The sequence below is a fragment of the Podarcis liolepis genome (genome assembly GCF_965112155.1).
Source record: "Podarcis liolepis genome assembly, chromosome: 3".
Lineage (NCBI taxonomy): Eukaryota > Metazoa > Chordata > Lepidosauria > Squamata > Lacertidae > Podarcis > Podarcis liolepis.
This window is the reverse complement of record NC_139557.1, coordinates 100,892,053-101,167,564: the sequence shown is the minus strand read 5'-3', so window position 1 is coordinate 101,167,564 and position 275,512 is coordinate 100,892,053. Positions and strand designations below refer to the sequence as shown.

Genomic DNA, 275,512 nt, shown 5'->3' with positions numbered 1-275,512 from the left:
TACTCCCAAAGACTTTCAGTGTTTATGTTAGTCAGTAACTCATCCCTTAGAGTCTGGATCTCTCTCTGAAGTTGCTAGCATATTGAAGAAGAAATTTTCCTATCTGAATCTTTCTATGGGACCAGAGAGAGAATAGTTATTGGATGATATTAAGAAGTAAGAACTTAAAACTGGACTACATTGCTAGTTGTTTAAGAGCAATGAATTGATTTGTATTTTCAACATTTTTGTAACAAATTTAAAGGCAGCTTGCAGTAAAACTTTGGAATTCTTTGTTGGTTTGAAGAGCTTATTGATTCAAACTCTGTACAATGCATTTATTTGATTTGATTATTGTATACTTACTGTTATGACCTTACATGTTATGATTTCCTCCTTATTCTCTACATTTTCTATTTATATTGTACCTGCACATAATTCATATACTGTGGTACCTCGGAAGTCGAACAGAATCCATTCCAGAAGTCCATTCAACTTCCAAATTTTTTGGAAACCAAGGCACGGTTTCCAATTGGCTGCAGGAAGCCACAGAAACTGCGTCAGATGTTCAGGTTCCAAAGAACATTCACAAGCCAGAACACTCACTTCTGGGCTTGTGGTGTTCAGGAGCCAAAACATTTGAGTCGCAAGGCATTCGTCAGCCAAGGTACGACTGTGCATCTCTTTCTTTATTGTTGATGAGATTAATTAAATCTGATGAGGGGAATCCAATTTCTCTCCAGGCTATTAAAAGTTTGGTTCTATTTCAAAAAGAGAAGGAAGGAGTCACTGTTTATGTATTACACACTCGCTAAAAAGTCTTTCTCCTGTGCCTTGCCAATGGAACTTACCTCCAGGTGTGAGGAGCAGGAGAGCACAGATTGCAAGGAGCAGGATCTGATCCTTTACGCTCATCTTGGAATCAGAAGGGTTCTGGGTCAAAGCAAAGCCCTAACTCCTAGAGGTAGAAACACTGATCACCACTCCCTGCCCTGTGGAGTAGGCAGATCCTTTTAACCCCTCTGATAACATGCATGCACAACCCACTAGAAGATACCGTGTCTCTGTAAGATGGGGAAATGAAAGGGCAGTGGACCATAACCTGGCCACATGAATATGAGATATGAAATATGAGATATGAAAGCAGGAAACAGAGAGAGCTTTGAAAGCTTTATTGTTTGTTCTTTTGTTTTCTAAATGTTCTTTGATGGCTTCTGGGTGCACTCATAAGTTACACTTCATGGAATTCATTGAAATCAACTATACCTAACAGTGCAAGTAAATGTTTATGGACAGGAGTTGGATCATTATGATCAGTGATATTTCAGTTTCTTGGGACAGGCTGAGATGTGCCTCAACTGAGCATTCACCCTACGTACAATGTGCATGTAGTGCCCTCCTAATCACAGGTAATTGATGGAAAAGAGAAATGTGACAATCTTAACACAGATTCTTCTGAGAGACCCCTGCCTCCTTTCATTGTGAAATATTACCCCTTGGATAAGCTACATTCCCCACACCCTCCAACATTCCTCAGATGAAAATAGGCACATTTTTCACTCCCCCCAACTGACCCTCCTTGGCTCTCCATTTTTTTGTTCCCACCCACCACAGAGCACTCCAAAAATCCAAAAAAGGCAAGTGCCACCATCTTTACACCAACGGGACACAACACACACACCCTCCACTGTCCTGAGAAATCCTGATTTTATTTTTATTTTTATTTATTGAATTTATATATCACCCTATACCCGGAGGTCTCAGGGCAGTTCAAAAGTCTTTGGTAGATTTACAAAAAGAGAAACACACACCAGTAAATAAATTTTAGAAAAGGGTAAGATTAGATGTGGATGCACAAGGCATTAAAAAAAATAATTCAAGACTCTTTGCCCTCTACTCCACTTTCCCCCTTTTCCTGCCCAGGGCTTGCCTTGGAAATAATACCTGAACAGAAATACAATCATTTCTTCAAAACTTGCTTGGGTAAAGTATGCATATAATGAAGATTCAAGATATATTACTGTAGGTGAAAAATCACACAAAAATGCTGTTGGATTTTTATGAGGACTTCATTCTGTAAAAAAAGATAAAATTCACAAACTGATTTGGAAATGTGCAGAAGTAAATTTAAGATTGGGAAATAGAAAACAGGGAGAAACTGAAATTGACAAATTCTCCCATTCCTGTTTTGCCAGATGTTTTCCAGGTTTTCTTCTGCAATCTTATGGTTAGAAACATCCCCTTTTACAATGGAATAATTACAACAGAGACTTCAGAATATCGCAGTAGCTTTGTTATCAGTTCATGAAATCACACATATAGTCATAACTTTGACTAGATTTCCTTGAGGAAAGAAAAAGGAGTTTCAGCCAGAAAGATAATGGCACATACTTGCTTTGATATGTTGAAGTCCTCCAGGTGGCTTTCATTCCTTTCTATACATAGACATAGAAGAAGTCACTGTTGCTGCTGGGAATAGTGTCCTCGGGATCACATTATTCACTTCTACCGCAGCCTCGTGCAATGTGCATGAGCTCTCCTTCTAAGAGAAGGCAGAGAAGGTCATGAAGAGTCAGCCATTGTTATTTTGCCCCCTGCCCAAGTTATTCACATTAAATATCCAAGTCTACTCAGTGTACAGTTGCGTGGCAAGTTCCCGCCTCCCCCTGGTAGAAATAAAGACACAGAACACAATACTTTAGGTTAATGGGCTAAAATTCGCCACAATTTTATTGGTTACAGGTAAGAGCGGTATTGGCTTAGGCATTGGTCCGATCAGACTATCTGGCTTCAGCCTGTTTGCTTGAAAACCGGAAAGGGTTAACACCAGCAGGAGGAGCCCTGCTGACGCACATCAACTAGTTACTCCCCTGGGGTCACCGCTTGGGGGTGTGCTTTAGGCCCTGGCCTCCATAGGCTTCAGATGAGGCAATGCCCCCCCCTGAATCCTTTACCGGACTACCCTTCAAAATTTGGGGGAGGTGATGGCACTCCCCCCAACACATCTACATAACAATACCCCTACCAATGCCTAATTGCCAAAACCAAAAGAGTTGTGACGATTTGCTACGAGGTAGGCAAAAAACCAAATGGCCAGGGGCAATTTGCCATGTGGAAAAAATTCCTAGCAGGCCCCTTAATGGTGACCAACCGAAGTCCATAGCAAGGTCAGAAGTGGGACCTTAGTGGGTGGGAAACCAGATCAGCTGCGTGGACCAAAGAGGGAGATCCCGGGGGCCGTGCTTGCCTTAAATGAGGCAAGCTACACACCCCCAAGCCAGCTGATTGGCTGGCTCATGGGATGACGCAGCCCCAAGAATTCCCCTAATCGTGCGAGGCTGAAAACCAGCCTCTGTGCGCGTGCTGGGGGCATGAAGCCCGCCGCAACACCACCTCCTCCTTATGTCAGAAGTGGCTCTACTATTATACCCATCTTACAGATTAGCTCAAATTGATATCCCATTTTTCTAAGCCATAGTTCCATGGGTATCCTGTGAAGAACTGTTGAGCTCTGAACCAGCACAGAGAGAGCTGCAAGCATGAACAAGGATTTAGCTTCTCAAAAGTTTTAAGAGGGTCCGTGGGATGGTTATAATTGCTTATTTAAGAAAACAGTTATAGAATCACATGGCTCTTGTTCATTCTTCATGCTTCTTGTGAAATTGTCATATGAGTTAGTGAACACATTATTTCATAATTGCAAGAAGCAGAAGCCGTTCCTTTGAGGTCATCTTGGAATCTGGAGGTTAATGGGACAAAGCAAAACCCAAGTCACACTGGTCTTCAGCACTCTGCAGCAAGAGTTTCCTTTTATCTCCATGATGATACATTTCAAAAAGAACCCAAGAGAATACCATGTCCCCTTAAGAGGATCAAAGAGAAAGGGGCTGGGCCAATGAAGCACAATCACAGTCATTAACCCTATCATAGTATCCATTAATTTTTGAATGCTATTGTAAATTAATCTGAATAAATTTTAACAGTTGAGATCTAATCCAGAACCGATCCTAGTAACATATGTAAATAATGCCCATTTTTCATTAAAACAACAACAACAATATTGTGACACATCTGAACAAGACCATCAGTTCCTATTACAGGGATCAAAGAGGAAAGGGAGTGGACCAAGAAATCATAACTGGACCGCTCATGTACAAAAGGAACATGAGCATTGGCCTTCAGTAAACTGGAGCAGTGCTTTCTTTTCTTCTCCATGATGATGCATCTCAACAAGAACCCAAGAGAGCATCTTGGGTGAGCCAAGAAATCATAATTGGCCCACTCACAGACCAAATAAGCAGCATGTTGAATACAACCCTACAATTATAATTATTAACCATACATAGTATTGATTGACCCCTGAATGCTTTTAGGAAATAAACTGAACTATTTATTTAATTAATTAATTAGAAAATTAACTGAATCTTATCCAGAACTGATCCTAATTAAGAAGAAAAAGTGAGAGCCAGCCCAAAGAGTGAGGGCACATGCATGCCTTAAGTCAGGTGGCCCTAAGTCCTTTCTATATTTATTCATTGCATAAGTCTCTGTCACTGCAGCATTGAACAATGAGATGGCGACCATGCAGGCCTTCTTCACCATCACAGTCTTCTTTTCTCCAGCATCCTCATGTGGTGGATTCTTGTATTCCATCAAAGCAAAGCCCTGACAAAGGAAGAAACACTGGTGCATGTCATCAAGGGAGGAAAAGGAACTGGTCTACCCTATCCCCACTGATAGGGTAGACCAGTTCGTTCTCCTCCCTTGATGACATGCATGCACAAGCCTCTTCAAGGACACTCTGCTCTTGTAAGGAGGAAAAGTCATGAACTGGCTACATAAACATGAGATTACAATGTGAATGAGGGAGAGAGAGTCTTGGAAACTTATGCATTCATATAGTGCACTTCCTGGAGTTCATCAAAATTAATTATATATGAAAGTGCATTATTATGAGCAGGAGTAGGAACATTATTTCAGTTACTTGGGACAGGCTGAACTGTGCATACACTGTGCCTTTTAGTTATCTTCACACTATGTACAATGTGTATTTAGCGTCCTCTTAATTTCAGATCATTGGTGGAAAATGGAAATGTGCCATTCTTAACACAGCTTCTTCTGAGACCCCCCCCCACTTGATTTCATTGTGAAATATGCCCTTTGAGTAAGCTATATGCATGGCTTGGTGCTGGTGCTGACCTTTAAAGCCCAAACAGCCTCAGTCCTGTATACCTGAAGGAGCCTCTCCACCCCCATCATTCAGCCCAGACACTGAGGTCCAGTGCCAAGGGCTTTCGGATGTTTCCCGCACTCTGAAAATGAGGTTATAGGGAACCAGACAGAGGGCCTTCTCGGTAGTAGTGCCTTTCCTGTGGAACACCCTCCCATCAATTGTCAAGGCAATAAGCAACTATCTTCCTTTTAAAAGGCAGCCCTGTTTAGGGAAGTTTTTAATGTTTAATGCTGTATTTTTTATATATATTCTGTTGGGAGCTGCCCAGAGTGGCTGGGGAAACCCAGCCAGATGGGCGGGGTATAAGTAATAAATTATTTATTATTATTATTATTATTATTATTATTATTATTATTATTATCCCCTGCACCAATAACCCCATCTGCACTGACTGCAACCTTGGGCATTTCGTGCAATGAGTACAAGGTCTGTGTTTGGCTGAGCATCCCATTACAAAGTTAACAGTTAAATTTTTGTTGAGTTTAAGATTCAATTCACCTATCCTTGACTGCTTAGAAGGAAAGTGTCTGGCAGGCATGATGGACAGAACCGTTTTTACAAGTTCTTTGCACATACTGCCATGGCAGTAGGGGATGCAGTCCTTGGAGACTGGACCTGATGCGTTTATAGATCTTTGCCCTCTACTCCACTTCCCAAGTCTGTTTCTGTTTGTCAATCACGGTCATCAGCCCAGCAGCCGACACCGTACCGTAAAGACAGAAACGAGCCGCGAGCTTTTCATGCTCGGACAACAGATCGTAAAAGTATTAAAGGTGCCAAGTGGAATTCTTTTATTGCGGACTCAGGTGCATCCCAGCACATTTGCAACGATCGAAGCTTGCTTATTTCTTTCGAAGAGGAAATCGGTAATGTACATTTAGCCAATTCACAAGTCTTGCAGTCGCTTGGCAGGGGTACTGTCAGGGAACTGCCATCAGTGCCGGAGGGAGAGAGAGGGCTCCAGAAGGATCCCAGAGAGCGTCCCGGGATTGGGAGAGGCAGCCCATCTTCTGGGGAAGGGAATCAGCTCATATCCAGTGGAGAAGGGGGGCAGATGGGGGAATCTGAGAGGGAGTCACATGACTCCTTGTCAGGAACCAGCGGGGGAAGGAAGGGTCCTCTGCTGCCTATGCCTTCCTTGCACAGAAGGCTTCCGCGCAGGGAAAGTAGGAGTAGACTGGGCGTGAAAGAACTTCTTTGCTGGAAGAAGTTTAAGAAATGCCCACTGACGGATTCTGCCAGCGATTGAGACAGCCACGGGTGAGTGGCTGTCCTGACAGAAAAGGTTCACTTAGGCATCCCAGCCAGGTGTGGGCGCCGGCTTACACACGAGCAACCCCTTGAACCATTACAGGTACTGTTAAACTTGACTCTTTAAACATTACAATAGCGAACTGCATTTACTGCCCGTCAGTGGACAATTTATTATCAGTAAGGTGCTCTGCTCATCAAGGCATAACTGTGCGTTTCCTAAAGTCAATGTGTGAGTTTTTCGATGGGAACAAACGTCTATTGTATGCCCGGGAATCTGATGGTTTATATAGACTGTATTTCGCACCTACTCACAATCGCCTATAAATTGCAGAGCAGCACAGTCAGGCCAGGGGTTGAGGAATGTAAGGCCACAGGACATCCAGGTTAGCGCCTCCGGTAATGGCTGAATTCCTCTGACCGGGAGGAATTCGCTTCATGGAAATTAGGGTCTGACCGCTACGGGAAGGCGGGGACCCACAAAAAATCACAGGCGGGTGAAGCCTGTGAACGTGGGATTCCGCTGGCACCTTTTGCGCCTCCCCTACTCGCGGGGACCCCGGTTTCGGGGATCCGGAGTGACGTGGGGTGAGTGGCGCGGTGCTGCGAATTGACTGCTTCTTTCCTGGAGTGAAGCCGCATTGCTGTTGCCGGAGAGCGCTAACTTTTTCCTGTGGACAATTCGATTTTAAAACAACTACCCATGAGTAGAACGGAAAATTGGATTTTTAAACGTCTTAATTTGGCACCGAAACGGGGAGGTTTCAAACAGGAAGTCTGCCTTCCCCTTTTGTAAATAGACTGGAGCAAAAAAGCTGCAAGCTAAAGTCTTGGAAAGCTTTCCTTAAAGGATTAAACTTCCATTGGCTAAAATCATTGTTGAGAATCATTGTTGAGAAATCATTGGCTAAAATCATTGTTGAGAAGGAATAAATGCATTGCTAGGTGGGAATTTCCTCAAGATTTACTTTTCAACATCAGAGGAAGGAAAATAAGAACAAGACCAGGAGAAGACAAAGTAAAGTGCATGTATAAACATGAAGAAGAATCACAGAAGGGACTTGGAAAAGAGATAAGAGCCTCGGACAGAAGATCACCAGGTTGATGGACTATATGGAATTGACGGAAATGACTGGCAGAATCCGAGACCAGGGAGAAGAGACGGTGGAAGAATATTGGAAAAAATTTAAAATCTATATATGGAAATAATGTAAAATTAATGAATGTTAGAAAAATGTTGGAAGGAAATTATATGGCTTTAGTAGAAATGCCTTAAGGAATTAAGCATAAATAAGTATTATAGTTTTAATGGAAAATAAGATTAAAATATGTTAAGATAATCATATGACAGAAAATAGAGAAAGATGGAAAGGATTTGCTGAAGCAATTAATAGAAATGGAATACAAAAGGGGAGGTGAGAGGAGGTCGATGAAACAAGGGAATGAAAGAGAAGATATTGTGATGGTATGATGTGTGTTTTTTAGATGTCACCCCCTATGAGAGGTAGTTTAAAAAATGCCCTAATCTGAAATACCTACGCTTTTGGGGTTCAGATGTAATTATGCATTATCCCACTAAACAGAAATTGGGTGAGTGTAGTGTTCAGGGAAAATTAATGGGCTACCAGCAGGGGGCGTACAGAATTTACATACCAGCAACTAGCAAATTTCATATTACCAGAAGCATGATACAAACTTTAAATTGGAATGGAGTTGCTGTTTTCCAAGATACTAATGGTATAGATAATACTGAGGAAGAAGAGGAAGCAGCAGCAGCAGCAGCAGAAAATAATGGTGCTTCTGAATCAATGGGAAAAGACAAAAAGCCTGTTGAATCTGATAATTTGTTTGATGATTTAAAGTCACAGGCACCCGAGGGGAGGTTAGATTCTCTTGAGTTTTCTGACCGTGAGCTTAGCCAACAGGCATCTCTTCAATCTGATAGTGATGATTTACAGCCTGAAACTAGTAGTTCACTTAGTCCCATTAAGTCTGAGGAGTCTGACTCTCCTTCCGGACTCAGACGTTCAGATAGAAAGAGGCAGAAACCACAACGATTTGCAGATGAACATTTTAATACTGTGTATGCCAATAAGGCGGTTTTTGAGCCAAAAAGCTACTATGATGTTCAGAATTTACCTAAGCACCCAAGCTGTAAATTGCTATAAAGCTATGAACTCTGAGATAGCTTCTTTAAAAGAGCATAACACTTGGTCTCTTGTACCACAAACCCCAGATATGAGACTTATAGATTCAAAATGGGTTTATAGAGTTAAAATGAATGACAATAATGAAGTTGTAAGGTACAAGGCGAGATTAGTTGCTAGGGGTTTTCAACAAATTCCAGGCAAAGATTATGATTTGTGTTATTCACCAAGTGTAAAATACGAAACAGTTAAGCTTTTGTTAAAAGATGCATCACAACGTGGACATTCTGTTTATCATCTAGATATAAAAACTGCATATTTGTTTGCAGATTTAAAAGAACAAATTTTTATGCGTGTTCCTGAAGGCATAGGCGCCGCTGAAGGTTTGGTATGCAAATTAAATAAATCCCTTTATGGTCTGCACCAAAGTGGGAGAAATTGGCACCAAACTTTAGCAAAAGAATTGCTGGATATTGGTTTTTCACAAGGAAAGGCAGACAATTGTGTGTTTATAAAGGAAAGGGAAAACTCTGTAACAAAAATATGTGTGTATGGAGATGATGTATTAATTTCTACAAAAACTAAACAGGAATATGAACAGGTAGCATCACAGTTACAGAAGAAATTTGATGTGGTGGAATTAGGCATAGCTAAAAATTACTTGTCCATGCAAATGGAGAAAGGCGAAAATGGATCTTTTCTGGTTCATCAAACTGCAAAAATTGATGATCTTGTTGAAATGCTATGTTTAGAAAATGCAAATGGGAAGGAAACGCCTATGGTGTGTGGTTTCAACTTTACAAGTGAAGATAAGCCATTTCCTAACAAAACTTTGTATCATTCTGCTATAGGCAAGCTAAATTTCATTCAAAGAATCTCAAGACCAGATATAACTTATGCTTTTCACTTTCTGGCAAAATTTGTGGAAAAGCCCACTATGCAATGTTTCTCTGCTCTTAAAAGAGTGGTAATGTACCTTAAACATACCAAACATTATAGATTGCAGTTTACATCAAGTATTGACGAAGGTCTTGAAATTTTCTGCGATGCATCTCATGCAGTGGAACAAAATAATTGCAGGGTTGTGTCTGGTATGGTGTTTTGTTATAACGGTTGTCCATTTGAATGGAAGTCCCAGACACAAACCATTATTTGTCTCTCCACAACAGAGAGTGAGTTATGTGCATGCGTTCAGGCCACTCGTGATGTAGAATGGTATCTGCAAGTATTTGCTGACCTACAGATGCAAGTTACACTACCAGTAAAAGCTTACCTTGATTCCAAGAGCGGACTTGCTATCCTGTGTTCAGAGACCAATACGCAGCACACTAGAGTCTTAAGGTTACATTTACAGTTTGTAAAGAAACTAATTGCTGATAAAATGGTTGTATTTGAGTATGTTCCAGGTGACAATCAAATTGCGGACATTTTTACAAAAGCACTTCCAAAGGTTACACATGAAAGACATGTACAAAATATGCTTTATGTTTTTGTTCCACAATGATGAACCACAGGGGAAATGTTGAACGGTTTCTTTAAATGTAAAGGTTCATCATTGTTCCACCCGATGTGTATGTCTTTAAGGGGCCAGAGCAAGGGCCAGAGCAAAATAACGTGACCCAGCTTTGCAGCTGTGAAACATAGCAGGTGCTGCTGAGTTGTATTGATTAAGCTGTGTCAGCAGTTGGGTGTAGTATATAAGGAGCAGCACCTGGCTCTCCCATTACCCTGGGGGATGGGTTGGTGTTTGGGTCTGGTTTGTTGTTGATGTATTTAGTGTATAAGGAGTTTTTGTTTTTATTATTAAAACCTTGTTTAAGTTATTTTTGAGTCCCTTTTTTAATGCATGGTCTCCCCAGCAAGCTCTCTGCAGCGCTACTAAACTGCAAATAGCCAACAAGAACAACTTAAGGTTTATGGACAGAGGTTGCAATTGGGTTGAACCACAGGTACTACAGGTTATACGGAAAGGGGGAGGATGTTAGGATATTTCCGTTCCACCTTAAAAAGGGAGCTGGTTGTTGTGTCACAGCCTGCGTATTTCCTGTTCACAAGAAGTTTCTGTTTTGTTTAGAGCTGTTGTTTTTCTCTCTATGCCTGGACATCGAAGCAGGCAGTCTTGTTTTTTTCTTTTTTCTGATCAACGCTAAATAAAGTTGTAAATAATGCTCTCCTGAGTGCATCTTTCGCTGTGCGAACTCTGCTGATAAAGCCTGCACCAGTCCTTGGAATGTGGAAAGCTATTTCTGAGGCTTGTGTCGCTAATTTCTGAGGCTTGTGTCGCTAATTCCCCCTTATGTTCTCTCTGGATCTCGTTCTTGGTGGAACACTGGCGGCAGTACACCAAGACTGCTGTTTCAACTGTAAGCCACCTGTAACTAGTACATTTTGTGATATCGAAGACGAATTTCCAGAACAGAAGTTGACCTTCAGAATTAACTGCTGTGACGACTATGACTACTGTAATATAATTGGAGATGGGCAATAAACCGAAACATGCATGGACCCTCTCCTTTCGACCGCTTTTTCTGTCTCCCAATCAGATTTCATAAAGATCCCACAGGTAGAACTTGTGAAACACACTCTTTGTGAGACTGCATCTGAAGATGGAGTGAAACCTTCAGTTTCTTGAACAATATAGTCACCTGGTCATCCAATTTGTAAACTTTGCCAAGGCTCAAGCATTTTTGAAGGCAGATACTTTAGTTTAAAATGAATTATAGTAATTAATATCTAATCCAGAAGTAATTCCTAATAATAATAATAATAATATCCCTCCCATGTTTCTATAAAAGGACTGCCAGCCCCACTTGAGCAGCTTCACACACTCTCTCCTGTTGTCAAGAGGACATTCCAACGAGATGCCCCAACAACCCTGATAGAATCATCTGTCTGTTCTGAGCATGCCCAGACCTATTTTAATGATGGCCAGATCTCCCTAGCTTTCAGCATGGAGAGAACTTTGTGCATGCTCTGGTAACCAGAGAAACAACAGGTAGCACAAGATCAGATGTATGTGATCCAGAAAGTTGCACTGGCAGTAAAACTTGGTTTTGTTACCAAGTGGTGAAAGCTCCTAAATTATTCGTATATGAACTCAAGAATGGCTGGTGAGAGTCTTGTGGTTCAGCTGGAGCAACCAGCTCAAACCTCTTCACACGCTGTGATTCTCAGGTAGACTGAAGGGGAACAATAGGCTTGATTAACATTCCCTTCCAAAGTAAGCTAAACCTGGCAGGACAGCTTACTGTATGGTCCTGAAAGACCTACATTGGCTCCCAGTATGTTTCTGAGCACAATTCAAAGTGTTGGTGTTGACCTTTAAACCACTAAATGGCCTTGACCTGAAAGAGTGTCTCCATCCCCATCGTCCTGCCCAGACATTGAGGTTCAGCTCCAGGGGCCTTCTGCTGTTTCTTTCACTGCAAAAAGTGAGGTTACAGGGAACCATGCAAAGGGCCTTCTCAGTAGTGGTGCCTACCCTCTGGAATGCCCTCCCATCAGATGTCAAGGAAATAAACAACTATTTGACTTTTAGAAGACATCTGAAGGCAGCCCTGTTTAGGGAGGTTTTTAGGGATTGATGTTTTATTGTGTTTTTAATATTCTGTTGGGAGCAGCCCAGAGTGGCTGGGGAAACTCAGCCAGGTGGGCAGGGTATAAATAAATTATGATGATGATGATGCCCTTCATGCATTAATTAGACATAAGCATGTTGGTTATGTGAGGCTGGTTATCCCACAGTTTCCCTGGAGGGTCAGTGAGAGAGTAAGCATGGCAGGGTGTGCTGTATTTGACTCCACCAAAGCATTTACATAGCACTGGCCTCCTAGCTCCGACTCATCCTCTGAGTAATTTGCAGCATCTCCACTGCTGGAAAGTCAGGTAAACACTTCTCCTCCCTGAAGGCTGCCACCTGCACATTCCGAGCCCCCAAAGAGCAATAGAACTGTGAGGTGGGCATGAACCTTTTCAAAGAATTCTCAACATCCTGGTGAAGAATGACGGAGACATGTCAGGGAAAACATCTAGACTGATGTACAGATGGTCAGTGATGCGAGGAAGCGAGGATTGGTTATACACTGAATTAAAAAGCACCTCCACAGAACTGAGAGATTGCCAAGCCAAGTTCTGGATTCTAAGGCTTCATCTCTCGCTGCTTATAGCCACATTGTAGCAGGAGGCTGGGTACTGAATGTGGTCCTCTCTATATGGCCTCCCAGTTTCTTCTTGGCCAGTCCTTCTCACCAGGCCATGCCACCATCTCACCTGTCTTTGCTCTGCATCCTCTCTCAGTCCGTTTTCCCATTTGGAATGTGTCCTACAGCTCTGGTGATGCTTCTTCCTCCCAGGAGAGAGGAATGAGAAATATGGCCTTGTGTAGACTAGACACCTATCATTTAAAGTCATTCCACCCTGGTCCGGCCCTGCCCATATGAAAGATTATATGGTCCTAGCCTTTAAGTTCAACACATAAAAGCAAGTAGAGCCTATCTTCACATTCCCTCTCTCATTCATTCAGCACAATTTTAGGTTTGGGGAATGGGAGTTTGGTGCTTTGTTTGTTTGCACAGTTAGATTAATGTTACAAAGAAGTTTTATAGACTGCTTTGAGGGTTTTTTTAATAATAAAGTGGAATATACGTTGCATGAAAATAGCTAAAAATAAGCACACAGAAGTCTTCTTAAGTATATCTGTAACACCTGCGAGGTTTGTGCCTAGGTATTGGGGAGAAACTTGATTCAGTTTGCATTTTAAGGTGAATATACCAAATTTACACTTTGGGAAATAATACGCGACCAGATCCAGGGTTCTCCTTCAAAATTCACTCATCTCTGAATTTTGCAATACAAGTAAAGTGCACAAAAATGTGTAGACTTAGGCATGCTTTCCAACATGCTGAATCCCAAAATTGGGACACACATCTTCCCAGCCGTACTCCAATGTGAGTCAAGGAACCACACAAGAATGTGGCACTGGAAAAAGTGGGTTTTTTAGAGGCGAGATCTTGGTGTGAAATCGAGGTGCCCAAAATAGCTAGCAGGCTCTCATGCAAAGAAAGGGATGCCCTGCTTGCGGAATATGCTTGGGTATAGTATGTTTTACAAATATGTTTATATTAGGAGAAAAATCATATTACGATGTCAATGAATTTTCATGAGGACTTCCTTTCTGACCAAAAAAAAAGGGTCAACTAATTTGAAGATGTGAAGAATGGATTAGGGAAAATGAGAAACTGAGAGAAATCAAAATCGGCAGAGTCAGCCATTACTGATTTTGCCACTTATTTTCCAGGTTTTCTTCTGCAACCTTAGGGGGGGATGAGAAATAAAAATAAAACCAGGACACCAGAATAACATAGTAGCTTTCATTCTTATCAGTTCACGGAATTACAGAGATAGCCACAACTTCAACTTGATCTTCTTGAGAAAGGAAATGGTGAAGAGCAGCCAAAGATGTAAGAATATATATATGCTGGTCTATGTTGAAGTACTTCAGGTGACTTTAAGACTTTTCTATATATCTTTATTGCAAAAGTCACTGTCACTGCTACATTTTAGGATGACTTTGGTGTCATCAAAGCTTCCTTCAGCATTGCAGTCTTCATTTCTCCAGCATCCACGTACAATGGAATATATGTTTCCACTTGGGGGGGCATGGAAAAAGAGTGAGCCGTGCTATTTTTACCATAATAATTAATTATTCCTATTATATGTCTAGTCGCCATATACACCTGCACTGGGCTACTAATTGTCAGGGACTGGGCAGAGGAGGAATGGTTACTGATTAGGCATTGGTAAACCTGGTTTCGGTGACCCTGGAGGGGTTGATGTGCATCAGCAGGGCTCCCCCTACTGATGGTTAACCCTTGTGAGACTTCCTGCAGGCAGACAGGAGTCAGATATAGTTGGTTCAATTCCAATCCCAAAGCCAATACTGCTCACTTTGGCTAACCAATAAAGTTGTGGCCTACATTTTGCCCATATATGGTGTCCATCTGTCAGTATTCAACATAAGGGGGAAGCCTCGGGGGTCTTGGCATGCAATTACATTCAGTCGCAAGATAGCATTGGAGTGGGGAATGTTTTTATGTGTGGGCATTATTTATAAACTTTAGTAGGAACAGTTCTGGATCAGGATCTGGATCAGGATCAGGATCTGGAGCAAATGCTGTAACTCATTCAAATTAATTTTAAAAATAGGATTCATAGTTAATTATATACACATAAATGCCCTTATAATTGTGGGGTTGTATCTATTACAGCTTCTTATTTTGTCCACAAGTGGGCTGATTGGACCACACTGCATTCTCTTTGATCCTCTTCAGGGGACATGATGTTCTTTTGGAGATGTCTCTTCATGGGGATAAAAGGAAGCCTCTTCTCCAGTTTGCTGAAAGCCACTGTGACTTGAGCTGTGCTGTGACCACAGAACCCTCTCAATTCCAAGATGGCCCCAAAGAATCAGATCCTGCTCCTTGCAATCTCTGCCTTTCTTCTCCTCACATCTGGAGGTAAGGTCCATTGGCAGGGCCAATTAAGGCGTCATATTTGTTTGTTTTAGAAAAACATGAGGAAAATTTAGCCAAATATTCAATCCAATCCAGCTGCGTGTAAAAAATTATCTGCTGAAATTCAGTGGCACGGTACAGGCAAATGTAAATTATAAGGAAGGTTCCAACAAAGTCATCTGTTAGTGCAAGGATTTCTGCCTCAGATGCAACCTGTTGCTTGACACTGCTCAGTGCTCATGCCCCATGTACAAGACCTCTCTCCATTCTGATCACTTTCTCTGGTCACTCAACCTCTTTGTTCCTTAGTGTTCCTTAACAACATTCATCTTCTTATCTCTCAGGCCACTCAAACTCACAGCTTAAACTTCCCTGTTATGTCTGAACAGGACCTTCCTTCTGTAGTCTAGTGTTCTTCAAACGTGGGTCAGCAGATGTTGTAGGATGGATAACATCCTCTCATCCTCCCTAGTCATCTTAGCGAATGGTCAGGGTCCTGGGATAATGGGAGCTGCAGTCCAACAACATTTAAGGATCCATAGTTGAAGAACAGTGCTCTTGGTTCTTTGTTCCACAGACTTCAGTCAAGATGAGTTTCTACTTCCTCACAAAAGCTAAATTATTTATGCAATGGCATGACGGTGACTCAGCCAGAAGGGAAAGGCCAGGGGTGATGAAAATGGGTGACATTTCACCTGGATGACCTCTAGCCTCAGGGTTTCTTTTCTGCTGTATACATGAAGTATTGTAACAAAATTTGTCAGCTAAGGTTGTCTGGTCCTTTCTTAGCTGAGATTTGGGTTGGCAAGAGATTTGATCATGTACATTTTGTCTTCCCAAGCAGATGCTTTGTTATGTACGAAAGGCAAAACCAATGTTCTAACCAGTGAGGCTGGTGAACGAACTGCCTGTCAAGTGCCGTCTGGACCACATGCCTGCTATACTGTGCAGGAGTTTAGAGGTAAGCTATATTCTGGAGCTCCAACTGCATATATCCAAATTGTTGGAACTCATCTCCCCAAACTTGCTCTTCTTTTGTTTTAATAAAACAAAGAGGGAATTCTTGCTGCAAAAATACTAGTGTTCTCTCAAAAGATGGGGGGGTACAGTCCCAGATGCCCACTGTTAGGTCTCTCCTTTTTCCTTCCTATTGAAGCTGCACAGCACACTCTCAGATCCTCCCACTTTGGAGGATTTGAGCCTGGGTGGTTGGTTTTTGCACTTTCATGAATGTATTCCTTGCATGCAGAGAATCTGTTTACAAAGCAGAAAAACTGCACAGGATCCTCCCACATAAAGACAAGCTAGACTGATCCTGCAAGGTGCACGCCTTGGTCCAAAGTACAGCATGTTTGTCTTGCGCCAGGGTTATAGTCCTCTCTGAGCAGTGGACCCTTTTTGCTTATCTCATCTCTGGAGGAAGGAGAATGCGAGTAGCTTACTCAAGGTGTATCTCATGACGACATGCAAATTTAAGACATTTTATGTTGGCTGGTTTTAAGGGGGGGGGACAACCCACAATCCACTTTATTTATTTATTTTTAATTGATTTCCTGAGAACAACAAAAAGTGCAAACAAGCAAAACAAATTATCAGAATTTTAAACCATATAGCATCACAGCCTGGAAGACCAAAATACAAAGATACAGTGTGCCTCCAAATGGACAATAAAATATGAACTCATATAAAGATTCCTTTTACAAATAATAAAGAGTATTCACAACCTGTGAGTTCTATTATTATTGAGAATAAAGGTTCAATATAGCCTTAAATGAACCATCCATTTGCATATACTGAAGACACAAAGTGATCATGTGAATCAGTACAATTCTGTATAGGAAATAAAATGTATGAAATATATGAAAAAAGTCATTTGAGCTGTGCCTTTCAGATACTTTAGTTTATGAGATACCTATTCAAGAAGGGCAATTTGTCAAACCCTTTCTTTCCTTATTTTCTCTCTGGATCTTGTTCTAGGAGGAACTCTGTCTGTAATACACCAAGACTGCTGTTTCAACTGTAAGCCACCTGTAACTAGTACATTTTGTGATATCGAAAACGAATATCCAGAAAAGGACATGGCCATCAAAATTGACTGCTGTGACGACCGTGACTATTGTAATATAATGGGAGATGGGCAATAAACCGAAACATGCATGGACCCTCTCCTTTCGACCGCTTTTTCTTTCTCCCAATCAGATTTCATAAAGATCCCACAGGTAGAACTTGTGAAACACACTCTTTGTGAGACTGCATCTGAAGATGGAGTGAAACCTTCAGTTTCTTGAACAATGTAGTCACCTGGTCATTCAATTTCTAAACTTTGCCAAGGCTCTAGCATTTTTGAAGGCAGATACTTTAGTTTAAAATGAATTATAGTAATTAATATCTAATCCAGAAGTTATTCATAATAATAATAATAATAATAATAATAATAATAATAATAATATCCCTCCCATGTTTCTATAAAAGGACTGCCAGCCCCACTTGAGCAGTTTCCCACTCTCTCTCCTGTTGTCAAGAGGACATTCCAAGGAGATGCCCCAGCAACCCTGATAGAATCATCTGTCTTTTCTGAGCATGCCCAGACCTGTTTTCATGAAGGCCAGATCTCCCTAGCTTTCAGCATGGAGAGAACTTTGGGCATGCTCTGGTAACCAGAGAAGCAACAGGTAGCACAAGGTCAGATGTATGTGATCCAGAAAGTTGCACTGGCAGTAAAACTTGGTTTTGTTACCAAGTGGTGAAAGCTCCTAAATTATTGGTATATGAACTCAAGAATGGCTGGTGAGAGTCTTGTGGTTCAGCTGGTGCAACCAGCTCAAACCTCTTCACACGCTGTGATTCTCAGGTAGACTGAAGGGGAACAATAGGCTTGATTAACATTCCCTACCAAAGTAAGCTAAACCTGGCAGGACAGCTTACTGTATGGTCCTGAAAGACCTACATTGGCTCCCAGTATGTTTCTGAGCACAATTCAAAGTGTTGGTGCTGACCTTTAAAGCACTACACGACCTTGACCTGAAAGAGTGTCTCCATCCTCATCGTCCTGCCCAGACATTGAGGTTCAGCTCCAAGGGCCTTCTGCTGGTTCTTTCACTGCAAAAAGTGAGGTTACAGGGAACCATGCAAAGGGCCTTCTCAGTTGTGGTGCCTGCCCTGTGAAATGCCCTCCCATCAGATGTCAAGGAAATAAACGACTATTCGACTTTTAGAAGACATCTGAAGGCAGCCCTGTTTAGGGAGGTTCTTAGGGATTGATGTTTAATTGTGTTTTTAATATTCTGTTGGGAGCAGCCCAGAGTGGCTGGGGAAACTCAGCCAGGTGGGCAGGGTATAAATAAATTATTATGATGATGATGCCCTTCATGCCTTAATTAGACATAAGCATGTTGGTTATGTGAGGCTGGTTATCCCACAGTTTCCCTGGAGGGTCAGTGAGAGAGTAAGCATGGCAGAGTGTGCTGTATTTGACTCCACCAGAGCATTTACATAGCACTGGCCTCCTAGCTCCGACTCATCCTCTGAGTAATTTGCAGCATCTCCACTGCTGGAAAGTCAGGTAAACACTTCTCCTCCCTGAAGGCTGCTACCTGCACATTCTGAGCCCCCAAAGAGCAATGGAACTGTGAGGTGGGCATGAACCTTTTCAAAGAATTCTGAACATCCTGGTAAAGAATGACGGAGACATGTCAGGGAAAACATCTAGACTGATGTACAGATGGTCAGTGATGCGAGGAAGCGAGGATTGGTTATACACTGAATTAAAAAGCACCTCCACAGAACTGAGAGATTGCCAAGCCAAGTTCTGGATTCTAAGCCTTCATCTCTCGCTGCTTATAGCCACATTGTAGCAGGAGGCTGGGTACTGAATGTGGTCCTCTCTTATATGGCCTCCCAGTTTCTTCTTGGCCAGTCCTTCTCACCAGGCCATGCCACCATCTCACCTGTCTTTGCTCTGCATCCTCTCTCAGTCCGTTTTCCCATTTGGAATGTGTCCTACAGCTCTGGTGATGCTTCTTCCTCCCAGGAGAGAGGAATGAGAAATATGGCCTTGTGTAGACTAGACACCTGTCATTTAAAGTCATTCCACCCTGGTCTGGCCCTGCCCATATAGAAGATTATATGGTCCTAGCCTTTAAGTTCAACACATAAAAGCAAGTAGAGCCTATCTTCACATTCCCTCTCTCATTCATTCAGCACAATTTTAGGTTTGGGGAATGGGGGTTTGGTGCTTTGTTTGTTTGCACAGTTAGATTAATGTTACAAAGAAGTTTTATAGACTGATTTGAGGGGTTTTTAATAATAAAGTGGAATATAAGTTGTATGAAAATAGCTAAAAATAAGCACACAGAAGTCTTCTTAAGTATATCTGTAACACCTGTGAGGTTTGTGCCTAGGGGTGGGGGAGAAACTTGATTCAGTTTGCATTTAAAGGTGAATATACCAAATTTACACTTTGGGAAATAATACGCGACCAGATTCAGGGTCCTCCTTCAAAATTCACTCGTCTCTGAATTTTGCAAAACAAGTGCACAAAAATGTGTAGACTTAGGCATGCTCTCCAACATGCTGAGTCCCAAAATTAGGACACACATCTTCCCAGCCGTACTTCAATGTGAGTCATGTAACCACATAAGATTGTGGCACTGGAAAAAGTGGGTTTTTTATTTTTATTTATTTATTTTTTTTATTTCTTTATTACAAGCACATAAACATACATAAAATCAGATACATACACCTGAAAAAGAAAAAACAAAAAAACCAAACAAAGAAGAAAGAAGAAAAAAAAAACCAATCACACCCTTACACACATTTGACTTCCAATAACCTCAGCTTTGGATTAAGTATTCTACATATATCATCTGCAGTTATTTTCATTTATCTTTCCACGTCGTAGGAGTTAAACATCATCTACTGTTAAATTATTGATTCCCAAATTAATCTCAAGGTAACTTAAAAATTTGGACCAATCCTCTGTCTTTTTGGTGTTGTCCCGCCTAATATATTGTGTAAGTCTCGCCAATTCCACATATTGATACAATTTCACCCGCCACTCTCTCATTGTTGGTATTTCGGGGGATTTCCATTTCTTTGCTATTAAAATCCTTGCAGCAGTGGTAGCATACTGAAAGAAGGTCTGATCTGGTTTTTTTATTTCCTCCCCAATCATCCCTAAGAGGAAAGCTTCCGGGTTCTTGGGGAAATTATACTTCAAAATTTTCTTTAACTCCTCGTAAATTTGTCCCCAGAAACCTTTCACTTCCCCACAGGTCCACCAAATATGAATGAAGGTCCCCACCTTATCTTTGCACCTCCAACAAGTATTTTCTGCTGTTCTATACATTCTCCCTAGTCTGGCCGGGGTTAGGTACCAACGGTACATCATCTTGTATAAATTCTCCCTTAAATCAGCACATGCCGTAAATCTCATGCCTTTTTTCCACAAAGTTTGCCATTTGTCATAGCCTAGCTCATATCCTAGGTCTTTGTTCCATTTAGTCATTACCTCTTTGATCTGCACTTCCTTATTTTCATTTTCCAGCAGTTGCCTATACATTTTAGATAATAATTTGTTGTTACTCTCAATAATCTCTACTTGGAATCTAGATTTATTTTCTCCCATGCCTATTCTCTTATGTTCCCTCCATAGTGCGTTAATTTGGTGTAAATGAAACCAGTCCTTGATTTTCTCTTTTAATTCATCCTGCTGTCTTAATTTCCACCCTTCTTCTGATTTAATTAGGAGATCTTCATACGTCCACCTTCTACCTGTCATGTTTACTTTCTTTATTTTAATGATGTCCACAGGTGAGAGCCACCAAGGGATACTTTGTTCTATCACGCTTTTCTTCCTATTCCAAACTTCTAAGAGTGGCCCTCTAACTGAATGGTTATAAAAGCCTCTATGAATTTTATCTTTCTCCTGCCAGAGGTAGGCATGCCACCCAAATCTTAAATCAAATCCTTCTAGGTCTAGTAAATCAGTATCTTTCAGTGTGACCCATTCTTTAATCCAAAGTAAACATGCCGCCTCGTAATAGAGCCTTAAATTTGGTACACCAAAGCCCCCTCTTTCCCTAGGATCCGTCAAATATTTAAGTTTCACCCTAGGTTTCTTCTCCTGCCAAATATATTTGGTCAAGGTCCTTTGCCAATTTTTAAAGCAGGCGGTACCTTTTATGACTGGTAAATTCTGGAACAGGAATAACAGCCTCGGGAGAATACACATCTTAATCGATGCCATTCTCCCCGTCCAGGATAGATTCAATCTACGCCAGGTGTCCATGTCTTTCTTCATTTCTTTCCACAGTTTATTATAATTATCCTCTACTAAATTAATACTCTTTGGGGATAACCAAATTCCCAAATATTTCACTTTATTTACTACTTTAATGTCCACCTGTTGTTCCAACTGTGATCTCTCCTGTGCTGTTAAGTTCTTTATTAATATTTTGGTTTTCCCCCTATTTAACTTGAATCCGGATAGTTTACCGAACTCTTCCAAGAGTTCTACCGCACTGCTGATACTTTCAATTGGGTTCTCTAAGAAAAGGACCAGGTCATCAGCGTAGGCCTTTAGTTTGTATTCTTTCTCTCCTATTTTTAATCCCCTAATATTCGGGGTCGCTCTTATTTTGTTCGCGGCTGTTTCTAACACCAAAATAAACAGTAAAGGTGACAAAGGGCAACCCTGCCTTGTCCCTTTCATAATTGGAAAATATTTAGTCAGGTTGTTATTGATAATCAGTCTAGCCTGCTGTTCTGTATAGATCGCCCTGATGGCCTTCAAGTAGGGACCCCCTATTCCCACCTTATCCATATTTTGTAGCAGAAATTCCCAGGAGACGCGATCAAAAGCTTTTTCTGCGTCAATGAAAATAAGGGCCGCTGGTACATCTGGTCTTGCCTCCAGGAACTCCATTATGTCTAGTACGTGCCGGACATTATCCCTCAATTGCCTCCCTGGGAGAAATCCCACTTGATCTCTGTGTATATATCTATTTAGTAGATTTTTGAGTCTACTTGCCATGATGTCTGCGAAAACCTTATAATCACAATTTAAAAGTGAAATTGGCCTATAATTTTTTAAGTCTGTCTTTTCATTTTCTGTCTTGGGAATCAGCGTAATGTACGCCTCCTTCCAAGAACTAGGTATTCTCCCCTCTTGGAGAGTGTTATTTATTACCTCTGTTAATACCGGCGCTAACAGATCTACCAATTTCTTGTAATATTTTGCTGGCAGACCGTCCGGACCTGGGGACTTCCCGTTCTTCATCTTATTAATAGTAACCACATAAGATTGTGGCACTGGAAAAAGTGGGTTTTTTAGAGGCGAGATCTTGAGGCGAGGTTCTCAAAATAGCTAGCATGCTCTCATGCAAATAAAGGGATGCCCTGCTTGCGGAATATAATAATAATAATAATAATAATAATAATAATAATAATAATAATAATAATAATTTTTATTTATACCCCGCCCTCCCCAGCCAAGGCCGGGCTCAGAGTGGCTTACAAGCAATAATAAAAACAAGATGAATAATTACAACTTAAAAACAAAAATAAAATACAACATTAAAATAATGGAACATTAAAATATTAAAATGTAGCCTCATCGCAGGAGGAGAAGGAAAATAAAAAAGAAAGAGAGGGAGGGAGGGAATCAATTGGCTCCAAGCCAAAGGCCAGGCGGAACAACTCTGTCTTACAGGCCCTGCGGAAAGAAATCAGATCCTGCAGGGCCCTGGTCTCATGAGGCAGAGCATTCCTCCAGGCCGGAGCCAGAGTTGAAAAGGCCCTGGCTCTGGTTGAAGCCAATCTAACTTCCTTAGGGCCTGGGAGCACTAGGGTGTTGTTATTTATGGACCTTGAGGCTCTCCGTGGGGCATACCAGGAGAGGCGGTCCCGTAGGTACGAGGGTCCTAGGCCGTGAAGGGCTTTAAAGGTCAAAAGCAGCACCTTAAATCTGACCCTGTACTCCACCGGGAGCCAGTGCAGCTTGAAAAGAACTGGGTGAATATGCTCCCATGGGAAAGACCCCGTGAGGAGCCTCGCTGCAGCATTCTGTTCCCGCTGGAGTTTCTGGGACAGCTTCAAGGGCAGCCCCGCGTAGAGCGTAGTCAAGCCTGGAGATTACCGTCGCATGGATCACTGTGGCCAGGTCGGGGCGGGAAAGGTAAGGGACCAACTGCTTGATGCGGCGAAGGTGGAAAAATGTCGCCTTGGCTGTTGCTGTAACTTGCGCCTCCATGGAAAGGGAGGCGTCAAGGATTACACCTAAACTCTTAACGGAAGGCAATGGCACTAATTGGGCCCCCACAAGAGAAGTGAGTTGGTCCCTCATCCCCATGCCACCCCAACCTAGCCATAGGACCTCTGTCTTCGAAGGATTTAGTTTCAATCGGCTCCCACGAAACCATCCAGCCACAGCTTCCAAGCATCTGGCCAGTGTGTCCGGGGCCGAGTCGGTGTGGCCATCTATCAGCAGATAGAGCTGAGTGTCATCAGCATATTGGTGACAGCCCAGCCCAAAGCTCCGGATAATCTGGGCAAGGGGGCGCATAAAGATGTTAAAAAGCATCGGGGAGAGAATTGCGCCCTGCAGCACTCCACACACCAAGGAGTGGCGCGATGACATTTCCCTCCCTATTGCCACCCTCTGTCCCCGACCAGAGATAAAAGAGCACAACTAGTTACGGACTATGCCCTGTATCCCCACGTCTGCGAGGCGATGGTCCAGAAGATCATGATCGACCATGTCAAAGGCTGCTGACAAATCTAAAAGGATCAGCAGTCCTGACCCGCCTCGATCCAGTTGTCTACGGATATCATCTGTTAGGGCAACCAGAGCCGTCTCCGTCCCAAAACCAGGACGGAAACTGGACTGAAATGGATCTAATGCCGATGTTTCCTCCAGAAACCTACCAAGCTGTTCAGCAACCGCTCTCTCAATTACCATACCCAGGTATGGAAGATTTGAAACTGGGCGGTAATTGGATAGGTCTAAGGGATCTAATGAAGTTTTCTTTAAGAGTGGACACACCACTACTTCCTTCAGTTCCCCTGGGAATGTCCCCGTGTCAAGGGACAAATTGATAATTTCAACCAGGGGGGTCCGCGCAACATCTGGACACTCCCTAATCAGCCAAGACGGGCACGGATCAAGGAGGCAGGTGGTGGGCCTACCAACTTGGAGGAATCTATCCACATCAGTAGGGAGTATCCGATCGAAATGGTCCAACACTGGACCTGAAGTCAGTCGATGAATATGCTTGGGTATAGTATGTTTTACAAATATGTTTATATTAGGAGAAAAATCATATTAAGATGTCAATGAATTTTCATCAGGACTTCCTTTCTGAACAAAAAAAAGTGTCAACTAATTTGAAGATGTGAAATTAGGAAAATGAGAAACTGAGAGAAATCAAAATCGGCAGAGTCCGCCATTACTGATTTTGCCACTTGTTTTCCAGGTTTTCTTCTGCAACCTTAGGGGGGGGGGAATAATAATAAAACCAAGACACCAAAATAATATAGTAGCTTTCATTCTTATCAGTTCACGGAATTACAGAGATAGCCACAACTTCAACTTGATCTTCTTGAGAAAGGAAATGGTGAAGAGCAGCCAAAGATGTAAGAATATATATATGCTGGTCTATGTTGAAGTACTTCAGGTGACTTTAAGACTTTTCTATATATCTTTATTGCACAAGTCACTGTCACTGCAACATTTTAGGATGACTTTGGTGTCATCAAAGCTTCCTTCAGCATTGCAGTCTTCATTTGTCCAGCATCCACGTACAATGGAATATAGGTTTCCATCTAAGGGGGGGGGGGAATGGAAAAAGAGTGAGCCGTGCTATTTTTACCATAATAATTAATTATTCCTATTATATGTCTAGTCGCCATATACACCTGCACTGGGCTACTAATTGTCAGGGACTGGGCAGAGGAGGAATGGCGGAGATTGCCTCCCCAGCTTGACTCTTCCAGGGAGGAGGAAGAAGACAGTTCAGAATTACAACAAGGGTTTGAGGAAGGTCACAGCTCAGAGGCAGATGAGGGGGAAAGTTGGGAAATAATGGGAGAGGAGAAGGAGGAAGCATCAGGGGGCGACAGCTGATGGACACTGTGTCTTTAGAAAGCATTCCAGATCCCCCCTGAACCCAGGAAGCCTTGAAAGCAGGAGAGCAAAGAGGACAGAGACAATGAAATTGACAAATGAGGAAGTGGGAGAGACGAGGGGTGGAGATTCACTCAGGACAACGGCATTATCCAAGAGGCTGGATTCTATAGGCTCTCTCTGTAAATACTGAATAAAAAGAGGATGGTAAGAAGCATTCCCTTGTCCTTGTACATTCCTGGGCAACCAGCCGGGAGTCGTTCCCTGAAGTGGGACTATTGTCCTTTGTTCTTTCTCTTTGCTGTCTGATGCTTGAGAGAGAGGGAGCCATGTTGCAGTGCTCCGTGTGTGTTTATATGTAAATAAAGTAGATTAGACAAAATGCTGAGTTGCTGAGGTCTGTCACGCAAGTTGCGCTAACTTTGCAGATCCCTAAGTGTGTCGGTGTCAGTTGGCATCAGTCACTGTGATGTTCGGGCTGAAGAAAGCTTTTGAAGTTCCCGAACGATTGACCAGGAGGGAGAGAACATACCAGGGTCCTACTTGAGTATAGGACAAGCTTCTGACAGGCAGAGGCTACAACCTCCCCTCCATCCAAGACTACACCTACCAATGCCTAAACTGCCACTTGAGCAAATGTTCACCACTAAATCGCTCACATCGGAAGCAAAGACCTTAAACCTCCCACCAGGTCAGCCAACTACACATTAGTTCCCTCATCTTGTTGGAATGAGGCCTCTCTGTTGAATGTGATATCAGTGGGCTTAGGATAACCTACCTTTGTAGATTCTGGCTACATTGCAGTTTTTGGTGTCAGGGTCAGCTTTGCAGGTTTCAAAGCCATCGTATTTTTGACATGTCAGATCCGGTGGCATAGACTGGCATTGTCGACACAGCAGAGTATCTAAAAGACACGTGTTTATAAAAATAGCTATTCCAAAACAAAGCTTCAGCTGAGAATGAAATACACATGCCACACAACCACATTTCTTGCCGTTTTCCCTACAAAGAGCAGAAATGAAATCTTTAACTGATCTTCCAAATAAAGGGCACAAGTGGGCAGCTACCGTCTATTACGAGGCAAATCATGTAAAAGTTTAATGTGCATAAATTGCTGTTTGTGTGTATTGTGTGTAGAGGTCCTGTGCTGCCCAGACAACAAGAGACACCCTTTCGGCCTCGCTGATGTGGTCCAAAGGAAAGCAAAACAATGTATATTTGGCACCAGCTTGGCTGCAGGAGTTGCAGGAAGGATATCAGATCCAACCATCTTATGGTCTCCAGTCTGGATTTTTGCAGGGTTTACCCCTTAGCCTTTTCTTCTCTCAAATATGTCCTGCAAAGTGGCAGGTAATAATAATAATAATAATAATAATAATAATAATAATAATAATAATAAATTTTATTTATATCCCGCCCTCCCCAGCCGAAGCTGGGCTCAGGGCGGCTAACAACAATCAAAATAATCCAACATTCTAAAAACATTCATTATAAAATTAATTAAAATCAAATTAAAATCAAATTGATGGCAACCATTAAGCAAGATTCTGTGCAGATTGCCAGAGGAGGGGGTCAGGCTGCGCCCTGACCAAAGGCCTGGTGGAACAGCTCTGTCTTGCAGGCCCTGTGGAAAGATGTCAGGTCCCGCAGGGCCCTAGTCTCTTGTGACAGAGCGTTCCACCAGATTGGAGCCGCGGCCGAGAAAGCCCTGGCTCGAGTTGAGGCCAGCCTAACCTCTCTGTGGCCTGGGATCTTCAGGATGTTTTTATTTGCAGACCGTAAATTTCTCTGTAGGACATACCAGGAGAGGCGGTTCCGTAGGTACGAGGGTCCTAGACCGTATAGGGCTTTAAAGGTTAAAACCAGGACCTTAAACCTGATCCTGTACTCCACCAGGAGCCAATGCAGCTGGTATAGTACCGGATGAATGTGCTCTCGCAGCGAAGACCCCATAAGGAGTCTCGCCGCGGCATTCTGCACCCGCTGGAGTTTCTGGGTCAGTCTCAAGGGCAGCCCCATGTAGAGCGAGTTACAATAATCCAGTCTGGAGGTGACCGTCACGTGGATCACAGTGGCTAGGTCAGGGCGAGAGAGATAAGGAGCCAACTGCTTAGCTTGGCGGAGATGAAAAAATGCCGCCTTTGTTATAACTGTAATCTGCGCCTCCATAGAGAGGGAGGTATCGAAGATTACACCCAAACTCTTAACGGACGATGCTGGCACTAATTGCACCCCCGCAAGAGATGGGAGTTGCCCCCTCAATCCCATATCGCCCCGTCCCAGCTAGAGGACCTCTGTCTTCAACGGATTTAACTTCAACCGGCTCCCACGTAACCATCCAGCCACAGCTTCCAGACATCTGGTCAGTGTGTCTGGGGCCGAGTCAGGATGGCCATCCATCAACAGATAGAGTTGGGTGTCATCGGCATACTGATGGCAACCCAGCCCAAAACTCCAGACCAGCTGGGTGAGGGGGCGCATAAAGATGTTAAAAAGCATCGGGGAGAGAATCGCACCCTGAGGCACTCCACACACCAAGGAGTGGCGCGATGACAATTCCCTCCCAAGCGCCATCCTCTGTCCCCAACCAGAGAGAAATGAGCGCAGCCATTGAAGGACTGTGCCCTGGATCCCCACGTCGGCAAGGCGGTGGTCCAGGAGTTCGTGATCGACCATGTCGAAGGCTGCTGACAGGTCTAGAAGAATCAGCAGCCCCGACCCGCCTCAATCCAGCTGCCTGTGGAGATCATCTGTTAGGGCGACCAGAGCCGTCTCGGTCCCATGACCAAGCGGAAGCCGGACTGGAATGGATCGAGAACTAATGTTTCATCCAGAAACCTACCAATCTGTTCAGCAACCACTCTCTCAATCACCTTACCCAGGAATGGAAGATTCGAAACCGGGCGGTAATTGGATAGGTCTGAGGGATCTAATGATGTTTTCTTTAAGAGAGGATGCACCACTGCCTCCTTCAGTTCCCCTGGGAATATCCCGGTGCCAAGGGACAAATTGATGATATCACCCAGGGGGATCCGCACCAAGTCTGGGCACGCTCTAATCAGCCAAGACGGGCACGGGTCAAGAGGACAGGTGGTGGGCTTTCCAGCTCGGAGGAGTCTGTCCACATCGGCTGGGGATATCCGGTCAAAGTGGTCCAATACTGGACCCGAGAACAGTCAAGGGGCCTCCAGTTCCTTTATTGTATCCAAATTGGCAGGGAGGTCATGGCGGAGCAACAGGACCTTCTCCGCAAAAAAGCTCGCAAATGCCTCACAGCTGTGTGTCAAATTGTTATTTAAATTTGGCTGTCCTTCAAGGGACGTTAAAGACCTAATTATACTAAATAATTGCGCTGGGCGAGAGCTAGCAGAGGCAATGGAGGCCGAGAAGTAGGACTTCTTAGCGGCCTTCACTGCCATGTCGTAGGTTTTCATAAAAACCCTATAAGATGTTCTTGAGGCTCCGTCACGGGCACCCTGCCATACTCGCTCTAGCCGTCTGAGGTCCCGCTTCATTTTCTGAAGCTCCTCGGTAAACCAGGGAGCCCAGTTTCTGCGGGGTCGCAGAGGGCGCCTAGGTGTGATCTCATTGATGGCTGCTAGGAGCTGGATATTCCAGCCCTCAACAAGCTCAGTCAATGAGTCGCTAGGGGGAGCAAGGTCCCGCTAGGCCTGATGGAATCTATCAGGGTCCATCAGCCTCTGCGGGCGAGCCCAAATTGGCTCGCCACCTAAACAGGGTGGGGGTGGAAAATCAATCCTGGCTTTCAGAGCGTAGTGATCAGACCATGGCACCTTCATTGAAGTAGACATGATCACATCTATACCAGAGCCAAAGGTCAAATCCAACATGTAGCCTGCTTGATGTGTGGGGCCCGAAACAAACTGGGAGAGCCCTAGTGTCGCCATGGAAGACAACAGGTCCAGAGCCTGTGAGGAGGGAATGGCATAAGTCGAACGGAATCCATTCCAGAAGTCCATTCAACTTCCAAAATTTTTGGAAACCAAGGCACGGTTTCCAATTGGCTGCAGGAAGCCACAGAAACCGCATCAGATGTTCAGGTTCCAAAGAACATTCACAAGCCAGAACACTCACTTCTGGGCTTGTGGTGTTCAGGAGCCAAAACATTTGAGTCGCAAGGCATTCGTCAGCCAAGGTACGACTGTGCATCTCTTTCTTTATTGTTGATGAGATTAATTAAACCTGATGAGGGGAATCCAATTTCTCTCCAGGCTATGAAAAGTTTGGTTCTATTTCAAAAAGAGAAGGAAGGAGTCACTGTTTATGTATTACACACTTGCTGAAAAGTCTTTCTCCTGTGCCTTGCCAATGGAACTTACCTCCAGGTGTGAGGAGCAGGAGAGCACAGATTGCAAGGAGCAGGATCTGATCCTTTACGCTCATCTTGGAATCAGAAGGGTTCTGGGTCAAAGCAAAACCCTAACTCATGGAGGTAGAAACACTGATCACCACTCCCTGCCCTGTGGAGTAGGCAGTTGCTTTTAACCCCTCTGATAACATGCATGCACAACCCACTAGAAGATACCCTGTCTTTATAAGATGGGGAAATGAAAGGGCCGTGGACCATAACCTGGCCACATGAATATGAGATATGAAATATGAGATATGAAAGCAGGAAACAGAGAGAGCTTTGAAAGCTTTATTGTTTGTTCTTTTGTTTTCTAAATGTTCTTTGATGGCTTCTGGGTGCACTCATAAGTTACACTTCATGGAATTCATTGAAATCAACTATACCTAATAGTGCAAGTAAATGTTTATGGACAGAAGTTGGATCATTATGATCAGTGATATTTCAGTTTCTTGGGACAGGCTGAGATGTGCATCAACTGAGCATTCACCCTACGTACAATGTGCATGTAGTGCCCTCCTAATCACAGATAATTGATGGAAATCAGATTAGATGTGGACACACAAGGCATTAAAAAAAATAATTCAAGACTCTTTGCCCTCTACTCCACTTTCCCCCTTTTCCTGCCCTGGGCTTGCCCCTCAGAGCCAGTGGCTTGGAAATAATACCTGAACAGAAACACAATCATTTCTTCAAAACTTGCTTGGGTAAAGTATGCATATAACAAAGATTCAAGATATATTACAGTAGGTGAAAAATCACACAAAAATGCTCTTGGATTTTTATGAGGACTTCTTTCTGTAAAAAAAGATAGAAGTCACAAACTGATTTGGAAATGTGCAGAAGTAAATTTAAGATTGGGAAATAGAAAACAGGGAGAAACTGAAATTGACAAATTCTCCCATTCCTGTTAGCCATTGTTATTTTGCCCCCTGCCCAAGTTATTCACATTAAATATCCAAGTCTACTCAGTGTACTAAGTTGCGTGGCATGTTCCCGCCTCCCCCCGGTAGAAATAAAGACACAGGACACAAAACTTTAGGTTAATGGACTAAAATTCGCCACAACTTTATTGGTTACAGGTAAGAGCTGTATTGGCTTAGGCATTGGTCCTATCAGACTATCTGGCTTCAGCCTGTTTGCTTGAAAACCGGAAAGGGTTAACACCAGCAGGAGGAGCCCTGCTGACGCACATCAACTAGTTACTCCCCTGGGGTCACCGCTTGGGGGCGCGCTTTAGGCCCTGGCCTCCATAGGCTTCTGATGAGGCAATGCCCCCCCCCCGGAATCCTTTACCGGACTACCCTTCAAAATTTGGGGGAGGTGATGGCGCTCCCCCCAATACATCTACATAACAATACCCCTACCAATGCCTAATTGCCAAAACCAAAAGAGTTGTGACGATTTGCTACGAGGTAGGCAAAAAACCAAATGGCCAGTGGCAATTTGCCATGTGGAAAAAAATCCTAACAGGCCCCTTAATGGTGACAAACTGAAGTCCATAGCAAGGTCAGAAGTGGGACCTTAGTGGGTGGGAAACCAGATCAGCTGCGTGGACCAAAGAAGGAGATCCCGGGGGCCGTGCTTGCCTTAAATGAGGCAAGCCACACATCCCAAGCCAGCTGATTGGCTGGCTCATGGGATGACGCAGCCCCGAGAATTCCCCTAATCGTGCGAGGCTGAAAACCAGCCTCTGTGCGTGTGCTGGGGGCATGAAGCCCGCAACACCACCTCCTCCTTATGTCGGAAGTGGCTATACTATTATACCCATCTTACAGATTAGCTCAAATTGATGTCCCATTTTTCTAAGCCATAGTTCCATGGGTATCCTGTGAAGAACTGCTGAGCTCTGAACCAGCACAGAGAGAGCTGCAAGCATGAACAAGGATTTAGCTTCTCAAAACTTTTAAGAGGGTCCGTGGGATGGTTATAATTGCTTATTTAAGAAAACAGTTATAGAATCACATGGCTCTTGTTCATTCTTCATGCTTCTTGTGAAATTGTCATATGAGTTAGTGAACACATTATTTCATAATTGCAAGAAGCAGAAGCCGTTCCTTTGAGGTCATCTTGGAATCTGGAGGTTAATGGGACAAAGCAAAACCCAAGTCACACTGGTCTTCAGCACTCTGCAGCAAGAGTTTCCTTTTATCTCCATGATGATACATTTCAAAAAGAACCCAAGAGAATACCATGTCCCCTTAAGAGGATCAAAGAGAAAGGGGCTGGGCCAATGAAGCACAATCACAGTCATTAACCCTATCATAGTATCCATTAATTTTTGAATGCTATTATAAATTAATCTGAATAAATTTTAACAGTTGAGATCTAATCCAGAACCGATCCTAGTAACATATGTAAATAATGCCCATTTTTCATTAAAACAACAACAACAATATTGTGACACATCTGAACAAGACCATCAGTTCCTATTACAGGGATCAAAGAGGAAAGGGAGTGGACCAAGAAATCATAACTGGACCGCTCATGTACAAAAGGAACAAGAGCATTGGCCTTCAGTAAACTGGAGCAGTGCTTTCTTTTCTTCTCCATGATGATGCATCTCAACAAGAACCCAAGAGAGCATCTTGGTGAGCCAAGAAATCATAACTGGCCCACTCACAGACCAAATAAGCAGCATGTTGAATACAACCCTACAATTATAATTATTAACCATACATAGTATTGATTGACTCATGAATGCTTTTAGAAAATAAACTGAATTATTTATTTAATTAATTAATTAGAAAATTAACTGAATCTTATTTAGAACTGATCCTAATTAAGAAGAAAAAGTGAGAGCCAGCCCAAAGAGTAAGGGCACATGCATGCCTTAAGTCAGGTGGCCCTAAGTCCTTTCTATATTTATTCATTGCATAAGTCTCTGTCACTGCAGCATTGAACAATGAGATGGCGACCATGCAGGCCTTCTTCACCATCACAGTCTTCTTTTCTCCAGCAGCCTCATGTGGTGGATTCTTGTATTCCATCAAAGCAAAGCCCTGACAGAGGAAGAAACACTGGTGCATGTCATCAAGGGAGGAAAAGGAACTGGTCTACCCTATCCCCACTGATAGGGTAGACCAGTTCCTTCTCCTCCCTTGATGACATGCATGCACAAGCCTCTTCAAGGACACTCTGCTCTTGTAAGGAGGAAAAGTCATGAACTGGCTACATAAACATGAGATTACAATGTGAATGAGGGAGAGAGAGTCTTGGAAACTTATGCATTCATATAGTGCACTTCCTGGAGTTCATCAAAATTAATTATATATGAAAGTGCATTATTATGAGCAGGAGTAGGAACATTATTTCAGTTACTTGGGACAGGCTGAACTGTGCATACACTGTGCCTTTTAGTTATCTTCACACTATGTACAATGTGTATTTAGCGTCCTCTTAATTTCAGATCATTGGTGGAAAATGGAAATGTGCCATTCTTAACACAGCTTCTTCTGAGATTCCCCCCCCCCACTTGATTTCATTGTGAAATATGCCCTTTGAGTAAGCTATATGCATGGCTTGGTGCTGACCTTTAAAGCCCAAACAGCCTCAGTCCTGTATACCTGAAGGAGCCTCTCCACCCCCATCATTCAGCCCAGACACTGAGGTCCAGCGCCAAGGGCTTTCGGATGTTTCCCGCACTCTGAAAATGAGGTTATAGGGAACCAGACAGAGGGCCTTCTCGGTAGTAGTGCCTTTCCTGTGGAACACCCTCCCATCAATTGTCAAGGCAATAAGCAACTATCTTCCTTTTAAAAGGCAGCCCGGTTTAGGGAAGTTTTTAATGTTTAATGCTGTATTTTTTATATATATTCTGTTGGGAGCTGCCCAGAGTGGCTGGGGAAACCCAGCCAGATGGGCGGGGTATAAGTAATAAATTATTTATTTTTATTATTATTATTATTATTATTATTATTATTATTATTATTATTATTATCCCCTGCACCAATAACCCCATTTGCACTGACTGCAACCTTGGGCATTTCGTGCAATGAGTACAAGGTCTGTGTTTGGCTGAGCATCCCATTACAAAATTAACAGTTAAATTTTTGTTGAGTTTAAGATTCAATTCACCTATCCTTGACTGCTTAGAAGGAAAGTGTCTGGCAGGCATGATGGACAGAACCGTTTTTACAAGTTCTTTGCACATACTGCCATGGCAGTAGGGGATGCAGTCCTTGGAGACTGGACCTGATGCGTTTATAGATCTTTGCCCTCTACTCCACTTCCCAAGTCTGTTTCTGTTTGTCAATCACGGTCATCAGCCCAGCAGCCGACATCGTACCATAAAGACAGAAACGAGCCGCGAGCTTTTCATGCTCGAACAGCAGATCGTAAAAGTATTAAAGGTGCCAAGTGGAATTCTTTTATTGCGGACTCAGGTGCATCCCAGCACATTTGCAACGATCGAAGCTTGTTTATTTCTTCCGAAGAGGAAATCGGTAATGTACATTTAGCCAATTCACAAGTCTTGCAGTCGCTTGGCAGGGGTACTGTCAGGGAACTGCCATCAGTGCCGGAGGGAGAGAGAGGGCTCCAGAAGGATCCCAGAGAGCGTCCCGGGATTGGGAGAGGCAGCCCATCTTCTGGGGAAGGGAATCAGCTCAGCTCCAGTGGAGAAGGGGGGCAGATGGGGGAATCTGAGAGGGAGTCACATGACTCCTTGTCGGGAACCAGTGGGGGGAGGAAGGGTCCTCCGCTGCCTATGCCTTCCTTGCACAGAAGGCTTCCGCGCAGGGAAAGTAGGAGTAGACTGGGCGTGAAAGAACTTCTTTGCTGGAAGAAGTTTAAGAAATGCCCACTGACGGATTCTGCCAGCGATTGAGACAGCCACGGGTGAGTGGCTGTCCTGACAGAAAAGGTTCACTTAGGCATCCCAGCCAGGTGTGGGCGCCGGCTTACACACGAGCAACCCCTTGAACCATTACAGGTACTGTTAAACTTGACTCTTTAAACATTACAATAGCGAACTGCATTTACTGCCCGTCAGTGGACAATTTATTATCAGTAAGGTGCTCTGCTCATCAAGGCATAACTGTGCGTTTCCTAAAGTCAATGTGTGAGTTTTTCGATGGGAACAAACGTCTATTGTATGCCCGGGAATCTGATGGTTTATATAGACTGTATTTCGCACCTACTCACAATCGCCTATAAATTGCAGAGCAGCACAGTCAGGCCAGGGGTTGAGGAATGTAAGGCCACAGGACATCCAGGTTAGCGCCTCCGGTAATGGCTGAATTCCTCTGACCGGGAGGAATTCGCTTCATGGAAATTAGGGTCTGACCGCCACGGGAAGGCGGGGACCCACAAAAAATCACAGGCGGGTGAAGCCTGTGAACGTGGGATTCCGCTGGCACCTTTTGCGCCTCCCCTACTCGCGGGGACCCCGGTTTCGGGGATCCGGAGTGATGTGGGGTGAGTGGCGCAGTGCTGCGAATTGACTGCTTCTTTCCTGGAGTGAAGCCGCATTGCTGTTGCCAGAGAGCGCTAACTTTTTCCTGTGGACAATTCGATTTTAAAACAACTACCCATGAGTAGAACGGAAAATTGGATTTTTAAACGTCTTAATTTGGCACCGAAACGGGGAGGTTTCAAACAGGAAGTCTGCCTTCCCCTTTTGTAAATAGACTGGAGCAAAAAAGCTGCAAGCTAAAGTCTTGGAAAGCTTTCCTTAAAGGATTAAACTTCCATTGGCTAAAATCATCAAACCCCCCTTGGAAGCAGGAGGAGAGGGGGGAATTTTTAGATCGCGCAAGCCTGCAGGAGAGAGTGAAGAAAGTCAAATTACCACCACTCTGAACCTGGAAACGGGCTGCTAGTAGGACTGAAGTTTTGGATATGTTCATTGATTGTGAATAGATCGTTTGTTGACAGTAAGTTAAAGAAGAGAAATGCATTGTTTCCATTGTCTCCTTCTGCGTTTAAAAAGGAGAAAATGTAATTGAAAATTGAAACTAACTTTATTGTTTGAACTGTGCTTAAAAGGACTGATACAAATAGAAATTGTTTCCCCCTAGAGGAAGCCTTTGAAATTGTTACATGAGCTGAGTAGGGAATTACCAGCTGCAAGACAAGATCGTGAGAATCTGGAATTGACCTTGGACTGTTAAGAATGTTGACAGAAGAAGCCTTAGTGGTTGCATTATGTAAGATTAATGACTCACTGGAACAGCTCCATAGGAAGATGGATGTGACGATTATAAAAATTGATAACTTGGAACAAAAAGTGACTTATTATGGACAAAAAGTGAATATTAATACAGAAACTATTCAGGAATCGATACAGGCAAATTGACATGGCAAATTGAGGAGAAGGCGGGGGAGAAAGTTGTTAGAGCCCCAGCCTCACAGATGCAACTTGATGACTATAAGTGGATGCCTTTTATGATGGAATCTAGAGAAAGTCAGACTTTGAGGATTGGAGCCCCGCTTGGACTGGAAAAGGAAAGTTGGATAGATCCCTTCATGCAGGGATTCACTGACTTTTGGGACTTGGGCCAGGAGGAGACTGGAGTTGTGGGGACTGCCAGACTTGGAGGAACTTTGAAATACGACTGGAAATACCTTGTGAATTTTAGTCTTAACAATGGAGATCTGGCTGATTTGTTGAGAAGGAATAAATGCATTGCTAGGTGGGAATTTCCTCAAGATTTACTTTTCAACATCAGAGGAAGGAAAATAAGAACAAGACCAGGAGAAGACAAAGTAAAGTGCATGTATAAACATGAAGAAGAATCACAGAAGGGACTTGGAAAAGAGATAAGAGCCTCGGACAGAAGATCACCAGGTTGATGGACTATATGGAATTGACGGAAATGACTGGCAGAATCCGAGACCAGGGAGAAGAGACGGTGGAAGAATATTGGAAAAAATTTAAAATCTATATATGGAAATAATGTAAAATTAATGAATGTTAGAAAAATGTTGGAAGGAAATTATATGGCTTTAGTAGAAATGCCTTAAGGAATTAAGCATAAATAAGTATTATAGTTTTAATGGAAAATAAGATTAAAATATGTTAAGATAATCATATGACAGAAAATAGAGAAAGATGGAAAGGATTTGCTGAAGCAATTAATAGAAATGGAATACAAAAGGGGAGGTGAGAGGAGGTCGATGAAACAAGGGAATGAAAGAGAGGATATTGTGATGGTATGATGTGTGTTTTTTGAACTGTTTTTGCTTTTGCTTTGTTTAATGTGTTAATGTTGTGTTGTGTATTGTTTATATATTGTATTGTAGGGTTTTTTTCTTTTTTCTTCTTTCTTTTTTGTAAGGCTTAAAAATAATAAATATTATTTTAAACAAGGAATGTAAGGCCACATTCTGGGTGTGTCCATGAGGTGCACAGAATTCTGGGACATCTGAATTTTGCTGATGTAATTAAGACAAAGAATATTGTTAATGGCCTCAACTTAAAACCATGTAAATTCTTTATGCAATGTCTATCCTGTTGCAAAAATAAGATTAAGGTTGCACGCAAGGGTAGGTGCTCAGATAGGAAAGTAACTGGGCCATTTGAGCGTGTACATTGTCACTTAGTTGGGCCACTCCCATCATCATTAGGAGGTTCTAAGTACTGGCTAACTCTCATAGACCAGTATAGTAAATATTGTTGGACTTATGCAATAGCTGAAAAGTCCCAAGCATTTGAGAAGTACAAGGTTTTTTGCAACTGGGTACAAATGCACTTTTACAAACCAATTAAGAACCTATTTTCTGACCGGGGCGGGGAATTTGTTTCTGAGGATTTTGAGAATTTCCTGGAAGCGCAGGGGACTACTCATGAGTTATCTTGCCCCTGAAGTCCCTGGCAAAATGGGCTTGTTGAAGTTGTGCAGCGTGACCTGCAGGCAGGGGTTAAAACTTATCTGCATGATGCTAATCTGCCCAAAGTCTTTTGGGCTGAAGTGCTCCATGCCTTTTGTTAGAAATCGCAGTTATCATTCTGGTTTAGATGTCACCCCCTATGAGAGGTAGTTTAAAAAATGCCCTAATCTGAAATACCTACGCTTTTGGGGTTCAGATGTAATTATGCATTATCCCACTAAACAGAAATTGGTTGAGTGTAGTGTTCAGGGAAAATTAATGGGCTACCAGCAGGGGGCGTACAGAATTTACATACCAGCAACTAGCAAATTTCATATTACCAGAAGCATGATACAAACTTTAAATTGGAATGGAGTTGCTGTTTTCCAAGATACTAATGGTATAGGTAATACTGAGGAAGAAGAGGAAGAAGCAGCAGCAGCAGCAGAAAATAATGGTGCTTCTGAATCAATGGAAAAAGACAAAAAGCCTGTTGAATCTGATAATTTGTTTGATGATTTAAAGTCACAGGCACCCGAGGGGAGGTTAGATTCTCTTGAGTTTTCTGACCGTGAGCTTAGCCAACAGGCATCTCTTCAATCTGATAGTGATGATTTACAGCCTGAAACCAGTAGTTCACTTAGTCCCATTAAGTCTGAGGAGTCTGACTCTCCTTCCGGACTGAGACGTTCAGATAGAAAGAGGCAGAAACCACAACGATTTGCAGATGAACATTTTAATACTGTGTATGCCAATAAGGCGGTTTTTGAGCCAAAAGGCTACTATGATGTTCAGAATTTACCTAAGCACCAAGCTGTAAATTGGTATAAAGCTATGAACTCTGAGATAGCTTCTTTAAAAGAGCATAGCACTTGGTCTCTTGTACCACAAACCCCAGATATGAGACTTATAGATTCAAAATGGGTTTATAGAGTTAAAATGAATGACAATAATGAAGTTGTAAGGTACAAGGCGAGATTAGTTGCTAGGGGTTTTCAACAAATTCCAGGCAAAGATTATGATTTGTGTTATTCACCAAGTGTAAAATACGAAACAGTTAAGCTTTTGTTAAAAGATGCATCACAACGTGGACATTCTGTTTATCATCTAGATATAAAAACTGCATATTTGTTTGCAGATTTAAAAGAACAAATTTTTATGCGTGTTCCTGAAGGCATAGGCGCCGCTGAAGGTTTGGTATGCAAATTAAATAAATCCCTTTATGGTCTGCACCAAAGTGGGAGAAATTGGCACCAAACTTTAGCAAAAGAATTGCTGGATATTGGTTTTTCACAAGGAAAGGCAGACAATTGTGTGTTTATAAAGGAAAGGGAAAACTCTGTAACAAAAATATGTGTGTATGGAGATGATGTATTAATTTCTACAAAAACTAAACAGGAATATGAACAGGTAGCATCACAGTTACAGAAGAAATTTGATGTGGTGGAATTAGGCATAGCTAAAAATTACTTGTCCATGCAAATGGAGAAAGGCGAAAATGGATCTTTTCTGGTTCATCAAACTGCAAAAATTGATGATCTTGTTGAAATGCTATGTTTAGAAAATGCAAATGGGAAGGAAACGCCTATGGTGTGTGGTTTCAACTTTACAGGTGAAGATAAGCCATTTCCTAACAAAACTTTGTATCGTTCTGCTATAGGCAAGCTAAATTTCATTCAAAGAATCTCAAGACCAGATATAACTTATGCTTTTCACTTTCTGGCAAAATTTGTGGAAAAGCCCACTATGCAATGTTTCTCTGCTCTTAAAAGAGTGGTAATGTACCTTAAACATACCAAACATTATAGATTGCAGTTTACATCAAGTATTGATGAAGGTCTTGAAATTTTCTGCGATGCAACTCATGCAGTGGAACAAAATAATTGCAGGGGTGTGTCTGGTATGGTGTTTTGTTATAACGGTTGTCCATTTGAATGGAAGTCCCAGACACAAACCATTATTTGTCTCTCCACAACAGAGAGTGAGTTATGTGCATGCGTTCAGGCCACTCGTGATGTAGAATGGTATCTGCAAGTATTTGCTGACCTACAGATGCAAGTTACACTACCAGTAAAAGCTTACCTTGATTCCAAGAGCGGACGTGCTATCCTGTGTTCAGAGACCAATACGCAGCACACTAGAGTCTTAAGGTTACATTTACAGTTTGTAAAGAAACTAATTGCTGATAAAATGGTTGTATTTGAGTATGTTCCAGGTGACAATCAAATTGCGGACATTTTTACAAAAGCACTTCCAAAGGTTACACATGAAAGACATGTACAAAATATGCTTTATGTTTTTGTTCCACAATGATGAACCACAGGGGAAATGTTGAACGGTTTCTTTAAATGTAAAGGTTCATCATTGTTCCACCCGATGTGTATGTCTTTAAGGGGCCAGAGCAAGGGCCAGAGCAAAATAACGTGACCCCGCTTTGCAGCTGTGAAACATAGCAGGTGCTGCTGAGTTGTATTGATTAAGCTGTGTCAGCAGTTGGGTGTAGTATATAAGGAGCAGCACCTAGCTCTCCCATTACCCTGGGGGATGGGTTGGTGTTTGGGTCTGGTTTGTTGTTGATGTATTTAGTGTATAAGGAGTTTTTGTTTTTATTATTAAAACCTTGTTTAAGTTATTTTTGAGTCCCTTTTTTAATGCATGGTCTCCCCAGCAAGCTCTCTGCAGCGCTACTAAACTGCAAATAGCCAACAAGAACAACTTAAGGTTTATGTACAGAGGTTGCAATTGGGTTGAACCACAGGTACTACAGGTTATACGGAAAGGGGGAGGATGTTAGGATATTTCCGTTCCACCTTAAAAAGGGAGCTGGTTGTTGTGTCACAGCCTGCGTATTTCCTGTTCACAAGAAGTTTCTGTTTTGTTTAGAGCTGTTGTTTTTCTCTCTATGCCTGGACATCGAAGCAGGCAGTCTTGTTTTTTTCTTTGTTCTGATCAACGCTGAATAAAGTTGTAAATAATGCTCTCCTGAGTGCATCTTTCGCTGTGCGAACTCTGCTGATAAAGCCTGCACCAGTCCTTGGAATGTGGAAAGCTATTTCTGAGGCTTGTGTTGCTAATTGACTGATACTGCGTTTCTATGGGAGGTCGATGGATCGTCCGGAGCAGACGTGGGGGCATGATGGCCTTTGTCTCCCTGGCAGTATCCCAACCCACCATCCACTTTATTTATTTATTTATTTTTAATTGATTTCTTGACAACAACAAAAAGTACAAACAAGCAAAACAAATTATCAGAATTTTAAACTATATAGCATCACAGCCTGGAAGACCAAAATACAAAGATACAGTGTGCCTCCAAAGGGACAATAAAATATGAACTCAAACTCATATAAAGATTCCTTTTACAAATAGTAAAGAGTATTCACCATCTGTGAGTTCCATTATTATTGAGAATAAAAGTTCAATATAGCCTTTAATGAGCCAGCCATTTGCGTATACTGATGACACAAAGCGCTCGTGTGCCTCAGTACAAGTATAGGAAATAAAATATATGAATTATATGAAAAAAGTCATTTGAGCTGTGCCTTTAAGATACTTTAGTTTATGAGATACCTATTCAAGAAGGGCAATTTGTCAAACCCTTTTCCCCCTTATGTTCTCTCTGGATCTCGTTCTTGGTGGAACACTGGCGGCAGTACACCAAGACTGCTGTTTCAACTGTAAGCCACCTGTAACTAGTACATTTTGTGATATCGAAGACGAATTTCCAGAACAGAAGTTGACCTTCAGAATTAACTGCTGTGACGACTATGACTACTGTAATATAATTGGAGATGGGCAATAAACCGAAACATGCATGGACCCTCTCCTTTCGACCGCTTTTTCTGTCTCCCAATCAGATTTCATAAAGATCCCACAGGTAGAACTTGTGAAACACACTCTTTGTGAGACTGCATCTGAAGATGGAGTGAAACCTTCAGTTTCTTGAACAATATAGTCACCTGGTCATCCAATTTGTAAACTTTGCCAAGGCTCAAGCATTTTTGAAGGCAGATACTTTAGTTTAAAATGAATTATAGTAATTAATATCTAATCCAGAAGTAATTCCTAATAATAATAATAATAATAATAATAATATCCCTCCCATGTTTCTATAAAAGGACTGCCAGCCCCACTTGAGCAGCTTCACACACTCTCTCCTGTTGTCAAGAGGACATTCCAAGGAGATGCCCCAACAACCCTGATAGAATCATCTGTCTGTTCTGAGCATGCCCAGACCTATTTTCATGATGGCCAGATCTCCCTAGCTTTCAGCATGGAGAGAACTTTGTGCATGCTCTGGTAACCAGAGAAACAACAGGTAGCACAAGATCAGATGTATGTGATCCAGAAAGTGGCACTGGCAGTAAAACTTGGTTTTGTTACCAAGTGGTGAAAGCTCCTAAATTATTCGTATATGAACTCAAGAATGGCTGGTGAGAGTCTTGTGGTTCAGCTGGAGCAACCAGCTCAAACCTCTTCACACGCTGTGATTCTCAGGTAGACTGAAGGGAAACAATAGGCTTGATTAACATTCCCTCCCAAAGTAAGCTAAACCTTGCAGGACAGCTTACTGTATGGTCCTGAAAGACCTACACCGGCTCCCAGTATGTTTCCGAGCACAATTCAAAGTGTTGGTGCTGACCTTTAAAGCACTACACGGCCTTGACCTGAAAGAGTGTCTCCATCCCCATGGTTCTGCCCAGACATTGAGGTTCAGCTCCAAGGGCCTTCTGCTGGTTCTCTCACTGCAAAAAGTGAGGTTACAGGGAACCAGGCAGAGGGCCTTCTCAGTAGTGGTGCCTACCCTCTGGAATGCCCTCCCATCAGATGTCAAGGAAATAAACGACTATTTGACTTTTAGAAGACATCTGAAGGCAGCCCTGTTTAGGGAGGTTTTTAGGGATTGATGTTTTATTGTGTTTTTAATATTCTGTTGGGAGCAGCCCAGAGTGGCTGGGGAAACTCAGCCAGGTGGGCAGGGTATAAATAAATTATTATGATGATGATGCCCTTCATGCCTTAATTAGACATAAGCATGTTGGTTATGTGAGGCTGGTTATCCCACAGTTTCCCTGGAGGGTCATTGAGAGAGTAAGCATGGCAGAGTGTGCTGTATTTGACTCCACCAGAGCATTTGCATAGCACTGGCCTCCTAGCTCCGACTCATCCTCTGAGTAATTTGCAGCATCTCCACTGCTGGAAAGTCAGGTAAACACTTCTCCTCTCTGAAGGCTGCCACCTGCACATTCTGAGCCCCCAAAGAGCAATAGAACTGTGAGGTGGGCATGAACCTTTTCAAAGAATTCTCAACATCCTGGTGAAGAATGACGGAGACATGTCAGTGAAAACATCTAGACTGATGTACAGATGGTCAGTGAAGCGAGGAAGCGAGGATTGGTTATACACTGGATTAAAAAGCACATCGCCACAGAACTGAGAGATTGCCAAGCCAAGTTCTGGATTCTAAGCCTTCATCTCTCGCTGCTTAAAGCCAGGTTGTAGCAGGAGGCTGGGTGCTGCATGGTCCTCTCTATATGGCCTCTCAGTTTCTTCTTGGCCAGTCCTTCTCACCAGGCCATGCCACCATCTCACCTGTCTTTGCTCTGCATCCTCTCTCAGTCCATTTCCCCATTTGGAATGTGTCCTACAGCTCTGGTGATGCTTCTTCCTCCCAGGAGAAGGAATGAGAAATATGGCCTTGTGTAGACTAGACACCTGTCATTTAAAGTCATTCCACCCTGGTCTGGCCCTGCCCATATAGAGGATTATATGGTCCATAAAAGCAAGTAGAGCCTATCTTCACATTCCCTCTCTCATTCATTCAGCACAATTTTAGGTTTGGGGAATGGGGGTTTGGTGGTTTGTTTGTTTGCACAGTTAGATTAATGTTACAAAGAAGTTTCATAGACTGATTTGAGGGTTTTTTTAATAATAAAGTGGAATATAAGTTGTATGAAAATAGCTAAAAATAAGCACACAGAAGTCTTCTTAAGTATATCTGTAACACCTGTGAGGTTTGTGCCTAGGTATTGGGGAGAAACTTGATTCAGTTTGCATTTAAAGGTGAATATACCAAATTTACACTTTGGGAAATAATACACGACCAGATTCAGGGTCCTCCTTCAAAATTCACTCGTCTCTGAATCTTGCAATACAGGTAAAGTGCACAAAAATGTATCAACATAGGAATGCACTCCAACATGCTGAGTCCCAAAATTAGGACACACTTCTTCCCAGCCGTACTCCAATGTGAGTCAAGTGACCACACAAGATTGTGGCACTGGAAAAAGTGGGTTTTTTAGAGGCGAGATCTTGGTGTGAAATCGAGGTTCCCAAAATAGCTAGCAGGCTCTCATGCAAAGAAAGGGATGCCCTCCTTGCGGAATAATAATAATAATAATTAATAATAATATATTTTTATTTATACCCCGCCCTCCCCAGCCAAGGCCGGGCAACATTGGAACATTAAAATATTAAAATGTAGCCTCATTGCAGGAGCAGAAGGGGGGGGGGAGAAAGGGAGGGAGGGAATCAAATTGGCTCCAAGCCAAAGGCCAGGCGGAACAACTCTGTCTTACAAGCCCTGCGGAAAGAAATCAGATCCTGCAGGGCCCTGGTCTCATGAGACAGAGCGTTCCACCAGGCCGGAGCCAGAGTTGAAAAGGCCCTGGCTCTGGTTGAAGCCAATCTAACTTCCTTAGGGCCTGGGACCACTAGGGTGTTGTTATTTATGGACCTTGAGGCTCTCTGTGGGGCATACCAGGAGAGGCGGTCCCCTAGGTACGAGGGTCCTAGGCCGTGAAGGGCTTTAAAGGTCAAAAGCAGCACCTTAAATCTGACCCTGTACTCCACCGGGAGCCAGTGCAGCTTGAAAAGCACTGGGTGAATATGCTCCCATGGCAAAGACCCCGTGAGGAGCCTGCTGCAGCATTCTGTATCCGCTGGAGTTTCTGGGACAGCTTCAAGGGCAGCCCCGCATAGAGCGAGTTACACTAGTCAAGCCTGGAGATGACCGTCGCATGGATCACTGTGGCCAGGTCGGGGCGGGAAAGGTAAGGGACCAACTGCTCGATGCGGCGAAGGTGGAAAAATGTCGTCTTGGCTGTTGCTGTAACTTGTGCCTCCATGGAAAGGGAGGTGTCAAGGATTACACTCAAACTCTTAACGGAAGGCAATGGCACCAATTGGGCCCCCGCAAGAGAAGGGAGTTGGTCCCTCATCCCCATGCCATCCCGACCTAGCCATAGGACCTCTGTGTTCGAAGGATTTAATTTCAATCGGCTCCCACGAAACCATCCAGCCACAGCTTCCAAGCATCTGGTCAGTGTGTCCGGGGCCGAGTCTGTGTGGCCATCCATCAGCAGATAGAGCTGAGTGTCATCAGCATATTGGTGACAGCCCAGCCCAAAGCTCTGGATAATCTGGGCAAGGGGGCGCATAAAGATGTTAAAAAGCATCGGGGAGAGAATTGCGCCCTGCGGCACTCCACACACCAAGGAGTGGCGCGGCGACATTTCCCTTCCCATTGCCACCCTCTGTCCCCGACCAGAGATAAAAGAGTACAACCAGTTATGGGCTATGCCCTGTATCCCCACGTCTGCGAGGCGATGGTCCAGAAGATCATGATCGACCATGTCAAAGGCTGCTGACAAATCTAAAAGGATCAGAAGTCCTGACCCGCCTCGATCCAGTTGTCTACGGATATCATCTGTTAGGGCAACCAGAGCCGTCTCCGTCCCAAAACCAGGACGGAAACAGGACTGAAATGAATCTAATGCCGATGTTTCCTCCAGAAACCTACCAAGCTGTTCAGCAACCGCTCTCTCAATTACCTTACCCAGGTATGGAAGATTTGAAACTGGGCGGTAATTGGATAGGTCTAAGGGATCTAATGAAGTTTCCTTTAAGAGTGGACACACCACTGCTTCCTTCAGTTCCCCTGGGAATGTCCCCGTGTCAAGGGACAAATTGATAATTTCAACCAGGGGGGTCCGCGCAACATCTGGACACTCCCTAATCAGCCAAGATGGGCACGGATCAAGGAGGCAGGTGGTGGGCCTACCAACTTGGAGGAATCTATCCACGTTAGTAGGGAGCATCCGATCAAAATGGTCCAACACTGGACCTGAAGTCAGTCGACGAATATGCTTGGGTATAGTATGTTTTACAAATATGTTTATATTAGGAGAAAAATCATATTAAGATGTCAATGAATTTTCATGAGGACTTCCTTTCTGAACAAAAAAAAGTGTCAACTAATTTGAAGATGTGAAATTAGGAAAATGAGAAACTGAGAGAAATCAAAATCGGCAGAGTCCGCCATTACTGATTTTGCCACTTGTTTTCCAGGTTTTCTTCTGCAACCTTATGGGGGGGGGGAATAATAATAAAACCAAGACACCAAAATAATATAGTAGCTTTCATTCTTATCAGTTCACGGAATTACAGAGATAGCCACAACTTCAACTTGATCTTCTTGAGAAAGGAAATGGTGAAGGGCAGCCAAAGACGTCAGAATATATATATGCTGGTCTATGTTGAAGTACTTCATGTGACTTTAAGACTTTTCTATAAATCTTTATTGCACAAGTCACTGTCACTGCAACATTTTAGGATGACTTTGGTGTCATCAAAGCTTCCTTCAGCATTGCAGTCTTCATTTGTCCAGCATCCACGTACAATAGAATATAGGTTTCCATCTAAAGGGGGGGTGGAAAAAGAGTGAGCCGTGCTATTTTTACCATAATAATTAATTATTCCTATTATAAGTCTAGTCGCCATATACACCTGCACTGGGCTACTAATTGTCAGGGACTGGGCAGAGGAGGAATGGCGGAGACTGCCTCCCCAGCTTGACTCTTCCAGGGAGGAGGAAGAAGACAGTTCAGAATTACAACAAGGGTTTGAGGGAGGTCACAGCTCAGAGGCAGATGAGGGGGGAAGTTGGGAAATAATGGGAGAGGAGAAGGAGGAAGCATCAGGGGGCGACAGCTGATGGACACTGTGTCTTTAGAAAGCATTCCAGATCCCCCCTGAACCCAGGAAGCCTTGAAAGCAGGAGAGCAAAGAGGACAGAGACAATGAAACTGACAAATGAGGAAGTGGGAGAGACGAGGGGTGGAGATTCACTCAGGACAACGGCATTATCCAAGAGGCTGGATTCTATAGGCTCTCTCTGTAAATACTGAATAAAAAGAGGATGGTAAGAAGCATTCCCTTGTCTTTGTACATTCCTGGGCAACCAACCGGGAGTCGTTCCGTGAAGTGGGATTATTGTCCTTTGTTCTTTCTCTTTGCTGTCTGATGCTTGAGAGAGAGGGAGCCATGTTGCAGTGCTCCGTGTGTGTTTATATGTAAATAAAGTAGATTAGACAAAATGCTGAGTTGCTGAGGTCTGTCACGCAAGTTGCGCAAACTTTGCAGATCCCTAAGTGTGTCGGTGTCAGTTGGCATCAGTCACTGTGATGTTCGGGCTGAAGAAAGCTTTTGAAGTTCCCGAACGATTGACCAGGAGGGAGAGAACATACCAGGGTCCTACTTGAGTGTAGGACAAGCTCCTGACAGGCAGAGGCTACAACCTCCCCTCCATCCAAGACTACACCTACCAATGCCTAAACTGACACTTGAGCAAATGCTCACCACTAAACCGCCAAGACCTTAAACCTCCCACCAGGTCCGCCAACCATGCATTATTTCCCTCATCGGACAGGTGTACCCCATCTTGTTGGAATGAGGCCTCTCTGTTGAATGTGATATCAGTGGGCTTAGGAAAACCTACCTTTGTAGAATCTGGCTACATTGCAGTATTTGGTGTCAGGGTCAGCTTTGCAGGTGTCAAAGTCATTGTATTTTTGACACGTCAGATCCGGTGGTATAGACTGGCATTGTTGACACAGCAGAGTATCTAAAAGACACGTGTTTTTAATAATAGCTATTCCAAAACAAAGCTTCAGCTGAGAATGAAATACACATGCCACACAACCACATTTCTTGCAGTTTTCCCTACAAAGAGCAGAAATGAAATCTTTAACTGATCTTCCACATAAAGGGCACAAGTGGGCAGCTACCGTATATTATGAGACAAAGCATATTAAAGTTTAATGTGCATAAAATGCTATGTTTGTGTGTATTGTGTGTAGAGGTCCTGTGCTTCCCAGACAACAAGACACCCCCTTTGGGCCTCACGGATGTGGTCCAAAGGAAAGCAAAATAATGTATATTTGGCACCAGCTTGGCTGCAGGAGTTGCTGGAAGGATATCAGATCCAACCATCTTAGGGTCTCCAGTCTGGATTTTTGCAGGGTTTACCCCTTAGCCTTTTCTTCTCTCAAATACGTCCTGCAAAGTGGCAGGTAATAATAATAATTTAAAAAATTATTTATATCCCGCCCTCCCCAGCCGAAGCTGGGCTCAGGGGGGCTAACAACAATCAAAATAATCCAACATTCTAAAAACATTCATTATAAAATTAATTAAAATCAAATTGATGGCAACCATTAAGCAAAATTCTGTGCAGATTGCCAGAGGAGGGGGTCAGGCTGTGCCCTGACCAAAGGCCTGGTGGAACAGCTCTGTCTTGCAGGCCCTGCGGAAAGATGTCAGGGCCCGCAGGGCCCTAGTCTCTTGTGACAGAGCGTTCCACCAGATTGGAGCCGCGGCCGAGAAAGCCCTGGCTCTAGTTGAGGCCAGCCTAACCTCTCTGTGGCCTGGGATCTTCAGGATGCTTTTATTTGCAGACTGTAAATTTCTCTGTGAGACATACCAGGAGAGGCGGTCCCATAGGTACGAGGGTCCTAGGCCGTATAGGGCTTTAAAGGTTAAAACCAGCACCTTAAACCTGATCCTGTACTCCACTGGCAGCCAGTGCAGCTGGTATAGTACCGGATGAATATGATCTCGCAGCGAAGACCTCATAAGGAGTCTTGCCGCGGCATTCTGCACCCGCTGGAGTTTCTGGGTCAGTCTCAAGGGCAGCCCCACGTAGAGTGAGTTATAATAATCCAGTCTGGAGGTGACCGTCATGTGGATCACAGTGGCTAGGTCAGGGCGAGAGAGATAAGGAGCCAACTGCTTAGCTTGGCGGAGATGAAAAAGTGCCGTCTTTGTTATACCTGTAATCTGCGCTTCCATAGAGAGGGAGGTATCGAAGATTGCACCCAAACTCTTAACGGACAATGCTGGCACTAATTGCACCCCCGCAAGAGATGGGAGTTCGCCCCCCCAATCCCATATTGCCCCGTCCCAGCCAGAGGACCTCTGTCTTCGAAGGATTTAACTTCAACCGGCTCCCACGTAACCATCCAGCCACAGCTTCTAGGCATCTGGTCAGTGTGTCTGGGGCCGAGTCAGGATGGCCATCCATCAACAGATAGAGTTGGGTGTCATCGGCATACTGATGGCAACCCAGCCCAAAACCCCGGACAAGCTGGGTGAGGGGGCGCATAAAGATGTTTAAAAGCATCAGGGAGAGAATCGCACCCTGAGGCACTCCACACACCAAGGAGTGGTGCGATGACAATTCCCTCCCAAGCGCCACCCTCTGTCCCCGACCAGAGAAAAACAAGCACAGCCATTGAAGGACTGTGCCCTGGATCCCCACGTCGGCAAGGCGGTGGTCCAGGAGTTCGTGATAGATCATGTCGAAGGCTGCTGACAGGTCTAGAAGCATCAGCAGCCCGACCCGTCTCGATCCAGCTGCCTGCGGAGATCATCTGTTAGGGCGACCAGAGCCATCTCGGTCCCATGACCAGCGCGGAAGCCAGACTGGGATGGATCGAGAGCTCATGTTTCATCCAGAAACCTACCAATCTGTTCAGCAACCGCTCTCTCAATCACCTTACCCAGGAATGGAAGATTCGAAACCGGGCGGTAATTTAAGGGATCTAATGATGTTTTCTTTAAGAGCGGACGCACCACTGCCTCCTTCAGTTCCCCTGGGAATATCCCGGTGCCAAGGGACAAATTGATGATATCACCCAGGGGAGCCCGCACCTCGTCTGGTCACGCTCTAATCAGCCAAGACGGGCACGGGTCAAGAGGACAGGTGGTGGGCTTTCCAGCTCAGAGGAGTCTGTCCACATCAGCTGGGGATATCCGGTCAACGTGGTCCAATACTGGACCCGAGGACAGTCGAGGGGCCTCCAGTTCCTTTATTGTATCCAAATTGGCAGGGAGGTCATGGCGGAGCAACAGGACCTTCTCCGCAAAAAAGCTCACAAATGCCTCACAGCTGTGTGTCAAATTGTTATTTAAATTTGGCTGTCCTTCAAGGGACGTTAAAGACCTAATTACACTAAATAATTGCACCGGGCGAGAGCTAGCGGAGGCAATGGAGGCCGAGAAGTAGGACTTCTTAGCGGCCTTCACTGCCATCTCGTAGGTTTTCATAAAAACCCTATAAGATGTTCTTGAAGCTCCGTCACGGGCACCCCGCCATACTCGCTCTAGCCGTCTGAGGTCCCGCTTCATTTCCCAAAGTCCCTCGGTAAACCAGGGAGCCCGGTTTCTGCGGGGTCGCAGAGGGCGCCTAGGTGCGATCTCATCGATGGCTGCTAGGAGCTGGATATTCCAGCCCTCAACAAGCTCAGTCAATGAGTCGCCAGGGGGAGAAAGGTCCCGCAAGGCTTGACGGAATCTATCAGGGTCCATCAGCCTCTGCGGGCGAGCCCAAATTGACTCGCCACCTAAGCAGGGTGGGGGTGGAAAATCAATCTTGGCTTTCAGAGCGTAGTGATCAGACCATGGCACCTTCATGGAAGGAGACATGATCACATCTATACCAAAGATCAAATCCAGCATGTGGCCTGCTTGATGTGTCGGGCCGAAAACAAACTGGGAGAGCCCTAGTGTCGCCATGGAAGACAACAGGTCCAGAGCCTGTGAGGAGGGAATGGCATCAGCATGGATGTTGAAGTCCCCCAATACCAATAGGTTAGGGAACTCCAAGGCCCAGCTGGCCACCGCCTCCAGCAGGCCTGACAGGGTGGCTGCTGGTGCGCTAGGTGGCCGGTACACCAGCCAGACAGCCAAGCTCACCTCGGAGCCCCACACTAGGCCAACACATTCAATGCCAGGGATCGATGGCAATGGTAGAGCCCTGAAAGAACAATCTTCCCGGCTTAATAATGCCACCCCTCCCCCCCCCGGCTCACAGCCCGCGACTAATTTTTCTTTTCTTGGGGCTTACTCCCAAAGACTTTCAGTATTTATGTTAGTCAGTAACTCATGCCTTAGAGTCTGGATCTCTCTCTGAAGTTGCTAGCATATTGAAGAAGAAATTTTCCTATCTGAATCTTTCTATGGGACCAGAGAGAGAATAGTTATTGGACGATATTAAGAAGTAAGAACTTAAAACTGGACTACATTGCTAGTTGTTTAAGAGCAATGAATTGATTTGTATTTTCAACATTTTTGTAACAAATTTAAAGGCAGCTTGCAGTAAAACTTTGGAATTCTTTGTTGGTTTGAAGAGCTTATTGATTCAAACTCTGTACAATGTATTTATTTGATTTGATTATTGTATACTTACTGTTATGACCTTACATGTTATGATTTCCTCCTTATTCTCTACCTTTTCTATATATATTGTACCTGCACATAATTCATATACAGTGGTACCTCGGAAGTCGAACGGAATCCATTCCAGAAGTCCATTCAACTTCCAAAATCTTTGGAAACCAAGGTACGGTTTCCAATTGGCTGCAGGAAGCCACAGAAACCACGTCAGATGTTCAGGTTCCAAAGAACATTCACAAGCCAGAACACTCACTTCCGGGCTTGTGGTGTTCAGGAGCCAAAACATTTGAGTCAGCCAAGGTACGACTGTGCATCTCTTTCTTTATTGTTGATGAGATTAATTAAATCTGATGAGGGGAATCCAATTTCTCTCCAGGCTATGAAAATTTTGGTTCTATTTCAAAAAGAGAAGGAAGGAGTTGCTGTTTATGTATTACACACTTGCTGAAAAGTCTTTCTCCTGTGCCTTGCCAATGGAACTTACCTCCAGGTGTGAGGAGCAGGAGAGCACAGATTGCAAGGAGCAGGATCTGATCCTTTACACTCATCTTGGAATCAGAAGGGTTCTGGGTCAAAGCAAAGCCCTAACTCCTAGAGGTAGAAACACTGATCGCCGCTCCCTGCCCTGTGGAGTAGGCAGTTCCTTTTAACCCCTCTGATAACATGCATGCACAACCCACTAGAAGATACCCTGTCTTCATAAGATGGGGAAATGAAAGGGCAGTGGACCATAACCTGGCCACATGAATATGAGATATGAGATATGAGATATGAAAGCAGGAAACAGAGAGAGCTTTGAAAGCTTTATTGTTTGTTCTTTTGTTTTCTAAATGTTCTTTGATGGCTTCTGGGTGCACTCATAAGTTACACTTCATGGAATTCATTGAAATCAACTATACCTAATAGTGCAAGTAAATGTTTATGGACAGGAGTTGGATCATTATGATCAGTGATATTTCAGTTTCTTGGGACAGGCTGAGATGTGCCTCAACTGAGCATTCACCCTACGTACAATGTGCATGTAGTGCCCTCCTAATCACAGATAATTGATGGAAAAGAGAAATGTGCCAATCTTAACACAGATTCTTCTGAGAGACCCCTGCCTCCTTTCATTGTGAAATATTACCCCTTGGATAAGCTACATTCCCCACACCCTCCAACATTCCTCAGATGAAAATAGGCACATTTAAGTTTAAGATTGGGAAATAGAAAACAGGGAGAAACTGAAATTGACAAATTCTCCCATTCCAGTTTTGCCAGATGTTTTCCAGATTTTCATCTGCAGTCTTATGGTTAGAAACATCCCCTTTTACAATGGAATAATTACAACAGAGACCTCAGAATATTGCAGTAGTTTTGTTATCAGTTCATGAAATCACACAGATAGTCATAACTTTGACTTGATTTCCTAGAGGAAAGAAAAAGGAGTTTCAGCCAGAAAGATAATGGCACATACTTGCTTTGATATGCTGAAGTCCTCCAGGTGGCTTTCATTCCTTTCTATACATAGACATAGAAGAAGTCACTGTTGCTGCTGGGAATAGTGTCCTCGGGATCACATTATTCACTTCTACGGCAGCCTCGTGCAATGTGCATGAGCTTTCCTTCTAAGAGAAGGCAGAGAAGGTCATGAAGTGTCAGCCATTGTTATTTTGCCCCCTGCCCAAGTTATTCACATTAAATATCCAAGTCTACTCAGTGTACTAAGTTGCATGTCGAGTTCCCGCCTCCCCCCGGTAGAAATAAAGACACAAGACACAATACTTTAGGTTAATGGGCTAAAATTGGCCACAACTTTATTGGTTACAGGTAAGAGCGGTATTGGCTTAGGCATTGGTCCTATCAGACTATCTGGCTTCAGCCTGTTTGCTTGAAAACAGGAAAGGGTTAACACCAGCAGGAGGAGCCCTGCTGACGCATCAATTAGGTACTCCCCTAGGGTCACCGCTTGGGGGGGGGCGCTTTAGGCCCTGGCCTCCATAGGCTTCAGACGAGGCAACGCCCCCGGAATCCTTTACCGGACTACCCTTCAAAATTTTGGGGAGGTGATGGCACTCCTCCCCCCCCCAACACATCTACATAACAATACCCCTACCAATGCCTAATTGCCAAAGCCAAAAGAGTTGTGATGATTTGCTACAAGGTAGGCAAAAAACCAAATGGCCAGTGGCAATTTGCCAAGTGGAAAAATTCCTACCAGGCCCCTTAACGGCGACCAACTGAAGTCCATAGCAAGATCAGAAGTGGGACCTTAGAGGGTGGGTGGGTGGGTGGGTGGGTGGGAAACCAGATCAGCTGCGTGGACCAAAGAGGGAGATCCCGGGGGCCGCACTTGCCTTAAATGAGGCAAGCCACACACCCCAAGCCAGCCGATTGGCTGGCTCATGGATGATGCGGCCCCTAGAATTCCCCTAATCATGTGGGGCTGAAAACCAGCCTCTGTGCGCGTGCTGGGGGCATGAAGCCCGCAACACCACCTCTTCTTTATGTCGGAAGTGGCTCTACTATTATACCCATCTTACAGATTAGCTCAAGTTGATGTCCCATTTTTTCAATTCAATTCAAAATCCTTTATTAAGCATAGCACACCACACATTAACAAACAAACATCATATACAGACTGTATAAAATACGGGCTCAGTGAACACAATTTATCCCAGTCCTATTCTTAACTCCAAGAAATAAATCGATGTACATAGATAATATAATACAACACAGCAACATCACCTACCATTAAAAACTACTAAGTCTCTTTATCATGGCCCATTCTTTCTTCGTGGACAGCACTTAAAAATTCAGCCGCTATTAAAGTAATTTGGTCATCGCTGTCCGCCAGCAGTTCCTGAACAGTTGGTTGTGTAAAAATCTGTCTATTAAATTTTAGGGCCTCAAATAATTGTTTTCTGGCATAACTGCCAAAATCACAGGAAAAGAATATATGCTCTAGAGTATCGGGTTCCTGTTTTCTGCATTTGCAGAGACGCTCTGATTCTGGGATAGCTAAGTATCTTCCTCTCACTACCACCGAGGGAAACATGTTAAATCTGGCCAGCATAAACAGCCTACACGATTCATGTTTCTTCAGATTTGTCATGTATCCCTTTTGGAAATCTCTACACAAAGGGAGATTTAAGTGGATAGGAGAGCAGGTGCTGTGCTTTGCAACCTCAAGCATTGCGAGAACACTTTTTTCTGTGAGAGTCTTCCTGATAATTTCCCATGTTTCTTTGGGATCAGAGATTTCAAAGTCAATTAGAGTGAGCCCTATCGAATCCAGTTTTGTCCTACAAATCAATGATAGATTGTAGATTACACTATCACTTAAAAGATCATAAAGTAGAGAATTAGGGGATAGGGCTCTATAATGGAGGAAGATCCAATATTTCAAGGTCCTCAACCATGCTCTTACTGATAAAGGCAATATTCCCAGCTCACAACATATTGTTTCATATTTTACAGAGTTTGCAAGTCCTAATAATGACCTCAGAAGGGATGCGTGAAATTTATCCAACCTCTTGAAATCCACACTGAAATCCACACTGGTGTGCCTTATAGAAGTTGGGCACAAATTTTCATGTCAATCACTTGCAATACAGCTGGAATAAATCTGTTTCCTACTGGAGAAAAAAAAATAGGATTTGATATGGTGGGCTGTCACTTTGGCCTTATCCATTGCAGCACATATATGTGTATTCCAATTCATATTATTTTTGAATGTGATTCCCAGATAATTGAAGTGCTTAACTTCCTGTATTAGATGTCCATTAATTATACAGCCTTTTGGGTTCCCTCTCTTTCTGAATTACATAATCTTTGTCTTATCATAATTAATTTTAAGATTATTGAGAGAGCAGTAGTTTGAGAAACTCTTAAATAATTTTTTTAAACCCAAAACAGAGAGTGAAATAATTAATAATAATAATAATAATAAATTTTATTTATACCCCGCCCTCCCCAGCCGAAGCCGGGCTCAGGGCGGCTAACAACACTAAAATAGTGCAACATTATAAAAACATCATAAGAATTAATTAAAATCAAAATTGATGGCAACCATAAACTAAAGTATTGTAAAGATTGCCAAAGGAGGGAGTCAGGCTACGCCCTGACCAAAGGCCTGGTGGAACAGCTCTGTCTTGCAGGCCCTGCGGAAAGATGTCAAGTCCTGCAGGGCCCTTGTCTCTTGTGACAGAGCGTTCCACCAGATTGGAGCCGCAGCTGAAAAAGCCCTGGCTCTAGTTGAGGCCAGCCTAACCTCTCTGTGGCCTGGGACCTTCAAGATGTTTTTATTTGAGGACCGTAAGTTCCTCTGTGGGGCATACCAGGAGAGGCGGTCCCGTAGATACGAGGGTCCTAGGCCGTATAGGGCTTTGAAGGTTAAAACCAGCACCTTAAACCTGATCCTGTACTCCACCGGGAGCCAGTGCAGCTGGTATAGCACCGGATGAATGTGATCTCGCAGCGAAGACCCCGTAAGGAGTCTCGCTGTGGCATTCTGCACCCGCTGGAGTTTCTGGGTCAGTCTCAGGGGCAGCCCTACGTAGAGCGAGTTACAATAATCCAGTCTGGAGGTGACCGTCGCATGGATCACAGCGGCTAGGTCAGGGCGAGAGAGGTAAGGAGCCAACTGCTTAGCTTGGCGGAGATGAAAAAATGCCGCCTTTGTTATAGCTGCAATCTGCGCCTCCATGGAGAGGGAGGTATCAAAGATTACACCCAAACTCTTCACGGACGGTGCTGGCACTAATTGCACCCCCGCAAGAGATGGGAGTTGCCCCCTCAATCCCATATCATCCCGTCCCAGCCAGAGGACCTCTGTCTTCGAAGGATTTAACTTCAACCGGCTCCCACGTAACCATCCAGCCACAGCTTCCAAGCATCTGATCAGTGTGTCTGGGGCCGAGTCAGGATGGCCATCCATCAACAGATAGAGTTGGGTGTCATCAGCATACTGATGGCAGCCCAGCCCAAAACTCCGGACAAGCTGGGCGAGGGGGCGCATAAAGATGTTAAAAAGCATCGGGGAGAGTATCACACCCTGGGGCACTCCACACACCAAGGAGTGGCGGGATGACAGTTCCCCCCCAAGCGGCACCCTCTGTCCCCGACCAGAGAGAAACGAGCGCAGCCATTGAAGGACTGTGCCCTGGATCCCCACGTCGCCAAGGCGGTGGTCCAGGAGTTCGTGATCGACCATGTCGAAGGCTGCTGACAGGTCTAGAAGAATCAGCAGCCCCGACCCGCCTCGATCCAGCTGCCTGCGGAGATCATCTGTTAGGGTGACCAGAGCCGTCTCGGTCCCATGACCAGAGCGGAAGCCGGACTGGAATGGATCCAGAGCCGATGTTTCATCCAGAAACCTACCAAGCTGTTCAGCAACCGCTCTCTCAATCACCTTACCCAGGAATGGAAGATTCGAAACTGGGCGGTAATTGGATAGATCCAAGGGATCTAATGATGTTTTCTTTAAGAGCGGACGCACCACTGCCTCCTTCAGTTCCCCTGGGAATGTCCCGGTGCCAAGGGACAAATTGATGATATCCCCCAAGGGGTCCGCACCTCGTCTGGACACGCTCTAATCAGCCAAGAGGGGCACGGGTCGAGAGGACACGTGGTGGGCTTTCCAGCTCGGAGGAGTCTGTCCACATCGGCTGGGGATATCCGGTCAAAGTGGTCCAATACTGGACCCGAGGACAGTCGAGGGGCCTCCAGTTCCTTTATTGTATCCAAATTGGCAGGGAGGTCATGGCGGAGCGACAGGACCTTCTCCGCAAAAAAGCTCGCAAATGCCTCACAGCTGTGTGTCGAATTGTTATTTAAATTTGGCTGTCCTTCGAGGGACGTTAAAGACCGAATTATACTAAATAATTGTGCCGGGCGAGAGCTAGCGGATGCAATGGAGGCCGAGAAGTAGGACTTCTTAGCGGCCTTCACTGCCATCTCATAGGTTTTCATAAAAACCCTATAAGATGTTCTTGAGACTTCGTCACGAGCACCCCGCCACACTCGCTCTAGCCGTCTGAGGTCCCGCTTAATTTTCCGGAGCTCCTCAGTAAACCAGGGAGCCCGGTTTCTGCGGGGTCGCAGAGGGCGCTTAGGTGCGATCTCATTGATGGCTGCCAGGAGCTGGGTATTCCAGCCCTCAACAAGCTCAGTCAATGAGTCGCCAGGGGGAGAAAGGTCCCGCAAGGCTTGACAGAATCTATCAGGGTCCATCAGCCTCTGCGGGCGAGCCCAAACCGGCTCACCACCTAAGCAGGGTGGGGGTGGAACGTCAATCCTGGCTTTCAGAGCATAGTGATCAGACCATGGCACCTTCATTGAAGTAGACATGATCACATCTATACCGACGCCAAAGATCAAATCCAGCGTGTGGCCTGCTTGATGTGTGGGGCCCGAAACAAACTGGGAGAGCCCTAGTGTCGCCATGGAAGACACCAGGTCCAGAGCCTGTGAGGAGGGAGTGGCATCGGCAGGGATGTTGAAGTTCCCCAATATCAATAGGTTAGGGAACTCCAAGGCCCAGCCGGCCACCGCCTCCAGCAGGCCTGACAGGGTGGCTGCTGGTGCGCTAGGTGGCCGGTACACCAGCCAGACAGCCAAGCTCACCTCGGAGCCCCACACTAGGCCAACACATTCAATGCCGGGGATCGATGGCGATGGTAGAGCCCTGAAAGAACAATCTTCCCGGATTAATAATGCCACCCCTCCCCCCCGGCCCACAGTCCGTGACTGGTGGAGGACGGAAAAACCCGGGGGTGCCATCTCTCGTAAGGTAACAGTATCCCCTTCGCGCACCCAGGTCTCCGTCACACAAGCCAGGTCGACCCCCTGCGAGATGATGAAATCTCGCAGGGTGGCGGTTTTGTTGCCTATAGACCTGGCATTGCACAACACCAGTGACGGAGGTGAGTAATCCTTGCTCACCCTACCCTCGTCTCTCGGGATGGGGCGCAGATTGGAAGGGGCACGAGCATATCCGTATCTCGATCCCCTTCGCCTATGACATCTGCCCCCACCGCCATACCTCCCTCGCCCCTCCACAGTGGGAATCCCAAGCCTCATACTCGCCTCCATTTACAAAATATAAAAGCAAACAAACAAAAAACAATTACACCAAAACAAAACCAATCCCCACCCCACTCAACAACCATCCCACCCCAACCCAAAATAAATCAAAACAAATAAAAATACATGGATAAAAAACCACCGTTTATGGTGGTACGACAAAGTAAAAAGTAAAAACACTTTTAAAACACTTTAAAATATATAAAACGTTTAAACATTTGCTGCCGCAGCATCAGTGTCCTTAAAGTTGTGGCGGTGGTGAGTATGGGGGCCGCCCCCAGGCCCAAGGTGGAGAATGGGCTTGCAGGGCGAGTGGTCCTCCCCAAGACTCACCGGCAAGGCAGCAGCAGCAATGTCCCAAGGCCTCCTTGGAGCCTTATATGCTGAGGTGGAGTATGGGGCCCGCCCCCAGGCCCAAGGTGGAAAAAGGGCTTCAGGGGGGAGCGGTCCTCCCCACAAACTCACGGCAGAGCGGCAGCAGCAATGTCCCGGGCCTCCTTGGAGCCTTATATGCTGAGGTGGAGTATGGGGCCCGCCCCCAGGCCCAAGGTGGAAAAAGGGCTTCAGGGGGGAGCAGCATCATCTGCATAGAGTAATAAAAAGAGTGGGCTATTGTTTAAATAAGGAGTATGAGTGGTTGCGTTTTGAAGAAATAATGGTAGGTCAGATAAAAATAGATTAAATAGGGTAGGGGCCAAGATACAGCCTTGCCTAACTCCTCGATTATTCAGAATAGGACCTGCAAGTCTACCATCTTTTGATACTTTAACATCTATTTGGTTATTTGAATGTAAACTTTGAATCAGTGTAAGTAGATATGGGTCGATACCAAGGTGTTCTAGTTTAGTCCATAGTTTGTTGCGGTCGACCGAATCAAAGGCACTTTTTAAATCCACAAATGCCACAAAGAGTTTTTGTTTATTTCTCATGACATATTTATCCACAAGATGACTTAACACTAGACACTGGTCAAGAGTTGACGAGCCTGCCTTAAAACCAGCCTGCTCTTTACCAGGTAGACCTTTTGTCAGCATCCATTCTTCCAATTTAATAAGCAGAGATTTGGCATAGATTTTACTTATGCATGGTAACAAACATATAGGTCTGTAATTCTCTTGGCAATTCCTATCACCTTTTTTAAAGATCAGTACCACTATTGAGTTGTTCCACGACTTAGGTACAAGGGCTGATTGACAGATAGAATTAAAAAGCGGCACAAGTTTTATGGCCCACCATTCTACATCTAATCTCAACAGGTCTATTGGAATGCCATCCATACCAGGTGATTTCCCTTGCTTAAACGAAAAAATTATCTTTTTCATCTCCTCAACAGTAATTTGAAATTGTGTGGTTTTTGCCAGAGAAAATTTAAAATTTTCCTTTTTACAAACTTGGTGATCATAAAAAACAGCAGTAAAATGTGAAATCCAAGCCTCATCGCTTATATTAGGGAGATCAGTGATATCTTTTATTGAGAGAAGTGACCAAAAAGTTTTGGTATCTTTAATTTCTAATGCAGTAACAATTTTAGACCATTTGGCTAGTGCGAACTCAGATTTTTTTTCCAGGAGCATGTTCTTAAAAGCATTTTTCATTTCAAAATAAGTCTTCCAGAGACCTTGGGAGTTGGTAATATAGGCTTCTTTTAGACAAGTTCTAAGTTCTTTCTTATAGTTAATACAATCTTTATCAAACCAGTTATACTTATTTAAAGGTTTGTTGCTGAACTGAGGGTCTAAAAAAGAAGAAAATAATTCCTGGATAGTCTTATAATAACAATCATTGTCCTCCAAGGGCATCAAATTTTGGTTAGCCACATATTCAGGAATAACTGGGTTATTTTCAAATACTGCTAATAGATCCTCCCTATTTTTATCACTTATATAAATTCTTTTGGCATAAATAGTCTTATCAATACTAATCATAGGACAATTATCATAATTTCTAGGATTCCTGTACATCTCTAAAACTATTGGGAAGTGGTCACTCTCTGAGCGAGGAACAACTGTAAAAGAGGCAACTTCATTTAACATTTCAACGGAAACTAGAGAATAGTCGATTACGCTCCTACCCCTTTTGGAGCTGAAGGTAAAATTTCCTGGAATATCCGGCCACATTGAGCCATTCAAAAATGAGAGATTAAATTCTAAAACCAATTGTAAAAGTTTTCCTCCTGCTTTATTAATAATGATATCCTTTGAATTCCTCCCTATTCTCAATGGAAGTGGGGCATCTTCAGCTAGATTTGAGACATATCGTTTATAGAGAGCTGTATTATCTGATCCAATTCGAGCATTGGGGGCTCCCATTATAATCAGGGGGATATTTGAAGATTTACTGCGTATTAAATACAACTCTTCAGAGACTATATTCCAACCATAATCTGGTCCAATTTCCACCTCTATGGGAGGAAAATATATATTTAAAAGAAGAATTTCCCTGTAACCAATGGAAAATGATAATAATTGTGCATACTGTCCAATATTTCTGATATAATAATGTCCCATTTTTCTAAGCCATAGTTCCATGGCTATCCTGTGAAGAACTGCTGAGCTCTGAACCAGCACAGAGAGAGTTGCAAGCATGAGCAAGGATGTAGCTTCTCAAAAGTTTTAAGAGGGTCCGTGGGGTGGTTATAATTGCTTATTTAAGAAAACAGTTATAGAATCACATGGCTCTTGTTCATTCTTCATGCTTCTTGTGAAATTGTCATATGAGTTAGTGAACACATTATTTCATAATTGCAAGAAGCAGAAGCCGTTCCTTTGAGGTCATCTTGGAATCTGGAGGGTAATGGGACAAAGCAAAACCCAAGTCACACTGGTCTTCAGCACTCTGCAGCAAGAGTTTCCTTTTATCTCCATGATGACGCGTTTCAAAAAGAACCCAAGAGAATACCATGTCCCCTTAAGAGGATCAAAGAGAAAGGGGCTGGGCCAATGAAGCACAATCACAGTCATTAACCCTATCATAGTATCCATTAATTTTTGAATGTTATTGTAAATTAATCTGAATAAATTATAACAGTTGAGATCTAATCCAGAACTGATCCTAGTAACATTTGTAAATAATGCCCATTTTTCATTTAAAAAAAACAACAATATTGTGACACATCTGAACAAGACCATCAGTTCCTATTACAGGGATCAAAGAGGAAAGGGAGTGGACCAAGAAATCATAACTGGCCCACTCATGTACAAAAGGAACAAGAGCATTGGGCTTCAGCAAACTGGAGCAGGTGCTTTCTTTTCTTGCATCTCAACAAGAACCCAAGAGAGCATCCTGGGTGAGCCAAGAAATCATAATTGGCCCACACACAAACCAAATAAGCAGCATGTTGAGTACAACCCTACAATTATAATCATTAACCATGCATAGTATTGATTAACTCATGGATGCTTTTTGAAATTAAACTGAATTAATATCTTATCCAGAATTGATCCTAATTAAGAAGAAAAAGTGAGAGCCAGCCCAAAGAGTAAGGGCACATGCATGCTTGTGTATGAAGGCCTTCAGGTGGCCTTAAGTCCTTTCTCTATATATTCATTGCACAAGTCTCTGTCATTGCAGCATCAAACAATGAGATGGTGACCATGCATGCCTTCTTCACCATCACAGCCTTCTTTTCTCCAGCAGCCTCATGTGGTGGATTCTTGTATTACATCAAAGCAAAGCCCTAACTAACAGAGGAGGAAACACTGATGCATGTCCTCAAGGGAGGAAAAGGAACTGGTCTACCCTATGTCCTCTGATATGGTAGATCAGTTCCTTTTCCTCCCTTGACGACACGCATGTACAAGCCCCTTCAAGGACACCCTGCCCTTGTAAGGAGAAGTCATAAACTGGCTACGTAAACCTGAGATTACAATGAGAATGAGGGAGAGAGAGTCTTGGGAACTTTCTTGTTTGTTATGTTCTTCAAAGGTGCTTTGACTGGACTATATGCATTCATATAGTGCACTTCCTGGAGTTCATCAAAATTAATTATATATGAAAGTGCATTATTATGAGCAGGAGTAGGAACATTATTTCAGTTACTTGGGACAGGCTGAACTGTGCATACACTGTACCTTTTAGTTATCTTCACACTATGTACAATGTGCATTTAGCGTCCTCCTAATTTCAGATCATTGGTGGAAAATGGAAATGTGCCATTCTCAGCTTCTTCTGAGGACCCCCCCCCCCCGCCGCTTGCTTTCATTGTGAAATATGCCCTTTGAGTAAGCTATATGCATGGCTTGGTGCTAGTGCTGACCTTTAAAGCCCAGACAGCCTCAGTCCTGTATGCCTGAAGGAGCCTCTCCACCCCCATCATTCAGCCCAGGCACTGAGGTCCAGAGCCAAGGGCTTTCTGATGGTTCCCGCACTCTGAGAAGTGAGGTTACAGGGAACCAGACAGAGGGCCTTCTCGGTAGTAGTGCCTGTCCTGTGGAACACCCTCCCATCAGATGTCAAGGCAATAAGCAACTATCTTCCTTTTAAAAGACATCCGAAGGCAGCCCAGTTTAGGGAAGTTTTTAATGTTTAATGCTGTATTTTTTATATATATTCTGTTGGGAGCTGCCCAGAGTGGCTGGGGAAACCCAGCCAGATGGGCGGGGTATAAATAATAAATTATTATTATTATTATTATTATTATTATTATTATTATTATTATTATTATTATTATTAATTCCCTGTGCCAATAATCCCATCTGCACTGACTGCAACCTTGGGCATTTCGTGCAATGAGTACAAGGTCTGTGTTTGGCTGAGCATCCCATTACAAAGTTAACAGTTACATTTTTGTTTAGTTTAAGATTCAATTCAACTAACCTTGACTGCTTAGAAGGAAAGTGTCTGGCAGGCATGATGGACAGAACCGTTTTTACAAGTTCTTTGCACATACTGCCATGGCAGTAGGGGATGCATTCCTTGGAGACTGGACCTGCTGCGTTTATAGATCTTGCCACACAAGGCAGTTACCTCACCTTGCCTCATGTATGGGCCAGCCCTGGTATTTATAAGCAAATCAATCACAGCTTTGCAATTTGTGGCCTTGTTTGTTTGTTTGCCCTTAGGGTTGGGGAAGCAATCCATTTTCTCAGCTCCTCATTTTTCCCATCTTAACTTCAGTTCTCCTGGTCTCCACATCAGTTGTTGATTGTTTTCTTTGAAGACCTCATGAAAATTTACCAGTATTTTAGTGTAGGTTTTTCCTAAGAGGAAACATTGTGTGTGATTGCCCCTGATATAATGCATTGTTTTCAACAATCCATGCATTTGATGCACACTTTACCATAGTACAGTGGTATCTCGGGTTACATACGCTTCAGACTCCGCTAACCCAGAAATAGTACCTCGGGTTAAGAACTTTGCTTCAGGATGAGAACAGAAATTGTGCGGTGGCAGCAGGAGGCCCCATTAGGTAAATTGGTGCTTCAGGTTAAAAATAGTTTCAGGTTAAGAACGGACCTCCAGAACGAATTAACTATGTAACCAGAGGTACCACTGTATGGGCATTTTAGTACATATGCCTGCCCTCTCATTAAATAACGATTTCCTGGGTTAGGATGGACTCATTCTTCTAACATTACAAGGGGAATTCAAATGGGAGAGTTTTGAGAAGATGATTAGCCTCACACTGAAACACACACACTGTTTATTCCTAACTCCAATTAATTAGAGCATGACCTCATTCTTTATTCTTCCCTTTAAAAAAATGCCATGCCTTGTGGTAACGGTAGCATTGACGAAATTAGATTCACAGGCTATCCATCCCTAAATGATGTGCAAGAGTTTGATTCTTTCTGTTCAAGTACTTTCTCTTTTTTGAAGTTATAGATTTTTTGCCCAATTAACATGGGCATTTGTGAAGTTTCAGTATGTGCACATGTACTTGGTGCCCTTCATATGGGAACATAAGAACATGGGAGTCCTGGTGGGTCAGGACAAAGGTTCTCACAATGGTCAACTATGGGAAGTGCATGAACAGGACCTGAGTGCAACAGTGCTCTCCCCACTTGTGAAACTCAGCAACGGATATCCAAAGGCATGTTACACCCAACAGTGTAGACAGAATTTAGTCATCATGACTATTTTAAAGCCATTAAGGTGGGTTGGCCATCACTACATCTTGAAGGATTATATTCCCATGTGCTGCCTGCTCTTTTGTCCATACCTTCCAAGATTCAGCTTCATTGGATGGTATTCTAGCATGATGAGAAAAGGAGAAGGAAAACGTGGTTACTCCATGAGTCCACAGACAGGTCTAATTCCCCACAATGCACCTGCAGGCATCTTGTGACTCTCTGATCTGTTTTACTGGGCAGATTTGGCAAGTAACTTTGTGTATAAAGGGGGTCGTGTTACAGCATACTGTGTGAGATTGTGGTGGTAGATTGCAGAAGGTGTTGAAGACTATCTGTTTCAACTGTGGGTTTGCGTGAAGACTTTTTGAAGAGATTGCCTAAGGAAGAAAGTAGGAAATTGTCAGACTTCAGAACTCAGAGAACTCTATCAGTTGCAGGACTTTGCAAGCAACTGAACCAAGGACTTGACTACGGAGTTTAACACAGCAAGGACTTTGAGGCGAATAACTCTCTCTGGACTCAGAGAGAAAAGACTACTTCTAACATCTGTAAATGGTGTGTGTGTGTGTATGGTGGCATATGTCGGTGTTGTCCAAGTAAAGACAAACTCTGCTAAATGGCTGTTTTCTATGGTAAATTTAATCGCTTGACTCAGCTTTCCATGGCTCATTCACCCAACAACTGAGGTGTAAAAGAATATTAAGGGTAAATGCATAGGCCATTAGTAATGTTACAAAGTTCCTCAAGTACTGGTAATGGCAAAAACTGGCGTACACTGAGCTCCTAGGACTATCCAATGTGTTATAGGAGGGATCATATGATCAAAAAGTTCTTGTCCTTTCAGAACAGAGAATTATTGAGGGATCCTTCTTCTCTTCATTTCCCTCTGCCCTTTTGAAAGGGCTTTGATTACACTGTGTAAACTTTCTGTTCTCCCCAAACGGCTTGTTTCCAAACACACATTTCCAGAAGAGATTTCAGCGGCTTTCCTCCTGGCAGGCTGCAGGCTTTGAATTTTGTGCCCAACTGTCTCCCTGACATTTATATTAGAGAATTTGCAATGCTTGCCCATCAAGTTGTTTCATTTTCTCCCATATGGTTTCCCTAATCTACCACCCGGGACTTGTAGTTTTTGACACCCGCTCCAGATTATGCATAAGCAGCTGTGTCTACAGATGGCACTTTGGCCTTAAACCCAGATACTTTCCCATCCTGGCTTTGTAGTGACAGTTTTTTTGCTCGAGAGTTTCAAAGTCTAATGAACTGGAAAAGATGAGAATGTAAATGGAAAGTCTGTGTGGATTCTTACCATGGTACAATGACAATGTCTTGTATTAAGCTTGAAATTTACAGAAGATATAACTGTCACAGTCTCTAATTGCATCATTGTACACGGCACTTTTGCCATTACATCACCTGTTGGACAGGGGGACAACCCCATTTTTGGACACACACACACACACACACACACACACACACACGGGCCATAGATAACATTTCCCGCATTGCTTTGAAACAGTCCCTCAGAATTTTCACTGCACTTTGTTCAAATGTTAGACACCAGCCACAGCTTAAGTGACACTGCAAAAGTCTAGAAGTGCTGGTTTTTAAAGGCTCCAGGGTGCTATGGAAGCCCTGAGCAAAACCGCAGGTGACTTTTCAGGGAAGGTTGCTTGTTGTTTGTGGGAATCACAACAATTGTCATAATTCCTTCCATAAAGATTACATAGTGTCAGGCGTCGAGAATCCTCCTCTCCCTTCGGTGACTTCACAGATAAGAATTAACAAGCAGTTGATAGATTTGTAGTCCTTTATTACAGCATCATGTTGCAAGCACAAATACACAGCTCTCTGCAAGGAGGGCAGTTGGCTAGTCTAATTCTCCTTCTGGCTTCCACAGCATTTTGGGTGCCAACGGGAAGTTCCTCCCTCCCTCTGACTCCTCTGCTCTCTGATACGTTCGGATCTCTGATTCCATGGTGAGGGTGGGGTCCCCAACACTCTCAAGTGACATCTCAACTAGCTGCCCCCTCCCTTCTGGTTCTGCTGTCATTATCTCGTAACTGGGTAACTCCCCCCTAAGCTGTTCAGCTTCTGTCTCTCTCTCTGTTTCTGAACATGCTGTGGGCAGATCTCTCCAGATCTCCATCAGAGGGAAGCTGGTCTGCCATAGAATGCATTCCCCAGTCCTCATCTTCAGACCATTCCCTGACATAATTTATACCATCAGCTCTTTTTTAGATATTCTAAACTGCCCAATACAGGGATGGGTAGACCTCAGAATGGTGGGATCTGCATGTTTTGCAAAGAGCCTATTGCAAAAGGCACACACTTCAAGAATTCTGCACCCAGGAATGTGGAGGTGATTAGGGAGGCAGGAGAGGATATAGTATTTAATTATATCTTTCCTAACTTGTGCTAGCAAGTTCCATATTCTAGCAGAGTTCCAAACATCCCTCTTTTTAATTTACGTTGCAACCAGCTTGTTGCTGACTCATCTGAGTCTTACTATTAAAGATTCCTTCCTGCTAAAATCCCTTCCAATCCCTCTTAAAAAGAATAAACACAAGAATCTGATTGTTGTTAATATAAAAGTGTATTACTCACAGATTCATTCAGACATATCCCTGAAGGCAGGCTTAGGTTACATAACAACTAGATCTATTCCATAAAGAAGTTAGTCCCAAGTGACTGCGACTAAGCAGTCACTTCTCCAAACACACAGCAACATGCAAAATGGAGAACACACACTGATCAGAACATGGAGGCCGTGTGCTCCTCCATGCTAGTACAACAGAGTATACCCTCTTCAAGTCACATATAGTGGAAGCCTGTCCCAGCTCAGGAGGAAACAGGAAGTCTTCTCCTAGGGGTACAAAACATCCCCTAACATGTCACTGTAGGAATGTGGTACTTAACTGCAATTTTACATCCCACAAGGAATTCATTCAGAACCCAAGGGGTGCAGTCATTTTGTTGTTGACATTGTTAAACAATTGGGAGCTGAAGATCCTAGCCATCCTATTTCCTATCACTCAGAGAGCATCCAGCAGATCCCAATATAACTCTGCCCACTCTGCATCTAATACCTCACTATATTTTGCCATAGGCTACAGGCAACAGGTATAGAGGTAAAGGATAAAGTTGAATGGCTGTCTTCATTATGTGTTTCTTCACAAGAAATGGACAAAAGGCAGCTGCCATACACAAAGTGTCCCACAACCACGAAAACCTAGGGACTTGAATGCATAGCTGCCAACGTTTCCTGTTTTTTTAAGGGAAATTCCCTTATTCCGAATAGGATTACTCGCAAGAAAAGGGGAAAGTTGACAGCTATGCTTGAATGTAATAATAATTAAATTTCCATCAGTCAGGAAATGGTATTAGATGTTACTGCAGTGCTAACAACCTTCCTCCTCATCAGTCGTAGTTCTCAAGGACTGGAACATGTTGATTCAAGACTGGAACATATTGAAAAAGAGCCCAGCTGACAAGAGTGTAAAAACAACTCATTGATCATCCTGACACTGCAATAAAAAACCATAAAAAAGCCAACCACACCATAACTTTCACTCCTTAATCTGGAAATAATATCTGCTGGGTTTGTTAATCACATTTCAGATAAGACCTAGACACATGTTGTGTGTGCTTTAGGGGGGTGCACTTTTTTAGACATGCACATTTCATCCTGGGAAGGTATTGTTCCCAGAAAAAGAGAGAGAGATCTGGGTTGCCTTATTGGAAGTGAAAAGGTTTGTTAGTTTAGTGAATGATACCCTCCTCTCTCAGAACAGCTTTCAGGGCAACTAATAGCAACAGTAGAAGACAGGAAGAGAATGGCAATAAAAGGCTCAAGGATAGAAACAGCATTATAAAAATCAGGACGAGACCATGAAATTAATAATAGCAACACTGATGCTAGATACCAGGAATAATTTTTAAAAATAATATTTAAAAAGAAGTGGATTTATTATTATTCTTTTTAAAAGTATTACATTTGTGCTAAAATGCCCAGACATCAAAAGAGCCTGTCTAGGATTCAGTTAGGGATAACAGCTGCACCTCCAGAGAGCAAACTTTGCATGGAAAAGATCACATGTTCAAATTCTGGAATTTCCAGAAGACTTGCACCTGAAACCCTGGAGAGCATTTGCCAGTCATCGTCAGTGGTAATGAGCTAGATGGACCAATGGTTTTACTTGGAAGAAAGCACCTTCCTGTTAGGAAGGGAATATACAACAGAGAAGATCTTCTCATGGATTGCAACCTTCCTGCCTTCAGAAGGCAGGGACACCTGGAGAAGGGCCTCTATTGCAGTGAATGGCCAGGTCTGAAGATGACATATTAACTGCATCTGCTATATTGTGGCATACTCTTCCCCCTCCATTTCCCTGCAGTGAGCCCCATAAACTCACTCCATCTCTGGGAGCTGAGTACCAGACACCTCACAGGCCACACAATTCTCACTGTCATTCTCTTCAATTTGACAAATGTGTTTTCTTAGGGACTTCTCTATCTGGATCTTGGAATTCTTCCAAAACCATGCTCCATGAGGCCACATTCCTCACTGCCCCTGCCTTGCATCCTTCTCTGGGTATCTTGGCTGGCTGAAACGTTTCCTTGAACTTTTGATAATGCCTCTCACTTGCCTGAAGAGAGGATGGATAGAAAGGGCTATGTTATTGTAGTGGTTGGGAGTTACTCGTGCGTAATCCGGCCCCGTTTAGGCGTTAGGTTGCCTGGTTAACCCTTCGGACTACACAGCCCATCTCAGCGTGGCTGCCCTTAGTCACTCGTAGAATCTGTCTGTGGGCGTTTCTTAAACCGCTGCCAACATAAGAGTTGTTTGACGCCCAATCGTCTCTGCCTCTCACTGCGCGGGAGTCTCCTGCGCAGGGTGGGCATGGGTAGCGGGGTGCCTGGGCTCTCCTCACTGACTTCCAGAGAAGAGTCCTGGAGCCCCTCCACCTCCTCGTCCCGTTGCTCTCCTGGATCCCTGGTGTTACACTTATTTCCTTCCCCTTCTCCCAAGCTGAGTCTCCCCCTGGTGCTGGGACCTTCGCCTGCAGAATCAGAGACCCTCTCCTTCTCCCGTGTCTCTGATGTCAGTTCCCTGACAGTTATGTTGCCTCCAGAAGGGATACATGGCCTAAAAAAGCATTCCTTCTTCCTGGTTTTGAGGCATATTACATCTGAGCTAGCTTGGTGTCTACAGCTACTGATTGGGTTCATCGTGTCTAAGATAAAATTCTGAGAACTGCCCTGCTCACCCTCTGAGCCACTATGCTACATCAGCGCTTGAAGACTGTAATCCAGTCTTGCTAGGAAGCAAATCCCACTGAGGAAAACGGGGCTTAACATCTGAGAAAATATGCTTTTGGCTGGCTGCATGTATATGGATGTGCATGCCTTATTTTTGCACAAGATGACAGCCATTTTCCCATTAGGTGTATATTAGGGGAGGAGAACTACTGTTATTTATATATACCCAAGCTGTATTGAATTATGGTGCTGGAGGAGACTCTTGAGAGTCCCATGGACTGCAAGAAGATAAAACGTATCCATTCTGAAGGAAATCAGCCCTGAGTGCTCACTGGAAGGACAGATCGTGAAGCTAAGGCTCCAGTACTTTGGCCACCTCATGAGAAGAGAAGACTCCCTGGAAAAGACCCTGATATTGGGAAAGATGGAGGGCACAAGGAGAAGGGGATGACAGAGGACGAGATGGTTGGACAGTGTTCTCGAAGCTACCAGCATGAGTTTGACCAAACTGCGGGAGGCAGTGGAAGACAGGAGTGCCTGGCTTGCTCTGGTCCATGGGATCATGAAGAGTCGGACACAACTAAACAACTAAACAACAACACGCTTATTTACATATACACACTCAGAGCATCGTAACTCAGCTCCTTCCTCTTCAGCATCGGACAGCAAAGAGAAAGAACAAAGGACAAGCGCCCTACATCATGGAAACACAGGGGAGCTTCCGGGTTAGCGCCATCGGCAATGGCGGAGTTCCTCTGATGGAGAGGAACCCGCTCCGTGAGAATCGGGTCCTGCCGTCATGGCGAAGGCAGGGACCCCTTAAAAATCCCAGGCAGAGGAAGCCTGGGAGCGTGGGATTCGGCGAGCACCAAGAGCGCCTCCCCTACTCGCAGGGAAACCCATTTTGGGGCTCCGGAGCAAAGTGGGGTGAGCGGTGCGGTTCTTTGAACTGATTGCTACTCTCACGGAGTGAAGCCGCACAGCCGTTGCCAGAGAGCGCTGACTTTTTCCTGTGGACAATTGGATCTACCTGTGAGTAAAGCGAAGAATTGGAGAATTGAAGAATTGGAGTTTTTAAAAGTTGAATTTGGCTACAAACGGGGGAGGGTTCAAAACAGGAAGTCCGTCTTCCTTCTTTGTAGATATTCGGAAGCAAAATAGGTGGAAGCTAAAGCCTTGAAAGGACTGTTTTAAACACATAAATTTCTAACATTAAGAGCAGTAATTCCCCCCCCCCCTTGGAAGCAGGAGAAGAGGGGGGGAGCTTTGGACAATATTTGCCTGCAAAAAGAGAGGGACAGAGGCTAAATTTCCATCACTCAAAACCTGGGATTGGGCTGTTATTAAGATTGCTGAACTTTGGAGCGCTGCATAGTCTGTGAACAGATCACTCACTGACAGCTAGTGAGACAAGAGTGATAGATTGTTTCCATTATTTTTTCTGACTCAAAAGGGACTAAAGGAGTAAAAGAAACTGAGTAATAGTAACTGAGAGTTGATACTAGTTACATTGGTGCAACTGTGTTTTTTAAGAAAAGTGACATTCTGGATTAATACAATATAGCTAGTAGCTACTTCCCTCTAGAGGAGGGCTTGGAAATTGTTACAAGGACTGGAATTTTCCAATTCTAAAGATAAGACTTTGGGACTGTGGGAGGTACCTTGAAGGGTGTAAGGGTGATGGCAGATGGAAAAGAAAAAACAGACCCGTTAATTCAAGACAAAACAACAAAGTCTGGGAAATCTTGGCAGCAGAGAAGAGCTTCTACATCTGGCCCCCCTGCTCCACCTGTGGCTGTATTAACGCAATCTAAACCAAAAGGAATGAGTTCAGAAGATGTTTTGTCACTTGCTTTGAGTAGGATAAATGAATCATTAGAACAAATGAATAGAAAATTAGATCAAAATACACAAAGCATAAATAAAAATACACAAAGTATAAACAGTTTGGGACAAAAAGTTAATTCAAACACAGAAGCTATTGAGAAATTAATTCAGGAGTCTAACTCAACTCGACAGATTGCAGAGGAGGTCAAGGAGAAGGTTGTAGCTGTGGAAGCGAAGGTAACTCAGCTGGAAACAGAGAGAGTTACAGAACTAGAGAAGCAACTGGAGGACCATAAGTTGGCGCTTTCTATGATTGAACTCAAGGAAAAACAGATAAATTTGAGAATCAGAGCTGTACCTGAACTGGAAAAGGGCTCTCTGTCAGAGTTTCTCACGCAGGAATTTGCAGATTGTTGGAATCTGGATTTGGGAAAAGAGGAGTTCAAAATCGTGAGGGCCTTTAGACTTGGAAGAGGAGGGAAGAAGGAGAAGAACAGAATAAGAGACTGTTTGATTACCCTCCGATCTAAAGAAGAGAGAGATAAAATCTTGGGCTGGCACTACGAGAAGACTTTGGTAATACACCAGTCAAGAGTGGAAATATTTAAAGATATCCCAAAATATCTTTTGGATCTCAGGTCTGACTTTGGAGACTTGGTTGGTCTACTGAGAAGGAACAGAATTATCTTTAGGTGGGAACTCCCTCAAGGCCTATCCTTCAGCTTTAAAGGAAATAGAATGGAAGATTAAACAGATGAGACAAAAGACATTTGAATCGGCAAATAAGTGTGGGAAATTGTTGGCATGGCAAATGAAAAAAAGACAAAAACTCAATACCGTCACGAATCTGGAAGTGGAAGGTAAGATTATACAGAACCCAGTGGAAATTAGAAAGTGCTTCCAGAGGTACTTTAAACAACTATATACGCAGGACAAACAGAAAGAAATGGACATTGACAAATTTTTGAAAAGGAATGGATTACAACAAATTTCCCAGGAAAATAAGCTAATGTTGAATTATAAAATAACGGAACAGGAAGTAGATGGGGCTATTCAGAATATGCAACTGGGTAAATCCCCAGGGCCAGATGGACTGATATTACAGATCTTTGAAATAATGGTTAATACAACCTTTAAAGGAAGTCTGCAATTAAATATTTGAAGGGAAAAGGGCACCAGAGTCGTGGAAGGAAGCGTACATCACACTTATACCGAAAACAGAGAATGAAAAGACACAGCTTAAGAACTACCGCCCCATATCATTGCTTAATGTGGATTATAAAATCTTTGCAGACATTTTGGCTAAAAGATTTTAAAAGGTGCTAACAGAAGTAATTCATAAAGATCAAGCGGGCTTTCTCCCGGGCAGACACCTGTCTGACAATACGAGGAATATAATTAATATCTTAGAAAAACTACAAGTGAAGATCAAAGCAGTTTTGATATTTGTGGACGCGGAGAAAGCCTTTGACAACATTTCTTGGAGTTTTATGAAAAAGAATTTATTGAGGATGGGGGTGGTCAAGGTTTTGGAAACGGTATAGGTGCAATTTATTCAGAACAAAAAGCTAAATTAATTGTGAACAACGTAGTGACGGAAGAATTTAAGATTGAGAAAGGAACATGACAAGGTTGCCCAATCTCTCCATTGCTCTTTATTTTGGTCCTGGAGGTTTTGTTAAATATGATTAGAAGGGACCAATTGGTAAAAGGTATACAAGTGGGAGCCAAACAGTACAAATTGAAAGCATTTGCTGATGACTTGGTATTGACTTTACAGGAACCAGAATCAAGCACTAAAAGAGTATTAGAATTGATTCAAGAATTTGGTCAGGTAGCAGGATTTAAGTTGAATAAGATGAAAACTAAAGTCTTAGAGAAAAACTTAACGGAAATGGAGAGAGATAAGTTTCAGAAAGAGACAGGATTAACACTGGTTAAGAAAGTAAAATACTTAGGGGTTAATATGATTGCTAAGAATGTGAATTTATTTAAGGATAATTATGAAAAATGCTGGGTTGAAGTGAAAAAGGATCTAGAAATATGGTCAAATTTGAAGTTATCATTGCTAGGCCGAATTGCTGCGATAAAAATGAACATATTGCCAAGAATGCTGTTTTTGTTTCAAACTGCAAATTTTGGATAAAATGGATTGTTTCAAGAAGTGGCAGAGAGATATCTCTAGATTTGTCTGGCAGGGCAAGAAACCTCGAATAAAATTTAAGATATTAACAGATGCTAAAGAAAGAGGTGGATTTGCCCTGCCAGACCTTAAACTTTATTATGAATCAGCCGCATTTTGCTGGCTGAGAGAATGGATGCTTCTTGAAAATACGGATGTGCTGGATTTGGAAGGTTTTAACAATGTATTTGGTTGGCATGCATACCTGTGGTATGATAAGGTTAAAGCACACAAAGCGTTTAAAAACCATATTGTCAGAAAAGCATTGTTTAATATTTGGATAAGATATAAGGATTTGCTAGAAAATAGAACCCCAAGATGGTTGTCACCAACGGAAGCAAAGGCACAGAAAAAACTCAATATGGAGGCCAAATGGCCGAAGTATTGGGAAATCCTGGAACAAGAGGGAGACAGATTAAAATTGCAGAGTTTTGAAAAACTAAAAAATAGAGTACGAGATTGGCTCCACTATTATCAAATAATGGAGGCATATAATTTGGATAAAAAACCAGGCTTTCAGGTGGAAAAATCAAAACTGGAAACAGAATTGGTAGATCCTAAAGTTAAGAATTTGTCAAGAATGTATAACTTGCTGTTGAAATGGAATACACAAGATGAAACGGTGAAATCTGTTCTGATTAAATGGGCACAAGACATAATATCATGATGGCTGACTGGGAACAGTTATGGATCACTGGCATGAAGTTTACGGCACGTAATGCCTTAAAAGAGAATTTAATGAAAATGATTTACAGGTGGTACATAACACCAGTCAAGCTTGCAAAAATTTATCATTTGCCCGATAACAAATGTTGGAAATGTAATGAAACTGAAGGTACATTTTTTCACCTTTGTCCTTTTCTTTCTTATTCTAGTTTTCATTTTCTTTTGTTGTATTGTATTGTAACTTTTTACTGTCTTCCTTTTTTCTCTTTTCCTGTAATTGTTAAACTTTTAATAAATATCATTTAAAAAAACAACAACTAAACAACAACAAAGCTGTATTGACACTATGCAAATTATAAAACAGAAAGTTTTCTGGGTGTGATATATCTTGAAAGGAGGTGGAGAACCTGTAACCTTCAGATGTTTTCCCCAACTAGCATGGCCAGTGGTCAAGGATGATGGCAGCTGGAGTCCAGCAACATCTGGGGGAGCATGGGTTCCCCAGAGCTGGACAGAGTGATCTTGTCAGCACCATGTCAAGCCAACACTGTTTTCAAAGCTCCAAGGGTCAAATTCCTTTTATTTATTTATTGCATTGAAAGAGACTTGAAATGTGAGACAAAATATTGAATCCACAAGTTTCAACATGTCTTCCTTGGATACAGTGATTCTTTTGAATAACCATGTTTGTGCTGTGAGACTCAGAAATATATAGCAAAATAAATCTACTCTCACACATTTTTCACACATTTTATTTTATTAAGGGAAAGCTTTTAAAAACCACTTCCTGGTCAGAATATTGAGACGGGGGACAGAAGCCTTATATCATACACTGACTACATTGTGTTTGCTTTTTATATTTACAAGAAAGACTAGCAACTTTGTGCTATTTTGTATCTACGGGAAATATCTCGACGTTTTAAAACGTAACAGAGTGCCTAATCTTTTTTTTTAACTGTAGTTTTAACAGGAAGCCCAGGAAGCAAGCAAGTTTTAAAGCACTCTTGGTTGTAAACACTCTGGCACAAACATCCGCCAAAAGCTTATGGATTAATAGAATCCCAGGGAAGGTCAATAAAGTTTTCCCACCAAGTCTGAAGGCTGTTTAAGATTGGGCTGTTGTGCCTTTAAAACATTTTGGAGTAGCAAGCAAGCAAGCAAGCAAGGATTCTGCCATACTTCCAAATGTTTTAGGGAAGTATGTGCCAAAAGTTATGAGCACAAATCTTTCCTACTTGACATGTAGAATTGTCAGATTTGGTACCAATGCCTGCTCTTCTGAATTAGCAAATTAGCAAATTAATCTTTGGGTGTACCTTCGGGTGGTTCTTATAACAATGCCATAACAGTTTCAACTATTGAGATGATTAGATAGATAATAGATAGATAGATAGATAGATAGATAGATAGATAGATAGATGATAGATAGATAGATAGATAGATAGATAGATAGATAGATAGATAGATAGAGGTACCCCTGACCATCAGGTCCAGTCGTGACCGACTCTAGGGCTGCGCGCTAATCTCGCTCAAGAGGCCGGGAGCCGGCGCTTGTCCGCATACAGCTTCTGGCGAACCAGCGCAGCACACGGAAACGCCGTTTATCTTCCCGCTGGAGAGTGGTCCCTATTTATCTACTTGCACTTTGACGTGCTTTCGAACTGCTAGGTTAGCAGGAGCTGGGACCGAGCAACGGGAGCTCACCCTGCTGCGGGGATTCGAACCGCCGACCTTTCAATCGGCAAGTCCTAGGCTCTGTGGTTTAACCCACAGCACCACAGATAGATAGATAGATAGATAGATAGATAGATAGATAGATAGATAGATGCAAAAAAAGTGTGGATTATTTTTATCTCCCATTTGATCCTTATCATAACTTTATGAGGTAGGAGGGTTCTGAGATATCAACTAACCCAGTAGCTTAATGGCTAAGTGGGGATTTGAACCCAGATACAGTGGTACTTTGGGTTAAGAACTTAATTTGTTCTGGAGGTCCATTCTTAACCTGAAACTGTTAACCTGAGATACCACTTTAGCTAATGGGGCGTCCCGCTGCCGCCGCATCACAGCCGCACGATTTCTGTTCTCATCCTGAAGCAAAGTTCTTAACCCGAGGTAATATTTCTGGGTTAGCAGAGTCTGTAACCTGAAGCGTCTGTAACCTGAAGCATCTGTAACCCGAGGTACCACTGTAATGACATTTCTCTGGAATGTAAGGAGAGACTATTGCAGACTTGGAGAACCTGTGGTCTTCCAGATGTCTGCACCATCCCTGGTGATTTTCCATTTCAGCTAAGGCTTGTGGACTCCAACATCTTCTGGAAGACCTCAGGATCAGACTAAAAGCCCATCTAGTCCAGCAATTTGTTCTCACATTGGCCAACCAGACACCCATGGAAGCCCACAAGCAGAATTTGAGCAGTAACTGTGGTTTTCTCAGTTCACTATTGTCAATTCTGGTTATTAGAAACCAGGAAGTGACATAGGCAGCAGGAGAAGAACAATCACTACTGCAGAGATTCCCCCCATTACACTTATGACAACTTCTTAGAGTTAATTCTCTAAGACATTGACTGTACAGTGGTACCTTGGGTTAAGTACTTAATTCATTCCAGAGGTCCATTCTTAACCTGAAATTGTTCTTAACCTGAAGCACCACTTTAGCTAATGGGGCCTCCTGCTGCCACCACGCTGCCGGAGCATGATTTCTGTTCTCATCCTGAAGCAAAGTTCTTAACCTGAAGCACTATTTCTGGGTTAGCCAAGTCTGAAGTGTATGTAACCTGAAGCATATGTAACCTGAGGTACCATTGTATTTGAGATAGAACACAGAGGTCTCTATGAATAATAGCCAGAGTTCCAAGACAATTCCCTTTAGCCATGCTGAAGAATACATATATCTCTCAAAGGGATACACATTTAGCTTTTGCTAACAGCAATTTCAATTCTAGCTTGTCATAAATTACAACTGGGAGGGATTTGCCTTCTATGAATGACTGCAAATACAATGCAAGTGCATTCAGTTCTGCATGCTTGCCTGCTCCACTGAGCTTTCACCCTGCCAATCACCTTCTGAGCCTGCACACTTGTGTGCTAATCAGTATCCAAAAGAGAACCTGAAAAAATGGAGTTTCTTCTCTCTGTGCTCCTCCCAGAGGTTATTCCTCCTCTGGTCACTGTTATGGATGCATGACCTGACTGTTTGTCTCCATGCACTATGGTCATCTGCAAGGGATTCCCATATGGCAAAGTTGATGTTGCCAGACTTCATGTTATGTTTGCAGACATCATTGCAACACAAAGTTAGTCTGCCAACAGGCCTGGTGCTGGAAGAGCTCTTCACTGGGGACCAAGCCAGTGTAGATGTCACTGAGACAGGAGTGTGAACATGCTGGGTGAACATCTTTTGTTTGAGACTCTGTCCTGTCATGTGATATCCAAAATCTTTCTGATGCAGTGCATGTGGAAAGCATTGAGGCGTTGCTCCTGGTGCAAGCCTGGTAGGCCTTCATCATTTGTGTGCGTGTGTGTGTGTGTGTGTGTGTGTTTGTTTGTTTGTTATTTTCCCCTCCATGATGGTCTTTGATTCCCTCACCCCTGTTCCCGATGTAAATCTTCACTTACACCCTTGTTCCTGGTGTAGATCTTCACTTGCCCCTTCTTCCCTGGTGGGAGGCATCATTTTGTGGTTTGCCTCAGGTGCCAAAATATCTTGGGCCAACCCTGATAGTACTTCTCAAGATACAGCAACCCCGGCCCATAATAACCACCTCTGTTTAACAAGGCAGGTGAGGCAAGGCACCCCAATTTTCCAATTCTAAGCAGAAAAATCCATAAAGATCTGCAAACTGTGCATTGCAGGTAACAGAACTGAAGCTCCAGAGAGATATGCACCTGACGCCTTTAGACAAGTGATTCATTGCTTTCCCAGCACAAATAACTTATTAGTAGGTGTTTGTGAGGAGCATCAAGGAAGGAAGTGTTAATTATTGCTAAACCTGTTGGTACGTCACAGATGCAACTGCAGGACACGGCAAAACAGATTCTTCCATGGAGACAAGCAACATGCATATTAGCTTCAGTTTTGTGTGGTCCGTTCAAGATCTGTTTCACAAAAAGTGGTGCTAGAATGCATGAAGGGGGTGGTTCTTAAAATGCTGCCATTTACTGGCTTATCAACAAAGTTTCCAAGTCTATTTTCATCTTAAAAGTCTGGTCCAAAGTGCACTTGCATGGATGCAAATTTCATCATTATTGGGGAACAAATGCTTCCCATCAAGTCTCTTTATCTGGGCCCCAGGACTTTCCCCATGCAACACCCCCTTCTCAGCTGCACCGTTCTCAGCTACATACTGGGAGCCAGTGTGGTGTAGTGGTTAAGAGCGGTAGTCTCGTAATCTGGGTAACCAGGTTCGCTTCCCCACTCCTCCACATGCAGCTGCTGGGTGACCTTGGGCCAGTCACACTCCTCTGAAGTCTCTCAGCCTCACAGAGTGTTTGTTGTGGGGGGGAAGGGAAAAGAGAATATTAGCTGCTTTGAGACTCCTTAGGGTAGTGATAAAGCGGGGTATCAAATCCAAACTCTTCTTCTTCCTCAGGCCACACCCCTCCTCAAGTGCTTCTGCCTCACTGAAATGTGTTCTGGGATTCTGATAATGACTTCTGCTTGCCTGGAGGGAGGGTAGAGATGCCTGGAGAAACTAACATACAATGATAAAATCACCTTGGTTGCTCCATGTACTTTTGCTCTGGCCTCAAACACCAGCCAAATATACCAGCTGCTCAGAGGTTTCAAAAGTGAACTGGCGGTGATGGAAAATGAAAGAAGTGCAGATACCTGAACTTGGGTTTATAAAGGTAAGACTGAGGGAGGGCATTTAATAAATATAAACAATTAGTACAGTGGTACCCTTGGTTCTCAAAGTTGTCAAACAAATTGGCTCCCGAACGTCGCAAACCCGGAAGTTAAGTGCTCCAGTTTGTGAATGTTTTTCAGAAGCTGAACATCCGATGAAGAAGAAGAAGAAGAAGAAGAGGAGGAGGAGGAGGAGGAGGAGTAGGAGGAGTTTGGATTTGATATCCCGCCTTTCACTCCCCTTCAGGCGTCTCAAAGTGGCTAACATTCTCCTTTCCCTTCCTCCCCCACAACAAACACTCTGTGAGGTGAGTGGGGCTGAGAGACTTCAAAGAAGTGTGACTGGCCCAAGGCAGCTGCATGTGGAGGAGCAGAGACGCAAACCCGGTTCCCCAGATTACGAGACTACCGCTCTTAACCACTACACCACACTGGCTCTCCGATGGGATCCGATGGGGCTTCCGCTTGAGTGCAGGAAGTTCCTGCAGCCAATTGGAAGCCGTGCCTTGGTTTTCGAATGGTTTTGGGAGTCGGACTCCCAGAACGGATGAAGTTCGAGAACCAAGGTACCACTGTAAACGATAATATTTTTCAAACATGAATGGCAGTGACAGGACAGGAAATTTCACCATGCTCACAGAGCACTGTTTCAGTTTCTCTGCTCAGATTCAACTGCATTTTTTTACCCTTGAAAGGTCCATTTCCACCCAGAACAATGGTCTCAGCCTGACAGGGGATCCTGTAGTGCTGAACTACCAATGGTTAAGATTTGTGTTGACCGTTTCTGTTGGCATACAGCATTTAAGAACAAAAGAACTTTCACAACTTTCTGGCCTGGAAAGGAGTACAAAGTGGGCAACTGGGAGGTTTTTTATAAGCATCGGGGATGTCGTTCCTCTGTTATGCAGGTATAATTCACTTTTCTTGGGATAACTCAATCCAGCGGGAACATCTGTTCTCCAGAAGTCTTTTTTAAAAAGAACAATGGCATGCATTATGAATGATTCAATGCTAACAAACTTATATTGTCTTGGGTGGGGGGGGGAGAAATCACCTTATAGGGTGAGGTTGGGGAACCTGTGGCCAGCCAGATGTTGCTGGATTATAACACTTGGCCAGCCTTGCTGGGGCTGATGAGTCCAACAACATCTGGAGGGCTAGAAGTTTGCATCTTTTTTACTACTAAGGAAATTGTTTGCAGCAAAAATATTTGATCCTCTATCCTTCATTTTGGTTGTACATCTGGTTTCCCTATCTCCAGCCTTGCCCTTCCCAAGTAATTAGAAAGCATTAATTTGTTTATTTCATAAACTTTGAACACTGCTTGCTTGTTTTAAAAAAACATCACAGTGATTTACAAAAGATAAAATAGTAAAAGGAAAAAAATTACAAACCTCTTTTAAAAACATGCAAAAGATAAAAAAAAAACTGAAACAGATTAAAATTACCTCAACATTGGGAAGTCAGAGGAGTTCTTGGTACAAACTAGGGGGGAAATTATTCATTCTTGCATTTCCCTTCCATAATTTTTACATTTCCCCGCTCGCAAGCAATTCAGATTAAACTATTTAGTGAAGGCTAGCATATTAAGCAGAAATGTGGGGTGTTGTGGCTGTTTTTTTCAAGGTGGACATTTTTCTTCCAGTATGGAAGTGCTGTCGATATAAGGAATCTTCTTTATAGAAACCATATAATTCCTGCAACGCACACTAGATGGTACTCAAGTGTATAGAAAGAGTTGCCAGCTCAAGAAAGCATGGTTGGAGATTAACAAAACAAAAAACTGTTCAATGCCTAGTGTAAAATAATGAGTATATTTGAGTTGGACAATTAGTGTCCTGAGAAATCTTCAAAGATATGGTTGATAGGAAGCTGCATTTGGAGAATATTACAAAAGTTGGGGATGAAAGACAAGCGATGCTAGATTTCAGAAACTGGAGTTGGGCTGGGGTATTGTTTAGGGGAATTTGTTGGGAGGGGTTGTTGCTGTTATGGACATTAATTTTTGTATCATTATTTTAGATCTCATTATTATTTATGTGGAAATTGTTCAGTGTAGCTGTGTATTTTTTATGTTTTCTTTATTGTCTAGGATGACTATAGTTATGTTGAAATTATGGTTTTTCCCCCCATGTTATAAGCCACCTTGAGCATGGTTCAAACTATGGAAAGGCAACATGCACATAAATTTTTCTATGTATGTATGAGTTCCTCTGGCTGGGGAAAGGGGCCTCTGGGTTATTCTCAGTTCTGTATTGGGGACCCTGAATTGCATAAACCAAATTGAAAATGTTTATACAGCATGGTACTCCAAGCAGTCATAGATGCCAAGAGTAAGATCACATTCACACAATATATTTAAAGCACCCTTACACAACTTTAAGGGTCATGGTTTTCCGTAAAGTATTCTGGGAACTGTAGTTTACTACGGGTGCTAAGAGTTGATAGAAGAGCCCCTCAGAGAACTGCCATTTCCAGCACCCTTAACAAACCCCAGTTCCCATAATTCTTTGAGGGAAGCCATAACTGTTAAAGTGGTTTAGAAGAAGAAGAAGAAGAGGAGGAGGAGGAGGAGGAGGAGGAGGAGGAGGAGGAGTAGTTTGGATTTGATATCCCGCATTATCACTCCCCTTCAGGAGTCTCAAAGCGGCTAACATTCTCCTTTCCCTTCCTCCCCCACAATAAACACTCTGTGAGGTGAGTGGGGCTGAGAGACTTCAAAGAAGTGTGACTGGCCCAAGGTCACCCAGCAGCTGCATGTGGAGGAGCAGAGACGTGAACCTGGTTCCCCAGATTACAAGTCTACCGCTCTTAACCACTATACCACACTGGCTCTAAGAATGTTTTAAATGCATTGTGTGGATGGGACTCATGTTCATAAATAAAAATGCTGTTGTGTGTAGTCAAATTAATTATTATTATTATTATTATTATTATTATTATTATTTATTTATACCACACCCATGGCCAACCAACAAAATATTAAAATACAGTAATGCATCAAACATTAAAAGCTTCCCTAAACTGGGCTGCCTTCAGATGTCTTCTAAAAGTCTGGTAGTTGTTGTTCTCTTTGACATCTGGTGAGAGGGCATTCCACAGGGCGGGTGCCACTACCGAGAAGGCCCTCTGCCTGGTTCCTTGTAACTTGGCTTCTCGCAGTGAGGGAACGGCCAGAAGGCCCATGGCCAACCAACTGGTGGCAATTACCTTCTTCTCAAGACCCTCAATACTGGCCAGAAATGTTCTTGTGCATTTAGTCATCCTCACTGATCACATTTTCACCCTGCAGACCTGGCTCAGGGCACTGTTCCTTCATGAGGACAGCCATAACTAAGAACTATAAACAAGGTCTCTGACTTAGATGTTCATTTGGTACTGTTTCTAAGTCAGCTTTATGTGTGTGCTTTGTACTTAAAACTGTAGCTGTTCTTATTGTGTGTTTGTAAAGTGCCTTGAATGTAAAATGTGATATATAAATTAATAAAATAATAATATCAATTAGCAAAGCAGAGCCAGGCTGTTCAAGGAAGATGGTATTCAGATGCCTAAAGTGAAATGGGAGGCCCCCAAACATTTTGTTGAATGTGGGGAGAAAGACCCAATTGCTGATGCAATTGTGACATATTGTATTCCTCACAGACATATTCTGTACTAGAATATGTCTTCCAGTTTCTTTGAAATTCTCAGAAGTTTTCCTGAATTATTCTGAATTATTCTCCTTCAATTTTGGTTTTTCTCAGCTTCTCACTTTTCCAGAATTATGTTTGGTTCTGCCCATTTCCACATCAGTTTGTGATTTAAAACCAAAAGCAAATCTTTATGAACATTCAGGCATATTCTAGTGCAAATTTCCTCTAATATACATGTTTTCGTATGCAATTTTGCCTAATAAACATGTTTTTGCAAAGCAAACTTCCCTTGTATAATGCATTTTTGTCCACGATTTTCACTAATATCAGCAATTTGATGCACACTTTACCCCAGTATATGCACAGGGTATATACGCTGCTTGGTTAGTGAAACACACTACAAAATTCAGAGAAGCGCAGATTTTGAAGGAAGGCTGTGTTTCAAAATGAGTTCTGTCCAAATAAACTTGGCAGAGGTAAGAGTCAGAATGAGCACATAGAACCTTTGGAAAGACAAGTTTAGAAGCCAGCAATCCACTTCATGTGATCAACTCTTCTGAACTCCCTTGTCTGTGGCTAGAAAAAGAATGTGATGCCTTTTGACTGAACAATTGTTGACAAGGCCAACATTTGATTATTCTCATAAAGAGTTTCTGCCTGAAGTTCCCATTTAGATCCTCAAGGATTTGGGGAAAAGCATTAACCTTAGGGCTTCATGTATACTATATTTCCATCTAAATGCTAATGCATTCAGTAGGTTTCCCTTATATCACTTATGTATGGCTGGCCTTTCTGTGGCCTTGAAAATATTCCACATTTATTTATAAAATTTATAAAATATCTATATCAGGGGTCAGCAAACGTTTTCAGCAGGGGTCCAGCCCACTGTCCCTCAGACCTTGTGGGGAGCCAGACTATATTTTTTGGGGGGGGAAATATGAACAAATTCATATGCCCCACAAATAACCCAGAGATGCATTTTAAATAAAAGGACACATTCTACTCATGTAAAAACATGCTGATTCCCAGACCGTCCATGGGCCAGATTTAGAAGGTGATTGAGCCAGATCCAGCCCCCAGGGCTTTGTTTGCCTACCATGATCTATACCACCCTTCACGGGGCAGTTTACACAATAAAAACACAAAAATAGGTAACATAGTAACAAACAGAAACTCCCCCAACCATTTTAAAGGCCACGGATTATTTAATTAACCAAAAGCCTGGGAAAAGAGGAGTGCTTTTGCCTTGTGACTAAGAATATGTAATGAAGGTGCCAGGCGAGCCCCGCTGGGGAGAGCATTGCAGAAGGAGAGAGCCACTGCAGAAAGCCATTCTTGTGTGGCTATCCTCCAGACATCTCGTGGAGGAGGGACACAAATAATGGCCTCAGATCATGATCAGATGATGATCAGATGGAGAAAGGGGGTTCACATGGCATCTTCTTTTCAAGCATTCAGTTGATTCGGGGTTCTTCTTGCAGAGTGCAGAGGGAATCAAGCATTTGTGTAACAATGAAGCTTTATTGTACAGAGATATATTTACACGAGTGCCCAACAGTTGTATGCAGATACACACATTACCAAACTTTCCAAACTCTCATCTCTCACTTTCCACTACTACACAACAGTCTTGTACATTTCATTTTGCAGCGCCTTCTGTACATGGGGCTAAATCAGAAGTCGATACCTGTATATAAATTGTTACCCAATCCCAAACAATCAGGCTACTAAGCAAAATGTGTAAATCCAGAGTCATTGCTCTAATGGTTTTGGAATCCCATCATCAGGTGCACTCAGAAGTACAACCAAGGTTTTTTGAAGAAGATATTTGCCCCCCCCCAACCCCCCCCACTCTTTCTGCATTTTCCAAATGGGTACAATACACTCCATGGCCTTTCTATTTTATTGAAAAATATACATTCACATTTGTAGGCATAAAAACAGGCAGTGGAGGACCCAACAAAGCAGTTCGGGTAACTGAGAATTTGCAACACATTTCCTTATGTAATAATTATCCGCCACTATTGATTTTTTAAAAAAACAAAAACAACCCAATACCAGTTATGCTTATCATTTTATATATGAGAACATAATGACAATTGTTGGATCTGTTGTGCTCTAGCCAGCCTTTTTAAACATCTTTTTGGGAAGAACTGTGATCAAGTTCCACCACAGTAGGAACTCATATCATGGAATACAAAAAGTATAGACATTGGGATATATTTAAAGTGTGTGGTTAATACTAGGACTGTACATCAGATCCAGAACTAAATCAGGTTGATTCAGTTTGGCCAGATAGGGTTCATGCAGCCCTGGATCAACCCAGGTCAGATCAGGTCTAACCTGGAGCAATCTAGGTCTTTCAAAAGAGCTGGTGGTCTGGCAGCAAGGAATGGGGGAGGAGATTGGGTAAGGTCCCCAAATGAGTTTGGGGCACAGATCCAAGTCAGATCAGGGTGCACAGTTAGTACAGGGGATCTGGAATGAGTAATGAGAGTCTCAGCTGCATCCAAAATTATATCAAGTTAAAGACTGTTTCCTCCTCTGGTGGAATGGGTTTATAGACTATAGGTAGGACTCACAAAGAAGCATTGTATATCCTGCAGGACAATTGTTCAGGCTTTCATGCCCACCACCAAGGGCTCAATCAGGACATTTCACCCCCTGTTCCACCAACCTCAAGTTATCCTCTTTTTTTTAGCTGTCAAAGAGCATGCTCAGTTGACTGCTTATTGCTGTTTTGCCCCTTAGTAGTTTTTTAAAAGGTGGGTTTTTTCTCTACTTCTGCAAATCTCAGATTCATCTAAGCATGCTGGCATCTCCCTCCTCTTTCTCAGCGGTCATGTCCTGTGTTTGACATCAGAGGGGGTGATGGTGCTTGGCTATTCCTATGGAGTGATTGTATGGTACTGAAAATGTTTCTGGGATAGTCAACCGTAATAAGTCAGCATCTGTTGTGCAGTTATAAGGCTGCACACACAAAATACATTTAAATCAGATACAACACACACACACTCCAAATCCCGGGAACACTAGGTTTTTTTTGTGGAGTTGGAGATGGTAGCTTAAAGGTAAAGGGACCCCTGACCAGTCCAGTCGTGACTGACTCTGGGGTTGCGGTGCTCATCTCGCTTTATTGCCCGAGGGAGCCGGCGTACAGCTTCCAGGTCATGTGGCCAGCATGACTAAGCCGCTTCTGGCGAACCAGAGCAGTGCATGGAAATGACGTTTACCTTTCTGCCAGAGCAGTGCCTATTTATCCTCTTGCGCTTTGACGTGCTTTTGAACTGCTAGGTTGGCAGGAGCAGGGACCAAGCAACGGGAGCTCACCCCATCGTGGGGATTCGAACCACCAACCTTCTGATCGGCAAGTCCTAGGCTCTGTGGTTTAACCCACAGCACCACCTGCGGTAGCTTAGTGGTAGCTAAACTACAGTTCCCATGATTCTTTGCAGGATAGGTGTGTGCGTGTGTGATATAAATGTTTCACGTGCCACGGCCTGAGTGTTGAGTGATTGTTGCATGCCTTTGTCCCTGTTTGACAATAATTATTTCTTCTGTTTATCAAAACTTGGACACCGCCATCCATCAAGAAACGGCCTGCCTGTCTGAGCTACTCAAGGTTCTGTAACAATATCAATAAATAATGAGAGAGAGAGATTTAATGTTACATTAAAGAAATAACTGTCAGCCCAGCGGTTGCTACTCATAAAAACCACCGCATAAGAAGTACTGCTTCTTTCCAAGATTTGATAGAAAATCACTTTCAGAGATGGTTACTGAGGATTGCTGGATACCTAATTCAGCCAACGTCAGTTTGCATTCAGACTCTTCTGTGTACATGTGTTCTTTCTTTAGCTAAGATTCTCAGTACTTCTGAAAACCAACATGCCTCAATCAGGGCACCCCAAAATCAAGTTAAGACAATGTAACTTGGCATTTGTGCTTCAGCAGATATATCTCCATGCTTGGGGTGGGATAGTGCAATATATCTGGAGCCTCAAAGGGCAGAACCAGAAGTATGCTATAGTATGAATGCATACAGTTGCATTCAGAGAGTTCGTGTTATTGATGGAAGTTTATATGATGTGCCGGGGGAAGCAGCAATGGAAAGTTGTCTGGTTCTGTTCTGAATATTATCCATCTTCTGACTTTTTTGACATATTCTCCTTATATCCCGGTTGCCTTACTTCAAGGCATGGAAAAGTTCAAAACTGTGTTTTACTCTTTAATAAAACAAGATGCAGCCTTTAACTGTCCTCATTGTATAAAGACACAGAAAGAACCTTCTCCTGTCCAATTTCTGAAAATTCTTCTTTATAGGGTGATGCTTTCAAAATAGCAACAAAACAGTTTTTCACTGTTGCATCTTCAGCTGTGAATGATTGCTCAAATTCCCTTGAGTCTCTTTGTGAGTCAGAAGGGACTTCACCTTCCTCAGAATTAAAGTGCACGGGGTCCTACAAGCTCTTTTCAGCTGTGATCGAGTAAACTGCTTACGGCGTTTTCTGTATGGGGAGAAAAAGCAGAGAGATGCAGAGGTAAGCAATTTCTCAACAGGGATTTATATATTATTTTTATTATAAATATAAACTAGTTATTAAGCCAATCAGAGAACTGAGGAGCATTAATGGAGAAAAAGATGGAAGTCAACTAAGATTTACTCAGAGTAGATCCCTGGGAAATAATATACATGACAACATTTGGTCCATTCATTCCAATAGATCTGTTCTGTGTAAAACTTAGTTGAATACCACCCCGGGTTTGGGAAACAAAAGAAATTCACCTGGTTAGAAATTGACTGACAACGCAATCCTATATATGTAGCCTGATCATAGAATCATAGAGTTGGAAGGGACCATGAGGATTATCTAGTTCAAACCCCTGCAATGCAAGAATCTTTCGCCCCACATGGGGCTCAAACCCACAACCTTGAGATTAAGAGTCTCATGCTCTACCAACTGAGCTAAGCACACGGGTGTGATCAATATTGCCAAGTGGTTTGCACCTCTTGAAGGAGATATGGAACACAAAATCCAGAACAGGAGCACCACCACAGATTTGTTTTGATTATAAATGAGCTGTGCTCAAAATGTGGTAGTCCTTAGTGAAATCTGTTAGCCTCAACTGCTGACTCCCTATAGCAGGCTTCCTCAACCTCCGTCCTCCAGATGTTTTTGGCCTACAACTCCCATGATCCCTAGCTAGCAGGACCAGTGGTCAGGGATGATGGGAATGATAGTCTCAAAACATCTGGAGGCCCAAGGTTGAGGAAGCCTGCCCTATAGTTTTAGCCAAGTCCTGCTCCTCACAACATTCTTAAGGGAGCCCTCACAGAAGATAAGGGGTGAGGCCCCCTCTGTCCCTGCCCTATCTCAAGCACTGCTCTTGACATTCCTAGCTGGGTACCAGAAACAAACTGACAGTTGTCAGCAGCTACCAGGAACGAAAACCTGAGCCACAGGATCATTTGACATAGAAGTTATCACTCCAATCCAGCTAAGGAAAGATATCCACTTGGGCAAGGTTTTGCATGCTTTGCAGTTGCTGGATGAGGAACCCTAGGTGTTGAATCTGATGCACATTTAAATGCTCATCTGAATGCAGATGCCATCTATAGTCTCTGTGCATTGCTTTCAGTGGAATGCACATCTAAGTGAGGATTCAAATGTGCACGCTATCCACACATAGCTGTATTAATTTGCATATAATCACCTTTGCTTCTAAGGGTGCTTTTAAAAAATGAGCATTTTAGTCTTTTACATATTAGCTGGATTTCTGTGTCTGGATGAAGCAGCTAGGGATGTGAGACTTACTCCCAAAGAAAGTGTGTACAGGATTGTGGGCTAACAGTGCAATCTTATATATTATTGCACTGTTAGCCCACAATCCTGTACACACGTATATATGTCTGCAGAAGTACCGCAGAGTTCAATTAGGCTTGCCTCTGCATAAATGGGAATATGGTGGCAATTTGAAATTGGTACAAAATTTTAACAGTAAAGAATATGTAAGCCTGTCTACAATGTCTACAGAAAGCAACAAGTTTTCTAGTGGCAGAATAAAATGTAGTTTGAAAGGAAAACATTTTCACTTTAATGAAGGGAGTATAAAAGAAAAGTTCTATACACAAAATTCTGATTATAAATCAGTCAATATAGTATATGTTACAAGGCTGCAAATTTGTTATCATTTTCAGGACTAGTAGTTTGAGATGTTCAAAATATAAGGAGAAATACCCTTTCTATACCAGAGAGAGAGAGAAAACCAAATGTTTAAAATTCAATTCCCTTCTGCCTTCAAGCAAAACAGTTTTTCCTCACGCAAATTTAATAGCACATAAGTGGGGAATTATGTGAAAAAATAGGCTACATGAACAGATGAAAAATGCTCTTTTATTTATGAAACATTATCTTAATCTTTATGAAACATTATCTTAATCTCCAGGTCCTTTCCGCCCTCCTTCCCTTACATCTCCTTAAGCATCTCACTTGAAATATTATGCTTTTCTGGAATTAATAATACTACACATTAAATTCATGTTATTTGAAGGAAGGAAGGATCAAAGATATTAAAAAAGAATAAAAGACAACACCTTGTCAAAGAAAGAAAGAAACACGATTTTTTCACTTCATAATTATTTAATTTGGATTGAATAATTTTCATTGAATTTTTAATTTATACTATTCAGTCCAAATTAAATACAAATGGGGCCCTTTTGCATTATTTTATTTCTTAAAGAATTGCACAGCCTGAGCAGATATTCTCTGCTGTTCTTTTGTAAATAATTGTTTAAAATGTATAAATGCAACACAGTGTTACCTGTTTCCACATTACAATAGCACCTCTGAATTGCAATCTTTAATGTTTTGCACCCCAAATGTAAACCAGTTTGTAAGATTCTTTACGAGCCCAGGAAAAAAAACATTCATCATTAGGGTGGAGTGCAGATCAATGCACTGTGAGTTAAGGGTTGCATGGACTTCTATTCCCTCTCTGCATGCATCCTCTGCACACCCCAAAATCTGTCCCAGAATATTGGGGGAAAACCTAGAACAGATTTGGAGGGCATGAGGAAAGAGGAGAGGAGGAGGAGGTCTGGTTACACAGAAGGAAGTCCTTGTGCTTCCATTATCCCTTGTGCTAATGGATAAAATCTTAGACTGGGTTCCTTTCCATAAATGAAGAGTATGCCTAGATATGACAAGAGAGATAAAGCAATGTATTGTGGTACATTGTTACAGGACCATCACACATAGTATGTTCTGCTTCATATTATGTTTTTGTATATTTATTTTTAAAATATTTAAACATATTTATAAGCACACACAAAAATGGAGAAAAGTGAATAAAGCAGGAAGTAGATTGAGATCTGCTGGTAGTGGGTGATTTGAATCATAGAATCATAGAATGATAGAATTGGAAGAGACCACAAGGGCCATCGAGTCCAACCCCCTGCCAAGCAGGAAACACCATCAGAGCACTCCTGACATATGGTTGTCAAGCCTCTGCTTAAAGACCTCCAAAGCAGGAGACTCCACCACACTCCTTGGCAGCAAATTCCACTGTCAAACAGCTCTTACTGTCAGAAAGTTCTTCCTAATGTTTAGGTGGAATCTTCTTTCTTGTAGTTTGGATCCATTGCTCCGTGTCCGCTTCTCTGGAGCAGCAGAAAACAACCTTTCTCCCTCCTCTATGTGACATCCTTTTATATATTTGAACATGGCTATCATATCACCCCTTAACCTTCTCCAGGCTAAAAACATGCCCAGCTCCCTTAGCCGTTCCTCATAAGGCATCGTTTCCAGGCCTTGACCATTTTGGTTGCTCTCCTCTGGACACGTTCCAGTTTGTCTGTGTCCTTCTTGAATTGTGGTGCCCAGAACTGGACACAGTACTCAGTAGATGGGCAAGCATTGCTGATAGGGCTGTGCATGGTCCCCCGATCAGATTCAGGGCACAATTCAGGTTTTAGATCAGTCCCAGCTAGGGATGATACAAACCTGACCTGACACCCAGATCTGGATTATGATCCAGAAAAAACAACAAGAAGCCATCTTTGGAAATCTCATCTCCTTGCATTGGGAAACCAGTATGGCTGTAAACCTCTTGCGTTTTCTCATGGGCAACCTTCTGGAGACTGCATGCCAGCAGTGGGCGAGACCAGATGCAAAAATAGGTGGCTCTATGGATGTGACCCATACCTTTGTACAGTAGGTTGCATTCCTGAGATACACAACTCAAGAGGTTTCTGCACACACACATGCACAGACACACAATGCACACAACAGCCCTGAACATCCAGTGCCACCAGTAGCATTTTCCATGCCACGCCATGCTATCAGCAGAGTATGGAAACAACAAGGGTCGCTCCAGTTTTAGGGACAGTCAGCACTGAGTAGACCATGATCTACTGCACTGGCCTTATCAGTACTGGTTTTATTTTAAAAAATGGTGCCGAAACTAATCATGAAGATCTCCCTTGTTCTCTTACTATATAATGGCAACGGCGCCCACCTGAGAGGTGCCGGAACTGAGTTCCATTGAGTAGCCGCTGAAGAAAAGCCCTGGGTATTATCATGCTCCTTCAGGCCTTTTCTCACTAAAAGGTTCTGGTAATTATCCCTATATCCATGAGAAATAGATCTTAGTGATTCTTAAAGAGATCTTCATTAATCACATAAAGGCACATACATTCTCTGCCTGATTTTTTCCCTGCCTCTTCTGCTCTGAGACTCTCAACACCTCCCTCAACTACTGGGTCCTGCTCAGGACAAACTTCTTAAATACAAACATATAATGAACAGAATACAACAAATGTGTTCACAGGAAACAGCTGTAAACATGGAAAATGGGAATTGCATAGCCTTCTCCTACACTCAACACATTATTTGTTCATTTTTTATTTTTTATTTTTATAAAGCTTATGAGAACCTGGTTGTAGCCTTTAATGGCAAGGGAGAGGAAAGATAAAGATGTATCCCATTTTCTCTCTCTTTCTCTCTAAATATATACATATAATTTCTAAACACAAAGGATGAGGAGGGAGGCAGCCATCTTTAAAATTCAATTTCCTGTGGTTTTGTCACAGTGTGTCTTTTTCTGAAGCAAGAATTCTTTATTTCTGCTAAATGAATTCAATATGCCTAAAAAGAGATACCATCTCACATTGTTATGAGAGACCACCTATTCTAACTGTGGTTTGCCCCATTGGTTCTCTTGAAAACGTGCCTGAGGAGTGAGGAACAGAGGAACTGCCTTTGACATTCTAATGAAATGCTCCGTGGATGCGATTCATCGCATCTACGTTGCATTTTGATGCAGAGGTGCATTTGCCTGTGCATGGAGATGTGGTCACACAGATGTCCCTGCTTTAAGATGCAGAAAGCTAATCTGCAAAAACAGACAAGTTTTTTTGTGCCACATCTCTTTGGCTCAGTGAGCCACATCTCACAACTTTCTGCAGTTGTGACTGCAGAAACACATACCTATATACCTGCCCCACAGACAGGAGTTCTTCATTCCCCTTGTGTAGTGCAAGTTCCTGTGCATTTGCCTGAATTTTGAAACACAGTTCAAAAAAGACTAAAATGTGCTTATATTAAATTTAGAAATGCAAACACTAAGATAAAGCACATAATTAAATGGGCATTGAAATACATTTATGGATTTTCATGTGGATTTTAAAAATAAAAATAAGGCAGTAATGGGATGGAATGGACTTATGAAAGGACTCATGTGACATTGACACAGACCAGAAATAAGTTGATCCTTCCAACCCAAATTGCATAGCTAGTCATCAACAGTTAACATGTTTACTCAAAAGTAAGACGGGCTGTATCCAATGGAGTTTATTCCCAGTGTGCATAGGACTGCAGCCTAAAAATGTCAAAACTGAGCCAAAGAATGGCTGGTGCAACCTTTACAGCTCTCTGTTTCGATGTAAATGCAGCACAGTGTTATCTCCAGAAATGTAAATCTATTTTTACTCTAGTACATCTCAATTGCAAGCCTTAACATTTTGCTTCCCACCCCTATGCATGCTATGTTGAGCTACATCATGTGAGAGAAAAGTGAGATATAGCAGATGTAACAGACTGGAGGAGGGGAGAGTCTTTCAGAGTGGTTACTACACATAACTGGGTTTTTCTAATGAAGAGAAGAAGAAGAGTTTGGATTTGATATCCCGCCTTTCACTCCCTTTAAGGAGTCTCAAAGCGGCTAACATTCTCCTTTCCCTTCCTCCCCCACAACAAACACTCTGTGAGGTGAGTGGGGCTGAGAGACTTCAAAGAAGTGTGACTGGCCCAAGGTCACCCAGCAGCTGCATGTGGAGGAGTGGAGACGCGAACCCGGTTCCCCAGATTATGAGACTACCGCTCTTAACCACTACACCACACTGGCTCTCAGTGTGAAAAAGGACAGTGTTTTGATAATGTGGAAGGGGACAGAATAATGGTGGGGTGTAAAAGCAATTGTGAATAGTTCATCCAAATTACTACTATGAGCAGTGACAATGAGTGGGGGGAGGCTTGTATCTCTTCTGTGAAAGGTTAGTTATAGCAGTAAAACAAACACCTCTTAATTAAAGAGATCTGCTTAGGAATCTTCATATTACATTACTTATGGGAAGATCTTCATAAAGAAGATCTTTAAGATAAAGAAAAATGCTATTTTTTTCTATAGAGACACAGAAGTTAACCAAGTGTTATTCAGGACCATTTCTGATTCATATTTGACATGACAAAGACAGCCTGAGTTAAATTCACAGTATGATGCACATATAAGATGATAGATGATAGATAGATAGATAGATAGATAGATAGATAGATGATAGATAGATAGATAGATAGATAGATAGATGATAGATAGATAGATAGATAGATAGATAGATAGATGATAGATGATAGATAGATAGATAGATAGATAGATAGATAGATAGATAGATAGATAGATAGTAGATGATAGATAATAGATTAGATAGATGATAGATTAGATAGATAGATAGATTAGATAGATAGATAGATAGATAGATAGATAGATAGATAGATAGATGATACATGATAGATGATAGATAGATAGAAAGATAGATAGATAGATAGATAGATAGATAGATAGATAGATAGATAGATGATAGAGATAGATGATAGATAGATAGATAGATAGATGATAGATAGATAGATAGATAGATAGATAGAGATAGATGATAGATAGATTAGATAGATTAGATAGATAGATGATAGATAGATAATAGATATATAGATAGATGATAGATAGATAGATAATAGATATATAGATAGATGATAGATAGATAGATGATAGATAGATGATAGAGAGATAGAGAGATAGATAGATAGATAGATAGATAGATAGATAGATAGATAGATAGATAGATAATAGATGATAGATATATAGATAGATGCTAGATAGATAGATAGATAGATAGATGATAGATAGATAGATAGATAGATAGATAATAGGAATATCAACTCACTAAGGGCTCTAAGACTCCAGTCCTATGTGCACTTACCTAGGAATAAGCCATAGCTGTCAACTGTTCCTTTTTTAAAGGAAAATTCCCTTATTCCGAATAGGATTCCTCGTAAGAAAAGGGAAAAGTTGACAATAAGCGCCACTGAACAAGTGGGAATTACTTCTGAACACACATGCAGAGGATGAGTGTGCTATAAACACAATCTGAGCAAGCATGTTTTGAATGGTAAGGTGGAGAAGTATTTGTGCTTGCAGTCAGTCGCTGCTGGAACAGAAAACCTGATGGAGTAGAATGTGCACCTTCCCACATGTGTAAGCAAATCTATGAGGATATATTTGGTTGAAAAATAATGTTGGTGTTGCACTTCTGTCATTAAGTCCAGCTTCATTTTTGAACAGTTTGACTGCATATGAAAGAACCCCAAAATTTAAATTTCTGTATTCAGAACATTGCAATTATGCATCGATCATCAAATGATCATGAAGGCTACAATCTTAACCCTACTAACCTGGAAGTAAGTCCCATTGAATTCAATAGGACATTTCTGAGTAGGCATGGCTAGGAATGCATTGTAAATTATTAGACACACACACACACACACACACTGCATGAAGGAACGATACATACAGAAAAAGCATGGGTACAATTACTGTATATAAAAGAAATGATTTCTAAGCACCCACCCACACACTTTTAAAGCAGCTTCAGATATTTGACATTTGAAATTGACAGCTGTATGTAATTGAAGCTATACTCAAGAGTTGACCCACTGAAATAAATGCCTAATTTCAATGGGCTCAACTCTGTGTATGACTTCATTGGGAACAACCCAAGAGCTATAACTGCATTAGTGAAACAACCAGTCTCCAACTCTCCCATACATTTTTGCATGTAATACTAAGTTTTTGGAAACTTTCACCAAATTAATCACCTCCCACAGCCCACTCAACCAATTCCCTTTCTTAGCTCTCTGCTGCCTTTTGCAATGTTTAGCAAACATCAATCTTGATGCTGTTAGTAAGCAGAAAACTGGCTTCTGAATATTTATAGGAGGATTAGCTTTCCTATTATGAAATAAACATAATAATGAATTGGGACTAACTTGTAAGAGACTATGTTGATTATGTTAATTATCATTTTCCTGTACTGAATTGCCATTCTGCATTTTCACCACACACTTTCCTAAATAGACTCTCTAATCAGAACCACATTCCCTTGTGAGCTGAATACCTTGGCCGCTAAAGAAAGGTTGCACAAGAGACAGCTGAGGAACTCATCTTGATGTTCACAAGTCATCGCATGCAAATCAGAAGCAGGTCAACAATGTGTTTGTTTGGCTTAATGAGTTTTAATAATTTCAAACAAAATGGCCAGAGCTTGCTCAGTTTGGGAACATTTGTTTTAAAATGTTTGTGATCTGTTTAAGACAGGGCTTAAGTGCAAATAATTAAATACTTGCATTTGAAATTACTTTTGGGGGGGAAATATTCATGACATTTGCATTCATCAGTATCAGAGGGACCGGGGATAATTTCACTTGCATTTTAATGAGAAAAACAATATGCGGACCAAAACAAAATTACAGTATCCTTTGCAAGGTGCATTGCTCTGAATTTTGTGGTGCAGTTCTCCAGCCAAGCAACATGCACAAAAATGCAAACATCAGTAAAAAAATAACATACAAAATGCATTATATTAGACAAGGATATTTCCACAAATCTGCATCTTAATCAAAGCTGCACACAAAAATGTGTGAGAAGTCTGCCCTGCAACATGGATGAATTATAATAAGGATTTGCTAAAAATTCTGCGAATTGTTGCAGAAATATGGCAAACTGAATTTAAGGCTGGGAAATGTAGAAACTGGGAGTAATTGAACTGACAGCTCTGCATTAGGATTGTTGAAAATCCTTATGGTAGTGCTTGAAAAAGATGGTTCTTACACTAAATCAGGCTATTGGTCTATAAAGCTCAGTATTGCCTACACTGACTGATAGCAGCTCTTCGGGGTTCTAGACAAGGGTCTAGTCCAACTCTTCTTGGAGATGCCAGGGGCATTTTGCATGAAACCATGTATCCTACCACTGAGCTAGAACCCTGTCCAACTCTAGAACATGTACAATTCTATAAAATTTAAGTTTTATTGAGATTGGTCTCAGAACCGTCTATTTAACACCAGCGTGACACGCTCTGATGATGGCTGTAGTGCCATCAAGTCTGGAAAACAGCCCACAGTCTGAAGCAAATCCCATCAACATCTACTCAAGAAACCCTTTCCCCAGTGTCTCTTTGTTCGGAGCCTTATGGAGTGCCATAAGCAGAGATTTCACACGAAGGGGGTCAGGCAGTGGGGAAGTGGAAATGACAAGGAAATGTCCTATGAGGCATGATTGGTCTCACTGCAAAGGGTCTTGCAGATGACAGTCTGAGTGGCTTACAATTTATGATATTCTAAAGCAAATGCCCCAGGGTGCTGCAGGAAGGCCAGAGCATCATGGCAAGAGGATGTTGCATAAATGAGATGCTGCTTTGCCAGCATCGGGGAAGCTCATTTTCCCTCCCAATAATATTCTGCAGACCCAGCATCAATATTTATGCAAGGAAACTACTCTCTGTAAACTATCAAGTATTTCTGGGAACTTCAAGCCATCTTCATTTTAAAATACCGGAGTGCTGTTATTACTTGTGGCATCTGTGGCACAGAGCACCTGCATATGATAATTCTGGTAATCAATGAGGTGTAATGGTTAGATTGTCAAATCTCCCGCAGGCCAGCCACCAATTCTCAGAATAGCCTACCTCACAGGTTCTTGCTGTGATAACACGGAAGGAAGACCACACAATCAGCTTTGAGCTCAGTGGATATCAAACGTAAGAATTTTATAAAGCAACCTCCTGATTAGATTACTGTAATGCATCGTGACTAATTTACCGACTGAGCTTTTGCTTGGGACTGTCCGGAAACTGCAAAATACAGCATCAGAGCTTGTGGTTATCGCTGCTGGAGGTCCTTCATGAAGTATTTGAAAACAATGCAAAGTTGATTTCATGAAAAAAATATTTAATTTGCTTTTATTTGTTAAAAGTTAAAAATTGTATTGTTCAGCTATTTTATTCTCTGCCATATAGATAGATAGATAGATAGATAGATAGATAGATAGTGTGGTACCTCAAGTTAAGAACTTAATTCGTTCTGCAGGTCTGTTCTTAACCTGAAACTGTTCGTAACCTGAGGTACCACTGGGGCCTCCCGCTGCCACTGTGTCATTTCTGTTCTCATCCTGAAATAAAGTTCTTAACCTGAGGTACTATTTCTGGGTTAGCAGAGTCTGTAACCTGAAGTGTCTGTAACCCAAGGTACCACTGTATACACACACACACACACACACACACACACACATATATATATATATATATATATATATATATATATATATATATATAATAAAAAAATACACACACAAGCTAAGACAGACTATTGGTCTATCTAGTTCAGCACCATCAACACTGATTGGCAACAGCTCTGGAGATGATGCCAGGGACTGAACCTGGAACCTTTTGCATGCAAAGCTTGTGATTTAGCGCTGGACTATAGCCATTTAATGGGAGTATAAAGGTACACAACACAGCACATAGTTAAACTATGTTATTTCTCACCAAAAGATATGGGGATGCCCACCGATTTAGATAGTTTTATTAAAAGAGGATTAGACAAGGTGAAGAAGGCTATCAGTGACTACTTTTCACAATGACTATTTATTACTTCTAGTATCCTCTGAATGGCAATTGCTGGGGAACGCCATCATTTGCTGCTGCACTCAGGTCCTGTTTCTTATATCATTATTAATCTAGCATCCAGATAGGAATTGTGCCAGGTCATTGGAGAGACACAGTGGTCAGATTATGCCTCTCTCTCCCAACTTGACTTTATTTTCTTTACATGTGAAGCTGTGGGAGGCAGTTCATCCTGTGTATCCCATTGCTTAGGCATTTAGAAAAATGGATGCATGGGTCAATTAGCTATTTTAGACCCAGTTTTTGTTATCACCATTGCCTTCTGCACAGAGAAAGCACCTAGAATTATAAAAACAATAGAGGAAGGGAAGAAGCAAAAGCAAGTTCATATACTGAAGTCAAAGAGGCAGCCTAGAATTAAGATTTGCAGCTTCAATTTCTAACAGAAGAATCCAATAAAGGAGCAGGTACTTTTAAATTAAAATCATTACATTTGTGCCATATTTTAATCTTGAATTTAAACACGGCAGTGTTCAAAGCTACTGGACTTTCTCTTGGTTCACTGTGACACTGTTTATTATCTAGCCTCTTGGTTCTTTATTATAGCTTAGTGAATACGTCTGAAGGGTTTCCCCTTCCTGATTTCTTGTACAGTGAAGTTTGCCTGGCTGCAAAGTAATTCTAATCCCCTCAAGTTGCACAAAATTACAGACACAGCTTGGAAACTTTTTTCCAAAATATTTTGCAGTGTTTCAAGCACTAAGTTAAGTCATCTGCAGTTTCCCACACCAGGCTAAGTAGCTGAACCTCTGTGACTAAGCAACTATATAGATATTGGTATAGATTATGAGACAATACCACAAAAGCCCTCCTGGATTGAACCTTGGACCTTGTGCATGCAAAAAAGATGCTCTACACTTCCGGGGTGGCGCCATCAGTAATGGTGGATTCCCTCTGATCCGGAGGGACTGGCTCCACGGAAAACGGGTCTGTTCCGCTACGGCGAAGCAGGGACCCTTTTAAAAATCACAGGTGGATGAAGCCTGTGACCATGGCACTCGGCGGGCACCTTTCGCGCCCCCCCCCCAATTCGTAAAGGAACCCAATTACGGGTTCCGGAGCGAAGAGGGGCTAGTGGCGCGGTGCTGAGAGTCAACTGCTTTTTCCATGGAGCGAAGCCTCACAGCCGTTGCCAGAGAGCGCTACCTTTTTCCTGGGACAATTTGGCTACAAAAACAACTACCCGTGAGCAGATCAAATTTGGACAATTGGACTTTAAACAACGATGTGTGAGTAGAACGGAAAATTGGATTAAGAAATTCCTCTTAATTTGGCACTGAAGCGGGAAGGTCTAAACAGGAAGTCAGCCTTCCGTTTCTTGTAGATAGATTAAAGCAAAGACATGGCAAACTAGAGCTTAGAAAATCGTTTGTAAAGGATCAACTTTTATCATCTAAAACTACTGAACCCCCTTCGGAAGCAGGAGAAGAAGGGGGATTTTTTCCGGATTGTTTAAACCTGCAGAAGAGAGTGTAAAGAAAAGTAATTTTCCACCGTCTTGAACCTGGGAGCGGCGTGTCAGGACAGACGTTTTTGGGAAGTTCATTGACTATAGACAAATGTTTTCGACAGACAGTTAAATGAAGAGAAACATAGTGATTCCATTCTTCTCTTTGGCATTTTAAAGGAACAAATATTGACAAAATACCCGAAAAAGGGAGGGAGATGTTCAGGGCTCCATTCAGCAGAATGAGCAGGAGAACCCACAAATGCAGCAGGGCTGGTTTGCCACATTTTGAAGTAAGTGGAGAAAAGAAATACATGTTATCATCTAAAAAGCCCCCACCTAAGGGTTCATTGTCCAGGTTCTAAGATCAAACTGCACCACTGCCCCAGTGCTCATTTCCCTGTGTTGCTGGCTCACCATAAGTTCTGGAGGCTCTCTAACCCTGTTAGAGTAAAAATGGTTTCTGTAGTATTTGTTTCTTCCTCTTTGCCCCACAATCCTCTTTCCTGGTTGGAATCCCTTCTCTGCTGTTGGCTGCCTAGACTCTGATATAGCCCCAAATCCCAAACATGCCCTCATAATCAATCCCAAGAAATTCTCACCAACATCAGCTTGCTACTGCACAGTCTCCGAGTGCCCCCCAAACGCTGGAATTGTCATGAAAACCCTTAAGCCATCATGGCTTCTCAGTTTGTCACGTAGAGCCTCGAATTCCCGTTAAAGTACGCTAACCAGAAATGGCTCCACTTTGGGAGAAGCGGGAGGAAGAGAGTTGGTGACTGAGACTGCCTTCTCCTCCTCCTCCTCCACCGCCACCTCCATTGCTGCTGCTCCTGGGAGTCAGAGAAGGTGGGGTTGGGGGAAGAGGGAGGCAGGCAGGCAGACAGGCCAGCTGGCTGGTATAGCAGCAGCAGTAGCAGAAACAGGAGGAGGAGGAAGGGAGAGGAAGGCAACAGGGACCCCGCCAATGTTGCTGTTCCCACCAAGGGAGGCTGCAACTGTCCAGCCTGTAGGGGAGCCCAGCCAGCCATCCAGCCGGTCATAATGAGTAAACAAACCAACCCCTGTGTTGCAAAATATGAGTCAGCAATATCAAAAGCAACACGATGGCCAGAAACAATAACAATGTGAACAACTTTATGGAATAATTCAAAACATAAAAACTAACAAACTAAAGTCCCTTTTCTGCTTACAAGTGTTGAACTAATTGGCTGATGAAGAATTCAACAAAACAGTAGTTGTTATCCAGAAAGACTGTTCAGCAGAGTTCAGAACTGGACATTTGCTGATTATACAAAGCTTCACATCTTGCTCTGCGCCGGGTAAAGTCTGGCACCGTGATTCATTTAAGGACTTTCAGAGACTTTAGTTTGTTAGTTTAGATGTTTTGAATTATTCCATAAGGTTGTTCACATTGTTATTGTTTCTGGCCATCGTGTTGCTTTTGATATTTCTGCTCCAGCCAGTTATGCCAGATAAAAAACAGGAAGGAGGTCAGGCTTGAAAAGAAGGTGGCAGCTGGATGGGCAAGAACAGGCCCTGGGGGTGATGAGGAAAGGTATAGCTGGCTGAGGGTTGTGGGGGACAAGGAGGTTATGGGGGTTGGGGTGGGTGCTGGAGCTAGATGGGCTTCAGAGGGTTGTCTGTATCATCCAAAACTTTAATAAAAAAATTAATGTGCAAAAGGAAGGGGGCACTGTGGTGATGATGTAGAATAGAATGTCCCTATTTTTATCTGAGGAATGTTGGAGGGTATGCTACTGGGAACCAGCCCTGTGAACATTTCATTGCCTAACAGTCAGGAGGCTTTGCAACCCAAAGAAAGGAACCCAGCCCGGTCTGGATGGTACAGTTTGGAACAATGCAATCGTCTATATATGTCTACTCGGAAGTAAGCCCCACTGAGTTCAAAGGGGCCTACTCCCATGCAAGTGGGTACAGGATTGAATCATTAAGATGGAGCAATAGGAAAAGGTGTCAAAGCTGGTGTTTAAACTTCATAAACGCAAACCCACTGAATCTCTTATTTCTTGGGATAATTGCTAAAACACTTGCAATATCCTCCCTTTTTCCACTGGGTCAATTAAAGAGAAGCAGAAGAGGATGAAGTGGTACTTAAGACCTATTTCCACGCCCCCACCTTCTAGAGGGTTCCAGATATCTCAAATAAAAGCAGGAAAATTATTAGCACAAAGCATTACAGACCCAGGAAGCCAATTGTTTGGGGATAAAAGGTACCTTGAGAATTACAAATGGTTTCTGCAGTGTGGTGAGACTACTGTGAGCCCTCTTAAGTGAATTACTAGCATCAAAAGGTAAAGCTGTGCAGACTTATAAAATGGAAGGTCATGTTGCTGTTTTAGTGAATATGCTCCCAGTGGAGTAGGCACTTACCGTGAGAAGGTTTCTAACTGCTTCCGCACTGAAATGAAACAAGCATTGAGTCATTCAAGAGTCGTTCTAGACACAAATATGCTTATTGGCCCACTGAAGGAAAGTCTTCAGCAGGAATGGGGAACTTGTAACCTTCAAGGTGCTATGGGACTCCCATCTCATCAGCCCCAGCCAGCATGGCCAATGGTCAGGAATAATGGGAGGTACATTTCAACAACTAAAGGGCCATAGTTTCCATATTTGTTGGCTACTGGTCATGCTGAATGAACCTGATGGGAGTCCAACAACATCTGTAGGAATACAGATTCCCCATCCCTGGTCTACAGAAACAACTGGCTGATTTATACACTGCGCAGCCAATCATTTTCACATGTTGCTCAAAACAGAAAAATGTTAAGAATGATGAATCTAGTAGTAGTATAGTTAACATAGAAGAATGGTAAATGTTTCAATCCTAAACTCATTTGTTAGGGAGCCAAACCCCACACAGTGGGACTTACTTCAGAGCAAACTTGAACAGTATTGTACTGAAGGTTACCAAAGGAGGGATATATATATAGATATATAGATATATATTCATATATCTGAATCCCACTTTTTCCAGCACATGAGCTGTTCAATGCTTTTTAACAATGATCAATGAAATATTCCGCATGGTCTCAACAACTTATGAACACCAGCTATGGTTTTGTAGACCATGAGAGGAATCTTCAGCAGAGCTGGGGTCAAACTGTTTATCTGGACAAGAGGCAAATGACTAACTTTTACTTGTTTGTCCTTGTTTGCACCCTGTACACATAAGTCCATTCTCCCTGCTCCAGAGCACTCAAAATTTCACCCAAAAAATATGTAAATATGTCCTTTGAATGACTGCATTTCACTGCTCTGTAGCTATGCTCTTATCACCTTTTCCCTAAAGCTCTGAAAGGTGGGTAACTATTCTGCCTCATGTGTGTGTGTCTTCTCTCCCCATCCACCCAGATTCCTCTCACCTGCCCAAAGCAATTCCCAGCAACACTATTTAATTTATTTATTTTAAAAACAACTACTTAAATCCTTTGGCTGCTTTTTATGTTAAGATATAATAAGATATTTTCTGGAATGATGGGTAGTTATCACCTGAGTCAACAAATTGACTCAGATGGTAACTACCAATGAGACCTTGGCATTAATAATAGCCCATGTCCAACATAATAAGCCTGTCTCAGTCATAACTGAAAAAATGTGGGATTTAGGCTGTAATCCTATACCCATTTCCGGAAGAGTAAATTCCCTTGACGTTAATAGGACGTACAAGTAGACACATATGGGATTCCATTGCTAGTAATCAGAAGTAGTGCAATACTTAGACTGGCTGCATGGTTCACAGGGCAAGCACATTTCTGGGAGCACACCAATGGTCAGGGCTGGCTAATCCATGAGGGAAGATGAGGCAACTGCCTCAGGCAGCAGAATCCACAGGGGCAGCAGATCCAGCCTTCAAGGAATGCAGAGTCCATGGCCTTTGTTGTCACAGCTCCTTGGAGGCCAGATCTGCTACTTCCTTGGCAGCCCCCCTATCCCCAGTGCTGCCTCTACAGCGGTCTCCTGGTGAAAAAGAGGATACTGCTGGTCTCCTCCAATGTAGATTGATTATTATTTTTTGGCCCTTGTTCTTGAAGTAGATCTTCACTCACTCGTTCTTCCCTAGAGGGAGCGGGGCATTTTGTGGTTCACCTCAGGTGCCAAAATGTCTTGGGCCATCCCTGCCAAAGGGACGTCATTGTTTCTGAAAGCAAACACGTAAGGTGCATGTCCTAGGTCCAAGAGGCAAGACCAATCGAAGCTTTTAGGATCATCTACAATGATATTTGAGGGTTCAGTTCTGTCATTTCCTATACACGTCTACTTAGAAGTTAGTCACATTGAGTTTAACGGCCTTAACAGGTAAGTGGGTATATTTATTTATTTCACAAGATTTATATTCTGCTCGACTGTAATAAAAGCTCAACAGAGCTTCCAAAAATATAAAAGAACAAAATTATCAGAAAAATACATTTGAAAAACTATTTAAAACATTTTAAAAAATGTTTTAAATCATCAATAAGCTAAAAACCAGATTAAAACACATGTCAACATGTCTGGATTGACTTGCCTAAACAAATATGTTTTGAACAGTTGCCAAATGAATTATGGTATAGGACCATTGCAGCCTAAATGTAATACTCTTCGATTTAACCTCATGGTACACTAAAGTCTGCTTTAAGTGGGTAGCTCTGTGAAGGACTATGATGATGGCTCATAACTGTCTTAAAATAATGGTGTAATGTTGGGAAGTCCAGTCCATATTTTACATATGTTTCAAATCACCAGGATCTGGAGCAATTTTCCAGTCTAGGTCTTACACAAAGCTCCAGAGACTAGACCCAAAAGCAGCTGAAGGATACCGATTTATGGAGGGCTTCCTCGTGCATAATATTGATTTGAATTCGTTCTAAATGTAAGGCAAGAGTCACCTAACAAATCCCATCTACACAAGCCATGCACAAGATATGCAGCCTGCATGACAGGGCTTCCTCCCATGCCCCAAACAGTGTCCCCAAAATGGGGTCATGGAGGGTTCAGGAGAACCCTCAGAGCAGTGGTGAAGGTGGTTCGGGGCTTGGGGTTGTTTTGTCTGGCAAGCTGCAATCTTTCCCTGATTGGATGTTTGCCATAGCACAATGTTGAATTCCAGAATTTCAGTGTTTTGGCCACCATTCTTCATGCAAAGAGTACATCATACATATGGTGTTGCCAGCAGATGACCTTAACAGAGGAAGAGAGGAAGCTGCCTTTGGTCCATCTACATCAGTATTATCTACATAGACCGACTGATAGAAGGAAACATTCTCAACCCTACCTGAACATGCCAAGGATTGAGCCTGGATCTTCTGCATGAAAGTAGGGGGTTGGACTCGATGGCCCTTGTGGTCTATTCCAACTCTATGATTCTATGATTCTAAGTAGATGCCCTACTATATATTACGAAGTTACTAAGCTATAACTCTTCAATCCCTACCAATTCTGCTAGTCTAAATTTACTACGTTTATTCTGTATGTATGATATTTATTTTATACATACAAATTACAAATTTATGGCATTTTTTAAAAGGCATAATATGGTTCAATCATGCAACTGGCTTCATCATTCATTTTCATGGTAATGGTCCTTGCATTATGAAGTTTAAACAAATCCAAGCTGTCACTCAGAGTCACATTGCTCCTGAAGTTCTGGCTAATGCAATATGATTTTTTTCTATATTCTTTGGTTATATAAAAACCAAGAGTGGCAATTTAGCACAATGAAGTCAATTTTAAAAACATAGTCATTCCCTGCATTAAGCTAAAAAAAGACATTTACAAAAGAACCTATATTACAGCTATTTCGTTTGAGGACAAGAAAGCCTAAAATGAGCCTGGGTTAGCAAAACACAGCTAAATTAAGACGTATTATATAGGCTCATAGCACCTTGAAGTTCTTGAAAATATAGAGAGATTAACAAGCAACTGCAAAGTTTCTCTGCATGAGCAGTTTATTGGGGAGATGAATCACAGGCTAACTATTGAAAAATATTCCAAGTTATTACACCTCCACCCGCTCCATTCCCTTGTAGGGTCCAGGATTCCAAGAGATTATTCACACATAATTTCTCATCGCAATATTACACAATACTACAGATCTAGCAGCTAAATGTGTAAATTGAATCCAGAAAAAAACATATTGCATTTTCACTGCGAAGACAATGTGTGTGTTCAGTCAATGCATGGAGGAAGGAATGGCTCCACTAGCAGCCACATTTGTCGATTGTAGCTTTTCACCAGACCAGTGCATGGAAACTCTGGATGAGTTTTGCTGCTGCAATACCTCTTCTCTTGCACATAGTGATTGCACACAGATGTAGATAATCTGTGAAGAGCCAGTGTTTCCTAAATATGGGCTGCAAGATCTGCAATTGCTCAATCATCACTTAGTGTTGCAGTTCATCAGGTGATGAGAACGTGCCTTAAAATCTATATGTGTGTGCATTCACTCTGATCTTTTGTCTTGTACAAATGCAGCAATCAAACAGATACACACACACACACACACACACACACACACAAGAGCCGATAGAAATGAAGATTGAAGAGACTGAGGAAATAATTTAGTTTGTAGACGACTTAATATCGATTCAGAACATCCTGGTTTTCTTTTCATTAAGGGCAGGGTTGTGGGAAACCAGCAGTAGAGTAAATGGTCTACCTTTTTTCCACAGTCCTTCCTTGCTTCTCTTTAACAGTGAAAAAAGCCAGATTATTTCTAGAATAATTCCACCCTAGATACCTGGGTGCAATATTAGAACAGGGAGGCTGGAGCAAGCCAGCCTGAAAAATGTACCAATAGGCTGATAAATAATGGTTTCTGCAGTACAAAAGTAAAGTGCCTAGAAAAATTGTCCACAGGAGTTTAGCGTTATCAAGAGAATGTTGTAATTGCTATTTTTATGTAATGTTTCCATACACAAAATATTTTCATTTTTCTTGGATGTATTCATAAAGCACTTTAGAGATTAGAGAACTCATGATGGACAATGGTAACAATATTGGAAACCTATATTCTGATATAAAGTACCCACCCTCCCCAAGTGAGCATCTCTGATCGGACCATACTTCTGGAAGTCCACGATAGACAGATTATCATGTTTTTGTTTTGTTCACTAATAAACATTTTGAAGTTAATCCTTCTTTTTAAAATAATAATAATAACCCCACAATATCACACCTTTTACTTTGTTTTCTACAATACCACACAATGGAATTCTATTTTGGCATTAAGTTGTATATAACTTAATAAATAGTAACAATGGAGCAGGCTGTCCAAATGGGCCAATAGTGTCAGAAGCTGCAGAGGCTAGAACTGGCTACATACCCAATTGCCCCAGTTACCGTCACTGTCCCCCATGACTGTGGTGATCTTTTTGGCACCACAATGTCATGCCACAATCTTGCACTTTTAGGGGGAGCAGGACAACCTTGCGCAGCATCTCAAAACATGTGTTTTTGGGGCGCCATGCCTGAAAAAAGCACTTTTCATAGGCCTTATCGCTAGCGGGTCACGTGACTCATGTGGGAGTGCGGACGTGGAAGGTGGCATCCTGGTTTTTCATTGCAATGTGTTGCAGGGTATGTGGGTGCTTCTAGTTCTGTTTGCAGCTGTACACAGAACCCAGGGAGAACTGCATCTTGGAACACACAAAGAGAGGAGGCTGCCTGATGTAAAATGAGTCCATTGGTTCACTGACCTTGGTATTATCTACTATGACTTTTAGTCAGACAGAGCTCTTCCTGAGTGCTACCTAAAGATTCCGGGGAATGACTCTATGTTCTACCACTGAATCATAGCTCTTCCTGACATCTTCCAACTGTGGAGTAGTCTTAGGCTCTGGACTGGCTCCACTTACCCAGGCTGAGCCCTTCTAGACAAGTCAAAGGCATGTACCTTTATTTGTCTACAGTGATCTTGTCCGAGCTACAACCATCTTCCTGCCTCGGTTGTGTTTCTGTGCATCCCTCAGCTGGGTCTCAGGGCTTGGTCCCTCAACTCTGACTCCCCAGCTCTGCGCTGCCTCTTGGTTCACCTCTAACAACTGCCTGTATCTGACACCGAGGTCAAGTCTTCAAAGAAGAAGAAAAGGACCAAACTCCAACTACTAGTCCATTGTAGGACGCAAAGCTGCATCCCATTTATTGTTGACTGTCAGCAGCATAAAGTGTCCATAAAATAGGCAAGATGCAGCCACTGAAAACAAATAAATAATTGTGAATTACTAACAATATAGTCCCAGCATTAGATAAGGCTCCTTTTCCAGCTTAATAATTTCCAACAGTGCAACAATTAACATTTCACCAGTGGGGCTGGGGCAACTGTTCCAAAAATGCCCTTAAATATGGGGCTGGGGATGTGAGCCCAAACACATCAGCCAACTGAATATGAAATTTTATGGTGGAGATATTTTCCATGCCAAGGCTAGGTGCAGAACTATTTATGCAGGGCATTGTCTTCAAAAGACAGTGATTTTCAAGGGCTGCTAAGTTCAACTTGATCAGAAAAAGTAACCTATATATACCAGTGTCGGTTCCCTAAGCCATCCATTTGCATGTTGCTAATTTGAGCACCACCAGGATTTAGGAAAACTTCATAAAAGCACTCTGCTTCATAAAACACATCACATCATTGGTAGTAACCTGTGATCAAGTTCATGTGGAAGAGAGGTTCAAGCTGAGCTGCCATTATTCAAATTCTGAAGCATCCCAATGTACTGTGAATATTTTCCAGTCCACGTCCATGCAAAGCTAAGTAGATTAAACCTTTGGTAACTTTTCATACTGGCAACATACTTTTTAGACATGCATCATTTTGCAACACAGTAGTTCAATTTTACTAGCAAACCAGAGGTTAAACTAACCCCTTTCTAGCCCAGCGAGGAGCGCGGGAGCGTTTGCGCAACACACCTGCACATGGCAGCCAACACACTAACGCGTCGTGACACACAGTTTGGAAAGCTCTGGATTACAGTAACTTCAGGGCACACTGGTGTTTCTCATAGCAAACGTGCAACAGGTTAATAAAATATATGCATAGGTTGATTGCCATAGGTGTCCCCAACATTTCCACACAGTTATTTATAGAGTCATGTGTTCTACATCCATGTTTAGTAGCTTGCTGCTGAAAACACCAGCATAACAAGTTTCTCCTGGAGCAATCAGTATGTTTGAAGCTCTCTATTTTTCCAAGCAATGACATATGGAAATATTCACGAAGTTATTCCTTATTTTCTGACTGCTTTCAAGCTATTTGGATAAATGAAGCTATTCTGTAAATATTCATCCATGTACCTATGTATAATCACACACACAGAGAGAGAGAGAGATGCATCTCAATCTAAAATAAATTTGCCAGTTTCCCCTGCGTTTTAAAGCGATTGCATTGCATCATCAAACCATCACTGAATAAGCTGTAATTGAGGGATTTCCATGGCAATCAGTGCACTGGAAGCATTGGTACTCAGAAATCTTTGTGCTTGTAAATAAGAATGGAAAGATGTTTTAATAAAAGGACTAAGCAAGGGTAGCGCTGCAGGAACAGGCTGCCTTTGGTTCTTTATACAGAGATAAATGACGGTCAGATTATGAAGAAAAGATATCGGGAAGAATAAAAACCCCACACAATAATCTATGAACAAACCATGTTCACCCTCTGAAAAACCCACAGCTTTTATATCTACCTCTCAGCCGTTTCCTAAGTGCTAAATTGTGGGGAAATGTTTATTCTTCAGTCATATGATGGAAAGTGAGGAACGGATATTTACAATAGCCTCTCTTTCTAGCACAGAATAAATGCATAAAGGATATTTTGCTTGTTTGAGATACTGATATTGGATCACCGATTACAGCCTTTCTACAGATTTAAATGTGCCTATAAATATTACCGTAGCACATGATGGAGACTGTTTCAGTATGTTTGACACCTGTGGGAATTGACTAGCTGGATCCATCATATGCATAAGAATACATTTCGGCATTCTCAGAATGTTACCTAGCAATGAGAGGGCGAGCGAGCTTTCTACACTCTTGATTCTTGCAGGCTCTTATCTCCCCACTTTCTCTTACCTGGTCTCTTCTGTAGCAATAAAGAAACCATCATCAGGAGCATTGAGCCAGTTTTGTCTCTGCCTCTTGAGCAACGGCGTAACACTTGGCATAAGGTCACTTGTGCCGACTTGTAAAGTTTTACCATTAGTTGTATAGAAATCATGTGCCGCTTGCTGAAATCATTGCCAAAAAAATAAAAAAATAAAAAAATCAGGAAATATTTTAGATACATGGACTACAATCCAATGGAGAGTGTTATTTTGTCCTTGTTTATAAGCTCCCCACCACATCAAAACACAATGAAGGATAGACAGGTTAGTTTGAATAGGCAAACTTGGCCCTCCAGATGTTTTTGGCCTACAACTCCCATCATCCCTAGCAAACGAGACCAATGGTCAGGGATGATGGGAACTGTAGTCTCAAAACATCTGGAGGGCTGAGGTTTGCCTATGCCTGGGTTAGTCTCTCCGGTGTCAGTTTCACATATGTTTAATCATAAATCCGTTCTGCCCCATTTTTAATGCATCAGTTTTTAAAATTGCAAACATTTCCGCTCAAAAATACACTTTCTCCCCAAAGTGTTTATTTTTGTATGGATTTCTCCCTGAAATATGCAATTTGTATGCATCTTTGACCCACAACCTGCATCGTAAAATCAGAAGTGTGTAGTCCAAAGGATAGCTGCATGAAATTAGCCTATGAGGTGGCCATGATTAAGTTCATTCACATAAATTCACACAGAATGAACATCCCTAATCACAGCCCACTTTTGAAAGACCAGGTCCTCTGAGATTAATCCATAATGAGAGTACTTGGGGGCTCTCCATATTCATGCCCTTATCTCAAACTAAAAGTAATGTTCCAAGTTGGGAGGCAGTAATTAGCTGTGTCTGCCACATGGCAGGCATGTGTCACAAGAACCTTGTAGAGCTACCTTGGTTGAACACTAAGGAGACCAATATACTTTTTTCTCATTTTTGCTGCCTCAGACCTGCAATTCCTTGAGCCGCAATATCCCCAGTGGCCCCTCTAGCAATCTGGTGCCCAATAGCATGCGGAAGGTTTCTGACATTGGATATTGTTGCCGTAGGCACTGCTGATTCTCTGCTACAGTCGGCTGTAGACACTGAATGGGAATGATAAAGTCCCAGTAGAACCCATTACAGTGAGAAATGTGCTCATTTACTGTTGCTCCTTCTACTAAGAGCAATTCCTGTGGCTGTTGCTCCTCCTCCTTATATTAGCCATTAAATTATCCTCCTAGTCCTAGCATAGATTAGCCTTTAATAAGTACCGATGGGATATAAGGTTCCTGTTTTGCCTGTAGTACTATTTCAAGAAATATTAGGCTACCCACCAAAAGGCAGACTGGGGTGCTGAATGCATTTGCTGAAGTTTAACCTAATCTGGGTTTTAAATTCAAGCTCAGTCCAGGGTGGCCTGATATATCTCAGTATGCAGTCCTGTGGACAAAGCAGCGAAGAATGCATGGCATAGGAAGTCAGAAGGAATAGAGCTATTTGCTTTTTAACCTGGGCATTACTCAAATACTTAATGCTCCCTCTAAAGCCATTGGAAAGCACATCCACTGCTGCAGAAGAACGTGATCAATAACTTTCAGGCACAAACTCTTTGAAGATGATGTCAGATACAGTGCTCCCATTTACTACTTTAGCAGCACTTATGTGTTATTGATGCCAAACCACGGAAAGATTCACCACACTGCTTTTGCCCTGAAAGCCTAGGAACCGCCCCTGCCCTCTCAATTCCTGAGCCCATTAGGAGCAGTTCTGTATCACTGCAACCTCAGCCTGGAAAGATGAGCCATGGCAATGTTTCCCTGAAGCAAGTTTGCTAATTTATTTACAGAAAACAGCTGGCTGAAAAGAGACATATTCATGTGTCACTACAATTTTAACCTGGCCAATCCTAAGCAAGTCCAGCATGTGTGTCACAAACATTTCGCCGAAACCAAAACCAAATATAAACAGGGTTGAAATCAGTAGGGGCAAATCCAAAGTGAGTTTTGCCACCTGTTTACTTTCCAACTGGCATTGCATTTAAGGCATGCTTGCTTCAGCTGTGCAGAAGTGCTATTCAGCTCAGAGCATCTGTTTTGCATGCAGAAGTCCTTGGCATCTCCAGGTAGTGTTGGGAATGTCACCTACCTGAAACCCTGGACAGACCTGATAGTCAGCGTAGGCAATAGTGAGCTAGAAGGACTGCAGGAGGTTGTGGTCAAATACAACTAAGAAGCAAAGGGCTAGTTAGTGCATGAAGAACTAAAGGAGTTGTATTGCTAGATAGACTCAACTAGGTCATGCCCCTTCTTCTCTGGAAGCCTTTCTACTTCTTCTACTTCTCTCCCTCTCTCTCTCTCTCTCTCTCTCTCTCTCTCTCTCTCTTTCTCTCTTTCTCTCTTTCTCTCTCTGCATCATGTGATGAGACAGACATGAGTTAGCTTGCTCCCAGGCTTACAGCACATGTTTGGAACTGTATTCTGTACTTTCTACCTAAGAGTATTTTGCCTGTGTTATCCTTGCTGCTGCATGGAACAACGCATGACTGAGACTTTGAATCTGTAAGTAATGGATTTTAAACTACCTTAACAGTGTGTGGTCTGCTCATTGCAAGAGGGGTAGGAAAAGGCCAGCTGTTATGTGCAGCTGAATTGGATAAGAAAGGTTGAACAACCTATATTCTTAACACTTTACTGTGCTACTTATTTTTGTGAGATTAATACTCTGCTACTGGGGTTCTCTGTGTGCAAGCCCCACAATTTGAATCCAGGCACCTAGCCATTTCTTTTTGTTGTTCACCTCCACACACGGGTCTACAGGGATTAATATATTTTAATTCCTCCCACACATTGGTATAAGGCACTTCCTCTGCTCCTAAATGTCCTATTGCCTACTGATAGGCAATATGAGAGACACTATGGAAAACAATCAGGGTCAGGAAAATGCCAGGGCACAGAGACCAGGCCAACTCCACTATTAGTTTCATTTGACTGTCTTTGCAAATGGTGGCCTGGAAGTTTATGAAGCAGTCAAAGGTAAAATCACATAGCTTCTGACCTTCCTGAATGCCCTACACAAAGCAAAAGATCTCATCCCTCTGTAAGTAAGAGACCTCCTCCCATTCTAGACTTCTTTGTGGAACACATAGAGGGTGTGGTTGTTTCTCACATTGTATCGGACGCCATGAAGGGTAAATATTCCGCTGCTCACCCACTGCCCCAAGCTCTCTGAGCCTTGCAAAGAACCCAGATAAGTAAGGATCTCTAATCTCATCCTAAGACTCTGAGAGGGACTGGGTGAGCTCAATAATAGCAGGTGTCTCCACATTCTCTCAAAATTTTAGGGGTACAAGACATGGGGTGTTTTTTGCTAGGACTCCTGAAATCTTGGTCCAGCATTGGGTATATTCATATGTCCCCTCAAGAACTGGCCAAACACATCAATGCAAGAACTGAAATATTCTAAGCACTACTAACAGAATGTCAGAAAACATTCAAGAATGCAACCCGAATCTCTCTCCCTCATGGCAGTACAAGTGACACGAGCAAAGTATTTATTTATTTCTTCTAATGCTCATATCTTCACTTGACTAACCTAAAATCAAGCTCTTGAGGATCTTCAGGGCTGTGACTCACTTTATATTTCCTTGTATAAAAATAAGGTATACTTTAGGATAGAAACCTATGCATTATTTATTTTTCATAATTAGATATCATTTTACTATACAAACATTACAAGCCATCAATATTAAATAACCCCAAAGCAAAAAGGAAACTGCAGCAGACCAGAAACAAATATAACAATATAAACAAATTCAACAATAATTTTAAAAATCCCCAACAAACTCAGCAAAATGGTACATCTATACCCGCACAGAAGACCAGTGAAATTAACCAATGTTCAAGTCCTTCTTAAAGATTTGGATTTTTACTTTGTTGGTCCCTAGTGGGCTTCCTTTGGGAGGGCATTCAATAAAATTGGTCCCATTATTGAGAAGGCCCTGCTCTTAGTAGACTCACAGAACTTCTGTTGGTAGGAGGACACAGAGCAGGACCTCACATGCTGAATAGAGTACATGTGGAAATGTGTAAGGGGGAAAAGTAAAAGTATTCCTTAAGGTACTCAGATCCTAAGTTATTTAGAGCTTTCAAGGCAAGAACCAACTCTTTCCATTATGCTGTAATGAACTGGCAATAGTATAGCCAATCTAGTATAGATTGAACAATGCTAGAATACAGTGGTGCCCCGCAAGATGAATGCCTCGCAAGACGGAAAACCCGCTAGATGAAAGAGTTTTCCGTTTTTGAGCTGCTTCGCAAGACGATTTTCCCTATGGGCTTGCTTTGCAAGACGAAAACGTCTTGCAAGTGTTCCGATTTTTTTCCGCTTCCCCCCTTTTTCTAAGCCGCTAATCCGCTAATAGCCTTTTAGCCGCTAATCCGCTAAGCCTTTAATAGCCGCTAAGCCTTTAATAGCCGCTAAACCGCTAATAGCGCTAATCCGCTAAGCCGCTAATAGGGTTGCTTCGCAAGACGGAAAAACCGCTAGACGAAGAGACTCGCGGAACGGATTAATTTCGTCTTGCAAGGCACCACTGTACTGTGCTCTAATCAACCAGCCGCTGAAACAGCATTTTGCATCAGTTGAAGTTTCTTGTCCCCTTTCAAAGGGCAGCATGTTGCAGTAATCTTGTCTGGAGACTACAAGAGCATGAATTAGCATGGCCATCCCAGTAATAAGTCCCAGCCCACAGTTTAAGAATAAAAAGTTTAGGGTTCCAGTGCCATATCTGAGACTGCCTCCATTGGGTGGGTAGTACACCAACAGAAACTCTATCCTATCTCAGACTCCTAACAGCAGAACACCAACAGAAATGCCATCTTGTCTCAAATTCTGAACATCCAGTACGCTCCAGGAAAGGGAAGGAAAATTATGAAAGAACATGGCAGCACTTCATCTTGCCTTTACATAATTGCTCCTGCCCATATTTGATACACAAAGTCATCTTATGGATTCATTGCATTTATACTTTGCCATTACTCAAGCATGCTTACATTAAACTATTCAATAACAGATATACCGCCAGTACCTTATGCATTATAGTAACAAAAAAATGGTTTAGTAGACACTGAAGGAAACCACTATCATTTCAAATTCATCATAAACAGAGGTGCCAGCTTCTCTGGACAATTAAGGGGGCCCAACACGATATTCTGACGTAGGGCCCTCTGAATATTGAGGGGGCCCTGCCCTCTAGAGGGAAAAAAAACATAGTGTGGGCCATAGTGCCTTGGCCCCCAGGAGCCAACACCCTTGGTCATAAAAATACCTATTGTGAATTATATGCAACTGAATATTTCATATAAATTAAGAAATAGTAGTAGTGGATAAACAGACTCCATTTCTGATTATTTTGCTGTCTTATCTTTCTGTTTATATTTGCAATCTTCCCATATTCTTGAAAGCAATCAATTGATAAGCAGTGAGTTGATCTTTTTTCATTTAATGGTCAGTCATGCTGCCTTCAATAAATGGCATTATCATTTCTGTATCATTCTGGAGTATTATGACTTACGCATTTCCCAAAAGAGTAACTAACCAATGAGTCCATTGACCACACACAACTTGTCACAATTCTTATCTCTAATTCAGAGGTCCAGTATGTTATAATCATATGGCAGGTTCAAAAAATATGTAACAGCCAGTATGTATATTTGATTTAGCTTATATGATGTCAAATACCACCAAACACAAATTTATAAAAGTTTTCCTTGTGGTTCATACAGAAAGTGGACTGTGGAATATTCTGCCACAACCACCTTCACATTTTCTGTGGGATGCTTATATTAAGATCCTTTCCCCCAGTTAATTTGATTTACCATAATTTTATTAATCTGTTTTAAAGTTTCTTTAAAATAATTATTTGAGATTACTTTGCCAAAATTAGTACAAGAAGTCATACTTAATGACTGAATTAGTACAATCCCTTAGTGGGCCATACATACTTCGTGCTCAAATTATTTATAATGTGTCCAATTTTTAAATATAGGAATAAATGAGTTTCTGTTCTGCCTGTCTCCTCTTCAATCTGTATGGAACATTTTATTAGGTCATCTTTTAATATACTCCTGATTTTTTCTACATACAAAGAATTTCCCAAACTACTTCTTCAAAGTTTCTTGCCATCTGCAAAATAATTGTTCTAAAATCTGTAATCAGGGCTCCTTTTTAGTTGATAGAAATGTTTTGTTTAACTGATTTTTAAAGAAGTTGCATTGCAACGTTTTATTAAACAGCTTTTGAAAGTAAAAATATTCTATGTAACATAAGATTTTGAATTTGTAACTTAAGAACAGAGCTGGAAAGCATTCAAGGAAGCAGTGTCTGAAAGACAAAACATACAGCCAAAATACACTATTTCAAAGTCTATTGAGAACAAAAGTAACCTCTGGCATAAAACAATTAATAATAACGAATTTGAATTTAATACAAGCACCAGTTGTGAATGACAGATTTTGGAAATCCAGTGAATTCTCTTTAGAAAACTGAGAGAAGGTATTGCAATGATACTATGATGACACTAATGTGAGCAGATCTCCTGATTAATCAGGAAACATGGATATGAGTAGCAATCTTGATTGAATCACAATGTTAGCATCTGGTATTCTGCTCTGGACTGTTTATGTCACCAAGTTATTCTGTCATTTTGCATCAAACATTCAGATTTGTGCACAGGGTACAGTGAAGACCAGACTCACAACAAGAGATTTGATTGGAGCTATGAGTCACTAAATGACTCAAATTCTGTATGAGCAGGTGGGTACAAGTTGGTGAGAAAGGCATGGTGCTACTGTCATGCAAGAGTGGATAACCTGTGGCCTTTGCGACTAATTTCATGTAGCCATCAGGTTAAATTCATGGTGGGAGGGGGAAGCCCATAAGAAAAGAAGGATATGGCTAGCAGACCAAGAAAAATGTGGGGGGACAAAGTCAAAATGGACGGTATATTATTTGTTATTGTTGTTATTAATGTATATTTAATGTATTTATGGCCTGCCTTTCTCCCAAGCTGGGATTCCAGACAGCTTACAACCTTTTAGAAACATCACCTTAAAATACAAAATAATTAAAAAACAAACTAAAAACAATTGTTAAAATACAATAAAGGACATTTAGAACCAGTACTGAACTCTTGATTGCCCTGATAGCTGCCAACATTGTCTGCTCTTTAGTTTTCAAAGGCCTGTTTAAATAAGAAACCTGCCAGTTGAAAGATAACAAGGAGGGAGCCAGTCTAATCTCTTTTGGGAAGGAATTCCATAATCTTGCCGCAGACATATGAAAGGCTCTCTCTTGTGTCACCACCATCTGTGCCTCTGATGTTGATGGGACCGAAGGAAGGTGCTCACCCAAGAATCTTATCACCCAGGGAGGGAGATATAATCTACCAGGTAAATGGACCAAACCATGGGTAGAAGGAAGGGGAAAACCTTCAAGCAATCATTTCAGACGTCTTGCAATTGTGATGTCTCTCTCCTCTCATTGAGGGATGGGTGGGGGTGAGTAGAAGAGGGAGAAAGAAATGGAAGAGAAGGGAGATGGGGGCACTTGTTGGGATCATTCCCACCCATCCCTGGCATATGGCCCAGGACAGAATGCTTTGGTATTTGAACCTTTCACTCCAACCTAAAATATTCCTATGAGTTCCTTGGCTGATGAGATGAAATGTAGATTTCATGTATGAGTTTTCTCTAAGGTATATTTATGATCTTAATAATTCAGCCCACTAATCCTCCCAATTTTCAAGTCATTGTGGGGGTCTTACTATTTCTTTATATGTTTTTAACAGCAGAAAAGAACTGGAACTATGGCTGCCATTCCAATGTTTGCTAACAGAGCTTCAGCTGCTAATCATCTTTTTGTTTCTTTAAACGAAAACAGGGAGAAAATCAGACAACTGTTAAGTATTTGCTTTAGGAATTTATTGGGGTTTTCCTGATTTGTAACATAATTTTAAAATCAAAGTAACAGTATCTCTCTTGAAGACGAACACACATCATGAGAATAGCCATCTCACAATACATGAAATATTATAGCACAGAAGCAATAACAATATTGCTTAGATTCATTTGACCAGAACCACATGGTATAGATAAACTTTGTGGAAAATTGGGGATGGGGACTTGGCCCTCTGTGTCTCCAAATCCAACACTTGTTTGCCACTGTTTCACATTGGCTCCCCACGCCCAATAGATTTCAGAAGAAGATGCCACCAGGTGTCTCATCGGGTGGGAAGGAGCATCCTGGCAGGCATGTTGCTGTTGTTTAGCAGGAGGGAGAGGGAAAAGGCAATGGAGAGGTTGGTCCAGTGCAAAGGCATCAGTGTGGAACTGATCTGGTGCTCCTGCTGGTGTGTTGGCACCACAACAACCTCCTCACCACTCCATTTCCCCCATCTCTCCCAGTAAACATCAACAACCCAGCTGCCAGGCAGCAAGCATTGTCGCCCCTCCCTGTCCTATGAGCCACTTCTGGTACTAAGGCTGCAATCCTTGCTATGCACATTTACTTGAGAGCAAATCCTAACGGACACATTAGTTTCTGAGTAACCATGCATAGGATTGTACTGCACATTCTTTAAGTCCAAATCCAGTAAAATCAGATAGAAAAATGTTAGAACTTACCATTTTAGTCCCATGTGTATGACTGGAGAGTCCTAAAACAAAACCACACACAATACCACAGATTAGACCTAAATTGGCTTACACACATCCCTTTACAACAAATTATTCTCATTGCAGCTTCCTCAAGAGCAACCGTAATGCTGAAAGATACAGAATGCCAGAGAGCTCCAAATACAGAGGCAACCTTGCAATTACAGGGCCCACCACAGCAGATGGCACTGATAACAATCTTCAAATATATGAATGCCTGGCACATAGAAAATGGAGCAGATTTATTTGCTGTTGCTCTAGACGGCAGGACAAGAACTAATGGGTGGAAAATGCAAAGAAACCGTTTTCTGCTATATGTTTAAAGAAACTTCCTAACAGCTATTTTACAGTGGAACAAATTGCTCTGAGAGGCAGTGGACTGTCCTTCACTGAAGATTAGTTAAGTAGAGGCTGGACAGCCATTTTGTTAGAGGGTAAGATTTGCATCCTTTGGCCCACGCTCTTGTCCTTTGACAAAAATCTCACACATTTTTGCCTCTGGCCCATTCCACAACTGGCTTTCGACCCTTAGACTTGAAAACATTTCCCCAGCCCTGTTATATATGGTTCCCTGATAAGCGTCCCATTCAAGCACCACACAATTCAAAATTAATACATTCAGGAGTAAAAATTGCATCACATGCCCATGAGAACAGTCTCTTGGCCTCTGGCCATTACCAAGCTCACCAGAAAGGTTCCCCTTGGCCTACTAAATCACTTCCTCATCATCAGGTTGCCCTACCACAATTAGTTTTGAACAGATCTAGATTGGTTGCCAGCAATCAGTCCCCGCTCCCCAAGATGTTTACACATGATTTGTTTTTATTATGCTTTCTAAGGGCTTTGAAGTTGCTGAAGTCAAACTAACCTGGATGCAATTTCCTTTCGTACCCACAGGTGAAGCTACTTTGGCACTGCTGCGTCAAGTGAAAATCTGAGCTTAGCTAATCAATGTTGCTAAAAGCAGAACAATCACTTGAGGAAACAAGTCTGACAATTTCAGCTAGACAATTAAGACAAAGTTCCTAGATGCAAACAAGAAAAAATAATTGTGGTGCAGTCAGAGAATAATGTTTTGGAGGAACCAATAAATCACCAGCATTCAGAGAAAGTGGTCTAAAACAGAATGGAGTGCATGTCATACTGAAAACTGTAACCTAATGGAACATTTGTAGTTGGACTTTAGTCTACTGATGCTGGGGCAGTCGAGTGGGTTTCACAGCTTAGGGGAGATTTGAAGCCAGAGTCTGCTACGTCCTACTCTAACACTCTAACCATTACACCACTGGCTTTCACACTGGCTAGACAAAGAGAATTAAGTTTAGGTATTTATTTGACCCCTTCATGGATCACTGCCTTGCCGTGGCGAAGGGGCTTGAATAACTCAGATTTCGAGGGCACAAGGATTTGGAGGGCGCAAGGAGAAGGGGACGACAGAGGAGGAGATGGTTGGACAGTGTTCTCGAAGCTACAAACATGAGTCTGACCAAACTGCGGGAGACAGTGGAAGACAGGAGTGCCTGGCTTGCTCTGGTCCATGGGGTCACGAAGAGTCGGACACGACTAAACAACTAAACAACATTTATTTGTAGAGCCCCACACCTGAGAAATAGGGGTTTTGCTCCACATTACTGTTTTCTACAGTCTGCATTGTATTATTTATTCTTTTTTCATATTTATATCTTACTTTTATTTTTTCACAAGGAGAAACTCTAAAGTAGCACTGGGGTGTGTGTTATAGTAAGTATACTAGGAACCAGCAAGCTTACTAAATTAAGATCGCATATGCTTCCATGTAAAATTGATGTTACACAGAAATATAATTTGAGAGCCCCCAAAGTTATAAAATGTAATAACAAGTGAGGCTTCTTCCAGCAACTCTTGGAATAAGTGTTTATGTCATTGCTAAAACATTAAGGTGACTCAGGGTTGCATATTGGAATTTTGTTTTCCAAGGAGATGAGCTAGGAACTGAATACAGATTTCAGACAGAAATGTCAGGTGCTTTTCCGTATGTCAATGAAGAAAAAAAGAAGAGAAGGGGTAAAGAGAGAACAAATCAAATACTGCTTTTAAAGATTGTTTAAATTCATTTCCTTCCTGTCTCCAAAAATATGCCCCAGCACTTCTAAATTGAGAGGATTGCCAGAAGGTTCTCAGACTGTTTTCTACAGTCTGTATTGTTTTATTAATTTTTTCATATTTATATCTTACTTTTATTCTTTCACAAGGAGAAACGCTAATGTAGCACTGGTGTGTGTGTGTGTGTGTGTGTGTGTGTGTGTGTGTTATAGTTCACTAACACACAGTTCACTCTTAGTGAACTGAAAAATGGGGGTGGAGATGCTCCTTCAGGTATACTGGGCCGACACCATTTAGGGCTTTAAAGGTCAGCACCAACACTTTGAATTGTGCTCAGAAACATATTGGGAGCCAGTGTAGATCCTTTAGGACTGGTGCTATATGGTCCCGGCGGCCGTTCCCAGTCACCAGTCTAGCTGCTGCATTCTGGATTAGCTGTAGTTTCCAAGTCACCTTCAAAGGTAGCCCCACATAGAATGCATTGCAGTAGTCCAAGCGGGAGATAACCAGGGCATGTACCACTCTGATGAAACTGTACACAGGCAGGCAAGGTCTCAGCCTGCATATCAAATGGAGCTGGTAGGCAGCTGCCCTGGACACAGCATTAACCTGCACCTCCATGTTGACCAAAATGACTCCCAGGCTGCTCACCTGGTACTTCAGGCGCACAGTTACCCCAGAGAATTCCCTACACCTGCCCACTGAAAACCCCATCACTGCTACTGATTTGGAATTATGGAATGCCCTTCTATATGTACATACGCATCAAAGTCTAAGATTGAGCACTTTTCAGAAGCGTTTAGGGCTTGTTTGAGAAATGGCAGGGTAATCTTATTGATTTGATTGCATTTTATTTTGCTGGAGGGCTTTTACTTTTATTTATCTGCCCTGATTTGGCAATAAATCTAAATAACATAAAATAAAACAAGCTATATTCAGGTAATACTGCAAACAAGCACTTTGTCAGTTGCACTGAGCTAGCCTACTTTGGCATTCTATGAAATCTGTCACTGCAAAGTTATATAATTCAATTACTTCCAGATGTGGAGAGAAGTGAAGCTTCCATTCTCATGTCATTGTGTGAATCTTTCCTGTTTAAAAGCAAAGTGTTGTCCAGAAAGTGAAGGCAGCAATGACATTTTTGCTTCCCATGATTTTGTAACTTGAGACACACAAAAAATTAAAAAATGATTCATTGTGTTTTTCTTAGCACACGGAGATGGAGGTGTTCAGTCTGCTAACTTGAGAACTTTCACCGTCCAGCAAGAGTTATTGAAAAAACTATGCATCCTGACATGTTTGCTGAGAACCTGGATTGCTGATTACCTTTACCATTCACTGAAGCAAACTAAGAGTGATGGTGGAGGAAAATGCCAACACCTAAATATTTTCCAGTCTCAGTGCCTATTTTCTCCACAAAAGATGGGTGCTTCAGTCCAGTAAAGAGGACCCATACGCAGAAACAGGCTACCATGCACACAACTGATCCAGATGCATAGCTGAATTAGATATGGTATTTTCTAAAAAAATCTCAATGTTGAGTTTATTTGTATGGATTATTTTTTTTAATTCCTGTCTTGCCAAGTGAAATTGATGAGAAGAGGTTTGGGTTTTTTTAATGGTCCCAGTAAAACTAAAAACAATTCTCACATGAAATGTACGTTGTTATAATTGTTACTATATGTATAATATTAAATAAATATTATATACATATATACTCCAGGTTTCCTAAAATAATCACATATATTCAACAGTGAACATGACTTTATAAAAATACTTACATATTAATATATACAAAATGAGCCCGCAGAACTATACCCACATGGAGTACTGTTCTTTTATACACAATACAGTGGTACCTCAGGTTACATACGCTTCAGGTTACAGACTCCGCTAACCCAGAAATAGTACTTCAGGTTAAGGACTTTGCTTCAGGATGAGAACAGAAATCGTGCGGCGGCAGTGGGAGGCCCCATACCTAAAGTGGTGTCTCAGGTTAAGAACAGTTTCAGGTTAAGAACAGACCTCTGGAACGAATTAAGTTCTTAACCCAAGGTACCACTGTATACGAACAATTGTATATTATCTGCACATGATTAATCAGGCTTTTTTTAAAAAACAAAACAAAAACATTAACACCCAATGCATAAGAAGAAGAAGAAGAGTTTGGATTTGATATCCCGCCTTTCACTCCCCTTCAGGAGTCTCAAAGCGGCTAACATTCTCCTTTCCCTTCCTCCCCCACAACAAACACTCTGTGAGGTGAGTGGGGCTGAGAGACTTCAGAGAAGTGTGACTGGCCCAAGGTCACCCAGCAGCTGCATGTGGAGGAGCGGAGACGCGAACCCGGTTCCCCAGATTACGAGTCCACCGCTCTTAACCACTACACCACACTGGCTCTAAGCAGCTTACACCTCAATGGGCATGAGGCTGTCCAATGCAGGCAAAGCTCAAGTCTGTATAGAAATCTGTAACCTGAAGTGTTTGTAACCCAAGGTGTTTGTAACCTGAGGTACCACTGTATGTGCATTTTAATATGTACACATATGCAAAATTCAGAGAAGTGCAAAATTCAAATGTTAGCTGTTTCAGCTTTGGTATTGGTTCAGGAAGTGAACATTTGGTTGATGTGAACCAAACAAATGTCTCCTAATACCCACTTTGGGCCTTGTATAGGTGGTTTGATTACAAATATTGTCATTGTAAGCCTTGTCATTTATACAGTGCTTTGAGTGCTCAAAATGGCAACACTTCAGTAATCTTTTCAACCAGAAACCTAATCCAGGGTTTTGAAAGAGGGGTGGAATATGATGCATTTTTTATGTAATCAGTCATGCAAACACCACAGATTAATGGGAAGTGGGGTTGTATCAGTTTAGGGCTGCAAAATCTGAAGAATCCCTTGAGAGAGATTTTACACTGTAGCCAGTTTCAGCACATTACCCCTCGGTTGACAAAACAAACATATTGTGCACATATTCAGCACAAGTTAACAAGTGAAATCAAAATAGAGCTATGAATGAAAATCATCTACTGATCTTCCCAAAACAGTTTTAAACTATTACTAGATTAAATAGCGAGTTGTTCACAGCGGGTCAATATAAAAAGCATATCTCTGCAGCAGATTACCAAATCAAATACGTTGCTTGGAAAGTGGTAATCCATTGCTTACGTCTAGGCTTCACAACCCAAAATTAAGCAAGGTTAACAAAAATTTTAAAAAGCCCACTTATCTCACAGCAGTGTAACGCAGAAGCAAAAATTGCCTAATGGCTCTTCCCCTTGGGATACTTTGCATTAATTCAAGCCAAAAAATAAATAAATTCAAGCACAGTGCATTTTGCGTACACACAAACTGGCTTGCCATTTCCAATGCTAACATGGTTAATATTCAGGATTATTGACCACCTACATAGAATGCTCAAAATACATCACACACATTACCTTGTTGCCATCCCTGTAAAGTCAGTAATTATTACTACCCTCCCTCCCTTGGCATATTGCAGATAGGGATCTGAGCCAAGACAATGTCACTAATATTTGAACTGAATGCTGCCTGATTAGTAGCTCAGCTGCTCAGCAGCCAAATGCTTTCCCACTGACAGTTGCTTCTAAATGGATCTTTCCAGCAAGCACAGCCACTGGTCTTCCCTGAAATAGGATGATGGACAGGAGAAAAGGGACAGCGACACAACCCATATCTCCCGGGCACATTCTGGTAATTAATTAAAAAGTGTTGGCCACATTTTATCCATGGCTTCCAGCATGATAGCATCTCCTCTCCTCCACCTGACAAAGAGCAGGAAGATTGAATGCGGCGGGTGGCGGCTGCAGGGAATTCCTTCACAAATGTCTTCCCCACCAGACCAGCTGCCCCTCCCTAAACACCTCACTGCCAGGCTGCCTTGTATCCTGGTCCCAAGGCTCTGTTGCCATAGCAACTGCCAAGGCCTACCTGCACACCAGGGCCCATGGCTGCCTGCTTTCTTCTCCCCTAGAACCACGGGCCTCACCTGCAACCTAGCACCTGGGCTTTGTTTTCCAATGGTCCTATGTTAACTCCAATCCTATCATCAAAGAGGGACTAAGCTGACTATTATTGTAGAACAGGCTTCCTCAACCTTGGCCCTCCAGATGTTTTTTGGCCTACAACTCCCATTATCCCTAGCTAGCAGGACCAGTGGTCAGGCATGATGGGAATTGTAGTCTCAAAACATCTGGAGGGCCGAGGTTGAGGAAGCCTGTTGTAGAAGATACCAATGCCCAGATTGAAAGAAGCAAAGATGCTGCCTTTAGATTATAAACACATTGCAAAAAAGAATAGTTATTTCAGATGTCAGTTTATTTACACATACCATCCAGGCCGTTGTGATGGTGGCTGTAGTTTCTCTTCCCCAAAATACTTAACGATGAGTGACCAGGGGGAGCGAGCAACCTCTTTGCCATTGAACTCTGAAGGCTTGGTGTTGACTTGATTATATTAGGCTTCATGGCAGGATGAATCTCTGTGATTTGGCGGGGGGAGGGGCGACAAAAAATATATTGCTGACATTATTTCAAATCATCATCATCTCAACAGTATGCTTCCGATTTTCCTACTTCAGGATCTAAAACCTTAGAGATGTTATTACACTACCCCACATAAAAAAGAACAGGAAAATGCTCCTTCAGTTACTTGACCTTAACTGTTGCTGTGAAGAGAGCAGACGAGAAAAGTGATTTAAGCTGTGTAAAATCTAGTTGAAATGACACATCATTGACAACCTGGGGTTGCTGCTTTTCCAGCAGTTGCTTGTTTAAAAGCTTTTTTAAAAAGCATATTGCTTCCCAGCATGCAGATATTTTGGAAAACGTGCACCAGCTTTAAATAGATGTTTACAGGATTTCCCTTTATCAGCCTGGCACACAGATGGTAGAATTAACTCTGCGTTGATCATCTCATTGTTCAACAGCTGAAGGCTTGCTTACCTGTTACGTTGAACACAGGTATGCATGTCGGAAATAAGCACATTTGGGCCAAAAAAATAGATGTGATATTTGTCACATAATTTGGCCTAGTGTGCTTAACTTAACCGAGGGGTGGGGATGGGAATAGCTGGGATGAGATAAGCAACAGAGCATGTGTTTATATGTGTGTGTATATATATACAGCACAGCACATTGTTTAGTCCTTTGCCTCTTCCACTATTCCAATCACAGTGTTGTGTCTGGCAGCTTCCTTAAATAGTTTAAATAATTTCCAATGTATGCTGAAGAAGAAGCACTTTTCCCTAGCCTTTGACACCTGAGATATGTTTTCTTCACCCACCCTATTCCCGTAACGGTCATTTGCTTTAAACTGTTTTTAATATTAAATTTTTAATTGTTGGAACCTGCCCTGAGACCTGCTGGTAGAAGGCAGGTAAGAAATATCATCATCATCCCACTCCCCACACCTGTGGCAAATGAAAGTTTTTCTCTTATTGCACATAGCAGATACAGAAAAGGGCAATTCTATTCAAGATTGGGGTGTGTCAGCCAGTTATTTATTTTTGAAATACTAATGATTCATCAACAAACAACACACAATGAATTATCATGTCTATAAACTGGCCCTGAGAAGAAAGGTTTCATTAAAAAAATTCTTCCTTATGTCCTTGCTATCAACATGCCACCAGAAACTTAATATACAGCTATTTAATTAAACTCAACTGCACACTGAAACATGCCTATTATGTTTGAAAAACCTTTGACAGGACTTTTGATAGGACATGGGGCAGCCCATCCCATTTTGTTGCCTGCCTGAGGTGAAATGGAAAGGTGTTGCCTTACCAGGATTGTGCAGTTGCAAATTACAGGTTCCAGCAAGATCGTGCCAGGAATCTGCAAGATCTCACCAGAACCCAGAAGCCACATCTACTTCTCCTTGCTTCTCTGGTGGTGGTGGGCAGGACACCCCTGGCCCTGGGGTAAGTAAGGAGTAGCAGTGGCAGGCACAAGATCTCAGGCGAGCTCCACAAGATCTCAAGAGATCTCGCTGGAAGCCATGGCCACTTCTCTGGCTGTGGCAGGAGGGATGCCCATGGAGGCACCAACCCTTGGCATTCTACCACCCAAGGCGGCTGCTTCAGCCTGCCTTATGGGTGGGCTGGCCCTGGATAGGACATTTAATAATAATAATAATAATAATAATAATAATAATAATAATAATAATAATTTTTATTTATACCCCGTCCTCCCCAGCCAAGGCCGGGCTCAGAGCGGCATACAAGCAATAATAAAAACAAGATGAATAATTACAACTTAAAAACAAAAATAAAATACAACATTAAAATAATGGAACATTAAAATATTAAAATGTAGCCTCATCACAGGAGGAGAAGGAAAAGAAAAAAGAAAGAGAGGGAGGGAGGGAATCAAATTGGCTCCAAGCCAAAGGCCAGGCGGAACAACTCTGTCTTACAGGCCCTGCGGAAAGAAATCAGATCCTGCAGGGCCCTGGTCTCATGAGGCAGAGCGTTCCACCAGGCTGGAGCCAGAGTTGAAAAGGCCCTGGCTCTGGTTGAAGCCAATCTAACTTCCTTAGGGCCTGGGACCACTAGGGTGTTGTTATTTATGGACCTTGAGGCTCTCCGTGGGGCATACCAGGAGAGGCGGTCCCGTAGGTATGAGGGTCCTGGGCCGTGAAGGGCTTTAAAGGTCAAAAGCAGCACCTTAAATCTGACCCTGTACTCCACCGGGAGCCAGTGCAGCTTGAAAAGAACTGGGTGAATATGCTCCCATGGGAAAGACCCCGTGAGGAGCCTCGCTGCAGCATTCTGTACCCGCTGGAGTTTCTGGGACAGCTTCAAGGGCAGCCCCGCGTAGAGCGAATTACAGTAGTCAAGCCTGGAGATGACCGTCACATGGATCACTGTGGCCAGGACAGGGCGGGAAAGGTAAGGGACCAACTGCTTGATGCGGCGAAGGTGGAAAAATGTCACCTTGGCTGTTGCTGTAACTTGCGCCTCTATGGAAAGGGAGGTGTCAAGGATTACACCCAAACTCTTAACGGAAGGCAATGACACTAATTGGGCCCCCGCAAGAGAAGGGAGTTGGTCCCTCATCCCCATGCCATCCCGACCTAGCCATAGGACCTCTGTCTTTGAAGGATTTAGTTTCAATCGGCTCCCACGAAACCATCCAGCCACAGCTTCCAAGCATCTGGTCAGTGTGTTCGGGGCCGAGTCGGTGTGGTCATCCATCAGCAGATAGAGCTGAGTGTCATCAGCATATTGATGACAGCCCAGCCCAAAGCTCTGGATAATCTGGGCAAGGGGGCACATAAAGATGTTAAAAAGCATCGGGAAGAGAATTGCGCCCTGCGGCACTCCACACACCAAGGAGTGGCACGATGGCATTTCCCTCCCTAGTGCCACCCTCTGTCCCCGACCAGAGATAAAAGAGCACAACCAGTTACGGGCTATGCCCTGTATCCCCACGTCTGCGAGGCGGTGGTCCAGAAGATCATGATCAACCATGTCAAAGGCTGCTGACAAATCTAAAAGGATCAGCAGTCCTGACCTGCCTCGATCCAGTTGTCTACAGAGATCATCTGTTAGGGCAACCAGAGCCGTCTCCATCCCAAAACCAGGACGGAAACCGGACTGAAATGGATCTAATGCCGATGTTTCCTCCAGAAACCTACCAAGCTGTTCAGCAACCGCTCTCTCAATTACCTTACCCAGGTATGGAAGATTTGAAACTGGGCGGTAATTGGATAGGTCTAAGGGATCTAATGAAGTTTTCTTTAAGAGTGGACACACCACTGCTTCCTTCAGTTCCCCTGGGAATGTCCCCGTGTTAAGGGACAAATTGATAATTTCAACCAGGGGGGTCCGCGCAACATCTGGACACTCCCTAATCAGCCAAGACGGGCACGGATCAAGGAGGCAGGTGGTGGGCCTACCAACTTGGAGGAATCTATCCACATCAGTAGGGAGTATCCGATCGAAATGGTCCAACACTGGACCTGAAGTCAGTTGAGGGGCCTCCAGTTCAGTCACTGTATCTAAATTGGCAGGGAGGTCACGGCGGAGCAACTGCACTTTCTCCGCAAAAAAGCTTGCGAATGCCTCACAGCTGTGGGTCGAATTTGTGCTTAAATTTGGTTGTCCTCCTAAGGACGTTATTGACCTAATTATTCTAAAAAGTTGTGCCGGGCGAGAGCTAGCGGATGCAATGGAAGCTGCAAAGTAAGATTTCTTAGCAGCTTTCATAGCCATCTCATAGGCTTTCATAAGCGTCCTATAAGATGTTCTTGAGGCTCCGTCACGAGTCCATCGCCATAATCGCTCTAGCCGTCTGAGATCCCGCTTCATTTTCCGGAGCTCCTCAGTAAACCAAGGGTTTACAATTTAAACACTCATTTTATGACTTACGACTCATTTCACTAAACAAGAACTCACCCAAGTATCCAATGATACATGATAATGATTTCCGAGTGCTTTTAATCTTCAAAGGATTTCCAACAAATTCACAATGTCTGTCAGCATCTAGGGATCGAAAACAGAATGTTATTTTAAGACGGAGTAGGGTAGGATGAAGAACCAATGACAGCCACAGCTTTCCGAAGCTTGTCAAGGGTCCGTTGATGAGAAGATCAATAACGGCTGGCAGGTTTTCCTGGAAGAAGACAGCACTGGTGCCATTGCAAGGATTTCACTCTCCTATGTGCATCTGCACGATAGGCAGCCAGACATCTGCACTATACATTTAAAGTACTATGATACCATATCACAGATTCCCTCAAAGAAAGCTGGGAGCTATCGTTTGTTGAGGGTGCTGAGAGTTGTTAGGAGACCCTTATTCTCCTCACAAAGGTACAATTCTCAGAGTGGTTTAACAATCAGTCCTGCTTTCCAGGGAACTCTGGTTAGGGTTCATAATTGTGTGTCCCCAGCACCACCTTCTGAAGACAACCATGCAAGGTGGTCTGGAACCTCTGAATAAATGTACCTCCGGAGCCAGGCCCAGACGGGTGATCCAGAAGGACACCATTGTTGAGAGAGACACCCAGAGAACCAGGAGAATGAACAGGGAACTGGGAGGCTTCTGCTATGTGTTTGTGTGACACTAAACCAGAAAGGAATTAATTTCACTTGCTCTCCAGAACTGTAGCTGTATTGATTTTAAAATTTTCTGAGAATAATCCCATCAAACTCAGTAGAGCTTGTTTTTGAGAAGACATACATAGGACTGAGGTAGCTATGGTGAAAATGGTGAAAATTGAAGTAAAATGGCCTTTATTCCAGGATTAGTTAATTTAGAACACTCTTGTCTGTGGCTCCACCTATTGTTGTCTCTGAGAGAATGTGTCCCTCAGCAGACAAAACTGCCCATTCTGCTCTAGACCAGTGTTCTTTGACCTTAGATCCCTTAGGTGTTGGTGGACTACAACTCCCACCATCCACAACCATTGGCTAAACTCTTTGGGGAAGATGGGGGGATAGTCCAAGAACATATGGACATCCAAGGTTGGAGAACACTGCTCTGGACCATAATTTAGAATCCTGCAGTTCAGTAGCAGAGGTTCATGGGTATCTCAGCAGACATGTCAGCAATCAGGGGTTCAGTGTGGTCAGGACAACCATTTAATCAAGTGACCCGAGCACCCAGATCTACTCATGAGCAGGAGTTCACATTTGGGGCTTTCACAGATTTGCAGAATTGTAGAGTTGAAAAGGACCACAAGGATCTTTTAGTCCAACACTCTGCAATGCAGGAATCATTCACCCAATGTGGGGCTCGAACCCACGACCCTGAAATTAAGAGTCTAGTGCTCTTACCAACTGGTTAGTGAAAGAAAAAGAAACAGCGCCACTCCTCACTCTACAAACCTACGCCCTTCCATGATCCATGTGAGAACTGGGCTCTAGTAGTTGCTATTTTTAAAATTAAACTTGTCACATTGTACCACTTGAAAACAAAACTAAAAACACCTTGTAGGACAATGACTGCATGATAAAGACAAACTGTAAAGATGATTTGGAAATAAAAATAAAATGTATAATGTTATAGCAAGCATAAAGCACAGCATATGTACCAATAAACTGGAAGTCTGTTGGGTGCAAGACTGGGGCAATGGAGTGAAGGAGCAGATACAGCCATTGAAGTCCAACAGCAAAGGGTTGCCTTCCTCTCTGCCTCTGGCTCAGCAGCACTGGAATCCAAGCCCAGCCTATGTGGAAAAGCTACACCATTCAAGGGTCTTTGTAGAATGGGGCAGGCCTGTTCACAAGCCCTTACTCAGACAGTTGCACAAATGTGACCTGATTTTCCTCTGCAGTAAGTTACCATTTTACTTGCCTACAGTTCTCTCATAAGAGCAGTCATGGTGTGTTGGCTATAGCAGGGGTAGGCAACCTTTGGCCTGCCAGATGTTGCTGAACTATAACTCCCATCAGCCCCAGCAAGCATGGCCAATGGCAATGGATGAGAGTTGTCATTCAAGGATTCCTCACCCCTGGGTTAAAGTGAGGGAGTAACCACCCAAACCCAGGCACATGAATAGTTGTTGTCCTCTGTTTGCGGACAGAGAAAATGGTGGACCATTTCACTGAATTTTTCTCCCAATGAGGGGAAATTCTGCAACAACTTCTCAGAGGTAGGGCTCATTGCAATAGCACACCTCCCCCACCTCCAAAGTGTGTGTCTATGTATGTGTGCACTGCTGCTACTGAAAGCTGTGGCAACTATATTGGTTGCCAGGCTGTGTGAAGTACTGTATTTTGACTGTCCTAAATTGTCCATCATTCAGCTTCAATGGAAGTCCATGTTTTCTAGTGATGTGAGGGGGGAGGGGGACTTCTCCCTGTTCACTTTATCCACACCACATGTCATGTTCTACACCCTCAACACATGACTTCTACACTAAAAAGTACCAAATGTCTGCAAGCTTTCGCCACAGGGGAGTTGCTCCATCCCTTGATTATTTCAGTTGTGCTTTTCTGAAGGTTTCCCAGCTCTACATTATTTGTTTTGAGGTGATCAACCAGAACTGTACCTCATAAAAGTGCTCATCAGCTGATTCACAGCCTCCTGAGAAAAGGTTCAGGTGGAATAAAAGAAAACAAAGCAAAAAGGCAGGCAATTATCTCCAGTGCTCCATAATTAGCTGTCACCTGAATTGAAAAACAATGGTCTTTGAATCTCATCATACTCTCATTAATGAGGATCTGTCATGGAACCAAAACAGGAAGAATTCATAATGATGCTATTTTTACAAGTCACTTTTATTTATTTGATACACTTATATCCCACCTTTCCTCCAGGTTAGCTAAATATGGCATGGATGGTTCAGACCCCCACCATTTTAGTCTCACAACAAGCTTGTGAGGTAGGCTAGACTGGGAAATGGTGACTGCCCCAAGCCACTTCATGTCTGAGTGAAAATTAGAAACTGGGGTCTCCTGACTCCTCATCTGACACTTTCTAGTCATTGGACCACACTGGCTTACTGTGCATGTTGACTCAGCAGAAAATCCTATCAAATTCTACTCTCAAGTGAGTGTGCATGGGATTGCAGCCTTTCCTGACCTAGTTATTCTGCTGTCTGTTTAGAAAAGGCACCAGCCTTGCATTGCCCTAAATTCCACACAAACCAAGTTACCTCAGGTTGAAAGGCCGAAATAAAGGCTGCATTTGTTTGAACGGCATTGGATAGGCATTAGTAAGGAAGGCATGCCTGTTTTCTATGCCTCTCATGCATAATCTCTACACAGGAGCCCATTCCTGCAAATATCTCCACTTGTACAATGGGATTTCCTTCCCTTTCCCCAACTCCATCCCCTAATTTTTTCTGAGGGTTGAGGGGAACCTCAGACAGATTTAGGGTGGGACAGGGGGAATGAGAGGGGTATAATGTTCCATTGTGCAAAGAGAAATCTTTGTGCTGACAGAGCATTTTAGGTACTGCATGTATAATAGAGTGTATTCAGATTAGATCAGATGTGAAAGTTCATCAGGTCTGAACTTTCAAGATCAACTATATGGCTTCAATGGAACGGGATAACCCTCTGTCTTTCTAAACTTGAGCAAAGATCATTTGGCCCTTTAAGATCCCAGAAGCCATCCTAGAGGAGTTTCAAAATCCAATCCTTTCCCCTTTGCTCAGTCCAAATTATAAGTATGAAAGTACTGTAGAACCTTCATTCTCTCTTTTTTCCCCCTGTTAGAAGTGTATGTTAAACAGAATACTTTATAGCATTGCCGAATCAACACCTCAACAAGTCAGACTACAGCAGAAGAGCTTGAATAAAATTGCAAAATACTGAGTTCTTTCAAAAGGTTCAAAAATTGAACCTGAGAACATTTCTAATTCAAATAACTATGCAATGAAACAATGGAGGATGTTGCTGTATAAGGAATGTGTATATTGCAAGATTTATTAGTTTAATTTTCAGGAACAGCCCCTTTTATTATGCTTTCAGTGAACAGAAGAATTCAAAACCAACTAGGCATTTTAAACTTTGCTCATGTATTTTATTTTATGTAATCCTATCTCCACACACTCCCCACACAAATCCACTAACCCTTTTAAAATACAACTTAATGCCATAGCATCACAAAGACCAAAAATTCATCTGGCTTTGCCTCAGCAGAAATGTAAAAGCCGAAGTGCAAGATATAAATTCCCTATTTCATTAATCCAGCATGGAAAACAATAGCAGAGGCCAAAAATATGCTGGAAGAAATAATGGCTTATCTGAACCTGCACAACTTCCAAAGGTGTAATTTTATAGGGCATGGTGCAAGTCAATATGAGAAATAAAAGTTTCAGGACGCCTATTACAAAAAGAATGCTTGCATGCATTCATATGGTTATTATGGGTGAGTTTTTATACTAAAATATACTGACACACAAATAAAACTAGTATGAATATTTGAGTTTTTAATTTTTGCCAAGGACTGCAATGTCACATGAAATATCGCCTAACCCATTTCGATCACCTGGGGAAATTCTATGGATGGCACCACAGAATATCACAGTGCAGCGACCCGAAAATGGGCATTTTCTGTTTTTGCCCCTGAAGCAGTGTTTCTGTAACTTGGGCCTCCAGTTGTGGTTGGACTATAATTTCCATCATCCCTGGTAGCTAGGGATGATGGTATTTGTAGTCCAGCAATAGCTGGAGACCCAAATTAGAGAAAAACTGTTATACAATGGACTATTTCCCCCTCTGCTGTACATGAAGCAGCAGCCATCAGTTGCTTCAGACATATTGTAAAAATGGAAAGCCTTTTTGCCCAGCTCCCTCTGATCCTTAAGACAAGACCCTGTTTTCTATGCTTGAATCCCTTAATTTTTTATTTTTTTTGCTTTGTTTTTCTCTGATATGCTAAAGGTAAAGGTAAAGGGACCCCTGACCATTGGGTCTGATATGCTACTCCTTGTTAATATACGCTGTTGGTTGGTTTTAGGTTGTATTTTTGTATTAAAGCTATGGTATAGCACTTAGAATTTTATACATGTTTTGAAATAAAGTATACATAATAAAATAAATATGGGGAATGTGCAATCCAGGGTGTGTGTGCATGCACACACAGAATGTGAGACAAATTAATCCCAAATGAGCGGGGGATACCTGGCTAGCTGCATGCTTGCAGTCTCTGCTCTTTCTCTTCCCATTCTTTTAGAAGTAATCCCAGACTGACACTTCAGCCCAAATTCAGGACTGACTGAAGTTAGTTCAAATTCACAAAACCTTCACCAAAAAACACAAACTCTGCTCTTAAGTTCTCAGTTTATAATGGCTGGAGCTCCTGAAATGCAATTCAACCCATAAAAACTATGAGCAGGTGCCAAACCTCAGTACATTTTATTATAAAGCTTACGACGTCTTTCACATGTTCTTCCTTTTACCCAACTCCTGCACTTTTTTTCCATTCTGTTCCATTTCCAGTCTCTCACTAAGTGGGGTTATGTTCCATTAGGATTATTTTTTATGGAGAGGGAATTGCTCTTGTAACTACTTGGAGCATGCAAGATGTGGGTGTGGCAAATCATTGAGAGTTATTATTGAGTCAGAAATGAAATAGCCCAGCACGACTGTAGTTTCCCTGGAAATGTATAACTAATTTTAAAAGTTCTAACCCCTAATCGTTGAATACTAAAATGAACTTTCTCCAGCAGAACAATGGCGAGCTTGCTCTGGCAATTCTAATCTAGCCACATGCGTTTTCCCTCCATTATTTTCTTTTGAAATGCCATTGTTCATTTCTACCAGCGATTGCAGTTAGAACCCTGCAACAGAAAACAAACATGGCAGAAAGAACTCCCTAGAGCCATGTTCAGAATTATGAAACTTTCCTTAAATCTAACTAAGTCCTGGTCCTAATAACACTTGCCTTCAGTTTCAATGTAGGATGAAGACACATGCAATGATTTTTAGAGAAAAGGGGCCCCGCTGGAAACTCTGTCCACCCTGCTCGGTCCCAACATACCTTTTCTTCCCCTAGCTGAGGATGGAAGGGAGTGAAAATTGCTGTGCAATTTGGAAGAACAAGTGGAAGAGGTCTCCCTCCACTGGACTCTGCTGGGCTGCACTGGTTGAGGGGTCTCAAAGCCAACATAAGCAAGGAGAAGATGCAGCTAGGCTAGTCAGGAATGCACTACGGCAGTCCATCTCTCAGCAATGGGTCTCTTCATTGCACTGGCCTGGAGCTGGAGTGGCAAAAATTATGGCACACACACACATACACACACACCCCTTCCACCCTGGCCGGCGTGAGCAGCAGTTTTCGGAGGTGGCATCACTGCCCCATTTACATTCACCTCCATTCCTCAGGCCTCAAAATGACAATCCTTCTTCTACACCCTTTTAAAAAAGCTGCAGCAACATGTTACACCGTATAACAGCTTTACCTCCTGCTCTTGTGTGTATGTGTAATTATTTCCACTGGGAGCTTCTTCCCTCGCTAGTCCCAGCCCTTTAATTTGTTCACATTCCTTTTATTTATCTCCCTGTGCTTTCCAACTTATTCTGCTAAGAAGATTACTGTTCTTTAGCATCACTCTGAAGTTCATTCCTCAGCGTGACACGTCTATTAAGAGTCTCGGGGAAGCTCCCTAGTGAATTGAAGGGACACCGGTGTGTAAATAAAGGTGATGGCATTACTTGTGGGCTTGAAAAGTTTCTTTCTGCCCCCAGGCCTGAGAGATCATGCTCATCATCCATTTCTTAAGAGAGCACCGTGATTCCTCCAAGATCTACAGAAGATAACAGAATCAAATAATTATATTTGGGACCACAGGGGTTATCTAGTACAAACCCCTGCAATCCAGGAATCTCAGCTCAGTGGTACCACAAGTACCTCTACTACAAAGCTTCTTAGGCTCAAATATTGGGAATTTCAGAAAAAGGCAGGTGATATGAAAGACATCTGCAAGAAACATTGATAACAGAGACATTACTAGGCTACATGGAGCATTAGCCTGAAGTTAGACCACTTATTTCACTGGTCTCATGCTAAAAGTTGAGTCACATGGCAGCAAACTAGGTTTCCATATAATATAGGTTTTTATGCCTACCCTAACACCACACTACTTTGTTCCTAAAAATTCAAAATCCTGCAAATAATAGATAAATGAACATTATTACCATCACCACTGCTGGGCAGAGTCCACTGAGCATCTCTGCATACAAACCTCAATGCAATGATGGGAGCTGCACATTAAGTTGGTACAATAACAAAGCATGCAAATTGAACTCATGTATGCAAAACAAGCACACAGTTCACTTTGTCAGAATCCAGTATCTTGGCGTTAAGTTTGCTTCTCGTAATGTAATCTGTGTTTTTTAATCATACGAATCTGACTGAAACATTCATGAAACTATATTACGTGTTATCTATTTTGTGTACAAGGAAGCATAATAAAAACGAAAGGGAAATGATGTTCATCTTTTATCTCCAACTGGAGATTTGAGGTCTAAAACAAAATCAAGTTGTAACAGGATGAATTAATATTGTATAATAAAACACAACAGCCTAGCATGCGTCATCAAGCCTCTCAATGCTTGACAGTGATTTCAAAGTGCTGTTTCAACGCACATTCATTTGTGCATCCATTGTATGAAAAATTAGGGCATGAGCTTGTTAGGTGCCACTACGTCAAGCCTGCGGAGAAATGGATACTATTACAATTCTGCTAAAATACACATTTTTCCCTTGTGGAATTAGCTAGCAAAAACTGGGAGTCACAGATGTACACAGTACACATTTTGTTTTTAGACACACTACTGTTGGTAGCAATTTATCTAATAATATTAGGTGGCATTTATTAGGTGATACCTAGCAGTACTGTTCTAATGTTCCGGCCAAGTCATGATTGCAATATTCTACCACCAGCTTCAGTGGCAATGTGTCTGTGCATTACCAGAAAGCTGGGGAACAACAGCAGGAGAGGCCTGGGGGTCCTTCTGTCCCACCTGGAAACATACCAGAGGCCACTATATGAAACAGGATGCTGGACTAGATATTGCTCTTGGATCAAATCCAGAAGGGCTCTTCTTATATTTAAATATATAAAAAGGCTATTCTCAAAGGTGATATGATTTTCTATTACATTAACAGTCTCCAGATCCAAGCACTGACCGGCTCCGGATTACGCTTAGAGTGCAGTCCATCAAGCAATCATTTGATTTCAATATAGCTTATGCAGGGTTAATGCGCTCGCAGCTATGGACTGGCAGAGGAAAAATTCCCCTTTGCAGGTACTCGGAATGCAAATCATGCAAGCAAACAGATTGCAAAAGGGCTCGCGTGAAGTGCCAAGCAGCTAAGCAAAGGGACGTACTGATAGTATCAGCCAGCTGACCGGCGCTTACCGAACACCTGCAAAGGGGTATGCACCAAACGCCAATCAGTAATTGACACTGAGAGCAACCCCAATGGGGAACTTCCTAGTGCAGCTGATCCTGGTGGGGCTGTCTGTGAGCCCCACTTGCCAAGGAAGAAATGGGAGCACACTATTAAGCCACAGGTGTGTTGCTGGTGGGGAAATGACTTAATGGGCCAAATTTGGGCTGCTGGCGGGTCTAGTGAGGCTTGCAGGCCAGAAGTGCCCCACCACTGTGCCAGCTCCCCTGAGATGAACACAGGCTGTATTGTTAGCAGCGTTTGTGGTCTGAATCTTTTTGCTGTGGATCTCTGTCCACTAACATATGCTGAAACAACTTCTGCTGTGTCGAGCATTCAGGTCCAGGGGATATTTGAACATGCAAAAGGGGGAAAGGGGGGGGAGAGACTGCTGTATACAAAAAGTGAACCCTATTCATAGCAAAGGAGGAGGGAGCTCCATTCTCACATTCACAATGTGGAGCTCCCTTAAAATGAATGAGTCTTGTGTTTTGTATGCTCAAGGAGCCACTGGGCTGCAGTGCTTAACCCAGCTGATCACAGCATCCCCTTCCACCAAAGCCAATCAACAGGGAAGCTTAGCTGGGAGCTGTATCTGTGTGCTGGAAGACACTTTCCTATTCTAAAATATACCTTTCATTTCAGAGCAATAGTAAATAATAATAATAATAATAATTTATTATTTGTACCCCGCCCATCTGGCTGGGTTTCCCCAGCCACTCTGGGCGGCTTCCACAGAAACCAAGAAACACTAAAATATCATACATTAAAAGCTTCCCTGAGTAAAATCCAACATTGATGAGATGTATTTTTTTCCCCTATAGAAAAACTTCTCATTTTGACATAAGATGAATATGCAAACAGGTGAAAGTGTGGAAGGAATGCATTGTGAAAACAAAAGCTCAATTCAGATGAAAACAAGGGAGAAGTGGTAAAACAATGCAGAAAACAGCAATAAAAATGTTTCCTTTCCAAGGAAATGTTCAATAAGCAAAACAACATTGTTAATTTACTTCGCTTGAATCAAGTCTCCTTCTCAACTCTGCAAGAAGCAGAAACCTTCCTCTTTGGTTGTGAAAAATAAGTTCTGAATCATGTTTATCTGGTGAGATAAATTGAGGACCGTAGACCTACAGCTCTGCCTGGTGGTGAATCACATCTGGTTAGGGCAAAATTACAGACTAGGCATTTGCTGCTAAAAACAGCACCCCTTGGTCTCTCTTACGCAGTAGTGTGTGCTCTCAACTTTATCACATCTTGACATCATTTTACCCCAGCCAATGATTTGGACTTCGGGAATGGGGAGTCAAAGCAGATGTCAAAACAGTGGTCCTACACATTACAAGGGAAACAAGGATGGATCCAACATTGGGATGCCATTGTTGGCTGCAGCCCTATGTCTCTTTCAGCTCCATCCTTGCATAAGTCAATTGCCTATGGTTGCACTGATATCACTGGCTTTGTCGTGGCTAATATGCATTTAGGGCAGTTTATAATTGAGTCCTCCTTAAGTTAGTCCCAACAGAAACCTCATTTACACTGAAGTCTCCCTATAAAAGTTTTTTTGTGCATGACCGCTATCCTGCCCCAGTGCAATGCTGCCATGAACTGGGATGCTGCACCTTTAAACAAGCCTTTGCTTTCAAACCTGTGACCCCTTCATTATTTCACTATCTATGCACCATATTGGTTCACGTTATGGCAAAAATATGGTTCATGTTTTATGAGACTGGGCGCCTGTTTTCCACCAGATACATTAAATGTGGAGAGGTTAAAGGAAGCATGTATGATAGCACACAAAGCTATAATTGGGTCAATGTCTGCGTTTGACACCTCCTTTATTATTCAGTAGGTACTAAGCTTTCTATAAACTTACAGTATTTTCTTTGTTCTTTGGTGACAAGTAAGACAAATGAAAATAAAGTTTTCTTTAAATAAAATAACACAAAGGGGCTATAGACAGAAATGTGTTTATTGCAAAAGAAACAAACAAACGAAAAAAAGACGACAGAAAGTGGTTGGAATAATGGCACATTGAACTAAGAATTTAGAAACATCTTACATTCTGCCCTAATGGCAGCACAGTTAATAAGGACAAACGGTCTTCTTGCAGCTCGCTTCAACTGTAGAGTGTTTCTGCAGACCTGGCGGGCAAGTTTAGTCAAGTATGTCGTATGGAGGAAGAACGACTGGCGCGTCTTCACGGCAGATTTTGGACTGCCTGTGTTCCGGACTGGTATTCCCTGCGTTGCTTGTCGAGACATGTGTGTTCTAACACATGCTTCCTGTAAGAGGGGGGGGGGAAGAATCAAAATGCAAACTAAAAGTCTTACTTCTGAGATCTTCCCTTTCATTAATGTACTGTTTTCTTATATGTGGCTATAATATAAAAATCAAAACCCAGTGCCCGAATTCACTCTTGCCCTCTCCCCTTACCCAATTACCAACTTTGGAACACAGAAACATGGCTTATTCTGAGTCAGGCCATTGGTCCATCCAGGGGGTAGCACATTGACTGGCAATGGCTCTCCAGGATTTCAGACATGGGGCATTTTTGCCCCCATTGGAGATGCTGAGGATTGAAGCCAGAACTTGCTGCATGGAAAGCAATGCTCTTACACTGAGTTATGTCCTTCCCCTAACTTTACAAAATCCAAGCTAGGGAAGAATTCCAATCTACTCTCCCTCCGTCCCCACAAGTGCTCCTCACCTACTGAATTGCAACACAGTAAACCTTGGTGTCAAGGGCTGCCTCAGGTCTCAGCTCACAAAAGACCAACGCCAAGCTCTTCTTATATACAAGGATGTTTATTGCAGTTCATTATTGGTTCCACAACCGAGGCGTGCAGCCCCGCGTCTCTTAGCCTTAGACGTTTGAAGTCCCCTCTGAGTCGGTCCCTCCCCTACACCAGTTTAATAAGCTAACGCTGCCCCACCTTTTTCTCTCTTTCCTTTTCCGCAGGGTCTTTCTGCCCGCCGGGGTTCCTCCCCTCCTGCTTTCTCCTGAAGCAGAGTCTCCAGACTGCTCCTCCCCCCTCCTGCGGGCTTTGGGACCTGGCTCCTCCTCCTCCGGGCTCCCTGTTCTTCCGCGCGCCTCCTCATTTGAACTTGGCGCGCGCGCCCAAACTCTGACCTTCCTTTTGACAGTTATGCTACTCCCCTCACTGCCCTCCTCCCCTTCCGGGAGAACGGCTTGCTCTGATCCCTCCCCTTTCTCTGTCGCCGGAGCTGCTCCCTCCGACACACTGGAACCTCCCCCTCCTTCGCTGCGCTCTGGTGGGGAGGCTGGCCCTGATTCCCAGCTGCCGCTTTGGGGTCCCCTGCTGGCCCCCCGCTCCTGACACTTTCCCCCTGGGGCTCCCCTTGCCCTTACCACAGGCGCCCCCTTCTGGGAATCCTCTGATTCGCTGGAGAGACTCATGGAATCCCCTGCGTCATTGCTATCCTCTTCCTCGCTATCCTGGGATTCCTCTCCATCGTTCTCCATTTCCTGCCTTCCCTGTGCCTTTGTCCCTGTACCCCTGACACTTGGGAATCCTACATTTCCCATCAGCCACCTGGCTCCTCTTCCCTCTCACCACCACTGTTTCTCCCAAATTATCACCACTTGGCAAGGAAGTAAAGGGAAAGTGGGGGGTTAGAGTTGGCTGGGCAGTGTTTGGGCAGTGAGGAGTGATGAGACAAGGGTCATTTTCCTTAGCACAGGATCAGGTCAAAAAAATGATCCATGCTTCTTTTCAATTTAATCTGAGATGAACAAGGGAAAACTTGCCCATTTGAGAACGGATTAAGTTCCCATAGTGGGAAAACTATATATATATATATATATATATATATATATATATATATATATATATGCAGGTTTTGGTGTCTTCGGGTGTCTTCCCGTGTAAGAGTTGGGGTGTCTAGGCGACGTTTCGACGAGGTCTCACTCGTCATCTTCAGGCTGGTGCTTTCGGCTTCTTGTTACTGGAACAGAGCAGGATCTCAGTGTTTGAGTTCAACACCACACCCCCTCAACAGTATTTATAGGAACTCAAACACTGAGATCCTGCTCTGTTCCAGTAACAAGAAGCCGAAAGCACCAGCCTGAAGATGACGAGTGAGACCTCGTCGAAACGTCGCCTAGACACCCCAACTCTTACACGGGAAGACACCCGAAGACACCAAAACCTGCATATATATATATATATATATGCGTACACACCCGAACACACACTCTACAAAGAACTCCTTTCCAGTCTTCGAAGCACAAACACCTTTTCAAAATGCATTGTATAAAGGTGTGTAATTCATACAATGGTTTCTCTGACCAGGGTAACCCAAGGTAGTCCAACACAACTTTACAAATAAACAGGAAATATGGAAAGGAGTTAAATTTCCACAATAAAACACAGTGGACAATGTAACAATTAATTGTTAATTATAATTATGAAATTATTCCTAATCATATAATGAAATTTAAATAATCAGTACTACAGAAGCACATGCAACAGGGAGCAGACCCCACTGAACATGATGGGACTTACTCCAAGTAAATGTTAAAAGGACTGGGTTGCACATATTATTATTATTATCATCACTACAGTATAATGAAATCCTACCTCTGTGGTTTGAGTAGGAGAAAATCTGTCTTCATTTGTTAGTGTTGGCATTTTCAGGCCACCATATTTCTTCCAATAAATCCAACACGGTGCACATAACCTGCACTGCATGTTGGGTGGACCCCAAGAATACCACTGATGAGACTGTGTGACTAAAAGAAGAAAATAAAATTATCTTGATCCATTCAGCATAAAATACTTATCTGCACACGTAAACACACACACACACACACACACATCTATTTATTGTAGATGTATACTGCAACAACAAATGCCACACATTTGAATAAGAAGCTTTATATATTTTATTCATTTTAACAGTTTGAAAATTCAGGGCATTCACCAAATTCCCAGAGCGACACAACTGCTTATTCACTAAAATAAACTTAGCTAAGGTGGCCCACCAGGGACACCATAAACCACCCATTTTGACTGCTTGCCAGTGTGTGCAAAAATGGGGGGGTGTTGTAAACACCTGGTAAACCTCAATATTCAGCTGTGCAGGTTGGTGGTATGCAATCATGCAGGCTTGCTAAAAGAAAAGCACTGATGTTAGTATAGAATTTATGTAAGCACTACTCCAGAGCCCTACATGCATGATGCTCTCATGTGAGTACACACGGAGCTATTTAATTGCTTAACATCATAGGCATGAGACACACACACACACACACACACACACACACACACACAGTGACCATTCTACTTACCATAGCAGCTTTCACAAGCACGGCCTATTAGTGCATTCTGGGCCTGGTGAGGTGCTCCAACCGCTCCGTTCACGGCACTTGGTTTCCCGTTACTGCTGGATATCTGACTGGGATTTGGTTTGTTGCTTTAAAGTGATCACAAACAAACACACACAAGCACATTAACAACATAAGTTAAATGACAGAATCCTCTGTGGTTACCCACATCATTAGCGAGAACGCTACTAACTTCTCAAATACTTTATGCGGAAATGAAAGCAAAAAATATTTTGAGAGCTCACAATGCTCTCAAAGGCTTGGAATCCGCCACATGTGCCACTACTGAACTCAGTTTATTACATCCAGGTCCTGTGCGTACTTGCATATAAATGCTGCACGCGCCACTAGGAAGCTAACTGTCTTCCTCAAAGCAGCAGCTAGCAGTAATGAGAACCAAAGGCAGCCTGCAGCACCTAGCAATCCGTTCTTGGGTCCAGGGTCACTAAATGAGAATTCCTGTGCTTGGCGTTAAAACTTTGTGCAAAAAGCACATATGACTAATCAAATACTGGGGGTCAAACAGATCTCTGTTTTAGTCATGATTCTCTAAGAAACAATTCCAATTAATAATAAATATAATATAATATAATATAATATAATATAATATAATATAATATAATATAATATAATATAATATAATATAATATAATATAATATAATATAATATAATATAATATATACTGTGTTAAGATATATACCGTATTTTGGGGGGTATAAGATGCCCCCGTGTATAAGATGCCCCCTATTTTTTGGGACTCAAAATTAGTAATATGTGCTATGCACTATCCGTGTATAAAACGGCCCCTTCAAAAATTTAGGAAAAAATATAGTCTTATACACGGGAAAATACGGTGTGTGTGTGTGTTAAGCTAACCAGAATGTTTTTGCTATAGAATATTATTAGGAATTATTGTTACACTTAGTGTTCAATTAGCAAAAGATTACATCTGAGATTCTTAATGCTGCTCGCTTCCCGTATTTATTCCTCTCAGGTCAAATAAACTCCTGGAATCTTACTTATGCACTTTTCCCTTTAATGCAAAATCTTAACAGAGATATGAATACAAATGCTGAAAGATTGACAACACAATATCTTATGCAGCATCAACACATAGCAGCTACCAAATCATTCTCAGAAATGCGTCTGAATAGCAGGCCAGAGGTTCCCTGTCCCTGCTTTAGAAAATTCTGCTTTCTTATGGTGCATACTCTTGCAGCTAGCCCAGATTTAGAGTCTACCAATATCTTGGAGTTGACAGGATTTCGTCCCCTACCTAATCATACCCCAGACTGCGTCACTGCAAGCAATATATGCACAGCATTCTAACAATCATTGTAGCATTTAAGGTAAAAATGAAAAAACAGGGTGGCTGCTTCTGCTTCCAATGCCTGAAGATTTTGCGGATGTGAAAGTCTCTGAGACATACCGTATTTTTTGCTCTATAACACGCACCTGACCATAACACGCACATCGTTTTTAGAGGAGGAAAACAAGGGAAAAAATATTCTGAATGAAACAGTGGACGTATCATTTTTGTGATTCATGCTGTGGCCACAGACATGTGATCTGATGGTGAATTTGGGGTGACCCAATGCAAAAATCCTGAGAATCCCTGTGGATCCATGCTTTGTAACCACGTTTTTGCACCATTGCAGCCCCAGGCAACAGTGGGTGCGTGATTTTGGGGGGGGGCAGGCTGTAGCCATGGACATGCTATGTGCTCTGATGGTGAATTTGGGGTGACCCAATGCAAAAATCCTGAGAATCCCTGTGGATCCATGCTTTGTAACCACGTTTTTGCACCATTGCAGCCCCAGGCAACAGTGGGTGCGTGATTTTTTTTTGGGGGGGGGGACAGGCTGTAGCCATGGACATGCTATGTGCTCTGATGGTGAATTTTGGCTGACCCAATGCAAAGATCCTGAGGATCCCTGTGGATCCATGCTTTGTAACCACGTTTTTGCACCATTGCAGCCCCAGGCAACAATGGGTGTGTGATTTTTTTTGGGGGGGACAGGCTGTAGCCATGGACATGCTGTGTGCTCTGATGGTGAATTTGGGGTGACCCAATGCAAAGATCCTGAGGATCCATGTGGATCCATGCTTTGTAACCACATTTTAAGTGGGGAGGGAAGGAAAAACACAGAAGGCTAAGAATGCAGGAGAGGGCTATAACGTGAGGAAAGGAAGGCAAAAGTTTTCCCCCACCCACCCACACAAGCCAGCCACTGTTTAAGGATTTCATCCTTTTAAATGGAAGAAAGCATATTTGAATGCTGTGTGTCTCCAAAAACAAAAAGCAGGAAGTCAAATCAGAATTTTAAGCCGAACCTGTAATCTCTCTTCCCTTCACAAACATTGTTCCCTCCGGAGCAGGGACAGGATAGAGCGACGCTCTGCTTTCCTCTCTACTTGCCTGGAGGGGAGGGGCTTTCCCTGCTCTTTGTTCCGTTTGAGCAAACACAGCAACGAAACAGAGCAGGGTGGGCAGTAAGACCCTGAGGCAGAATGCAGGGAAGCTGCCACTTCCTCTCTTCAGGCTTCCCTTCTCCCTGAAGCGCGGTTTGATTTTTGCCTTATTTTTCGGCTACAGGGACCACACATTCGCTGCATAACACGCACAGACATTTCCCCTTCCTTTTTAGGAGAAAAAATCTGCGTGTTATAGAGCGAAAAATACGGTAATCACAGTTCTACTTAGACTTTGATTAGATTTTGAGTACTGTTTCAGATTGATTTTTTTTTATCTGTTCATTAGCCACCTTCGTTATTTTTTTAGGAAGGTGAGATGGAACTGCTGAAAACAAACAAATCAATCTATGGCATGGAAGATCCGTCCAGAAGGTCTGCAATTGGGGGGGGGGGGTGGCGAGGCAGAGACTATGTGCCTCACTTGTGAAATGCATCTGGTCGTCTATTAATTTTGAGGCGTTGGGAGATTTACTAACTCTGGGCCCAGGCGCTCCCCCAAAACTATGACATCAGCATCAAAAGGAACATTTGCAGAAATCACTTTTATCACATCATCAGAAGGAACATTTGCAGAAATCACTTTTATAGCCTACCAAACACAATGATGTAAAATTTTGTCCAATACAAAAGCGCCTCTTATAATTGTTGCAGGTACACTTAACAATATTGCCTAACGTAAGTCACCTGTTCATACTGAGGAAATAGTCTCAGATTGTAAACATACACTTTATTTCTCAGGCATGAGTACCATTAACATGGAGCCCTACACATATTTTGTATTCAGTGTTCAGTCAGGCGTAATCCCAGGTAAGCGTGGATAGGATTGCTGCTGAAGAGGTCTGTGATTTTTGCATTAGCACTGCTACTTAAGGGAATAATTTGAAAACTGATTTTTAAAATGCCTGCATGGGCATAACTGGACCTTACTAGGCTATGCAAAATCTTCAAAGCAATCTAGGTTTTATGGATGCTGCTTCTTCGCTTGTCCAATAAAAACAAGGATTTGTTCTCTACACATTTTGCATTATTATTATTCTTTCAAAGGAAGCATTCATATTTGTGATACTTACTAGGTTGGTATGTAAACTTGTTTCAATTTGCTTTCTGCTTCAGCAGCTTTTAGGCGTTTCTATTAGAAAAGATGGAAGAAATTTAATATCTCACAGAACTACAACATTTCAGTTCCTGTCAGGCGACCAGATGGACTTTCTCGGTCTTTACGAGCCAGCCCAGAGGCCCCAGATCCAAGTTCCCCTACTTCTGGTGGTTGGATGGGTGGTGACAGGTAAGGGCTTTACAACTTGTGACAGGCTTCGCTAACCTGGTGCCCTCCAGGAGTTTTGTACTACAAAACCCATCACTGGGGCTGATGGGTATTGTGGTTGAAGACATCTGGAAGTTACCATGTTGGTGAAGGCTGCCTTATGGAATGCCCTTGCCAGGGATATTCATGTGGCATCAAGTTAAACCTGCCCTCTCAATAAAGGGGTAAGTAAAGACTCAACGTTAATCTCACATTTATTTAAACACAGGATTCCCCTGAAGGTTGTTCAACTTCAGGATGACCTTAACTCGGCAGCTGTTGCAATGCTGGTTGATTTTTAAATACTTGTTTCTAAGTGTTACAATGTCATCCTCAAAAACTGATTTGTTAAATATATATATATATCCTAAAATAAAGGAAAGTAATTTATCACACTTCGTAATAGCTAAATCAAATGGGCAGCTTGCTGGAAGGTGTGATCATACGCACACATATGCTGCAAAGCTAAGCTGTGCACAAGCGCCTGTTTCTAGCGCTCACATGCTTTTCCACAATGACTATGTATATGACAACAATATGGACCGATCTTCTCCTAAATTACTTACTACTTGGATAAATTAACACCAGAATGACTGTCATCAATAGGCTGACACTGATTTGTTACAACAACTCCGCCCTGGGCTCTGCTGGAACACACATAGCCCCGAGTTGAAACAGCGAGCGATGGACGTATTCCCAAATAATGGGAACCAATTGAGGAAAATAAGGAATAAAGTTAAGACCAAGTATTGAGTTAGAAAAAAGAATTGTTACTGGAGGGGTAATGACGCTGTTGAGTCTTTATTTGCAACAGCCATTGTGGAATCATACTGTATTAATTAGCTTTTTAAAAAATCAGACAAATTAACTGCCTCTTCCCTTCCCTTTCTGTGAGTATCTGCTTCTGTTCAAGTTTGAGCACAAATAGCTCTCCTGTTCAGGAAATGGCTGCTCTGGATCCAAGCCAAAGTATCTAAATATACGTAATTCCTGGATTTCTTCATCATGTTTAATTATATCCTTCAAAGAAATGAAAGGTCACTTCAAATGCTGTTAACTTCCTACACAGAGAAATTCCAGGAATTAGCGCGCGCGCTCTCTCTCTCTCTCTCTCTCTCTGTGTGTGTGTGTGTCACTGTTGAGTTGTGTGTGAGATCATCACACATGATAATCTGATCTATGGCTACGTGCCAATCCTCACTCAGATGTGTCTTCCATGTGGGTATTTTGACATGTTTAAAGCCTCCCTAAATTAGATTACCACTGAGATTTAGCTTTCTAAATCCCATTTTCTGGAATCCATACAATATCTGTGTACTGGGCAATCCTCCTGGGTTGGGGCAGAGAGAACCAAACGTAATCACACTGCAAAATCCAAAGCCCTTTTGAGACCACAATGGGGCAGGCAGGGGTGGGGGGTGTTTCTGGGTCATTATCCCCCGACCCAACCTGTTTCTTGTATTGCTTCCATTGGAAACAATTGAAGGAGTATGGCATAAGAGATCCTCAAGGTGAATGGGAGCCACTCCTGCCACACACACCCCTTGCCAACCAGAGGAAGGCAAGAGCTGCAGTGAGAAGGGGTCCTGTGAGGTCAGATCTCCTTCTCCCAGAGCAGACCACCCTCAGAGAGGGAGGTCCAAAAGCAACCCAGGTGCTACAGAACTTCACGTTCATTTACTTGGCCAACCCAGGGCAAAGTATAGAAAAATTACCTGCTGGATGTATCTGTCTGTAGTTTTCCACATATAATAATATTCAATGATGCTTGTCAGAGACTTCCAAGGAAGCTGAAAAAAAGAAACGAAAACAAAAATACTTATTTACAATGTCTGGTAAACTTCACATTTTAACTGCAATGTTGCAGCAAACCCAGCACAATGTAATTTAGACGCAGGAAAAAAGACTTTTTAAAAATCTCACGGCAATTTAGAGGTCAAGGAAGCATAGTCTACGTTAGCAAAGGTAATAAGAGGGATGGGCTCGCCATATGCTGTTGTTTTTTTTGGACTACAACTTCCATAATCCCTGACCACCGGTCTTCCTTGTTGGGGCTGATAGGAGCTTAAGTCTAACAACATTTGGAGGCTCAGAGGTTTGCCACTCGTAATAAAATTTACCTGCTTCTCTCTGGGAAATGGGTAAGGAAACACACTCAAGAGTTTGGTTAGACAAATTCTGGTGGCTTAGGATCTGGGAAAGTCACTGGGCTTTTGTACTAGTCCTTAGAGCAGGGGTCAGCAAACGTTTTCAGCAGGGGGCCGGTCCACTGTCCCTCAGACCTTGTGGGGGGCCGGACTATATTTTTTGGGGGGGAATGAACGAATTCCTATGCCCCACAAATAACCCAGAGATGCATTTTAAATAAAAGGGCACATTCTACTCATGTAAAATGTGGGCCTTAGTTTGCCTACCCATGCCTTAGAGCAGCGGTTCTCAACCTGTGGGTCCCCAGATGTTGCTGGACTACAACTCCCATGATCCCTGAGCTCTGGCCTTGCTAGCTAGTGTTGATGGGAGTTGTAGTTCAACAACATCTGGGGACCCACAGGTTGAGAAAGGCCTTAAAAATTCCGTTAAAATCTATTTAAGAAATAATTAAAATCTTAAGAAGACATGAATTCTTCTATTAAGGACCTTTTCAAATGCTGACATCAGTTTGATACTTCTAACTTCGTTTGTCTTGCCATTGTTTATAAATTGTACTGTCTGGGGGTGTTGTTTTTATAATCTCCATGGGTAGTGGAAGAGGACTAGGAACAAGGGACTCAAAGACCCTCAGAGTCTGTTCTAGCCCTACAACTCTATGTTTCTATGAAGCTGCCTTATACGAAGTCAAACCATTGTTCCTCCGAACTCAGTATTTTCAAGGCTGACCCTCTGGGTTTTTGGCTGTCTTATATGGTGATGCTACGGACTGAACCTCAGACCTTTTGCATGCATACTATGGACTCTACCACTGCACTGTGGACCTTTGAGACAAAGTGACACAGTGCTTTCATTAAGTGTTTTGTTTTTTAAAAAAGTGAGGGCTAGCCGGTAAAAATACTGTTAGCTTTCCACATGTCAGCTTCCTATATTATGAAGAAATCTTAGCACAAGTTGTTTTCAAGTTAGCACGCCTCCAGGAGAGACGTATTACAAGCCTTACCTCCATCCCGTTTGTTCCATTCCATGCCCTAAGTGTTACAAAAGTGATGGAACCCTTCTGCACTGAGCTTTTCACACATCGACACACAGTTAGTAGGAAGAGTGTGCCAAAATGAGTCAGCTGTATCCCACTGCGGATCAACCCTCTTCCCTAAGAAGTAGGCATTCTGCTATCAAATGATTACTTAATGTCACAATAGAATTAATTTACAAGATCAGAGAAGCCAGAGGGGCAGCGATGGCAACTGCGGATGACATACCGAGCAAGACAGCATATCCTCAAAAACAGCACATAGTTTTCATGAACTGATATATCATTAACATTAATTATTCTAGTTTTTGGTCCCTACCAGTAACACTGCATCTTAGCAGATAGCTAGTATTTACTTCTGCCACATTAGCAGCAGGTCTTTGTACTTCCAGAGTTCTTTCAACTGCTCAGTAGGGTCAACCTCAGATAAAACAGCATGCTTTTTTTATCTGTGTGCCTTGAAGATAAGATGTGTATATTCCAAACCTTTATTTTAATCAGGCAGGGATTAAATCACTTAAACTATAAAAATGATACATAAGATGAAACAGAGTACAATTTTTTTTAAAAAAGTGGCAGACTTCTTTATTCCAAGTTTAGAGAACTTTGTGGAGATCTCTGACCTTTCCAAGGTTGCAAACTATGTTCTTGAAGCTGACTTTGGGAACAACCCAAACTCAAGATCTGCAGGGATGAGCAAAGTCTGGAGTAAGAGGATCTCTGGCTAAGCCAACTGAGGACCCTCAGCCCAGTTCAGTTGGAAATACAAGGGCATAAATACACCAACCTTGCTCAGCTGGTGATGGCTAAGCTGAGGCAAGGCCTAAAGAAGGGGTGGGATAGTGAAGGAGGAGACATACCCCTATTCCAAACTATGTTCAGAGCTAACAATCCAGCAGAAGTTACAAAAGGGCAATGTAAGAAAAACTCTAGTTTTGAAGGCTTGGTTGGCTCAGCAGGAAGCAGCTCCCCTCTGGAACAGAGTTTGGAATAGGGTAAATTACACCAGAATAATTTACCCTATAGTTTGGAATCTTTCCACCTTTGTTCTATTCCAACTGTGCTAACATCAATCAGTGTTTGAAATTGGGAACACAGAATGAACTTCATTAATATGTAAACACGGTTCATTGGACTTCCAAGCTCTCGTGCCATTTATGTACCTTTTCAAACGGGAAAAAACTGCAAACATTTTCAAATCTGAACTTCTTTTCTTTTGCAAAGTGCTAAAATTTTGTTTACCTCCAATTTGTGATAGTATTAGAGAATAATTTGACCCCTTCTATCAGGCTGAGAACGAGCCCTGCACACCCTCAGGGGCTTCTCCTTCTCCCCCACCTTGTGTTCCTAGTGTTGGCCTCACTGGCTAAACTGCAGCATCTTAAATTGGGATACTGCAGTTTAAATGCAGCTTGCAAGCTATGATACAAAACCTCTGATTTAATGGCAATCCTAGCAGCTACAGTTAGGCAAACAGGTGCCAATTATTTTTTTAGGAACAGCCATTATTGTTAATTGATGCCACGAAGGGGGAAAGAGAGCACTCAGGTGCTTTTCGCTCAGTGAACTGTCTACATCAGGCACATTATTTCCAATCGACATATAAAGATGCCTTATAAAGAGCCAGTCCACTTGCCCAGTTTTGTTTATTCTGTCTGATAGCAGCTCTCCAAGGTCTCCAGGCAGAGGACCTCACCAGCACTGCCACCTTTTTAATGAAGACTTAACAGGCTTTGAGCTGGGACCATTTGCATGCTCTACTACTGAAGTATGGGCCTTCCTCTGATATTTACATGCATACGTATGGACTACATGCAACCAAGTGAAGATGCCTAGGTGCCAGAATGGTGCCTGACATCTCCACCATCTGGAGCTGCATGCCTGGGGGTCATTGGATCAGGACTGTTTTCACACGCTAATACCTCATCCTGTAGAATTCTATCAGCTATATTTTATCTGCACAATCAGAAAGAATTGCAGGAACCAAAATGCTTTTTCTGTGCAGCCTGAGCAGGAGCAGTGAACAACGTCATAGTTGTCGCTTGTCCTCACTTAACCCACCCCACTGCCCTGCTCACAGTTGTGAAGGACATTCTTACATTATGAATGGTCCATGTCACCTTTAAGAAAAAGAGGTAGGAATAGCCCAATATATATATGTAGACTGTCCCTGGATCAAGTGACTTTTCTTCTTTAAGTTCTCAAACTTCTTAACTTAGCTCAAGGTTGTCATCTGAACTAGCTGGATGTTTAACTGGATAATCGATCACTGTCACTCCATCATTTGAAAAATAAGGCTCTAGAGCCATCTTGCCCAAGAATGGCAACTAGACAGTCTGTTTTGGCAACTGCCACCTTGGTTTAAGGAGCCATTTGCTGCCTAGCTTATACAACTGAGTTTCTAACACCAAAATCCAGCTGCCTGTGGAAAACAACTCAATAATGGATAGAAAGGGGGTATACTTCTACTTACAAAGTCTTGTCGTATGTCGTTGAAGTCTTTGCCGTATTTCTCTAGGGCTTCTTCAAACAAACTAGCCTCTGAAGCGGACCATTCTTCCATTTCATCTCTGCAAAGGACAGGCCCTCCAAGTGGAACCAGGACACTAATAGCACTGCTCAGGTCATAGTTATGCTTATGCAATGTATCCATGGCATGAAACTGGACAAAAAACACAAAAGCAACACACTAAATTAAATGGGATCCACACTTCTCTACATCTTAATTGCAGTAAACAAGAGCTGAGAACCCTTTCTCTTCTGTTGCACCCTTTCCATGATACAGATTTTAATTCAACTGCAGTTCCTGCTTTCTGTTACCCTCATGCTTCCCTTTCTTGACTATAAAAATAGCCAAGAAACAGTGCAGGTTAAGTGAGCAAACCTGAGTCTTGTAAGACCTGTTCAGAAGAGCATCTAAGGTAGAGAAAAAAACATCCAAGGTAGAGCAATACAATGAGACACGGTGGAGGGGAACGGGATCACGTTTGCACATCCCAAACACCCATGCATCAATTGGGTCTTGTTTACAGCCTTTTGTGGGCACATATGCCTGCAGAGTCTGCACAGAGCACCTAATCTGTGTGGGTTTAGGACAAGTCAGCGTGATCCTATTTACCTCTTCGTGTGTTGATTAATACTGAATTTTTATTGTCTGTACAATGCTGTAGAAACCTCCAGGAGAGTCCCTTAAACTTACGAATTAGTCCCATCTTAAGGGGGGATGCCCAAAGCACACAACACATTTTAGAAATAACTTGAAAAGGGCATTAGGAACGAGGGAGGAACACAGAATCATATGAAGCTGCCTTATACCAAGTCAGAATATTGGTCCATATAGGTCTGTACTGCTGACACTGACTAGCATTGGCTCGAAGATTCCCTTTGGAGATGCTGGGGATCAAAGCTGAGATCTTTTGAATAAAATGCATGCACTCTACCGCTGAACATACAGCCTTTAAGAGACACAGCAACAAAGGACTTTCAATTCAGTAAAAGAATAGAACAGAAAGCAAGGGCTAGCTGCTTTTAAAAAAAAAGAGGGTTAGAATACTGTGTTTTAACAACCAAGTACTTTCAGGATGGTAATGAAATATATCAAAACCCTCAGAGAGCACGTCGGCTCCAAAAATGATCACCAATTAAGAGTAAAAGTGCTATTTGAAGGGGGGGAAACATCCTCCTTAGCTTGAGAATGAAAAAGAGAACAGAAGTTTTAATAATGCCAAGAAAGCAGGCAAGAAGTGGTCGAGATAATGAACAAGAGCACAGAATGGTAATTAAATCTGGCTTGGCTCTTCTGGTTAACGAAGTTAATCATTAGCAAGGATAAAACTTTCGCACAACTGTCCAAAAACTAAATGTATCAGTTAGTCAGTGTACCCAGTGTGTACTTTTGAGGACAGAACAGCCTCGGAACAGTGTGAAGGAGGGGAAATACAATGCCAGATACCCAAAGGCCATGCATATTAATATAACTTCCCGCTGTTCCTCTATGGTCCCTCCTTCCATTATAGCTTTACAATAACCCTCTGAGGGGAAAAAAAAAGAGAGAGAGAGAGAGAGAGAGAGAGAGAGAGAGAGAGAGAGAGACTAGATCAAGACTGCCCAGTGAGCTTCACAATGAAGTAGGGACTTGAGCCTGGATATCCTCTGTGTCTGGTCTAATCCTCTTGCCATTACACTATTACCTCTCTATGTAGTTCCACATAGCTACTAGTCCAAACGCAGTTAAGAGCTGCCTCAGTGCCAGCCCGGCCCTCCTCCTGAGAAGCTCCTGGCTTCTTCTTGAATTTGCAACAGCAAAAGAGGAACAGGTTTAGCCATTTTAGGTGTTACTGAAGAAGGGTAAGTTATCATACGAGGGGAGCACTGGGGATGAGCTGCGCCTCACCACTGTCTTCATTATCCTCATCATGGAAGCTCCCCATTCATCTTCCACTAATTTTACAGGGCTTTAAAGCATACAGGGCTCCTCCGCCAGGTACAAGAGGCTGCCCACCTCACACTGACCGTGAGTTGAAGGGCAATGAGATTGGTGATGGGGACCCAGCTTGCGTGTTCGCCCACTCCGCTTCCTTCCCCCGTGATAACTGAAGTCTTTTAAGTAACTCCTGAAGATGACTATTGTGAACTTGCTGAGCAGTTCCCAATTAGCCAAGTTCTGCATAACTCCCGTTTTTCAGAAGCCAAGCCATGGACCCCCTACTTTTGAAAATGTTGCTCTCTCTGTGGTAGTTCTCATTATGTGAATGGTGCCACCATACCCTCCAACATGTCCCAGGACAAAACCAGGACGTGCTCCCGTGTGAGTCACATGACCCACATGGTGACCAAAAACGGGATGTCTCAGACAGTTGATGGCTATGTGCCACAGACCCCCGGGTGCATTAGGCAGACCTCAGGGGGTCTATGGACCACCAATTGGGAACCACTGGCCCGGATTGTAAAGATTTGTGTTTCAGATTTCTATATGTAACAGTATCAAGTTATTTTCAGTCAAGCTTTATCACTCTCAGAGACACTGAAAGATGAGTATCATATTTTCATATGTTTTTGCGCTTATTCTCTTATGACAGCACATGGTTATCTAAAAGATGCTCTCATATTATGATTAAATGGTATCATTCTTCCACTTTCAAAAAATGCATTTTATTATTAGTTTCAGGAACAAAGAGCAACCAATTCCAAACACTGAGAGATGCCAAAATACAGCCCTAAAATAGTGTTTGCACAGGCCTGTCAGGTGTCAAGGGATGGATGACATGAACCTACTGTACCCTGAAACATCTGCGTCTTTTGCAGCACAGTCTTAAACATGCCCACTTAAAAGTTCTCTTGTGGGCTTACTGCAAGGTGGTATTCATCTACTCAGAGTACACCCACTGAAATTAATAGGCCTAACTTAGTTATGTTCATTATTTTAAGTGAGTCGACTCCGAGTAAAACTTAGTTGAATATCACTTATGGAATAGGATCGTAGCCTTAGCTCTAAGTTCTGTGGGTGAAATCCAATGTTGCTGTTCCATTTACAGAACAGCTTTAGGTCCTGTGGAAGTATCTGCTAACCTAAAGGGAGACAATTTGCAATCCCCACCCTACCCCTGAATGCTACCTAAAACACCTTCCATGTGATGTGTTTCTTCCTCTTCCAGCCCCTGCCTCCGAGAAAGAAAACCTCATTCATGGGAGTTTTTAAGCAGAGGTTGGGTGGCCATCTGTCATGGATGCTTTAGCTGAGATTCCTGCATTGCATGGGGTTGGGCCAGATGACCCTCAAAGTCCCTTCCGACACAGTTGGAATCAGTTCTGTGATTCTATAAGAAGGTTCCCAGCAGTTTGGCTTGAACAAGAGGCAGCTGAAGGGAGTACTCATTCACATTCACATGCAGGTATTCAAAATCCTTCAAACCCTGATCAGCAGCACAAAGGGCCAGGAGGGAGTCGGCCTCTTAAATCTCACCCAGTATGCATTAATGCGCAAAAAGAGGATTTCGAGGAAGCATCTCACCAGAGTGATGTCACGGGAAGCAGCAGCAGCGCTCATGTGTAAACTAGGTTGTCTTACAGAACTACTGCAGTCCAGAGCTCGGGCAAACGTACCGACCGCACTGAAAAACATACAAAAGAATTGCAAAAATTTAAAAATACCCATGAAAACAATGAAAACCAGATATACATTAAAGGCATCATATGCATGCCCGCTCTTTCACATGCGCTCCATAGTTTATTGGCAGGCATGTTAGGATTCACCTGTGAATGGAATTGTACACAGGTGAGTAAGCAAGCTTGTATAGGAGGGGTGGAGCTGTCAACCCCTTTGTGGAAGGATTTTTTTCCTTTACTGTAAGCTTGCTAAATGGTTAGTAAGCTGCATTTCTATGCCAGGGGCTGAGGGCATGTCTTTTGGAGAGATACTTCTGGCCTCAACCATGCTTTGACACAAACACACCCAGAGTAATGCTAACCTACAAAGACAAACTAAGTTGATTTCCAGGGGTTATTAGTGTTACTGAAAGACATTTTTTAAAAACACACCCTGTGTTGAGGCTCAGTATCTCACGCACCACCCAAACACCCAGAAAAAAAACAGTGTTTTCAGTACCCTTAAAATGCTCTCCCAACCATTTATCTATGAGCAGCTCCTCTGAGAACCAGAGAACATTTAAATGGCCCAGACCCACCTCCATACTTGGGTTATTTAAACATTCTACCAATTGGATAGGGGTTACCAACACAAAAGCAACCGAAAGAACAGGGCATATTAAGTACACTTATGAATCAACCCACTGTGACTCCTGTTCCAATATGTCAATTTTCCTTTTAACTTGAAGGCATAATTGAAGAAAACTTGAAATTTCAAATTACATTTCCTTTCATAAAAATCACAATAAAAATCTGTCAACAGTTGGACTACTACAGGACTTTACAGCTGCTGGTTTGTACTTTAAAGTGAACTGCAAAAAAAACAACATTACCAAGGCCATTAATATTCCATGTTTTTTAGCAATTTACACAAGTAAATGAGGCAATCAGCTATTTATTTTCCTCAACCACCATTATTTTAAAAGGATTTTTTTGGCTTTAAATTGGATGACCACCTCCACCTTAGCCTGACTGAGAGAGGACTGCTGTGTTATTCAAGCTGTTAAGAGAGGTTTTTTAGCCGGACCTCAATAGTGGTGGGTCATCAGAAACTGAGAAACAACAAAATTAAAGATGAGGGGGTGTTAAAAGATTGCATGATGCCAGTCCTTACAACGTTGCTACAAACTGTAACTATTCCAACATAATACATAAGTGCAGAGCAGGAAATATGCTCTAGGACTCCTAAGAAAGAAATGTGCTTGCAAATGTGCACAGGGCTTCCCCTCCAAGGATCAGAAATGATCCCGAAGGGTATCCAATCCCCAAAGTAGTGTCTTCCATATTTTCACTCCCCTGTGGCGAGTGTGACAACCTCCTCTGGCGACCATGGCAAGTCCCAGCCTAATTCTTAACTCTGAAGCTGCACCATTAGAAAGGGATTGATCTGACTGTTGCACAGTGATCCCAATTCCCTTCCCAAGTCCAAGGTTGGGAGAAGACATGGGGTTGTCTATCTGCCATGTGACCAAGGTATTCAAAACAACTTAGCTAAGCAGTGTTTCTGAGGTTGTAGGGGGCATATTTAGTTTTTGTGCAGCCAAGGCATCTGGAATGCCTTGGTCACAGTGGCCAAACTAGCAGGGGCTTGGAGACTATCATTTTTTGCTAATACAAACATGCCAATACACACAAACGTTTTCTGCTTCTCCAGTCTTGCCCCAAAGAACTTTGTATCTGCACTTTCCACTGGTGCCCCACATCTGCTCCCCTTTGAGCTGCGCAAGAAATATATTGCAGGCAGATAAGCTTGTTGAGAGCCAGCTCTGATGCTTTCACCAGCACAACACGTGTTATCTTGTGCTTTTCTACAGCAGTTTCTTGTTCTGTTGCAATACTAGAACTTGCTCATCTGAACAAAGCTTTGTGTAGACTCTCCTTACTCAGGGCTGTACAGCTTCTGGAAAAAAAAGTCAAGAACAAAAATAGAAGCAGTAATTTGGAAAGCCCAAATAATAAAAAAGAGAGACTGCTGGAGCATAGGCAACAAATGATCAGTGCAAATGCAGCCTGAGATATTTGTTGTTCTTTGTCCCACATCTACCACACTTGCACCTTTAAAAAAAGAAGAATAAAAGCAGAGGCCAGATTTTAACTTGTTTGTGTTTCATTACCGCATTTCCCCACACTGAGGTTTTTTGGTTCTGTTTTCTTTAAGGTAGAGAGAACACCAACATCGGTAATAAGAAGCACTGCTTGCTCCAAAGGATGAGTTCCTGATCCGAAGAACATTTCTTCTCTGAAATAATGCAGCCGGCTAGAGTTGATAATATATCCAATATGTCGCATTCTCACTGTCTGATGGCTGCAAGTCCCTTGGGTCAATTTCCAGCTGTAATTATCTGTGAGCTGTTGACATGGAGGGTCTGCGGCTTGGTGTTTTTAGTTAAAAAAAAATCTTAATTGGCCCATAGAATGTTTTTGTCAGCGGTATTGAAGAGACAGATTGCTCCACCCCTAAGCAGGATCCTTGGTGGAATGGGGCACTGCTTTAATAACAAGTCAAGTGCTGGAAAAGGCGATGGCTTCCTACTGTTAGAAAATACTGAGCAGCCAATATTGTGCTGCCATACAAAGCTGCGGTTCATAAAGCAGGGGTTGTCTCTTTGTCTGACCCTGAAGAGTCTCCCCTCTTGCATCTGATAATGCTTCTTGCATGACCGGAAGGATAGAGCGAGATGTGAGGCTGTGTGTAGAAACTAGCCCATTGTATAAATGTCATATTCACATTCATTGCTTCAGCCATTTTTTATTTCTAGTTCCATCAATTACTTGCATGTGGCCTGCTTGAGGTTGTCCAGGAGGAATGCGGTCCTCGGGATTTCTCTCCCCAGTGTCTAGCCTCCAACATGGAGGTCACACGTGGCACAGGCGATGGAGTTTTGCAATGCTCCTAGACAGGAGATGAGACTGCCTATATAGTCTTGGCTTGACCATGCTGAGGTGTCCTATCCTATCCAGCTCATCAGCCTAGAGACATGCACAAGAGTGGAAGATGCATGGTCAAATCATGCACAAGAGTGGAAGATGCATGGTGGTATCTATCAAGGGGTTTTTTGCATCAATTGCAGGGATGTAATGGTGAGGACGGGGGCGCGGGTGGCGCTGTGGTCTAAACCACTGTGCCGCTTGTTTCTTTACCTTTACTTTTTTACCTGTCTAAAGCAGGACACACACAGGCCTCCTAAGCATGAGACCCCTATTATGGTAATAGTACAGTATATGGAAATAATTCACAATGGCAAGTCCTCAGAAAGTCATTCTCTGTGCAGGATCCCAGGAGCTTTGACAAAGCCCAGGAGAAACACAGTCTTTGGTGAGCAAGAATTCAGTGGCTGGGGCAGATCAATAGCTGCATTTTTAAAGACTGACTAATTTTCTTTTTGGAAAAAGAAATCAAAATTGTGCTGACTGAGCTACAAATCAGGAAGTGTCCAGCTGGAATTTCACCTCTGTCATTAAATCACAAGGTGGCCTTAGGGAAGCAAAACAAACACAAATAATACTTAATATACTGAGTGCATTGTTTACTTTTCTTCTGATTCACTGCACAAAGGAAAATTACTAAAATTGATGGAGCCATGTTGGTTTCTTCCACATTTTTCAGCACAGTGGGAGTGCAACCACAAAGGTACAAAAAAAGACATTTATTTATTGGAAATTAAGTTCTCCTACACTACAAATACAACAGTATATCTACTTCCAATTCAATCTCAGGAAACAGCAAGAGAAAACTGTTGGCAAGGGAGAATCTTTTTCAAATAACTTGCTAAAGAATATTTTGTGGCAATGCTGAGGCCAAAAGAAAAAAGAAAGAAATTATAAGAACCAGAACTTCTCACGCTGAAGACTCTTCCATGTAGCATGTTGGAAATAAATGTATTTTTTTTAAAAAAAGAAATGAGTAAGGGAGAGGGGCTTTATTTGCACTGGTCGAAACATTCAACTTGAGATTTTCCAATGAGGGCAGATAGAACAGAAAGATCTACTGAGACAATCAGGGCTTAAAAGCTCATATAAGAGTCAAGTCAGAGTAAATGATAAGATTTTTCTTCTTCGTAAAATATACACACTGGTGGAGGAAGAGGAGTGCGGGGGGGAGTGCACCGCCCCCGGCAGTGCGATCCCAGTGGAGCGCCATCGCGGCTGTCCCCCCAACATCGCTGGGCGCCACACCCCTGCAGATGGCATGCCACACCCTCAGGACGCACACCAGCCCCGCCCCCACCTGCTCTCCGCCCCCCCCCCATGCCGGAGCATGAAGCTCTGCCACTGAATACACACACACACACACACACAACTACCTCTTAACCCCATACTGATTGTGGAAAACTTAAGATTGTAGGTAAGCAGAGAAATGAAATAAGAGAAAATAGAGAATTCGCTTCTCTTTCAGGAAAAGCAACTTCTGTAATTGTAAGTTCTTTAATCTGTTTTAGTATTGTGCGATGCTATGTTACATCATTAATGTTGTGCTTTCATTGTTGTAATCCTGCCCTGGGACCTTAGCATGAAGGGCAGGTAATAACAACAATGACAGGTTCTGGAGAGGCACTGAGTGGTATACTTGCTGCTACATCTGTAGCTCTGCTGGATAGGCTGGGAGATGAGGAAACTCCCCTCCCAAGGTCAGAAGCACTTTAGGAAACAAGCACTTTAGGGGGACCTAGGCAGCTTTGGGTTCAAAGTCTCTGGCACCCTCCCCATGCCTTCTACCGGTCACTGCTTTGTTTCATCTTCTGCATGACAATTCTTCATATATTTAAAGGGTGCCAGCGAGTCTACCTTCATTCTTCTCTTCTCCAGGGAAAACAGAATAGACTCCTTATAACATTTGTTCCATGGAGGATAGATTATGCATTGGGGGGCATGGCTTCTCCACCCCTGGTTCGGATCATGCCCTTTATTATTAAGAGGGGGAGAGAATGAAGGTGTTAATCTTACCGGGCTACTACTAAAAACTGGTCGATCTGATGGTCAGTGAGATGGCTGTCTGGATCCCATACTTTTACTTCAAGCTTTGCCTGCTCCCGGTCATCTGTTTCTCCTGGCAAAAAAAAAAAAAGTAGCGCATATAAAAATAATTTTTCTTTCTACTTGTCTTGTATCATGCTTAAATTTAACATGTATCCAACAGTTATACACAATGGTCAGTTCAGCACAGTTCAAATGCCACACTGAATTTTGCAATGCGGTAAGAAATTAAAAAATAGCCAACATACGTATGGAAATCAGCTGCTGAATATCAAAGAGCTTCTCGTGTTAAAAGAATTGCATAATATGTTTTATAAATGCATATAAAATATCAAGGTGGTGTACAACAATATATACAACAAAACATACAAAACCATATAAACAATGCAAAGTAATCATTAAAAATGATAATGTGAAGGACTAGGGGTGGTGTGGGTATACCTGGAGACATTGGGGCATGGCCAAGACACACTCCCAGTCTCTCTACAAACCGTTGCCTTCACATATCCAGACAGAACGCCAAAAAGGGGCTATAGTTTGCCTCTGGATCCAAAAAATTTAAATATGCAGTTTGAAATGATTTTCCAGTTCTAATTTTGAAGCCAGTTATGCTTTGCAGTAAGCACAGTTTACCCCACTCAAGATATCTTATTGTAAGCCAGCAAATGATGGAGGAAAGTGGCTTACAGGAAGGAAGGAAGGCTTGCAAACCTGAAGCTGGTCCTGGCAGCAAAACCACAATGGTGGTGACATTTGAGCAGCATCTACGATGCCACCGTCAAGTCTGTGACCATGCAGCTACAATCAATTTGTTTGTGTTTCAGCACCAGTCAGAACAGTCCTTAAAAATACACTTCTCAGATAGACTCCAACTTAATTGCTTACAGATGCCTGCTTCATAATCACTGACTCAACACACAAATTGCTTTCAACAGACTCTTAAATACCTTTCCCTAAATGCACTGTCATCTGCCCTTCGAACAAAAAGCAATTAGCCCCTTTATTTGTGCAGTTCATGAATCCATATCTTCATCTCTGTAGCTAGATTGTGGCTAGACTGCCCGTCTCCCCTCTTTATTTCCACTAATTTCTTTTGCAGTTAAAAACCACGAAGCAGCATTAATTGTCCGTGTCTCCCAATTCTGCAGCTAGAAATGGGACATGATATGCAAGGTCTCATACTCTAACCTTCACTTATAAAAGCTGAACTGATGAATAATTCACAGAGTTTCTAACTTTGCCTTAAAATGAGCCTTTTCCGACATAACAGTATTTCATAATAACTTTCAAGGTAAATCACACCATCTTTCCTAAGCATGTCTGCATGTGTTCAGATTTCCATCTTGTGGAAGGTGTTAATATGCTGTTGCAAGCCACCTCAATTTCTGAGCAGTGTGAGATTCCAGGAGTTCCAGGTGCCAGATCCCGGCCAATTATACATCAGTCTATAATAGCTGCCTTCCAGACCACATGCTGCCACAGGGTTGGACCAATCTTAATACCCACACTCCCCCATTGTGGGGCCCTTCTTCTCTGAGTAGGTCTTGCATGTTGGACCAAAGAACAGTGATGTTTGATCTTGTATCCAACATCCCTATTCATTTCACACCACCCACCTCACAACTAATTGTCAGGCTGCTATTATTATAGTTCAGCTGCACAGATTTGGGCACATACTCATAACAATATAAAACACAGAAACACATTGCACATTGCAATAAGTAAAATAAATCAAGAATGGGCTTTGGGACCATTATGTAGTCGCCATACTAACACCTTCTGGGGAAAGAAAATTATGGGTTGCCTTCAATGAAGTCCTATTCAGAGCAGTGTATCTGAAGAAGTGTGCATGCACACGAAAGCTCATACCAAGAACTAACTTAGTTGGTCTTTAAGGTGCTACTGGAAGCAATTTTTTTTTATTTTGACTATTCAGAGCAGAACGATTTAAATTAGTAAACTAAGTTAGCCATGCCCGTTAACTTCAGTGGGTCTACTCTGCGTAGCACTAGCACTGAATACCACCCCATATTTTGGAAGTGTTAAGAAATGCACATGTTTTAACATTTTTGTGGATTTTGTATACAATACATACAAACAGGGCTTTCCCCTCCCATATTATATTCAGTTATATAATCTGAACAATAGATTGAAGTGTGCCAAAAGAGAGAGAGCCCAAAGTGTATTCCTCCTTGAAATATACCTCACTATGGGAATGCTCATTATCCAAAATCTCAGTTATCCAAACATAAATAATTATACCCAAACCTCACTACACGAATGACTGATTCAGATATCTGTGCAGTTCTCTGCATTTTTCTGGTTGGCAGCAACCATTTCAGGCAGAAACCATGGCGGGAAGGAACTAAAGAACTATTTCCAGGGAACGTATTATGTTCAGATAGCAGGACCTGTGTGTATTTTAAACCACAGGTGGAAGGGCTGTCATATATACTTGAGACATTCCTTCTTCATGAAGCAAGAAGAAATGTAGGCTGAAATCCTTCACCCTGACACACTAACTTTCCATGCTCAAGGATTTATTGACTTTTTAAATGTGAAAGTCTTGGTTTCCGGGATGACAGCAACATCGCCCTGCACATTTGAAATGTGTCTAAAAGTATAAACTTGCATCTCCCAATGATCCAGGACTATGATGCATCGACTAATGTGTTTTCTATATATAGTCAAGAAAAGAGAAGAAGCAAAGGCGGGAGGGAGCAGAGTGACGCAGCCACAAGTGGAGAAACAGAGCAGAAGTGAGCGTTGCATCTGTTATTTGTCAGGAATCCTATGTGTTCCTGCGCACGTGTGCTTGGGAGTAAGCTACACCGAACTCGGTTAGACTTACTTCTAAGTAAGCATGCACAGGAAGTCTTGAGGGTGGAGTGTGGCAATGGATGAAAAAAGTATGGAGGAACTTAGTCAAGACTAGAGCAGGAAGGTATGGATCACAGAGATGCAACAGTCTCTGGTAGGGCTGGCTGATATATCAATATATCATCTAAAACCAGCTTGAAGCCCATGTTGTGATATCAGTTTCATAATTTTTGACCTGGCAATATATCACAAATCATGATGTGTGTATGTGTGTGTGTGTGCGCGCGCACACACAATGGCACCATCCTAAGATGTCAGAACTGAGTTCCTGTGAGTTCCCCTTGAAAAAAGCCTTGTGGTGATATAACGGAATAACATGATGTTTAGCTGGTAATCTATCGAAATGTTGAAACCCAGGTATCACACAGCCCTAGTCTCTGGTCCCAATTAGTCAGGACAGCAAAAACCTCTTCATTAGACCAGAAGTTTCCACTTATCGTGAGGAACAGCAGTCTTCCTTAATTCACAATCTTGCAAATGTAACAGCTCATGCACATTTTTAATAGCCTCCCTGCATACATAAACTCTCACAATGCAATCTTATTCCTGTCTACTCAGAACTAAGTCCTGTTAATTTCAACAGAACTTTCCTCCATATTAAAAAGGGTGTTTTGTTTTGTTTTTAATTTAAAGGAGACTATCTTTTTGTTTGCTTGCACTCCCTCCCTCCCTTTGATGAAAAAGGAGAGATTGGTGGGATGAGGGCCCCTTCTGTAGGGGTGGGGGTGGAGGGGAGAAGATTTAGCTGGCTGACCTCTGCTGAAATGGGAGGTTGGGTACTTTCCCAGGAAAGTAGAAGTAAGTTTAGTTGGACTCAGTGGGGCTTATGCACGCACAGATTCCACAGACCTCTGAGTGGGAAAGCAGATGCAACTTGACAAATAAATCACTTAAACTACTCATAAATTAGTTGAAAATATATTAAATATAATATATGGAAGTTTATTTAATACAGTGGTACCTCGGGTTAAGAACTTAATTCGTTCTGGAGGTCTCTTCTTAACCTGAAACTGTTCTTAACCCGAAGCACCACTTTAGCTAATGAGGTCTCCTGCTACCGCCATGCCGCCGCTGCACGATTTCTGTTCTCATCCTGAAGCAAAGTTCTTAACCCGAGGTACTATTTCTGGGTTAGCGGAGTTTGTAACCTGAAGCGTATGTAACCTGAAGCGTATGTGACCCGAGGTACCACTGTACTTTATTACATCTACCACTTCCTTATATTTTAAGGCCCTCCACGATTGCAGGGAGGTACGGTGGGATCCTCTGCTGCTTTGGGGGGGGGGCACAGCAAGGCCCTCCCCCACCGCAGATATATGTTGTGATATTTAGCTGGTTATATATTGTGATGTTGAAAACCAGATTATCGCCCAGCCCTGCTCCCAGGTAGGCAGATTTAGGATTGCAGAATGCCTGGCTTAAAAGCAAACTACAGTGGTGCCCCGCAAGACGAAAGGGTTTTCCGTTTTTGAGCTGCTTCACAAGACGAATTTCCCTATGGGCTTGCTTTGCAAGACGAAAACATATTGCGAGTGTTCTGATTTTTTTTCGCTCCCCCCTTTTTCTAAGCCGCTAAGCCGCTAATAGCCTTTTAGCCGCTAAGCCGCTAAGCCTTTAATAACCGCTAATCCGCTAAACTGCTAATAGCGCTAATCCGCTAATAAGGTTGCTTCGCAAGACGAAAAAACCGCTAGACGAAGAGACTCGCGGAACAGATTATTTTCGTCTTGTGAGGCACCACTGTACAGTATAAATGTTGGCATAACTTCTCTTCTTGGTCACTGAAAAGTATTCTTATGTGCCACTGATTTACAAGCTTGTATGGTGCAATGGGCTGTACCCAACATGACTCTTACTCAGAGAAGACCCACTAAAAAAAATGGGTAGAATATATTGCTCATGGCCATTAACTTCAACGGGTCTACTTGAGCATATTGCCAACAACATGTGCCCTAGGCCACCTCTCTCATAAGAAAAACAGTGTATTCGTTCTTCAAATATATGTTAAAAGAAGAAATGAAAGGGTCTTGTGCCATAAATCACAGAGGATGTTACTATGTAATAAAGGTCTTATTGAATTTATTTAAAAGTCAATTACATCTGAGAGATAAGCAAGCAGTTGTTTTCACCATGTCTCATGACCAGGAACTGTTTTATAGCAAGAACCCCATCAAATGGACTAGGTGCTATAAATAAAACATTTTTTCCCTTTGATGCTTAAGGTTATTTATAAAGAGCAGGTCAGTTACACAGTTTGCAAAAACCTTTAAAAAAAGACATGGAAGTCTTGTTTGTTCATAAACTGTCACATTACTTCTTGATACACTGACATGCATTCCACAGAAGTTGTGTCAATTCACACTGATTTCATTTCTCCTGGGTGAAGGCAATTCTGAATGGAGACCTAACAGCAGCTACTAAGTCAAGGTAGGGAAATTCCTCAGTTGGTGAATTACACTGTAGTCGTCACTACAATCCATGGAAAGTGTACTCACATGTTTCCAATGGTAGCTGTAGTTTGGGATGAAGGGGTGCAAAAGCAAGGTTGTGAATGAGCCAGGCTCCTAATAGCCACATCCCCACTTCCCCAAGACTGCCACTTCCAGACAAGATTCACACCTAGGATCTGCCTGCTACTGGCTGTATTTTGAAGATTAAGTCGCAACAACAGGAAACAGCTTATTTGACGTATGTTTGTTATGGCCACTTTTTATAATTCATAGCGACCACACAGATTGAAATGTCGTCATCATCATCATATTCTGACAAATAGGGAATGGCTGTCTCCACCTTTCCTAATGAGGCACCCAACATCCACAACCCTTCATCCAAGCCACTGCCACCATTTTGTGACAGCAAGGGATAGAGGTAATTCTACTTCTCCTGGATTGGCCTCAACATTCATGGGCATGGACCAAGTTTGGACAACTGAATCTCAGCTTAATAAGCAACATATGAATGGGTCATTTGGTTGTGTATGCAGCCTCGGGACTCCTCCCCTTGCGTGACCAAGTAAACAAACCAGGAAGTCTTCCATTAATTCAGGTGTCTTGAAGACTTTGTAATGTTAGCAGGCCTGTGCAATTCTCTGCATTTCTTCTTGAGTAGCCAGCAATTTTAATTATTGGTTCTGTTTTAATGGCTTTCATTGCTTCTTAACTTGCTGAAGTTTTGCAAGAAAACGGTATACATCTACTTTTATAAATAATAATAAAAATAGCCTGCACATTCAAAGCTGCATCAAAGCACATCAGACTTAAAAAGAAACAGGTACACCAAGTCAAAACTATAATGTGTTTTACCTTCTGCGAGCATATCTGGAACATCTGCTTGATATCTGGGACCTACTCTGATTTCTCCTTTGTCTGCTAGAAGTGTTTTCAACGATGGATCATATACCAGTGAATAGAAGAAAGTATCCTAAAAAAAAAAAAAGACATGTATTTTCCAAAGTACTATTAGTTCATGATAAATAAAACAACAGTACGTATTTCTGCATTTTAACACACATGCACCAAAAAAATGCTTGGACAGATCAGCCCATTTATGTTCCCTGGCAAGTTTTGCATAGGTCAGTTACATCCTATTTTCGAAAGATCCTTTTTTTAAAAAAATGCATTTATATTTTGGGCACTTTCCCCTAAAGTAAGCATTTATTCCCCTAAAATACACATTTCATATACTTTTCAATGCATTTTTACCATGGAACATTCATTATAATGTACCTAAACACACACAATTCAATGTAAATTTAAAGAATGGGGTAATCCAAATGCTGACAGCATTCCAATCTGTGAATAAATCCTGGGCAGATCAGGCTGGTTGCTATGAAATGTGGATGGAACAAATTTCTCTTTTTTAAATTATTTTATTTATATATTTTTAATAAATAAAAAATTCAACATTTCAAATTTAGCAATCAATCATTCCACCTACGACTTCCCCTCCCTCTCTCCCTCCATAACTCCCCCATAAAATTTCAATTTATGCTGCATATTACAATTACTCTATACCTTCAACTTATCACAAAAGAAAGTTCACCCTTCCTGCTGTCCTTAATCAACTCCTGTTTGAGTTTTAACATATTTACACTGAGTTTTTAAGTATTCTACAAACATTTTCCCATCTTCTTATCTCTAATTTTACACGTCAATTCTACATAGTCTATCAATTTCAGCTGTCATTCTTCTTTGTGTTTAATATTCGTGCTGCCGTTGTTACGTAAAAAAATATATGTATCTGTTTGTGGATGGATCAAATTTTCCTTCCCTCCCAAATCCTGAGTTAATCATATTAAAATTTAATCCTATATCACTGCGAAAATAATTAGGCAGGCAGAAAGAGACAGCCCATTTTCATTTGCAAAATTCTGGCTGAAAGTCAAAATGAACTGTTTCAGTATTGTTACAATAAAGCATCAATAATTCAAGAAACTAAACATTCCAAACAATAAACACAGACACAAATCATTTTCAACTTTAGCTATTCATATTATGCTACTTAGCAAAAGGATTATTTGGTTTTCCTAACAATCCGCAGGAAAAATCACAATACAAAAGGAAACCACATATAAAAAGGATGCTGAAAGTTATGAAAAATGTAGCATTACCTCTTTAATGAGATACGACAATACAGACTCTGTCTCATTCAGAAGTGCAACACTGCATTTCCCCCTATATAAACACACACAAAAATCAACAACATATTAATGATTTATAATGCCATTTTTTTTCAAGCAGTAAATGACAACAGATTAGTCAACCAAGTTCAAAATTTACAAATTTCAGTTAAATCAATTATTTTTAAACAGGAAATGGCCATGAATGCACCATGAGTAAACAGGATTCAGGAAAGGGTATACGTGTGAAGAAAGTACGGAAGTTCAGTATCATCGCAAATACAAATGAACTAAACACATTAATTATTTCTGCATAAAACTCAACATAGATTAAACATTTAAGGAAAAGGACAGAGGCCTTTAAAACGGTACAATCTTCATTTGAGGTGCACCCCACTTAAATGAATGTTTTCAAAACTGGCTGTAGTGAAGTTTATTCAAAACTAAGGTTATCGTTCAAATAACAGGCTCATGTAAAGCCCCCTTGGGATCCTGGCTGCATAGCTCTCTATGCCATATGTAGCCTCACTGCCTGAAAGATTACAAAAGTGGGGGGACATAAGAAGAGCCTACTGGATCAGGCCAATAGTCCATTTAGTTCAGAATCCTGTCTCCACAGTGGCTGATCAGATGCCTGAGGGAAGCCTGCAAGCTAGACAACAGCATTCTGAATAGGAAGCTGCCTTCTATTGAGTGAGATCATCATTCCACCTTGCTCAGTATTGTCCATGCTAAGTAGCAATAGCTCTCCATGGTTTAAGGCAGAAGGTCTCTCCCAGCCATACTGGGCATTGCACCTGGGACGTTCTTCTGCATGGAAAGCAGACGCTGTACCACTGAGATCCATCCCTTTCGACCCCCAGGAGGAGATCAGAAAGCTTTGCTGGAAAGGATGAGGATAACAGTTTTCCATCCAACAGAGTAGAAACAAAATGTGGGTTGTCTCCAAGGGCAGTAGGCCATTGAACACCCCAGATAATGTGTGTTTCTCTGGGCCATGGAGCAAAGGCAACGTAGCCTCTATTCATTTCTGAACTGAGGCCTGGGAGCCCAGCCCCTTGAACTGAACATCACCGAGACACAAACCATTTTAATTGAATAAAGACTGCAGATTGGCCAGAAAATGGCCCAGATAGTTACAGAGCTTCTGGGAAAGGGAAACAAGCCTCCACAGAAATTTCCATCCATTAAATGTGCACATATTTGGAATCCATTCTTACAAATACAGTGGTACCTTGGTAGTCGAACGGCTTGGCTCCTGAACACCGCAAACCTGGAAATGAATGTTCCAGTTTGTGAGCGTTTTTCAGAAGCCGAACATCAGATGAAGCTTCCGATTGAGTGCAGGAAGCTCCTGCAGTCAATCAAAAGCTGCGCCTTGGTTTTTGAGCCATTTCAGGAGTCAAACAGACTCCCAGAACAGATTAAATTAGAGAACTAGGGTACCACTGTACTGTACAGTGGATGCTCGAGTGCGAATGTGATCCATGCAGGATGCACGTTTGCAACCCACAGTGGTGCGTCTGCACACACGTGGCTTGCAATTCGGTGCTTCTGCACATGCGCGGCCACCGAAACCCAGAAGTAACCCATTCCAGTACTTCCGGGTTTCGGCAGGTGCATAACCTGAAAAAAATGCAACCTGAAGCGGCTGTAACCTGAGGTATGACTGTAATAGGTTAAGATCTGGTGAAGTACAATAACAGCTTTGTAAAGTATACAGTTTGGGATTTTATTCCCCTCCCCCCCCTTTACTTTCCCTTCTACATGGGTGCTGTTTCTTTTTATATCTCTCTTTTATTTACATCTCCTCATGTTTAGTGCACATATAATTATGTACTTTTTAAATTTCAATAAAGATGTCTGCGGGGAAATGAGCACAAAACGCCGCCAGGTCTAGTGGATCATGGCTGAAGCATGTGTGTGCATGTTCAAAGCTGAAACAAGCGAAGAATTCACATTGTCAAAGTGCTGAGTCATTTTTTCCCCTGGCCACCACTGCAAGAAGCAGTAAAAAGAACTGACTATTAGGTGGGTAACAGGGTGGCCACGTGGCACCAGTATGGTTAAAACAAGAGATTGCAAAAACTCCAAAAGGACCTCTGCAAATTGAAGGAATGAGCAGTAAAATGGCAAATGTGATTCAATGCAAGCAACTGTAAAGTGTTGCATGTAAGGAGTAAAATAATATTAATTTCACATACATGCTCATGGGGTCTGAACTGGAGGTGGCAAGCCAGGAGCAAGACCCTGGGGTCATAGCAGATAGCCTGATGATGGTGTTAGCCTAGTGTGTTGTGGTCATGAAAGAGGACAATTCTATGCTAGGGATCATTAGGAAAGGAATTGAAAACAAAACTCCCCAATATCATAATGCCATTACAGTGGTACCTCGGGTTACATACACTTCAGGTTACATATACTTCAGGTTACAGACTCCGTTAACTCAGAAATAGTACCTCGGGTTAAGAACTTTGCTTCAGGATGAGAACAGAAATCATGCTCCGGCCCCATTAGCTAAAGTGGTGCTTCAGGTTAAGAACTGTTTCAGGTTAAGAACGGACCTCTGGAACGAATTAAGTACTTAACCCAAGGTACCACTGTATACAAATCTATAATTTGGAGTACTGTGTGCAATTCTGGTTGCCTCACCTCAAAAAGGATATTGTTGAGTTGGAAAGGGTTCAGAAAAGGGAAGCCAAAAATGATCGATGGGATGGAGGAACGTTCCTCTGCGAAGGAACGCTGCAGTGTTGGGGACTTGCTAGTTTGCAGAAAAAGCAAGTAAGAGGCATCATGACAGAAGTTTGCAAATGTATGCATGACGTGGATAGAGAAAAGTTTTTATCCCTCTCTCATGACCCAAAACTTGTGGACAGCCAATGAAACTGACTGTTAGAAGATTTGGGACAGATGAAAGAAAGCACTTCTTCACACAAAGCAGAGTCACAAATATGGAACTTGCTCCCCGCAGGAGGCAGTTATGGCCACCAACTTGGATGGCATTAAAAGAGGATTGCACAGTTTCATGGAGGAGAAAGCTACCAACCATGATGGTTATGCTCTCTACCTCCACAGTTGGAGGCAAGCAAGGCTTCCAAATGCCAGCTGCTGGAAACTACAGGAGGAAAGAGAGATCTCGGGCTCATGTTCTGCTTGCTGGTTTCCCACAGACATCTGGTAGGCCACTGTGAGAACAGGTTGCCAGACCAGATGGGCCATTGGCCTGATCCAACAGGCTAAATGTGGAAAACAGCTTCTTGGGAGTATGGCTTACAGCACTTGAAAGAGGAGAAGTCAAAAGAAGAGCTCTCTTCTTTTTTTTTAATAAATTTTTATTAAGATTTTAAAGGTTACCAAAGATAATAAAAAACAATCAAAGAGAAAAACAAAAAAAAACAAAAAACAATACATATAAAGGAAAAAAATCATCAAAAAATAGAAAGAATAAAAGAAATAAAAAAACACATCAAACCTTTAACTCACTTGCTTACATTCACTTATTTCCTTGACTTCCTCACGCCTCCCATTTTTGTATTCTAATTCAATTCGATGTTCCAGCAAATCCTTGCAACTTATCCTACTAATTTATCTTAACTTACTATAATTCCCCTCTTTATATTCTAATTCATATAAATATTTCAACAAATCCTTAATATACTGTAAATTCCCATTCTCTCTTTCACTAATAGCCACCCACTTTTCCTTCCTTTAATCTTATTTCCAGTAATACTTATAATCTATACTTATTCTAAAAACATTTCCCCTAGGGTCAAAAAAAGATTCAATTCCACCATTCCCCCATCTCTCTTTAAAAAGAAAAAAAAGAAAAAAGAAAAAAGAAACCAGACAAATTATATACACTTTAAATTCCCAATTTTTCCACCAGATCCCCATCCTGGTTTCGGCCCCTAGCAATAGTTCCACAAAAGAAGAGCTCTCAAATGGACTTACAAAACTACAGCGCTGAGATTTTTAGATTTCCTGTCTCTCTGCTTACATCATTATCATTCCAAATAAGTGACTCCCTACTAGTTTTTCGGGCTTGTTGCTGACCAGATGTTGTCGTCTGGCCTACGGGATTTTTAGAATGTCTTTATTATTATTCAAGGGAATAACATCTGCAGTGCTTAGCCGCTCCAAAAATTCTTTCAGTGTCTTCTTTTGATTCAGTTATTGTTACTGTTATGAAACTTCACTAGCAATCTAAAAGTGAATGCCCATTTGTAAGTGGATTTTGTTCAACAAAACACTGCTGTTTCAGATCTAATTTGAATGTCAAGTGATGCATTGATGATCTATTTAAAATATAAATCCAGGGTTGTACTCTCACTCTTGGAAAATTTCAATAAGACTATATTCAAATGATTAAAGGTGGCTAGGAAGAGGAGATCGCCTATTGTGAACATTAAATAAATCTATTAAAAACACTGGAATATTGACAAATTTCTCCCATTCACCAGGTGTCTTGATAATTAGTAAGAAGACATCAGAAATAATGTTCACTGGAGATGTACAGCAAAATATATACCACTCAATTATTATTTTCAGAATAACTTTCATTTATTTATATCACACCATTTTTTCCAAGGCAGATCACAACAGATTTATAAAGCAAATGCAATATTACAAAGTTCATACTGTAGAAAAGGGAATCACACAACTATGGGGGGGTCACCATCGAAAAGGCCCTGGAAATATTAATATTAGCAACAACTTTAAACAAGCAAACAAAACCCTGTTGTACAAGCTTGGGTAGCTACCTTTTTTGACCCGAGGGCTTCATTCACCCTTCACTATCTCCCAGGTGCCACGTGCCAATAGTGGGTGTGACCAAAACTGGATAAGTCTCACCCCATACTCTCTCATATGCACACGCAAACAAACACACACACACACACACACAGAGAGAGAGAGAGAGAGAGAGAGAGAGAGAGAGAGAGATTCTCCTCCTCAACTGATCTGACCCATGTAATTATTATTTATTATTTATTTATTAAATTTGTATAGCGCCCTATCCCTATAGATATCAGGGCAGTTCACAACATAAAATTGCAATATAAGAACCGCAAAACACATGATAAAAATAAGAACAGAAACAAGCCAAGAATCCCTCCCCCCGCCCTTCCACAACGTATTTTAAAGATCATTGGATGTCAATCAGCCAAAGGCCTGGTTAAATAGGAACATTTTCGTCTGGCACCAACTGAACCTCCCTGGGGAGAGCATTCCATAAATGCGGCACAAATTAGTTGCTGCCATTGCTCTGCTCATAAAACAATTAATCTGCTGACTGGGGAATGAGATGGTTTGTGTACCCATCAGGGTGCTGTACTTCGTACTTTAAACAAACAAACAAACAATGCCACTGCTGCCCAACTTGGTTGGGTCTTGGGGTGGGGACAGAAAAACCAGCTGGGCCGTTTGGGGCTTTAAATGCTAATATTAAATTAAATTATTTAGGAATTACAATAGGGCTGCCATACATCCGGTATTTTCTGGACATAGCCGGGATTCATCGGGGCGCAAATGGCGTCCAGGCGTATGGCAGCCTATATTGGAAGTGGGGGGGGGTGGCGATTTCCCCCTAAATATAAAAAAGGTAAAAACTTCACTATAGTAATTTCAGATACTGTTTGGGAGGACAAATCACAAGTGCAGGTTCACACCAGCACCAGGACCAGGGGAGGAATGAAGCAGCCACTGTACCCACATGCTGCACTGTACCCATATGTGAACAAGGCATTTGCCCATTGCCTATCTAAGATTAATCTCCATATTATCACATTTTCTTTTCCTCTGCTCTTTTTGGCTTGGGACACAGACAGATCTTAGTACCTGCTGGATTTTGTATTCCTGAACCCCCACCCCCCACAAAATGTAGGGGCAACCATGGTTTTCACTTTGCGACCTGAAATCTATTTTGCATCCCGCAAAAGAAAAGAAAAAGAATTCTGGAGAATTCTCAAAAACTGGCTCGTTACCTTGTGACAGTTACCGTATTTTTCAGTGTATAAGACATGGGTTTTCCCCTAAAAAATAATGTCCAAATTTTTGGGGTGTCTTATACACGGGGGGCATCTCCCCCCCCCCCATTTTCTTAAACCAAGTCCCCAAAAATAGGGATTGTCTTAAACATTGGGGCAACTTATAGACAGAAAAATACTGTAGTTAGTCCTAATAAAGGCATTGGTCTGCTGTGGTATTTTTTTAACAATTAAAAGGAGCTTTCAAAGCATCACATACCAGTTTCAAAGTCAGAAAATTCTCCACAGCACAGGTAATATTGTGCTTACCTATGAAGCCTCCAGAAATGAATTACTGCGGGGGGGTATGGTTGTTTTAAATAAACCACTTCCATCTGAAATCTGTGTTTTAGTTAGTTTAGTTATTGGCCTAGGTACATGTGTTCTGTGCCTAAAAGCAAGCAGCAACTAAGACAAAAATAATCACAAGAGTCCCCTGTGGTCTTAAAAATCAATGATACTGAGCCAAGGGGGTGGGGAGTAGAGCATTTGTTATTCTGTATGTGGGCTTGGCTGGTAAAATCTTAACCATCAAGGCTGCATTCTAACCTCCCCCACCGAATTGACTTAGAAGGATACTGTACTGATCATTAAGCTAATTGCTAGATCTCCATCTGATATTCTGTCTCACACAGTTGCAATTAAAAATATCATTGGTCATCAGGATTGATTTTTGTAAATGAAAACAATTAAATGGTCCGACTGGGATTATTGACGTTTCGCAATAAATGCATTTAACATTATTTAAATTTAGCTCAATAAGCTTGTTAATTTGAAAACCTGCTTGCTTTTTAAAAACCAGTTCCATCCTCAAGATTACATAAAGGCTATTTGCTCGAGGCAGTTCCTGCAGCGCTTAACTTCCTTATTCTTCTTTTTCGTTAACATGACCCCCTGAGAGATTCAAATCTTATTTTAAACCAGGATGTTTGAGGATAAATGGAACAGAAAAGCAAACATCCATTATACCAAGGGATATTGGCCTTAAAGTAATGGCAATAGAAACATTAGTCAAACAGAAGGCTGCGCATGCAGAATGGTGCAAGTTAGTGGGCCATTTGAATCAAAGGAGAAGTACCTAGAATGCGTCTGACTTTCCTACGGAAAAATTAATGGGGCTTAGAAGCACTTCAGGAGTGTACTTTGCACTGGGCATTTTAGGCTGAGAAAGCAAGAGAACTTTGATGTTTTAAATCAATAATACTGCCTTAAAATGAAAGGGATTTCAACTTCCTTGTTAACGCCCTGGATTTAAAAAAGAGGACAAATTAAAGACATCAATCAAATACTAGACTAAGGAAAGCCAACTTCTGTACTCCCGGCGGTTGCTAAGGTTCTGGTTTCAAGAAAGCAAGGAGAGATCAAGAGGGTCACACCCAATGTGTGCTCCTGTTCCCAAACTCCAGAATTTATGATCCAACGATAAATAGCTGCAGATGACGGACAGAGGTTGCCCACAACTTTCCCTACAGCTACCGAAGGTAATTGAACTGATTTATATAAACTTTTTTATTTTAACCTAACATTAGAAGAGGGACACGGGAGGCGCTGTGGGTTAAACCACAGAGCCTAGGACTTGCTGATCAGAAGGTCGGCGGTTCAAATCCCCGCAACGGGGTGAGCTCTCATTGTCCGATCCCAGCTTCTACCAACCTAACAGTTCGAAAGCATGTCAAAGTGCAAGTAGATAAATAGGTACCGCTCCAGCGGGAAGGTAAAAGGCGTTTCCGTGTGCTGCTCTGGTTTCGCCAGAAGCGGTTTAGTCATGCTGGCCACATGAGCTGTCTGCGGACAAACACCGGCTCCATTGACCAATAAAGCGAGATGAGTGCCGCAACCCCAGAGTCGGTCACGACTGGACCTAATGCTCAGGGGTCCCTTTACCTTTTTAACATTAGAAGATGCATGCAAATGTAAGAAGAGTCCTGCTGGGTCAGGCCAGTGCCCCACCCAGTTCGACATCCTGCTCTCACAGTGGCCAACTAGGCGCTTATGGGAAGTTTGCAAGCAAGACCTGAGGTGTAACAACATTTTCTCCGCTTCTGACTCCCAGGAACTGATATTTGGAGACATTCTCCCTCTGGTAGCGGCAGCAGAACACAGCCACTGAAGGCCTCATCTTCCATGGATGCCGAATCCTCTGGTGACCATCACTACATCTTGTGACGGTGAGTTCCACAGTTTAACTCTGTGCTGCTTGGAGAAGTACTTCATTTTTTTCTGTTCTGAAACGTCCAACACTCAGCTTCACTGGATGGTTTTGGGTTCTAGTATTCCCCTCCACCCCCCTTTCTCCACACCACGCATAAACTTATAGACTTCTACTTTGTCCCACCTCCTTACTTTACTTCTTTGTAAAAAATGTCCCAAATGTTGTGACATTTGTCACTGGGGAGCTGCTCCGTTCCCTGGGTGATTTCAGTTGCCCTTTTCTAAAAATTTCCAGCTCTACAATATTCTTTTTGAGGAAGCAAGCAGAATCATGCACAGTATTTCAAGTATGGCTTCATTACCGATTTCTATACTGATCTTATGACAATGGGCAGTTTTATTTTCAATTCCTTTCCTAATGATCCCTAACACAGAGAATTCGCCTTTTTCACAGCTGCCACACACTGGCTGAGCATCTTCATCTATTCAGCACAAGCACAGCATTACTCCCGGTTAGTCATCGCCACTGACTGGTCAGGCTCCCCAGGAGAATATACGTAATATTAGGATTTAGTTATTTATAAGCCCCAATGTGCATCACTTGGTACTTGCTTAAAGTGAATCGGCTAGTTTACTGCCCGCTCTCCTACTTTGGAGAGATCCTTTTAGAGCTCCTTGCAATCCGTTTTTGTTTTAGCTGCCTTGAACAATTTGGTACGATCAGCACATCTTGTTACCCCTAACTATAGATCCTTAATGAGCAACTTAAAAAGCACAGTTCCAGCAGTGATCCTTGCGGAAATCCACTTTCTGCATCCCTGTCCACTTATTCTTACTCTCTTCTTCCTGCTCCTCAATCAGTTTCTGATCCATAGGAGGACCTTATTTCATGACTGGCAAGCTTACTCTCACTTCTATGTCTTTCCAAGTGGTACAGCATTTTCTCCCTGTAGTGTTTAACTGCAGCATTGCAAATCACTATAACGCATATTGTCTGAAAAATACACCCCGTGTCCTGGATGGACTGCAACTTATACCTTTCTCCAGAAGAATCTTGTGTGCTTTTACTTCTACATTATTGGAAATGAAACTTTACAAAACGCATAGAAATATATTTCAGTTATATATAAAATAATGCAAACATGTCATTTGTCCCCATGTTATTTTCCCAGTTAAAATCTATAGCTATTTCCCAGATCAGGGTGTGCTGTGTGTGTGTGTGTGTGTGTGTGTGTGAGAGAGAGAGAGAGAGAGAGAGAGAGAGAGAGAGAGAGAGAAAGAAAGATCTCAGATGGCCAAATGCAGGTGGAAAAGGGTTCTATTCTCCCTCCTTACTAGTTCCTCTGAACAAAGTAGCACTTAGCCTGGCCTTTAAATTGCAGTGTACTCTGATTGCTTGCAAGCTCACGTAAGTGCAAGCAACCTCTCCACAGCCATTTGCTACGACATATTCCGCCAGGCTAGGGTGCAAAAAATATTGGCAGAACTTCCTCTTCCATACTGTGCAGACGATTCCTGTCTTGCAGGGGGCGTTGCACTAGATGACCCTCATGGTCCCTTCCAACTCTACAACTGGTTATTTTTAATTATTATTTAGAATATTCCTATTCCGCTCCTATCATAACCAATCCCAGGGTGGGGTACAATATAATTAAAAACTCATGGAAAGTAAGCAATCACAGTAAGAAATCCACTTAATAATAGATAAGCCCCTGCAATAACTAACTAAAACTAATTACACTTCAAACGCAACAGATAAATAAATAAGATTTCCACTTGGCACCTTTCAGTGTTTCCATCTTTCAGGATCTTTCATCTTTTTCTGTTTAAAAGTTACAGCGCCCCTTTCCTATTTAATTGAATTCACACTGTCAGTTTAGCTCTCATGCGCTTCTGCCACAATAGGATTCACAGTTGGATCAGCTAGAATTACTGGTGGCAGATGCAGCTGGTTCTCCCACTTAGGATGCTGAAACAGACAGTGAGAAAGTACAGTTATCCTCCTGGGGAAGAGTAGCCGGGGCTGAGCATGCTTTTAAAGTGGCAAAATACTCCACCCACCCACCCTTTACTTATTGCATTGGATTTTGGAATGGGAACTAATTTTTATTCTCAGTCTCAGGGGAAGAAAAAAGAGAGAGGCTGCTATATTCCAAGCCCCAATCGAGTGGCAATGAAAACTAATGTTTTGTATTCCTATTAAATATACGTGTGTGTATCCTTAATAAATGACCACCTATTTGTTTATTTGTTTTCTTAGTAAAGTTTCATGAGCCCACACCAGTACTAAGAAGAATTCATAAAGACTTCACCTCATGTCCCATTCCAAACCACAAAGGAACTTTTTTACACACACACACACAATTAGCCTAGATTCAGGTAGGTGGCTCTGTTGGTCTGACGCACTCGAAATATATAAAAAAATTGTCCAGTAGCACCTTAGTAAAGGTAAAGGGACCCCTGACCATTAGGTCCAGTCGTGACCGACTCTGGGGTTGCAGCGCTCATCTCGCTTAACTGGCCGAGGGAGCCGGCGTACAGCTTCTGGGTCATGTGGCCAGCATGGCTAAGCCACTTCTGGCGAACCAGAGCTGCACATGGAAACGCCGTTTACCTTCCCGCCAGAGCGGCACATCTACTTGCACTTTGATGTGCTTTCGAACTGCTAGGTTGGCAGGAGCAGGGGCCGAGCAACGGGAGCTCACCCAGTCGCGGGGATTTGAACCGCCAATCTTCTGATCGGCAAGTCCTAGGCTCTGAGGTTTAACCCACAGCGCCACCCACGTCCCTTAGAGACCAACTAAGTTTGTTCTGGGTATAAGCGTTCGTGTGCATGCACACTTCTTCAGATACACAATTAGCCTAGATAGGCTAGGATAGCATCACAATCTCTCAACATCCAATGGGCACAGCCATACCCAGAATGGATCTGTCTAACTAGAATTCCCTAATACCATGCCAGGAACTACAAGTAACAATTAATGCCTTTCTGCAAGCTTTCTTTCAATCAGCTTCTCCCCATGCCATAAGCCAAAGAGCCCCAAGCATCAATGATACAGAATTTTTAATTAGCCATTCAATGTCCCAATACTAGGCATAATTAAAAAAAAAAAAATCTTGGGCATCCCATACAACAGGACTTCCAACTTTGTTTTCCAAACACCACACTCCCCCGAGCCACATAAAAAGGTTGTTTTCAACATTCTGGAAGTCGCGACAGTACAGAGGAGCTGCTGTTCAAAGGTACTGTGAAAAGCTCATGGGCACACAAACCCACAAAAATGCATAAAGCAGAATACTGCATCAGGCCCAAAGCCAACATTTTTATGCACTGTTCAGCAAAAAACAATACCTACCAGTCAATTAATATATTTTAAAATCGCTCATCAGAATCCTCCATGCAATCATACTAATTTTTCTAGGAATGTTTTTGCTGAGCTATTGTACTCAGCTACTGGCAAAAGAAAACACTGAATGCAACCCAAAATGCAATTCAACAATTGTATAGAGATGGGAAAGAAACGAGGGAAACAGCTGCTGAAAACCTGCTGGGCAGATGTAGCGATGGAGACAAGAGCCTTTCATTTCTGCCCACTGAGTTAGCAGCAGGAGCTATGGCTAGGAGGTAGAGTGTTCATGACTCTAATTGCTTTCCCCAGCAGCTTCTTACCTGATGTGTGTTGCAGGAAGAGACTCATATTGGCGAGACAGAAAAAGCTCTCTGTGTTTCAGTTGATGTTTCTGTTTATCAGTCAAATCTACTTCTTTGGGAATTTCACATTCTTCTTCAACTTCTTCTACACAAAGGAGGAAAAGGGAAGACTGGTGTTACCTTCAGTTCCACACTTTCAGGCAGATTTTTCAACCCATACACCTTGCTCCTTTCATTTCTGCAGAACAACATGGAAACAACCAAATGTGCTCTGCATAGAAAGTAACTTTTCAGGGCTGGGGGGGGGGGGGAGAGATAATCAATTTAAAGGCATGCCTTGCTTCTTGAAGACGGCAAAAGAAGGACCTCATCTATACCTCACTCTGAAAGATCAGTCTTCTATTAAAATCAGGTTTCCAGTATATTGATGTACACAGATTTACTGCAAGTAGTTTTCAATACCTTGGTAGATATATATCATCTTTCTGGCAAGTTACTCAAGTTACTTGCATTAAAACATAACCGGCAATTGTCTTTGGCAGTGACCTTGATTATTATAAAAATAGCCTATCCTTTTCTGTACATTTTCTGAATCTGTAACCATATACACTCAGTTTTAAATTTGCCACCATACTATGCATGAAATTTAAAACTCTAAGCATGTTCAGTTTTCCTATCTACAGCCTACCTGTGGTCCCTTAGGGCCTCTGTTCAAATATTGAATGTCGTGGTATTCAACTAAGTCCAATTCGGAGTAGATCAATTAAAATTAATAAATCTAATTAGTCAGGTCCATTAACTTCAATAGATATAATTTGAGTAGTACCTACATTGAATACCACCCTTGATTCCAAAAAATGACACTTTTGCCAAGATCCAGAGTATGATTTCAGTCTCATGATCTGCTTCTCCTACTTCCTCATCATGAAAAGAAGTTTATGAGCCAGTTTGTACAATCATTTTACAGCTGATTAAACTGAGATACTCACAAACCATTTGCTTGAGCAGAGAGCCCCTTTGCTCTACACACTTTGCGTGAGCCTCAGTTAAACCAAGGAACATCTAATTAATCATAGCCCAGGAACAAACCAGGATATTAAATGAATCTTCAAACTGATACACTTTGCCAAAGTATAATCATTTGAATGTGACCAATGAATAAACAGAAATCCTGTAAAGACGAGAATGAAGAAGCAGCAACTAACCCTACAACCTTGTCATCCAAGTTGATTAACCTGCTTCAGGGCTGTGTCCCTTCAAGCTAAAGGTGAATGGTTTTTTTCTTAATTCAAAAAAACCCCGCTGTACATAGAAAACTAATATGTTGGGGCAGAGGTAGGGAACTTGTTGCTGGACTCCAATTCTCACCATCCCGGACTACTGGCCATGCTGGCTGAAGCTGATGGGAGGTAATATCTAACAACATCTAGAGGCACCGTGTTGGCTATCCTTAGAACGATGGCCCAGCAATGTGTCACCAACCTAGGGCCCACAGGTCGTTTGACCGGCCCACAAGCCGCCCCCGAAATGAGTTGCCCGCTTGCGCGCTGCACTAAACCGCATAGCATGGCGTGGGGACTCACTTCCGCAGTGCCAGGAATCGCGTCTAAGCACTCACCGGAAATCACACAGGACCGATCCGGCCCAGGCATGATATACCTTGCCAACCCCTGGCCTAAATGGATAATAGCTTCATATACATGAAGTAGAGAAAGAAAGTTTGTAAGTGACAGGCAAGATTCAGAACTTTCACTCACACCATTAGAACTATATGTGATGGGATCGATCAAAGTACCATGAGCAAAACTTAAATTATCACTTGTGTTATTCTGCAAGCACTATTGGAAGAGTTCACATGTTTACAGTGGTACCTCGGGTTACAGACGCTTCAGGTTACATACGTTTCAGGTTACAGACTCCGCTAACCCAGAAATATTACTTCAGGTTAAGAACTTTGCTTCAGGATGAGAACAGAAATCGTGCTCCGGCGGCGCAGCAGCAGCAGGAGGCCCCATTAGCTAAAGTGGTGCTTCAGGTTAAGAACAGTTTCAGGTTAAGAAGAGACCTCCGGAACGAATTAAGTACTTAACCCGAGGTATCACTGTATTTGGTTTGTATATTTACAGCCTGCCCTTCAACAAATCAGATTCTACTATCAGAATACTCAACGCAGTCGTATTATAGAAAAACCAGCCGTCTCATATACCCAATGTTGCCTGGGAATTCCAACAAACCAAAAAAATCAATGCAGGTTCATGCCGCCATCTTGATTCAAAATGGCATTCAGCTGTATCCAAACATAAGAACAAAACCTGCTCTTTGATCTCTGGAACCAACATGCAAAATCTGGTCACGGTATCTTAAGAAACAGGCAAGTGCAAAAAGAACTGACAAACCGCTTACTAAAATAAACAGCAGACACATGGCTCTACAAGAGCACTGATAAATTCCTGCACAAATGGGGGAGTAACTTTGGATTTAGATCCACTTTCCCCATGCAATGTTGTAGCACAAGGTGCAACATGGCCCTCAGTAAGTGTAAGACACCTTCTCGGGTGTGGAAGGTCACTTTTTAATCCAACTTTTATTTTTATTTATATATATATATATATATATATATATATACACACACACACATATACATACACACACACACACACACACACAATTTTATTATTTATACCCCACCCATGTAGCTGGGTTTCCCCAGCCACTCTGGGTGGCTCCCAACAGAACACTAAAAACAGAATAAAATTTCAAACATTAAAAACTTCCCTAAATAGGGCTGCCTTCAGATGTCTACACACGCACACACACACAAAAACCCACACTTTTGCCTCAAGTTTTTCATTCCTTGCAGTGACTTTTAAATACACACTATCCTTTACTTTCTAGTGCTTCTAACCAACCATGGTTCCAATTCAGAAATACCTTACAAATTTATATAATTGCTCAAAACCGTTTCCCTAGCTCATTTACTGGCTTTTCAAGTGAACCCAAGCACACTTTTTCCCGAGATCACAAATTCCTTGGTTATTTTATATTTCACATTTAACAAGACGCCTAGATTTTCTTTTCATTAGTCTCCCCGCTCGTTTAATTAGACAGCCTATTAAACTCTAATGAAGAATGAAAGACTTGCTGCGCCCCTTTTGCTCAAACAAAGGAACAAACATTAAATCCACCCACAGCGCCTGGGTGGCAGGGCACCTCCCGGCAGCGAGGAGGACTTTAAGAAAAGTCTCCGCCAAAGAATCTGCCTCACATTCATACCAGGAAAATGCAGCAGCATGTGATAAATATTTAATCGTTTTAGGAATCCAAAATCGGTGTGCTGTCATCAAGGAACAGAAAGCTGGAGCTATGAAAAAAAATGAAAGCAGCAAGATGGATATTCACCGGGAATTTAAATTCATGCTGCTGAGTGAATGAGTGCCACAGAAATCTGTCCGTGTGGAAGTCTAGAATTAGTTCTGACCACAGTTGTGCATCATGGCCTAGGACCCTCGTACCTACAGGTCCGCCTCTCCCGGCATGCCCCACAGAGGACCTTAAGGTTCATAATTAGCAACGCCCTAGTGGTCCCGGGCCCTAAGGAGGTCAGATTAGCCTCAACCAGAGCCAGGGCCTTTTCAACACTGGCTATGGCCTGGTGGAACGCTCTCTCTCATGAGACCAGGGCCCTGCAGGATCTGATTTCTTTCCACAGGGCCTGTAAAGACAGAGTTGTTCCGCCTGGCTTTGGGCCTGGAATTAACTTGATCCCCTCCCCCTCTTTCTTCTTTTTTCCTTTTTCCTTCTGCGGCAGAACTCCTACTTGGGGACTTCCCTGGCTCTTTTCTGGCCCAGGACCAGTCTGGATAGTTAGCCTTGGTAAAGACTTGACATTTTCACACACAAAAAAAGTTTCTGCTGAAAAGAGGCTGCATTTTAATGTCGTGTTTAAATCTTGTTTTTAAGTTGTATTTCAATCAATTTGTTTCATATTTGGTGTTAGCCGCCCTGAGCCCGGTCTTGGCTGGGGAGGGCGGGGTATAAATAAATTTATCATATTATAAAGGAAATCAGTTATATTTTGAAGGGGGCAATTCTACCTGGCATTTTAAGGTGAGTCTCAGAATTGTTAGGGACCAGAGGCCATTCACACACATCCCCTTGATGTACATAGCTCCAAACTATCCTAGCTTATTCCATTGATAAACCTGTCATCCATGAACATGTCAACAACTTTTTAGAAGCCCGTTTATACATAAAAACCCCAAACAGGTGACTATATCTTCTTAAATTCTAAGCCAAAACATGCAAAAGCTTTTTGTTCACGATGAGTCCCTTTGCTTCACCATTTGTGCGAGCTGCAAGTTAATCAGATTGCTTATTACTAACCACTGTTTCCTGCAGGAATAGTCAGGGCATCTGCATCTCTTTGTATGAGTGCACCTTCAGGAGCAACAGCGTAGAATCACAGGATTCACAGGGTTGGAAGGAATCCTGAGGATCATCTAAGTTCAACCCCCTTGCGATGCAGAAATCTCAATTAAAGCTTCCATGACAGGTGGCCATCCAACCTCTGCTTAAAAATCTCCAAGGAGAGTCCACCACCACCTCCATAGGGAGTCTGTTCCACTGTCAAGTAGCTTTTACTGGGTCTCACCTACTCACTGCGACAAGGCGATGACCAGGTCAGGCCTATGTGGGCACACTGCAGATTCGCTCTGCCCCTGCCCCAGTAAACAACAGAAATGCCACCATCAGAAGGTGTGGGATAGCACCGCCCTTTCACACAATTACCTGATAGAACAAGCCAGTATTAAGACAACTTCAAATTACATCTTAATACCTTGTCTGGTTCCATCTCTGGTAACCATGGCTTCCCAGTTTGATCATAATGCGAAACTCTGGTTAATTAAGAGGCTTCCTGCTTTTGTAACTCACCATGAAACTCGAAGTCACAATCTTAACACCCTGGCAAACAGACAACAATTTTAATCAAGGATTTCTGCTTCGCTTTCTGATTTTAATCAACGGCTTGTGCTTGTTTGTTTTAATCAGATATATAGATCAAAGTTATTTAAAATCAAGCCACCTTGCTTTCTCTTTTACATTTGATACATTTCCAACTGGTAAACAGAAGAAAAGGGGAACCTTAAAGAACAGGAACTCAAAAGCAGCAAGCTGAAAGTCAAGTTGAACGTATACTTTCTTTTAAAAAAAAAGAAAACAGAAATACACAATCGTATTCTGCAAGTTACATGCAGGATCACAGGAAGATAAAGAAACAATAAATCACACAAGCATTATGAGACAGCCATCTCACCGTTTAACAAATCAGTTATCAGAGTTCAATACTGAACTATGCCAAAGTTATTAATTTTCTAGTACAGTCATACTTCCGGTTGCGGTTTTTTGGGGTTACGGACCGGCAAAACCCAGAAGTACTGGAATGGGTTACTTCCGGGTTTCGGGGGTCACTCATGCGCAGAAGTGCTAGATCGCGCTTTGCGCATGCGCAGGTTGCGAATGCTGCGGGCTGCGAACATGCATCCCGCACAGAGCATCCACTGTATCCCTCAATATATACATCAACTCCTGGCAGTGGAGCATATACAAGATTCCTTACAAATTACAACTGGGAGAGGCTTCGAATTTTTCTGTGTGGCTGTTAGTGGGAAAGTGGCAATTTCTACAAAGAGATACAGCGAGAACCTGCCAAGCGCCATAAAAAATACAGCAGGAGTAACTGCTGAAGAGGAGAAAGGTTGCAGTAATGCTGCAACTAATTAGGTGTAGACCATACATCTAGAAAACTAGAGGATGTGCCGTGCCTCGTCACAATACCAGATTTGCATGAGTCAGGGTGTAGCAGGGGAGCAAACGAGAAGCTAGGTTGCACAACAGCAGCAGCCATAGAATGGGAGTGAGAAGGGAGGAATACTGAGATGCCAAGGAATGGCACGGCTCCTGCAGTTTTAAAATGCTTCTACCAGCAACATAAATATAATCAGGGTGGTATAAACAATAAAAGACAAAGTAAAACTAATAATAAAAAACCAAGAAAGCAGCTCCCTCTAATGCAAAACTCAGGTGACGAGTGCCAACAGAAATGGTGCCGAAATAAGGTCACTGAAGGAGAGGAACTGCTATGGTTGGGGAAACTCTTGACATTGGCAGAAGTAGCAAAAAAATATATTGTAAAATATCTAAAGCGGTAACAACCCCACCCCCTTTCCCAAAAAGAAGCCCAATGAAAAGTGAGAAATGCTCAGTAGCGGTGGAATATTGAGTATCAATTGGAAAAAGAAAATGGGAACGGAGGGTGGGAGTGGGGAGCAGAACACCGGGTTGAATACCTATAGATTATAGTATCCTAGATGACAGCATTTCTGACTGGCAGGAACCCTGCTTCTAGGAGATAAGGATACATTGCAAACATTTTGTTTTAGACACTACTTGTATGATAAAATTGGTCCAATCCACACATATATTTTAAGCACCTTTAAAATACACAGCTCCCCCCTCAAAGAATCCTGGGGACTATAGCTTACCCCTCAGAGGGTTGCTATTCCCAGCACCCTTTGCAAACTACAGTTCCCATGATGCTTTGTGGGGTGCCAGGTGCTTCAAATGCACTTTAAATTTCAGCACCCGGGATATTTTATAATTGCCCTTAAAGCGGCTTTCCTTTCAAAGCTCCTCTGTTTAACTTCAGAAGGAAAACAACGCTACACCAATATATTACAATTCATTACGAGGTTTAATGCTATTAATCGTAGACAATTGGAACAAAGGTTTTTGGACGGGTGGGGGTTTAACTACATGTATGAATTGCCATACCGATGCCAGGATGCCTGTATTATCAAACAGCTGTTCTGTGAATTACCACTGGCAACTATGCAATTTTATCACCGCCTCTGAACTTTTATCACCGCCTCTAATCCAGTGGTCAGCAAACTTTTTCAGCAGGGGGCCGGTCCACTGTCCCTCAGACCTTATGGGGGGCCAGACTATTTTTTGGGGGGGGGGGATGAACGAATTCCTATGCCCCACAAATAACCCAGAGATGCATTTTAAATAAAAGGACACATTCTACTCATGTAAAACATGTTGATTCCTGGACCGTCTGCGGGCCAGATTTAGAAGGCGATTGGGCCTTAGTTTGCCTACCCATGCTCTAATCTATTTACTACACACACACACACACACACACACACACACACTCATGAAATTCAGGGCAGTCCCTCAAAGTGCCACAAAACTTTTTGTTGCACAGACTTTGCCTGGGCATTGTCTGGGAGAGCAGTCTGGATCGCCAACCCATCTGGACCAGATACTTCTGCCTGGCAAGAACATCTGACTCAGCCCTCGCTCTCCAATACCAACACAACAGCCAATACGAAATCTATAAAGGGATGAAAGTTCCAGCTGAAGAGTCAGCCAGTAAAGATAAAGGAAAAAGGAACTGCTGTGCATATGCTTTCTTTTATGCTGAAAACGGTTAACAAGCCTTTGAATGCGGCTAGAATGTTATCATAAACTTTCTACTTTTTTTCCTAACTGCCAAACAAGCGTATAAATGCAGGGGGGAAACATATAGCCTACTCTGTTCAGACATTCTCTGGGGTGGATTGATAGCAGGCTGCATTTGCTTTTATGAGAAACCGAAGAAAAATACTAAGCTGGATCAACCTGAATTACTGAACACCTTGGGAGTTAAGTCAAGCTTAAAATTGCTTAAGTCTGCTAAGTAGCTTAAATCAACAAATCAAAAATAATACTCTGAGGTTTCAGACAGTGTTTTTTTTCCCCCTTGCCAGACCTACCTGGAGATGCTAGGTATTAAAACGACAACCCTTTGCATTCAAAGAATGTTCCCTTCCCTTAAAGCATCCCAGTTTTCTGTGAATATGTATTACAACCATTTCCACCACAGTTTATAGAGCCTTCATACTTGGAAGCATATGCTTGTCTTTGTCATGAGACTTAGATGGAAGTACATAAGTGATAATGAAAACAGTACATTTCAAAATTATTCGGTAGAATTTCTTAGAAGCTTATGCAGACTGGATAGAAGGCAAATTATCCCCTCTTAGCATTTTTCCTTTGCACAATCATATTTTGTCTCTCCCCCTTTTTAAAAGAGATATGTATGGGCAGAGGAGAGGGTGGGCATTCCATGGCACAAGTGTAAATCCTTGCGCTCATGGGCCATGTTAGTTGGATACCACCTTTAAAACTACATGTCTCAACAACTGTGACACACTTGGGAGTGGCCAGGGGGTGGGGAGGCTTTTATTGTAAAAATCTTTGAAAACGTTTCAGTGCTATTGTTGGCATCCGTCTGTCTCAAGAGAGAATGGAGTGCACCTCTGGGGGTGGAGTCAAGCCACTGCGTTAGCAGCACTGAAGTGACCTCCCCAGGCACAAGCTTGAGCAGCGTGTATGGAGGTCCTCAGCTGCACAGAAGACAAGACTCCATCTCGGCCTCACTGATGTCGTCCAAAGGAAAGCAGAATAATATGTCTGGCACCAGCTTAGCTGCAGGAGTTGCCAGGAGGCGGCGTATAAGTCCTTAGGGTTCACACCTTAGCCTTTTCTTCTCCCAAAGATATCCCACAAAGCAGTGAAGGTTTAGGATCAAATTTTTCTTCTCCTTAATAGGCTATCGTCCCAGGTTGATGAACCCCATCTGCCCCTCTATAGGACATGCAGAAACCACCTTCTTGACTGTTGGACCCACTATTGGTCTTGTTTGTGCAATCCATCAGAGTCTTTCTTCACATGCAGGGGAAGTCTCCAACTCACCAGGAGTTTGAAATCCATCGGCTATCCTCACCTAGTTCAGCTGGCGGAATCTTAGCCATTCCTCCCAGTTAAACAGAGGCAAATTTCTAATTTTCAGCTTCAAAAGCAGCTGAATTCCATTAGGTTGAAAACTTCAACCATTCAGCAAGCACAAAACGCCTGTGTGTTCTTAAAATGCTGCCACCTTCCCTTACTTCTTCATGACCTCATTAGCTTCCTGTGAGAATTGTATCTAAATTGCCTAGGTAAGGTCAGCCACGGACTGGGCATTATCTGCAGCCTATAAACCTGAACTTCATTACTGTGGCATGCTTGAACCTGCACCCGCCTCCCAGCTTTCAGCTCTCATCCACTGTTAATTAGCTCTACAGCGACTCCCCACTTACCAACTTCTGTCCCCTCCTGTTCACCATAAAACAATGAAACAATTATGTATCTAATCCACCAAGGAGCCAAGGAGGCCACCAAGCAGGTGCCCATCATTCCTAGACCTTCTCCAGATCAATAGTTCTCCTCCTCCCAGCTACAGTTATCATTGCTGGGAGCCAGTGGTATCTATCAGAGGGAGAAAAGCCAAAACCAGCCAACTACATATTGTACCTGGTCCTATGCAACACTCTATGCAGCAAGAAACTGTATCCTGGATGCAGCCATGCCACACGTGATTCCCTGAACCTCATTCCCTCTATTCAGTTCTACCAGGGACTGAAGATATTTGGTGGGAAGCAGCTACATGGTCTCTTGATTTTCACATAAAAATCAGGGCTGTTGCGCTTGGAGAACACTTTGCTACACCCCTTAGAGGCCCATTGTGACATGTTTCCACAACTCTTTGAGGATGAAGTAACTCTCCTTCAGCACCATATTGATGGGATAGTTACAGCAGCTTCTAATGAGGTGTCCAACACTATTAGTGGGATCAATTTCAGCTGATGTGGCCTGATGATACAAAGTGCTTGAAGTGACACACTCAACTATGTGCCTCTCTTGCGAGCAAGATATGACTGGTATGAGTTTATTTTTAAGATTGTCCTCTTTCCTCCTCCAGAAAGTTGGCTCAATGTTATGGAAATGGAAATCCCCAAGGACGTGCTCTATGGGGAGCGGGCTTCAGGCACCAGGCCCATCGGCAGACCAACTCTTTGCTACAAAGAATGAGACATGCAAATAAGACATGAAGGCTGGCAACATTAACCTCGCCATGTGGGAATCACTTGCGGACCACCTGAGTGCCTAGAGACAGGGTCAGGTCATGTATCCATAGGAAGATCCATTCTTCATAGGAAGAATGGCTGCTAGGAAGAATAGAGAAGACACACAATGGTGCATCTGTAGCAGCACAACTAGACGCCTTTGTCTGCCTCAGCTGCAACACAACAGGTCTCTCCTGTATCAGTCTCTACAGCTACAGCAGGTGCCGTACCTCTCTAACAGTTTGACTTCACCCCCAAAGGTGAACTCCTAAGACACACAGAATGCCAACAAAATATTAAAGGATTCCCAAGTTGGTTGGCTTTCAATCTCTTTATCTACCTTATTAGTGTCATTCCCTTCCTCCAAGGAGCTGAGGGCAACATGCATGAGACACTGATAGATTACATAAAAAAGTTCCTTCCAGTAGCACCTTAAAGACCAACTAAGTTAGTTCTTGGTATGAGCTTTCGTGTGCATGCACACTTCTTCAGATACACTGAAACAGAAGTTGCCAGATCCTTCTATATAGTGAGAAGGTGGGGAGGAGTATTACTCAGAAGGGTGGTGGGAATGGGTGATTGGCAGATAGCTGAGATGAGCCTGTTGACGACTCTTCTCACTATATAGAAGGATCTGGCAACTTCTGTTTCAGTGTATCTGAAGAAGTGTGCATGCACACGAAAGCTCATACCAAGAACTAACTTAGTTGGTCTTTAAGGTGCTACTGGAAGGAACTTTTTTATTTTGACTATGGCAGACCAACACGGCTACCTATCTGTAACTGATAGATTACAGTTCTCATCACCCCTGACCATCAGGGATTCTAGCTGGACTGACAGGACCTCTGGAGGAACACAGGATCTCCAACCCCATGAGATGAATTCAGCTGAAAGGCACTGACTTACCTGTAATATCCCTAGTTTCCTGTATGCATTTTGTAGGAAGATACTAAGAGTTCTCCCATGCCTTATAACTCTGAATGCAAGACATGATACATAAATACAAAGCACTTCTACTGGAGCATGCAAAACTCTAGGTACAAAATGACACAAAGCTGGTAAACAGATGTATTTACACAGGGTGGAGGTCTGCAGAATAAAATCCCCTTTACAAGAGCTTTGCTTTCCCAAATCTCATTAATATATTAACAAGCCATTCACTAAAATAAGCCTATTGTGTGCTTATGACAATATAAAACTTTTGCTCTGTACTTAAAGAGCTGACACTAATCTGGTTAATGAGACGCTCATGAACAGGAGTCAACTACTAATTATACACTGTCATTCACAAAAGGGAGAAATGGCTATTATGTCAAGGAAAGGAACTCATTATTAGTGTTCCTTTATGTCCTGGCCCCCAGGGTGGGAGAGGCACAGCATGTCTTCCTCAAAATAAAACCAAATAAAGCAGAATTATTAGATGACCACCGTTAAAGAAACACTACAGAAGGTTGGTTTGTTCAATCTTCTGCTTATTTGTTTCAAGAAGTTCAGAGAAGCTCACATTAAACTGCTAGGCAGGCTTCGCTCCACTCTATCTCTGAATAACAGATGATAGGACATAACTATGACAAAGAGCTATTGCATTTATGCTCTGCTCTTTAGCTTCCTAGAGGCATCTGCAAGGCCATGGCCAAAGTCAAAAAGAGGATGCTGAACTCAATGGAATTTTAGCCTCGTCTTGTGTTCAGGTACTCTGTGATGTTAATTCCTTGTTATTCAGAGCTTAACGAAACGTCCAACACTTTTAAGCAGCTCAGGGGCTGAATCACAAGGAACTTATGACATTCCATTCCATTATTTGTTTACTTCTCCAGTTGTCTCCCAACCTTCTCAGAGACAGCAGTCAAATCCAAAGCATTGAGCAGGCTGACATCCACTCTGCTTTAACAATAGGCTTATTCACATGTTACACTGAACACAATATCCAAATGTACAAGTGTTTGTGTGGAAGAGTGTACACTTGCTGATTTGTACAGCTCATATGTTGTGTACAAAGATTACACAGTGGTACCTCCGGTTGCGAACAGGATCCGTTCCGGAGGTCCGGCTGGATCCTGAGGTTTGCGCAACCGGAGAAGCGGTAGACCGCTTCTGCGCATGTGCGCGCGGCAAAACACTTCCAGGTTTGCCACTTTCGCAACCTGAAGTTTACATTGCCCAAGTGTAACGTAAGCCAAGGTGCTACTGTACACTTGTTGAATGCATGATGTGAATACCCCTATTTTTAAGAGACTTGTCTGCTTTACACTAAGATGAGCTGAAGGTAGATCAGACTCTAGTGGTAGCTCTCTGGGTTATTTGAAGTAGATCAGCAGTAGATCTGATTTCCAGTTGTTTAACAATAGCAACAATCTAACACCTGTATATAGTCTCTCTCATCCAGGTGTCTTTTGACATGTGGTGCTTTGGCATCCCTGCTATCCTGTGTGCCTGTAGTCGCACTGCCTAGGCCAGGCATAGGCAAACTCGGCCCTCCAGATGTTTTGGGACTACAACTCCCATGATCCCTAGCTAACAGGACCAGTGGTCAGGGATGATGGGAATTGTAGTCCCAAAACATCTGGAGGCACACTTAGGGATTAGGGATCCGCAGAGTCTTATCAGCTTGCGTAACAGACCTCAGCAACTCAGCATTTTGGCTAATCTACTTTATTTACATATAAACACACACGGAGCACTGCAACATAGTTCCTTCTCTCTCTAGCATCAGACAGCAAAGAGAAAATGAATAAAAGACAATAGTCCCACTTCACGGAACACAGTAACACAAACATCCTGTCTCTGTTACTTCCCACTTTGTGGAGTCAAAACATACACCGTCATGTGATAGACAACAATCCCATTGACTGCAACCATGCAGCAGGAATTCTAACAATCCCACCCCTTGATTCATTTGGTTTGGGGCCGGTACATGTATCCATTGGGCTTTTAGTTGTTGCTTAAAGCTTGGATTTTGTTGTATTAAATTGCTGTAAATTGCACTTTAAACAAAAACCTTTGTGAGCCATGTTTGAAGCCTTTTTGGCCGAAAGGCAGCATCAAAATAATCTATAACCATAGAAAGAACAATCTGTGTTAGGTCTCTATACAAGGGATGGGCAAAATATCTGCTGGCAGATCTGATATTATTTCTTACTCTCAGTTGTTTAGTAATAGCAACAAAATAACTAAGCTCTTGCTCTAAATTATACTGCCAAAATGAAGCAATCTGGGGTGAACCAAGAAAGGATATTTATGTGCAAGACCAGTGAACTCCATTCAATTCTTTTGATTGGCTCCTTGGCTCAGAATTCCAAGCGTATTCCTTTTGCACCAGGTCAAGTTGGAAGATCTAAAGGTTGTAATAAAAAACTAAATGGATCCTACAAGATGGAAGTCTGTTGGTCTCTACTCTACAATGAATACACTGTGTTAACTGTCTTTTCACCCATGATCTCATTAAATAATCTATGGCCTTTTAAACTGGGGGGGGGGGGGTATTATTTGTGTTTGTTACTATGGTATGTATTTCTATCTTTTTAATATTGTAAACCACCCTGTCAGCCTTGGATGAAGGGTGGTATAGAAATTTAATAAATAATATAAATAAAGAAATATAAACTAAATATTATATTATACCATATTTTTCACCCTATAGGACGCACCAGCCTATAGGACACACCTAGTTTTTTTGGGGGGGGGATAAAGAAAAAAAAATTTATCCCCCCCCCCAGCCGCGGCTTCAACGCGCCCCGCGCTCCGGGAAGCAGGCTGCTATCCGCAGCCTAGGGAGCCCTGCGGGAACTTCCGCGGGCTCCACAGGCTTGCTGATAGCTTCCTGAAGCCTGGAGAGCGAGAGGGGTCAGTGCGCACCGACCCCTCTCGCTCTCCAAGCTTCAGCGAAAGCCTACATTCGCCCCATAGGACGCACACAGATTTCCCCATCATTTTTGGAGGGGGAAAAGTGCATCCTATAGGGCGAAAAATACAGTATTTATATTAAATATAAATATAATATAAACTAACTAAATAATATAAAAACTGGGAAATAGCTTGATATGCTTGGGTGGGTGTTACAAAGCATTGGAAAAGGAAGAATAAGAAAGGAAGAATAAGGAAAGGGCGGAAATCAATATGGCATTTTGCCATGATGATTTCCAAAAACTTAGCATTATTTATGCATGAAATAATGAAGCCTTGTTGCAAAAGATAAAGAAACCGCAAACTACATTAAAGCTATCCCTCTTTGGCAGAATATCAAGATATAATTATTTTTTATTTATTTTTTGGCAGAGTGTCAAGTTCTAAACTGCCTCAGCTAAATATCTTGCTCCTATCGTTACCAATTAGAACTGAGCGAAAACAATCGCTTCAATGGCATATACAAAAACAGAGTTCACACGGGCAACAAGAAACTACGGCTAAAGGTATTAACCTTCCAGGCGAGGGCTGCTTACCAAATCATGAATTATGTCACTGCGTAGATAAATACAAAAGAAACATACAATATTGCTGAGCAAAGGCACACAGATATTCAGCTGTCAACTATTTCACCGATAAAAAGGAGGAAATAATACTTTTCAAATGGAAGGGCTATCGATTCAGCATAGCAGTTCACTAACAAAAGGGGGAATTTTTCTCTGACCCTACACAGCTCTCAGCAACCAGCATTTCATCCTAAGAAATCCATTCTACAGGGTCCCCCAACACTTCAGAGCAGATTTTGCTGAGGGCTGCGGAGTATAGGAGTATTGGCAGAAATCGCTATCAGCAGCCTTCTTTCCAGAAGCAACAAAGCAAAGGGTGAAAGCTGAATTCCACCCTAGGGGTGTGAGTGAAGCTGTGCGGGAATGCAGGCGGGTGTGCAACAGACTGTGGATAAACTGCATCTACATGAAGATGCACATTCCTGTACACGAACACGGAAAAATGCAGAATCCATGCAGTTTGTTTCTGAAGGAAACAATCTACTTACTTGCATGCTTGTCTGCAAGCATGATGAGGCTATTCGAGATGTCACGGCGTCTGTAAAAGCACACCACTTTTGCTTCGACGTTGCCATTGGCGGTCTGCAAAAACAACACAACCCATTAATAAATCAATGTATCACAATTGTGGAACACATGGCCAGCAAAACTTGGCTATGGGAAAGCTATGGGAATTTTTTTTTAATAAACCTCCACGTCTGTCCCCCGGCCAAAGTTTATCTCCATCTTTTTTTATGGTTGAGCATGTGGCAGATTATCAGGCCAACCATTCCCATCCCTTAATCCTGGAATAGGAATCCTGGCACCCTCTAGATCAGCCTTTCTCAACCTGTGGGTCCCCAGATGTTGTTGAACTACAACTCCCATCACCCCTAGCTAGCAAGGCCAGAGCTCAGGGATGATGGGAGTTGTAGTCCAACAACATCTGGGGACCCACAGGTTGAGAACCGCTGCTCTAGATGCTGTTAAGCCTACAACTCCCATCATCCCTGACCACTGGCCATTCTGGCTAAGAATAAGGGGAGTTGTAATCCCACAACATCTGAAGAGCTGAACGTTTCCCTGCCTCCCACATTGCTGCATTCTCTGACTGGGGAGCGGAAAGAGCCAGTGTGGGAAGGAGATGCCATGCTACTGCTCGTCCAAGCTGGCTGCTCCATTTGGGGAATCAACAGTGAGGCACTTTTTCCACCTTTGGGTTAGAAGAGACCCCTGCCTGAAACCCTGGAGAGTCGCTACAAGGGTGAAGAAAAATCAATGATTTTTTTTAAAAAAATTAAAAACTCAGATTTTTTTTTTATTTAAATCGGTTTTTTAAAATAAAGTGCTTTTGTGAGGGAAAAAAAATTTAAAGACAGTTTTCTATTTAAGTTACATTATAGTCCAAAAGATATTCATCAGGAAATAAGGATTTGTTTTAAGTTTTTCATGTGTGCTAAAACTCAGTCTAAGTTTTCTTAAAACAACAACAACGTTTAACCACATCGGTTAACAAACATGGATACATATGCTAGAATGTTATTGATTTAGTTAAATAAATTGTTTAAATTGTTATTAAGGAAATGATTATTTTTCTCCTTCCAATAAAGTACAGCAGAAAAGTTGTCCAAATATAAACAGTTAACTTATTAAGCCTCACAATAATTTCATAATTATCTGTCTCTGTATTTCTAATGGTATAACCAAATCAGTAATTTTTTTATATAACTGTAAAAACTACTCCAAAAATTTATTATTTATTCCAAAAATGAAACCTTCCTTTGGTTGTAAATATTAAGATTATACCAGCAACAACTAAAAAAGAATGATTTAAATCAAGTCTTACTGACTAGTGATTTAAATCTTGATTTAAATCGATTTTATTTACCGTATTTTTCACCCTATAGGACGCACTTTTTCCCCTCCAAAAATGAAGGGGAAATCTGTGAGTCCTATGGGGCGAATGCAGGCTTTCGCTGAAGCTTGGAGAGCGAGAGGGGTCGGTGTGCACCAACCCCTCTCGCTCTCCAGGCTTCAGGAAGCTATCAGCAAGCCTGGGGAGCCCACGGGAGATCCCGCAGGGCTCCCTAGGCTGTGGATAGCAGCCTGCTTCCCGGAGCGCGGGGCGCGCTGAAAGCAGAGCGCCCGGCGCTTCGGGAACACATCCGCAGCCTGGGGAGCCCTGCGGGAGTTCCTGCAAGGCTCCCTAGGCTGCAGGTAGCAGCCTGCTTCCCAGAGTGCGGGGCGCACTGAAAGCAGAGCGCCCGGCGCTTCGGGAACACATCCGCAGCCTGGGGAGCCCTGCGGGAGTTCCCGCAAGGCTCCCTAGGCTACAGATAGCAGCCTGGTTTGGAGGCTGGCGCTGGGGAGAAGCGCGCTTCTCCCCAGCGCCAGCCCCACAAGCTCGGGGGACAGCGGGGAGGCGCAGCACCGCCATCCCGCTGTTCCCCGACCTGGTTTGGATTCCCCGACCTGGTTTTGGGGGGGAAATAAAGGGAGGGACGAAAAATACGGTATATCAAATCCACCCTGGTCGCTACCAGTAAGAGGAGACGGTACTAAATTTCAGAATGTGCATCCCATCAAAAGCAATGCAGCACGGATAAACAGCATCTACAGTAAGATGCACATTCCAGTGCATGTCAACTCGGTATGAGTCAGTTGTCAAGGAAATAAAGCAACAGTCTGACTTTTAGAAGACATCTGAAGGTAGCCCTGAATAAGGAAGTTTTTAAATGTTTGATGTTTTTACTGTGCTTAATGTGTTTGATTTGTGGAAGCCACCCAGAGTGCTAGGGGAAACCTAGTCAGATGGACGGCATATAAATTACTACAACTATTGTTGTTTTTGTTATTATTATTATTAGGTAGCTTCCTTGGTTCCTAATGTTTGCTGGGCTCCAAGTCAGACTGCAACCCCATCAAAGAGTCACTCCTCACCAAAGCAAAAGTGGCTTGGTTCAAACCCCTGGGCATGTGCCAATCAATATGCAAGGCTCAGCTCAGGCAGTTACTAGGTGCAAGGCAGTCACCTGCTCTATCTGTGACCTGTGTGCTTAGCTAATCCTTGTCCTGCTCCACTCTGACATTCGTTCTCTTGACATCTGTCCTTTGCAGGCTCCCCCTATAATCACCTAGCTATGGATTTCCATTGCGTGCTATACTCTCTACACACCTCCAGATTGTCTCCAGCAGGTTGCATCCTGCCCCCCATAGGATTCCAGCAGCCAGGAGAGGAGAAATACAAGTACTAAATCACAGTTCATCTAAACAAAGCCAAATGATCTATTAAGTGGCATGGGCTTATTTTTTTTCAGCTGCGGCACAGATTGAAGTATATTTCATTTTCTAAAATGCAGCCCTGAAAGAAAAGCATTTCTTGACAAACTTCACTCAAGAGTTGGGGGGGCGAGAGAATAACTTCCATATTTTATAAAAGAATTACACCTCTGCGTTCTACTGTGGAGGGCTTCAACTCTTTGTCAAGTGGCACAAAAGATTACATATTCATGTACCTTATTAAGTTCTTCTATTCGCCTGATCAGATATGGATTGCTTGAAGAGTTTTCAAAATAAACATAATCTGTAATGAAAAGGCGAAAATATATTTAAAGTTCTGCAGAAAACAGTATGAGAATAAATCTGAAAAATAAACCCAAGAGCTTCATGCTTAAAATCCAAGCATACATTGCCGTTATTTCTATGTTCACAGAGCCTTAAATCAAGGCTAACAAAATATGTGAGCTTATTATGTTTTAGATGCTTATAGCTCGTGAATAAATTCTCTTCTGCCTCTCCTAGGATGAACCAAGTGGAACCTCACTAACGATTCAGCCCTGCAAAGATTTATACAATGGCTTATATTTTACACAGTGGGAGATTCACATACAACACCAGTACTAGAAGAATTTCTTTTGTGCAATTGAAATGAATTAATCTGGTGCTAGAAAACCATTCGTGAATCACAGCTACAAAGTTAAGATGATGTATAAAACTTTCCACCAGATGGGACCCTTTTCCTAACCAGCCCACCCCAGAAAGTTAGCAACCCAAAAAATTAAAGTTAAGGCAGCATGAACCTATTACTAGAAGGATAGCAGCCATGCTGGTCTGTGGAAGCAAAAACAACAGTCTCATGGTTCATTCTCATGTTCTCTCTCTCTTGCTTGCTCTGTTGTTGTTTGGGGGGGGGGGGGAGAGATTGCGAACTAGAATGTAATCAAGACCTGAGTGCAACAGCCCTCTCCCCACCTGTGATTCCCAGCAGCTGTCATTCAAAGGTATGTTGCCTCTTGGCAGTGGAGATAGAAAACAACCATAAGGATAAGGAATCACTGATAGCCTTATCCTCAATTAATCTGTGTAATGCTTATTACAAACCATCATTTAAAGAGTTAACATTTCCGCAATACTATCATTCCATAACACAGCTTCTTTTAGTCAGCACTATTGTCTGAAATATTAACACAATGCATCCATATACCAATATTCTTCTGCTTCTTGCACAGCCTGCATTCACCCATCCCAAGTCAAATGAGACTCCACTTGTGTCTAAAATCACAGAATTGTAGAGCCTGAAGGGACCACAAGGGTCATCTAGTCCAACGCCCTGCAATGCAGGAATCTTTTGCCCAAGGTGGGGCTCAAACCCATAACCCTGAGATTAAGAGCCTCGTGTTCTACCAACTGAGAGAATTCTGTAGAGCTCCAGAACAAGGAACTGTGTTGATCCCAACCAAAGCCTTTATCTCACTGCAGCATCTGTCCCGTAATATCCCAGCATGAGGCATGGCCAGGTTTAGAGGGAAGGACCATAGCTCAGTGGTAGAGCATCTGCTTTGCATGCAGAAGGTCGCAGGTTCAATCCCCAGTATCTCCAGCTAGAGCTGCAAAGGCTCCCTGCCAGAAACCCAGAGGAGCCACTGTCAGCCAGTGCAAATAGTACTGAGCTTGATGGACCAAATGGTCTGACTCAGCATAATAAGACAGCTTCCGACGTTCCTATGCACAACATCTGGTGCTCTGGTGAACTATGAACATTGCAGAAAACCACCAACAGCGCTGATTAAAACCAATCCAAATACTAAAATTCATGCAAGAAGCATCCATGTATGACTAGATGCACCTAGATGTCCAAAGAGTCATGAGCCAATGCTTACTACATTTAAAGCTTCAACCTATGCAAAGTTTTACTTCTAGATTATACACGCTGCACGTAATGTATAATTCTAGATTAGCAGACTGAAAAGAGAGAAAGAAGCTAAAATCAAACATCTTGTGCTCTGCTAGAATTAGGAAATGACAGTTCACACAAGAAGAACAATTTCTCAATTTCTGGTCACACCCCATGTGTCTCTAAATAATCTTTAAGTAGTTAGACAGTAGGAAAATGAACATTGTTTCTGTAGGACCAACACAAACAATAAAAAGTAATACTCAAGAGATTGAACCCCAAAGAGTGGAAAGCAAATGCAATGTTTAACCTGGTCATTTACTATCAGTGTCAACAAAGGAGTGTGCAGGACAGCAAGGGAGAGTTGAGAACCGAAACAATTTCCTTATCCATCGTGACTCATGCAAGATGTCTGAAGGAAGTAGGCTTAGCCACGGCCGTTGCAAGTGACTTCCTGCATTTTTCCAAACCATTGCACCAGGGAAGACTTTTAGGTCTGAAAATTTAAGAAATGGTCATGACCCCCTAGGAGGAACATCACGCTGATTGGACAACTCATAATCTGAATAATAATACAGTGGTACCTCGGGTTAAGAACTTAATTTGTTCTGGAGGCCTGTTCTTAACCTGAAACTGTTCTTAACCTGAAGCACCACTTTAGCTAATGGGGCCTCCTGCTGCCACTGCACAATTTCTGTACTCATCATGAAGCAAAGTTCTTAACCCAAGGTACTATTTCTGGATTAGCGGAGTCCGTAGCCTGAAGCGTATGTAACATAAAGCATATGTAACCTGAGGTACCACTGTAATCAGGTTGTGCAAGACTTTAACTAGACTTCAGCAGGAATGTAGGCCAGGCATAGGCAAACTCTGGCCCTTCAGATGTCTGGGACTACAATTCCCATCATCACTGACCAGTGTTCCTGTTAGCTAGGGATGATGGGAATTGTAGTCCTAAACATCTGGGGGGCGGAGTTTGCCTATGCCTGATGTAGGCAGTGGGGACACACCCCAAGCTGTGTGATGGAGCAGTGCCACTGCAGCTTATCTGGATGGCATTGGCCTGGATAGGGAGCTGTGCAGGTAGACCAGAAGAGTGCTGGCTCCACTAGTGCATTTGTGTAGCCTTGCCAAATGCCATCTAGGTAAGCTATAGCAGCACTGATGTTGGGAGTGTGGCTTGGCCCCACTAAACTACTGATTCTATGAATGTTCATTCAGAAGCATATCCAATTATATCCAGTAAAACTTATTCCGGAGTTAAAACGTACACAGCACTGAACTTATAGAACTTATAGGAATGCAGGACCTAAATACCTAAATACAGTGGTGCCCCGCAAGACGAATGCCTCGCAAGATGAAAAACCCGCTAGACGAAAGGGTTTTCTGTTTTTCGATGCGCTTCACAAGACGAATTTCCCTATGGGCTTGCTTCGCAAGACGAAAACGTCTTGCGAGTCTTGCAATTTTTTTCGCTTTCCCCCCCTTTTTCTAAGCCGCTAAACCGCTAATAGCCTTTTAGCCGCTAAGCCGCTAAGCCTTTAATAGCCGCTAAACCGCTAATAGCGCTAATCCACTAAGCCGCTAATAGGGTTGCTTAGCAAGACGAAAAAACCGCTAGACGAAGAGACTCACGGAACGGATTATTTTCGTCTTGCGAGGCACCACTGTAAATTAGAGAAGAGAGCTTGTTGATACACCCAGAACTAACAGGCGGCAGCTCTCCAAAGTCTCAGACAGAACCTTTTCATGCCACCAAGCTGCTCAATCCGGAGACTTTCTATATGCATAGTGAGTGCTCTACCTGTGAGCACTTTGGTCAGTGAGTGAAATAAATAGATTCATTCTACCTGTGAGCCTTGGTCCTACTTCTGAGGAGTGCCCCTTGCTCTCGGGACTTCTCATACCAAAAACAGGAAGCTGCAGCTCATTGGCCACACGCAGCCCTCATTTAATACAAAGATATGGTAGCAGAGCAGTGGTGTTGAGCAATTCCACCCCACCCCTCAGCCTGCCAAATGCTTCATTTTTCCCTGTAAAATGTTCAGTTTCAAGACAAATTAGATCACTCTCTAGGGAGTTTTCTAACACATACTGGAAGTTTATCCTGGTGCAGATCAGTCTAACTTGCATAGAAACTATTTTCAAGGCAGAATGAAAATTTGCTGACGGAAATTACACTATAAAAATATGCCCAATTTGCATAAGAAAATTTCCCAGAAAACCTCTATTACTGTGGAAGAGAAAGACAGAAAGTGCACTACGCAACCCTAAAAATTTCGACCTCCACCCTCCCTTTGTTCCAGCTTCACCCGCCAGTGGCTGCAGCACCAAAACGACTTCCCTTATGAGTCAACTATCCATTGTAGAAAAAGGTTCCCCATCACCGTCCTCCTATTTATTTATTTATTTGTTTTATTTGTTTATTATGTTTATATACCACCCTTTATCCAAGGATCACAGGGTGATCAGTCATAGACCTACAAGGCTGAGCAGCAGTCTACATCTCCTTTCCATTTTATTTCTTTCTTAAGATTTATGTGCCATTTGATTGTAGATAAAAACCTCAAAGCTGTTCACAATACTTTCACTAGAAAAAAATCACAACCCTAGCTTGAAACACATGAAACATTTTACACTTTCTTCCTACAAGAGAGAGGACTGATACAAGGCACAAGAGAGGATGAGTAACGGAGGAATATTATTTAAACAAAGCCAGCGTGAACATCATTAGTCCCATATTACGGTTAGAAAAGACAAGGGTAGAAGGGCTGAGATTAAAGAGAGTTCCTGCTCAAGGCCATCTACTGAGTTCGTGGCTAAGCGCAGATGTTTTCAAAGACCATTGCCGGGGTAACCAACATTTTGCTCTGCAGGTGTCGTTCAGATAACAGCTCTCATCAGTCTCAGCCAGCATGGCCATTGGCCAGGAATGATAGGAACTGGAGTCCAACAACAGAGGGAACCACATTGGCTAACCCTGTACTATGCTATGGCAGCTCAATGATGAGATGAAGAAAATAGGACTGATGAGATTTAAAATATAGGACTAAACTAAAGAAATCTTAGCTGATTAAAAGTACAAGTTTTTGTTAATTGAATGCACTGGTTTCATATCCATGCACGTAAAAACAGTGGTTCTGAAACAAGACAACTTTCTTTGTTTCAAGATGATGCATGCATTGCTGTAGCGGGTGTATTAACTTAAGAGAGGCATTCCCTCCTGCATGAGAGAAAAGGGAGACTGCTTCTTTAAATACAGTACTGACGATCTGCAGCTTTTAAAGTTTTTTATTTAAAAGATATATATCTCCGTATCTCTCTATCTGTATAAGATAGAAATATATGTTCAACAGGTCCATCTCTAAATTGAAATGCAGCCTTATCATTCTTATCATTACATTTATATCCCACCTTTCCTCCAAAAAGAGCTCAAGGGGGCATACATGGTTTGCCGCTGCATCTCAACAACCATGCCAGGTAGGTTAAGCTAAGAGCCAGTGGCTGGCCGAAGGCTATCCAGTGACTGAGTGAAGACTTGAAACCTGGTTCCCAAGGTTCTAGTTCAACCTCTAACCCCTACTCTGCACTACCTACAAACCCTTCCATACCTGCCTTGAAATACTGAAACAATTGCACACCATCCTACTTGCAGACGTTTTCAAACTTGACCCGTTTCTTCACACATACTAGCATTTACAGGGAAGTATAATTGTGCATCCCCTAAAGATCCATCTACTTCCTAGATCGACAATGTGTTTATTGTATGCGTGTTAAGTCCCACTTGTTTTCAGGTGAAGCGTGTAGAGCACAGGTAGGGAATAGGGCAATTCTCCAGATGTTGCCAGGCTCAAACTCCCATCAACTCCAAACAGCATGGCCAATGCTTAGGGATGATGAAGAGTCAACATCCAACATCTGGAGGGCCACAGATTACCTAGCCCTTGTGTAGAAAACTGCAGTATCTGACTCATTTCGCTGAATAAATGCTCCCCTTTGAAAGTTAAGGAACATTTGCCATTTCAGCCTTATGGGACAAAGAAGACAACACACTTTTGCAAGAATGAAAGTAAGAAAACAAGTTTGCTTGCTGAGGAAGTTCATTAATTAATCGTTAAGAGAATGGTTGAGATGCTCACAATTAGGTCAGGGTAACAACTCCAGTTCCTTGCTCCTGCTGGCGAGGAATGCAAAGGTGCAATTAAGCAATTGCCCAGAGCAAGATAAAATTACCCCACAGGTGAGCTGGTAAGTGGCCATGCCTCCGCCTTTCTCCTAAGATTTCACTTTCCCACACCGTAAAGAAGATTGTAGCATGATTGCAGGTCTCCTGGCACTAGAAAACATGAAAAATGCAGCTGCAATAGTATTGCAAGTTTTCTTACAACACGGGAGAAAGGGCATCCAGATTATTATATTCCCTCTATTGGAAAGAGCCTCACAGAACTACTGCAACCACCCATCCAATTTCTCCTGGCGTGGAAGGGCCAGGAAAGACATGATATGCTTTGCCAAGTCAAAAGCAACTAAAATAATACATGTGAACAGGTAGCATCTTCCCTTACGTCACTCGACCCCTCAGGCTGAGAATTAAGAGGCAGGGCATTCCTAATATTATCTAAGGCACCTGTGGCTAAGGAGAGCTAATGTGGTGTAGTGGTTAGAGTATTTGACTAGGACCTAGGAGACCAGGGTTCAAATCCTGACTTAAGCCATGAAGCTTACTGAGTGACCTTGGACCATTCGCTGTCTTTCTCAGCCTAACCTACCTCATATGGTAAGATGTCACTTGGTCAAACTGAATCTTTAAAGAGCAATGATGCTGTAAAGACAGGGTAGTTTTTCTGAGATTCATGAATAAGGGGCATTTGTACAAAAATATAAAATGTCTGTGCAACTTAAGCCAGCAGTTAATTTCTTAGCTGGTGGAATCTCAAGGCTAAAACGCCTATACCTAATTCCTAGTTTTACCTTTCCATCCCCCTATTGAGCTCCAGGTATTTTTTGTCTGTTTCTTGATTTTCGGCAGGGTTCAGGAACCTGGTGCGCTTATCCGGAGTCTTTTTGCCTTCTTAAAAAAAAAAAACATAAAACAGAGTGGGTGGAGTGGGCAGGGTGACTCCATAGTGTCACAAGAGCCTGCCAACCGGCACTGCCAGCTTCCACAGGAAACAGGAAAAACTCGTTGTTCCTCAATGTAGTTTTCCTAGGAAGACTGCACATCTAACACAAAAAGAGGAGTGCAAAGGCACACCACTCAAGCTATGTATGTTTCAGCTCATCCTTGGAATCATGTGTGGCAGGCTTCTCTGAATTATTTACTACTACTACTACTACTACTACTACTACTACTTATTATTATTATTATTATTATTATTATTATTATTATTATTATTCTGGGGGACATGCCTAGTCTTCACAAAGCACTGGTGATGTACTAAATCAGAGTCCAGGATGTAGCACTTCAGGCTGCAGGTGGGACTCCAATGACTGAATGCTAGAAAGGCCAACAATGGGGTCAAAAGTATCCATGGATTTTCCCTTCCGGAAGAATAAGCAGAGGGTCAAGTGTTTCAGTGTTTGTTGCAGTGCTATGAGGATGTAGTTCCCTTCAACATGACCCTAAACTTCCTCATAGCCCTCCACTCCCTTATTTTTCTTCCTCAGAAGAAGGAAAAGTCTTGTCTCTTTGTTCCTGTCTTCTCTGCTGGACTTCAGCACTCCAGCCTTCAAGCACAGGCTGCCCTGTCCTTCTCCATTTCTGTTCTCCCTCAGCACAGTTCTTTTTTATGCAGAATTCCCAGCAACTCAAGTCTGGGAAACCCTGATCTAAAGGGCCAAAGTTTCCACTCAACTGCTATGCACCTTCTTCCAAACAAACAGTCGTCTTATCCATGTTATTAACCTTTATTATTGGAATACTCTTTATGCTGATACCTTAAATCACGGAGAGGAAACCTGTGGCCTGCCAGATATTTATTGACTACAACTCCCATCATCTCTGACCACTGATGCTGATGGGAGTTGGCATCACTTACGGCCACAGGTTCCTCACTTCTGTTTTAAATAAATAGTGTTAGGGAGAAAGGTTCTAGGGGGTCTTCCAGACAACGTGTTTATCGAGCATTCATCCAGATTTGTTTGCACAAAATCCATGTGGAGGTTATACATCACTGTTGAGCTCTTTTTTAGCAAAGTTGTTGAACTTTTTTTAAGGGAAATCACCAAAAATGACACTGCTGACAACATACTTTTGGATTTTCCCAAACACTTTTAGTGATTTCCGCCCAGACACTGCTTCCGACTGTAGTATTCCAGATTATGTCTGGGAAATTCTGGACGAATGGCAACCCTATGATACAATGCCACTATTTCCGGTGCATTATTATTATTTGTATTTTCTTGGCCATAAGCACCAAATCCACTTTAATTGCACAGCCTAAATTTGCCAGTACTTACTTATTGGTATCTAGACTTGCCAGTACTGTACTTACAAAATGGTGACCGTCTGGCATGTTATCTCCCTGATATGTTAGCTTTCTGTGGGGGAACACTCTGGTGTTCTATTCCCATCACTTGTGCCCAAATCTGCACTTCCTCACAGCAACAAAATGCTCCTCAATGAGCAAATTCTGAGAATCAGGCCTTAAAAGTTGGTTCACCCAAGCAGACATTATTCTCTCTCACACAGCTGTGTGTGCACAGCTATGTAGAGGAAAGTGGCCCTCCCATTTAAATGGTCATTTCAGATTAGAGTTTCTCCACACCCAAGTTGCCCAATCACACAGAGAAAATGAGTGCCGCCATTTTGAATGAATTGGCACTTAAGAAGCAGATTCCTCCAGTATTACCCTTTGGAGTTCAAAATCATATCAAAAGTGCATCAAGTCCAGCATCCCACTTCCAGAAAAAGGCCACCTAGATGCTCCTAGGAAACCCACAAATACACTGTTACTGATATGCAACTTCTGAGCCCGGCTTTGGCTGGGGAGGGCAGGATATAAATAATTATTATTGTTCTGTGCACAGGATTTTCCATTGAGGTATTATGATCAATGACCATTTATACTGAACTCTTTTTAAACCATCACCAGTGTCAGGCCAGCTTCAGGTTTGGGGCTACCCTAGGGAGGGAGTGCCTCTCTGAGGGCTCACCTCATGCCCTCACCACTGCCAATACTGCCCATTCACCTTCCCACTCCCAAACTGGTGTGATGCCAACCCCCTGACACCACCTCCTGCGGCAGCGAATCCCAGAGGTTAACTACGCTCTGTGCGGAAAAAGCAATTGCTACTGCCATCTAATTTAACTAGGGACAGGGCCACTGTCTCCCCAGTTTCAGTTATAACGAAAAGGAGAATTCTCTCCCTATCCAGTTTCCATCCTTTTACACACCAGTTATCCTTTTTTTCCTATCCACTCCACTTGCTTTGGAGCAGCCCCACTGGATCCCATGGGACAAAGGAGAGGCCTGCGACCTTGTGCCAATTTTCACATGAGAGCAAACATGGGGGGGCACGCTGAGGACCACGCTGAACTGGCTGGGGGGGTGAACCCCAGAACACGTGATGTCAGAATAGGGGGTGCGCCCTGCGTCTCCCTCGCCCCTGAAAGAGTCCCCACACACCAGGGGCGAAGGGAGAGCTTTCTTCTAGCCAGAGGGGGTCGGGGAGGCCTCGGAAGCTCCCCCCTTCCATTAATGGGGAAGGGAGGGAGAGTTGGGCCGGCTCCCCTTGGGGAAGCGCAGAGACTGCCATTCCCGGGGAGCGCGGTTGTCCCGCCGCTTTCCCGCGGAAGAGAGGCCGCGGCGCGGGGGGCTTCTCCCCCAAATTCCACCTCCCTGCCCAGGTGGGCCGTAGCCTCCCTCGTGGGAAGGCATCCGGAGGAGGAGGAGGCTGGGTTCCCCGCGGGGGGCGGGTGCTGCGCCAGGCTCGGCTCCGCTCAACACGCCCCTTCGCTCCGGCCCGGCCGAGAGCCGGCCCCGCACTCCTTCTCCCCGCGAGGCCGCACTCCTTCGCCCCACGGGACCCCGGCGCCAAGCCCTCCCTCCTGCTCCTCCTCGGCGTCCAAGGACAAACCCGGGAGCCGAGGGGGCGCGCTGCGCTGAGGACCCCCCGCGCCAGCCCCACATACCTCCCACTCGGTACATGTTGGCCGCCATGTCTGCGCTCTCTCTGCGCCCTCCTCCTCCTCCTCTGCTGCCGCCGACGCCGGGCTGGGGAAGGGGAGGAGCGCCCAGCCCTCTCCGCTGCTACTGCCGCCGCCGGCGCTGCTGCCGCTGCCCTTGACGCCACCTACGCCGGGCACCACAGCAGGGTGCCAGGCGGCTCCGCCGCTTCCTCGGCCTTCTCGCTCGGCGGTGGGGGAAGGGAGCGAAGGGAGGAAGCCGCGGGAAGCTGAAGGGTTAAGGCCGAGCATCCGGGCCCGCCTCGCTGGGCAGGGCGGAGAGCGCAGTTGGCTGCGAGCGGGCGGCGCCGGCGACGCCGAGACCGCACAGCCCACGCCGACGTGCGTGTGCGCCCAAGGCCGGGGAGAGGAAGGGTTAAAAAGTTCCCTCGGGTGGGTCTGTCTCCGGGGCTGGGGGAGGAAGGGATCCAATTGGGGGTGGCTCAGGAGTAGGTCCCCTTTTGGGTACGTGGTCCTTTTGCGCGCGCGCGCCTAGCAGGGACAGGTGGATGTTTTGCCTGCGCGGGGGGGTGGGAGACGCAGGTGCATTCTGCAAAATGGGGCGCAGGGCGCTGGCATTGGGGTGCAGTGTTTAGGAGAGCGTGGGGTGGGAGCTCCTTCAGATTTTCATGTTGGCCATCATACCTCGCTCAATACATGCAATTGCAAAAATACAAATAAATGCGCGCGTTTGCACCATAATTGTGTTTACCAAGACCACGTTGGTCTTGATTGTTTACCATAGAACACACCCTACTATGATGAGTTTGTGAGTGCTAGACCTCTATAAGCCAGTGGGTGTTAGTACTTTTTTATTTTAAAAAAATGCATTGTTCAGTAAACATTAGGCATACATTTTTTCCATCCTATCAAATCTAATACAGACTTCCAAACCTATCTTTCGTTAACATCCTATTACAAATTTTTTAGTTTGCTACATCTCCATTGATTTTCTGTTTTTTTTTCTCCTTGTATTCACGATCCTTTCTTTTGTCTGCTGCTGATCACAGCTTTATCCCTGCTTGTAGATTTATCTTAATGCCACTTTGTTTTAAATACCCTTCAAATTGTTCCTACTCAGTTGTTACTATCTTTCCATCTATATTTCTTATTTTGGCCATCATACTTGCTAATTTTACATATTCTATTTGGGTGTGTTAGAAAGAGGGGGAGTGTTAAAACTGGATGCTGGACCTCTGTGTATTAAGTTGGGTACTAGACACTTCTAATCCCCGGGAGTTAGCAAATGTCAAAAGCTAATTAAGCTAGGCTAAGTCTCCTGTGCTGCGGTGATAGCTTGGTTGTTGTGCCATTAAGACAAAAAGTCTCCTTCCTAGGCTCAGGTTGTATATAAGTGTAAATAAACCATATGTCATAAAGACATCACAGTCTCCACTGTGCCTCGTTTCCAAAAGTAAACACAGACCCTGGGTAAGCGCACCTGGAACTGCTGGAATCTCACACTGCTCAGAGATTGGGTCTGCAAAAAAATATGTTAAAAGCTTTCCATATTCAGAATGGTACTCTTCGGAAAGCAATAGTCTCTGTTCACATGACTAAACAAAACACTGCAACTGCTGTGCTTCCCCAGATTTCCAAGTAGGTGTGGAAAGCTGATAGATTTATGTTTAATCTCACAGTCATATGCAATATGAAAAACTCCATGTGGTTTGCTTTTAAGAGCACGTCAAAATAACATGGTTCTATGGCAGTTTAAGTGTGGTATTCTCCCAAAGAATTATGGGAATCAGAGTTTGTTAAGAGTGCTGAGAATTCTCTTAGCCACCCATAAGTCAAAGAACTGCAGCTCCCTGGAGAAAAGAAATGCTTATTAAACCAGTTTGTAGCCACAGTGCATATTTCCCTCGGAGCAAGTCTCACTGATCTCATTGGGCCTTACTTCCAAGTAAATGTGCATGAACTGTAAGTCTGTAGTGTTAAGTATGCCTCAGGTAATGATTCATTCCCAGTTGTCAAAATCCATCCTGAAGCTACTGTTTATATGATATTTCATTCACAATATAAAATTAGTTCCCACCAAGAATCAAGCTGTAGGACAATATAATTGTATTTGACAGTTGCAGCCAGAACTGATGTAGTGTTGGGTTTATAAACCGCAAATACTTTTCAAAACTGAATCGGAGGAAAATGGGTTCTTGTGTCTGAAATTTGTTTTAAAGATGAAACTAGCTTCAAGTTCCAGCATCAATAAATATGAAATCTCAATTATTTGCAGATGAAATGATTGCAGATTGCTCCTAAGAAACAATTATGTGAAAAACTTCTGTGTATGAGTCTGATTAATGAAAAATCTATCATTTTAATGATGCTACTATGAGTTGGAGCATTTCCTCACGGGATGCCTTCTGCTTTTCTGGCTCATAGATGATGACAACCCATTAATTTCATTTTCAGAAAACGTCTCCTCTGAATATATTTGACTGATTTTTCAGCTCTTCTTCTGTAGCTAAAGGTACTGCAGAATTAGGAACTTGCATAGTGCTTAAAAGTTATGACAACTATTGCAATGTTACTTTTCTACAGTGTACATTTATCTCGTCTCATGTCTACCTCCCTTGCTTTAAATGAGCAGATTACTATTAGGTTAATATTTCTTATAAGCCATTCAGCACTACCTTTTTCATTTCCTGTCTTAATGGGAAATGAGCATGCTGGTCCCAGCACTAAAATGAATGAATGTGTGAAATCGCAAATGCCACATATTTCTCCTTTCCTGCTTTTAACAAAAAGTCCAATTTCTGTCCTTTTTAAAAAGATTTCACAGCCTGAAACCTTTATCGGCTGAAAGGAAAGCTTGCTGATAAAGGGCAATCAGAAGATCTTTTATATTCTGTGGTCTCCTTTTCCTATTGTCTTCCGTGTCCTTGAGCATATCACTTTCTCTCAAACTCAGTTCGTTATCTGTAAAATGGAGACAATAAAGAACTACCGTAACTAAGAATAGGAAGGCCTGGTTCTCAATGAGACAGAAAACCTGCATCAGGGCTGGAGTCTTGACAGAACTAGCTAGGAAGAATAAAACAACACCAAAAGCAACTCATTCTACATAGCGCAAGAAATAAAACTTACCATGAAAATTTTAAAACCAAACCCATTAGCCACCATCCAACAGCAGAGTAAATACTGCTGGTTATAGAGGAAATAGCCCTTTAGCACAATTGTTTTCAAATTTCCCAGCATCAAGGAAAACACTGGGGGAAACCAGTGTGCCCTCTCCTTGGTGACCCTGTTGTGTTCTAGACGCTTCTGAGATCTGTTCAAGGAACTCACCTACTGAGCTCATGCTGGAGGACAGAGATTGGGTCTCTTGGACTCAGGATGATGATGATACCCAACCCACCTGGCTGGGTTTCCCCAGCCATTCTGGGCAGCTCCCAACAGAACACTAAGAACAAAATAAAACTTCAAACATTAAAAACTTCCCTAAACAGGGCTGTCTTCAGATGTCTTCACTGTCCTCCATGAACTTAACACGTAGTATCTGGAGCACCTAACATGTCCCTCTGATTGTGCACTTCAGAAAAACATTAGTAATGGTGGGCAAGCTGTCTTTCAAGAAAATCTTACTCTTTATGTATTATTCATTTAACTTATTCATTGCCTTTCCCCCACCCCGCAAAAAAAAAGTAGCTCAAAGCAATTTGTGACAATAAATAAATAACACACACATTAAAACCAGCATAAAACAAAACAGAGGACAATCAAAAATTGATATTTTTCAAAGCCAGGGCTAAAACCCACAGATAATTAAAAACCGAAGGAAAATATATGTTTTTGCGTGGTGCTTAAAGAATAAGTAATGATGGCACCAGGCGAGCATGCCTGGGGTGAGCAGAAAACAAATGTGGAGCCACCACTGAAAAGGCCCGTTTTTGTGTTGTGGCTACCCTCCATAATCCCCATGAAGTGGAGGGCATACAGAGAAGGCCACCCACCTTTACTGGTTAAAGAGCCTCCGTTACATTTCCTAAGAATTCTGAGTTTCCCCACTGATTGCCACTGATCTAGCTTGTGCCTTTAAAAGGATGTACCCTGTGGGCAAGCAATGCAAAGACCTCCACCCATTGAAAAAGCCTCCTGCACAGCTCCCAGCCAGTGTGGTGTAGTGGTTTAGAGTAGTAGACTCGTAATCTGGGGAACCGGGTTCGCGTCTCCGCTCCTCCACATGCAGCTGCTGGGTGACCTTGGCTAGTCACAAGTCTCTGAAGTCTCTCAGCCTCACTCACCTCACAGATTGTTTGCTTTGGGGGAGGAAGGGAAAGGAGAATGTTAGCCACTTTGAGACTCCTTAAAGGGAGTGAAAGGCGGGATATCAAATCCAAACTCTTCTTCCCACAGAAATGCACAGGTATCACACAATATTACAGTAGTAGTTTTTGCACGACTCCTGTTCATTTCCGTGCGTCTTGTGTACGAAAACTTCCTGGCAGATTGCACTCTCAGCCTTGACACTGAAAGAAGAGTATAATCTGTATTGAATTTATAGAACACCAGATGAAAAATGTGTTCTACCACCTATGCTAATTAAACTAGAAGCAAACTACAAGTATACGAGGAGTTTGCTTGTTTATGCATTTGTTTTGTTCTTGCCATGAGTGTGGTTTTCCCCTAATCGCAAGGCTAAATGGAAGCAGGAGAGCAATTATTGATTGGAAGCAGGAGGAGAACAAATCTAGCATTAAAGAAACAGCCGGGCGGCTTCGAAAGGAATAATTGTAGCTTTATTATCCCAAATATAAGCTTGCAAATAGAGACCTTCTGGGGAACAGACGCAAGATAAATATGATCGCTGTCCATTGCAATAACAGCAGATACTGTAAAACGGTCATTTGCAAAATAATGTTTCACAGTTAAACCATAAATACTAATTTGGAGAATGAATGGCACAGACATTACTCACCTTATTTAATTTGGAAGTTCCAAATGATGGTAATAAAAATCAGTGAAGTAAGTGGTGGAAGATTAATTTTAATTAGGTATGCTGGAACTTGGATTAGATGTTGGCCTCCAAACATATTTCACTGTTAATAGGGTTAAGTTTAAACAATGGCAGGAGCGTGTTGAGCCCACCCCTTCTGTCTCCCTGCAGTGTGACTAGGAAATAAAAGGGCACCGCAATGGCTAGAGCCTGTCCATTGCTCAAATTTATATGCTTAGAAATTCGGACACCAAAAAAGCAGATAGGGACCCAACCTCAAGTGTGGTTTTTGCTGACGGCCGTCTCTACCACTCCAGCACTGTTCTTCTTTCTAAGTGCTGTTGTAGATAACACTTTTTAAAGAACCACAATGAGTCTGTAGGTTCTGCTGTTTTTGTTTACCTGCAGTGACTATTTGATAAAGTAGGGGAAGTGGTGCACATGCCTTGCATGTAGAAGATCTAGGTTCTACACTGGCACCTCCTGGCAGAGCTGGACAAGACCTATGTCTGGAATTCTGAAGTTCCAATTGGCCAGTGAGCATAGAGAAGGGACAGGGAGCTGGTCAATGATCAGTTGTTAGACTCCAGATCCTCTCATCCCTGATCATTGGCCATGCTGGCTAGGCAGATGGGAACTGGGGTGGAAGCATGTCTAGAGGGTGGTAAGTACAGCATCGCTAGCAGAGAGAATACCAAGCTAAATGGAATACTAGAAGCTTCCTATGTAAAAATTGTTCATTTTCACAACAAATGAAACTGATCTGTAGAAAACGCAACTTGAAAAAAGAGACAATTCATGTATTTTTGTAAAGTAAGAAATATTTAATAAAAATATTATACACACACACACACATACACCCCAACTGTGCATCTCATTTGAGTTTTATACTTTGCTTTTCCTTCCAAAAGGAAGCCCAAAACAGCTAGTAATATAACAAATGCAACGCATGAAAGCCCTTCCCTGATGGCAATAATTCCATCATCATTATCATCATCATCATGTTGTTTTTCACACAGAGAAGAGTGTCTCAAAACAACTTACAGCATGAAATACATTTAGACTCCACGTTCATCCAAAAATATATATAAAATGACAAATCCCAATAATATCACTAAAAGATGAGTACTAAATATGCCAAATAACCACAACCAAATTCCATCCCAATTAACAGTCAAAGGCCTTGGTAAATAGAAATGCTTTGGCCTGGGAACTGGAAGCAAACAGCAGGAAGAGCAGGGAGCTACCCACTGAGAAGGCATGTCCTCATGTTGCTACACTTTGCACATCCTTCAGACAAGGCACACGGAGATAGGCCTCTGATGACAAATACAACATCCAGGTAAGTTTGCATGGAGAGAAACAGTCTTTGAGGTATTCGGGTCCAAAGCCGCATAAAGCTTTATCGGTCAAAACCAGGATGTGGAATTAATGCACGTTATAAGAATTTTAAGGTTATATATATATATATATATATATATATATATATATATATATATAATGTCCATAACTGTATATAAACCACATGTCTGAAACCCCATAGAAAAAGTCCTGAACAAATGACCTCAAATATTTTTCTGCAAGGTCAAAGTTGGAAACCTCCCTATTGTATGTCTCCTCACCAATCCTGTCTTAAGGGCACATTCAAGATATGAACAGGGTGTGAGCCTGTCACCTGTGACCTAGATTCAGGAATTAAGTAGTTATAATAACAAAAGAGGGGCCAAAACCCAGATAACTTGCCAGACATAGGATAAACAACACACTTAGATTTCTGTTGTAGATCGCCTCTTCTGTGATGTTGGTATGATGTATCTGGGGCGTGGTCTTGGGCTACACCCCTTCTGTGATGTATGTATGATGTTTCTGGGGGTGGTCTTGGACTCCAGGGTGGGCAATTTAATATGTCTATTTAAGGCCTTGCATGCATGGCTCTGGGTCCTCCTCTCTCCTGCGTGTGAGGGGAGCACCCTGTTGCAACAGCTTTAATAATGATCAGGCTTACTAACTGCCTTGCTTCTCAATATTCTCTGGTTAACCTCTGCTATTTTCTCCTACCAATAGAGAACCTAAAAAGAGGACTCTATACGGGCTCTTGAGTACCCCATAAGGGAAAAGGAGCAGTTTTTTTTCTTACAACACACTTAATACAATTTTCACATACATTAAATCAATAGATTCCTTCTGTTGAAAGAATTCAGTAACAAGGTTCAATAACATACTTCAGTCCAAAATTTACACACACACACACACACACACACATTAATATATTGAAAATGGAAACAAGTAAACTATAATTGCACAGTTTACAAGTATATGTTGAATTAGGTCTAGGCTTTAAATAACTAGCTAATATTAAAATAATAGCAACATCCATGAAAAAGAAAGAAAGAAACCAGCATACAGTTTGTAAAATTACACATTCTCACATCTCCACTCCAGGAGCCGTTTATACCAAAAGTATGGTATATGGTGTTGGAGGAGACTCTTGAGAGTCCCATGGACTGCAAGAAGATCAAACCTCTCCATTCTGAAGGAAATCAGCCCTGAGTGCTCACTGGAAGGACAGATTGTGAAGCTGAGGCTCCAATACTTTGGCCACCTCATGAGAAGAGAAGACTTCCCTGATGTTGGGAAAGATGGAGGGCACAAGGAGAAGGGGACGACAGAGGACAAGATGGTTGGATAGTGTTCTCGAAGCTACCAGCATGAGTTTGACCAAACTGCGGGAGGCAGTAGAAGACAGAAGTGCCTGGCGTGCTCTGGTCCATGGGGTCACAAAGAGTTGGACACGACTAAACGACTAAACAACAACAGTGGTATACCAACCTCTGTACATTGCAGTGTTAAAGAACATAACAGCAAAAATACCAAGAGCTCTGAGGTGTCAACTTTGGGTACCATAATGTGACGGCACTGGGGAAATCTCCTGAATCCCTATTTTTAGTAAGTGCACTTTGGACATGTTCCAGAGGAGCATTGTTTTCTAATCCATGATAATATACTTTCAGAACAAGCCACCTTCTCCCCTCCTCTCCTCCTCTAGGTATTGTTGCAAGTTTGCTATCTAATTACAGTGAATGGCTCTGTATTACTATGGTTTTACCTTAAGTGATTCCAGATGGGAGTCAGGGCTAGGACACAAAAGAGCCTTAATGTTCCTTAATGGGTACTGATGCTTCCTGAATGGGCCGTTCACCTGCAGAGATGAGGTCAGGGGACGTGAGCTTGTAACAAATGGCAGTTTAAGCAGGCTGTAATGGGAAGAGAAAGACAGGCTGAAAGCAGTGCTTTGGTTCCTCTGAGCATCTGGTGGATCTGCTGCCTCGCATCCTCTTAAACTCAGATTGTTATTTTACAAACAAAGGAAATATTACTTTCTTCTTCTGCAATCACTCATAGCCGAGTAAGATTGTCTTCCATGAATATGGTATCAATGGTGTGTCTGTAACTGACTGTGGAGTATCTGAAGAAGTGTGCATGCACACGAAAGCTCATACCAAGAACTAACTTAGTTGGTCTTTAAGGTGCTACTGGAAGGAATTTTTTTATTTTGACTGTGGTGGCCAATTCTAGATTCACAGATCCTTTCACTCTGGGGACATAGGTTTCTGGGCGGGATTTTATCAGGGTGAAGATTTGCCAAACGTTCCTTCCTTAGCTCATTTCTCCCTTTTGTCCCGAGTTCGTGCTTTTTCAAAGTCCATGACGCTTTTGGTAAAGGCTGTTCTCCACTGGAGCGCTCACAGCCCAGTGTTTCCCAATTATCCATGCTTATACTGCATTTTTTAAAAAAGATTTGCCTTGAGAACGTCTTTAAACCTCTTGTTGTCCATCAGCATTACACTTCCATTCTTAAGTTGGGAATAGAGTACAGTGGTACCTCGGGTTAAGTACTTAATTTGTTCCAGAGGTCCGTTCTTAACCTGAAATTGTTCTTAACCTGAAGCACCACTTTAGCTAATGGGGCCTCCTGCTGCCGCCGCACCAATTTCTGTTCTCATCCTGAAGCAAAGTTCTTAACCCAAGGTACTATTTCTGGGTTAGTGGAGTCCGTAACCTGAAGCGTATGTAACCCGAGGTACCACTGTAGTTGCTTTGGCAGATGATATCAGGCATCCGATCAGCATGACCAGTCCACTGAAGTTGATGTTGAAGAATCATTGCTTCAACACTGGTCAAATAATATTGCTAGGGTATTATTAAGTCCCCAATGCACTCTATCTGTATGTGTGTTCAAGATGGGGGGGGATGTATGATAGAGCTATATAATCTTAGGCAAGGTGTGGGAAAGTGGATAGGGAGTGGCTTTTCTCCCTCTCTCCTACTGCTCTAGGTCATGCAAAGAAGCTAGGTGCTGGAAGTTTCAGGACAGGCAAGAAAAAGCAGTGTTATGAGTTTGCGGGTGCTAGACACTACTAAATTCCTGAAACTAGTAGACCATATGGAGAGATCAGGCCAACCCTACCATTGGGCATAATGAGGTGGCCCTCTCAGGCAGCTGACCAGTCCTGGGTGCTGCTGTTTGCCTTGAATAGTAGCGCCATTGGGGACACACTTCGGTGGCGGAGAACATGTTCTGCATGCAATACTCCCACATTCAACCTCCAGGTGTGGCTGGGACAAACCCCTGTTGTGAAAGGGTAGAGATCTGCTTCCAGTTTGTATAGACAACATTGAGCTAGATGGACCAACAGTCTCAGTGAGGCACCTTCCTGTGTTTTACCTCAGGTAGCATAGTATTGTAAGCTGGCAAAAAAGCAGCCAGCCAGTGTTATTCCTTCTGAACCTGGGAAAATTGGGAGCCCACATGTTGAGTGAGAAGGCGGAAGCTACAAAGAAAACGCCGGATCCAGCCCTTCCAAGCACAGCTTCCAATTCCTGCCACACCCTTTCACAACTTGTTCTTTGGCCTGTCATCGCCAGACTCCTTTGACGGAGCTCCTACCTAGACTAAATTGTGAATTAGTCTTGTAATATTTTTTTCTGGTCAAGCCTGTTCTAGATACTGCAGGCTTGTGCTTGCTATCTGAGTAACCGCCTTTCCTACACAATTCCCATGGGCTGAATTTTGGGCATGGATCCCAAGAGTAACTCTGGGGAGGGGGGCATGGTTTGCAAATGCCCAACTGCTGGGTCTACTTACCAGTCCCACGGGTATTAATTAATTAGAGACAAATGGTTGGCGATGAGCTGTGTTACGGGCAGAAAAAAAATGTGTACATGAAAGATTGCTAAGGATGTGTTTGGGAGATGTTTCTGTGGGGGAGAGAACATGGGTGCAGTAATCTCAGTTAAGCTAATGATACTTTAACATTAGTTAAAGCAAATGATACTTTAGATGTGTCAATTTGCATTTGAAATGTCTTTCTAATATTTAAGAGAATGCTCAAGAGAATAAGAGTGAGAGTTATTCTGTTAATTTTGCTGCTTTAAATGTGGATTTTGGTTCTATTTTGTATTTATTTTCATTATATATAATATAAATATTCTAGCTGATGCTTTAAAATAGGTATGCAAGCCTAAAGAGATAGAGACACATATATATGTGGTTCTTGGGCTTAATATAATAATATATATTCTATAAATTGAATAATCTTATCTATAAGAGATTTAAAATAATTCACTTAGTTGCTTAGATTGTTTTTTAAAATGCAAACTGCTATAGAACTTAGTTTGAAAGCACACCAGTGCAAGTAGATAAATAGGTGTGGCGGAATGTTAGAATGATGTTGGATTGAAGTTAAGTGGTTGTTAGCAGCAATGTTATAAAGGAATATGTAAAAATGGATTGTTAACAGGTGATAATCTAAAGTTATAATATATTAAGATAAAAGATTAAGATAAAATCAAAGAGGGAAAGGATTTGCTGAATTAACTAATTGAACTGGAATACAAAAAAGGGAAGTGTGAGGAGGTCAGGGAAACAAGCAAATGAAAGATAAGATATGGAAAGACTGATCTGTTTTTAACTGTTTTTACTTTGTATTTTCATTTTCTCTCTTTTTTTTCTTTCTCTTTTCTCTTATTTTTGTAATATGTTGAAACTTTAATAAATATCTTTTAAAAAAAGATACTGTAAATAGGTGTGGCGGTGGCAGGAATGTAAACAGCGTTTCCATGCACTCTGGCACGCGTCACGGTACTGGCCACATGACCCGGAAAGCTGTCTGTGGACAAATGCCAGCTCCCTCAGCCTGGAGTGAGATGAGCGCCACACCCCATAGTCACCTTTGACTGGACTTAACCATCCAGGGGTCCTTTACCTTTTTAACTTTACACACACCATCCTTGTGGGAAAATTAACTGGCAGCTCAATGCTCCTGCTGTATATGTGCGTGTGTGTGTGTGTGTGTGTGTGTGTGTGTCTGTAGGCATTGTCACAGCAAAGTACTCTGCATTTTGTACAGGATGCAGTATGCTGATACTAGCATGTATATGAACCCTGTCCTCTAGTGTATCTGACTGTACAAAGAATGATAAGTGGAGAAGCTTTGCTCATTTTATTTTTTAATTTTGGGAGAATTAGTTAAACTTCCCTTTTTTCCTGTCCAACATCTGCAAAAAAAGGTGCTTTTGAACACACATCTAAGTACACTGCGCTGATGCAAGAAAAATTATGAACCTGTTTAGTTTACTTTTTCCAGTTCCACAAGTGCAAAATTAATGTGTATTTTGTTGATCAAGCGTGCAGCTGCTGGGTTATATACCAGGAGACTTGCCACATCTGTCAAACAGTACATCTCCCGGCCTGCCGACGATAAATGCTGATTATTATCTCAGCTGCAGAGTTTATCTCCCCTGTCCTCAAAAGAAGAAAGAATAACTTTAAAGCACTTTTATCTGTAGGGAGATTTTTATTTTTATTTAATTAAAAAATTGACCTACAAGTAAAAGTTTGCTTAATTATGCCTCTGGTAATTTTCAAAGCCCGTTTGGTGTCATGACAACAGCAAATTATCCCTTCTTTATAGGAGACCTTTTAGCCAGACAAGGTTGGGTGGCTTTTGAAGCCTCATTTATCACTGTCATAAACAGGTATCACCCTGTCATAATCAATGGTATTATGTCTACAGCAAATGTTTGCCTTTTCTATCTACAAACCAGCATCAATGAATGCTGAAAATATGTGAGCGGCGCACATATTAATCTCACCTGCCTGCTATTTTGTTAAATGTTCCCCCTAGATAGATAGGGGGGTCCGCATTCCACACTAAACCACACTATGACTTATGACCACAGGAGTACACAGGCTTCTGAAGAGAAATTTGCAACCACTTTGGTTCTTCTTGGTTATTTTTGCTGTGGCAGCAGCTTGCACACTCTGAGCTAAGCTGTTTCCAGAAAGCTTGTGGTCAGTGAGGGAAGAGCTTAACCCATACCCCGCAAGTGTCCCAGAAAAACTGGGACATCCTGTTTTTTATAGTGAGAGCAGCGACGATTTTGGTTGCCATGATCTCACGCAATCTTGCAGCACTATTCCCCCCTGAAGAAAACTTTTTTCTTCAGGGCCACAATCTATTGTGGTGCTGCAATTTCACATTTTCAGGCACGGTGCCTGGAAAACCAAGCCTGTGTAGCAGGAGAAGGTGGTAAGTTGTGAGTCACCCCTCAAAATGGCGCTGCATTCAAGCCTCTCTCTCTCTCTCTCTCTCTCTCTCTCTCTCTCTTTCTGTCTTTCTCTCTGTCTGTCTCTCTTTGTGGCTAAGTCATAAAGCAGGCTTCCTCAAATTCAGCCCTCCAGATGTTTTGAGACTACAATTCCCATCATCCCTGACCACTGGTCCTGCTAGCTAGGGATCATGGGAGTTGTAGGCCAAAAACATCTGGAGGGCTGATGTTGAGGAAGCCTGTCCTAAAGCGACCATGAGGAGCCTTTGACCCTCCAGATGTTGCAGAACTACAGTTATCACCAGCCCCAACAAGTATAGCCAATGGCCAAGGATGATGGGAGTTGTGGGTCAGCAACATCTGGAGGGCCAAATGTTCTCCATACCTGCACTAAAGGGAAGCACATGATCTAACTATTTCTTACATTTATATCTCAACTTTCTACTGAGTTCGAGGCAGTGCACATAGCTTCTCCCACACTCCCACATTTTATCATCACAACAATCCTGTCATGTGGGTTAGACCAAGGGCCTGCCCCAAAATCGGCCAATGAGTTGGCCTTTGAAATTGGGTCTCTCCAATACAAGGGCACTTTCAAAACACACATTTAAAGCAGTATCATAACACTTTAAACTGTCATGGCTTCCTCCAAAGAATTCTGGGAGCTGTAGTTTGTTAGGGGCATTGAGAGTTTTTAGGAGACACCCAACTCCCTGCCCTCAGCTGCAGTTCCCAGAGTGATTGAACTATGAGCCCCTTTTCCTGAGGAACTCTGGGAACTGTAGGTCTGTGAAGTGATTCTTTGTAAGACGATGTTTTCCAAGGCAATCTTCTTTTAAACAAGGTGACACTAATCAGTTTACCAATTGGATGATTTCTAGCTCTAGCCAGTATGACCAATGGTGGCTGGGGCAACCCAGTCAGATGGGCAAGGTACAAACAAACAAACAAACAAACAAACAATAATTCAGCAGCACCAGTGTCTGGAGGGCCATAGGTTTCCCATCCCTTTTTAAATCAATAAAATAAAAAGTGGCTCAAATGAATTCTAACTGCAGTTCAATCTTAGGGAAGCTCAGGCCTTGAAGGAGAAATACTTTAAGATGATGTAAGATTACTTAAATTTCCCTTTAGTGAGTGGCGCTCCACAATGACATCTGTTTGGTATTCACCATTGCAAAGAATATATTTATTATCATGTGATAATGTTCTCCCCCACATGGCATTTCAAACCAAACTGTGAAAGGGAAAATTAACAAAATATTTAGCTATCATTCCAGTTACTCTTTTGTAAAAGAAATCAGATTAATGAACAGATTTCTCATTAACCTTTAAATTTGGTGTATTAAAAAAAATACTAAGAAAGAAGATCAGGAAGAAACATTTGCTACAGAATTAATTATCAAAGAGATCCTATTTCTGAGACTCTTGCATAGTTCATCAACACAGTAAAGGTAGTTTACTGATTACCAATTAATTGAACCACTTTGCATCCATATCAAAACTTACCTGGAAAGAGTATATTCACATTCATGAATATCATACTTGGGATGGATGTGGAGGCCAGGATATAAATGAGGAGCAATGCTTTCTCATGTTCAGGGGTATGCAAATTGAGTAGTTAATGTATATAATAACCAGCCATTGTGCCTGTTCACAGGGCTTCATAGAGAATATGCACATAATCCTTCCATGAAGTGGGAATTGTGCATATTTCCCAGGCAATATACAGATTCTCCAATCAGCTTAGATAGATAGATAGATAGATAGATAGATAGATAGATGATACAGTGGTACCTCAGGTTACATACGCTTCAGGTTACATACACTTCAGGTTACAGACTCCACTAACCCAGAAATATTACCTCGGGTTAAGAACTTTGCTTCAGGATGAGAACAGAAATCGGTGCGGCAGCAGCGGGAGGCCCCATTAGCTAAAGTGGTGCTTCAGGTTAAGAACAGTTTCAGGTTAAGAATGGACCACTGTAGATAGATAGATATGCATGCTGAATTTTGTACACTGTCCAGACATTTTGCATAATCCTCAGCATGCCTTGCATATTCTCCAACAGGGTTAAAACTTTCATCTCCTTATAAACCCCACCCTTGTGCTGCTCAGCTGATTGGGGAAAACCAAGAGTGGTGAAAAATATGCTTAGCCTGGAGAAGACTGAAAGCAGAGATAATACCATCTTCAAATATCTGAACGGCTGTCACATGGATGATTGAGCAAGCTTGTTTTCTGCTGCTCCAGAGGCTAGAACCCAAACCAGTGGATTCAAATGACAAGAAAGGAGATTCTAACCTAAATATTAAGAACTTTTTGACATTAAGAGCTGTGGGACAGTGGAACAGTCTCTCCCTTGGAAGGTGGTGGACTCTCCTTCACTGCAGGATTTTAAACAGAGGTTGGATGGCCATTTGCCAGGGATACTTTAGCCATGCGCACAGCTAGGATTTATGTTAGGGGGTTATGCATAATATCATGAAAACTCCTACCATGCCTTCCGGTGGCAGAGCTACCACCACTTCCTGGTTTGGCGCACCTAGGGCAGAAAGTGCATGTGTATGCTTTCACTTTTTACAGACCCTCCAAGTGTCCCTATTTTCTAGGAACAGTCCTGGATTTACAGAAGCCATCCCAGTTTCTGATTTGATCCCGGAATGTCCCACTTTTCCTCAATAGAACCTCCCTATTTTCATTGGAGAAATGGTAGAGGGTATGTTTGACCCAAGAGGAGGGAATTTACTCTCTCATCAGGACCATGGGTCTTTTATTTCAGTGGCACTGGGGAGTGTTTGAAAAAAGTAATCCCAAGCAACTTTTAAAGCTGTACAGTGGTACCTCGGGTTACAAAGGCTTCAGGTTACAAACTCCGCTAACCCGGAAGTAGTACCTTGGGTTACAAACTTTGCCCAAGGACGAGAATGGAAATCGCGTGGCATCGGCGTGGCAGCAGTGGGAGGCCCCATTAGCGAAAGCGCGCCTCAGGTTAAGAACGGTTTCGGGTTAAGAATGGACCTCCGGAATGAATTAAGTTCGTAACCCAAGGTACCACTGTATTCAGAAGCCAGCAGCCAAAGAGTTGGCTCCCTCTGCCCACAAACTCCCCTGGATCAGCTCCTTCCCCACCCCTACCAAGAGATAGGGAGAGAGAGAGGGTGTGTTGATATTTTCACCCCCACCCATTGCAAGAATCTCCTGGTCTGATGTTTTGAGAAAGGAGGGGGCGGAAACTGCTCTTCTACTCTTCCGCTTCTGACTGACCGCCTGACTCTGTGTGTGAAGAGAGTCTTATCTATGTAGTGACGAGATGGCTGAGTGGGAGATGTAACAATCAAGCAAGCCAGTAGTTCGTTAGTTAGTATGTAGTAGCTATTAGAAATAAAAGGAGTTATGCTTCACAGCTAGCTTCCGCGTTATTTATACTCTGCATGAGTCTGGTGCTAACAGTGCACAGTTGTGGGTCCAGTTTTCCTGTTTTCCAGGATTGGAAGGTCTCTGAAAATGCTCCAGTCATCTAGACCAGTTGGGGCAGAAACAGCTATTCAGCCCAGTCGCTGTACATCGGCTGAAAGGCATACTGACAGGGTGTACATCCACACTTCACTTTTCCAGACAATTTGGGTGGAAGTCAGATCCAGCTGCCTTGAGAAGCACATTAAGAGGAAGTGGGAGAGATTGTCACTCTTCCAAATTCCTCCTTCAACTCTATGTACTTTTCAAGAGAGAAAGGGGTGACCATCCTTGCCTCCTCATGACAGTACAGAAAGGGCAGGGTCAGGGAAAGATCTGAAGGGCACCACTGCGCCTGCAGGTTTGTATTGTATGAAACTTTCATCCACAGGTACAGGCTGACTATGTAAATAGACTGGTCTCTTGAGCTATTTGCCTTTGATATTGATGCAGATGAGACATTTGAAGGAGGTGGATGTCACACATATTGCCTGCAGCAGTTTCCACCTGCTGCATAACTTGAAGTGCTGAATAGTATGAAGGTTGGTCTCCAGGAGGAAGAAGAAGCTTGGATGCTGTCTACAAGGAGGGTTTTGCCAAAAGCAGGTTTTAAATTAATTAATTAATAACCATTCTCCTGTTATTGTTGTTAATTGGAAGTTTGTTTCTTCTGGAACAAGAGTAGAGCTGACGGAAAAAATGTTACATCAAAGGAAGATCAAAGGAAGCCAGAAATGCAATATAGTGAATTGATTTTGGCAGGAACACATTGCACTAAAGATGTAACGATGTTGCTTGGCTCTGTTGAAACCTATCCAGCCGCCCAGATGTTTTACAAGCTCAATGTGCATTAAAGAAGAAAGGGTGGAGGGAAGCTGACAGGCTATATTCATTCAAACAACGATGTCACATTAATTGATTTTTATCTTATTTCTAGAATTAGCATATTTTAAGTTTCTCTCAAGGGAGCCAGGCTGGTGTAATGGTTAGAGTGATGGACTATGACCTGGGAAAGCAGGGTTCAGGTCCCCCTCCGTCACAGAACTCACTCAGGGACCTTGGCATCCTTGAGTGCTTCCCACATGTATCTGTTTGGCCACTGTCAGAACAAGATGCTGGACTAGCTGGGCCTTTGGCGTGACCCAGTAGGCTCTTATGTTCTTAAACTAAACTCCTTAATGCACTTAAAACTCTATAGAATCAATAATGAGACAGTGGGTCAAGTAAGAACAAAATAACTTCAGCATAGCGCCATTTCTTCATGTGAATGTTAAGGCAGTGGATCATATCTGCCCTTCCAGAAATCTAGATTTGGATGCTCATGCTCACATTTCCACCACTGCACGAAAAGAAGAAAGAAAAAGTGTTAGTATTGGGTTTAATACCCTCAAGTCCTTAAGGTGCAGATTCCTGATCAGGCTTGTAAATATGCTATTACATTGTGGGATCTGTATCCTTAATGAGATATTGACTTGAGACAATTCTGAACATGTATTTTTTTGTTTGTTTGTGCCATGTTTGTGCCTTCTGAAGGTATCATGTGGTTTTGAGAACTATATATGAGTTAGCAGCGTGTTCTTTTCAAGGAATTTATGGCACTGAGATTTCAAACTATGCTGTATTTGGAGGTGCGTTACTGTGAAAATCCCAGCAGAACAGCAACTCTTCTACCCTCATAGTAGAAGACTTGAGTCTTTATTGATTGCATTGTCCTTTATATTCTGAAAGAAGAAACACATTTGTTTTACTCAAGGTAAGGAATATGCCTGATGCCAACAATCAGGCCAGAATCATGTTTCAAATGTCTCATTTGCAACAGCCTAACCAGGTTTGCAATGACTGCCCAAATGCTAAAGGAAAAATTTGCAGAGGTAAACCTGGTGAAGATTAATGATGTTATGTTTAGTTTACAGCTCTTTTTCTTTATAGCTCTGTTTTTAAAATTTGAGGGAAAGCAAATTGATCTTAATTACTGTATATATATTTTAGAGATTCTTCCTATCATGCTACTTATCTCTTGACAATGTGTTTGTTTTGTTTAAGATGCTAGCAATGGCCACAATCCAGGATAGAGATAACCTGAATGCAGTGATCCATGCTCTGGTAACTTCAAGACTGAGCTACTGTAGTATACTCCATGTGGGGCTGCCCTTGAAGACGGTTTGGAGGCTGCAATTGGTGCAGAATGCGGCAGCCACGGTGCTGGCAGGCACTAGTGGCCAGGCATATAGTACATCCAAGACCTGCAGTGGTGGTCAGTGTGCCTCCTAGCCCAGTTCAAGGCGTTACATTGATATGCAAAGCCCTAAATGACTTACGCTCCAAATATCTGAAGGAGCATCTCCTTCCATACAGTCCTGCCTGGGTGTCCATCAAGTCCTCTCGGGAAGGGAACTGCTGGCAGTTCCGCTGCCCTGTGAATTTTGTGGGGTGGCAGTATATGAGAGGACCTTTTCTGTGTTGGTCCCCAGATTGTGGAATGCATCCCCTCTGAGATGCACCTGGTTTCATCACTTCATACATTTCTACATCAGGTCAACACACTTTTCTGAACACCCCTCCAGTTCAATGTTTACGTATTGCATGGTTGAATAGTATGGAGCTGTCTATAACCTGCTCTGGGATCCCATGGACCGCATATGCCAATAAACATGGAAACAGTGGGAGGCAGAGGTGGCGTTTTCCATAGCCCTCTGCATTTTCTTTTTACTGTGGCCTGACCGGAAGTTGAGCCTGACGCCCTGGAAATGGGGAGGTGAAGCTGAAGAAGCCTCAAGTCACACGTAGACAGAGAATAAAGAGGCAGCTGCGTGCACAACTCAGCCGGGTCAGGACCAGTGGCAGGCTGGAAAGGAAAGGAAGGCAAGAATGTGTGAGTGGGGAAGCAAGTGGAAGAAAATGGAAAGGAGGGGAAGAAGCAAGGAGAGACAGCAAGAAATTGAACCTTAATTAAGATTATTATTTTCTTTTTTTTAAAAAAAGCAAAGCGCAGATTATCTAGAATTTATCATCTGTTACTGAAATATGGTTGCAAATCTGAACATGTTAGAGATTATATGATAAAAAAATGGGTGCAGGATGTCAGTAATAATATTCCTACAGAAATCTCAGAGACTCTGTGTAAGACAGCTCATAAATCCTTGTTTTGGGTGACATGCTGGGAACTGCAGGGCAAGGGCCTGAGGAGATCCAGGTTCAAATTCTCACTCAGTTTGATAGATAACTTTAGGCTACTCCCCACCTTCCAGCTGAAACTACCTCAAAGGCTTGTTGTGACGATAAAGTTATTATTATTTGTATTTGATTCCCTCTCCTCTTCCCCTATCACCATAAGGTACAAAATTCAGTTTACAATTTTACAATCAAAATAATGGGGGGGGGGACTACAAACACATATTTCAGGGGTCCTGAGTTTCTTGGAATAAGTACAGGGTAAAAGTAAAATAAATCTCCTCAGGGTGGAAAGCAATCTAGATTTTTTTATTGTATAGCTTTATTCTCCCTTCCCCTCTGTTGGTGTGGATTGTGAGCCAGCAGAAAGATTCAACAACCCATTTTATTGTGAGAGCTTCCTTTTTTATGACAGCATAACATAAGCTGCAGGGTCTCAGTTTGCTGTAATAAAAGCAGTAGGTTCCCACCTACCCTCAGCTGCTGACTTCACCTAGTACCAGCCTTGAGGCTTTTGCTGGAATTAGAAAGTCTTGGAAATACCATTTGGAATTTGGCTAAGGCTGATCTCAGAACCAGATATAATGAATACCTTTCCTTCAGGTGGATTTATTCCACTCAGCGATGCTGTGATTTCCACATCCATTAAGGGAGTGGCGTGAGAAACAGCCAAATGTGGAACAAAATGTTATGGATGCCATGCTGGCCCCAAAACTTCATTTTTCTTATACATTTTTCTTATACTTACATCATTATTTCTTATACTCCAAAAGAGCACAAAGATACCTGTTAAAATATCATTACTGGGCCACCTCAATCTCTGTGTGAGAGATTCCAAGGGTCTTGGCTCTTACAAGGGTTTGTCTTCCCTTCAGAAAATTAAGACACAATGGAGGCTATAGTGTCTTTATGAAAAATGGTTTATTAACACATTTACAACCCGAATCCTTCAATTTAGGGGGTGCAGAACACTATGCCCCAAAAGTGCCTCTTGGGGTTTTTTTGGGGGGGGGACTGTGTGGATTTGGGGTTATTTATTTATTTGTTTGTTTACAAAAGAGGCATAAATAACTACATAAACCAGCCATTCATATCAATGCCAGTTGGTCTAATCATACTAAATCCAAATTCTGATTCCAACAGTTGAAACAGAGTTGCTGAGTTTATGAAAAATTGGAGATTAACCTTTTAAAGCAGATTTTGGGAACCTTTGGCCTGCCATCAGCCCCAGTAAACATGAATAATGGCTAGGGATGATGGGAGTTGAGCAACATCAATGGGCCCAAAGGTTTCTAACAACTGCTCAATAGCCATTTGTCCTTTGAACTGTGCCAGTTAATTTGTGCACAGAAATTTACGCCATTATACATTTTTCAAGTCTTTAAGGAGCCACTAGACTTATTAATTAATTAATCAGTTCAATCAGTTCATATACCACTTAACAGCATTGTTTCTAAGCAGTGTACAATGAGGTTACAAAAGAGATACAGTAGAGATAATATCAGGGGGTTTTTGTGTGTTTTTTAAATTTGGTACCTCTTAAACAGTTCTAAAGGCACTAAGAGTGTGTTTGAACAACATGCATGATGTCTTCAGCAACTATTTGTACCTGTGGGCACATCAACACAACATCCATTGATATAAAATGCAGCAGCTATATCAGGGGTCTGCAACCTTTAAGACAAAAAGAGCCACTTGGACCCGTTTCCGAAGGAAAAAAAAACTGGGAGCCGCAAAACTCGTCATTATAAAAATAACTTTTTTGTCACTTTTTTATTATTTCTTTGTTTGACCCCTCAGAATTACTCCTCCTCATAGAAATAAACGTTAAATTAACAAGTTACCTTTTTTGTGTGTGTGTGTGTTCTTCACGCCCCTTCAAAACAGTGACCAGCGTACATGCCCCTTACAATGTAGCGGGCGGGAAGGTGATGTCGGGACGGTGCGTGACTAATGCACGCACCGCCCCCATGCGACATCACAGCCAGTACAGCGCCCGCCACAGTGGGGAGTGTCGGGGCGCACAATGCGCCTCCTCCCCTCGCTAGTATCCGCCCCGGAGCTGCGGCAAAGGTGTAAAAGAGCCACATGCGGCTCCGGAGCCACGGGTTGCAGACCCCTGAGCTATATCCTAAACTTATTGCTTCCAATGAAAGCCGCACAGAATACAACATAATTTGTGTTTTGTATGGGGTGTATATGAGTTAACTTCTATGAAACCCAACTAAAATATTAAAAGAAAGTAACTTTTTTTCAACCATTTCAGTAGGGAAGGGTCGGGCAGATCAAAACACCCAGGCATCCCGCTAAGTAGGCGGGTCACCATAGGGACAACCTGTACCCGTTCAAAAATTCCTCTCACATTAGCAGTGAGGACCTGGGCGTCACCCCGGATCATTATTTTCCTTACTCATAAGTTTAAGGCATAAAGATAATATCAGTTAAGAATAATAACAACAACAACAAGAAGGGAAAGGCAGAAGCCAGCCATTCTCCTCACCAGCCCTCACGGATTCCCTACTACTTCCTCCTCCTTCTTCCCCCAAACCTTTGCCAAATGCAACTCCCCATTCTGGTTACAACCTCACCAACTGTAATCCCGGCAATTTCCCCCCTCTGTGTCTTCTGACTGGCTGATGGCTTCCATTGTTGGGTTAATGACTGGCCATTTCAGCCTTTGTCTGTTAACTGGCTTACCTCCGACTACCTATGTCAAACTGGAATGACTTGTTATCCTAAACCATAGGTAGGCAAACTAAGGCCCGGGGACCGGATCTGGCCCAATCGCCTTTTAAATCCGGCCCAAGGATGGTCTGGGAATCAGCATGTTTTTACATGAGTAGAATGTGTGCTTTTATTTAAAATGCATCTCTGGGTTATTTGTGGGGCATGGGAATTCGTTCATCCCCCCCCCAAAAAAAATACAGTCCACCCCCCCAAGGTCTGAAGGACAGTGGACCGGCCTCCTGCTGAAAAAGTTTGCTGACCCCTGTCCTAAACTTAATCCAGAAGTATTTGGCACAGTTTTAGTCAAACCTTTATTAGTTCTAACTTTTACTGATTTGGGGGGGGGGGGTTATGAGTGCTCAAACATATAACATGATTGCATGTATCCCTGTCTGAACAAACTGAACCAAACTTTTATTTTCTCAAGAGGCAAAGATTTTTCTGAAAGTCTCAAACATTCTAGCACTTCTCTTGTTAGGCAGCAGGCCTCTCACTATTAGGCAGACGCGCTGACACAGGTTGCGAATGCTGCAGGTTGCGAACGTGCTTCCTACACGGATCATGTTCGCAACCCAAGAGTCCACTGTATGTGTAGGCTAAACAGCACAATAATGAGCAATCTAAAAGGGCTGCAGTTCTATCTTAAGATCCCCATTTTAGGGGACCTGAGCACATCCCTTGATTTACCTGGCAAGCAATGTGCTTCTCATTCACACATTCCAATACAGTACTTTCCTTCCTAGAAGTATGGGAGGAGAGTCATTAACCACTGTTTGGTTTATTCACGGAAAATCAAAGCATATGCTAAATGCCAACCACCATTAGCACTATATCCATTAGGCCAGGAGCACGGAAACCTTTTCCACCCCAATGGCCACATTCTCTTCTGGCTAGGGGCCACAAGCCAGAGTTGTGTGGGGGCAAGAGGCAAAATTGGGCAGAATAATAAAATAATAGAATTGGAAGAGACCCTGAGGTTCTCTGCAATGCAGGAATATGCAGCTGCCCCATCCGGGGATCGAACCTGCAACCTTGGTGTAATCAGCACCATGCTCCTACCAACTGAGCTATTGTAATTAATGTAAATCTTACCTTCATGCAGTAGGCTGGCTTCTACACACATCTGCACACCCCTGTGTCCTCCATGCAGAAAAGTAATAGGCATTATCAGGGTTCAAATATGCATTCCAGACAGGCAAAAACACAAAGCAGGGCTTGTGGTGGGTGTGGCCTACAGGGAGGAGGTGTGGCCTAGAGAGGGTTCCGAGGGCCATATGGAGAAGGCTGGAGAACTGCATATGGCTCCTGGGTCTGAGACTCCTCAGCTCTGTGTTAAGCATTTCCTCTCATTATTGTTCTGTTCCCAGAAGTGGAAGGATCATTGTCAGCCTGCATTTTTCCTTCCTACTCCCCATTACAGTGTTTACCTTCTTGTCTCATGGGGAGTTCTGGAGACCTCAAAAGCTGTTTTGTGATATTTTGGCTAACCTGATGAAGGTATTGCCAGAATCACATTTTTAAGACCTGCAGCTCCAGACAGCGTGTACCTGAAATATACAACATACAGGGTCGGTGAGTGCAATGACTGTGCAAAAAGTCCTGCCAAGGCTCTCCTCAAGGGCCCCCTGCACAGGCAGCCAAATGGGAAGATTGCTGTGCTATCTATGAGATTTATGAATCAGTAGAGATGGAGTAAATGGAAAAATCAAGATAAATAGCCGAACATCAAGTTAGAGATAGCTGGATGATCAACTGTCATGAGAGACAGCAGGTGCGATTTATAGCTTTTTGAAAATGAGCTTCAACCTACATGGTATTTGTTGCTGAATGTGCGAAGTACACATACCTATTTTCCTTGAACAGGGCCGGCCCTACCCTTTGGCAGAATTGGATGGCAGAAGCTAAGGCGTGTGAGAGGATCAGCAGCCCTGCTCTGGGTGTTCCTCCTGAGTGTCCCCCCCCCACCAATTCCCCTTTGTTGGATGACAAGGAGTGGATGGGAGGCAGCAGCTGGAGAACCCCTGAGAAACACCCCAGGGGAGGAAGGCTCAGAGCCAGGGGATTGGTGGTGGGATACCAAAGAGAGGTCAGAGTGAGAAGAGTAGTGGGAGTTGTTGGATGCTGAAGAGGCAACGGGATTCAGTGAGCAAGGAGAGCCTGTGACAGAGAGTAGTCAGACTCAGAGGCTGAAGCAGAGGAGGGGAGGGCAAGAGACTACAGAAGAATCCCAAGAGTCTGTCTCTCCTACTGCAACAAGCTCCCCTTCCCCCTTGTCTCCAAGGCCACGCAGGGTGATGCATAGAGCAGAATACAGATTATAGGTGCCCTGGGACCTTCTGCATGGAAAGCATGTGTTCTACCTCTAAGCTATGGTCTTGCCTCAATATTCTGGGCTCAGGATGAGGGGTATATTGGCAATCACTCTGGAGCCTAACAAACAATATATCTCAAGATTTAAAAAGCAGTTAGCACAACTAATTAATAGGCACTTACAATAATTGAGGAACAATTAAAACAACCCATGGCAACCTAGTTCAAATCATTGCTGGTCAGTAGACCATGCTGGATCTGATTTGAATTTGGTCATTGTGTATCTGACTCCCAGTAAGTTAGTGAAAATGTATAAGATGGGTTCAAATACCTGCTGGAAATGCAAAGAAAAAGAAGGCACTTTTTATCACATGTGGTGGTCTTGTAAGGTAATAAAAGCATTCTGGGAAATGATATATAATGAATGGAAAAAAATGTTTAAATTAACCTTTATTTTTTAAAAAAAAAACAGAGGCTTTTTTTACTAGGAATTGTAGGTGCAGATATTCCAAGGGAGCAGAAAGGACTTTTTATGTATGCAACGACAACCACAAGGATGCTATTAGCCCAGAGATGGAAAGAAGACAAAGCCCCTACTAGAGAGGAATGGCAAGTTAAACTGTTGGATTATGCTGAAATGGCAAAACTGACTGGAAAGCTCAGGCAGGAACCAAGGAGACCAAAAATTCAACAAAGAATTTGTACCGTAATTTATCTTGGAGACCATTGTAAGCAGATGAAAACACTAGCAGGATTGCAATAACACTTGTAACATAGCAAGAACTATGGAGACAATTGAGTTATATAAAACATGGATTATCGAAAAAGATGCAGCAGGAAAAGTTTGATAATGAGACCCATGCAGAGGGGGAGGTGGGAAGTCGAGAGAGTCAGAGGAATCTCTTAGCTATTGATTTGTATGGTTGTATTGTTATAACTTTGTATAAGTAAAATCAAATAAAAAATATTTTTAAAAAAACTGAATCGGGTCATTAGGGGGTGTTTTAATCATTCGTCAATTTTTGAAATTGTTCATTAACTGGCTGTTTTAACAGTTTTGAATCTTACAAGATAAAAAATAATAATACTGTTACGCTTGTTCGACTCCACAGTGACTGTACATCTGTCATTCCTCAGCCCAATTACAGAACCTTGAAGCATTAATGCAGCAAAATGTCTTGTGCCGGCCGTAACCTTGAACGAAAGAAAGCATCAACACCCCATAATGCACAGAGCTAAACTACCAACAACATTAAAATGTGCTTTTCAATCTCCTGAATGCAGCGGGCAAGACTTGCTATCTGCTCAGAATCTGGATCAGGAAATAAAATTAATTGGAAACCTTGAGCACAGGGTTCCCCGTCCCATCGGCACACACACACACAAAAGTACACACGCAAACTACACACCACTCTTAAATGAACAGATGAAAATGGCTCTAACTGTGACCTCTAGTGGACATAACGTAATGAGGCATGAAAGAGAGTACTCAAGTTTTGCCAGAAGGCTGTCACATTATCTGGCACACTGCACCATGTCTGCTGTGGTCTGGATTAGATGGGCTACTCTTGGAGCAGGGAGGGGCATATTGTGCATTGTGAATAAACAGATCATGTGTGCCCAACTGGAGTCCTTAGGCTCAAAGAATGGCTTTTGATCCAGCAGTGGCAACCACAAGGGTAAGGGATGGGAACCTTTTACAGCCTGAGGGCCACCTTCCTTTCTGGACCACCTTCTGGAGCCACATGTCAGTGGTGGTCAGCTAGCGGTAGGCTACTTTCTGCACACCCACACAATTTCTATCCTCCATCCAGACAAGGATGAAGCAATATCATCATTCAAGGGCACAATCCAGCCCAGGAAAAACACTCAAGGAGAATGCAAAGCAGGGCTGGTGAAGGACATGACTTGGAGAGGGTCCCAAGGACCAGAAAGGAAACCATGGAGGGCCACATTTCCCCCTCAAACCTGAGTTTCCCCTCCTTGCAGCAGAGTTGGGTGATGTTCCCAAGCAGGGTGTGGAAGATATCACTGTGGACTGTAGTGGGGTGGGTAGATTGGCAAAAAAGCCCACCCCCCTCCTCTTCCATAAGTGGATGCCCTTCTACAAGTGCAAAGGCATCCTTTGGACTCCGCCTAGTGCCTTACTTCATCAAAGCAGGAGATAGACCTGCTTTTAAGGGATCAGGTCTGTGGTGTGAAGACAAAAGCGGCAGCAACCCTGATGAAGCTAACAGGACTGGCTCTGTCATTAGTCAGGGTGAAGTGGCTACCTCTGGCAACAGACGCTGAGGGTTGGCCGCAGCAGCCATCCCCCTCTGCTGAAAGACAGAAATGTGTGCGCCATGCAGCCTGCTCTGTGCCCCCTAAATTAGCCTGCAACCTGATGGTGATGGGTGTCAACATGAGCTTTTGTTATCAGTCAAACCAACTTCTGCATGTGGATTGGGAAGGGGGCATCACCTTGCTATTTTCCTTAGGCAAGAAAACCCCGTGGTCCAGCCCTGGAAGCTGGGTCAGGGTCTTCTTACTTCCAGGATGGGGTGTTTTCCAGGAACACTATGCATACTGCCCTGAGTTCTATTGAGAAAGGTGGGGTATGAATGAATAAAGTTGTTTCAGAGAGTTGTCTATGATAGAAACTTTTTGTTTGTTGTTGTTCTTTCACTATCTCCTTTGGCAAAGCAAGTCTGGATTCTCCTTTGGGGGTGAGCTGCGGTCCCAGGATCAATCCCCAGTTTCTCCAGGTAAGGCTGAGACTCCTGCCTGAAATCTTGGAAACTCACACAGTGGTTCTCAACCTCTGGGTCCCCAGATGTTGTTGGACTACAACTCCCATCATCCCTGAGCTCTGGCCTTGCTAGCTAGAGGTGATGGAAGTTGTAGTTCAACAACATCTGGGGACCCACAGGTTGAGAAAGGCTGCTGGAAAGCAACCAGTCATTGTAGCCAGTGGTGAACTACATGGACCAAAGATCTGACCCAGAATAAGTCCATGACAGGTTTCTGAAACGATACAAAAACTTGAGGAACCTGCTTGACCAGAGGCATTAACAGGCTAAGTGTACCCACCTGGAGCAGGAATCATGCCTTCATTGCTTTGATAAATATGAATGCCTTTCTCCAGACCAAGCTAGATTTTTTGTTCCTTTTGAACTTGTAATTCCATGTACTCTCTTTAATTGTTGAGTAGAGGGATGGAGTTGTGGTCTTCTAGGTGTTGTTAGACTCCCATCTCCCACTGGCTCCAGCTAGGGATGATGGGAGTTGGAGTGCAGCAACAAGTGCAGGGCTGCAGATTTCCCATCCCTGATTACAACTCTGAATCTCACTCTGAGTCAGTCTCAATAGGCTGCTTTCTTCTTCAATTGCTTTGATTCTGAAGGCGTTGGTGCCTTCTCTCAGGTACTATTGCCAAGGGAGGCCTGGCCAGCCCCATCTCTGGTAACCTTTCACCAACAGACAAAAACAGCTTTTATTTGGACAGGTCTTTAGCCTGTAAGCTTGACTTCCAAATATCTTCCATTGCTCTTTTAACTGGTTTTGATTGGTTTTATTGATGTTTTACCTTTGGTTCTCTCTCCCTGCGTTACTTTGTATTGCAATGCTCCTTTATTGTATTTCAATACATTTCAAATTGTATTTGTATTATTGCTATTAGCTACTTGCCTTGGAGTGGAAAGGCAGGATACAAATTTATTATCTATTTATGGCATGTATACAGCTCTCACAAAAGGCTCTCACATTGAGAAAAAAATCATTGCTAAGACAGTCCCTGCGTTCAGGATCAAAATCTAAAGAAAACCAAAGACACACAAGGAAAATGGAATGGAAGGACGAAGGAAAAGCAAGCTGAAGCACAATTTGCTCAAGTTAACTGTTCTTAGAATTCTTGCTGTTTCACCCTTGAAATACAGCAGCCCCTGCCCTGGAAGCTCTCTCCCATCACTACCCTCCCCCCCAGATGAGATCCAGAAACAGAGCAGGAGACAATGTCCAGGCCAGGAGGGACAGGGCAGGTACTAGCACCCTATTCTTTCCTCAGACAGCTGACTTTCTTCAGTGTTGTTTCTTAATAAACAAATAATAAATACATAAATGAATAAATAAAAACATTGCACCCCTCATTTGTTCCTCCTACACATGCATGATGTGCTTCTCAAAAGAGAACAGAGGCAAAACGATCACATCACGTATATAAAAACAGCTACTTAGAAATCTTATAAATCAGTTCATAGATATCTCCCCCTCATTTTCTGTTGGTGCAAAGCTTACAAGGAAAGCATCCACAAAAGCCTGGCATCGGTTTGTAGGAGGCATCCTTCTTGTTAAAGAGGCAGTTATCACACCAGGGGAGAGTTTATTCGGTCTTTATCCAATCCTTTCTCCAAGCTGCCCAGGGTTCCTTCTTTTTCTCCTGCAACAACTCTGTCAGGCAAGTCAGGCTGAAAGTTAAGTGACTGTCAAATCTAAGCGCAGGTCTCCTATCCAATATGCTATTGCTGTCCTATTACCATACTGGTCCTCAAACAGCAGCTCATATTCAGTAGAAGATGATTTTCTTTCTACCCAACAGAGAACCCCGATTTCATCAAAAGAAGTACTGTTATAATTTACAACAAGCAATGCTATAAAAGGGCTGTGAAGACAAGACAGGCAAGAAATAACACTGTAGGTGCCGAGAAAAAGAAAGGACAAAAAAGCACAGAGATATGATGCTGCAAGGGCTATAAATATAAATCAGAGATAGAAAGAAGCCTTTTGAACTCCATTCTTTCTCCACTGTGTGCACTTTTAAAAGATACTGGAGATACTGTCTTCTAAGGCTGCAATCCTAACCCCCCCCCCCCGGGAGTAAGCCCCATTGAATCCAATAGGGCTTACTTCTGAGTAGACATGGGTTGCCCTAAAACGGGAGGGGGGGTAACTCTTAGAAAATAAAACACCAAAGGGATTACATGCAGCAGAGAGAAAGGGCAGAGTGTCTCTGTTTTCACTTGGTTGTATGCACTGTAGATCTCATACAAATATGGGAAAACTGTGTGTGTATCCAAACCCATTTGATTTCCAGGTGCTTTAAACAAGCAGCAGGAAAGGTAGTGATCAAATGTTTCTGCTTCAGGACTGTTCAAGCATGCCCTTGATAGATGAATGTGTGCTTTTCACCCTTCCCCATTGACATCCTCTCACTCTAGGAGAAAACAACGGTTTTGTTTAAGATGCTTTCCCCCTCCCTTTCCAGCCAGGAGCCGTGGGAAGGACCTGACTGCTTCATCTTTTTGCAAGAATCATTGGCTGCCTTCTCTTGACTACTTGCAATTCCGCTTCTCCACTCAGTCCCATGATCATGGACAGGAAAAGGAGGAAATTGTATTCAGCCCTGTAATCACCACTTATAGCGGGCATATTGTGCTAAAACAAGAAGAACAACAACAAGCCTGCTGCTATGCCAGCTTAAGCGTTCCCTCGATTCTTACAGGCACTCAGCCCTGCTTTGCCTTTTGTAACAAGCTCGGCCTGGGAAAAAGAGAAACTTTTAAGTCAATTATAGTGAAGCCACTTAAGGGAGATAATTGGGGGGGCTGCCGAAAAAGAACTTGAAATAGATGCTTATGGAAAGTACTGTTGCCCCAGTCCCAAAGGGCGCCCCCAGACAGCAGCCGACAACAGGTCAATAAAGAGTGACTGCCTTCAGACATGACTCAAAAGGGGAAAGGAAGGGGGACAGGTAAGGAAAACTGCGAACTCGAGGACCAGTTGTTTTGTTTCTTAAGTTACAGTTCCTATAAAAGCCATCTGGGAATAGCAGACAAGGGAATGCGAAGGTAAATATTGTATGGAATAAATATCTAGAACACGGTTAAGGCGGGCGGTGAAACCTGCCCTCCTCTCGCGCTCCAGGTCCTTGATTCCTCGAGGAAAGTAAAAGAGCAGCTTCTGCTCAGATGCCTCGGTCTTCCTCTCCGCGCGGCGCCGAGCGGGAAAGAGAGGTAGCTCGGCTCGCTCTCCGCCCGGGAGGGGAGGCGGGAGGGAGGAGGCGTGTCCCTTCCCCGCCGCCTCTGCCCTCACTCCGAGGAGACGCGCCGCCGTGTCTCTCAGCCTCGCGAGCCGCGCGCCACAGAAGCAGGGAGCGGCGCGGCGCCTCGAAGGCTGCGCGGCGCAGCCCGGAGCTGTCCAAACTTTGCGGGACTTTGCCTCGCCTGCCTGCCATGCCCTTCGCGAAGCCCGCCTGGGCTCTCTTGCGGCGCGGCGGCGCCTCGCCACAGCCAGCGCCGGGCGACGCGCGACAGGGGCGCACGGAGTCGCCCGCCGCCCCTCGGTGAAGCCCCCCTCTCACGTGCCTTCGGGCGCCCCGCTCTCTTTCCCCTCCGAGGGGGGCCGGGCTGCGCGCGCTCTGCTTGGGAACGGGACGCCGCCCCTCCGAAAGGACGACGCCGAGGCGCGAAAAGAAAGACCCGGAGGGCAGAGGCATTGAAGCGCGCGCTCTAGACGGCGCCGCTTCGAGGCTGAGCGAGGAGGACCCCGCCCTTCCCCGGCGCGCACCTCGGGGCTGCTGAGGTGCCGCGCGAGCCGCCCGTCCTCCCCCGCTCGCCGTCTCCGCCCTCCCCCGCGCCCGCCCCCCGAGCCATGAACTTTGGCCGGGGGGGCCCGTCGGTGGTGGTGTTGAACGTGGGGGGCACCCGCTACTCGTTCTCCCGGGAGGTGCTGAAGGACTTCCCCCTGCGCCGCCTGAGCCGCCTGCACGGCTGCCTGTCGGAGCAGGACGTGCTGGAGGTCTGCGACGACTACGACCGCGAGCGCAACGAGTACTTCTTCGACCGCCACTCGGAAGCCTTCGGCTTCATCATGCTCTACGTGCGCTACGGCCACCTGCGCTTCGTGCCCCACATGTGCGAGCTCTCCTTCTACAACGAGATGATCTACTGGGGCCTCGAGGCGTCGCACCTCGACTACTGCTGCCAGCGACGCCTCGACGACCGCATGTCCGACACCTACACCTCCTACTCGGCCGACGACCTGCAGGCCGCCGAGCCCGCCGCCGGGGCGGCCTGGGGCAGCGGCAGCACCACCGCCAGCAGCAGCCGAGGCGGCGCCGGCGCCGAAGCCGGGGAGGGCAGCGGCAGCGCAGCGCCCCCGCCCGGCACCGAGAAGAAGTGGCTGGAGAGGATGAGGAGGACTTTCGAGGAGCCCACCTCTTCCTTGGCCGCGCAGATCCTGGCCACCGTCTCCATCCTCTTCGTCATCGTCTCCATGGTGGTGCTCTGCGCCAGCACCATGCCCGAGTGGCGGGCGGCCGAGAACCGAAGCATGGAGGAGCAAAGCAGGTACACAGCAGACTCACTCAGGGAGCCTTCAGGGTAGGAGGAAATCTTATTCTTAATCCCCCCTTTTTCGACGGTGTCCCGTCCGAGTGTGTCCCGTCTCTGTCCTCCTCTCTGCAATGCTCCCTGTCTTCTTCCTCCTCGCCATCTTCATTACCGCGATGGTTGCCTTGCCACCAGTTTCTGCCAAGTGCTGGTGTCACGCTGGAAACAACCATCGGTCAAAGTCCACCTCACCTTTCCCCTTTTCAAAAAGAAAGAAAGAAAGAAAAAGGTGGGGATGGGGCAGGAAAAGGGGCGCACCTCCTTTAAACCAAGGGTAGCTATTTCTCAGAAACTCCTACAGAGTAGAAATGATTGCTCCGCTCAGTTACTTTCTTGCAGTTTTGTGTTGCCTTTTCGTCTGCCAGGAAGTCCCAAGGCAAGGTGTGTGGGGTTCCCAAGGCTGCGTGGGACAGCAACGTTGCTTGTGGGGAGGATTACCCCATCCTAGCACTAACCAGACCCAGGGAGCAATCCCATGCACAAGAAACCGGCATAATGCCAGCTGGTGCAAGTTCAGAGAATGTAAAGTTATGCCAGAACCAAACCCTGGTCAGCAACAGGGCTTCTGCTCTGCCTAAGGCTGGCAGAGGGGAAACAAGCCTTTAAAATAGGTTTCCTGGTCATGTGATCGAACTGAACAGGCTTAGGATTCAGCCTAATTCCCCTCCATTCTGGTCCAGCCCTCACACACACCTTTTTTTTGGGGGGGGGGGAACTTACTGTGGATTCAGCTCAGCCAGCTGATCCAGGATGAGCACATTACATTCATATATTTTGGGCTGATCCATGGCAGATCTTGCCATAGGATTGGCTCCTCAGACCTGCTTAGATTCAGCAAGGGGCTGCCCTCATGCGCCTTTAGATTTAGGACCTCACCGTAACTTTTTGGATAAGGGGGAGTCAACATTCCAAGACTACAGCAGCAAACTTTCTGGGTGCCAATGAGTGATCTGGGATTTATACTTATTATTTTAATATTATTATTATTGTTATTGTTACTATTAATAATATTTCTAAATTGTACTTTCATAGGAAATATAGCAGGGCAGCATAGTTCCTACCCCAAAGCCTTCATTAAGAGTCTTGCATAGCGCTTTCTCAAGACATTGGGAAAATGGCATGTCAGTAGTTTTGAAAAACTAAACTGGCTGGATTTTATGGACCTGAGAGGCAGCTTCTGAAGTAAGAAGCAGCGCTTCAGTGTCACAGAGGGAGAAATATGCTCTGTCTTTCCATGGAAGGTGTTTTTCCTCCTCCTCATAGAATGGCTAGATAAGCATCTCTTGCAGGATGTTTCAGTTCACTTGCTTTCAAACTGTGTCTTGAGGAACCTGTGATTCCTTCAGAGCTTATCAGGGATTATTCAGGGTGAAAATCAGGAATGGCAGGCAAGGTTTCCTGAAAGATAAACTTGCCCATCACTGCTAATATTTCTCTGCCATGTGCAGCTATAGGGGTGTGTTCCTGGTTCAGTTTATATGAGGCGATGCTGAGACCCAATGCCTGGCCATTGCAATGGACGAAGTGCGTGTGTGTTCTAGCCCAGAACATACTCTGTAATCCTCTGTAGATGCAGCTGAGGTCCCATGGCAGAGGAAGTGCAAGGGTCCTTAGCAGCAAATAAATAGCTTTTTTGGGGGGGGGACTTTCACTGAGGGGGAAAGTTTGAAAAAACGGTGCTTGAGGAACTCTCCCTCCAGGCACTTGGTGTCTTAAGACAGGCAGCTGAAAAGGGGGTTAAGGTAAAACATGCAACAGAAATTTATTGCAAATAAGTAAATGAATCAGAAAAATTTAAGCATAGACACACTACAAAAAGGTCAGACCTGTCTTTCAGACTCATCTTCCTCAGTGGACTTGAAAGCTTATTGCAAATAATAAAGGCAAACAATTAAATATTGGCACTAATGAAGGAAAGAGAAACAAATAGGGTGGGGAAGCATAAATTTCCAGCTCATCCACAGGCTTTGACTTTTAATTTACCACTGCCCACATGAGGATAAACCTCTTCATTGAAATATATGCACTGAGCAAATTAAAAAAACTAACACATACACATACACATACAGTGCTTGAAATCTGTTAAGGATTATTTTAACCTTGGTTGTTTGCACATTCTCAAGCCCCTGTCCCCTAGCAAAGCCCACCAGCACTGACTCCCATCTTGCCTCCGCACCTCCCGCTAGCTAACTGAACCTTAATTTCCCGCAATGCCTTGGAGTGACAGCTTGTGGGAAATTAAAATGGCGGCTCCACCCACCAGAGGGCACTTTGGCTAGTGTCTCCTCAAGCCTAGAGCCTATCCCTTTCTCCCTCACAGTGGGGGTCTTGATTTGGAATATATGTAGGAAACTGCTTTGCCCTGAGTCAGACCATTGGTCAATCAAGCTCAGTATTCTCTACACTGGTTGGCAGTAGCTCTCCAGGGTTTAGAATGAGTTCATCAACTCTTAACAAGCTTTCCCTGGTGGCAACCCAGAGATCTGTATGGTACTTTGCTGGTGCCTCACGTAGCCACAGCTTTTCTAGCCCATTCTTCCACCTGTCTTTTCATCCAGCCTGTCCACCTGGAATCCTGCTTGTGGCAGCTATCAGAAGAAGAGCAGGGAAGGAATGGGCAGGAAATGCCATGGATACCTGATTTCTCATTGCACCACGGGAATTTAAAGTTGCAGCCTGAAAACCATACTTCAAAGGTTAAACTATGTGATTCAGATGTAGCTAGAAGATGTCTCCCTGCCTTAATCCATGCCCCCGGGCAAATGCTTTGGACATGAAACAGGATGACCTATATGTAAAGGTTCTCCAAGAATGACAAGAAATAAATAATTCTGCAGGAATGGGGAATGATTCTCCCAACGCCTCTGACCCACACAATGAATTATGTTCCTTTCATTTATTTATTTCATAAAATTTATATACTACTTGAGTGTATGGAAAAAAACCTCAAAGCAGTTTTCAATGAGGAGAAGACCCAGTAAAATTATCAACAAAAGAAGTTAAAAACAGCTATTAAAACATTGAAAGAATAATTAAAATCAAAGATAAACTAAAGAACCAGATCAAAACACATGTCAACATTCTACGTATATGAGTAGGTTTGCCTAAACAAAGGAAGTTTTTAGCAGGCACTGAAAAGAGTACAGGGAAGGCACCTGTTTGACATCAATACAGAGAGGGTTCCAAAGTAGGGGTGCTGCCAAACTAAAATACAAATTCCTTACAAATGCGGAACAAGTATATGTGGCACCTGTAGCAGTGCCAGCTCTTATTAGACAACAACCTCTTCCTCTCATTTAGCATATAGAAACTTTTTTCTGGGCTTGTACCAAGTAATGTTATACCAAGCAAGCAAAGTATTAGACCAGTTTCTGTCAATAGAAGAATATGCATTCTTTAGAGTGATGCAGAATTCTTCGTTTGGCTGATAAAATGGAGAATTCTGTGAAATTTCATTCCTCCTACATTAATCCCATAACAATCTTATTGAACTTATTATTATTATTATTGGTTCCAGATAAGAGAGGAAAGCATGCGAGGTTTGCTTGTTTCAAATTATCATCTGCTGCAGGAAGTTGCTGTTGCATAGAAAATAATGACCTAGCCCTGAAGCATCTCTTAACTTTTGAGCTTTTGATCTCGCAGCGCTCCAACCATGGCTGCACTCATAATTGAGGTCCTGTTTTAAAAGCTGGGCGCTAGGAAGACTGAATAGGGATTGTGGCACGTTTGGTCTCATTGCCATATGGATGATATCTACTCCCTTTGAAGTTTATGGGGACTTTATTGCTAATTTCACTTCTCTCCTGCTGCTTCCCTCCTTCACAGTCGGGGAGCCATCGAAGCACCTTTATAAAAGAACTGTCTTTCATTTTAAATAATCCTCCCACATCTAAAGAGACACTCTAATTAGTAAGCTGGGAAGTTAGGCATTTTAGATAAAACTTCACAGAGGCATGACTTTCTCACAACAAAACTTTGGCAAGCCAGTTTGGGTGGGTGGGGAGAACACTTGTTTTCGATGTGGGTTTGGAAGAAAACTGTCCATGATGTCATATTTCTGAAAAAACTGCCACTATCTGACTTTGTTCCAGTGCTTTATGTACACGTTACTCTTTCTTTAGAACTAGTTTCTTCCCCTCCTAGAAATAGTCCTGGTTTGATAAGTAATCATTTCTAAAGGCGTATGAATTACTGGAATGAATCTACAGTCAAATGAAACTGCTGCAAAAAAACCCAAGTACAGTACTTCAAACTGAGCACAACTTCATATCCTTAGACCTGGGCAGCCTCTTTAGTATTTAATATCAATCGGATCCTAGGGGATTTTGTTTTTTTTTTAAAAAAATAGAGCTTCTGGTGGTACTCATATATTGATAAAAGTGCCGTGGGTGCCAGCACAAAATGGCTGCTGACAGCAGCAAAATAAGAAGTGCCAGGACTCTGTGCTAGTGAGTGCTGTCACAAAAACTCCTGGTTACTACACATTTTTAGTTTATTTCTAGATTTGAACCAGATATTTTGTAGGAGGAAAAATAATACGGCCTGGGGTGGGGACGGGAAGAATCTTAGTAGAAATTGAAATAGATATATAAACCAGTGCTATTGACAGATTTAGGGGAGAATGATTTTCAGGTGTCTTTTATAACAAAGATGCAACAAACAACATATCAGAATGAATTATGATTATAATATGCAGTTGTAAGATAAACTAGAGGTGAAATAATTGGGCTGAGATAGATCAAATGATATCCTTTACCCTTGGCCTTTATGCAAAGGCAGGATTTTCCACTTCAGATCCTGAGCTGGCATCTTCTTAATATCAGTTTTCATTATCGCACTCTGTGTCCTCAGCTATATCTCTTAATTTCGGCTGAACTTGTGAAGCAGCCCATTTTTGCTGTACCTTCAAAAATCCCATGGGTTTACTCTGGCCATGAATTAATGAAAGCAGCTTTAAAACTGAACACTGGGAACTTTTGACTTCAGCTGAAAATTATTAACTAGGGCCAAGTCCCATAGGAGTGGGGTACACATTAAATTGTCGATAGCTTCTTCTACAAGCATGAAATATGGGGCAACTAACTGTCTCTTTATTAATGGAGTGTGCGCACCACAGAAACGTGCTGTAGAGAGCCACATACGGGACACGTCCACTATAATCATTCAATTGAAAACAACCCACATGGTGCGTGCCACAGAGATGACAGGGCAGAAATAGATGGCGACACAGCCAATTTTGAACATATTGCCTGGTGTGAAGTGACTGTTAGCTGAGTGAGACTACAGGTGTATGGGTATCTTTAAGAGTGAACTTCAAAACAAAAGGTAGCATTCAACTATATTTTACTCAGAGTAGACCCATTGAAATTAATGTGCATAGAACCATGGAGTTGAATGGGACCCCCAGAGTCCTCTAGTTTAACCTCCTGCAATACAGGAGACTAAGGTGCATTAATTTCAGTGGGTCTATTCTGGGTAACACCTATGTGACTACCATCCAGAAAGAGAAGGGTTTTTAAAAACAACAACAAACACTAATATTCTTCTCTCCTTTGCCTTCACCTTGAGCAAATCTTTGCTGATTGAAGGTTGTCACGCTTAAAAGGAACTTGGGGGGGGGGGACTTGGCCACCTTTTAATTACCCTTTTTTCCTGTTCAGACCTAATTTTCTCTCACTAATAATTTGCTTTTAATTTGCTTAGTGCCAAGGTCAGTTTTTCAAAATTGCACATATCTCTGCTCATCTGTTCATACAGTTCTGCAAATTTCATTTATAAGGTGTTAAGAGCCTTTCCACAAGTCAGTTAACAATGATTACTAATGTGACTCGATTCTAACACAGGGCATTTCTGAATTATCAGTTTATTTCAACCAATTCCTAGGAGTCAAACGAATGCAGAAAGATAATTAACAAGAGGCCATTTCTGCACAGTCATTCCTGTCCCCCATAAAACATGGTGCTGATTCAACTTCAGCCATGCTGGATTTGTGGGTGACTAGTGGCCCCAGGTGAGGACTTGCATCCCCATTGGGGTCAGACATTTGCACCAAGCTCAGAGGACACAGGGTGGGCATCTTGGGGCACCTCTACAACAGCTGCCTATCCAGATACTCGCAGGCCCTTATTGGCTAGTCTCCATGACATCACTACTGGTTTTGACCTCTGCACCATTTTCTGGCCTTTAATGAGTCGATGTCAGAGTAATTAAATCAGTGTTTTACTCAATCAGAGGCCAGGTGACACCCTCCCCAAGTACTACTTATTCAGTCATTTTTTAAAAATAATAATGAACCAGCAAGCATTGGTCTTCCTTCTTTTGTTGCTTGAGGTTTAGTTTTATCAAGTTCTTTGCACAACCCCATTCTCATACCCCCTAGCACTGGAGTACAAATATCCACCCTGAGTTTTTTTGTTCAATCCCCGGCATCTCCATGTAGGGCTAGGGGACAACCTTTTCTGAAATTCTGGAGACACTGCTTGTCAGTGTAGATAATACTGAACTTCAAGGACCAGTGGTGTCTGACTCTGTATGTGGCAGGTTCCCATGCTCATAGCTTCTCTGTCCGTGATGCATACAAATATGTTTTTGATGCATGCAAATAAATCTTCTAGGCAGGATTTGGGAGATTTTGAAACGTTTCCATTTGCAGGGTGAAGATAGAAAATTATGGGAGTGGGAGAGTCTTTGTGCATGTGTATGAAGTTTTGTTTTGTTTTGTTTTTAAAGCAGAGATTCTGAATAAAATTATTACCAAATTTCGCTTATTACTCTTGGTACTGGCAGGTTAACAGAATGGTTAAGCCATATATTTGGCAAGAAATGGAGCGGAACATAAAACCACATAGTACCAAATACAAGAGTAGATAACTTTACAAAATAAATTATTGAGTTTCAGAACAAACACAAAAAATATACAGTATAAAACTATACTGTATGTATTCAGAACTCAGAAGATACCAGCCCTTTTCCATGGACTGTCCCCTACTCCTTCTCCAGAGAGCTCAGTGTCATCAGCACAGCCAAAGCATATCCATAAGTACTTGGTTACAGCAGGAACAGATAAGAATAGCCGATCATTTCACACTTTTCAGAGGTCGCTGGTAAAGCAGACCTGGCAGTATCCAGTCCAAAGCCACCTGATGTTCTTTCCAGCTGGAAAGCTGACAGGCTTCTCAAAAGAAGTAGCTGTGGTTTCTCTCTCTCTGTGAGAGATAGAGAGCGAGAGCATGGAAACAGCTATAATGGGTAACCATCTTGAGCTCATTGCTAGAAGCAGTACAACCCCCACCCCCAAGGCAGTCATCATACTCTGCTCTCTTGTGTGCCCATGTAAGAGAATGGAAGGGTTAAGTGGAGAGTTCAAGGTGCTCTGAGAACTTAAAGTGGAGAAGGTATGGTGCCAGGTTAGGAGAGAAGCACAGCGTAGGATAAATAGGCAGGGAGTGGGGGACTGTGGACAATTGCCAATAATAATCCTACTCAGAGTAGACTCAGTTAAATGAATGGACATAACTAACAAGTCCATTAATTTCAGTGGGTTTGCTCTGATACATTACCCGAGTGTGAAATGATCTATAATCTGTCTATCTATCTATCATCTATCTTTCTTTACTGCTCCATAATCCCCGTGTGATTTCCTGGATCCTCTGCTGTAAAATAATTTAATAGGGCAAACTGCCCTCTACAGCAAGCAGATGAACACCAAACATTTGCCAAACCTTGCAATAAAAGAGATTGCAACCAAACACAAGGAAGAACTTTTCTGAAGAGTAGTACTCAACTGGTTTCACTTGAGCCCTCTCCCTTCTTTTAGCTTTTGCAAATTTAACATTCACTGTTCATATTCCTCTTGCTCCCACATAGCAGATGGCTGACGAGGGTGTCTTAGCCTTTCTGATCTATGCTCTCTCCCATAAATTAACCCAGGGCATGACTTACTGAAATGCATGTTGTGGAAAATCTATCTTAGGGTAGCTTTTTCCAGTGCTTTTCCATAACAGGTCATTTGGAGCAATTCAACACGATGAAGCCATCTTTAAACACACACACCGGTCCTGTGATGCCAATAAAACTGTCTTGTACATGTTTTTTTTGGAAACTTTCCCCAAGGATGTGCATGCGCAGCAAGAACAGACTGTCTCACCCAACACCTCACTCTGTATGCTGGGATTGTGATTTTTTTAAGGGTGTGTGTTTTACCGAAGGCACAGTTTACTAACCATAAAACCCCTGGGTTCTTAATCTCAACTAAAGCCCAAAGAGCTGCTTCTGGAAACACAACACATTATCGTTTGTGGAGAATATTTATCCCCCATTATAAAATTGATCTCCATAAAGATATTGAATTCCTATGAGCGCCAGTAAAATATGTCAGAAGGCGGTAGAACTGCAGAACATTTAAACGTGAATTTAAAAAGAGATAAAACTGTTCTAGGCGTATATCCAGTTTGGCAAGTCCTATTCTATAGCTCCCTTTTATTTCTGGCTTCCATTCTAAACTTCTTTAAATAGAGGATTGTGGGTGGCTAATGAAAACTATAGGAATAACTTTAAACATATGGATATACTGTAGCTTATCTTCTGCAACGGTATGTGTATTTCAGAAGATGCTCCTCAGAGTATTTTACCCCTATGTTTACACTGCATACTGACCAGAAAAAGGCAGACTGGGCTTGCACCACATTCAAATTGGTGTGTTTTAAGTGGTAAGTTATGTGATTAAGTCCCAGAACAATCCGGCGAAAGTGAAGAACTATCAAGGCCTGTTCGAACGAGAGAGCTAACCAGATTGGGGCTTCAGTTTTGGTCGAATTGTGTTCATAATTTAATCATTGTTCATTGTTTTATCTGACTCCAGTAGAACATCCTTGCACTTATATTAGAGATCAGCAACTAGGGAGTCATGGGGCTTTGGGTCTTCTGTCCCTCAAATGCAGCCTTGGCCAACATAGTGCCTTCTAGATGTTTTGGACTGTAAGTACAATCACAGTATTGTGCTGGGAAGAGAGGAACCTCTCCTCCCAGCCCAGTGAGATCACTTTTAATTTACTTTTTAAAATAATATTTATCTGTTTCCTATTTAAGACACCTTTGGGTGTAAGATGACACACAAAGAAAGCTAGAATAATAAAAATAAAGTTCTCCGAAGAGCCGAGACAGAGTTTTTTTGTGGTGTTTGCTGTGTCTGCATGTGTGCTGTGTATGTGGCAAGTATGGGTGTGCTGTGTGTGAGAGTATGGGGCGCCATTGCTCCCATTGGCAACACCCTCTCTCACTTTGGTCATGCGCACTGCTGGCAAGTGGCCCTCAGAGGCCTGGCCAATAGCAAGTGCAGCCCTCAGGTCAAGAAAGATTACCCACCCCAGTACAGACTTGTCAGCTTTGGAGATAGACCTAGTGAATGAGCAGTGTAGCATTGTGAGTACCATTTAGTTCATTCCAGTTTTGATTCTACAGCTGGATTCAGGCACAGTGCAAAACCATGGTTTGTGCCATAGTTAGGAACCTATGCAATGGTTTGAGCTTGGGAACGTCTTTTTGTATGCTTTTGTTTCCCATCTGCTTAATTTGTAAGATCGCTCCCATTTCCACTTGTGGTTTGTTAATGGTCTGTGAATTCAGCCATAACTGCAAACCACAGTTAGCACAAACTGCTGTTTGCAAGCCAGCTTCAAGCTGTGGCTTTATATTCTGGTTTGTGAGCCCCAAACAATCCACTGCTTGTGGGCAGGATTGGAGTCAGATATTAAAGCAATTCATGGATTTGCAGTTAGCCACTCGCCTGATTAACTGTGATCAGAGTCCGGATGGCCTTCAGGCTAATGTCCCATGCAGGAGGGGGGAATAGCTATGTGGTTCTGTTATTCTCCCTCCTCTCTGTAGTGTTACCATGCAACCTAAATACTATGTTTCTTGTAGGGTTGAGGGGCCATAGCTCAGCACGAAAACACATGCAGAAGGTTCCAGGTTGCATCTCCAGCTAAATAATTTGAGATAGTAGGAGTACAGGAAAAATAAACATCTCCTGATGATGCCTTGGGAGGCAGAGTGGACAATACTAAGGCAGATGAACCAGTGGCCTAATATTGCATAAGAATCCTTACCCAAGCTTCATTGCAGGAGGAACAGTCATGGATTGTGGGAGATAGTGACCCCTCTTTATAGATGCATCGCTGTGCTAGATAGTATGAGCATCTTAGGCATACTTCTTCGGAAGTTAAGTGCTAATTGGATCTTCCTTCCAAACAAATGGACTGAAGCTCAAATTCACATTAACTTGTAAGCAGCTGGAAAAATGCCATTTACTAACTTCCATGAGATTTTGCCTAGGTAACAACTGGAGGCTGGAGGGGAATTTACTGGTGTTTTCTAAGTTTCCTTGATTCTGGAATACAAGCATGTTCTTGCAAAAAAAATAATAATGATGTAGACCAGTTCAATCATGCGCTGTCTTGTCTTCTGTTTTTCCCCCTTCGTGTTTCTTGTCCTGCATATACTGTGTTTTATTCAGACATTTAGTGGACTATGAGGCCAAACCTCTGTTTTCCCCTGTTTTAATGCTCAACAAATTTACTGGAGAATTTTAGACAACCTCCAAAGGGAAAAATGTGCAATTTGCAACTGAAAGATGCTTTGACAGCTCGGAATGTAATTACTTTTGAGTACAACAAACTAGCCTTATTAGTGATTTTTAAAAGAATTCTCAGGCTGTCTGAACCAGTCTATATGTAAAATAGGCTATTCTGTTTGGGTCTTATCAGTCAGAGCAGAAAATTAAACAAAATGATTGGTTTATAGTAAAGAAGAAGAAGAAAGCTGCAAGAACCCTAGATTTCGAATCAACAGACAAAGAATTGCATTAAAATAACTTTCATTAAAAGGCTGATAAATACTCCAAATTAGAGAGTTTTAGACAAGGACTAAATTAACATTCAACTCAAGTGCAATCAATACAAAAGAAAATTGAATGGCCATATGCGTTGGAATATGTAGATGTTGGGAATATAGAGTTTCTCAGGTTTTCTTAATTTAACTATGACAGCATTCACAAATGCTGATTTACAGTTTTTTGTTTAAAGACAGCCTCACTGGAATTAAGGATACTAACAGTCTACACACATCTACTCAGAAATAAGTACCATAGCATCCAATGGAGCATAGTTCTAGGTAAGTGTGCAGGATTGTAGCCTTATAGCACAATAATGTCTATTCAGAAGGAATCCTCACCGGACTCAGTGAGGTTTACTCCCACGTAATTGGGTATGGGATTTACAGAATTCAGCGTGGCCTTGCTCCTGTACCCACTTATCTGGGAGTAAGCCCTACTGAACTCAGTAGGATTTGTTTCTGTCTATAGGAGAGCACCACACAATACCGATATTTCCAATATCAGAACAAAATCACACACTCACAGTTTTCATCATTACACATAGCTGAGCCACTATCAAAACAACAGGGATGCCTTTTTTAAAAATGCATTTTTCTCTGGCACCATTCATCTATTTCAGGAGTTCCCAGAACCTGAGGTCCATTATCTTCACCTAGGTAGTTCTGCAGCATGTCCATAAAAACACAATTGAAAACCTCACAGCATCTAGTGCTGTTACAACAACGGGCACAAAAAGCATTAAGTGATCTGCTGAGGCCCTTTGCAATTTGCGAGTGGTCCACAAGGAAGAAAGTTTAGAAACTACTGATTAATTTTATGATGTAGCTGCATTTCGAAACTACTATCCTGCTACTTGCTTAGGAGAATTCGGGATTTTATTTTTAAAGGAGCGCACAATTGGGCAGGGCAAGCTGTCATAAAAAATGGATGATATTCAGTTTAAATTAGGTGCCGTTAAGGCCAGTTGTCACAATGGTGCACTGAGAACTGGGTGAGGCTTGCTTCTCCTATTGCCCTGCTTCATTAGCCAGGCACAGTAGTGCACCGACTGGTAGTTTTGGACCAGAACCTGGACGGTGCTTGGCCATAGCAGCTTATTTATTTATTTATTTATTATCCATTAATTGTTCTAATGCCCCGCCCTTCTTCCTAATCAGAGCCCAGGGCAGCTGAAAGCAAAACCACACCAATGTACAGAAGCACAAAACAGCAATTAAGGCTACAGCAAATTCACAACAACTTTTAAAGCAGGAGCGGCGAACGGTGCATTCTCTCGCCAGCAGTGTGCAATTAACCGCCGAATGCCTGGGGAAATAAAAAATGCTTTAAGTGCAGTGGAATTGTGTGCGGCAGAGAAAGGTAGACCTGATGAAAGCTCCTTTTCACGTGGCTTCCTTCTGATTTTTTTGCAAGCCGCTTGCAGATTAGCATAATCCTACATTGGCCTTGGGGAAACTACAGAGTTTCTTGAGGGGGCGGGGGAAGGATAATGTGCATGTAGTGCTTGCGGCACTGTAAAATGTTCATGCTGCCATCTTCAACCAACTTGGACCTTCCTGAAGTTTTGGACTGCACTTCCCATCACCTTTGACCTTTGGTCATGCTAACTTGGCCTGACGGATTTGTAGCCTAAAACAGGTGGAGGGCACCAGGTTCAACAAAGTCCAGGTTACACTGATGCACCAGCCATGGAGGAGTAGGAATCAGCTGCCATCTGAAGGCATTTATTACCATAGCAGTATCAATCACACTGTTCAGCACAGTTGCATCTCTGCCTCTGGATTCAGAGCTATGGATTCTCTTTGCAGTCCCGCAGAGAGGCCTGATGGAGCCACAGTTGCCAATTGCCTCTATTCCCCACAACACCACCAGTTTGGTGCTCTCTGCTTCATATATTCACGAGCACTTGCTATATTCTCCCAGTGATTCATACAAGTCAACAATGGGAAACATGAGCTTTTGAAGAGCGTTGGAATCCTTAAGGCAAAAGAGGAATGAGAGTGGGCGGAGTGAGGTTGCAAAATAGCACACGAGGCACTCTTGTCTGTGGAGGCTACAAAGCCAACATATTTTACTGAACCCAGAAAAAAGTAGTAAAAAAAAATTGTTCTTTAAAAATACAAAATATGTGGTTCCTTTTTGCAAGCATTCCAGTTGTGCAAAACACTTGGGAAATGCTATAACATGATATAAACATTTCCCTTTGAGTCCCCTGAGGTGAGAGTAGATGTGACATGGATGACAAAAAGTGAACAAGTGGCATTGGGAAAAGATTTGACCTCTCATCCCACTTGTGCTATGTCTCCGAATGGCTTGCAGGCCAGTCTGGTTGCTGAACACTGCTGTGATCAAAGTGAAACTACGGGGCTACATTTGCCTCTAAATTGTGCGGAAATAGGAGCACGCTGTGTTTCCTAATGTTGCTTTTGCTAGCCTGGAAGATGACAAAAACAAAGGCTGCAGGCTTATCCCCAGGCAACTGTATGTTATATCCATGATGGTGGAGTAACCACCTTGGCCACAGGCCAGAGCTCCTCAGGATTTCAGCACACCCCACCCATGGTCCTCCTCTTCAGGAGCTGCTTCTTTCGTTGCCCCACATCCACATCCTGCCTATGAACATTTTGCAAACTTGTAGTGGAGATCTCTCTTACCATGCACCAGCACTTCCACTGGTGCAACCAAGCTTCTCTATAGGCAGTGGGTTCTGCTTCTATTTCTGAATCTTGTTACCTGGTGAAAACGGGGCGATGATAGCCTAGTGGATGTGGTGGTGATGCAGAGGAGTTGCTGTTAAGGTAAGTGGTCATCCTTTGAGCAAAGCCTGCTCATAGTTTATTTACTGAACAAGATTTAAATACCGTTTGATCGTAATGAAATCTCTCTGCAAGGAATTTTATAGATTAACCAGACAATTGAACAAGTCAAAGCCTTCAAATATCTGGGTATCGTTTTCCAGTCGACCGGGTCCTGGGATGTCCATCAAAAATGTGCCAAAGAAAAAGCTGCTCAAAGCATCAAGATGCTGTCCCGCTTCTTCTACACGAAGGGGGGCAGATACATCCCAGCAGCCCTTGAAGTTTTTCAAGCTAAACCTCTGGCGCAGTTACTGTACGGGGCGCAAATCTGGACGGGGAACCATTGCTCCAGTCTTGAAACTGTCCAGTCCAAATTTCTAAGGCAGATACTCGGTGTCCCCTCCTGTGTTCCAAACGCAGCATTACGACTCGAGGCCTGCCTTCCATCTGTGGAAACGCGGACCTGGCAGAGAACATTTAATTATTGGCTTTGTCTTAATCTGAATCCTCCTGGTCTACTGCCGTTAGTAATGCAAGATCCTCACAAAAGCAAGTGGTTTAAAACTGTGCATCAAAAACTCCTTACATGCGGCCTGCACTCACAGTCCCTACTATCAATGGGCCTCATTAAAGCAAAGAGTCTAATAGGCCAGCGCCTGAAAGACATTGAACGACAAAACAACCTGACTATCTTAAAGAAACTGTGCCCATGGTATACCTACTTTCCTCCTTCTCATTTTGACTCTCCAGCCTCATACTTGTCTAAACTAACCATCCCAAAATACAGACGTGCCTTTACATTGGCTAGATGGGATGTTCTTCCCTCTGCTGTACTCGAAGGGCGTTACCAAAAGACTCCATTTGAAAAACGACTCTGCCCATGTGGAGTTGGTAACACGGAAACAGTGTCCCACGTCCTTCTTTCTTGCCCCCTTTACAAAGACCTAAGGAATGAGATTATTACTCCACTCATTCTCTCCAACCCCGGCCGTTCACCAGACATTACACTGTATTTTCTATTATCTGATACGGATAGTCAGATAACAGAGAAGGTCGCGAGGTACATCGAGAGAGCTGCGAAATTGAGGGCCACCATCTGAGTGACAGACCTGTTTACCCGACGGACCTCCTTTTGCCTGTTCTTTTCTTCCTTTTATCCCCATTCTCACTTTTAACTCTTGTACAGCTGTGGCCTGTTGGCTTTGCTAATAAAGTTTTGATTTGATTTGAATTTTATAGATATAGATATATCTTGATCCAAAAAGTTTTTAAAAACCCAAGTAATTAAAAACATTTCAAAGATAATTAAAAAGAACAGCAAAAGATTAAATCACATCAACATCTGTGTGTCTGGATAAGCTTGCCTGAACAGAAACATTTTTACGGCGAAAAGAGTACAGCAAAAGTGCCCGTCTGATGTCAATAGAGCGCTGAAATGCAGGTGCTGCTGCACTCAAAGATTGATTTCTTAAAACTCTGGGGCAGATATTATGCAGCATGTTCCCTTACTGAATATCGAAGCACTTGATTGGGCACATAGGTTGAGTAAGGAGATCTCTCACAGATAAACTGGTCTCAAGATGTTGAGGGCTCTTATAGCAACACCTTGAACTTAGTCCAGTAACAAATTGGCAACCGGTACAGATCTCTGAGCTGAGGAGTTACATGCTGGCAGGGTCTCACTCCTGCCAGCAACTGTGCTGCAGCATTCTGCACTAACTGTAGTTTCCGGATCAAGTGCAAGGGAAGCCTCACATAGAGTGCATTGCAGTAATCCAGTCAGTCAGCAGTGCCTGAACTCCTGTTGTCAAGCTCTCTACTTCATGCTGTGTTCTGCCAGGCTGTGTAGCTGCTCCTTCAGGGGGAGTGCAACCCCATCCAGGACAGACAGTTGACTATTTTTTGGACCACTCACACACACTGCCTCTGTCTTGCCAAGATTCAGGCTCACCTTATTGCCCTCCTGCATCCCACCACCACGTCCCGGTCCCAGTCCAATTCCTGCACAGCCATTCCCAATTCAAATGTTCTGGAGAAACAGAGCTGAGTATCATCAGCATACTGATGACATCTTTTTCTCAAACTCCTAGCAGCTTCACATAGATGGTGATAAAGTAGTGCCTTGGGGCACAGCACAATTGCCATGGGGGCAAAAAGCACTCTTCCAGTGCTGCTCTCAGGACTTGGTCCTGTAGGTAGGATCAGATCCACTGTAGCAGAATGCACCAAATTTCCATTCCTTGAAGCCTGTCCTGGAATGCCATGAGCAATGGTATTGAAACCCATAGAGAGATCAGGAAGAAGGAGCAAGGTTGCAACCCCCCCCCCCCCGACTCACTCTCTGAAAAGGTCATCTATCTGGGTAGCCAAGGACAGGCCTGAACCCAGATTAGAATGGATCTAAATAACCTTCGACAGGACGCAGGTGGCACTGTGGGTTAAACCACAGAGCCTAGGACTTGCCGATCAGAAGCTCGGCGGTTCGAATCCCCGCGACGGGGTGAGCTCCCATTGCTCGGTCCCTGCTCCTGCCAACCTAGCAGTTCGAAAGCAGGTCAAAGTGAAAGTAGATAAATAGGTACTGCTCTGGCAGGAAGGTAAACAGTGTTTCCGTGTGCTGCTCTGGTTTGCCAGAAGCAGCTTAGTCATGCTGGCCACATGACCCAGAAGCTGTACACCGGCTCCCTCGGCCAATAAAGCGAGATGAGCGCCGCAACCCCAGAGTCGGCCACGACTGGACCTAATGGTCAGGGGTCCCTTTACCTTTACCTTAAATAACCTTCGACATCCAAAAATGTTTGCAGATGCCCCAGCACAATGCTCTCTGCCACTGATTCCGCTAGCAATTATTTCAATCCAAGGAGTCTGGGGCTGGTTTCTTTAGGAGTGGTACCACCGTCTAAAGCAGAGCGACTTTATCCTCAGAGTGGACAGCCAGTTGGTCACAACCGCTCCTTGGATGTTCCAGGGGCCCCTCCTCCAAAGTGGGAGTGAGCGATCTCTGGAACATACACTGGTTCAGCTAACAGAAGTTGCAACACAAGCTGCAGAATGAGCAACCTTTACAGCCTACACTGCCACAAGTTAGACAGGATTGTGTGCACAAGCCAGTGTTCGGCAGGCTTTGAAACTCTCGTGGCGTGATATGTTTATTTCGTAAGTTATCTGTTCTGTATTGCTTTTGTAATTTATATTACGAAAAGCAATATAAAGCCCATGAAGCAAAACATTAAAATGATTTTCAGAAGCTACACAAAAAAAGCCCATGTCGTTAGCAGCGTCATTAAAAACGACTTAAGCCATCAGCCCCCGAATTGGCTTTACTGCCTTTGCAATGCTGACTGCGTACTATTAGAAAGTTTCCGCCGTGTTTGAACAGGGCATTCAGTTTCAATCAGAACTCTCTATGCTGTTTTAAAGGCCCCTTTCCAGCTTTCCCGTCACCTGGTAATAACTGTATCTGGTGCTCTGATTTAAGGATGTTGGTAACACAGCGTTCAGTTCAGTTCAGTGACTTCAACCACCTTGGAGAAATGCTTAGGCTGTTTTACAGTTGACTGGTAATTATTCATCTGGGAAATCATTTTAAAAGGGCCTAGAATAGAGTCCTGGAGGGGAATAAAAGTGCTGACTAATTTGATCTAAATGCAGGAGTGCTGATCCCGTGTGCACACATGCGCACATTTCGTCAGCTTTTTCTCCTCTGCACCATGGCGCACTACTGGTACCTATTAGTTTTTGGTAGTATTATTGGTTTGCTTTCCATCCTTCCCTTCCTCCCAAAGGAGCCCAGGACAGCAAACAGCAAAGCTGCTAAATTAAACAATTAGAAACAAAATGGAAAACAAACATTAAGGGCATCTAAACTCATTTAGAAACAGCCACGTATCTAACAGCCCCATGGCTAATAATTTCAAGGTTGCCGGAAACTGTATCTTTCAGCTATCAAATGCCTATGTGAACAGGAATGTGTTCCAATGCCTCCTGAATGTTAATGAATGAGAGAGGGAGACATACCTCACCAGAGAGGGCATTCCACAAATGGGGAGCCACTACCTCAAAGGCCCTGTGGTGGGTCAGTGCCAACCAGGCAGCACCAACAGAGCCTCTCTTGTTGAAAGTAGGGCCTAAGTTTGCTCATACTGGAAGAGGTGCCCCTTAAGGTACTTGGGTCCCAAGCTGTTTGCCAATACTTGACCTAATGTCATCAGTTCCTCAATTTCTTAGATATTAGAGGTTCCTTTTTGACATGTCTTAAGATTTTAAATAAATTCATAGAATCAGAAAACATAAAATCAGGCATAGTGCATTTACTAAGAAAAATATGTTTCTATTATTCTCTCCCCAAAAAGCCATCAGTATGTAAAAAACCAGGCTTTAAGAGAAAAAGATCAAGTGAGAGGTGTTTCTGGCAGCCTCTAATCCATTAGTATCTTACTAATAGCTGCTAGAAACCTGTTATTTGTGAGCTGAATCAAAATCCAGTAAAAAACTTATTTGGCATGCTTGTCTGCTAAAAGTCTGAGTCCGTGTCAGTGTAATAGCGTTCAAGTTCAACTGACTGACCAACCAAAGTTACTCACAGGAATTGAATTGTTTTGCTTGTGTTTCTTTCAACAGGATAATTGAAGCAATCTGCATAGGCTGGTTCACTGCAGAGTGCATTGTGAGGTTCATCGTCTCCAAAAACAAGTGTGAGTTTGTCAAGAGACCCCTGAACATCATCGACTTGCTGGCAATAACTCCCTACTACATCTCTGTGCTGATGACCGTTTTTACAGGGGAGAATTCTCAGCTCCAGAGGGCTGGAGTCACCTTGAGGGTCCTGAGAATGATGAGGATTTTTTGGGTGATTAAGCTCGCCCGCCACTTCATTGGCCTTCAGACACTTGGCCTGACCCTGAAGCGATGCTATAGGGAGATGGTGATGCTGCTCGTCTTTGTCTGCGTTGCTATGGCGATTTTCAGCGCACTCGCCCAGCTCCTTGAACACGGGCTGAAATTAGGGAAGCCCAACGAAGGCTATGCCAGCATCCCGGCTGCTTGTTGGTGGGTGATCATTTCTATGACCACGGTTGGTTATGGCGACGTATGCCCCGTCACCGTACCCGGAAGGATTCTTGGAGGGATTTGTGTGGTCAGCGGGATTGTGTTGCTGGCCCTGCCTATCACTTTCATCTACCACAGCTTTGTGCAGTGTTACCATGAGCTCAAGTTCCGGTCTGCTAGGTACAGCAGGAGCCTCTCTGCCGAATTCCTAAATTAATGGATAGCACAACTGCATTTCGTAGCAGCACTTATTATGTTGAAGGAATCGACCGGACCCTCCTTGTTTCTTCCCTGTTCCTGGTGACTGACAGGAGGGGCAATGCCCTATGCCCTTAAAGGAATGCTTTCCCTCTCTCCACCTGCAGGGTGACCACTTTCTCAATGCAGGGATGAAAGCAAAGCACTCATTTCCTTAGTCTCATCGCACACGAGTGTCTCCAGCTTGTTGGACATTGCAGGCGGTATGCACTATTTAGAGTGAAGCACATGCATTTAAAATATGTCTTTGATTTTGATGTTCTCATTCATTTCAAGGTCTGTTTTCAGGAGCACACACAGTCCAGAGACTCAAGTGATCAAGCTCGGTGCATCCAGAGTGGGTGGGTGGTATTTCTTTATTTTTTTAAAAAAAACAACAGCCGTTTGCATCATATGGCTAGCCGCTGTTGAACTTGGCTGTGGGTGCTGCAAAAGCCATTTGTGATTCGGTTTGGGGTGAGAAGGTTCTTCTTTGCAGGGGGAGAAGGTTAGCAGTCTTGTTTCTCCTGAACAACGCACTGGGCATCTCAGTGAAGCTTTCCATGTTGTGCTGTAAGTTGTGATGACTTGGATCCTGCCATCATCTCCCTTTATTGGAGGTTTTTCCAGCAGCCTCTCTGACCAGCGACAATAGTGGATAAAGAAATGGAGAATGTCAATCTGGTGCCTTCCAAATTCTGTCAGTCTCTTAATTCCCAGCAATTCTTGCTAGCTTGGGCAATAATGAAGGATGGTGGGAATTGTAATGCAACGGCATCTGGAAGGCAATTGGTTGAGGAAGGGTGATATGAGAAATTATTTCTCTGCCCTGCTGCTTCCTGTTCTGGAAGCCAGTGTGGCATAGTGGTTAAGAGCGGTACTCTTGTAATCTGGTGAACCGGTTTCGTGTCTCTACTCCTCCACATGCAGCTGCTGGGTGACCTTGGGCCAGTCACGCTTCTCTGAAGTCTCTCAGCCTCACTCACCTCACAGAGTGTTTGTTGTGGGGGAAGAAGGGAAAGGAGAATGTTAGCCGCTTTGAGACTCCTGAAGGGGAGTGATAAAGTGGGATATCAAATCCAAACTCTTCTTCTCCCCTGGAAAGGTGTTTGTTTTAACTTGGTTAACCAGTTGTAAAACTTAAGTGATAATCTCCTCTTAACAATGGCTCTGCTTAGAACAGTGGTTACCGGCAGTGTTAAGAAGAACCTTTGGGTTCCCTTAAGAGCTTATCATTCCCCAGTGATGAGCTCCGTAATGGTAAGACAAGCCAGGACATTACTAATAGTCTCCCCCTGCAATGCATACAGATGTTATTTTGGTGCGTTTTGAGGTTTCAACTGAGTTGATGGCAAAACTCAGCAGGCCTAGTCAGTCCCAAATGTGAGAAAGCACCTTAGAAGGGTCAGTGAAAACACGTTTGTCTCTCACATAGGGCTTCCTCTGCAGATGAGTCAACATAGAAAGGGTTTGCATAATATGAAAAGTTTGGAAACCATTGTGTTCCAAATGCTTGAATCATCACCTAAAATAATCATCAATTTGCATGGTAAGAAAAGGGAATCCTATACAGAAAGATAATTTATTTGGAGCCCTATTATTCCTTGAACATTTAAGGTGTGTTGTCTGTTGTACACCACCTCCCTGCCTCACACTCACCCCATACAGTTGAGGAAATAATCCGATATCCACTAAAGCTGAGCAAATCTGTATTAGCGAAAGTGGAGTCGGCAAAATTACCAGCTTCCAGATTTACAAACTGAGATGAGAATCTGGCCTTTTTTCTCCCTGTTGTGCCACATGTTTTCCGGTGAAGCAAGATTTTCTGGCATTCCAGTCCTAAATAACTCTGCTCAGAAACAAAGCACTTCATTGCAAGTAAGTGTCTTAAGGTTCAGCGACAAATGTGATTAACGGGAGAGTGCTGCTATTGGACTTTATAAAAATTCAGTTGCTGACAATGTGATAGATGTATTTAGAGGGGACTCGTCTGTGAGCTATTGCTGAGCCTGAGTTATGTTGCCAACTCTGTTCCATCAGTATGAAAGCCTTTGTTTGAAAGCCTTCAATTTGTTGTTCTTCCCCTCCCTCCTCTTTTTATTAATAATTGCAGTACAATAGCCAGAGTGGTGGAGGAGATAAAGAGAGAGGGCAAAGTAGTAAAACTCCCTGCCTAGCCCTGAAAGTAAGTTGGTGGCTCTGGGCCCGTTTCTGTCTCTCAGCCTAGACTTGCTTACAAGGTAAGTCATTCATAGGTTGATGGGAGAATAAAATAATGCCATATGCAGAGATAGGAAGGCCTGGAAAAAAACCTGGAAAATTGGGGGGGGCAGGTTCCCCCCTGGTTTTCCCCAATGCCATTTCCCCCCCAGAAAAAATGAAACAAAGTGTGTGGTATATCAAACTCTCTTTTTTCAATTTTCTGGGGGAAAACGGTTTTTTAAAAACCCCGGAAAAAAACCTGGTTTTCCCCCAATTTTTCTGTTTTTTCCCTGGCCTTCCCATCTCTAGCCATATGTGAGTTCCTTGGAAGAAGTATAGAAAACAAATGTGGCAATAAAGTAAGACATCTCCCAGGAAAATAATTGGAAGTTTCATACCCGAGATAAGGACTAGTTCTCCACACTATAATGGCAGGGAAATAGGGCAAAGGGAAATCAGATATGCAACATACTGAGTTCTGGCCCAGGAACTTCTTACCTATAAGCTTCCAGATGTGGTTGGACTTCAGTTCCCATCATCCCCAACCATTGTCCATGCTGGCGGGGGCTGATGGGAGTTGAAGTCCAAGAACACCTGGGTTCCCCATCCCTAGTCCATGGTCTAGTCCAGTCTCTGGAAAAACCTCCTCAGACCACCCCCACCAGTTTGTAATCCTTTGTCCAAAACTGTCCATGCCTCCTTTGTTTTCTTTGCCAACCATGGCTAATAAAACGATTTTCTTTTAAAGGAGAGATTCTTTGGATCATGTTGAACCATGGCATCAGCTGCACCTCATTGGCAGATTTGCAGACTTCATTTATATATAAATATATTGCAGTCAAATGGGGATTTGTTATCCCCATCTTTGATAACGATCCTTACAGAAGGAAGCCATTCAGACCTGATATACTTCAATATGGTTTATTGATTGAAAGGTCAAAAATAAAACAGCTCCGCTGATACGGAAAAGAAGCTTTCGAGCTAAATATAAGTTGTGCTATGTAAAAAGCAGTATGTACTCTCTTGTAAATGTAGAACCAAAATAAAGGAATTCTTGTTCTTTTGTAGTGCTGCTTAATGGCGCTATTAATACGACTTAGGAAAGCTGCCATAATAGACCTACGCTGTTTGAACATTAAATATAGGCACAGTCAAGCCAGGACTGTTTGCTGAGAAACGTCAACATGGAACTTCTTTGTTTCGTTCAGAGTCTCAGAATCTGTCTTTTATCTGAATTGGTGTGTTCACCTAAAAACAACACCATTGTGAAATGCTTATTGTGAGTGTGTTTTTGGAACATCTCTTGCTGTTGCCATGTGTTCCCATTTAACAGCGTTAGGAATTTGACAGAAACCAGTTTCAAATTATTGTTTATTTTAGATCTTGAACCGGCTTCCCATCACTTCATGCACAGTTTTTATGTGGTCAGCCAATAGTGCCAGCCTCAGCATAGCAGCATACTCCATGCTATTAACTCCAGGAGAAGGTGTGTGTGTGTGTGTGTGTGTGTGTGTGTGTGTAAGCAAGCAAGCTGGTAGCTGCTTTCCTCCCCATGGAGAATCAAAGTGGCATGTGATCTGAGGTTCCGACCAGTCACAGAGAAGCCAGGAAGGTTTCAAATGTATGTCAGGTACTGGTTGAGCCCAGAAAGGCAGATAAGATCATACTGATTTTTGAGTGTGCGCAGTTTGCAAGCACCAAAGAAACTGATCTAAGGGAAGGACCAAAACTCAGTGAGAGGGCATCGGTTTTGCATGCAAAAGGTACCAGGTTTAATTCACGGCATCTGCAGGTAGGGTGGAAAACCCTGGAGAGCCTTTGCCAGTCACTGTAGAGCAGAGTTTCCCACACTTGGGTCTCTAGATGTTTCTGGACTACAACTCCCATCCTAGTTGGCAGGACCAGAGGTCAGGGATGATGGGAGTTGTAGTCCAAAAACAGCTGGAGACCCAAGTTTGGGAAACGTTGCTGTAGAGAATGCTGAGATGGATGGATGAATGACAGCTTCCTCTGTTCCTCTGTTCCTATGCTCTCAGGGCAGGGGTCCTCTTGCCTGCCTAGTAGCTGCTAGAGTAGTCATGTGCTTGTATCCCCCACCAACAAATTCGTCTAAATTGCCGCCATTTTTTAAAAGGAAGAGCACATGCCAACTCATGACGCTGACAGGAATATCTCCAGCCGTTCAGAAAGACAAGCTATTGTCACTATTTTGGGGCCCTGTGAACATCAAGAGTCACAAGGTCAGTGCCCAATGGATGGAAAGAGTCCTAATGACCACAGATGGTGCTTTGCCTAGCAAGTCCAACCCAAAATTGTTGGTCACCTGATAATGAGAGCCTTCTTGACGTGACCTAGCCGCATGGACGTAGGCACAATGCGACATTTATAATACAGAAACATGCCATGTTAATGGATAAATTGGCCAAAGATGTGACCAGTAGTTTGATTCTAACGACTGCCCTCCCGCACTATCTCGCATTTTTTACACTACGTACATGTTTGGAGTCTTAGTTCCATGTGAAGTTTAGGGAATATTGTGCCTTGGGTCTACTAATTCATGCCATGTGTTTATAATGCAAATGGAATGCATAAAATAATAGAATAAATAAAAAGTGCATTGTCAACAATTATAAATGCATACGTAAAAATTGGATTGCATCTGATATAAGTTGTAATTGGAGCAGACCCACAAAAATTAATAGACATGGCTAACTTAAGGCCAGTAATTTCAGTGTATCTACTCCCACATTTTTTTTAATACAACTCATTCAGTATAGTATTGATTCTTGGCATTTGGGAGGGGATATATGATGATAATTGTAGCATTACTGATGTATTTCACATCTAGTGCATCAAAGGAAAAATTGGGTGTTGCCTGATACACAATATGGCCTATATGTACTGATTTGCACTGGGACATAATTTGATGAGGGAAACTCCATAATGAATGAGCTTGACTCAGCTTCAAAAGATGGGTCCTAAATGTATCTTATGGAACACATTGCTCATAATCCAATGGAAATTTTTCTTGGATGAACCACCCCCCAAAGTAAATTGTGCAAGAACACACAACTGGTTGATCCAGTTCAGAAGTAATAACGTAATTCTAACCATGCATGCTCGGAAGTAAGTCCTGGTAATAAATATTAATTTATATATTATAAATAAATATTAATTTATATTTATACCCCACCCATCTGGCTGGGTTTTCCCAGCCACTCTGGGCAGCTCCCAGCAGAATAGTAAAAACAGGATAAAACATCAAACATTCAGTGAATTCAGTGGGACCTACATCCAGGTAACATGTTAGAATTCCAGCCTAGGTCAACCTGGGAAGAATTCAGCATTTGACAATCATTTCGTCAGCTTGCCAGATGGCACAATCCCTCTCTTCTCCACCCTGAGGGTTCTCCCGCCCTATTCCCCAGCCAATTTTGGGTGGTGAGGCAGGAGAAGGGGAAGCTGTATTGCACTAACAGAAGTCCTTGTGCAGGCTTACAGATTGATCATGCAAAATCCTTCATTGCAGGGGAATGGACTGGATGACCAACTCTGCAATTCTATGATTCTATTATTCTGAAATAGGAATACTATACCTTAAGAGCAGGTTGACAAAGTCTGGGAATAATGACATGATTTTCTTGTCCTCTGAAAAGGGTCGAAGGAGCAGATTTCCGTCCCCATCATTGCAAGGGGGCTTGAGCCAGAGAAAGCCTGTCTTTCTCCACAAGGACACTTGAAACAGAGAACACAATGGAATCTCCACTGAGATTAATGGCATCCATACAAGAGTACCTTTGGCACAAGCCCCACCATTTCTATTAGAGCAGCGCAGCAATCATTACGCATCACCATTTCTACAAATCCAAAAGAGCATCGTTACCTATTTACTCAAGGGAATGTTTATGAAACACCGGTATATATTAAGTTACATTTTAAAAAAAAATGTTTCACAGCTTTAGTTGCATTGCAGAATGTAAAAGTGCTTATTTATGTATATTTCATTTTTGTATTACAATAAATTATTATTTTGAATAGGATACGGAGGATGCTTTTCAATGGCTATTCAGAGGTTTTCAGCCAAGGTATGCTCATCCACACACAAGCCAGCTACAGATGCCAGTGTAACATGGTTATATCTCTGTCGGGTATCATGGTTACAAAAACTAACTGAGCTGTATATTAGAGGTAGCACGATGCCTTATAACAGAGACCGGGAATCTAACCAGTTATGACCCCAATTATTACCCATGTGGGTGAGGCTGATGGGAGTTGGGAGACTATATGAACTCGCTCCCACTGAAGAAAGTGATGGCCACCAACTTGAATGGCTTTCGAAGAGGGTTAGACAAATTCATGGTGAAGAATAATGACAATAACCATGCTATACTCTCAGCAGCAGTATGTCTCTCAATACCAGTTACTCGAAATCAGGTGGGCAGAGTGCTGTTGCACTCATGTCCTGCTTTCAGGTTTCCCACCGGCATCTGGTTGGCCAGAGTGCTGAACTAGGAGGGTCATCCACCCAGGGGCGTACTTGGGGATTGGCCACATTGGCCCCTGCAAAGGGTTCAGGCCTAGGAGTGTGCAAAAATCATGCCTGCCCACACCAATACATCTTGCCAAGGGAGCCTAGGTATGCCTCTGCATTCACCTGATCCGGTAGGACTCTTCTTTTGAGGATGGCGTTACGAGTTCAGCTGTATTGCTGATGAGAATGACGATTCAAGATAATTATATGCCATCTTTCTTTTATAAAGCCCAAGCAGACTGACAACAAAACCATATTTTAACTTAAAATATTAATTACTAAAGCATTAAAACAGTTATACCAACAGCAGCTGTTCAACAATTAAAAGCCAATGCAACAAAACATTGGTCCATTTTGCAAGTAACGCTAAGCAAAGCAGCTGGTCTTCTCTCCTGAAGCCAGCATGTTTGATCATTTGCACTAAACCATGTTGTTGTTGTTGTTTAGTCGTTTAGCCGTGTCCGATTCTTCATGACCCCATGGACCAGAGCACGCTAGGCACTCCTGTCTTCCACTGCCTCCCGCAGTTTGGTCAAACTCATGCTGGTAGCTTCAAGAACACTGTCCAACCATCTCGTCCTCTGTCGTCCCCTTCTCCTTGTGCCCTCCATCTTTCCCAACATCAGGGTCTTTTCCAGGGAGTCTTCTCATGAGGTGGTCAAAATATTGGAGTCTCAGCTTCACGATCTGTCCTTCCAGTGAGCACTCAGGGTTGATTTCCTTAAGAATGGATGCGTTTGATCTTCTTGCAGTCCATGGGACTCTCAAGAGTCTCCTCCAGCACCATAATTCAAAAGCATCAATTCTTCAGCAATCAGTTTGATTTAATTTTGCTTATGAAGCTGGTCGATAAAACAGCTGTATACAACCCAAAAACCTTCAGGGGAATTTCACCAGAGATAACCTGTGAGCAAGTAAAGAGTTCCCTTCACTGCTTTAGATACATATCCCCCTGGGGTATATGGAGTGTTAGGGGAGGAATAGTACCTATAATGAGAGACATGTGCTCCTTCTGGGAGCTGAGCTCCACTTTTGGTGCTCATCTTGCGCTCGGCTCTCCTAGAAGCTGTCAACATGTGACAGTAGCCACACCCCAGGAAAGGGTTTGCCTGGCCGGCACTAAACCAGATGAGGATAGCTGATGGGTCTCAAACTCTCCGTGAATTAGGGACTTGCCCTGCATGCAAAGATGGGCTGATTGAGCGGACGAGACCAATAGTGGGTCAAAGGGTCAGTAAGGCAGTTTCTGCATGTGCTGTAGAGGGAAGTGAGTGGCAGATGGGGCTCATCAACATGGGAAGGTAGCCCATTGAGAAGGAAGAAACTGATCTTCAGCTCCCGCTGCCTTATGGGATATCTTCAGGAGAAGAAAAGGCTAAGGAGTAAACCCTACACAAATCTGGAGTGGAGTCCCTAAGACGGCTGGATGGCGTCTTGTATGCCTCCTCCTGGCAACTCTTGCAGCCAAACTGGTGCCCAATGTATTGCTCTGCTCTCCTTTGGAGCACATGAATGAGGCCGAGGGGGTGGTCTTGTCATTTGGGCAGCCATACACACTGCCCAGGCTTACGCTCCAGGAAGGTCACTTTGACACTACTAATGCAGCAGTTTGATTTCACCTGTGGAGACGCACTGTATTGTCTCTCAAGACAGATGCAAAATATAACCTCACTACTCATCCAGCTCACACAGAGTTAGATTTAAGGAGCAGAGCTTTGAAGAGAAATAGGATTCCTAGGTAAAATTACTCAGGTAAAATTTGATGATGTGGTGTCTTTACCAGACCAAGCACGGCCATTGCAATAGTTTAGAGCTCAGGTACAGTCCCCAACATCTCAAAGGGCCTCATGTACATGGAAGTAAGTCTACTCAAGAGCCCAGAGAGGCTGTGTCAGTCAAAACAGATAGCACTTTCCTAAATGCGTCTTCATACTACATTTCAAAGGCCACTCCTGTTCTGAATGTAAACTCTTGCACTGATCCTAATCCTCTTTATGTAACAGATGTATTCTCTGCTGATATTTGTTAGGCATCCCCTTTACTGGGAAACAAATATTTAATTCTTTTAACCTCCAAAAGCCCCAACCAGGCTAGGAGTGAGCTGGATTTTATTTTGGCCTAGCAGCATGGCTGCAAAGGTCAAAGGCTGTGTCCTCAATTGAGCCATGTTAATCTGTAAGGCAGCCAGGCTTTAAACAGCAGGCCTGCTTCTTGCTGAGGGGATGGTTTTAGGGCGCTGCAGGCGGTTCTCTTGCACAGGGTGCTGAGCCGAAGGGGCACAAAACCGAGAAGGGCCATAATTGAGAAGATCTATTTTGGGGCTCCAAATTTTGGAATCTCACAGGGCGCCATATTATGAAAGATCACCCAATTCCACCCCTGAGTTGTCTGTCTGGATTTCAGGTGGGGGCTTGCAGGATAGACAGAGTGCTCCAAGGATGGCCACTTGCACAACACCAAAAACAGTCTTTGCCTGGGAGCAGCATATGAGTGTTGGTGCTGATCATTATCACCCTAAACAGCCTCGGCCCAGTATACCTGAAGGAGCATCTCCACCCCCATTGTGCAGCCCAGAGACTGATGTCCAGTGCCAAGGGCCTTTTGGCTGTTCCCACACTGCAAGAAGTGAAGCTACAGGGAACCAGGTAGAGGGCCTTCTCGGTAGTGGCGCCTGCCCTGTGGAACGCCCTCCCATCAGATGTCAAGGAAACAGTGGTGGAGCTTCATGCTCTGGCACCGGGGGGCGGAGAGCAGGTGGGGGTGAGGCTGATGCGCGTCCTGGGGGCGTGGCACACCACCCACAGGGGCATGGCGTGCTGCCTGAGGGGTGTGGCACCCAGCACGAGCAGGGGAGCAGCTGCTATGGCACCCCACCAGGATTGCGCTGCCGGGGGCATTGCGCTCCCCCCGCACTCCTCTTCCTCCGCCAGTGCAAGGAAATAAACAACTATCTGACTTTTAGAAGACATCTGAAGGCAGCTCTGTTTAGGGAAGTTTTTAATGTTTGATGTTTGATTGTGTTTTTAATATTCTGTTGGGAGCTGCCCAGAGTGGCTGGGGAGGCCCAGCTAGCTGGGCGGGGTATAAGTAATAAATTTATTATTATTATTATTATTATTATTATTATTATTATTATTATTATTACTACTACTACTACTACTACTACTACTACTATTTGCACAAGAGCACTCTCCCTTCCTGTGGTTTCCAGCAACTGGTATTCAGAATCATTGCAGCCTCCAACTCCAACTCCAACTCCAACTCCAAGTCATCATGGCTAGAAGTCACCAAGAGCCCTCTCCTTCATGAATTTGCCTAGTCTTCATTTAATTCATTGGATGTCCACGAGTTCTAGGACCTTGAGAGAGACTGAAAAACTCTCTATCCCTTTCCTCCACGCCATGCCTAGTTTTATAAACTTCCGCCAAGTCACTTCTTACCTTTAAAGTCAGAAGTCCCAAATGCCTCATCCTTTCCTCTAGCATTCTAGTGCTGTGAGCGAAAAAAACTTTTCTCTACCCATTTTTCCCATGACACACTTTGTTTTATACACATCTATCATGTTTCCTCTTACTCACCTTTTCTCCAAATTAAAATGCAAGAGAAAAGCAGAGCCCAAAAATCCTGCAGGTGGAAAAGTAGCTTAATAGATAGACATTTAAGTTAGAATCCTTCTCCCTCTATACAGAGGGGACTTTGCATACAGAGAAACTGCCTTATTATAGACTATGGGTGGATCTAAACACAGGAAAAAATGCAATAAATGTCAGAAATTAGATTGTTTTAACAGAAGAAAAAAATCTTTATGGAAAACCGCTTTTTAAAATTTCCTGCTCTCTGGCGCCATCTGGTGCTGCATGTTCACAGCACATTCAAATCACTGTTTCTTTACTAATGTAACTGAGTCCTACACCTTGTCTGAAACGGTCCAGTGTGGACAGAGGTTTACAACCTCAGTGAAAATAAAGCCAAGGGGAGGAAGGAAAAAAAGTCATTACCTTTAGATGCTGCTTGCGGCTTTGTGTCCCACGGTGAGCTTGCCGACCCGAATTGCCAAAATGAAATGTTGCAAGGGAATTTGATCTGGAAGCCACTGAAGTAATAACTCATGAACCCCGCACAGCTATTTTTACACAGACGTTTTCACAGCTAGAATCAGACATATTTTACAACTGGGGAAGAATGGAGTTGTCGGAGAGCAATACATACAAACCTGAAATGAAAATATGAATGTGACTGTGTGCATGGTGCTTGGTTGTGCAGTTTCCGTTTGTATCTGGGTCTCTTGCTTATATAGGTTGCCCTGAAACAGCCTCTCGCAGCCTGTTGCCCTCCAGCTATTGTTGAAGTCCAGCTGCCATCATCTCTGAGCACTGGAAAAACTGGCTGCGGCCCTAACCTCCAGAAGGTACCAGGTAGACGAAGGCTGTTCTAGACCACAGAAACACATCTCGACTCTGCCAATTATTGCTAGTGATGGAGAGTTCGCATTCCCTATGATCACGCATCAGCACTTCAGCAACAATTTTCAAAGCAGGCATAATGGATGCATTGCAATGTTATCTCTTTAAACTTTCATGCTATGTTTGATAGGCTATCAAATAATAATAATAAAAAGAATTGCAAGTGAATGATGTCAGCTGAATAATGGTGCACAGACCAACTCTGGAGCTTGGAAAAGAAGTGGGTTGAAATCCCAAACCCCTCAATATTTTATTCGGCAGTTAAATAATAATAAAAAATCCTTTGAATGATTAACTAGAAATACTAAATGAGACATGGTTAGGACAGTGTAATCTGCCTGCATCAGGCTTGTAGAGCTTGTGAGAAATCAAGCAGCCATTCACAGCCCACCAGCCATGTATTGTTGCCTGCCAGGTGCTTGAGGACCCACCTGGTTTTGCCGTTCCAGACAGGTAGAACCAGCTGGAAGTTTTTGGGTGCGTTTTGTTAACCTTTGATGGGCCAGCATGACTGTACTTGGCTCGATGGGCCACCAAATGCTGGGAACTCTACCAGTTGTGGAGGCCACAGGAGAGGAGAAGGTTCTTGGGCTCGGGGTCCTGCTTGCGAGGTTCCCACAGGCATCTGGTTGGCCAATGTGAGAACAGGAGGCTGGACCAGCTGGGCTGTTGACCTTCATAAGTTCTTCTGTCAGTCTTTAGGGGTCCTTCAGTTTTAAGGGCACAGTCATCACAGAAGATTTCTCCACTATGAGCCTCCCTGTAACTCTTGTTTACATTTAGAGCCCCACTAGATGTTTGCCTTCAGTAAGAAAGCAGCACCCAACGCTTAAGTGAAAGAAACAGAGCAGAGGACAGATTGAATTCTTCAAGTATTCAGTGTGGTGTAGTGGTTAAGAGCGGTGGACTCGTAATCTGGTGAACCGGGTTCGCTTCCCCGCTCCTCCACATGCAGCTGCTGGGTGACCTTGGGCCAGTCACACTTCTCTGAAGTCTCTCAGCCTCACTCACCTCACAGAGTGTTTGTTGTGGGGGAGGAAGGGAAAGGAGATTGTGAGCCACTTTGAGACTCCTTAAGGGGAGTGATAAAGAGGGATATCAAGTCCAAACTCCTCCTCCTCCTCCTCTTCTTCTTCTTCAAATTTTTGCTGCTTCTGCTGCCCAAGCTTTGAGTTCTATTCTAACTTTCTATCTTCTGCAGCTCTGGGTAATGTTTCCTTAATGTGATTTTTGGACACCATAAAATGTATTATTGATCATTATCCTTGACCGAAGTACGGTACATTCCTTCTATCTGGGATGCTCATCCTCTTCCATTGAATGCGCAACTTCGGAAGGGACGCACATGGAGCAGTGAGCGAGGAAGCCGAATCAACCCTGGGGACCAATGGAGTGGCAGATGTTGCAGCCAGATTGCCCTCACATCCATCAGATACAGGTATGTGTTTTATATATATATATATATATATATATATATATATATATATATATATATATATATCTGTCCAGTAGCACCTTAGAGACCAACTAAGTTTGTTCTGGGTATAAGCTTTCATGTGCATGAACACTTCTTCATATAACTTTTACTTCAGAAAGCTTATACCCAGAACAAACTTAGTTGGTCTCTAAGGTGCTACTGGACAATTTTTTCAAAAAAAATTATTATATTTTGAATCCATCAGATGTTATCTTATGTTCTTAAATGTGGGATATAACACATTTGATAAAGAGTATGTACAGAAGTGTGCCCCCTGCTTCCCCCTCCAAATATTGACTGGGGATTTGTATATTGTTTTGAGCAATTTTGTACATCGTACATTGCATTCAGGAGTTTTGGAGAAAATAACCCATATTTTTTTCATCAAAAATAAATGGCTAGGATCATCTGGATGTTATCAGTACATCACTTTGAACCAGGGAAATGGCACATGACATTTATAAGCAAACCTATAGGGAGACATTATATTGTAATGCAAGACAAACATACCTCAGATAACTGAAGACTGACATTACGTGGACTTTGGATTTACTCCCAAAGTGCCCAGCCATCTACTTGAATCCCATCTGAACTCATTCATGGATTTGATCCTGCGGCAGTTCTTATGTTGGAAAAGGGCAGCTTTCAACCAAATAATTATGGTGCGTAAGGATTAGCACCATACCCCCTACCCCATCCTCCTGCATGTGCCCCACACCATCCCCAAGATTTAGGGAACTCATGGGAGAGGAGAGGGAGTGATCTGCTGAAGACTATGTTGAATCCTGCTCATGCACAATTACTCATGGGTGCCAGTATTCTAAGCAACACTTCAATAATTATCCCTTCAAAAATCCACAATAGGTGAGAGACTACTTGTTCTTTCTGCTCAGTTCCTGCTTGGCCTCCCCTGCATTGAATAACCTCCTTTAAGTATGGCCACATTTCATAGGATGCCAGGATTGGACATAATAAAATAAGAGGAGCCTGCTACATTCAGGTTAGTGCTGAATCGACTGTACCACCCCCCTTCTCTCTCTCTCTCTCTCTCTCTCTCTCTCTCTCTCTCTCTCTCTCGCCCTCTCTCACACAAACACAGCCTCACAAGATGGAGGCTTTTTGTCATATTTATACCTGCCCCCTCAATCCTTCCTAGTTCATCTCTGCTTTAGTGGATGTATGAATGCTACAGAACAGGACGGAACAGTCTTGCCGAGCCTTGGACGGAGCAAAACAATTTTATCTTGCACCTTAATACTTCTGTCGATACATCCTACCGTGGCATTTGCCCGGCGGCACAAAAGTTACACTACGCAATGGAAGTTCAAGTCTTTTAATGTATTTCTTTCCTCTGTGCCTTTCTGAGAGATGCTAAATTATAGAATAAAGCTGCTAGAGCTTCAGGCAGAAGTAAATTAGGAAAAAGGCCAGCAAGCTTCACTCGCAGGAAAGCCCTGGTCTCATTGGCAGGGAGGGTCTGTATGTGTGGGGAGCTGTTCCTAACATTGCCGAGACGTTCTTTCAAGTTTCCTAATAGTCTTACATCACCCATAAACAATGGAGAACATTCTGGTGTTATTACTTCTTGGGTTCTGCTCTAATTAGAGACCTTCAGGCTATGATATTATGGCTGGTTGCTTTGGATCAATATGACACATTCAGCCTTTCTTGGTAAACTCCATTCAACTAACAGCATATAGCCAGTTTTATTGCTGCTCTAAGTCCTGTGTAAGGGTTTTCCTCATCCCACTTCTGCCTCCTTGGGTCCTGGTCCATGCTGCCTGCCAGCCTAGCTCTCTCCTCCTGTGCAACAGACAGGCATGTCTGTTCCTAACCCAAGCATGGGATTTCTACATGCAAAGCTACAACCCTTCCCCCTAATGCACAGTGCTGCTCCTCAGAACATTCCTGCCACGTCCATAAGTCTTCATACATCTCAGTAATTTCTCAACCTCATTTTTCCTCGTCTCAGGCCTGAGCAGGTATGACTTTCCTAGGAAGTCCTGCTTTCACATCATCTGCATTCCATCAAGGCATCAGAATCAATTGGGTCTCAAAAGTTCCCTGCCACAAGTAATGGCTCACTCAATCCACCTGAATGGACTCGATCAATCAGTGCTTCAAAAGGCTTAGCTAGACGAATCGGGGATTTGTCAGGCCGAAAGTGTGTGCGACTGTGCGCATGTATCAACGCGAGAAGGGCGCTGCAGCCTTCGAGCTCTAATGAGTGCCCAGAGTTGATGTGGAAATCTATATTCAAGAAATGTAATTTCCATCTGGAGGAGGAGGAAATACAAGCTCGAGGTTGTGGGTAATTTATGAGTTCTGAGGTATAAATGCATGCGGCAGCAATGGATTAATTTTGTTCTTCCTTCTGAACTATTGAGGCGCTCAGGCAGAACGCTTCCATCTCTGTAGCATTTGAGACTTTCTTCTCCTTCTCTTGACAATCCCTGCTTGAACAGGTTGGATTTATCCAGCTTTCTGACGAGTAGCATTTTCAAATCTTCCTTATGCAGTTTCAAGTGTTGCCTTCTCTAAACACTCTTTTATTTCTATATTCTATTCTAAGGTACTTTGAACATGGCTGTGAAAGGATGTTATACTGAAAGCACACTTGTGCGTGACTTCTAAACACAAAGGTCATCTGCAATGTTTTGGAGCCTTAATTTGCTTGGAGCCAATTTCCTCTGGCTTGCTTCCCTTGCCTGCAAAGCATTTTCTAGTTCCTGAAAAATATAAACCTTTCCTTTTCACGCAGTTTTATTATTCTATGTGGTATGAGGATACTTACAGTGGACTTCTGGACCTTACAGCAGGGGTCACCAAGATGGTGACCACCAGTCCGTCCTACGATGCCGGCAAAATCCCATCAAGAAACCAGAATGCATGAGAAAGACTGTTTGCTTTCCTGCTCTGTTCCTCATTGCACTGGTTCAGTTGCTTCTTCATTGAATGTCTCCCCTTCAACATGGCCACATTTCATTGGATGCCAGGACTGCACACCCACCCCCAGTTCCTTTCCGCAAATGGAAATGTGCAAAGGTCTCTCTCTGAGTTCGCCTGGCAGGGTCTTTCCCAGCATTGATTGAGGGTGGGTGAGTGAATGCTTCGGCTGTTTTGTGGTCCTGTGTCTTTTTCTCTTCCTTCAGATGTGGCAACTGAAATATACTCGGAGTCGAGAGTGGATTTCATGCTCTTTATTCAGCTCATAGTGGTGAGGAGGAATGGAAGTTCCCCTAGAATGTCTGCTTTATATACATTATTTACACAATGGGCCCCACGTGATTGGCTAATTCACCTGTAGGCCAATCAGGTTGCGGATTCACTTCCACCTGGAGCTGGATTGGGTGGCTCCTGTGGACCAGTTAGACTGCTGCATTCTGAATCCTATTGTTCTAGGACCAATCAAACTGCTGCATTCTGAATCCTATTTTTCTAGGAGCAATCAGATTGCTGCCTTTTGGATCCTATTCAACTCAGTACATAACAGCAACCATTTTATGTTAATGTAATGCCCTCTACAGCAGCTGTTTTGTGATACTTCCTCAAAATTCCAAATGTACCCTGCCTAAAAGTGTTTCGAAGCCTAAACTGAACCACTGGGGTTCTGCTGGTGGGCACAAGTAATTTGTAATCATGCAGAGGAGTTTTCTGAGGGTATGTGGATTCCATGCCATTTCTGTTTAATTTTATTCATTTTAAGCCTGCTCTTCATCACAATATGATGTGGATATTATTATGTACAATAATGTCTACAATATTGTTTGCCAAACTGCTCTCTGAAGTGTCTCCCCCTCTTGGTTAACCAGCTTGTCTGGGACTCCTGCCATCTACACTATTTGCTTGCCTGCCTGCCATTTTCTAGTCACATTGGAGTTGTTGTCGCCACATACTGATGGCCATATGAACTGCAGCATGATGACACCTTACATTTTTATGTATATAGGAAGAAATATAGATTACTTGTGTGCCTGTGTTTCACAGTTTTCTGTTGGATCCATGTCTCCCTCCTCAAGGAGGTTTTGGTGTTGGGATGGATCGTCAGTGTGTGCATTCATGGACATGTTCTCTTTCCCTTCCATTTTTGCACGAGGTAATTTTAATTGAACCAGTAGGCACTTCCTTGAACACACATGGAAGCCACTGTATAGAAAGACAAGTGGAACTTCAAAAGTACTTTCTGCTGCAAACTTGCTATAATTTATAACTCACCCAGTGCAATTACAGACTATTTATTCCTTGCCAATGTAATTACGGAAAAATGAAATTTCTGAAAGCGTATTCTTTATTATTCAAGAGACTTTTATTGGATTGTTAGAACACAGACTAATGAAATGAAAAGATCACCTTCTTTCATTAATTTTCCTCCCCAGATTCATCTTAGCTAATTTGAAAAAGTTCTGGATTCCCCCAAAGCAAAACGCTGGCACAATATTTCCTCCCTTAAAACATGTTGGATCCCGGGCTCTCTCTTGCTCCTCAGCACTTTGCCGTTCTTGAGAAGAATGATAATGCTTCACCATTATGTCTAACGGGGGTGTTGCTATGGGCATAAGCAAATGGGGAGGAATGAGCACCTACAATTTGAAAAAGTACCTTGAATAAAAGACAAACAGAAGAAAAGGTTCTGAATGTACAAATGGATATGAAGGGGATTTATATTCCTATTCCTCCCACCTACCCACCCCCAGCCGCCCTTTTCAGGCTTTCGTACCAGACACAAATGTTTGGCGAGTGCCTAGAAAAGAAATCATAGCTCTTCA

General features: G+C 42.8%; 2 protein-coding genes and 4 long non-coding RNA genes across 12 annotated transcripts; 4 read left to right on the top strand and 2 right to left on the bottom strand.

The window, feature by feature from the left end:
• The first annotated feature begins 14,969 nt into the window (after nucleotides 1-14,969).
• On the top strand, nucleotides 14,970-17,283 carry LOC310702826. 2 transcript variants are annotated; one of them, XR_014523643.1, is made up of 3 exons: nucleotides 14,970-15,125; nucleotides 15,967-16,083; nucleotides 17,100-17,283. It is a non-coding gene; the product is annotated as an uncharacterized lncRNA (long non-coding RNA). The 2 variants fall into 2 exon arrangements; XR_014523644.1 differs by having other exon boundaries at nucleotides 14,973-15,125; nucleotides 15,964-16,083.
• Nucleotides 17,284-86,527: 69,244 nt separating this feature from the next.
• On the bottom strand, nucleotides 86,528-207,733 carry MTA3 (metastasis associated 1 family member 3). 5 transcript variants are annotated; one of them, XM_083494386.1, is made up of 20 exons: nucleotides 207,481-207,732; nucleotides 197,689-197,756; nucleotides 194,683-194,776; nucleotides 179,752-179,878; nucleotides 167,896-167,959; nucleotides 166,589-166,706; nucleotides 160,377-160,479; nucleotides 155,299-155,398; nucleotides 151,762-151,950; nucleotides 147,823-147,897; nucleotides 145,875-145,933; nucleotides 142,293-142,417; nucleotides 141,583-141,734; nucleotides 139,041-139,263; nucleotides 128,527-128,613; nucleotides 124,456-124,605; nucleotides 117,989-118,020; nucleotides 109,303-109,457; nucleotides 101,632-101,659; nucleotides 86,870-87,009 (listed from the first exon to the last, which is right to left on the bottom strand). In XM_083494386.1, exons 1-20 carry the CDS (start codon nucleotides 207,506-207,508, stop codon nucleotides 86,998-87,000), a joined length of 1,989 nt encoding a protein of 662 aa, XP_083350512.1. In that variant the 5' UTR covers nucleotides 207,509-207,732; the 3' UTR covers nucleotides 86,870-86,997. The 5 variants fall into 5 exon arrangements, with proteins under 5 accessions (XP_083350511.1, XP_083350513.1, XP_083350512.1 ...); XM_083494385.1 differs by lacking the exon at nucleotides 101,632-101,659 and having other exon boundaries at nucleotides 86,528-87,009; nucleotides 207,481-207,733; XM_083494387.1 differs by lacking the exon at nucleotides 109,303-109,457 and having other exon boundaries at nucleotides 86,528-87,009; nucleotides 207,481-207,730.
• LOC310703024 lies at nucleotides 152,823-155,292 on the bottom strand. Its single transcript, XR_014523902.1, has 2 exons — nucleotides 154,568-155,292; nucleotides 152,823-154,422 (listed from the first exon to the last, which is right to left on the bottom strand). It is a non-coding gene; the product is annotated as an uncharacterized lncRNA (long non-coding RNA).
• A 3,997-nt stretch (nucleotides 207,734-211,730) lies between the features above and the next one.
• On the top strand, nucleotides 211,731-264,315 carry LOC310702950. The gene is made up of 2 exons (XR_014523829.1): nucleotides 211,731-211,831; nucleotides 259,132-264,315. It is a non-coding gene; the product is annotated as an uncharacterized lncRNA (long non-coding RNA).
• Nucleotides 225,146-232,707, top strand: LOC310703000. The gene is made up of 2 exons (XR_014523879.1): nucleotides 225,146-225,273; nucleotides 232,217-232,707. It is a non-coding gene; the product is annotated as an uncharacterized lncRNA (long non-coding RNA).
• Nucleotides 238,075-264,315, top strand: KCNG3 (potassium voltage-gated channel modifier subfamily G member 3). 2 transcript variants are annotated; one of them, XM_083494638.1, is made up of 2 exons: nucleotides 238,075-239,053; nucleotides 257,408-264,315. In XM_083494638.1, exons 1-2 carry the CDS (start codon nucleotides 238,356-238,358, stop codon nucleotides 258,051-258,053), a joined length of 1,344 nt encoding a protein of 447 aa, XP_083350764.1. In that variant the 5' UTR covers nucleotides 238,075-238,355; the 3' UTR covers nucleotides 258,054-264,315. The 2 variants fall into 2 exon arrangements, with proteins under 2 accessions (XP_083350764.1, XP_083350763.1); XM_083494637.1 differs by having other exon boundaries at nucleotides 238,075-239,086.
• Nucleotides 264,316-275,512: the final 11,197 nt, after the last annotated feature.

Excerpts from the sequence above, each read along its gene's own strand:
- MTA3 (XM_083494385.1), bottom strand. The coding sequence starts at position 207,508 with ATGGCGGCCAACATGTACCGAGTGGGAG. Across the intron at positions 141,735-142,292 it reads TGCTTGTGAAAGCTGCTATG|TCACACAGTCTCATCAGTGG; the intron begins GTAAGTAGAATG and ends TTCTTCTTTTAG. Across the intron at positions 128,614-139,040 it reads TGCTGCCATTAGGGCAGAAT|ATGCTGACAGACATTGTGAA; the intron begins GTAAGATGTTTC and ends TTCGATCCCTAG.
- KCNG3 (XM_083494637.1), top strand. The coding sequence starts at position 238,356 with ATGAACTTTGGCCGGGGGGGCCCGTCGGTGGTGGTGTTGAACGTGGGG. Across the intron at positions 239,087-257,407 it reads TCACTCAGGGAGCCTTCAGG|GATAATTGAAGCAATCTGCA; the intron begins GTAGGAGGAAAT and ends TTCTTTCAACAG.